This window comes from Sparus aurata, chromosome 23, assembly GCF_900880675.1.
Source record: "Sparus aurata chromosome 23, fSpaAur1.1, whole genome shotgun sequence".
NCBI lineage: Eukaryota > Metazoa > Chordata > Actinopteri > Spariformes > Sparidae > Sparus > Sparus aurata.
The window spans coordinates 8,729,997-8,955,568 of NC_044209.1; the positions used below are offsets into that span (position 1 = coordinate 8,729,997).

At 42.1% G+C, this 225,572-nt stretch overlaps 19 protein-coding genes and 2 non-coding genes across 40 annotated transcripts; 12 read left to right on the forward strand and 9 right to left on the reverse strand.

Moving 5' to 3' along the window:
* Positions 1-497: 497 nt before the first annotated feature.
* On the reverse strand, positions 498-6,470 carry LOC115576226 (galectin-1-like). Of its 2 annotated transcripts, none has more exons than XM_030408727.1 (5): positions 6,335-6,470; positions 1,705-1,746; positions 1,451-1,530; positions 1,020-1,191; positions 498-827 (listed from the first exon to the last, which is right to left on the reverse strand). In XM_030408727.1, the coding sequence occupies exons 2-5, from the start codon at positions 1,711-1,713 to the stop codon at positions 681-683; spliced, it is 408 nt and encodes a 135-aa protein (XP_030264587.1). In that variant the 5' UTR covers positions 1,714-1,746; positions 6,335-6,470; the 3' UTR covers positions 498-680. The 2 variants fall into 2 exon arrangements, with proteins under 2 accessions (XP_030264587.1, XP_030264586.1); XM_030408726.1 differs by lacking the exon at positions 6,335-6,470 and adding an exon at positions 5,494-5,601.
* pick1 (protein interacting with prkca 1) lies at positions 5,045-11,928 on the forward strand. The gene is made up of 13 exons (XM_030408724.1): positions 5,045-5,232; positions 5,815-5,886; positions 6,083-6,194; positions 6,365-6,493; positions 7,516-7,582; positions 7,688-7,777; positions 7,877-7,930; positions 8,098-8,160; positions 8,347-8,480; positions 9,081-9,173; positions 9,293-9,343; positions 9,431-9,575; positions 10,386-11,928. The coding sequence occupies exons 2-13, from the start codon at positions 5,846-5,848 to the stop codon at positions 10,658-10,660; spliced, it is 1,254 nt and encodes a 417-aa protein (XP_030264584.1). The 5' UTR covers positions 5,045-5,232; positions 5,815-5,845; the 3' UTR covers positions 10,661-11,928.
* A 271-nt stretch (positions 11,929-12,199) lies between these two features.
* Positions 12,200-12,272, forward strand: trnar-ccu (transfer RNA arginine (anticodon CCU)). The gene has a single exon. It is a non-coding gene; the product is annotated as a tRNA-Arg (tRNA).
* Positions 12,273-12,362: 90 nt separating this feature from the next.
* plbd1a (phospholipase B domain containing 1a) lies at positions 12,363-20,198 on the forward strand. Its single transcript, XM_030408445.1, has 11 exons — positions 12,363-12,637; positions 13,249-13,471; positions 13,679-13,762; positions 14,101-14,242; positions 15,773-15,913; positions 16,965-17,109; positions 17,523-17,723; positions 18,325-18,465; positions 18,559-18,744; positions 19,113-19,219; positions 19,342-20,198. Exons 1-11 carry the CDS (start codon positions 12,568-12,570, stop codon positions 19,516-19,518), a joined length of 1,617 nt encoding a protein of 538 aa, XP_030264305.1. The 5' UTR covers positions 12,363-12,567; the 3' UTR covers positions 19,519-20,198.
* A 133-nt stretch (positions 20,199-20,331) lies between these two features.
* LOC115575990 (uncharacterized) lies at positions 20,332-23,955 on the forward strand. The gene is made up of 3 exons (XM_030408446.1): positions 20,332-20,977; positions 21,495-21,677; positions 23,587-23,955. Exons 1-3 carry the CDS (start codon positions 20,875-20,877, stop codon positions 23,907-23,909), a joined length of 609 nt encoding a protein of 202 aa, XP_030264306.1. The 5' UTR covers positions 20,332-20,874; the 3' UTR covers positions 23,910-23,955.
* Positions 23,956-24,245: 290 nt separating this feature from the next.
* On the reverse strand, positions 24,246-41,193 carry gucy2ca (guanylate cyclase 2Ca). The gene is made up of 27 exons (XM_030408443.1): positions 40,983-41,193; positions 38,719-38,831; positions 37,747-37,814; positions 37,446-37,667; positions 37,222-37,340; positions 35,054-35,168; positions 34,849-34,960; positions 34,610-34,748; positions 33,026-33,108; positions 32,828-32,945; positions 32,402-32,483; positions 32,047-32,140; positions 31,840-31,902; positions 31,683-31,754; positions 31,340-31,444; positions 30,640-30,726; positions 30,177-30,309; positions 29,951-30,088; positions 29,492-29,580; positions 29,238-29,329; positions 28,639-28,797; positions 27,426-27,618; positions 26,976-27,150; positions 26,742-26,840; positions 26,555-26,649; positions 26,356-26,432; positions 24,246-25,799 (listed from the first exon to the last, which is right to left on the reverse strand). The coding sequence occupies exons 1-27, from the start codon at positions 41,191-41,193 to the stop codon at positions 25,604-25,606; spliced, it is 3,249 nt and encodes a 1,082-aa protein (XP_030264303.1). The 3' UTR covers positions 24,246-25,603.
* Positions 41,194-48,350: 7,157 nt separating this feature from the next.
* On the forward strand, positions 48,351-58,521 carry pmm1 (phosphomannomutase 1). The gene is made up of 8 exons (XM_030408683.1): positions 48,351-48,823; positions 49,771-49,888; positions 50,855-50,931; positions 51,790-51,881; positions 52,209-52,308; positions 52,994-53,069; positions 56,336-56,451; positions 57,104-58,521. Exons 1-8 carry the CDS (start codon positions 48,740-48,742, stop codon positions 57,224-57,226), a joined length of 786 nt encoding a protein of 261 aa, XP_030264543.1. The 5' UTR covers positions 48,351-48,739; the 3' UTR covers positions 57,227-58,521.
* Positions 58,522-60,298: 1,777 nt separating this feature from the next.
* Positions 60,299-67,885, reverse strand: csdc2b (cold shock domain containing C2, RNA binding b). The gene is made up of 4 exons (XM_030408863.1): positions 67,675-67,885; positions 64,801-65,224; positions 62,837-62,959; positions 60,299-62,245 (listed from the first exon to the last, which is right to left on the reverse strand). The coding sequence occupies exons 2-4, from the start codon at positions 64,980-64,982 to the stop codon at positions 62,083-62,085; spliced, it is 468 nt and encodes a 155-aa protein (XP_030264723.1). The 5' UTR covers positions 64,983-65,224; positions 67,675-67,885; the 3' UTR covers positions 60,299-62,082.
* A 1,247-nt stretch (positions 67,886-69,132) lies between these two features.
* Positions 69,133-73,886, reverse strand: polr3h (polymerase (RNA) III (DNA directed) polypeptide H). The gene is made up of 6 exons (XM_030406396.1): positions 73,522-73,886; positions 72,810-72,906; positions 72,149-72,235; positions 70,602-70,665; positions 70,242-70,476; positions 69,133-70,000 (listed from the first exon to the last, which is right to left on the reverse strand). The coding sequence occupies exons 1-6, from the start codon at positions 73,630-73,632 to the stop codon at positions 69,950-69,952; spliced, it is 645 nt and encodes a 214-aa protein (XP_030262256.1). The 5' UTR covers positions 73,633-73,886; the 3' UTR covers positions 69,133-69,949.
* A 1,058-nt stretch (positions 73,887-74,944) lies between these two features.
* Positions 74,945-91,086, reverse strand: LOC115575427 (aconitate hydratase, mitochondrial-like). Its single transcript, XM_030407493.1, has 18 exons — positions 91,004-91,086; positions 88,572-88,714; positions 87,860-88,118; positions 87,435-87,527; positions 86,877-87,035; positions 86,587-86,737; positions 86,327-86,431; positions 86,143-86,234; positions 84,732-84,837; positions 84,173-84,330; positions 84,002-84,075; positions 83,176-83,287; positions 82,460-82,642; positions 82,057-82,152; positions 81,157-81,348; positions 80,662-80,794; positions 78,741-78,862; positions 74,945-78,616 (listed from the first exon to the last, which is right to left on the reverse strand). The coding sequence occupies exons 1-18, from the start codon at positions 91,073-91,075 to the stop codon at positions 78,485-78,487; spliced, it is 2,382 nt and encodes a 793-aa protein (XP_030263353.1). The 5' UTR covers positions 91,076-91,086; the 3' UTR covers positions 74,945-78,484.
* A 1,843-nt stretch (positions 91,087-92,929) lies between these two features.
* On the forward strand, positions 92,930-101,849 carry tob2 (transducer of ERBB2, 2). 2 transcript variants are annotated; one of them, XM_030408062.1, is made up of 2 exons: positions 92,930-93,079; positions 96,318-101,849. In XM_030408062.1, exon 2 carries the CDS (start codon positions 96,535-96,537, stop codon positions 97,744-97,746), a length of 1,212 nt encoding a protein of 403 aa, XP_030263922.1. In that variant the 5' UTR covers positions 92,930-93,079; positions 96,318-96,534; the 3' UTR covers positions 97,747-101,849. The 2 variants fall into 2 exon arrangements, with proteins under 2 accessions (XP_030263922.1, XP_030263921.1); XM_030408061.1 differs by lacking the exon at positions 92,930-93,079 and adding an exon at positions 93,106-93,583.
* A 1,192-nt stretch (positions 101,850-103,041) lies between these two features.
* tefb (TEF transcription factor, PAR bZIP family member b) lies at positions 103,042-114,423 on the reverse strand. 2 transcript variants are annotated; one of them, XM_030407486.1, is made up of 4 exons: positions 114,173-114,423; positions 107,793-108,398; positions 106,975-107,177; positions 103,042-106,552 (listed from the first exon to the last, which is right to left on the reverse strand). In XM_030407486.1, the coding sequence occupies exons 1-4, from the start codon at positions 114,276-114,278 to the stop codon at positions 106,337-106,339; spliced, it is 1,131 nt and encodes a 376-aa protein (XP_030263346.1). In that variant the 5' UTR covers positions 114,279-114,423; the 3' UTR covers positions 103,042-106,336. The 2 variants fall into 2 exon arrangements, with proteins under 2 accessions (XP_030263346.1, XP_030263345.1); XM_030407485.1 differs by lacking the exon at positions 114,173-114,423 and adding an exon at positions 109,110-109,473.
* Positions 114,424-115,161: 738 nt separating this feature from the next.
* On the reverse strand, positions 115,162-131,980 carry LOC115576319 (zinc finger CCCH domain-containing protein 7B-like). Of its 3 annotated transcripts, none has more exons than XM_030408861.1 (23): positions 131,735-131,980; positions 131,413-131,481; positions 131,226-131,262; positions 128,255-128,452; positions 126,270-126,428; positions 125,710-125,790; positions 125,222-125,281; positions 125,060-125,114; positions 124,750-124,907; positions 123,169-123,757; positions 122,374-122,435; positions 122,188-122,281; positions 121,801-121,962; positions 121,201-121,415; positions 119,708-119,808; positions 119,424-119,605; positions 118,967-119,052; positions 118,587-118,741; positions 118,227-118,332; positions 117,939-118,047; positions 116,621-116,763; positions 116,371-116,540; positions 115,162-116,098 (listed from the first exon to the last, which is right to left on the reverse strand). In XM_030408861.1, exons 2-23 carry the CDS (start codon positions 131,469-131,471, stop codon positions 115,918-115,920), a joined length of 3,162 nt encoding a protein of 1,053 aa, XP_030264721.1. In that variant the 5' UTR covers positions 131,472-131,481; positions 131,735-131,980; the 3' UTR covers positions 115,162-115,917. The 3 variants fall into 3 exon arrangements, with proteins under 3 accessions (XP_030264721.1, XP_030264719.1, XP_030264722.1); XM_030408859.1 differs by having other exon boundaries at positions 115,162-116,101; XM_030408862.1 differs by having other exon boundaries at positions 115,162-116,101; positions 124,750-124,847; positions 131,735-131,979.
* Positions 131,981-132,701: 721 nt separating this feature from the next.
* On the forward strand, positions 132,702-142,099 carry LOC115576327 (ran GTPase-activating protein 1-like). Of its 2 annotated transcripts, none has more exons than XM_030408878.1 (16): positions 132,702-132,833; positions 133,855-133,974; positions 134,087-134,214; positions 134,650-134,709; positions 134,881-135,060; positions 135,636-135,770; positions 136,073-136,231; positions 136,638-136,751; positions 136,886-136,985; positions 137,281-137,365; positions 138,294-138,429; positions 138,759-138,875; positions 139,036-139,141; positions 139,694-139,782; positions 139,922-140,086; positions 141,296-142,099. In XM_030408878.1, exons 2-15 carry the CDS (start codon positions 133,863-133,865, stop codon positions 140,045-140,047), a joined length of 1,647 nt encoding a protein of 548 aa, XP_030264738.1. In that variant the 5' UTR covers positions 132,702-132,833; positions 133,855-133,862; the 3' UTR covers positions 140,048-140,086; positions 141,296-142,099. The 2 variants fall into 2 exon arrangements, with proteins under 2 accessions (XP_030264738.1, XP_030264737.1); XM_030408877.1 differs by having other exon boundaries at positions 139,922-140,043.
* A 375-nt stretch (positions 142,100-142,474) lies between these two features.
* chadla (chondroadherin-like a) lies at positions 142,475-147,395 on the forward strand. The gene is made up of 11 exons (XM_030406828.1): positions 142,475-142,606; positions 143,040-143,198; positions 143,513-143,707; positions 143,881-144,036; positions 144,126-144,271; positions 144,396-144,634; positions 144,727-144,992; positions 145,683-146,019; positions 146,130-146,482; positions 146,763-146,929; positions 147,043-147,395. Exons 2-11 carry the CDS (start codon positions 143,040-143,042, stop codon positions 147,350-147,352), a joined length of 2,328 nt encoding a protein of 775 aa, XP_030262688.1. The 5' UTR covers positions 142,475-142,606; the 3' UTR covers positions 147,353-147,395.
* A 765-nt stretch (positions 147,396-148,160) lies between these two features.
* trnaq-cug (transfer RNA glutamine (anticodon CUG)) lies at positions 148,161-148,232 on the forward strand. Its single transcript has one exon. It is a non-coding gene; the product is annotated as a tRNA-Gln (tRNA).
* Positions 148,233-148,370: 138 nt separating this feature from the next.
* On the forward strand, positions 148,371-151,499 carry rbx1 (ring-box 1, E3 ubiquitin protein ligase). Its single transcript, XM_030407235.1, has 5 exons — positions 148,371-148,529; positions 149,413-149,491; positions 149,630-149,700; positions 151,063-151,148; positions 151,333-151,499. The coding sequence occupies exons 1-5, from the start codon at positions 148,452-148,454 to the stop codon at positions 151,343-151,345; spliced, it is 327 nt and encodes a 108-aa protein (XP_030263095.1). The 5' UTR covers positions 148,371-148,451; the 3' UTR covers positions 151,346-151,499.
* A 1,343-nt stretch (positions 151,500-152,842) lies between these two features.
* On the reverse strand, positions 152,843-160,653 carry st13 (ST13 Hsp70 interacting protein). 2 transcript variants are annotated; one of them, XM_030407233.1, is made up of 13 exons: positions 160,499-160,653; positions 159,955-160,094; positions 159,317-159,365; positions 159,003-159,099; positions 158,378-158,451; positions 158,161-158,227; positions 157,959-158,043; positions 157,707-157,817; positions 156,916-157,018; positions 156,552-156,668; positions 155,970-156,033; positions 155,773-155,861; positions 152,843-153,503 (listed from the first exon to the last, which is right to left on the reverse strand). In XM_030407233.1, the coding sequence occupies exons 2-13, from the start codon at positions 160,062-160,064 to the stop codon at positions 153,369-153,371; spliced, it is 1,101 nt and encodes a 366-aa protein (XP_030263093.1). In that variant the 5' UTR covers positions 160,065-160,094; positions 160,499-160,653; the 3' UTR covers positions 152,843-153,368. The 2 variants fall into 2 exon arrangements, with proteins under 2 accessions (XP_030263093.1, XP_030263094.1); XM_030407234.1 differs by lacking the exon at positions 160,499-160,653 and adding an exon at positions 160,240-160,380.
* A 57-nt stretch (positions 160,654-160,710) lies between these two features.
* On the forward strand, positions 160,711-173,245 carry xpnpep3 (X-prolyl aminopeptidase 3, mitochondrial). Its single transcript, XM_030407232.1, has 13 exons — positions 160,711-160,906; positions 161,956-162,157; positions 162,251-162,367; positions 163,923-164,045; positions 164,425-164,612; positions 164,837-165,056; positions 166,515-166,699; positions 166,903-166,965; positions 169,062-169,175; positions 169,348-169,433; positions 169,649-169,832; positions 171,359-171,479; positions 171,600-173,245. The coding sequence occupies exons 2-13, from the start codon at positions 162,067-162,069 to the stop codon at positions 171,764-171,766; spliced, it is 1,659 nt and encodes a 552-aa protein (XP_030263092.1). The 5' UTR covers positions 160,711-160,906; positions 161,956-162,066; the 3' UTR covers positions 171,767-173,245.
* A 2,458-nt stretch (positions 173,246-175,703) lies between these two features.
* On the forward strand, positions 175,704-211,129 carry ep300b (EP300 lysine acetyltransferase b). Of its 12 annotated transcripts, none has more exons than XM_030406565.1 (30): positions 175,704-176,520; positions 178,653-179,257; positions 180,489-180,668; positions 183,156-183,459; positions 183,936-184,049; positions 184,269-184,511; positions 184,751-184,856; positions 184,990-185,118; positions 185,252-185,390; positions 185,526-185,709; positions 185,861-185,938; positions 186,541-186,626; positions 186,897-187,049; positions 187,636-188,226; positions 188,647-188,886; positions 189,702-189,897; positions 190,444-190,595; positions 192,660-192,899; positions 195,642-195,730; positions 196,829-196,939; positions 198,134-198,190; positions 198,488-198,565; positions 199,106-199,173; positions 200,533-200,683; positions 200,802-201,062; positions 201,179-201,344; positions 201,771-201,947; positions 202,022-202,183; positions 204,856-205,137; positions 206,433-211,129. In XM_030406565.1, the coding sequence occupies exons 1-30, from the start codon at positions 176,427-176,429 to the stop codon at positions 209,766-209,768; spliced, it is 8,772 nt and encodes a 2,923-aa protein (XP_030262425.1). In that variant the 5' UTR covers positions 175,704-176,426; the 3' UTR covers positions 209,769-211,129. The 12 variants fall into 12 exon arrangements, with proteins under 12 accessions (XP_030262425.1, XP_030262427.1, XP_030262429.1 ...); XM_030406567.1 differs by having other exon boundaries at positions 201,771-201,938; XM_030406569.1 differs by having other exon boundaries at positions 196,859-196,939.
* Positions 211,130-214,018: 2,889 nt separating this feature from the next.
* cbx7a (chromobox homolog 7a) lies at positions 214,019-218,994 on the reverse strand. Of its 2 annotated transcripts, none has more exons than XM_030408628.1 (6): positions 218,637-218,994; positions 217,468-217,511; positions 217,196-217,261; positions 216,982-217,048; positions 215,735-216,044; positions 214,019-215,635 (listed from the first exon to the last, which is right to left on the reverse strand). In XM_030408628.1, the coding sequence occupies exons 1-6, from the start codon at positions 218,703-218,705 to the stop codon at positions 215,094-215,096; spliced, it is 1,098 nt and encodes a 365-aa protein (XP_030264488.1). In that variant the 5' UTR covers positions 218,706-218,994; the 3' UTR covers positions 214,019-215,093. The 2 variants fall into 2 exon arrangements, with proteins under 2 accessions (XP_030264488.1, XP_030264489.1); XM_030408629.1 differs by lacking the exon at positions 218,637-218,994 and adding an exon at positions 217,953-218,196.
* Positions 218,995-225,572: the final 6,578 nt, after the last annotated feature.

Consider the following 225,572-nt stretch of genomic DNA (forward strand, 5'->3'; position numbering starts at 1 on the left):
CATCCCACATCTTTGTTGTTTATCTGGACCATCAATATACCGTTTACAGTATGCAGCTCTCAACCTAAATTAACTAAATTATTTGACCAGTTCTTCTTCTCCTCCTATTGCTGGAGCAGTTTGTTCTCTAAAATCGATCTACGTTGTCATACCAATTGTCACTTATGTCTCCAATCTTTTCTTTTTTCTGTGACATTTATCCGTCATGTGCAAAACCATACATCATCTTCTCTGACTGTGTTTGTATTTTTGAGTCCCAGATCAGGACAAATGAAGGCAGCAGTAAAGTCTCAGACAGTCACTATTAGTTGAATAGATTCCAGTCACAGATTACACGGGCAATCTAAGTAAGATTTTTATATGCAGTTTGCTTTGTCAGACTGCTACTCTGTCAGAAGTAGACTGATATTGTGAGTGAAGTCAGTGTTACTGTTTGTGGGAAACAGTTTTTCAGAGCCAGGATTAGACTTCAACCCTTCAAAGACAACCAAACCAGATCAGTTGAATTTAACATTTTATATTCTTGTGCACAACATGACATTTTTAAGTAAAGATACATTTCCAATGCACTGAAGATCTACATCTCTTAATGATTAATGTCTCTCATAATACCTGACTTATTCTCAATGTCTCATCTTTAATCTGATAAACAAACATATGTGTAAGAGCAGTTGTGTCTCTCAGCAGATCTTGAAGGAAGTCAGTTTGAAGTCTCCGGTAATTTTGACGTAGGAGATGACATCGATGCTGTCACGGTTGGGAAACTGGACTTCATGTCCATCAGGAAGCTCCACTTCAAACATGTCTCCAGCCAGCTTCAACACAATCTAAAATAGAGAAGATACTTTCAGAAAATATTTTTATTTTTAGTAGAAAATATCTGACACAGAGATCTTAAAACCTCTCCAAACAAATCTCCCTTCATGGCTGAACATCACTGAGGGTAAGTGGGTGAATATGCTCCTTGTGATTTGGGTGAACTGAACACTTCTTGACTTCCCTCAGTAACATTCCCTCACCTTGACATCGGTGCCCCTCTGTAGGGGGTTGTGTATTTCCCGCTTCTCTTCACCCCAACAACCGTCAGTCTTTGAGTTGCACACGACAACAGATCCATCAGCGTCGTCATGAAAACGAGGGTTGAAGTGCAGCGCCAGGTCGTCTGCGTCACAGCCGAGGTCGATCTGGAATCTGAGAGGTCCAAAATTATACAGTGATACAGAAGTCTTAATATATAAGACTTGATATGTTTGCAGATCTTAGAACAACACAGGTTCAGAGTAAGACATACTATGATCACCAAGCTGTTTAATAAAAGTGGAGGGCTAAACTTTACATTTTTTCACTGCAGCATTTACCCAGAATACACCTGCAAATATATCACCATGTTATTTGATTCAGTTAAGAGGATATATGAATGAATTTAATACAATGTGTTTAGTTAGCTTACCTCTCAGCATCATGGAGAATTATCCCCTTTACTTTCAGCTGATCTCCAGCTCTCAGATTCACATTCTTCAGTTCAAGTTGCTGAGAAACACAGAGAAGCAAACTTTTCATCAGGGGAATTAAATGTTACTGCTTCTCAGAGTGGTAGCAGATTTAGTTACAACCAAATATTAATATCGGTCAGGTATTTTTATTCAACAAATCTATACTCTGTGTGCAGTGAAATAAACGCAGAAACACAGCAGAGTAACTTACCATGTTCATGTTGGAAGCTGGTGCTGGTGATCAGTCCTGGAGCTGACGGAAGATATAACGGAGACAAAACGTAAGTGTGACCATTGGAGTTTCACCTGATTTATGAGGTGAAGCACAAAAGACTCAGTGAAAAGTCTTTTATCAGTTACAGTGTGACCCACTCATCATAGACACAATCAAGAAGGCTATTCAATGCAGAGGCACTGCTCTGTTTAATCACTGCTGTTCAACTTTTTTGGCAAATAACACTGATTGCCTCCTTGATCACAGAGCAGGTTGTGAGTAACAGCTCTGATGGTGACACTGTGAAGTGAACTAACTACTCTTCCATTGAGCGTGAATGTACACTGAGGAGGGTCTCCAAGACAGCACTGACATCACTGGAGCAGAAACACAACCTAGGAAAATATTCTGTACCAGGGACGTGCACATGATTATAAAGGGGCAGGGGCTCAAAGTCAGAAAAGGGCAGTGTGTGCGCGCACTAAAAAAAAATTTCAGGCCTTAAAAACACAATATGTAGGTTAATTAATGTAAAATGAATAAACAAAGAACTAGTACTAGTAGAAATCTATTATTTAGCTGTGTATCCTGTGTAGCTGTGAGTGATATGCAATTGCCATTTCTTTTGTGTCAACAAATTATTGTCAACATGAGTTTATTCACATCATCATAATACTGAGGTTTGGAAGACATGCAATTCAGCTGCAAATCTTTAAAGGCAATACAACGCTGGTTGATTATTAGGCTATTTATTGGAGGGCAAGTGCAAACTAGAAATACAGGCTACACATTTATACATGTGACAAAACCAAGAAGTGACTACTGTGACTCTAAGTAGGAACAACAATGCTTACAACAGCAAAGTTACAATAAGCTCAATATCTGGAAGAAGTTTAAGATTTGTGGCAGATAAACAGCCGACACAGACGGCTGTCAGATTATTCTTAACTCTCATTAACAAGCAGCTAGCTTAACAAGCACAAATGGACACTCTTCTGAAATATGACTTATATTTAAGCACGTTGAATAAGTGGGAGGCGACTTGTTCGCCCCCATAAGGAAGTTATGTTCATGGATTTATAACTCACAAAGGTTCAAGTCGCTTTTTTATACCGCCGTTTTTTCACATCTCTATGCACAACAGGAATTTACCTTTTCATTAAAAAACACACAAAAAGGGCACTTTATAATACGAGGCAAAAAGGGCAGGGGCTCAAGCACCCCTTGGACCTTATGTGTGCACGTGCCTGTTCTGTACCCATGGGATTCAACCAATCTATTAAAGTGATGGAAAAAGGAACACTGTGGTGCTAGATCATCAAAAATAAATAATTATTAGTATCCATTGATTGAGTGACAGGTTGAATCACGTGGCTTTCACTGAGGAGCCTCCTATGGCGTTTTTGTAGGACCTAATTTATCATTTGCAACAATAATATTGTAATAAATGGCTGTTTACCATTTTAACCTACTTTTAATGTTAGAGGTGATGAACAATGGATCTATGTTGAATTCAACGGTTGGTTATTGGAAGATTTTCGATTACTGGTCATACATCAATAACAGGCTTTCCTGTGGCCACGAATGATAATGGTGCGTTTAATTGCAGAGGATCAAACCTGTCTCTGTATCAGGGTTATACTTCCTCATCACAATAACACGTGTGGATGTTAGTATGACTTTGTCCGCAGTAAAGTGCACCCCATGTTTCTCTACTCTGTAGAGTTTCTCCTTTATTCTACATGATTACATTATTGAGAGTTTCGTTTACACGAAGATAACACGACACCGGACCAGCTGTGCCGCACAGTCTGTGCGTAAAATCAGATCAACCGTTGGCGCACCCTGAGAGCGCGTGTCATCCAAAGCTTAATCCCTCTATACGTCTCCGGTGATTTAAACCAGTTACTGACAGTGATTGACTTTGTTTTGTTTTGTCCTGTCTGCGTCATGGTGCCTGTCTAAGGTGAAACAGTCTGATTCCGTGATGCTGGTGATGTCTGATTGGCCGTCGGTCACACTGAGCAGCAGGACTCTCGCTGTACGCAAACGAATTAAAAGTTGATGACTAATGACACATGTTTCAAACATCAGTGATAATTTAGAAAGCTTTGCGATAGATTCCCTGGATAATGTGCAGTGTTGGTTGCGGACTTGCGCTGATGTGAATTTAGACTGTTCATACTGGTTGAGCGCGACAATGAGGGAAGAAATCACATAAAATTAGCGTAATCCTATTTGACAGCCCTGTAAAGTAGCCATTTTTCATTTTTTTCAGCAGTGTCCCCAAAACGCCATCATATCCAGTTCAGGCATGGTCTGCTGGTTTATGACATTGCCACCAATGAAAGCTGGTGTAATTCATTTTTATTTTCATGCTTTTGTATGGGGAGGGAGAGAACGTTCCTCTGTGCTCGCTGCACTTGTGATAAAAGCAGTTAGCGGTGCGTAAAAGCCAGCGACGATGTGCGTAAAGGAGCTTACAGTGGGAGGGAGCGTGAAACAAACAGCTTCCTCTCTTACTTCCGCGCGTCAGAAAGTATTGAGAATTAGTTTTACCGACGGTATCAACACGTGTTTTTATATACAGCTGTGAATTTGGTACAGCTGCGTGGGGCTTCAACACGCCTGGCCACGCACTAAAAGTGTCAATCGTAAGAGTATAAATAGTCTATCATTTTCATTGTTTTCTGGTCGTCACAGTGAAAATAATACCTATATTGATTAACTAAGTGAAGCAACTAGAAAGAGTAACATACCAGTTGTCACAGTTTGGAACTGTAATATATTCAAATCATCCAGGGTCACATAATGGATGGAGGCTTTTGATAAATTCATCTCAGGGCGGACGTGAGACAATTTCAGTTTTCTAGTAGGAACCATGTCAATCTACTCCTGTAGTATGAATATCAGTAACGTTACTATTGGGAAGATTTCAAGCACTGACGATGCTAACTCGAATACCGCCGTTGGTCACCGGACAATCGTCTTGCTCTTAACAGCTTTTTGCAGGAAAAACGAGATTTTTCTATTAGAGTTTCTATTGCGTCATTTTGGTAACTTTAATTTGAAAGCACGTACCGGAAGTGGAGGTCTGACTGCATTGACGTTAGTCTGAAGTATTCAGTGTGCTGCAGTTCCTGACCGTCGCCGCAAGGGGGCAGTAACAACTAATGATTTTAAATAAGCTAAAAGCTTGTTTGGACGTCATCACAGTGGCGTTATGTTTGTTTTTTAACAAAGGGAACATCAATATAAATTGTCTGTATATCTACCACGAAATAAGGTGGAGTTGATGTTTTTAACCCTGACTACAAGAAAACAATATAAAAGGATTTTAGTCTTTAGCAAAAACTTCCGCTATGTTGCCGGAAGTGACAAAAGAAAGTAAACAGAGGAGCTGTCACTGGATCTAGAAATTAAGATAACTGCTACAAAAGGAAGCGATTTTTAAAAAATATATTTCGCTTGATATACATAGCAGGGACATTTGTATGATCGACGGGTGCATATTCTAAACAACTGGTAAGTCGTTTACAGCGTATTTACGTTTCTCAACAAGCAACATTTGCCATTACACCTGCCTGCCAACATCCTACAGTGACGTTAGCTACTAGCTAATAAGCCAGCGTTAGCGAGCAATTTTATGTGAGTTGGCATCTTTTACTACAAAAATACACAGTAGTTGGTTCTTTCGCGAAGTCGACGTATTTGGATAAGTTGTTAGACTCAGATCTACATATTTAGCTGGCTAACATCGGGTAGCTAGCATGCACTGTAGGTTACCAGCTGTTTGTTCCTTTGCCGCAGCAGCTAGCGTCTCCTCACTGACTGCAGAGCTACTGTGGATCAGGCGAGAGAAGCTGAGAGGAGATTCAGCTCCGCTTGAGTTTCTGACAGACTGACCAGCTTTATTTTGAGCACACTTCAAAATGACACAGACAACGATGTAGCTCAGTTTTGCGCCGATTTTATTTCTTTGGGAGTTTAGAATGAGGAAGCTGCTGAGTTTGTCAGAGAGCTGCCATGATGTTTCTATCTGGTTCACGTCAGTCCTCATGTACAGTCCCGGAACATTTAACGTGATGGGTTGTGTTGTGATCACAGGTTTGACAGGGACAGGAGTGACACTCCTACAATGTTCACTGACATGGACTATGAACTGGAGGAGGATAAACTGTGAGTTACAATCATTTTGTCTTTTTCATTATCTCCCCCATTCAATTATATGTCTCAGTGTATTTAACAGCACTTCACACATCATTTAACTGATTATTTGTAAAATTCAATAGCTTTATACTCTGATGCTGTGCTTCTTAAAACTGGGTCAACTAAATGCTGTGAATCTCAATGTAACATGTTTTCTCCTCAACAGGGGGATACCAACAGTTCCTGGTACTGTGTGTCTGAAGAAAGATGCTAATAATCTTATTGGGATCAGCATTGGTGGAGGGGCACAGTACTGTCCTTGTCTCTACATTGTCCAGGTCAGTACAGAACACTTGATACTAGCCTTATTTATGTAACATAAGAACATGTGTTGAGTTCCAGTTAATGCTGATAAAATGGAGGTCGAGCTCCGTTTGATCAAGTCAGAGGAGGAATGTCTAGCTTGTGTTTGTGGTACCTTTTTAATGTGGTTGCTGTTGTTCCGCAGGTCTTTGATAACACCCCAGCAGCTCTGGAAGGGACACTGGCAGCAGGCGATGAAATCACAGGCGTGAATGGGAAACCAGTGAAGGGAAAGACCAAAGTGGAGGTGGCCAAGATGATTCAGGCTGTCCAGGTACGCAGATGCTGAGAGTGACATTACAGTCCACAGTCACTTACAGTCCTGAACAACACATGCTATGCTCTGATGGCTTATTGTTTACCACTTCGATTTAGACCAATTCAACAAGGTTGCCTCTGTTACAGGTTAAGTCAAATAGGTCAGTTTTTATGCTGTATGTCTCAAAATCCTGATCAAATCACCTCATTGGATTTTACAGCCTGTAACGACATCCTCTGTCTGTAGACCCTCAATTTTAGTGGGAAAAAAAACTTCCCCAGGGAGACAAAAGCTGGTTTACATATGTGATAACTAAGAAAGAAAAAAAACAAAGTCACCTGCCAAAGCTGGGTTATTTTCTGTTGTGGCTGGTGAGTCCCAAACTAAACTAAACTCCCCACCACTACCAATCTTTCAGTAAATTAAAAAAAACTTAAAGTAATGATAATCAAGCACATAAGTAGAGGGATGCAAAATCAGCAAAACATGACTCACATTTTTGTGTGCGGTTTGTGGCTGGAGACTCAGCAGTGAATAGTCCAACAGTTTAGTAATTATGTGTGCAAACCCGACATCAGACTTAGGAGTAGAGGGACTTTACTGGCGTGCCGAGCTCCGCTGAAGAGTCCGGGACAATAGCTCATAGAATGTGGCATCACGTCACCGCTGCAGAGTGGCTCTGTTGGTTTTGGCATCTTTTGTCCGCACCAAAAATGCCATGACTTCCTGTGTGACGGATTAAAGACGGGCTTCAGTGTGGGATTTGAAGGATTAGATTGTGTTGCGGTGCATTCAGTGCAAATGCTGCACGTGAGTTTCACCCTCAGCACCATGCAGCGGGAAGAGTTTGCACTTTGTTGATTTTACCACATGTGAAATAGGCCAACACGTCTTTTAAACATTCATTTATACAGTTTAATGAATTTAATAAATGGATGACAGATTTTTTTCTCGAAAATTGTCTTCTTTTAAATAAATCCGATTTCATTTTCTCAGCTTTTTATTTTCATTTATCTCTTTTTCTTTTTTTCTTTCAGGGAGAAGCAACAATCCACTACAACAAGCTGCAGGCAGATCCCAAACAGGGGAAGTCCCTGGATATAGGTATCTTTTCCATGAGATATTAATCATGAGTTATTTTTTCCACTACCACATTCACTTTTATCCAATGCTGTACATGTGCATTAAACGTATGTTTTTGAGTTTCAGTGCTGAAGAAAGTCAAACACCGCCTGGTGGAGAACATGAGCTCAGGCACTGCAGACGCTCTCGGACTCAGCAGAGCTATTCTATGCAACGGTAAGATTATTATTATTATTACGAGCATTCTGATTTCATTAATTGATTGCTACAGTTAGATATAAAGCTCTACTTGTGTGCACTGATTGTACTTTACAGATGGACTGGTCAAACGACTGGAAGAGCTGGAGAAAACAGCCGAGCTCTACAAAGGTAAAGAGTAAAAAACAGTCTTCAGTAAACTTAAGTGTTGACCCTCGACCGTGTTTTGTGTAATCACTGAAATGAGCTAACTTTTAATATGATGTTTTTGTTAGACAGATTGTGTTCATTCAATCCGGTGTCTTGTATTATTGTATTATTCCTCTGTTTGCTTGTAGGACTGATGGAGCACACAAAGAGGCTGCTCCGAGCTTTCTTTGAGCTCTCTCAGACTCACAGAGGTGAGTGACTAATCAAAGTCAGAAATTATTATGTATTACTAATTTGTTTGGTACACTCTTTAACCTTTGACATTTTACAGTCAAAGAAAATAAAGGTAGAACACAACATAGTCTTCATAGATCTCAGTTTATCTCAGCTTCAGTTTCTAATACATCTGACTGGTGTTTGAAATTCCGCCCTTCCAGCGTTCGGGGATGTGTTTTCAGTCATCGGGGTACGGGAGCCTCAGGCTGCAGCCAGCGAGGCCTTTGTGAAGTTTGCTGATGCTCACCGCAACATTGAGAAATACGGCATTCAGCTGCTGAAGACCATCAAACCCGTGAGTAAAGATTCGTAGGTCGGCTGTGAAGCCCTCGAGAACACTCGGGACTCTTGAAGTTACACTGTGGAGCTTTTGACCATTAGCAGCGCTGTAGTTTGATGTATTTACAAGTCGGTCCCCATTTTGATTGTGCCGTTCAAAGGCATGGGTCTACATCCCGCCATGCAGTTTCACAGTTTGACGCTTGGTGGCGGTAGCACACTACAAAACTTATCAATACGCCGGCACAGACGGTGAAGGAGAAGATGATTTAAACGTTTAAAAACTCATATTTACAGATGTTTTGTCAGAAAGGAAACACACTCAACACGCTGTTTAGAAAAACTGTACTGCGCACCTTTTTAAAGAGAGAAACATTTTTATTTAAATGTTCTTGTAGCGGACTTGGAAAAAGTTGTAAGGGATTTGATGAGCTTATTTTTGCCTTGTATTTGTGGCCAGTTAAATTTGATCAAGCATCATTAATAGAAGCACAAAGCACATCTTTGTTTGATTACAAAGAAGTCTAAAGTCGATCCGGCTCTGCTCTCTTCTATCGTGTCTCTGTCATGTTCGGATCTCATGACATGACTGACCAGTATCACTGTCGTTGTTCAGATGCTCCACGATCTGAACACGTACCTTCACAAGGCCATACCGGACACCAAGCTCACCATCCGCAAGTACCTGGATGTGAAGTTTGAATATCTGGTGAGTCAGCAGCCGCGTGTGTCTTTTAGTCAAAGTGTCATGTGCAGCGCCATCACTTGTAAATCTGTTCAAGAAGTCAGTCAACAGAGAAACAAAATGAATTCTCTGTGTCTTTTCAGTCGTACTGCCTGAAGGTGAAGGAAATGGATGATGAAGAATACAGCAGTATTGTGAGTTGTCATTTGAGTAAGCAAGATTTACAGGTTGCTCAAAGCATCAGTCATCTGAAGCAGTGAATAATGTGCTTCCTCCTGCAGGCCATGGGAGAGCCCCTGTATCGAGTCAGCACCGGGAACTATGAGTACCGCTTGGTGCTGCGGTGTCGGCAGGAGGCGCGAGCCCGCTTCGCCAAAATGAGGAAGGACGTTCTGGAGAAGATAGAGCTGTTGGATCAGAAACATGGTCTGTTGTTGTTGTTGTTGTTGTTGTCTTTTTACAACTCGCTCAGGTGCAAACGACACCGTCATTACACCTCTGATCAGTTTCTCTCTGTCGCCCACGAAAAGAAGCAAAGTCTGTCACTCCGACCACCCAGCCATGTCGGGATGTAAATTTTGTCACAGGTCGAAACACATCTGATATCTGAAGCAGGATGTGAGAGATGAAGGGCTGGTACTGTGTACATGCCACACATGAGTAGGGATGCAGCAAATAACCAGTTTTACTAGTTGCCATGGGTTAAAATGCTGTGGTTTTCGCAATCGTAGAGACTCAGCTGCAACGACTGTTTCTGTTCTCACACCCAAAAAAGGACGTGATGTTTTTTGAAGTAGCTCGACTCTCAGGGCCGTGTAAACCAACAGCAACAAAGCAGGAAAAGGAGTATGGCACTGTTTATGACTTCCCAAAATGGCATGTTAACCCCTCAAGAGGGCATAACAGCTGCAGAAGAGCTGTTCTCAGTTTATTTCCCATTTCCCATTCATATTTAAAGGCATGCTTTGATTTTCCTTGATGTCACGCATATTTTGACTTGTGCTACATTTTAACTTTATGCAATTATTATCAAGATATTATTATTCTGAGACAGTTTTGGCCAAGAGGATATTAGTGTGATTAGTGTGCACCCAGCTTGAGAAACTGAATTATTTAGAATTGGATTAGTCAGAAGAAGAAATGCACAAACAAGCGATGCAAAGATACAGAGAACTGTAAAGCAAAGGCAGGAATACAAAAGTAACTTGATTTCCCTCGTGTGCTCTCCGCCTGCAGTCCAGGACATCGTGTTCCAGCTGCAGCGCTTCGTCTCGGGCATGTCGCACTACTATGACGAGTGCTACGCCGTCCTGAAGGAGGCCGATGTGTTCCCCATCGAAGTGGACCTCTCCCGCACCATGATCAACTACAGCAGCCAGTCGCTCTCCTCCTACACCGGAGATGAGGAGGAGGAGGACGAGGAAGACGGGAGAGGAGATGGAGAGGAAGGAGGCAGCAGCGCGGGCAGACAAGCAGAGAACGGCGCCGAGAAACTGATCGATGATGAATAAGTGTGTGTGTGTGTGTGTGTGTGTGTGTGTGTTCTTGTGGAGCGAGGTCCATCCCCGTGACATAAACATTCTTCACTTGCATTAAATGTCAGCCAAGCGGGGCTCTGTGCAGTGCTGTAGCAGATTAAATGGATGACACTACTGTCAGAACGGTGATAAACTACTGAGAGTGCTGCTGTGCGCTGGCGTTTTGGTGGTGTTTTCTTCTTGTAATACTCTGAAATGAACGGCATTGTTATGATTTTACCGCAACGAATCTTCACTGTCAACTTTTCTTCCTGCTTTTCGATGCGACCGTCCTCCACACATAAGGTCGTTGCCTATGACTGTGAGAGAGACCACACTAACAGAAAGCTACTTTATTTTAATCTGAATGTAATGGACGGGCTGTTATGAAGCAGATGAGGGTTTATATTTATATGAGGTGTGCCTTCTTTGTTCTTAATGAAGTGTAAAATGTCCGGGCTGTGTGTCAGTGTGCATATTTTGGATTGTAAAAGTTATACTTTGATATTTACATTTTTATTTTGTCGTTTTCTTCGCTGCAATCTTGTCACATTGAACAGGGTTCACCGTGTCACTCAACAGAGACAGTTTTCACTCTGCTTATACTGCTTGCAAATGGATAAATATGTGAAAATGTGAAGGTTTTGTTGAAGATCATACGGGACACTGATGTGATTCTGTTGCTCCGTTTTAGCTATGTCCTCTGTTTTTACTTCTTCTAATGACATTTTTAGTTGTTACACAGGGAGAGCTTGCATTTGCCACTCAAAATCTCCACAACCAAAGTCAATTTCCCCTTCACATGATTTAAGTTAAAAATGTGTTGTTATTTTTTCTTGGAACACTCGCCCGTGTTGCTAACTTCCCGTCAACAGCGTGTGTTTTCGTTCCAGCAGTGTCCTGCACTCAGGTAGTGTTTCTGTGTATGAGGAGGAAGCTGCACACAGCCTGACAGAGCTGTAACACTGTGGAAACCGACTGAAAAATACAAACACTACATGTAAATAAGTATGTAAAAAGGAAAAGGAAAAAAAAAACCTCTTGTCATTCCTACTTTATTTATTGTTTATGTCAAAATATATTTGCAAGTTGTAACGAGCAAGATTACTTCTATATTATAGTGAAAATAATTGTTCACTCGTGTGTGTCCTTCTTGTCTGCGGAGGTGTTGAGATGATTTAATGGATTTTAATAACAGACACTTGGGGGCAGTATCACATCAGAGCACACTGTTCTTGAATTAAAAACAGTTTACCCATGTATTGTTTTGTTTTTATGACTTTTGTAGTGAATCAGAAGGACCTAACCTTACTGTGTGTTATTTTGTCTTACACAGATAAATTGATAGATGCCTAAAGCATACTGGCTGATTATTAGGTCAGTTCTATACTGGCTATGTTGCCTTTTACCATGAATAAAGTCATAATAACTAAAGTGTTTGGCTTTGGCGAACTTTGGGATAGCTTGACACGTTGTGCTATATCCATCATATCCATCATAAATTGTTTCTATGTGGTAAAACTATGCCGCATAGCCCCAGTGGCCTAATGGATAAGGCACTGGCCTCCTAAGCCAGGGATTGTGGGTTCGAGTCCCATCTGGGGTGAACGCTTTTTGTTCCCGTGTATAAACTCTCAAACCGAAGGTGACCGTGTAATATACTTGAATTATGCCAGATCAAGCACGACTCTTTGCTCTGACTATAAGTGCCATGTACTGCGGGTTTTCCATTTTTTCCTCGCAGCCAATCAGGAAACGCTCCGCTCCGTGCGCACTGATTAGGTTTCTTCGGACTTTCCCACCGCCCAGAGACGGATGATTTCCTCTTCGCCTGAACTTCGTGGGCAGATCCGAGTCTCTCTCTGCTGTTGCATTAGCTTTATACCTGCACACACGCAGCCATGCTTTTGGTAAAGAGGCTGTATGTCTTTCTTTTGTTTATTACAGCGACGGCCATCGCGTCCTCTGACAGTAAGTGGGTCGACCTCATGTGAAATCACGAGTGGTTGTATAAAGATCGAATGGCTTTACGTGTCGGGATTTGACCGAACGCACGCACGCATGCTGCTTTGTGCTGCTGTTACTCTCCGTGTCCGCTGTTGTGATTTAACGTGTCAGACGACAGCTTGAGTTGAATATATGTTGCTTACCTTTACGAAAATCCCCCAAACCCACGAGTCCCCCTGCTCCTGCTGCTGCTGATTTCTTGTAGTTTTAACTTTCATTTTCAATGTTGTTAACATAAAGCCGTGTATAAACATGTACGTGAGTAAAAGAAAAGAGCGATGAATTAGTGTGTCTCGTGACTGACAGGAAATGTCAGCTGTCACTTAAGCAATAAAAAAATAAAAAAAACATAAAAAACATAAAAATGCAATGCCTGTGATAAATGCACCAGTACACTATCATGTAATTGGTATATGCCTGCAATATCAGTATCCATTGTGGCTTAGATTTACTGCTCTTAGGAGAATTGCCCTAACAGAACTGTCTACATGAATGTCATGCAGGAGATGCTGTATTGCCATTTAGTTTGTCTTATGCCCTCTTACTGACCTCATTGGCACCTGCTGTCTTCTCAGAGATGACAGCAGCCACGGTGTACTGGGACGCCCAACACAAGACTGTCATGCTGAAGGAGGGGGTGCTGGAGACAGAGGGGGACGCATACGGGTTTCTGAACAATACCCTGTCCAGCACAGGCTGGAGCATCCTAGAGATCCGTGCTGGATACGGACAGACCCCTGAAACTGACGAGGTCACGTTCTTCCTGGCTGGCTACCTGGAAGGCTTCCTCACGGCCCAGTAAGTGTCATGAATGTCACTGCTCCTATAAAGTATCCTTATCTTTTCACAAGGAGGTCTATTCGTGCCACTCATCTGATAATGAAAACACATGTGAGACATCACATTGGTGATTGGGAGGTCATCAGTGACCGCTGTTGAAGAATTTTAAAACAGTATTCCTTGGATTACATGTATTCAGTCGCCACACATGCTCTTCTTCCGCAGGCAGATGATGGACCACTACACCAACATGTTTCCGCAGCTGATCCACGACCCAAAGGTCCTCGGCCCGGTTAAGACTTTCATGGCGTGAGTCTGTTTTCTCTTCCTTGTAGAAATGATTAAACCACAAGCAGCAGCGCCGCCACCACATACTGTACCGAGCTGAGACACAGGTCATCATCTTTCATATCCTCTTCTCAGAGTTTTTCAGTTTAGCTCACATTACACCCAGTTTAGGGCTGTTAGATCTTTTGACAATGCAATGTTTTAAAGGTTTTGAGTGGCCCAATGGGATCATATTTCTTTCCATGCAGGATTTCTCAGTTTATGCCCTCTAATTATCAACATGTATCTGTATGTGTATATCTTTCGATAAGAGCCCAGTGTTTTACAGTGGGCATCAAATGTCACTCTTGTACTTGCAGGAAGCAGGACTCGTGGACCAGAGAGCAGGTGAAAATGAACAAGAGCTCTGATCCTCTGTGGAAACACGCGGGCTTCATCGTGGCTCAGTTGGACGGGCTGCAAGCAGGAGTTGCAGCCTGGGCCAAGAAACAAGGGAAAAAGGTATAATTGGCCATATCTCAGCGTTTTGACTGGTGTTTATACTTGCCAGTGAGGGCAGCAACTCTCTTTTAAATGCCTAGAAGACCTCTGGTTGCATCAAAACACAACAGTAGAGAACAATTTGATCCCACAATGACAAAAACACACTTATAAATCAGTGGGCTAGATACAGAAGAAACAATTGCAACTGTTCAGAATCGGCGTATACATTCATTAAATATGTACATGATGTAAAGATACAACATAGAAGTGCAGTGCGTAAGAAAATCTACATATTCTTTGCTTCAAGATCTTCATTAATTTTACCTCATCTGACCGGTGCACTGCTTTAAACACTACTCTGCGAAGTTGATATTTAAAATGAGGAACTTCCAGTCATAGATCGCAGCTTCACACTCTAAACTTTAACGGGAAATGAGAATGTAGGCTCGTGGCTTGTAGACAAAAAGCAGCCACATTATTTTCAGAGTTGGTTTATGATGAAAAGATGCCAATAGTACTTTATAATTATCAATAAGTTTATTTTCTGTAAGTAGCATCCTTATATAATTGTTTAATTGACTTTTAGAATCAGGTTAGATTAATAGGAGGTTACTGGTGGGACATATAGTTAGACTGCAGCTTGGATGGTGCATATGTGATATCAAAAGTCTCTGAATAGCTTCTGATTTCAGGGATTTCAAAGAGACAGTTTACTTGAAGTGTTATTTATCCATCTAGATTGTTTTGGCGTGAGTTGCTGAGTTTTGGAGATATTTACTGTAGAGATATTATGGAACAAGGTAGCAGTCGGCTTGTGGTGCTCCAAGAGCCAACAAAGTAATTTTGAAAATCTCAAAAGCCCTGTCTCTTCCCAGAAATCATGACCCGTTTACTCAAGACAATCCTCAGACCTTTTTCATGTGAGAACCATTTCGTTTTTTACTAACAAACGATCGCCGACCAAATCAACATGCTGAGGGGAACATGCTTCTACTCATAGATGAGAGGCTCGTGCTGTTAACAGCAAGGGATGTAGACATTATTGCCATCCTCCTCAGCTGAGCCGTTACATAAGTTATCTCAGTCAGCTAGCCTCTTGTCCATGGGTGGACGCACACTTCCTTCTGCGTGGTTGTTTGGAAAGAAAGTGGTTCCTACATGAAACTGCTCACAGCAAGGGCTGTGGATTATCTTGCGTAATAGGATCTGATTTCAAGAAAGAGACATTGCTGTTTAGTTTTTTTCAAGTTTTTTTTCTTTGAGCACCACTAGCCGGGTGCCATCTTGTCCCATTATATTGAGAGGAAGGAGATATCTCTATAGCTGATGGCTCCAAGAAATTGCAGCACACAGCAAATCACCGTACACTACATGTAAGAGGAAAAAATATGTATTTGATTTTTAAGCTGAACAATTTCCTAAACTCATCTGTTGTTTGGTAAGAGATTTATTTTTGGATCGGTGGCTGTGTCGCTGTGTGTGGAAGCAGCACTACTCTTCATTGCCATTCGCTGACCTGCAGGTGTTTATCTGGTGTCCTTCCCATAGCCGCTGTCCCTGTTTGACGTCCAGTTCCTGAACGCAGTGGGGGACCTGCTGGATCTGATCCCAGCTCTGGTCCCCTCCTCCAACCCCCCGCTCAGAAACTTCAAACTTCCAGGGATGGGTCACTGCTCTGCACTCATCAAGGTCAGAGGTCAAAACGTGTTCCAGTCAGTTTGTAAGGCCTGTTACATACTCGACATAACACATTCACAAAGCTCCACAGGAGACATTATTATTATTATTATTATTAAAAGAAAGTGTTTTAGAAGTCCTCTTCCTGCTAAGCTGCTGCGTTGGAAAATGTTCTCAAACATTAGCTGTGATCAGAGCATTCATGTTGTTGTGCTAAATGAGCAAAACAAGCAACTATCAATATAGTATTAATTTCCTGTGAAAATAAATGTACATACATCAGAAATATTGAACCTTTTTTAGGGAATGTTATATCTCTGAGGAGTGCAGCTTCTGCTGTGTTTCACCAGCCCTTTTCACACAGACTCCACATTATCGGCGTAGCGAATCGCTCGCCATTTCTCCACCTTCGTTCGATCACACTGAACCAAGCAGCACCGACGTGAAGCCGCACCAGTTTGTCAGTTCACAGAGACTTCGGCTTGCTCTGCTGCGGCTCTGATGCTACCTTGAGAGCTGCTTCAGAACTGCAGCGAAACTATCACACATAGCGATCCTGAGAATCTGCGCATGATTCCCGCACTGAAAGGGCAGTGTGAATAGGGGCTACTGTGTGTTTAATAAAGTCAGCACTATTTTTTTCCCCTTGACTGGCTTTAAAATTAAATCAAAGGTATTTGCTACGTTATCGAGTACTGACAACTTTTCTTTCATCATCATCATCAGAGTTGCATGAAATCCCCAAATCAACATGTCTTTTGTGTCATTTTATCCTCACATGTCCCTGTGATCAAGCCTGATATTTGTGTGTCTCTGGAAACCTTTGGAATCACCAAAGGGACCGTAGGGCGAGAGAGCTTAAAGATGACGTTTTGCCCCTTTACATGCGACCCTACATTGGGTCATTGCACGAAGCATGAGCTGAGTTGCTGTGTCTAAATAAGTGCTTCTTTTAATCAAATTTACACTGACACAAATTCCAGTCATTTTTCTGCTGACACAGGAATGCCAGATAGACTGTTAGGTCTAACTCTGCTTTATTTCTGTCCGTCCTCCCCCTCAGATGCTGCCTGGCTTTGAGAACCTCCTGTTTGCCCACTCCAGCTGGTACACGTACGCCGCCACCATGCGGATCTACAAACACTGGGACTTCCGCATCACTGAGCCCCATACGGCCACTGGGAAACTGTCCTTCAGCAGCTACCCTGGTGTGTAGGAGTTCTTCTTTCGTTTGCTATCACAGTTATGCAATAGAAGCAAAAGTTCACCACAGTCAGGGATTCTCTAAACGGCAAGGAGGACCACACCATAACAGCTTATGATCATTTTCATACATGTTCTAAATTAACGTTGGCGTTAAACATCTAAAATGAAACTGCTGTTTTAAACGCCGATTCTCTCCTGGATACATGTGTTGGTATTTCACATGATGTTCTGCTACTTTGTGTGAGAATCCATGTTTACCTCATCTAGTCTCGTACACCCTCCACCAGCACACACACACACCTCTTTCTGACAAACGCACACGTTCTCCTGCTGTCAGCAACGAATGCCACGAATGTTGGACAGGGCTTGTTTGTGGTGATGGTCAGAAATGGCCTCAGCTTGTCTTTCTCTTCAGGCTTTCTGGTGTCTCTGGATGACTTCTACCTCTTGGGCAGCAATCTGATGATGACCCAGACCACCAACAATGTCTTCAACTCCTCCCTCTATGACACAATCACTCCCAGCAGCCTGCTGGCGTGGCAGAGGGTCAGGCTGGCTCACAGTTTGGCACACACTGGAGAAGAGTGGGCCAAAACCTTCTCCAAGTACAATTCTGGTAAGTGATTATATATCTGTATAGCACTCAGCATACGTGTTCTTTCGTTATTATGCGACAAATGATTTTACAAGAGAGCAGAGGCACACAGGTTTAACAGAAATTAACAGGCCGATAACTTGAGTCAGCAGCAGTTACGTTGGCTGGCTACACATTTTGAAATAAGAAAGACATGTGTGGGTGTGGAGCTAGAAAGGCAAGGAGCTTATCACACCTCTGCAGCCTGCTCCTCCTGACGCTCGAGGCTACCTCAGCTGCGACTGGCATGCTTGAAATAAAACAATCGTCACTCTGGTTTCTGTTTCACGAGTGCAATGCTTAGTCAGTGTTCTTTTCAACTTGAACGCCTGAGATGTGACCCTTCTGAGTCCTCAAGCTAGCTGTCAATGAAGCTTCTTTGATGAATGGCTCTTTAGAATGCAAAACATTTGTTTTAAAATGGACAGAATACATTTCTTAAATTTCACTGTAAGCGGCGCAGTGGTGTTAAACTCACAATGGAGGTCTGATCAGAGGCTTTTAGGTGCACAAACTGATGAACCTTTTTGCTTCTGTACCTGCTCTACTTCGATCTACCGTCACCCAACCTCAACTCTTGCAGGTACTTACAACAACCAGTACATGGTGGTGGACAGGAGCAAAGTGAAGCTTGGCCACAGCGTCGATGACGGCGCTCTGACTGTGGTGGAGCAGATCCCCGGGTTGGTGGAGTACTCTGACCAGACGCAGGCGCTGCGCAGAGGTAACAACAGATCCATTTTTTCTGATTTCTAACAGCATTTGTTTCATTTGGAAGTTTGTAGAATGTATCTCTCCCTGTCTGTGTTTACTGCAGGGTACTGGCCCTCCTACAACGTTCCCTTCCACCAGAAGATTTACTCGCTGAGTGGTTATGGACAAATGTGGGAGGAGTATGGAGAGGACTTCTCTTATGATCTCTGTCCCAGAGCCAAGATCTTCCGCCGTGACCAGGCTGATGTCAAGGACCTGGACTCCTTGAAGCACATCATGAGGTCTAATGGTGTGTGGCTCCGTCTGAGTTTGTTAGTTTATATAAGAGCCTGACAGACACTGGATTATTTATTTTCAATTAGCTTTCAAATGAGGTTATCAAACCCTTGTAATACAGAAATGTAATGGATGCAGGATATTAAACAGCTTAACAATAAGTGTTATTACATTAAGCATTGTAAAAAAAAATAATTTTAAAAGCCATATCGGTGCATATTGGACAACATATACACCACTACTGATATGTATTTGATAACATCAGCAGACTAGAATATCTCTCAGCCTCCAGTTTTTTTGTCCCACATTCAGCTGGTTCTCTGGATCAACTGGAACCTGGATTTCCTTTTCTTGTTTTCATTTTTGTGTGCTTTTTTTCAGACTACAAGAAGGATCCATACTCCAAGGGTGACCCCTGCAAGTCCATCTGCTGCCGGGGCGACCTGAGGACAGAGAGGCCTTCGCCATCAGGCTGCTACGACACTAAGGTAGCGTCCTGTCACCTCACAGATCTTACATCACGGTCATGGAGGTCACTTGTTTGTGTTCAAAAAAATGCTTTTTGGCTCAGCTGAGATTTTCTCTGCTTGCCCTGTTGCCCTCCGTCCAGGTAACAGATTTCCTCATGGCTGGGGACTTCCGTGCGGAGGCGGTGAACGGGCCAACGACGGAGGATGGACTCAAGCCGTTCATCTGGGATAAATTCAGCAGCATCAGCCACCAGGGCCTGCCGCAGTACTACAACTTCAGCTTCATCAAGATCCAGCCCCTTCTCTTCGAGCCATGAGGTGTGTGTGTGTGTGTGTGTGCGCGTGTGTGTGTGTGCGTGTGTGTGACAGAGGGAGAGACTTTCTGTCAGATGCTTTCAGAGTGCTTAATGATGAGGGTCAAAGGTACAGTTTGTGAAACGATGATTTTTATTTGAACTGTTGCTTGAAGTTCAGAATTGCGTCCTGCCAACATGTGCTTTTTTTTCTTAAATCTTTAAATTTTGAAAAATGCTTCCTTCCACTCGATGAACTGCCTAATTGTCAAACTGCCGATCAAATTTGAACACGTCTCCGGGTGTGTTGGATGATTAACTTTGGATCACAGTAGAACGCAGTAGTGTTTATTTTTTTGATACCTGCAGCCATTTGTGCCTTGAACACTGAGAGTTACTTCATGATTTTATAAAATGAAGAATCAATGCACTAAATATGTGGTTTATTCTTGAATGTTTTTTTATGTAAATGCAAAAAATCTTTTTGATGATAAATGAACAATCAGTGCAATGTCACACTCAGGGCGGTTGATCTTTGGTGCTGTGCTCTGCTGTGCATCAATTTGTCATACTGTGTAAGATAAGAATATCTCAGGTTTGTATTTTTGTGTAAACCTCTGTTTCTGATATAATGAGTAATACTTCACATCTGTATCATGCCGTCATTTAAAGTGTGAATTGTTTATTAAAGGTGTACACTTGTACCAGTGCAGTCCTGTCTTCAGTCTCGTCTTGTGCAGCTCCTGGTTGAGACACTTTCACCGGTGCTAGCTGTTCTGTGCTCTGTGATGGGAGAGGTTCATGTCCCAGCTTGTTGTGAAGGGTTTTTGCTGAGGTTGCGTGCAGTCAATAACAAGATGTATGGGGGGAAATTCGTGTCAGAAAGTGTTTGATGATGATCATGTTGTCAAGCCCCACTGCTGCCTCCAAAAGTATGTAGTTTATAAAAACTTGCGTTACAGATGGCAGCGAGATATGTGATGTTTTCGAAGCATTTGGTCTCATTAGTAAATTAGAAATGGATATGTTGTTTGTAAACAGTTGTAATTGATTGATATGTGCACCAATTAACCACATGGACAAACAGTAAAATGTTTATGACTTGCCAGTCATACTGTATTTAATCTAAACTGAGGTCAGGACCTCTTTGTTTTTGAAACAGAAACATCTCTCTGACGGCCCCCGGGGACACATGTAGTGATTCACTCTTTCCTATGAAATGGAGGAACTGAAACGTCTGTTAGGCACTCTGCATTCATTTCATAAATCCTTCCGTCACATCCCTCCTCTGTGTCTCACAGTTCTGTTTGTGTCACAAACGCGAGTGTAGGGGAGGGCAGCACAGCAGCAGGTCTCCACATCTCTCACCCTGATACAGCCATGACCAAGAAGGACTGTCCTGTTGGCAGCCACTGGGACAGCCTCGTCAACGACTGTGTCACTGGTGGGATGGAAAGCAGACCTGAACCTGAATTGCCAACAGGTGATTTCCACTGAACCTCTTGTTTTTTCTTTTCTTCTTCCTCCTGAGGAGAATTGTTCTCTCAATGTTTGCCTTTCTAAGCCGCTTTGAACCAGTTTTGGTTTTTGACCTTCTTCAACTTGACATCTCCTTGCTACCTTTCTGATGTGGACTTTATTCCAAGCTGTCTAAACCTCACAGATATACTGTTTTCCCCCTGACTCTCCTCTGTGATTCGCAGCATTCGGGGGACTACACCTCTGTACATCTGCTGATGGACTTTTCTATGCAAAAATGACATTATTTAGACCCCTGTTAAAAGACAATGTACAGAGCCTCTGAGTTTAAAATAATCATCAATAATCGTTGACTGAGTCGGATCCTACTGACTTGGTCTTGACTGCAGCCCTGCTCCTTCAGGAACCAATCGATCCTAATATTGTGCTCATATCCTGTCAACTATCTTTTGGTTTTTACAGCTGTTGAGAATGCAAATTGTTTTTTTTGTTGAGGTAGTTCATTTCTCTGCTCCCCTCAGAGCCAACTCTGCCAATTGTGGTCAAGCTGAGATCCACAGAACGCACTGCCCAGGTCAACCCGGTGATGGTGCTCAGTCCAGCTCTGTGGATCTTTGTGGTGCTGGCCACACTGGGGTCCATCTTGACTCTGGCTCTCTGGTTTGTCATATACAGACGTCAGAACAGCCCCAGCAGCACCTCAGGTAAGGACAACTAACATCAGATGATCCGTTTTATTTTATTTTATTCAGTTTTATGAATTAATTCTTCACATAAGAGAACAACATAGCCCAGGATCCTCTGCAGCTGAAAGTGTCACACAGTGGGCTAAATCCTGTTTCAAAGTCTTTTCTGCTCTCACAAGAGTGTCATTTCTTGGGAAATGACGGACCATTTGCGCCACAAAAATAATGATTTATTCTCCATGTCTTGGATTAAATGCCCCTGCGGTGGTGTATTTCACGTCAGGGCAACATGTCGTTTTCTGCGTGTTCATCCACCAGGAGTACATTTCTCTCACTGTGAGTGGGGGATCTGACACGCAGAGCGGGTATCTGAGAGGAGCCTGGAGGAAGTGGGGCTGCAGGCAGGCAGGTGATGAAGTGTGACGTTCATCACAGTAGAAACTCCACAGTTTCTGTTCTCTTCTTCTCAGGCGTCCCATGGGTCGGCCCCGCTCTCTTGCCAGCTATTCTGGTTTCAACACTCATCCGTTGGTTAGGCAGGATGAATTAGGTCTCCACATGACCTTGAAAACACGTAAACTGACAAAAAGACCTGCAGAGAGGCACAAACAGCGGAAAAGCTTGCACTCACTCCTATAAGCCAGATGTTTGAAAGCTGCTGGTGTCTTTGTAGTTGCTTTGTGAAACATGCTGATTAGAACTTGATGCTCATTAAAACGTCCCTGACAATCAATGACCATCTCTATTTATATAAAGCAAAGTCTTTTAATGTCCCTTGTGCTGATTGGAAAGCCTAGATGAGGCTAAAATCTTGAGCTTTTGTGGTTAATGTGATGATAATGCCAACATGATCATGACCTTAATTTTACTCTTCTGGACTGCAGCCCTAACCCAGTTAAATGAAAACTCTCAAGAATGAGGAGGAACTACATTCACTTTATCAGTAGCGTGCTTGAGTCCTCAATGAGTAAATGGTCTGTCAACAGAGCTTTATCCACACGACCACCAGGAATGTGAAAAACTAGATTAGCAGACTGGTGCTATTCAGCTTTGTCCACTTGGCTGCTGTGAAACATGTCATTGTTGTTGTCTGCTGCTTGTCTCGTGATGTCTTTTTACACCAGTTGGCTAAATATAGGTGAAAACAATATGACATGGCAAGGATGTTAACAAGGTTTTTTTCTAGTATACTGTAGCTGCTGGGTTATAATTTCCCTTCCCTCATACGGAAATGATAAACAACAACCTATAAACAACATATGACACGTAAACATTTATAATGCACAGTTCTCAAATGTTATATTACACATTTGTATAATAATTTTCCTAAATATTGTAAGCTTATTTTCAAGGTATAGTGTTCTATAGATGTATGACTAGAATATAAACCCACGACTGCATATTGATGCTCTGAGACTTTTTTAACCCTAACACATATTGCTGCCTTTACATTGTGTGAACGTGTTGAAAGTGAATCAATAATCAAAATAAATGGCTGCTTAAATGTCCAGCGTGTAGGATTTACACCCCTTGTAGAGCCACTGTTTGGTTTGTCCGTTCTGGGCTGCTGTAGAAACATGGCAGCGCAAAATGGTGGCCACTGTGGAGGGCAACCTGCTCCCTCTGTAGATACAAAAGTCTTATTCTAAGGTAATGACAGCAAAACAATTCTTGGCTTCAGGTGATTGTACACTGAAGAAAAAATAATTATGAATATTAAATTCCATTTTTGCCAATAGGTCTACCAAACCTTGCACAGTGGACCTTCTAAGATGCATAACTGTTGGTTTAAATCAACATTATGTCACTTTGTTTTTACCAGCGCCTTGGTCTTAAGAACGTGCGTTGAAGGAGATCCTACTGCACAACAAAATTGATTTTATTTGAATACTCAGACGCACTAATGTCACAGCTGTTTGTGTTGCAGAGGACGCGGAGCAGCAACAGGAACCTCCTCAGAAAACAGAGCCAGCTGCCATTATCCACTCACAGCCTTCGCAGAGAAACGGTCATGCACACATGTCGCAGAGAGGAGCAGCGGCCCCTTCACCCTGCTATCACCCTCACCTCGGGGCCCAGACCAGCTCACAGTGGGAGGGGTGCCTCACCTCAAACGGGGACCCCACAAAGCATGCTGGGACAAATGGGGGCAGAGGGCTGCCAACATGCAGCACAGTGAGGGAACACAGGATCCCACTTCCTGCCACAGAGCTGGGTGGCACTGCGTTAGTTACAACTAAAACTATGTAGGTGTGGGTGTGTATGGGTGTGTGTGTGTGTGTGGGTGTGGGTGGGTGTGTGTGGGTGTGTGTGGGTGGGTGTTCTTAAAAGCTTTTTTTCTACTAAGACTTTTCGACTCTGCTCATTGTGGTGAGTTTTCTGCCGTTTTGTTATCCGAATGTTGGACATCTTTCTTCTCTTTTTATGGATTTTTGAATTTTCCGTTGTTCTATATTTCTGCACTGCATGAAACATTACACGTGTTATAGTGTAAATTGGTGTCCAATATTATTATGTATAGTTTAGTGTACTTCACTGCAAGTGTGTTGTTAAAAGACAAAACAAAGAACTACTCTGAATCTTGTGTCATATTTCAAACATCATTTAATAAAACACAAAACCGAAATCATCACAGAAGTATTTCTGATGCTCTGAAAACAAGGTAGCAGAGTTGTGCTGTGAAAGAGAACCATTATTAGATCTACTTCTCTATAATGACAAGAACTGTTTGGATTTTCGTTTCACTGCCCGCGCAGCAGAAAAAGGTTATTTACATGGTAAATAATTGTGGCAAAGCTTCTCAATCAATGCGCTTCCTGCAGACAATGTCTAAACATAAACAGAGAACTGTTTGAAGTAAAGTCAAGAAAAGTACATTGAATATCATCTCATTATTTGGAGAGAACTGACCATCTGTTTATTTAATAGAGCTGTTAGGAGGACTTCGTGTACTGTAGTTGTGATGTGTGACTTATCTTTGTCCACGGCACAGGATTAGGCAAAGGTAGACATGTATGTTACAAATTACCAGTGGTGGAATGTAACTAAGTACATTTACTAAGTACTCTACTTGAGTACAGATTTGAGGTACATGTATTTCACTTGGACCTTTACCTTTTTTTCAACTCCTCCACAACATCTCAGAGGGAAATATTGTCCTTTTTAATCAACTACATTTGTTTCACAGTTTGAGTTACTAGTTACTTTTCAGATTACAGTTCTTCAAACCCCTCCTCTCCTGTGGAAACAACATATCTCCAAAACTGAATGAGAAAATTCTTCACTTTTTAACTTGAAGTGGAGTATTTTCAGTGTCGTTTTGATACTTTTACTGAAGTACAGTATCTGAAAACTTCTTTCACCACTGCAAATTCCAAAAGACGTTTGTCTTTTAAACCCATGCCACGTGTGTTCGTATCATTTTTAAGAGAAGGATCCACCTAAAACAGCTCAAGGTTTGATTTATGGATAATTTGTGGAATTTGAAAATATCTTACTTTTGCGCCCCCAAGTGGTCGTAACAAAGCAGCCGGCAACTGATGCAGCTACATGAAAAAATGATGACCAGTTGTTTGGAGTAAAAAAGAAAGGCATAACCTTTTGAGTGTGTTACTCTTTAGATTTAATATTTGGCTCTGTTCCTCTCTTACTTCCATGAATAACAGGGCAGATAATGATGTAGAGTGCAACACAGCTAGAGTGAAAAGTAAATGTGCCTCAACAAACATGAGTGATTTCATGAGGCACAGGTGTTGAGGGGGAAAAGTGTCAAAGTGTAAAAAGAAAACTGGAACATGCCCGCTTGTTCCACAGCCGCTCCACCGTGACTCCACCGCCTGAATGAACACAAAGCTGTCCACAAAACCTTAGCAGTGGTGACCCTGGCAGGTGTTGCAGGCTATGACACAACTTCTACTTATATGGTACGGAAGGTTCCTCTAAAATCACAGGAAGGTACTGGGGTTGTCAGTGACAGCCAGGTGGAAGTACTCTGGAGAACTGTCCCCCTGCAGGCTGCTGTCTGTCTCCCTCCGAAGGACTTTAGTGGACAGGGTCTTTTTGAAGCGCCTGTCTTCACGCTTCTCCAGACTGGACACGATCATCTCCGCCAGGTCCTGCTGGAGCCGTTGGAAGTTCTCCCTGAGGGCGGTGACACCAGGATTGTTTGTACACATTTTTTCATGGATTTAATATTTTGTGCATTCTATCATAATGAATTGCGTTTTCTGCTTTTCAAGATATCTCTCTAAATTTAGTCCCCATCAAATCCGGAAAATGTGTGCTGACTATTGTTTTGTAGCTTAACACAGTTTACCTCAGTGGTTCATCTGTGTTGGTGTTTTTCCCCACAACATCATAATCAACATCAACCCCCAGATTGTATTGGATAGATGGGTCATGAACAGGACTTCATCCAGGAGACCAGGTTTGTGGCCCATGTGGAGCTTGTTGTTAAATTGTTGACTTATTATTTACATTTTTTTTGTCACGGGTTAGTCAGGTTTAAGCAACAAAACTACTGTTAGGTTTAGGAAAACATCATTTCTGCAGAACCAACACAGTGATCGCGTTAACATCAATACTGGGGCTGGAAGGAAATGTTGGGATTTGGGGGCCAGAAGAGTGTATCCTTCAGCATTAGTAGATGTGTGTCCTTATCATGAGGAGTACATTTATACGAGACTGTTTTACTCACGCTGTTGGTGGTGTTGGCAGGTTGTACTTGCCCCCCATTATTCCTGTTAACCAGTATGTCATCTCTTTGCCTTTACCCTGTGGGTCAGGTACACATGGACACAGACACACACACAGGAAATGAAAGTAGTCACCTACTGTCTATGGACTTATATACATGAGTGCTGAGTACATAAAAAGCCAAATCAAACACAGCTAACCTTCAGATACGTCTCCCCTCTTTGTTCATACTCAAACTGGCAGTCTGTCCTCTGCAGGATGTTGATAGTGGACTGGCTGACGTGAATTCTCAGGGCTGGAAAGCGACAAGAACAAGCATCGTGAGAGACAAAAGCCTCTGTTTTTAATTCTACAAGTGCATGTGCGAAGGGGTTTGTTGTCTCTTACGCAGGCCTGTGGACTCCATGCGTGAAGCGGTGTTGACTGTGTCTCCGAAAAGACAGTAGCGAGGCATCTTGTTCCCCACCACTCCTGCTGCGCACGGTCCTACACACAAATACACACTATACATTTATAACATCTATAATAAAACCAAACCAACTTTAAACCATATACTGGCTCTATTTATAGTATCGTGAGGTGAGGGGTTCAAGGGTTAAAGCCATTATGAATTTCTCTTACCTGAATGCACACCAATACGGATCCACAGAGGGATGCCAGGCAGGTGGAGCAACTCAAACGACCCTACAAAAGCCAGCATGTCCAGAGCCATGAGGGCGATGTCCACTGCATGCCTGTCGCCGTTGCGTTTGGGCAAACCTGACGCAACCATGTAGGCATCTCCTATCGTCTCAACCTGAGACAGAACAGATGGATTCATCAGTAAACATGAACAAATTAATTAGCCACATATAACATCTAACTCTAACTTCAGCTGATTCTAAGTTTTGAATAAAAGTTTTCTGCCAAGTCCAAATCTAAGCTCTATCTCAACTGGTAAAACAACAGTGACATCCCACCCGAGACCCACAGAGCTCAACTTTCACCACAGTGCTGCCATCACTATGACTGACCACTGATTTAACAATAGATTATAAAGGAGCTTAATGTCAGACTCTAGCAGGGAGGTACCTTATAGACATCATGGTGGTCGAGGATGTTGTCAAAGTTTTTGTAGATGTCGTTGAGCATGTCGACCACCTCCATGGGAGTGCTGTAGTGGCAGAGGGTGGTGAATCCCACGATGTCGCTGAAGTAGATGGTCACCTCTTCGAACAGCTCTGGTTTCACTTTGCCCGTCTCCTTCAGTGAACGCACCACCGGGCTGAAGGAGACATAGAGGTAGAAGCACACAGTGAAGTTATTTTTTTTAAGGACACAAAAGTGACATCGTTTTCATTTACAGACATCGTCAAAAATCTATAGCTTTTTGGGGCCCTTTTAGTTGGGAGCCCCAGGCATTTGCCCACCTTGCTTAATGGTAAAGTCTACAACTGAGTGAAGATTAGAATTGCTGTCAAAGAATATGACATGTACATGCAAATACAGCTTTTCCTCAAGCTGAAAGTGAGGCATGTATATTTTTGCTTGCAAAAACTGTAATAAAAACACAAGAAACAATAGAAAAAATAAAAGAACAGTTACAGTAAAGAGAGGTACTATAGACATAAATACTAGGTTAAACACTTACATAGTATATCTTATAATTAAGTAAAGCTTTACTAAATCTATGATGATTTATGCAGGATGTATCATGATTTCCTATTGCCAACTATTAACCAGACGATGCAATGAATTTTCATTTCAGTTACAGTTCTCAAGTTTATGTATGTAATGTGTAGATTTTTGCATCTGACAGCCAGTTTGATTTAAAAAAAAAAAAAAAAAGAAGAAAGAAAGAAAATCATATTTCTATCAGAACATTTACTGTTCTTTTTTCAGGGATACATGGATCTAAAATATTCATGTATCTGGAGTCCACTTAACTTGGTCACAAATAAATTAATGTATGAACTGTGAATTGATATTCCTTAACTGATGATCAATCACGTGGGAACTAATCAAATTAAGTCATAGTTACTCAAACATTTGTTTTTAATCAGCAACGGGAGTTCACCTTACACCCCACATTGATTCATGCATTAAATCATTATGAGCCATGCAGTAGTTGAGCTTGTATTTCCACATATTTCCACCTTTTAAAGTTTTTATGGCAAACATATTAGTAAACAGCTGCCTATTTACACATTCAGCAGATATGCAGCAACATCAGCATTCACTGAAATTTGTGTTTAAGTAATCTGTGAAATTTAAGTCCAAAATTCGCTTTCCACTTCCTACCTACCCAGGAAGTAGCATAAAGTTGAGGCGATCAGCTCTGTCCCTCTCGGCTTTGTACAAAGAGGTTCTCTCCTCCACCAGGTGCTCCAGAGTCCTGGAGTACATCTGCAGGCGACGGATCAGGTTGTCCATGTATGTCTCAGTGGCTTGATTATGCAGGTTACTGTTTCAAAACAAACATATTGCATTACTAAAACTATTGATACCCTTTAATCGATTAATCATCACGTCAGAGAAGAGTGGGGCAGGAATTATCTCACAGAAACTATACTCATTATGGCGACAAAAGTACGTGGACATCCCCGTTTGTCATAATTTGGGGCCCCTTAGTTTAAGATGATGGAAACCTTAATGCTACATTTATTTACATAGCCCTTAATCACACATTATATATAATACTGTGCCTTTAACAGTGAGGCAACAGTAAGGAGATGGCTCCTTTCTGTTTCAACATGGCAACGGCAAAAAATAAATAAACATCCTATCCTAGTAGGGTCTGGAAGAACTTGACTGGCCTGTGTTACACATATGGGTGTAATGTTATGTAGTGTTTGAGTGAAATGATTAAAAGTCGGCCTAAATGAATGTGTGGTTTTCACTTACCTGAAAATTTTACCCAGAGATAACTCTATTCTCTTAAAATCTGGCCTCCGTTCTGGGTCTTCATCCCAGCAGTTTTTTATCAGCATGTACAGCTGTATACACACATGACAACACATGAAACAATAGAAAGAAAAAGAGAGAAGAAGTGTGTGACTTTCCTTATTCAATTCAGATTAATCCAAGCAGATTTAATTCATACACCTTAATGTCTAGAGTCTTTTGGTAAATGTCCTTCACAGTGTTTGGTGGCTTACCTCGACCTCCCTCGCTGATGCACCATCAAAGTTGAGATCAGGTCTGAAGTAGCCCATCCCCATGGGAAACTGCACTCTGTAGAGCTTCTCTGAGGGATTGGATGACAGTGAGGTTGCCAAAGTGAGCAGGATTTATGCTGAGAATGATCACCGATAAACAATTTCCCCCCCGGGGATTAATAAAGTATTCTGAATCTGAATTCTGAATCTGAGTGTTCCGCATCAACGTCCCAATTTACCGTGAACTGTCAAATTGTGAACTCAGACAATCAAAGTAATACCTAAAATGTCGACACTGAATGATTCTGTCATAATCTCAACATATATGAACACCGAGCCATCCAGTTTTTTTAATTAAAGTGCTGATTTCCTCACACTAGCTCAAATAAGGCATAGTCCATTTAGTCTGTTCTGTTATTTATTACAGTTTTAATTGTGTGCCAAATTATCCTGGCCTACCTGTAGGATTGGAGCAGAACTGCGTATAGAACGGGCTCCGCCTATGAATGATCTCATGGGCAATGATTGCATAGCTGTAGACATCGCCTTTCTGTGACACCCCGTCTTCACGTAGATGCTCCGGGGCCGTCCACAAGTCTGAGAGGAGAGGAGAAGAGAGGCTAAGTCGCTTGTATTTTCAGTGCTCAACCAAGTGTAGTATTAAAAAATAAATACTCAGTCTTACCTCTGCCTGGATTGAGGATTGTGTGACAACCAAAGTCAGTGATCTTGACCACCATGCGGTTGTCGACCACGCAGTTAGTGGACTTGAGGCGACCGTGGACCTGAATGTTACTGGAGTGAAGGTACGACATGCCCTGTGGAAGATACAGCAGGGGAACTGTAGTGAGCCAAACTGTGTTAATCCAAGACAGTTGTACCGAGCTGCATTTTATAGTATGATCCTGCTTTCCTTCAAATGCATTGTGAATTAGTTAAATACCCCTGAGATATAAAATACAATGAATCCGGCCATGTACATTGGGAAAATACTGCTGAATTAAAATAGATATTGTTAAATGAAAATAAATCCTGCAGTGACGGTAAATGATGTGGTATTCATAATTTCCTATTTTGTCCTCAAAAAAACAGCTAAATGAACAAACAAGGTATTAAAAAAATGACATACACACAAATACAAATAATACCTTTGCTATGTCATACATGACTGATATTTTGAACTCCGTGTCCATGAAGGTTTCGTCTGGGTAGGAAATCTTGTCACTCAGAATGTGCTGGAAGAAAAAGAGATAAAGAAGTTCATAATTTACATACTGTACTCAGTCAATGGGACTGTGAAACACTAAAGCTCTTGATTTCCTCGGCTGTGAGACTCCTCGATTCATCCTCTACACTCTGCCATAATAAATCGTTTTAGTTTTATGGCTTAGTTGACCCAGATCGTTCAGAACTCAATTTGGTGACAGGCATTAAGAATAACTATAATAACTAAATAAGAATTGCCATTTTTTTTCACTAATGGTGTTGTTAGCTTATGTAGTCCATCGAGAGAGGGTTCTGTATCAACTTGTGCGTGTTTGTGTGATTACGTGCATTCACGCACACACTATTAATGCTCTTTTAACTGTGTGTCCGTGACTTATCGAATGAACAGTCACGTCATTGAGGGCAGTGGAGAAATGAGGTCGCCGAGCTTTGTCATAAGCAACATGATCTCATGTATTTATGTATGTATGTATTTATGTGTTTATTTCATAGGAGCAGATCTGTATTAAACAGACAGTGATAAAAATGACTTGGGGCACAGTTATTAGATAACATATCACATAGGTCTTGTGAAGAAAGAAAGAAAGAAAGAGAAAGAAAGAAAGAGATGTGGACTCTTACCCTTAGGGAGCCCCTCTGACAGAGCTCAAACACTCCAAACACAGCGTACTCAAACTTCACCGTACCGTAAAACTTGGTCAGGTTGTAGTAATCGATTCTCAGCAGCTGAAACATATAGATGTGGTGAAGGAAGATGTGAAAGGACGGGTAGAGAGTGACAGGGAGGTGGGACAAAAAGGGTTAACGAGGGTTAGTCAACACACTTGTCCTGCTATGACATCAAAAATGACCAACTGCTTAAAGAAAAGCCCCTCAAAAGAGGTACGGAAAGGATGATTTAAATTTACCCACACTAAATCAAAAAAGTCCACCTGCTATACTGCATAACACAGACGTGTCTTACGGTGTTAAGCTCAATCCTCTGGTCCTCTGTGAAGTCTCCATCCGCTTGCTTCAGCTCTTTCAATATTACAGGCTGAAGAATGCAGAGAAATAAGACACAGTCAAACACCGGGAGAGGATTTGTGATGGATAATACAGGTTTTTATAAGCTGAAATACCTTCTTGTCATAGCGGCCTCGTTGTCTGAAGTATGTGCTGTCCTTCCTCCTATCATCATCAATCTGTTTCATGCACACACACACACACACACACACACACACACACACTCTCATTTTTCATTTCATGTTTTTCTGCTGCCGGCACATAATCAAAGAAAAGGTTGCTGACCCCTGATCAGGAAACAGGCGAATGATGAGGCTGTTTACCTTCAGAGAAACCTCCTTCTCATCCAGAGGACCAATCAGATGTGAGTCGATATGAGACCACTTCTTCTGCAAAAGACGCTCTTTCCTGTTCTGCCTTACATTATTGAAAGACACATACAGTAAATGCAGACGTAATGACACAATGGATAGCTTTCAGGGGTAATCCAATGTCATTACAGTTTTATATGGCACGTCGACCAAATGTAAACACACAAGAGCCTATTCCTATTGTATCCTAGTCAACCACTGTTCACCAACTGTTGCTTCATCTAAAAATCAGCTTTACTGATTAAGAAATGTTTAGAAATTACATAAAGCCCATGTGATTCAGCTGTCAAATGCGTCTGCTGTTTACCTGTAGAAGATGAGAGCAATGGCTGTCACCACGACAACACTGAGACTCAGAACGATCATGAGCACATCCTGCAAGCTCAATTCTGGAAACACACACAAACACAGAGAGAGAGAGAGAGAAAGAGAGAGGCAGTTATAGCCTTATTTGGAATAAAGACAATGAAATCAAACTATGTTTCTAAATATTGTCAGATTCTAATAAAGTTTTGTGTTCTCTGTATGACAAAGCTTCTTAACCTTGTGGTACCTTGAAATCTCAAGCACACACATAAAAAAAAAGTATTCTGTGAGGCCGTGCGACCTAGAACTAGACTCACGGACCAGACTGAAACTGTGCTGTATGGTGTTAAGAGTCTCCAGGCTACAGTGAAGCTGCACAACGCTGTCCACATTGCCTTTACACCGTTAGTGTGTATGTGTGTTTTACCATCTGACTTCTTTGGCACATCAGAGGGCAGTTTGTTCCCTGTCCAGGTCAGGGATTGGTTTTTACTTTCGAATATGGTTTCATTCTGTGATGTGTCAAAAACTGCCAGGATTTCGTACTGGAGGGAGACAGAGGCAAAGTGTGAAAAAAAAATGCTCACGTAGAACAAGCTAATTGCTGAATGGACAGTATTCTCACCTTGTTTTCTTTTGATATATAAATGATTGAGAAGTTAACATCTCGATCACCATACTCATCAAGCACATAGTGTCCTCCCATACCTGTTTGAAACAAACACACACACACACACATACACACACACACACACAAAGAGAACATTTTCAATTTCCTTGAAATAGAATAACAATGTAATTGCATTTGAATTTTGTTTGTAAGCAACCCAAACAGGTATTTGAGGCCAAAACATGATGTTTTTCTAACCCTAACCAAGTAGTTTTTGTGCCTTAACCCTAACCAGAGCAAAAGGAGAGCGCTGTGACAGGACAGAAATAGAGAAATTTAATCTAAACAAATGTAAGGTTGCAACATTTTCGAACTCTTCTGTGGTTTTGCAGAAATGTACTTAGCTAACATTTATTCTGGCAATGGGGTTGTATTTCCTACGACGGCGGCTAAAAACGCAAAACAGAATTGCCGCAGGCCTCTTCTAGAGCCAGTGTTTGCATTGAATCAGATCAGTTAACTACAAGCATTATAAACATTTAACAATATTACATGACTGCGTTACCAGGCAACAATAAAACAAACCATAAACTACGGGCAAATAATCATCACTGTGTTGTGACGCTCTCTGTAGGTTGATTTTCATATTATATTGAACTGCTAACAACGTTGCCTTGGAGGAGAGCAAAACAATTGAAAATGACCCATAGTTATCTACAACATTTAAAATTTATATTTGCTGTGCCAGAACATGCAAAACCACCTCAAACCAACACAGGACAGGATAATTCAGTGAATATAAATATCAAAATTATCATGACGGGTCAACTACACAAACATGAAGCTACAACAGTTATGATGCGCTGGGTTTGCCTGTCTTGTGCTCTGATGACTTTGCTCCAAACTGTAACATTTGCAGAGCCTTATATGTGATAAATAAAACTTTGAAATTGAATTTATCTTTTACTGGAAGCCAATGAAAGGAGGTGAGTTCTGGACTGACATGTGACTGTCCACCGGTATTTGTTAATAACCTGCTGAATTTCGGACCAGCTGAAGAGGAAACCACCAATAAAACCATATAGTTTGAACATGAGAGTGGCTTTTTACAACCAATATTGTTTGTCGTTAGGAGGTAGTATGTAGATTTATTTTAAAATTTGGGGTGAGAATTTTCATTCAGGATACCGCTGGTCTTGTCCAGTGCGAAACTAGAAGTCAACGGTCTGATCTTTCAGCTTAATAAAAATTATCTCACGTACTGTGTGTAACATAACAGAGTGGTGCATAACTTAAAAAAACTTGTGGTAGGTACATTTGGAACAGAAGGAACAGAAGCAACATAGTGATTTTAACCAGAACCATGATGTTTTCTTAAACCTAAAGATAATAAATGCCAAAACTTACAGTAATAGCTTTATATATCTAGTCTGACTTTTTAATGTTAAACAACCTGCCATGCACAAGCCTCCACCCTACTGACCTATCACCCCTTGTGGTATGTGTCCTTGATTTGTGTTTGCTGAATCTGTTTTGCAGTGTACAGTAATTCTGCCTCTCATTGGGCTTTTAACCTGAGTTGTCACTGATCATACGCACCATAAAAAGAGGCGTTTCCAAAGGGGTTGTCGCTCAAAGGCACATCAGCAGATCCACGCTGACGAGCTAGCATCCTCTCTCTGAGCACTTTGCCAAACAAAAGAGCCCCATCATGATACCCAGCCACATAGTCGTTTATCTGAAAGTTGGACAGAAAGTCAAAACAGAAATAAGTCAGATCTTTATATAAGGGCTGGTCCCCTGCACAGTCTTATTTGGGTCCTAAGGTTGCTGCTCACCGTGTCATTGTATGTTGAGTTTGACCCAGAGGTGTAATTCCTCTGCGGCAGGGTGATCACCAGTACGTTCTCCATCCCCTCAGTGGATGTTGTGTTGATGTAATAGTCAGGGCTGGGGAAAGGCAAAGGGTGTCACTCGCCTCACACTGAAACGTTTCTTGGTAACAGTGTACATTTAAAATGGTAAACTCATAAACAGGCTTACTTGTACACATCGATCAGAATGAACACGATTTCCTCAGGAATCTCGACCTTTTTCTCCTTGTTCACCGTATTCTTTATTGAAATAATTTCATCAGGGCTCCCACAAATGATGAAAACTGAAATGAATACATCAGTTTCACTATAGCAGGAAGGGAAATGTTTCAGTTGAACTGTACATTTAAAACAATTCTTCTCTTTTTCAGACACTGGTTAATTATTTCAGTCTTACTAGCTTCATCAGGGCTAAAGAAGTCCAAACGTTTGTACAAAGTGTCATTGTGGTCGCCGTGCTCAGATCATGAAAGGACAATTATTAGGTATCCTACATATTCAAAGAGCATTTTTACCTCACAAATATTAAAACACTTTAAACATTCATTTACGTGACAACTTTTTATAATCATAATTTAATTGTCTTCTGCTAGAAACATCTGGTGGGCCAAATCAAACTTTATGGCAGACCATACAGATACAGAGTGACTTTCAGTGCTGTGCATTAAAAAGCAATTGTCAGCAACTAACTCCTTTTGATGTGAATTCATGCATGTTTGACTACAAGAAGTAGGCAGATGCAACTTGCTCTACCAAAATGTGGAACAGCCGTGTTATTCTATCAGCCAAACTGAGCTGACGTCAAAAAAGCAAAGGCATTTAGTAGAACTGACTACAGGTCATATTCAAATAATCACGAGCGCTTCATGGTCAGAAGTCCATGGTGTAAGTGCATTTAGGGCAGATCACTTTTCCTAATGGTGCAAAATCTTGGCACAGTCCAACACATTCACCAACTCCTCTGGCGTCACGCCCAGGATAGGAAGCCTTAAAGCTGCTGTGTTCCAGGTCACACAATATAAACATAATGAAGCCGAGTGACATGATTTTTCAAGTAAAAACAACATATTATATGATGACCCATTAGCTAATGGTAGCATTCAACCACTTCCTAATTAGCATTACTGTCTAATTATATTACATTGGGGCAGCTGTAGCACAGGAGGTATGGCAGCTGCTGCCATCACGACATCATCACATCATCATGAATGTGTGTGTGAATGCGTGAATGTGACAAGTATTGTAAAAGTGCTTTGAGCAGTCAGTAGACTAGAAAAGCGTTACAGAAATGCAGGTCCATTTACCATTTACATCCAGTGTGTTACTCATCTGCATTTAAATTAATGTGTCCACGTATGTGCTGATATATTGGAATAAATATCCATCTTTCTTATTGTATCATGTAACATGTTAGTTAAGAAGTGGTTGAATGCTAAAATAAGCTGTTGTCTAATGAAGCCTAACAAGATATTATAAAGTACCAGGGCCAATGGCCTGATGTCCCTCTAAATTCTCATTATTCATTGTGTTTTTAGTTGCTGATTAACCAGAAGGCAGTTAAATACTAATCAGTTGTCTGATTACACAACTTGCAACCTGAAGGGCAGCAGTGTGACAAATGAGTTTCCCACCAAGAGCATGATGTCAGAGGAAAATGGGTAAGTGAATAGGGCAGCCATTTTCCATAGAGGTTGTATTCACGCCCCTTTTCAATGATGGCTGTGTTTTGGGGCTTAAATTAAATTAGTCTCATCTTCGATTGCCTTCAAAAGTCAGGTGCACAATATTTTTCTGATATTAAAACAGTGGCAACGATTCTCTGCCTCCACCATCTCCCAATCCTCTGTTCCATCTAAAATGCAGTTCTAACTGCTTTAATGTGCCACAATATAAACATATATATATTTACTGCAGTGACATTGCTGCATGTGTGTAACTTGACTGCGGGATGTTACTTACACAACATGAGTGGGTTATTTATGGTAAACCGTCAAATAGTGATTGCTGAGGTATTTCAGTCTGTACCAATTTAGTTGACCAATGACCACAACGGACCATCATTGCCATCCCAGCCATGCTGCTTACAAACAGCAGATTCTTAGTGCCTCTATAAATTGTAGGGCACAAGCTCTCCCCCGACACCCCTCATACTGACATTTTCTCTATGGATGCTATTGTTGTGACTATTCCGATTACATAGCGTAGATAGGCTATTAGATAATATTGTTCATCACAGTCCTAGTGGAGAATAGCAGCCCAGTAAGAAAAAAAAAAGAAAAAGACAAAAAGAAAAGAAAAACTGAGTTAATTGAGATGTAACTCAAACAAAATACCCACTGTTGCTGTGTCTTTTCTTGTCGACGAGGGCATTAGTCAAAGCCTTCTCTGTACGCAGCATCTCTCTCTTACCATTTTTGGCAAAGTTGGCAGATGCCGCTTCCAGTCCATTGATGTACCTGTGGCAAAAACAAGGAAATAATAACACAGGAAGTGGCACATGCTGGAGCAGCAAAGGAACCTAGAGAAGTCTGTTGGGCGAAATGCAGCCTGTGCTATCTCACCAAAAGCAGTCCTCAGATACGTTGATGTGTGGCTTCTTGTAGACATACGTCTTCTCCCAGGCTGGCTTAAACAGCAATTCTTCATGAATAAAGTGAAACAGTAAGTCTGAGATCTTGCGTGCTGGAGGCAAAATTCGAGTCACTTTGGGTTGATAGTCACACGAGAGGCCAAAGCTCCCAGCAGAGATGATGGGAATGCTCAGGGTCAGGCCACTGTTTGCACTGACGGCAGACAACAGGGAATCAAATTCAGTCAGTTGTTAAGTTGCATATAATTCAAGGGAATCAGATTCATACTCACTCCACTAACTGGTAGGTGGCATAAGTGCAGGAAGGCCCCAGCATGACACATCCAATTTCACCATCATTCTGTAGAAAGATACCGTGCATGTAGTTATTCTGTTTGAAACAGCAGCACCCCCACAGCCAAGGTTCCGATACTTAAAGACGAAGGGGGAAAAAAGGATAAAATAATTCTGTATAGTACGCATTAATACTGCATAAAGGCACTGTGATTCACATGCCTTTATGTAGTTATTTCATGATAAGGTGCTGCAGTTATCCTTCTCCCTTTTCCCTCTTGAATTTCCTCAGTCCCTGGTAAACTTGAGCCTGTTATTTTCAGCTGTGGCAGAGAAAGCAGGAGTAACAAATGAGTTTTTCTCACCTTCTAGAAGCTTCTTCTCTACAGCGTCCTTTGGCTGCACTGAATTGTGGTCTGTTTAGGATGCTACAATGGCAACATGTGCAATGGCGATACTGTTGATGCCAAATGGTGATCATTGACTGCGCTGTGCTGACAGCAAAAGTTCACTTTAAGTGTTGAAGTTTTAAGTAATTGACATTTTCCTTCCCATCAGCCTTAGGAACACTCATGGAAATAGTTTTTTATGATTTTAATAATGATAATATTATTAATGTAAATATTTTTACATTAACCATATAGTCATTGAGCAGTAGACACGTAAATGTTCAGCTGACGGGTAATTCAGGGATGATAAATTCTCAAACTGCAAAAAGGGAACTTGTTGGATTGTATCACTAATTTAGTATTGGAGATAAGAAGTGAACACAGGAAAGAAGATCCAGGTTCCAATCTAATCTAGCTCTCATGCAGAAAGTCTTTTCAGCATCTTTAGGCCCCTCAGTGTCTGTTCATTAAAAGCATTTGAACCACAACACCCTTGAATAGTTTGACTTGAGTGTTGACTAAAATAAACACTTTAAAACTATATAGACATCTCATCTTTTGTCATCTCTCGACCATACTCACATGCAGCTTCTTGAATATTGCCACTCCTTCACAGGTGCTGCTTCCACAGCCCTGCCGGTTGTAGAGGGTGGTGTTGAATCCATTGTAGTTGGCCGTCAAAGTGAAGTTTAAATCTTGGGTCATGAAAAGAAGATAAGAGTTATTAATATCAAAAATTAACTCATTAATCACTTTGGGTTGAGGAGATTAGATACGGATGATTAACTGGTGTAAATGTACCCTTTGATTGCTCCCGCAGAGAAAATAAAAACTTACGTTTACGGCAGCAGCGAAAAAAAAGTTTCTATTACAAAGAGTTTCATTCATGTAATAGAATGAACAGCCTCATAGCAGGAGTATTTCTTACTCAATAATACACCGTCAAAGCATGAAGTCACCTGTATGTTTGGTTGAAAAGCAACACTTTCCAAAAGTGGATTTATAGCATTTGAGACAGTTTTGGCCAGTGGCTCTGTAGATCAGGACCCCTCATGCCCATACAAGATATTTCTGAGGGGTATGAAGTTGATTAAATGTATGGTATATTGTTGGCCAAGCCAAAAAATCATGCCTCCCGTGATATTGGTGGAGAGATAAGAATTTGACATCAGTTTCATCCCTGTGTGATGAGGAGATAGACTCATCTGAATCTATTTTTAGCCCCATTGAACAAACAATAGAAACAACTCGCCTCAACAAGGGGAGGAAATATATGCTTTTCAGCTGCTCCAAAACTGTTTTATTTATATATTATTAATGACTAAGCCAGCAACCAATATATCCAAGAATCTCACATAAGTGTTCAGGACAGCTGTTAGTTTGGTGAGTTTGTTACATCAGTAGGTTTTCTAAATGTTAGATTAAAGCAATCAGTAAGACTTAGAGACTGCAGAGTATTTGTTACAAATATGGCATTGCTTAATGCACCTTACACAGGAGAAAGCACTTAGGAATGGGATAATGACAGATCGTATTACGATAAAAACACTATGGATAAACTGACCCTGGTGAATTTCCATGATTCAGATAATCATGAATATCCTGAAGAAGCTGCCACATGGGTGGAGCGTGCTTCTTTTCAGTTATTCCAAAATCCTAAGCCTGTCATCATGGCTGATGGTACAGTTTGTGGACTGTATCCAGCACAATAAAAGATAAACTGGAGGTGTGGAAATGTATTGGGCATCTACAGTCCGCGCATCCTTCTCCAATAGCACGATAGACTTCCTTAAGGGTCAAGTGATTTAAGTATGTTTCAATGTATCATGGCTGTTTGATTGCTGATTATAAGCATAAAATCGTGTATTGGAATGTTTTTGCCCAGGAAAATCGTGACAACACATATACCTGTACAATAGGTTGTCAAACCACATCTTGAAACTTTCAGGTGCCAGCGACAATGTTGTGAAAAATATTTTTTTTAGAATTTTGAATTTAGTTTTAGAATATTCTATATAGCTGAGCTTTAAAATTCTGCCTGGGCCTAGAAAACTGTAGTTTCTAGTGTTTTTGCCAAGGTCTTCTACAGCTTCTTGTGGTAAGACGACATTTGACATTTAATATGTGAGAAGTTGGCAACTGAAAAGGATTTTGAAGAAAAATGTCTTTATATTTCTCAAAATCATGTACCAAAAAGGTATGTGTACCAAAATCAGGTTTTATTTCAGCACTACTATGCCCAATATTCAGAATGTTCTAGAAACACCCCTTCGACTGGCTGCGTGTCTTTAGAGGATGGGATAAAGTGAAATAATCTGTGAAACTGAATGTAAAGCCTGGCCATTTGTTAAACTCATGAGAAAGGTTATTTTTTATCTGTTGAGAACTTGAATAACTAAAGATATCTCATCCTCTATAAACAAATGTAAAAAAAATCTTGGGCTGATTCTTGATTCTAAAGTAAATTTTAAAAAATGTAACATCCTCAACATGCTTATATCATTTACACAACAGTAGTGAGGTAAGTCTCTTCTTGCCCTACAGAGAAAAACTAGTTCTTACATTCATAACCAGCCATCTTGACTTTGTTGTTCTGTGTTTTAATGGTTTCTAGGAACTGCTACCAATACCAATTAGAAACACCTCCGCTGATGTCCGACCATGTTACTTCTGAAGTTTTGTTTTGTAGTATTAACATTATGCCAGTTTAAGGGCTCTTTCCAATTGTAAAGACATTTGTTCTTTAATTGGCTGGTGTAGAGCATCAGATATTCATTTGTAGATAGTATAAAAATCATTATTATCTGTAAGCCTGTCTGCCTTTTTTAGAAACTACTGGTCCATACCATATTTATCGTTTTCCAGTCTGTCCTCTTCAATGGCTCGTTTCACGGCTTCCTCCACAAAGGGTCGACTCCACGCGTAAGTGTTGTCCTCCAGCAGCACAACATTCATGGTGTACTTGTGTTTTGAAGACAAGCAGTCATCCAGCATCTTGTTGGCGACCACCGCCACAATCAACATTCCCAGGTAAAATAAACAGTGTGAGATGCACATCTTGATCCTTGAGATTTTCCTTTTTCCTTTCTTTTTTTTCTCTTTTGTCTCTTCCACACTTGTCAACTACATGTCAAAACAATGTGTTACAGAAGGTCTTTACGTTCGTCCACTTGAACAGATCCTCTCCACTGACGACATGAGTCCAAAGACAAAAGTGAAAAGGGCTCGTCGGTGACTAAGCAGAAGTCACACCGTCTCTTAATTCACTGTCAAGCATCCAGGACACAGGTGAAAATAAACTTTCGTCTGAGATCTTTTTTCAGCACACACAGAAGAAAGAAGTTGAATAAAAAACAAGTAACACAGTCCTCGCAGCAGTTGTTCCCCTTGTGAAAGCCTTCGATCAATAATCCTCCACCTGGGTACGGGCTGGTCTACCTGTCCTCCGTACGTTAATGAACAACTGTGAAGTGACAGTCGGTGCACCAGTTAAGAGGAGGGAGGGCAAGGCAGGAAAGACTCCCACACTCCATCTGGACTCCTCACTTAGAAACTGAGATCATAATTCATCCTGTTTGCAAACATGGAGCTTCTACATTACATGTCCCGTCTGAATAACATCAAAGATTATTCCCAAATCTCCTTTTCTGCGGTGAGCAGTCAGTCCACAAAAGCCTGGAGTGTAAGAATAAAACTCCAGTAACTCTGTTCACTTGACAAGAGCGTAATAATTGAGGTCATGAATTACAAACTGGCAACAAATGAAAAGACAATAACATACGTTGTATGTCGAAAGTGGAAGCTTTTTGTTTATCACAATCTGATTCTTCTTGTTGAAGCAGAGGTGGGGGAAAGCTTGCATAGTGCTTGGGGCAAAGGTCACGGGAGGCCATAAAAGTGAAGGCTTGTGTGGAGCTGATAGATATAGTCTGCTATAAAAGCAGGGTGGATTAAGCCAGTAAAAGTCTTGACCAAACTGCTCGTAAACCAGAGTCACCTCATTTTGAGATGCAACACATAAGCAAATCAAAAGTGCAGACTGCTTACAGCTTTTTACTGTTGTTTGGGTGCAGTTGAATGCATCAAAATATTTCTGACAGTCAGTGAATCGCTCCACCACTTCAGTTCTCACTGAAATATCTCAACAGCTATTGAATGGATTGCCATCGACTTTTGGTTGTCATTTATCCTGAGAAATCTCCACATCTACTTGATGGAATGGCACAAATCACTTAATGGTTTCCATAGGACTGAGCCTGATGTTCCCTTTATTACCACCATGAGGCTGACATTTGTGGCTTTAAAGGTCCAGTATGAAGGATTTAGTGGCATCTGGCAGTGAGGTTGCCGATTCAATACCCCACGCCTCACCCTCCTCTTCTGGGCATGTAGTAGATCTGACAGTGCCCACAACAAATACAAAAAAACCTGCAATGACCCCTCTAGAGCCATTGTTTTGTTTGCCTGTTCTCGTCTTCTGAGAAACTTTAAGCATTTAGCATTAATTCATTAATCAAAGAAATTATTCCACCAAATTTCTAAGCTGACATTAATTTGATGATTAAGTGACTGTAAATGGATGGCTAGTAGTGAGCAGGTTAGTGTCGCAAAGTAAGAAAAGGGATGTGAACCACTAATGAATTCACCTCGGTTTGACTTGTGGGAGCTGTTACGCCTCAGACAATGTGTCTTTTCCAAAACTGTTTGTGGCTGCAGCAGTGATCAGCTGACAGACAGTTAACCAACAACTGTTGCAGCTTATTTTCATATTATTTATTTTCATTTTTACTCATCTTGACAGCACAGTTAATTGAATATACCGTAATGGAGAGGTGCGTCCTTGGAAGTGGACCGCCCTTTCTTCCAACTGCCCATTATTTTGAAACTCCAATAGTCTGAAAAATGCCCCATTGGATTAAAAGCCCATTTGTTCAACAGTCTGTTGTCTTGGAAACAAACACTTTAATCTGTTATTTAAAACTACTTATATAACATATTCGTAATATATATAATATTAAATGTGCTTGCCATTCCTTTACTCTTCTTTAAACATTTTGATCAGTTGTTTTATTATGAATCTACCTCTTCACACGTCTTTATAAGATAAACACACCATGGTGCTATTGCCAGTCCTAAATCTTGCTTGTGTCAGACTTCTCCTTTATCACTCCATGACTGAATTGTCTTTCTCACACTGCTTTATGCTCTTCGCTTCTCTGCTATGAAAGCCACTTTTACCTGACGTTAGTGCAAGTGAATTTACCTGAGCACGCTTTCTATGGAATGTCACATATTCATCATCCATCCAAAAGAATAGAAGAATGACATGCGGAGGATCACAAAGTCATATAAAGTGCTATTTCATTTCCTTCAATAAACACTAAAACAGACTTGAATATTACACGGTGTGATTCTACCTAAAAGAGTAAATAACACTACAAATATTTGTCCCCATGGCGCAATATTTCCAACCAAACTGTCCTTCCAGTAAAGCACATCATCAGCTTCCTGTCTGGCCACCACCGTACAGGGTAATAAACGTTTTAAGCAAACACACATGAATGACGTTGTAATAGCGCGGTTGGCTTGGGGAACACAGCCATTTAGTCCCATTACAGTGTCATATGAAGAGGCTTTCCGTTTCAACACGCCCTGACATTTTATCAGGAAGAGGAAATATTACCGTGTTGAAAGGAACAAGACTCTTTGTTTTATTGTGTCATCCCTGCAGTGTAATAGCCGCTGAACGCTGTTAACGGTGGCTGTTATTGTTGGTCTGTGAAAATGGGTCCAATCAGGCACTTTCCCTCCCGCATGAAGGTAGATAACACGGCTGTTTTAATGGAGGTCTTTAACTGACCTACAGAGTGTCCCACAGGCAGGTGAGCATGTAGGCCACACGTACACACACACACACACACACACACACAAGAATAGGGTTGAGATAAGAATAACTAATTTAGAAGCCTAACCTCAAGTCATACCTCAGAGAATATTCTATATGATGATTTTTTTCTTCCGCATCAGTACCTTAACCCAGTTACACACTTGGACAATGTTTTGTTCAAACCCAGAAAAATGTAGCTGGAAACGTAAGATCAGCAATTTCAAACATACGCAACACATTCCAGGTTATATTAATAAGAAAAGACGATAGATAAGAATATATATGACATGGAATTTTGGATGTATTTTGAATTTGAATCACTGCGCGTGAGACACATCTGACTAACAGAATATATGCGTTATTGTTAAGCAGAAAAGAAAATCCTATTATTGGGTCTTTAAAGCAACAGTGTGTAGAAAGAGTGCAACACCACCGTCATTAACACAAATCCCAGTTCTGTAACAATTTGTCAAATGTAATGTAGGTGCTAACTACTGACAAAGGTTATTACTTCATAACAATGTTATGGGTTGAAAACATCTTCTCACTGAAGTTACATAGTGCAGAAACAGGTGATAGGGTAACGGAGTGGCTGAGACAGAGACAACATTCACCCTATGATAACACACTGTACCATCAACATGATTTAGAAGCTGCAATTTAAGGTGAAAAACATATATACTGTTGCCTTAAGTATTGTGATGATGTTCACATTTACAGACAGGGAAACATAGAAAATAAGATTATTTCTATATGAGATGTGTTGACATTAACAAAGAATGGGAGAAAAAGGCCACCTCTGTCAGTTGAATAAAGGTAAAAACTTAAAGAACCGGTCTGCTGTGATTGAAGGGAACATGGAGATTGAGGTCAAAGTCAGATAAAGAGCCATGTTCATAATTTCAGAAGCTAATGATTAGTGTGTTTATGATTAGTCAATAATTGCCATCTGTTGCCTTCTTCCTCATACAACGTGCCCCTGTCAATTGGCAGCTTGCTAATAAATCAGGCACATAAATAAGTGCCTTACCTTGATGACACCAAATTGCTTGGCTTTCACCACAATAAAGGGAACTTTGAAACTCAAACATATAAATAGGTCCGTCAGAGTGGTAAAAATAAATATAAAAACATACACCTACATAGGCCAAGATGCATGACATATGTATGCAGAGCAAAGGGGATCACGCTGCTTTGGTTCTGACATAATTAATTATTTTTGAGCCTCAGGTCCATGCAGTGTTGATTTATGATTGGTGTCAAATGCAGAAAAGATAAAACATACAAGTGATTTATGGAGCCCGTATTAAGCTTGGCACCTGTTGCAAAACTGCCCAATAAGAATTCCTTCCAACTGTTTCATCACATGTTATCAAAGAACTCAATTTGATGGTCCCGTCAGCACTGATACAAGAGTCCAGGTGACTGTGGGACAAACAAACAAGGCAAAAGAAATACCTCCCTTCAATCAGATCCATCCAAGTCAAACAGCCAAATGAGAAATTCTTAAGACAGTATTATGTAAATTTGACCTGAGTCATCAATAACTTTACTTTACTTACTCCACTACATTATAGAAACTGCTGAAATTAATCAAGCAATGTATATAATATGAGCGAGCACAACATCACTTCTCAGTTGCATCATCTCCACCTCACAGCCACTCTGCCCTCGTGTGGTTGTGTTGGCTTAGGAGAGATCGGAAGTAGCAGTGACGATTTCTCTGAAACTTAATTTGGCACAACCAGTGAAAATGTCCATGTTGCTGAAGGGCTCTGAGTCTGAACCATAAGGTTTGTTTTGGTTTTAAGTGAGAGGAGGGTATACGTTCCTGTGTTGTGACTGGAGGAATTAATTAAGTTATCAATTAATTAATGTTTCTTTTAGTTCAATGCACTAGACAATGCCAAAGTCACATCTAGGTAGAAGTATTCCGCATGGGGCCTAAGATTATTAAGCATCACTGATGGTGAAGGTAACACAGTTGTGACTTGATTGACTGATTTATTTTAGAGGATTATTTCTAGAAAGTAGTATAAACACATGTATTATATTATAATAAATATGGGCCACAATTCCCCTTTAAATGTGGAGAGGTCAGCGAGTGTGTTGTCTGACCCTCATGTCTCCTCCCTCCCATTTCTCATCCACGGAAATGACACATACATGGCAGTTTGGTTCTGCAGCATTTGGTTGGTGTTGTACCTCAAAGCTTGATCAAGTTTTTGTGAGGCATTATGGTGGCACAAAAACTTTTCACTAGAATCTTACAATACAGTCAATTAAAAAGCACAATATAGGGCGCGCAGGTGGTCGAGTGGTTAGAGCGCATGCCACATACGCAGCTGACCCCCGTTCAATTCCGGCTGGAGGTCATTTGCTGCAAGTCACATCCCCTCTCTTTCCCATATTTCCTATCTGTCTACTGCTTAATAAAGGTGTCTATGCCAGAAAGAATCTTTAAAAAAAAAAAAGAAGCACAATATAATTTAATATGGAGCCATCTAATCGAATCTGAAGTAATCCACTTTATCCGGTATAATCTGATCTAATTGTATCTAATCTAATCTAATTTTATCCAAACTAATTTTATTTTATCTACCTAATATAATCTAATGTAATGTTATCTACTTTACCTAATCTAACCTAATTGATTCTTCCAAATATAATCAATTCCCCCTATGCTAATCTAATCTTATCTAATGTAACATAATATAATATAATATAATATAATATAATATAATATAATATATAATTCTGAAGTCCAATCTGGGTAAAATATACCTGACTTAATCTAATCTATCTAATCAAATCCACTCTAATCCAAACAAATGCAATCTAATCCAGTTTAATCTTATAAAACAAATAATTTATTGTTATCAATCTGATGTAAGTAATGTAATTACTACATGTTAAACAAAGATACTTACTTATCCCCTTCGTCATACAATCAGTTGTGCAACATTATTGTATAACTCAACAGTATAACGACAATAATGTTTGACCTCTACAGCTTCACTGATGTTTGTTAATATACTTACTCTGAATCTGATTCCAGTAACAGGTTTCAAACAAGTTGGGACAAGAGCAACAAAAGACTGGGAATGTTGTGGAATGCTTCTCAGTCCACAGAACAGTCCACAGCTAAACGGGTTCACTGGTAACAGGTGATAATATCATAATTTGGTATGAAAGGGGCAGTCCTTGAAAAGCCCGGTCATTCAGAAGCAAGGACACGGCGAGGTTCACTACTTTGTGAAACACATGATTGTGTTAAGGACTATGTGGGCTTGGACATGTGTCATAAAATAGTTATTGATAGACACAGTTTGTTTGTAAGTGATTGCAAATTAGGTTGGAATCTAATCTAATTTAATCTAATCTAATTTTACATAAGTAGCAAATCAAAACAAAGATCAAATATACAGCACTCCCAATGCATTCTTAACAGAAGATGAGATCATTTCCAGGTCCTAAATTTGTTTGAGGCGGTGATCTTGTGAGTTAAAGGTTGCCCTTCATCATTTAGTCCCGTCAATTGCCCTTCTGGCATGGATCTCGTGCAGTAATTTAATCAAGATGGAAGTAATCAGTGCCTCTGCATAAAGCAGAAGGCAGTGGTGTTGTTGTGGGACTGGTGTAGCAGACAAAGTTGGACGGTTCTCTAAACATTACTAACTACTCAATGTCTTCCACCGCTGAATGTTAAACCTCTGTGAGCTTTGCACCTCTCACTTGCTACAACTCTACATTTAAGCATCGGTTATTGAAATCAGTTAAAAGCTCAGGTCCAATGAATGTATAACAACTATATTTTTAATGCATAGCATTTGCAGTTACAAAATTCTACATGTAATTACAGTATTATGCAACAATCAAAACAATGATCAGTTATAAAAATCAGGGATAGAATTTGTGCTCGGACAAACAAACATAGGAGGCACAGTTTGCCAGATAGTCTATTTAGTGGAGGATCATCTTCAACAACATCAAAGTTTCAAAATCTCTTTAACTATAACGTTAAAGCTGAAATACGAATCTGAAAAGAAGAAATGTCTCCAGCAGTAACCTCACTGTGAACTCAGAAAGTTGCAATTTTAATGCACATTTTTATAATTTCACTCATAATGTTGCACAATTGTCTATTTGCATATGAATATTAATATATCTCTAGTTCCTCATTTTCACTTTTGTGTTGTTGTCTTGTTTTGCATCCGTCATTTCACTTCTTGGTAAATGTTAACTTAACCTTAACTGGGATGCACATCGAACCGCCCCGCCCATTTGCGGACGTCACAGCTCATACCTCGGCTGTGATTGGCTGCCGGATGAGTTACAGTGTTGCGAAAGACACCCGACACGTTCAGCACGCCGTGTTTGTGTGTGAGCAGAACGGGTTCACTGAGCCGAGCTGAACCGAACCGGGCTGAGGCAGCGGGACTGACGACTCGAGGAAAAAGAAAAAGAAAAAGAAGACGAGGAAGCGTCTATCAGCGCGTTTGAGAGGAGACCATTTACATTCTTTTGAACCCTGAGGTCTATTTTATGTATTATTTATTTAAATCCTTGAACTGACAGCGTAATACTTCGATTCATTTTTTTGCCTCGCGCCAGTGTGTAGCTTTTACGCGTTTGCTTGCACGAGAGCGGACCTGTGACCCTCGCGACCCGAGGAGCGACCTGCGAGGCACAACACCGCGGAGAGAAGAAGAAGACATGGAGAAACCGAAGGGCTTCTCCCCGGACCGAAACATCCTCTGCCTCTTTGACGTGGACGGTACTTTGACACCACCGAGAGAGGTGAGCATACATCCAATCAGTCAATAACAGCCGATACCAGCGACGCGATCGGTTATTGATTGTTTCATCGAAGCCCCCTGCTCCTCCGCAGTTCCTGCTCTGCTCGCTCGTCTGACTTAAGTAACCTAAGATTGTTGTCAGGGTGGCAGAGAGCGTCTGTGAGAGCACACCGTGTCCCCCTGACCTCATACACTGTTTTGATGTTTGTAAGATATTTCCCTCTGCTATTACTGTTTACCCGCACAGTGCTGCAAAGACACATGGGAGAGAGGGGGGGGGGGGGGGGCGGGGCTGTGTGGTATGTAACCTGGTAATGTATGGGTGTTTTAGTGTCTGCTGGTGACCTATTTATGTCCTTCAAAAACACATGGAAGCTGTCCCGACACTGTCGCCACACGTGGGCTGTAATTAGTGCTTTTTAGATTAATATACCCTGAATTCTCTGGAGTAAGATTAAAATAAACGCCTCAGTATCTCAGGCTCATTTTTGAGTGTCAGTTTGACATTCAAGTATGGTTCAGGGTTTTAATCATCTACTTTATCATCATGTGTTTTTGTAATAATTTCCTTCTTTCTTCCTTATGTTGTTGAGATTGAGTGCATGGGTTCATCTAGGGTAACTTGACTGCGTATGTGTGTGTGTCTGTGTGTATGTGTGATGTTACATAATGTGGTTTCCCTTGGTGCAGCTCAGACGTTTCTTCTTCCACATGTTGATATGACTGGAAATCTGTTCCAAAATACCATACAGCAAAAAGCTAATTCTACAGTCATGCTGGTTTCTCTCGTTTCTTTCAGTGTATTAGTGCTTTAATAACACAAATTAAGCGTCAGTGATGATGATGACGATGATGATATATGTGTGGTCAGTCATGAGTGTGGGAGAGGGAGCTCTAACCTTTAACACAAAGTGATAACATGCACATGCATTTCCCTATAATTTGCAGAAAATAGACCCACAGCTGGATGAGTTTTTCCAGACTCTGCGGAGGAAAGTGAAGATCGGCATCGTGGGAGGCTCAGACTACTCCAAGATAGCAGAGCAGCTCGGCGAGGGGGATGATGGTGAGCAGTCCTCTTCTTTTAACCACAGACGGTTTACTCACTGTGTCATGATGACTCATTGTGGCATGTCAACTCTTCATAGGAGTCTTAATATGATTTGGAAACAGCACATTGTAAAAAAAAAAAAAATGTACAAACTACACTTAATCAAACCGTTGATGACATCTGAACTCTTGTGAAGACTCCACTGGTTCGGTTTAGTTAACTTCATTCACATGTGACTCCCAGACCCTCTGCCAAAACACACTGGCACACTGGCTGTCACCCTGCGCTGCCAGCAGCCACCCAGCTGAGTTGGCACACAGCTGCATGGGCAGGCTTGTCTATCAGTAAATATTAGTCCAAACCTGGAATGCAGTTGTATTGTGCCAAGAGGGAGCCGTGTGGTTTGATAACCATGCCAAGTGTGGTAAAGGTGAATCTGTTCATTCTTCATGATGGTGCTGAAGCTTCTCGTCTCGTGATCTTTTTCGCGTCGTCAAAACATCGTGCATGATCATAGTCAGCTGTATTGATAAAAAACGCTCAATTTTATGACACCAACAACTAAAAATCTGTTACGCCTGGTTTAAACTCATCAGTAGTAACATTTCCTTAAATTTCAACCAAGTTAAGGGAACATCAGCTTTTTGGTGTATGCTTTTTTTCAGGTTACTACTGTGTTATTAAAGTCAAATGGATGAAAGCAGCTGTTTTGTAAGGCAGCCTTTTTTTCTGTCAGGTGTTGCTGGCAGAGAACACACAAGGCAGAGTGAGAGGGAAGGTCAGACAGATTAAACTTGCCCTTTTCAAGCAGTGTTACACGCGCTGTAATCTGCTTCCAGGTAAATATAGCAGGGTGTCCTATTATTCCCTATTCAGGCCTCGGCGGAGGAGCCACTGCTAATTTACTTTAGTTGAATCCGTAGGTTTAAAAGGAACAGGTGAGCACATTTAGTCACTTTTCACCTGTCTTCTTTCTTGCAGTGATTCACAAGTTTGACTATGTGTTTGCTGAGAACGGGACAGTGCAGTACAAAGATGGGAAGCTCATCTCCAAACATGTAAGTGGACACATGGGTCACATTTTTCACGGCCTGTCACAATAACAGCAGGAATGCGACACATTGTGTCTTGAGAACAATGCATGATTCTGCATGCTCGTGCTACATTCAGGTTCACATTTTCCTCCTATTGATCGATAGAAGATAAATTCTTTAAATTATGTGTGATGAAAAGTAGGTTTACCCAGAAACAGCTATGTTCACTTGACCAGTGCAGAAGTAGCATTTTGCTACTACATTAAAGGAGTATTCTGCTCATTTTCAGGTTCATAATATTATTTTGGGTTACTGCTATAATAAGTTTACATGCTTTAATGCTCAAAAAACGCATCTGTTTTCTCATGCTGTCCAGTGCTATTCCCCCAGTGTCTGAGGCGCTCTGTTTTACCAGCTTCCAGTAAGCTTCACTTCTACTGTGAATATAGAGATAAAGTAGTCAAATGTGTGAAATTGCGACATAGTGTGATGGCAAACTGACAAGGCTTTTCAAGCTCTCCAAGAGCAGAGTTTTCTGGTGGGGAGAGGAGCTCCCACTGGCATTGACTTTGGGCTTTTAAACTTGTAAGACTTTTAACATGCATAAGAAACAACAAACCAAACAAACAAGCTGAAGAAATTGAATGAAAATAAAAGGGTGATAGTTCTCCATAAAGGAAATATTTTGCTACCAAGTCTGTTGCTTTGCAAAATGTTTCAGAAAAAGAAGTCGCTTTATGTATCTCTCTTCCATTCCTTCTCTTTTCCTTTTGAATACAGAAGGAAGTTTGTTGTTTTTATCAGTGTCAGGCTCCTGTCATGAAAAAGGTTTGTTCAGTCCGTCATTTTGTTCATGACTGAAGTACATTTTCATCCCATCAGGCCATTCAGAACCAGATCGGGGAGGAACTGCTGCAGGACCTGATCAACTTCTGCCTCAGCTACATGGGGCTCATCAAGCTGCCAAAGAAAAGGTAAAACTCTGACCATACACACAAGACGGCTAGGAAACTGGTTACTTAAACCCCCCGGGGACACACACACCTTGGATCTACATCCCTGGTATGCAGGAATGCCAATTCTTCTTACTCGGGAAAATTAGTGAAGCATGAAGCAGGAAAAACTGTTACTTGTAGGAATAAAGTTAAAATGCAGGCAGATGTTCTTCTTCATGTCTGTCAGGCACAGTTTGTATGTTAGTAGGCTTGTTATTATGTCAAACAGAGTCCAGGTTTTTATATCAGTTAAGTCTTTTTAACAATCAACAATCTCTTTAACCATTCGTCCCTGCCCTCCTGCAGGGGAACGTTCATTGAGTTCAGGAATGGCATGCTCAACATTTCCCCCATTGGTCGGAGTTGCACACTGGAGGAGCGAATCGAATTCTCTGAAATTGATAAGGTAAAAATACTTCACTTTAATTACATTGTTAAAGACAAAGACAAATTGGATGGTTATGTCCGTTTATCACTGTGTCATAAAGGCTTAAAAGGTCGGCTGTGAGGTGGGTTTGCACATCACTCTTCTGCTGTCTGCACTGCCTGTGTTTGTGAATGTTAGTCAGGGATTATCTCACATGGGATAACATCACAGTGTGCATAAAGGGAAAACATTGCACCCACGTAGCAAGGTTAGTATAAATACCTTGTCAATTTTGCTAAAGAACCGCTACTAGAACTTTGTTAATTTGCACAGTAGCCAAATTTAGCAGCCACGCTAAGCAAACTATGGCTTTACACAACAGGCTCTCGCCGCTCTGTCTCTCTGTTTCATGTAATGTGCTCAATTAAGCAGACAGAGAGAGGTCAGACAATGTTGAGCTTTCAGGACAGCTTAACAGGCTGTCTATTGATGGTTCACAGAGCCGGGCAGTACGGAGGAAGCAGATAGCGGCAGAGGAGGAGAGGTTTAACCCTTCAGCTGCTTACAAACATCTATGGAGCCGGATCATCTGCTACGTTCATACATAAAATAATGTGTAGACCAAACGTAGCCAGAGTGTGTAACAGAGAGATTAACGCATTTTGTGTGTACAGTTACAAGGCTGGTGAGGTCTGCCTGCCTGACTTTGCCACTTTCTCCACAGAGAGAGAAGATCAGGGAGAAATTTGTTGCCGCCCTGAAAGAGGAGTTTGCTGGAAAGGGACTACGGTTCACCAAAGGTGAGAGAGTGGAAAGCTGAAAACGCCTGACAGAAAAACTTATTGGGACACGATCCAAAATATCAGCTTTGGCAGGGCCTTACAGCCATGTGACAATGATATGGTCGACCAGTGATGCTTCATATCTGCCAAATGTGACACTTAAACTAAAATAGCCAGAGTGCTGCTGAGTGTTGTAGTGACTGCTGTATTTGATATGCTAAGTAAGTAACCAATATGTAATTAGGTCCAAACAAATGTAAGCCTCTCTTTAGTAAAGTAAACCAGTGCTTCAATGAATGTGTCAGATGAGTGAGAGAGACCAAAGCTCAATCGAAACACACGGGATTGTTGCAAAAAAATGCTTCCTGTAATATTCAACCCTCAGAGGTTAACTCTGTTCTCAGATGGTTCTCACTTCATTGGCAGACGAATGATTCTCAAGATGATCCCCGCAGTAATGCTTTCTAAAGCACGCCAATTAAAAGCCCCGACAGACCATTAGCTAGGATAAGTTGATGTCATTATCAAAACCTCATGAATTGAAGCTGCTGTAAGCGTTGTCGTTTTCGGCTAACTTCCTGTCTGATTTGCAGTTAGCAGTCACCTCCCTCCTCTCTACTTAACCACACTTGCATGACTCCTTTCTTTTTTTGCGAGGCAGCTCTCTTTGTCTCTTTCTTTTCCTCAAGCTTTTTTCATCCTTTGGTCTGTTTGTTAGTATCACCGGGATCACTGGAATTAGTTCCTGTTCCGCCTAAGCCAGTTTGGCTACCAGGACGGGAGGATCCTACACTCTGCGTACCTCTTTATGGGGATCCTGATTGGATTAAGTGCTCAAAAATGAGCATCGCTGACATTAGCTAGCTTATGTAGAAATTACAAATGTAGTGAAGTAAAATTTTGATTGTTGGCTCAAAAATTCACTTAACAGTTGAATTACAGTTTTTTTAAGAAAAAGTGAAATACATTGTTACTTGTTTCATCTTTCTACCCACCCCTGACCTGACCCCAATGAGTTGACCCAGGTGAGGTACACATATTTACATTTTTACGGAGTTTTCAGGAGCCCTGTAGAAGATCAGTGTGTGCAAAAGCCCAGAGTTGAGGTATTGGGATCAGTATCAGTAGAATAAAGTATCCCTACCACTCCCTACCAAATATGAATGCCTCTTTGTCCACACGCCTGAAAACTTAAAAAATGTAACCCTTAGAACCCTGATGTTCTGTTCAACTGTCTCCTGAAGCGGAGTAAAAAGTGTTCCGTGAGAATTTAAATTTGTATGTCCACTATTCATAATAGCCTTAAAAATTAACTGCCACAGTGGGCCTTACATGCTTTGTGTTCGGACATTGTTAACCTCGATAGAGTTTCTGAATCAGACAAGGAACAAGAAAAACAAGCTCATGTTAACAGTGGGGTAGTTTAATGAGAAACTAGTTTAACAGCAAACCTATCTGTCTATTGTCTCTTATCTCTGTTTTGAAAAAAGACCCCTCGACCTCACACCCGTAATGTGTGGAGGACCTTGTGCTGGACGTTGGAGCCCTCAGTTAACGATTACGCACACACACACATGAACACACTGTTCCCACTCTCTCCCTGTCTGGCAACGGTGCAGCAGTAAAGTGACTTGTGTTTGCTTACGTGCTCTGCGAGGTGTGTGCTTCTGCTAACGACGTGTGAAAGCTGTCAACAAACAGACGGGGCAGGCGGCCTTGTTTTTTACATGTACTCTTCCTGTTACTGATCCTTGGCGTGTTGCACAAAAGAGAAATGTGAAGTTATTTCATGTCAGCTGACTGACTTCACAGAGTTTTACATACAGTATGTCATGTTACCTGAAGTTTATTAGTTTTTCTTTCACGGATAGTACAAACACAAAGTTGTAAAATATTATTTTTAGCTCCTGGTAATTGACATAAAGTAGGTTTGACTTTTTCCCAGATGGTGGATGTTGTGCACACACGATCAGGCTGCTGAGGTGGAGAACAGCAGCCGCATCAGGGCCATTTGCAGAGGTTTCACTCTGTTGACTCTGACACCGAGGAAACGGGCTGATATGTCCGGAGGTTTGAGATTCATTTGTTTGCCCTCCTTAGTGTTTATCTGCTTCTGCGTGGCCGCCCTTGTTAGGTGATACTGTTCACCTCTGAAATAGGTGTAATAAACCTGACACTCCGTCGAGCCTGCGCTGAGCGTACAGAATGTAAGGAACACTCAGTGCTTTTCATTACACAGGTGACCAGAGGCGAAAAGCTAATATGCTGTTTTGGTTTTACCTTATTAAATGTGAACAATCGCAGAGAGAAAAGCATTTGGGGTTAAGCATGCTCGTTTCTGTAAGCTCAGCAGGATAGTAGCCCTACTGTTGTCCCTGCTCAGGAGTGCATAAAGCAGACTGGGGGATGGGCTCCTACAGATGTGGCTGAAGCACTGCGGTGTTTATCGTGTTATAATGTGGGGTTGGGATGGAGGCGTGTGGAGGGTGTGTGAGGGGACAGCCCTCCGATTGGCTGGACGCTCCTCAGCCATTGTCTTTGTTGCTGGCTCTTTAAACCCTTCAGCGTTAAACTTCTTTTTAATTACGGCAGGGAAAAGAATTTAAGGGGGAGGGGCGAGAGAGAGCCCGACTGAGAGAGGGAGGTGCAGCAGAGAACTCTGGAGGAGACTTTTCAGCTACATTTCACAGTTCAAAGGTCGCTAAAGTCATTGCAATCAGCTGAGCAACAACAGAGCTTTTTTTTGTTTGCACTTGTGACCCTTTCTCTGAGCTGCAGCCACAATCCCACATATCACAGTTGTCTCTAGATTTATGGAATATGGGAAATGCTGGGCGTTGTTCTTTTTTCCTGTCTTATTTGGTCCATTCTTGCGACACATCCTTTTTCCGAGTGCGTCGTATCCCTCGGCCAACAAGTTCAACAAGTCAGAAGCCTGCCAGATAAAGAGCCTCACAAAGCCCCCGTAAGTCGCAGCTGCTGCACAGAGTAAACAATGTGTGTTCTGGAGAGCTGGTCAGATTGAGTGTAAATACAGGCAGAGCAAAAAAGAAAATATTCATCAGCATTCTGACTGTACTGGTTCATACAATGTGTGTACACTCCTTTGTCTGTGCCTACCTGTGTGGAATGAAAAGTGGAAATCTGTGTTGGCCGATCTCAGAAAGTTTGAACAGCATTGTGTTGCTCAAAGTTATTTAAGATACACAAAGGGTGTATGAGTGTATATAGGTAAGCCAGTGATGGTGATAACTATGTCCTGTTTGTCATCTTGTTTGTTTTAGGTGGTCTCATCAGCTTTGACGTTTTTCCAGAGGGCTGGGACAAGAGGCTGTGTCTAGACGTGCTGGAGAGGGAGGGCCTGGACTCCATCTACTTCTTTGGCAACGAGACCTCAGATGTAAGTTCGTCTCGGGGGAATGTTTACTGCAGAGGTTTGCTGTTATTGGCCAGTCATGTTGGATGACTCTCGCTGTCGGTGTTACATTTTATCCTAAAGGTTTCATGGAGTTCTGGCCAGGCCCGGAAAAGCTAAATGTTTGAATCAGTTGGCCCAAAAATGTATTGAATTTTACCCGATCAGCTCCCCGGTGCAAAGGCTGCATAATGTTTTATTGTGTGTGTAGCTGCTTCGTACTCTTTCCTGCCTTACTTTATTTCGTTTTCACTCGCCTAACTAAATGGAGTATCCCAGTAGATGACAATGCATGTGACACAAACAATCTCCTGTTGTTGCCAAATGTTTAAAAGGCAACTGTGGACAGTGGTGAGATCTGATTGTTAAGACAGTGTCATGTATAAAACAGCTGAGTTCTTCTGCACCAAATTTAGAAAATCATTTTTTTAAAAACCAACCTGTGGCCCCGTTTGAAAGGTGGCCTCCTATGACATTGACGTCAGTTGAGATTGCATGGCTTTATTTTACGCACCTGTTAGCATATATAAGGAAGGCTCAGGCAGCTTGGGTGTTCACATACATCCCGGCATATGGTAATTGAAAAAGGCCATCGGTGCAGTTGATGTTAATCTGTGTTTGTAACTTCTCCTTTTAGGGAGGAAATGACTACGAAATCTTCAACGACCCACGGACCATCGGCTTCACTGTCTACTCCCCAGAGGACACGGCCAGGCTCTGTCGGGAGCTTTTCTTTGATGCTCCACCGCACGAATCCTGATGTCCTGAGCTGCCTGCAAACTTTTTACCCACCAACCCCTCTGACTCCGCGCCTGAGGGGCTCTGCTGGTTTGAAAACAAGCGACTCGAACCCTGGGTGTTACTGAACTGCTAAGCGGTGTCACAGCTGACTTCTTCCATATTAATAATATGCTTACTTTAAATATGAATGCACAGCAGCAGAGTGTTTTGACTGTATTAAACCCTGCGGCTTTTTTCCAAGAAGGGACAGTAACTGAAGAACTTTTAAGTACTGTGTCAAAAGAGGAAGTCTGACTGTAGCATGTAATATGAAGTTAAACAAAAAGCTTAGCGAGGTTGTCAAACATTCTGCAATGTTGAAAGATAAACTCCGGATTAGTTAGTTGCTGAATGAGATTTTGCACTAATGTTTGTATGATTTTAAACAAATCGTTGGTATTGTCTTATTGATCATTGCTAAAGGGGATGACAAGAGTGGGAGAGGGATGGTCTAACACGTTAAGTTTCCATTTTGGAAATAAGATATGAAGCATTAATTAATGATAATGATTTGGGTGTTTCCTTTGCTACATATGAGGATATATGAATCATTCCAGTTGTTTTAATATCATGTACTGAGCTCTGAAGCGGATGTGATGTATTGTTGGTTTACTGTGTGATCCCGTCAATGTCAAATGTGTGATTTAACCTCACAGAGCTCCTGCGACTCTAGGTTCTTTAAATGCGTTAAAGTGAATATTTATCAGATTCACATTTCAAACTGAACACTACTGATTCAATGAATTCATCCTAACCAGTGAGTTAAGCTACTGTGACTAAGTCACTCTGAAATATTTTATCAGTCAGTATGACAGCTTTTTATGTAAAATATTTTTACGGGCTGCATCATGGCCTGCATGTTGTAAACTGGGTGACTAAATGTGTTGATGCTGATTGCTTGATATTTTCGTTTTTTTTCTTCCAACCGGGTGTTTGAAATAACTTTTGACAATGTGATAACTTTGTGCCACTTTTATTCCCCCATAACCCTCCTATCATGGTTCATATACATAATAGACTATAACTGTAATTCTGAGGGTTACCGTAGATAAGATGCATCAGCTGCAGCTCCGTGTCTGACTGAAAACACTTCTTTAAACTCAAAGACTACAAGGATCCTGTAGAGAAGAGTTTTGTGAACAGAAAATTAGCTTTTACTGGGTCACTGATGCTAACTCTGAGATGGCCGTGTCGTTCAGCCACTTACGGATAATAAAAAAAAAAAGAAAAGTGTTTTGCTTCTATTCGTTGTAATAAAACTTTTTGGACATCGTCTCACTCCACTGTCATTCTTAATCCTGCTGGGTTACTGTCAAGTATTTCAGTCTGCCACAATGTCCTTCTCAATCTGACCACTAGGAGTCGCCAACAACTCATGCTGAAATGAAATACAATTCAACATGTGGCGGTTGAAACTTGAATTTATAAACGAGTTAATGTCTCTTTTAATCTTATTCAGCAGTGCCTGGCAGTAAGTTTTGGTAACCATAAGACAAAATAGCCTCAGTGTTAATTATCTGTAGGAATATTGTCCAGAGTGAACTTTTTTAACAATCGATAACAGATAAGAAGATTATTATTCAGCACAAAATACAGCATTTTATCAACAGACAGTGTTTTGTTTTATTTTGAAAGTTTGTTTTTGTCTTTCATCTCAGAGGACAGAGAAGACATAGTGACACAGTGTGAAGTGTTCACAATATCCTGCATAAATCATCTCCAGTCAACAGACTGCACATATTTTCCAGATACAAACAGCAGCTTTAAGGGAGGGAAAGTCCTCCAGTTTTAAGATTGACTGCTTTTATCAGGCACAGTTGCAAAACTTGCTTTCTTGGTCTGAATGAATGATTTTCTATTCACTGGTTCACCAGTCAGGCTATGGTTAAAGCTGCTTCGGGTCATTCTCCAAACAACCAATGGTACAGCTTGGACTCAAACTGCTGCTCTGCGTAAGGGTGATTCAGGCAGAACCTGGTTTGAGGTGCATATACTTTATAGTATTTAGTAAATATGGGATCAATCTTCTGTATCTGTTCCAGTCAAAAGCATTTCTGATTTTTATGAAAAAACAAATTCACTGGAAACAGTAGAAAACTGCTCCACAGACTGGTCATTGATGATCAGTAGTGAAAGAAGTACTCAGATCTTGTAGTAATAACATTATCCATGGCATAGAAAATACTTGGTTATAATAGAAAGTCCTGCATTTAATATCCTATTTGAGAAGAAGTAAAAATGTATAAGCGTAAAGATATACTTTAGGGATAAAAAGTACTCATCAAGTTTTGTCTACTTAATCCATAAACTTAAATTGATTTATATTTTGTATTCATTTCTGTAAGCTGCAAAGTAAACAGTAACTCAAGCTGTCAGAAAAATGTAGTGCTGTTAAAAGTACTATATTCAAACATATATATTGTGAAGTATAAGGTAGCATGAGATGGAAATAATCAAGTGAAGTTAAAGTGCCTAGAAACTGTACTCACGATACCAAAACATCCCACTATTGCTGATAATAAGCAGGAAAAAAGGAGGCGTTCCAAGTGGAGGAAAGTGAGGGAAATATTCTTAATATGTTATAGGTGTAATATATGTAATAGGTTCTGGGATACCACGTGCTTCAAACTTTCCTCAGGTGGTGTGACATGCCATATTTATCTCACCTTTCTTTTATTCTTTTTGCAATGTTTTGCCTTCATATAGCTAATTTTGTCTCACCCCTCTGATCATCGAGCAGCTTTACTGAGGCTGACGTGTCTTCATCCCAAACTAGCTCTCAGTAGTGAGTGAGCAAACGGGGGGCTCCGGGTTAAACTGCTTCCAGACCTCTACCCACCGCTCTGATTCATTCAGAGATTCAAACATAGATGGTTTGAATAGGAAATAATTGAAATTAGTGAATGACGTAAAACAAATTCGGACTGATTATAAGACTTTCAAAATCAAAGCTGTGACCTTTTTTTAAATAAGGACACTATCTCTCTTTGTCAACCAGAGTTCATACAGCTTTTCCTTTTCCTCTTTCAGTCTCACACACAGGCAACTTCCATCAGATCTGTAAATCATAAAATGTTTTATTTGTTCTTTCAAGGCTCAGTAGAAGTAATAATGTGGATCGCCACCACAGTGGCTCGTCCACAAAACAGAGTGTCCTTTGTTGTGACAGAAATGAACAGAATTTAATGTCGAACAAATTCAGGCAGTGACACCGACAGAGAGACGAGATGCACAGAGACTCAATGGAACAGACGCAATAGAAAATGACATACGGTACAGTACGTAACTGAGCAAAACCCAAATAAACTACAACAACATTTCTGTGACGATGATCTCTATTGGCACCAACTATGAAGTCATGTAGTTCACCATCACGCCCACTACGCTCAATAAATCACACACAGACACATGTTTTATTTTTCTTCGAATTATAGAAAAAGAGATTTAGAAATAGGTTCATATTCATGGCTCCAGAGGCTTTCAAAACAAGGAGCCGTCAAACTTGAGGGAAACCTGACAGTGAGGTCTGGAGCACTGTGGCAGTTCGATTTTCTGAAGTGCAAGTTTCGACTCCATTACCCAAAAAATATAGATCTTGACCTGTGGACACACACTAATCTAACAAAAAAGAATCATCCAATAAATTATTCAAATAAATACCGACAAAAAAGACAGTGAAAACAAGGATATGCATTTTTCACAGCGGAATATATTTTCTTTATGTTTTTGTCCATATGAATGTGATCTGCCTGCTTTCATCCTGATCTCCCTTCATGCTTTTTTTCTAACTGACTCCAGCTTTCAGTTCCCCTTTCCATTTCAAAATAGAGCTTCCTCTTTTTGTCATTTCTTTCAAACTCGGGAACCAAAAACCCATAAGGGTCTCCTGAGGGTCATGAGACATCCGGTCAAGGCTGCAAACATAGAATGATGTAATATACTTTTAGATTGTATAGATTCGATGTTGTTTGATTTGATTCAATCAGATTTTAATGCAAAACCAGCTGTGATCTGCAGCTCCAAGGATTGTCAACCTGCCCTTTCAACTTTCCTTCACTCACCAAAACAATCATTCAAATCTTTTTGACTTCCTTTTCCCTAAACCGCCTGCTTCTATGTCCATTACTTCCTTGTTGAATTCAGAGTTTCCTTTCCGTCTTTCCACTTGTTGCAAACAAAGATGTAACATGATAGCGTCTGACCCACACTTGCACTCAACATGTGATCCTGGAACCTTTGGTGAAGTAAACAAGTGCACAACAGCTGCAAAGAAGGGAAGTAAAACTGAATTCAGCCTTTTGTCCTATGTCGCTCTCTTCCTTGGACATCATGACTCTCAGCTGTCCGGCCTCACTGTGCAGATCTGCACCACGGTTATGTTTCCGCTTTCATGTCCTACACAGCTGATCTCCGTGGAAAAATGAGGCCTACAAGCTCTTCCCGGTCACGTCATCCTCCCACCTCGAATCTGACTTCCATCACTGCTTTCGTGACAAAAACATAAAATAAAAATAAAATAAAACACATGTGTCCTCTCCAAACAATGAGAAAAAAAAAACTGTCAGTTTTATATACACAGCAAATTCATCAGTGTAGCAGACACTCGGGTTTAAACAGAGTATAACAGCTCTGTGAATGGACAAACTGTCAACTTTAACTTAATTGTTCACACTTTCTAACTTTGCTGTGCAGGTAAAACATGTTTTGTTTTTTTTTCCTAAAAAAAAAAAAAATGATTTGAGCACAGAATGTAAATGGTCCCCCACACCCAGCACCAGCACCAGAACCAGCACCAGAGCCAGCACCAGAGCCAGCACCAGGCCCCGCAGCTGGGGCCTACGAGCTGATCATCTGCCCGGACCAGGTCTCGTGTTTCGTCCCTGGGTTGAGATGTGTGATCTTCACCTCCACCGCCTGCACCTTCAGGTTCTTGGGCGGGACCCGGCTCACTTTGTACGTGACCTCATCGCCCTCGACCGGGACGTACTCCCCCTCGATGCTGAAACAGAGATATGAAGATGAGGATGAGGTACGAGTGAAAGTGGGTTTAGCTTGGAACTGTCTTGTTGTTGTTGCACGGTGGGTTACAGTATATAACAGTTACAGTTTTAGAGTTTTTTTGTTCAGGATGTGATTTCTGCTAATGGTTTATAACTCATTTCTATTTAAACTTCTTCCAAACTGCACAACCGGTAAAAAGTCCCAACAAAGTAATTTTCCTCCTTTTTTCGTGTTGTTGTATTTCATTAGATAAGAAGACAGCGGTCTGCGGACTCAGGAATTTCACAGATTTGCTTTTGCTGCAGCTGTAGTAACATCTGACATACTGCTTGTCCTGCACAAAAAGTTAGAATAAAGCGCAGGCAGAGAGGCTGCTGTACTCTTTGTGCATGTTATTGCAGGTGTTACAGCGTCCTGAGAGAGTCGGGTAAAATAACTTTCCACACGTAAACAGTATTGTTTGCTGAGCTCTTACAGCCCTGAGAGTTGACGCTGCAGATCTGCAAGTCTGTGTCGCAACTTTTAGATTATGCACAGAAAGTTGGTCTGCTGTGATTCTTAGAGTGTGTTAAGCGTTATGGTCACTCACTCTGAGATGTGTACAAAGATGTCTTCGCCGCCGTGGGAGGGCCGGATGAAGCCGTGACCTTGTGACCTGGAGAAGTTCTTACACACTCCCTTAAACACTGGACCTGACTGAGCACGTACCGTACTGCAGGCAAAGAGACAAAACAAGGGAATTTATTGCGTTATCCATAAAATCACTCACTTGAAAACGACTTACTGTTACTTTGTTTTGATAATAAGATGCGAAAGGAGCATTTTGGAAATATTTTGTCGTTTATGTGATACAGCTTCAGGCCCTTTTGACAAGACAAGGAGATGGATGTGTGAGGACAGAGAGAGGGATTCATAAAGGTGGTGAGAAAAATGACGAAGAGCGACATCTACATACCGCCTCCCAATGTCACAACACAATGACAGCAGAGACGAGAACGCTGATCAGCTGACTCACAGTACGAACAGTAAACTATTCAACCTTTCTTTAGTAGCAGCCGCAGTCTGCAAACCCGCCATGATACAGCAACTTGTCAGATTTACATCTCTTGTCGGTTTGGTTCATCACAAACTGAACAGGAGGAACTTTTCAAATCCTTTACAAAAGATTCCAAAGTAAACATACTCACTATGTAGAAAAAGGCTCCTGCCAGACTTGTTGAATTATGTATTTCATCACTGGATTATAAATATTGTTATATCATTATTGTGATTATTGTGAACAAGACGAAATTGACCACAACTTCTTTACACACAAAATGCAATACATCTTATAAACTCATCATAGTTTTGTATATAAAATCTGCAAAGTGACTGCAGAAGTCTAATAAATAGGTACCACTTACTAAAACAGCAGTCTCTATAGAGGTTTATAGGTCTTAATTAGTGGCTTTGTTGATTATGATAATATGGGTGTCACAATTCTCCAAATCCATGATTCAATTTGACTTTCAGTTTCAAGGTCACGATTCGACTTGATTTGAAAAATGCTATTTTTATTTATTTCTACTTTTATGACCCGACCACTGTCTTTACCAGTTCCTCTGTAAAAAGATAGGGTTATTTTACTGCAACGTTTTTATTTTATCCTGGTGGCTTTTTGCAGGTTAGGGTTGGGCTAGTTCAAATGATATCCACCAGAAATTAAGATTTCAGATAATCACCACCCTTCAGAGATTTAACAGTGAACAACAAAAGATAGATATTCAGTCGTTCAATTTGTTCCAAATTTGTTATCACTTAACTGAACAGATTTTCCTCCACGAGTAAACCCTCCTCTTGAAGAAATCAATAAAGGATCTCGGAAACAAGTTACTTCCACACCAGTCCCTGCATTTGAATTCAGCAGTCAAAATTGAAGGCTCATCCAAATCAATTTTCAACTTTCAATCGGGAATTGGGACACCTCAAGATAATAGATCATTACTTAAATATGTACAGATCAGATTTTGATTTTCCTGCTAAAGGAATTTTCCACAACCTGTTATTATTATTAGCAAAGTAATTACCTCTAAAACTTTAGTAAATTATTTCTACATAGCAAAATGTGTCACATCCGGTGAAGGACCGCACACTCTGCTTACACTCAGCCCAAATACAGTAATAAATCATGGTCTACAGGTGGTCCGGATCTGGTGGCCAGAGCTCCCCATGATAAAGCAAAGTTGCAGCCAACTATATGGATAAAGGGCCTGTGTCATGGGCTCTCGTGTTCTGGCTTCCAGATCTGGACCATCTGTGCAATGTAAGCCGTTGCTTGGGCCGAGAGTAATCAACATTGTGGCCCGTCAGGCCAATTTTGCTAAAAATAGCCTTTACTTAAAGCTTATAGATCTTTATACTGACTACTTTATTGTGAAAGAGGTAGCAATCGATGTAGTAGTTTTGTTGGGGAAGTTTCAAGTATAATGAAATAAAAACCTTGTATTTCACAATATTTAGGTGAATGTCTACTTTTCACTACATAATAACATCTGACAAACTAATCATACTTACGCTGAGTATGTGCGGGTGCGTTTGGTTGGTAACGGGCTGGGCAGATCCCTGGGCAGCGGCTGCTCCTTTCCTTCCTCCCATACCCGGCTCCTCTCCCTCAGGAAGGGGAAGGACAGGGTGAGAGAGGTGTTGGGGGAGCGCAGCGGCGTCCCAGTGGGCGACGTGAGGCTGGGGTCTGCCATGTCAGACGTGACAAGGAGGAGGAGGAGGAGGATGGGGGAGGATGGCGTGGATGCAGTGTTGGATGCTGCTGCTGATGCTACTCCTCGAGGCGCAGGCTGCTGATGGGCTGCTGACACCGCTGTCTGTCCACTCGTGTATCCGTGGGTCCGTCTGCTCGGAGAGGCCTTCCTCAGCGTGGGACGCGTGCTCAGCGGATGTATCCAGGTCAGCTCTGTCACTTCAAGTCTGTCAGGAGGACGAGCTGTGAGGAGAGAGACCACGGAGAGAGAATGGAGGAAGATCAGAGAGTTGTCATGTGGCTTTAGACCTGATGGTGGGGAGGAAGGATGAGAGGGGTCATCCAGCCAAGAATATTCAAGTCAGAAACCACGAAGAATTTGAGGAGCTTTTCTGCATTTTTTCTTTGTATCTAGGGATACATTGTTCGAACATTTTATTTAAAATTGATGTTGTGGGATACAATTAAACTGGACAACACATGTCGAGGTGACCAACTAAGCCCTCAGTCATCATATTCTTTGGATGGAAAATATAGAAAAGACCAAGATATTGTGACTTTGTGCATAATGTGGGTCTGCAAACAGTAGATCTTACTCATCCCTGAATGCTTCTCAACTCTCCTGGTAAACTCCACACATCCCTGGTCTCACGGGCTGTTCTGGGGGGGGGGGGCCAACAGGGGCCAGTGCCCCTGTAACTCTGAGTCTGGACCCCCCTGTGGCCCCCCTGACAGGGAGTCTGCATTAATAATACAATGACAGATTTCTTGCAATGATTTTGTTCTGATTAGAAAGGCAGAAATAAAGTGTCTCAGCAGTTTACTACCAATCAAAATTGCTGAAATTGTAAACACTGCTTTTGTCTGAATGAGGGATTTATCCTTTTTTCCGGGTTGTATGTGCCCCCTAACAAAAAAGCCGGCCCCAACCTGGCCCCCCTATTAAAACTGGTCTAGAACCGCCACTGCCTGATCTCTACCTAAGATACATCAGGATGACACCACCGTGATTATTTCCTCAGCCTGGACAAAAAAAAGAGCCACCGGAGACTGAAGGCTGAGCAGTACTCCACATGACAAGTGATCTGATCTCCGGGTGTAAAATTGGTGGGGTTGCCCTTTAAAACACAGCCCTCAATTTCATTTTCTTTTCCCACCATGGAGCTTTTGGCTGATTCCCTTCCGCTCAGCTGGTTGCAGTCCACATTCCTCTGCGATCCCACATGATTATTCTCCTGCACGGTTTATCTCTGAAGCTGCCCAAGGTATAGTATTAATAAAGGTGGAGATTAATTTTTCATAACTGCTTGACTTGCTTCCGAGCTGTGCAGTGTATCACAGGGTAGCCGGGCCACTGTGACCATACAGTGAAGTCTGTATTCAATGTGTATCCGAGTTGGTGTTCTCTCAGTTGTTTTCATTTTGTTGGAGTTATTAAATTACCAACCAATCTACGTGTGTCATTCATCATTCACTGTTACTGAAGTCCATAACATGTCCTGTTTAGTCAGGTGACCTTGCCCTTCAACCCCCCCCTCGCCTGGTTTTGTCCCCACAGTGGCGTTTTCAAGGTTAGAACAAGGAGGCAACTGGCTGATCTCCTGTCAGTATTCAAGGATAATTCCAGCAGAAATCAGCACTGACGACAACAAACACCGCGTCGTTTCGTTTCGTGCGTGCGTGCGTGCGTGTGTGTGTGGCGTGCACGCGTGTACAGGATGTTTTTTGTTTTTTCTTCACGCCCACTCCTCCGCCTGTGATGATGCAGGCACTGATGGAGCTTTGCACGCGGCGTGACGTCAGAACAGCTGCAGCAGGCTGTGGTGCGCTCGTGACGTCGGCGCCCCTTTTCCCCCCAGAAATGAACAGTTCCATGTCCTGCAGGAGTGCTCCGGTGCAGCCGGGTTATCACGGTCGGTACCAGGGGACACTCCACAGTGAAGTGCACACAGGTCCGCACACACACTCCGAGTTTCAGTAATATGCCGATGATGCTCATGACGAGAGACCGGCTGCTGCACCGTGATTCGAGCCGAACAATCAGAGCGGGTCAGAGTTTACGATCTTTGTACCGACAGCGGCTGGAGAACATCTGGATGTGCTGAAATGGCGCAACGGAATTAAGAGGGTCAGGGCTCCTCTATCTGTCCCGTCCCGTCTCTGTGAATTGTGTGTGTGTGTGTGTGTGTGTGTGTGTGTTGGAGTTTGTTCCGGGAGTTGAATTTATACACTTTACTTTCTCAACACAGAACCTCACCACACAATCTATAAATCTTCTTTTTTTTTTCTCCCCCCAGATTTATTTGAGCCAATTGCGATTTATTCTCTGACCCACAGCTCAAATAGTCGCTGCACTCTCTCTCTCTCACACAAACAAAATAAAAATGTGAAAAAACATACATGGGAGAAATCATTGCTGTTAGACACAATATAACCTGGACAGTGACAGGGTGAGAGGTGCGTTCATCAAGACCAGCCGGCGGTCAAACATGGTGGCAGCGTTACATCGATCAGTCCCAAGATCAGAGGCAGCCGCATATAATATCTAATAAATCTGACTCTTTTAATTAGCGGTTCTTGTGTCGGGCGTGCAGAGAATACATTGTCCCGACGCCCCAAAACAAAGCCACACTGACACACTCCCCCCCTGCAGCCACTTCAACATGCATAAATTGGCAGAAAATGTTACTTACTGCATTGGGTGCGCTAGTCGGCTGAGGACGAGCAGTGTGTGCGAGTGTGTGTCTTTAAAGTCGGTGTGTATTATATAACGAGTAATTAAATAAATAAGTCGACCAAATCCGCGCAGACCGACGGAAAACCCTGATGTGACGGCGCGAGGGCTGCTGAGTCTGCGCAGCTGGCGGAGATTCCGATGGCGTGATGCGACTGTGTGTGTGTGTGTGTGTGTGTGTGTGTGTGTGTGTGTGTGTGTGTGTGTGTGTGTGTGTGTGGACCTTCTTCATTCCTTATCATGTATGTAATCTGCTGGGAGAACAGTACCCTCAGTGTAGTGAGGTATTCTTTGTCTTTGCCAGGATTTTATTTATCATACTGCTCATCTTCATTCAGCTGCTCCCTGTGCTGTTCTGTTATAAATTGTGCCTGATGTGTTCAGCTACAGCGGATTTCACTAGATTACCTTTTTTTATCAAATAAGCCACACACACGTCACTAAAAACCCCGGGGAACATTGAAATATCCATCGGATGGCTCCAGAGCCTGCAGTAGTTATCCTCATGGTAAATGATCTCTTTCTGTAGGCAATATTTCTGCATCAGTGGTCACATGCACGCCATCTATTTTTGTTGTTGGAGAACTCCCCTCCATGTACTTTCACAACAGAGACTGAGACAAACAACTGACCATGTGGATGTCACATGAACTGCAAGTAGATTTAACATTTAATAATTACATTTAGATTTAATGGTCAGCATTATATTTTCACTCAACATTCAGATTAAGACTTGATGTCTAGAATAACTTTTAACTTTTACATGTAACACCTGGCTTTAGATTTAACATTTAGATCCGATGTTTAACATTTACATTTCGATTTAACATTCAGATGTAGATGTGATATTTTGATTTAGATGTACCGCTTAGATTTAAGGTTTAACATTAACATTTAGATTTTCAAAATGAGATTTAGATTTAACATTCAGATGTAGATGTGATATTTTGATTTAGATGTACCGTTTAGATTTAAGGTTTAACATTAACATTTAGATTTTCAAAACGAGATTCGGATTTAACATTCAGATTTGGATTTCATATTAAGATGTGACATGTAACATTAAGATTTAGTCTTAGCTTGTATTTTACATTAAGACTTATAGTTAACATTAAGATTTAACATTTAGATTTAATATTTAGCATTTACAGTACATTTAACATTCAACTTTTTACATTGCCTACAAGCATTTTATGTCTTAAATGTGAGGAAAATGAGCTGAACATTGAAAATATATATATTTGAAATCTGCAGTCAAATTGAAAGACACTGACCATCAATAAGAGTGCAGAGAGCAAATCTGTGTCCTTCACCGCCCTTCAGGCTGTAGGATTTAAAGGCTGGTCACTAATCCTTTTTTTTTTTTAATGTACTTTCTCTAATCACGCAAAATGACAAATTCACAAATTACAACCACTCGCGCTGATGATATGTCCTTTTACTGTGAGACAGAACAGAAATACCAAATATGACAAGGCCGTTAACTAAACTGAGGGTGTGTGCACTGACACCCAGGGTGGAGGTAACAGTTCAAATTAAAAATTAATCTTTGAAGTTTGATAAATTTGACTCCCGCTGCAAAAATATTTCTTATTTTTGCCATGTTACCTCTGTTTGGGTCTTGACGACACAAAGGCACCTGAGATCCGACACACAGGTCAAATCTTATCACACAAAAAAGTCAATCAGCCTCAATTTCTCTCACTTGAAAACTCAAGAGTGTCTGTACAATTGACATCATCATTACGCATCACACTGATTCAGTCCTGACCAAGGCTGTTTTCATCTGGTTTTAAACAGCACCTTCCATTTTAATTAGCTTTTGTGACCCATGTTCTTCTATTGTTATAAAGTGGTGATGACATTCTGATTCAAATAATGAATGACTTCATCATTGTTTTCTTTTAAATCAGGGGTCAGAATCTTAAGTAAAATATAACAACTGAATGTAAATGTTCGTCTATCACTCCGTTATTAATTAAACTCTCCATGTAAACATAAAGCAGGTATGTTACGGGCAGTATTTAAAACACAGTCGGTCTCCATGTGACAGAGTTCACGTCAGTCACTTTGCACCAGCAGTCTCTTGGTTCAGAAAGCAGCTCGGCTTTGTGTCTTGACTTCTGTATCACAGGGATTGGTGTCTCCAGCCGACCAATCACTCCGTCTGTCCAATCAGTCACGATGGTTGATCTGTTCATAACCACCAAATGTCCTCTTCATCCACTGCAGTGCTAGTTGTTCCACCATGACAGCAGCCCCAGCCCCGGCTCACAGATGGTCCCCTGAAACGACAGTGCACTTGGTCAGGCTTTTGTTTTCAATCTGTGGGTTTTCTGTTTGGTGTGACTGTACCTTTACAAATCTCATGAACACCAGCATTAAAGCCTGGTCACACCAGCATCTTGTTAAACAGATATGGGGGGCTTGTGGACTTCCCGGATCACGTTTTCACATTTTATGAGAAGCATTTGGGTGGATGTCCCGTTGATGTACATGTGTGTGAGTCACAGAGTATTGGCTTACAATCAGAGTGTACGGTGGCTCTTTCTTCTCCCCGCTGCCCTCGGCCGGCGGCGCCGTAGACTGTCCCGGTTGCGCCGGCGTGTCTGTCGCTGCAGCGGCCGGGCCCGTCGGCGACGTATCCACAAAGACTTCATCTGTCACTCTAAAACGGATCTCCTCTCCTTGGTCCATGTAGAGGTCGTGGGCCCCCTCGTCCGTCTCATACTCCCACAGCCAAACTTGCTCTGCTTCATCACTGAGACTGTAGCTAAGGACGCCTCAACAGTCACGATCAGAACACAATTAATATGTGATGCAAAACTGTTGAGATGAAATCACAGCACTTTTATTATTATCTATAGGAACACTTGGTCAGGATACAATTTTGCAGGCTGTTGAAGCGATTCTGGTGGAATGAGGATGTCATCAAAGAAGCCCATGGTCACTGTGAAACAGAAAGGTCACAGTGTTTACCACAGTACGTCTATGTTGTCCGCCGTGAGCACAGAGACATGTGAGGCCCTTCAGGCCGAGGGCAGAATATGTTTAATATTCTGAGGTACACGGTGGGGAAGTTTAACTTGTTTCCTTATATATAGATCCTGATACCATTCCTACATTCAACTTCCATTAAACATAAAAAATGAACACACAAAAAGAAAGACTAACCCATCTGGATGTTCTGCATGCATCAGGCAACATTTTTTTAGCACCTTGACATCTTGCTTATTGGTTGATAATTAACTGACAACATACTGTGCTGCGTACTCGTTCCTTTCTTTACTGACATAATATTTTCCTCCTCGATGTGCTACATTCAACTCAGCTCGTTATCAGACAATGAAACCAGTGGAGGACGGTTTCATGTGACTTGAAATAGTGTCATACGAAATGGCAAAAATAATCGGAAACTTCCTCACTCCTAATGAGACTCCAAGTGATTTATTTAAACTCAAAATAATACAGATGCACACACCGTCTTCTGCTACAGCTGATCGAGATCTGCTGTTTACAATACAATTAAGTCACACACATTACTCAAATGTACTTTAATCTATTCATTATGGAGAATCAATTAGTCAAAGATCATTTGGTAGATGCACAGAAAATTAATCAATAGCATCCTGACATTGAATATTCACTTAATTTATTTAATTAAGCACAAACTCCAAATGTTTGCAGCTTCTCCAACGTCAGGATTTTGTTTTTCTATATTACTGTTCAATTTAATATCTTTGGGCTTTTAACTGCTGGTTGGACAAAACAAAGACATGTGATTCTGTAACCTTGAGCTCTGAAAAATCATGGTGGGCACTTTATGACATTTAATAGAAAAGCATTTATTTCTATTTACCCAGAAAACACTGTACAATTGATTGACAATGAAAACAATCATACATTGCTGCTAGCTAGGGGTGTAACAATATCGCGATATTCGCGATAACTAAAATGAAATATTGATATTATATTATATTTGTATGTGATAATATCATCTGAATAATCCAACGAAGATGTTTGCCCCCGTACATCTTGAGTTAATGAGTTGATCTGGATCTGTTTGCCTTTTCAAGCAATTGTTCTCTTTGTACACTTTTTTGTTATGTTTACGATTCTTTCTCCTCCTCTATACACTCATATTGTGAGGATCATGTATTTGCAAAAAGGTGGGGGACAATATACAAAGTATACAAAGTACACAAAGTTAAAGATAGACTTGATTGCTATCATTATTTTTCCCACAGGCGTTGCGTTAATATCGTTGTCGCGATTTGTTTGGCGAAGGCAATCATGTACTGAAATCTGATACCATGACGGCCGTAATTCCTAACTTAAGTTGTTTTTTTTCTTTTTGAGTCTTGTGAGAATAAATTGCCAATGCATTTCACGAGGATGAATCAAACGGGCTGGAAATGGAAAGGGGAATTTACCGTGAACTCCCTCTTGGCTGCAGTACTTGATCTTGCCAACCAGGATCTCGTCGAGGAAAGGGTGAAAGACAACATACCTGAAATGAACTGAGAGACGGACGAAAGGAGGAGTTAGCAGAGACACAGTGCACCAACCCTCATTTAAATCACAACTTGAGATCTAGGGGTGGCATCAAGTGAGGGTCTGCTGTGACGACTGAGGTCACCCTCTTTGGCTCTGTAAGCTTGTTAATGTACTGTATTATCATATTGTAAACTAGCTGCAACATATTCTGGGTCTACAGCAGTATGTCCTTCAGGAGGGCAGAAAATAGAGCCCCTCTCCATCACACTCTGATCTACATGCAACAGCGGCTCTGTCAGGATGTCAGGGGGAACGGCTGAATTTCTGACACGCCCTTGTTAGCAGCATTTTCTTCAGTTCATCAGCAATGTTGACATTAAGAAAGGAATGGCAATTGAAGAGAATTATTGCACTGATAGAGACTCCTGATCATAAAGAAAAGTAAAAATCTAAGTGGAAGGGCTCAGTTGTAATCAGGCTCCAATATTCAGCAATGAGGCAGTTAAAGTAAAGCATACGGTTCGATGCATTATGCGAGTGCGTGAGGGAATGAGAAAGCCTTCTCCACAGCCATGTTTGTCAAAATCACCATCATACCTTTGGTGTGTGAAGCTCCGTCTCCTGGGAATATATAGGAGTCGTCCAGTTTAGTGATGTCGTACAAGCAGATGCACAGGCCGACATTGTAGACCACCTGAGGAGACGAATGACTGAATAAAATAGTTTCTGAGGGTCCCTGGAAGCTGCTTCAGATTTACAGTCTACCTAGCATTGTTATACAAATACGACCTTTAGGCATTTTTTATTCATACAAGTAAAATTTAGAAGAAAAAAAACAATCGCATAACTACTCATTATCATTCTGTAAATATCTCACTATAGCACCATATCTTCTCAAAAATTAATGCCATCTAGATTGTTTTCATGCATCAACCCCAAAACTCCTCATTAACTATCACACATGACAAAGAGAAGCAGCAGCTTATTCCATTTAAGAATGTTTTCAATTGGAAAAACTGACACGGTTAATCAATTAGCATAAAAAGTTGCCAATTAATTTTCTTTTGATCCACAAATCGATTAATCAACTAATCCTCGCCGCTCTGGACCGTTTCCGGTGCTGTTTTCTTCTGCTGCACTGAGGTCTCTCGTGTATTACAAAGGAGTTAAAATAATACTAAACTTAAACTAATAATAATAATAATAATAATAATAATAACAATAACAATAATAAGTTGACTTGTTTTCACCTGGCATTCTCTTTCCCGCTCTCTCTCTCCTCTCTCTCCCCTCTCTCACACACACACACCTTGTTGGCCAGCTTCTTGTTTAGCTCCTCTGCTATAGCGTCGTTCAGTTGTCTCTGGAAGTTCCACGGAGGGATCCTGACCGTGTCGACCATCTCCACCAACACGAACATGATGCAGAGTGCTGCTGTCAGACTGTGGGCAGACACACACTCTCACACACATACACAAACACACGCATTCACATGTATACACATACAGCCGCGCTGAGCTGTCGTCTGTTTTCAGGACAACATTTGCTGTTTTTCCCACAGCGGAGAAAAACGCCAACAGCTCTTCACAGTCTAACTAAAGACGTGCAGCACTGACAGTCTGACACTCTGCTGCAGACTCTGAAGCATCCATGTTGTCTCCACGTGATTATTTACGACAGTGAGATTTTACGACATGTCGCAACACTTAAAGGGACAGTGCACATTCCTAAAGCGCAATCGTTGTTATAACGATTTTTCTTTGTATTTCCAAAAAGTGTTATTTGGTTTCCATTATTCCATAGATCTTAATAGTATCTTGTCAGTATCTAATATATCATGAACATAGCTGCACATCTTCTGGTGCAAAACCTTTACATTTTTGTAGGAATTTAACATTTATGTTAAACTATTGAATCATTTTGTTAGCATAGAGAAAAAAAGATATATGTGTGTGTTTGGTTACATTACTGTTTAAATAAACATAACTGTTCAAATTATCGTCGTGGACTGTTTTTACCTTTCTTTGTTAATTTAATTTTTTTGTCTTTTTTGTATTATTTGTTTTTCTATACATTACATATACAGTTTTTAATTAAATAACTTACTAAATGTTATTACCAAAATACTTGGTAAACTGTATTTACAACAAAAAGGGAAAATAGTCAAGTCTAAAAAAACAAATCAGCTGACAGTCCACTTAAGATTTATTTTGTTTATGAATTTGTCCCTGGAATAATCATCTGAATTACTTATATTCACTTCTATCCCACTTTTGATATGGTGAATAACACATTCCATGATAGTAATCAGAACATTAGTAATATTTTTCCTGCAGTGTAAACACAGTGGGAAAAGTATTTTCTCTGATCTGAAGGAGAATAAAATGGCAAGCACAGTATATACAGTATTGATCCTAGATCCTTCCCAGATGAGCCCTGAAAATAATCTATACAGGATCTATATATATAGTGTTCAGAAGTTTGTTTTGAAAGTATATCTGAGCATTAATGAGATGAGATGAACAGTATCGGTTAAAAATAGAAAAACGGATAATACAATAAATGTAAGAGTGCTATTGTCCATACTGTATGACAAAGACTTGATAACAGGGTGGCGTTTACAAAGAGCACTTGAAGGCAGCATTCACAAGCCAAGCCATCGTCAGCAGCCAAATCTCTACTGTAACACAACCATACTGACAATCACCGAACAATGAATAACACAAAAACAGTCACGCCAGAATTAAATCTTTATTAATCTATCATCTACATTTACAAAATCAAGTTTAATGCTGAAACAGGAGTGTGAGGGGAATCATCACTATCAGAGGACATCTGCTTGAATGAAGCGTGTTGAAAATTTGATTTTTCAGACACATCAGAGGAAGCCTGACCAAACAGAGCACACCTGAGTACAAAATGACACAATAGGCATGCGTTCATACACAACATAATTCGTTTTGTCACTTTACAGTAGCGGTTTTAAAACTCAATGCCTGGAGAACAAAGCATTTTCTTACATCACAGTATAAGCAAACTGCTTCACAAGTGGTTATTTTGATGTGCTGACAGGAGACAGAGGATGATCACATGAATCAGTACTAGAACCAGTAAAAGAACCATTAATTCTGGTGAATGCCGTAGCAAACAACACCGTGTACATAACCAGGTGAGGATGGACAAATCGTTTCGATGAAGGGTCCCATAATAATGAGTCATTTTTCAACACAATAACCATCATTTCTTTATATCTCACTTTATCCTTTAGGCATCTTTGGCAGTAAATCTGATGAGGAGTGTTGAAATAACAAAGTGCTGGGCTCAATGAGGGCTTCAAACCTGATGACATATGAATAGATAACCCCTATATGGAATCGTTAATGTCGAAGTCTTAAAAGTTGGGCAGCTGCTCTTTCAAATGATTTCTGTCCCAGATGATCTGAACAAAATCAAAACTAGTTTGAGTATTTTCTTTCCGAAAAGTAACACATCAGTTTTCATTGTCAAAGCCCAACTGCAACCAACAGGTACAGCTCAATGTATGTGCTTTCATTTAACCCACAATCGACATGTCAACTTGTTTGTGAAACCATTACATTACTGGAGTTTCAGTTTAAATACTGTTACAAGAGGTCACACAGTTAACAGCTCTCATTTAGACAGGCAGCATACACAATGTTTCTTACTCTCTCTCTCTTTTCATATATATATCTAAATAATGATTTATCATTTATATACACACCCCTATACAAAGTGCAGCTTTATATCACATCATTTACACAAAGGTCCAAACTGTTACTTTTCAGTACATAGGGATTTACCTTAGGAACAGTAATTATTAAGGGTTTTTACTTGTTAGTCAGCAGAATGAAGAAGTGACGGATTTTTTTTTTCAAGGATGATGAGAATTGAAGAGGACAAGCAATACTCCTACATAAAACACAGAAGCAATGACCTCTAAGCTCCCTAGGACCACAAAAATATATAATCAAACTGTTTCAGCGGCGCATACTAAGTATACATCATGGCGAGATTCGCGAGTAAAAGAATGATCTTGAAACAAAATGTTCTACTGTCTGAAAACTCGTTTATCAGTAATGTTACAAGTTGTATGTCAGTCCTATAGAGTCACACACAATAGAGATGTATGCTTAGGAGTGAAATGTTTGCAAAGGATGAAGGAAGCGTGGTAAAGCACAGCTAAAACTACTTCTCTAACTCTACAAAGTGCTAGTGTACAGGCATCTGGACACTAGATTGTGCGTATGTTTGAGTAAGAAGACGGCAGACCTTCTCGTGTTATGGCAGACCAAACCTCAACCTGAAATAACATTCAACTCAAAGGCAAACACAGCCCGTCATCTCCCATTACAGCTACACCAGGCAATTTCACACTCCGGCAGCTCCAGATGATAGTAAGGAAAACTTGATCACAGACACAAAAAAGCAATCTGTGAAGTGCAGAGGTTTTTTTTGGACAGAGGACGATCCCGGCTGTTTTATCACACTGTTATGCTGCAATTTCCTATGGGCACAGAAGATTACCTGTGTCTATACGTCACGTCGTAGTTTACATTGAAAATCTTGCCCAGTGCAGCTTCAACATCTGATTGCAAATGCCTGTTTGCCCAGACGTATCAGGTTGTGGTTTGGACTGCATGAACCAGCCTGGTCAAAGCGAAGAGAGCGACAGGATGAGCAAAGAGGGACAGACAGATGCCAACACAGACTGATGTTAACCTGATAACAATCACGCACCACATACACATGCACACACACCACCCACAGACACACACACACCACCCACACACACACACGACAAAGATGCACACAGATGGAAAGAAAAAACTGCAAGGCTAGCACTAACACAATGGCAGTACGTGTTGTGGTTTGTCGCCCCAGTCGGAGACAAGTAAATAAACAGGAAAGTTTTCTCACAATGGGTTTGTTATATCATGCAAAAAAGACAAGAGAATGAGCAGGCAGGCACAGGACGAGCAGCTGGGAGTCAACACAGATTCACGTGTTGGCTGAAATGTACCGGAGTGAACCACCGCAGCATGAAAAACACCTCAGACTGAGTGAAAACAAGGTGGCGCGCTACAGTTGCACCATGACAGTGCTGGGGCTGGTTAATCTTAGTGACCCCGCTTACAGTCAATTAGTGAGCGTGGTAGTTAGTTTTACAATGTGGCTCCAATCTATAGCAAGTGAGGAAACATTTGTTAATAATGGCATCAGAAAGCTACAAACCCAGCAGCTCGGTATGATGACGGACGATTTGGTCAATCATAAATAATTATAGATAATGCGTGGAAAACGTGCTCTTCAGGTGACGGATGGGTCTGGACATGATGAAGGAAAAGTGCATTCACGCGAGTTGAACAACTCAGTCAGCTTACTGAGCTGTTTGGATGGAAACTACTGTGACGAACATTAATGAGGGAGGTGAAATGGAGGAAAGGAATGGTCTGGTGCTGGTGTGGATTTTGCAGTTAAAGTCATAAAAGATCAATTTTATTTTAGGATATTTTGTAGGTAGGTTTATAAATTCGGGGTCTGAATCAGGTTCGTATACCGTTAGATACAGTCATTTCATATGTTATACAGTATGTTGTATAATGAGTGCTGCTATGCTGCTTCCAACCTGCCTTTTTCTCTAGAGGGAAGCTTTGAATTACTTTTGGTGACAACTTTCGCTTTAGAGAAATTCACCTGTCACAAAAAGAATAAATTATCACCCCGTTCAATGGAGGGAGAGTGTGCGGCTGTGTAAGAAACAGTCAGCTGAATGCAACAGGGTGACTCTCAATGAACGGAGAATCTTGATAAATCTGATTTTAAACTGAGGAGTGCTGCCAGGATGAACAACGCTGCCTTTAACAGAGACACACACTGCCAAGCTGTGGTTATGCGTGCCTGTCTGAGTGCATTGAGTGCAATATATCTGCCTGTCGCGCTTTCACAGTAATCCTGTCTGTGCATGTGCATGGATGTGCTAGAGTGTATGTCTGTGTGTGTGCGCTTTTCATCTTTACAGCGACATTGTGTGTTTGTGTGTGTGTGTGCGAGTGTGTTCTTTCTTTCACTGACCGTAACCACAACTGTCCCTAAATCAACATTAGTCTGGTTACTATCTCCTTTACACACATCGTCTCTTCCTCTTTACTAAGCCGCTCTCTAGGCCCACATCTCTCCCTTTCTTCCTTCTTAACCCAATCCAAGGCCCCTCGAGGGCCCCTACAGACCCCGCCTCCCTCCTCTCCCACCAGTTACTGGAGCTCCTTCATCCTGTTGAGGGCGGAGCCAGCCTGGAACCACTCAATCTGCGTCTCATTGAAGGTGTGGTTGAGTGAGATGGAGTCCTGGCTGCCATCGCTGTGCTTGATCACAGCTGTCAGGGGCTGGCGGAGGATGCAGGAGGCAAACAAGATCATGTGTCAGTCATTTATTTTTCTTCAATATAATGTTTAGAGAAGCAAGGCTGTCCTGAAGATCCATGTTTTATTAGAGGAGAATATAGCTCACCTTGCCGGGAGCAAAGGACTTCAGTCCGGTGATTGAAATCTTGTCATCGGGGCGAATTTTGTCGTAGTCCTTGGGGTCGGCAAAAGTCAGAGGCAGCAGGCCCTGCTTCTTCAGATTAGTCTCTGGAAGGGGGTAATAAATATGTAAATATCAGACATGGAGGTTTGACAACGACTCTGTATTATCTATCTGTCTGCACTTCGTTGAGGTAACCAGAGAGGGGCTCTTTGTCTCACAGGAGTGTATCTGTTACACAGCAATACAAGGTCATGGGGAAGAATGCACAGGAGTATGTATGTCTGGCTGTTATTGATAAGAACCAGTTCTCATGATGAACTGGATGTTCCATTTAGACTTAATTTATACAGGTGGAAATCTAAACTTGTACAAAGCTATGTAAACTGTATCAACTACACGCAACAGCATTTATTTTGTGTGTTTCTGGAAATAAAGAGGAAATCTTTTCACACAAATGAAATCAACAAAACTTCGACATTCATCTACCCACTTACACACTTCCAGCCACCTGCAGACAGGTGACAAATTATAGGAAAAATCAAAATAAATGAGGGGAAAAGTATAACAAATATAGATCCTTCCATGTAAGTGAGAAGCATTTAGCTGGCGGGGTTTGGATTAAGTCACTTTACAGGGTAGGCTGACTGCAAATCATTACAAAGTTGTTCACAGTGGTCTCTTCCAGGATTACCATGCCTCGATCCACAAGGCACAAGGATCCAAACATGAGTATGAAAATGATGAGAATCATATGCTATGGCCTTTACAGACACCAGATCTCAACCCAGTTGAGCACACGAGGGAGGTTTTTGTCAGAGGTGTTGGAAAGCTCTCCACCACAACACCAAACGAGAATATCTCCATCCAGTAGAGTTCAGAGACTTTTAGAATAATTGCTAGTGCACACTGGAGCTTTTCTGGCAGCATATGCTGGCCAAACCCCTTTACTAAGACACTGTTGTTGTTTTTTTCCTTTAATCTGTCACTCTTTTTCATACACATCAAACTAGCAGTGATGGACTCAAAAACTCTGAGAATCTCCAAGATGTTACTGGAGACATCTGTTTGCTGACAGGACTGTACACATGCCAGACTAAATAACCATCAGCTGCTTTGAACCCAATCACAACTATTAAGATAGTAAAACAAAGTAATGTAGTTTATACTGTTCAATGAAGCCTTGACTGCACAGATGTGTACATTGGGGAGACAAAACAACTGCTCCATACATGATTGGCACAACACAGGAGGGCCAACTCCTCAGGACAAGACTCTGCTGTCCACTTACATCTGAAGGAGATAAAACATGTAAACATGTTGGCCGGAGAAGACAGATTGTTTGAAAGAGGAGTAAAGAATCCATCTATGTCAAATTGAAACGATCGTTGCTGAACAGAGGAGGTGGCCTAAGACACTATTTATCACCCACCTACAATGCTGTACTGCAGTACCGAGTTCCCTCCCTAGACAGATTTACAAGCATACACTCTTGGGCTCAGCTAGCCCTAGCAACCCACATGAAGGCGACTCTGAAACTCAGAGCTCACGCGTGTCCTTGATGACTCTGTAAGGACACTCCCACACAGAGTTTGAAAACTGCAACTCCCCTCGGTTAGTTAAAACTGAAGAAGTCCCTAGGATGAGAGGTGAAACGTCTTCAAGGCACTGAAACGTTCAGTTGCCTACAATACAGCACTTAGAATTACCATCACCTGGATGACTGAGAACCTTCATCAGCATACAACTATTAACATTAACGTTTTTCTTTGCTGCCTATAACTTTCACAAAGAAAATAAATGTACAATTTGAGTCTAAGCGTAACAACATTACATGATTCCAGGGGAGCCAGATTGTCCCTGTTGATGTTTGCACATTTTTTTCTTTTGTTCCCCTGAAACTCACCATGGATTCTGGCAAAGCTCTTGACAATGATGGCACGTCCTCCAAGGTGACGTGGCTCGAGGGCAGCGTGCTCTCTGCTGGACCCCTCTCCATAGTTCTCGTCTCCAACCACCACCCAGCTTTCTCCATTTGCCTGGATTATACAGTCAAGACAAAGGACAAATGTAAAGTGCTGTCAGGGTAGTTTTTGTTGAAACCGATTGAATTGCACTGCATTAAGCAGACTGGTGTTTCTGTTATTTTGTCCTGCCACTTTTAATCAATAAGGGTAGGCTAAATAACAGTTTGATAGTATCACAAACTACAACCATCAAATTGAACATTAAAACCTTCATGAAGGTAGGATTTATTGCACTGGACAGCATTACTTTTGCATTGGTGTATCTAATAAACTGGCAACTGAGTGTTTATAGATAATGGTATATGTGCCATTTAAGTCAATTTAAAGTAGAAAGGTAAAACAAATAATCAGACACTAGCCACCGTCAAACTCACCTTGTAGTGGCGGGCCACATCAGGGACACCTCCGTACTCTCCTGTCAGCTGGTTCTTGACCTTGTTGACGGCATTGTTCTCGATGTTGACCGCACCAATCAGCAGATTGTTGGAGATGTTGTCCAGGTGGCCACGGAATTTCAGCCAGGGCCCAGCAGCACTGATGTGGTCAGTGGTGCACTTTCCCTTTACCTACAGCAGCAGAGGAAACGAAAGAACAGGGAGTTGCAGGAGATGCAGAGGGTAAGGAAATAAATATATAATATAAATATAACAACAGCTATTTAAAGGCAAAATGTCAAACAACTACTGGACTTACAGTACGTTATATATTTTGGTGAGCTGTGTCTCTAGTTGCTAGAACTTCAGGGGAAACACTGAAAATACCAGATGATATATAAGAGAGTGAGGAAGGAAGTCAGAAAACTAGGTAGTGAGCCACTCTTGTTAATTTTAGTTTGTGCAGCTCACTTGTGATGAAGCACAATTATTCAGTGCCCTTAATTCAGTAGAGTTTCAGTCACTTTTCAACTTCTCTACCCTGTCTGTGCATCTCAGCATCAACCACAGCCTTTCCCACTGAATACATTAGTTGTTCAAGTGCCCTTGTTCAATGTAATCAATTTTTAATTTGTACTGCTTGCGGTTGTTATATTTATAAGCATCTCAGGAAGACAACCACTTCGTGGAAGCTAATGATGATCAAAGGGATGACAATCTGACGAATAAGCTAGATCAGGCTTGGGTCTTGGTAACATCATTTCATTGTTGGTTTATTTAAAATCTTTTCATATGATGTGTCACCCAATGGTCTGAAGGTACATTTAAGATGTTATTCAGCTCTACTAGTTCTCCATTACTTGCATATCCACCACAACTTTCCTTATGTCTCCTACTCACCTTGATAAGGACTCTCATATTCTCCAGGTCTTTTCCATGCCACTTGTCGAAGGGTTCCAGCAGCTGCAGACGATTGCTGGAGGGACTTACGTCCACCTGAACAACATCGAATCAGTGTTAGACATAAAGGTTCTGCAAAAACTCTTTTCACAACAACACTGGGGCAAACAGCTTCCAGATCAAACTGAATTTTTATTTGAAGACCAGAAAACATTTTCTGTCTAAACTCTGTCACATCAGACATTTCTGAAGCCCCGATCACACTGTTAGTTTACACTTCCTTAGTCTTTCATTAACAGGATCAAACTCTTATTGGATCATGACAGAAGATGCTCACCTCACTAAAAGTCTGTTTCAGTACCATCGATATTAGATATTGTAAAAGAAAACAGAAAAAAATCACCTTGACTGAGCGTCCCTCAGATGGAGGGTGCTGGTAGGTGTCCTGGCCCGGGTCAAAGTCTCTGGAGGGCAGCTCATCACCGGTGGGGGGTTCCAGCTTGAACTTCTCTCCGTTAGGTGCAGTTAGGTAGTCAGTCTCTGGGTTGAAGTCGAGGGTCCCGGCGATAGCCATGGCAGTGACAATCTACATTGAATTACATAATAGGCATTAGGCAACAGTTGAATGTGCTTAGATTAGACTTGTAACAATTAGTCGACTAATCTATTAGTTGACTGAAGGAAAAATAATCACCAATCATTAAAAACTAGGTGTTAAAGCAATTTCTCATGCTGTTTTCAACTTCTCAGATAAAGAGATTTGCTGCTTTTCCCTGTTTTACATCATATTAAATTGAAAAGACATTTTAAAAACATAACCTTGGACTTTGTGAAACTGGGATGGACATTTTTCACTAGTATATTATGTGTTACAGACCAAAAAGTAATTGATTAATCCAGAAAATAATCAGCAGATCAATCAATGATGGAAACAATCATTAGTTGCAGCCCTAGTTTAGATGTGTACATTAAGATCACCAACATTAGTGGACAAAAATTGTGCAAAAGAATACCAAAAGATTCACTGAGCTGCATATAAGAGCTACTGTAAGCATTGATGCCAATGTAATGATGAATAGCTAAGCACATACTTTAATGTATTCATGCGGTACCTCTTACCTCAGGAGAAGTGACAAAAGCATGAGTAGCAGGGTTAGCATCATTCCTGGCAGTGAAGTTTCGGTTGTAGGATGTGACAATAGTATTCTTCTCTCCTTTCTTCACATCCTTTCTGTAAAAAGTCAAAGAACAAGGCATGTTAATCATCTTGTTTTACCTGCTTTGCTCAGAGGAGTTTTCCAATGAATCTTCAGACTTTACTTTGTAATTCTATATTGTAAGCCACCTGATACAAATCAGTTCACTGCCAGTGGCCCTCAGAAGCTGCAGTGTTCATTACATCTAACAATATGAAAGTGGTGGATCGAACAACAAACTCGTGGTTTTCCTGCTCTTAGAGTCTCACTACAGGAAAGGCCATGGCTACAATGGCAAGGGCTCATTCTCTTGAAAGCCCTAATGTACTTTGCAAATTTCATGGCAATCTGTTATAATGTTATGAGATAAATTGTATGTAAAATGTGTCATTTTGGCCTGATGGTAGAGTTTATCAAGTGTCCAAAATTGTAAATAGTTCTTGCTCCCTGTTTTCGTGCCAATGATTGTCTTTAGATTGTTTTTCAAGTGTGAAATTGTAAATTTTGACATTTGTCTTCCTTTCCTGTCCTTCCTTTTAATGAACCATTGTTGGTAAAGTGGAAATACTGATCTGAAAGTTGTAAGCAATCATTGTCTTTGGGAAAACGTCTCAATAAAATCAGGGCAATCTGGCTAGCGATTGTCAAGATATTTAGCTCTGGACCGAAATTGTTGTTAGAAGAGATTAATCAACTGACACAAGCCCGCTGCCAGTGTCACACTATTAGCCCTTCCAAATGGTTCATACCTATCCCACTGCCCGATGCAGGGCCCACAAGCATTGGCCAGTACGACTCCACCCACATCACTCAGGATCTTGGTCTGAAAGTGGGACAACATGAATTTAAATAAATTCTTCCCTGCAACAAACACAAGTGTATAAAGTGTACAATTCTCTTAAGTAAAAACGAAGACTCACATATCCATCCCTCTCGATAGTGGCGCGGATCTGTTCAGATCCAGGAGTGACTGTGAACTGGGCCTTGCACTTCAGACCTTTATCCAGAGCCTGCTTGGCCAGAGAGGCCGCTCTGCCCATGTCCTCGTAGCTCGAGTTGGTGCAGCTGCCGATCAGACCTGCAAGAGACAAGTTCAGTGTTTGTAAGAGGGGAACTGAGCACAGGGAAAATACAGTGAGGGCGTATACAGTTACAGTGGCAGATTGGAAGTACTTATCCATCATTAATAACACAGCTTGCAAATGAAATAAGAGGAAGACTGCTTGATAGGACAAGGCACAAAAGATGAGCAGGTCTGTGATTATATATCTTGATTGTCCTAATTATATTCTACTTATTCCATCAGCGACTAGTTCTGGTAGGCCACATTGGAAGATCATATGACAGGGCTGTAATGTGATCTGAACATATCTGGTCAATAATATGGCTGGTAGGAACAAAGAAAGAAATATCAAATTTCATTAGACAGAGCATTAAAAATACAGAAAAACTGAAACATAATACAGCTGTGTCACTGACCAACTTTAACCTCGAGGGGCCAGCCGCTCTTCTTAGCTACAGCCCCGATATCTGACACAGGGTGGGCCAGGTCGGGGGTGAAGGGCCCGTTGATGTGGGGCTTCAGCTGTTAGAGAAGGAGGAGTGGAACAAAGTATAATGAGGCACAGTGATGCTAGGGGTAATGTGGGACATGGTTGTGTGTGCTATAAATACTAGTTTCTAAATCTGGAAACTTTCAAAAGAGGAAACACTAATAAGCACTTAAGCTGCTTCATGCACCATCATAGCCACATGATGCAAAACTGGAAAAAGCAAAATTATTACAGTAAATGAATAGTGCTTGTTAAATGTGACAATTTACTGCTTTTCTTTTTCATTGATGCTTGGTTGGAAAGAAAAGAGGCAATTTGAAGACTATGGGCTCAGGGAAATTTTAATGAGCATTTTTCACAATTGAGAAAAAAAAAAAATACCTTGGTCACCCGCAAAGTACCTCAGTTATTCATTAAGCTAATGAATGCTTTAACAAGCAGGTTTCTATGTTGAAATGTTTGCCTTAACAAAGCTCACATATTTGAGCAGCACTGAGATCCAAACTAGAATCAAAGCATCTTCTCCATAACTTAATTATAACTGTATGTGCGCGCACACACACACACACACACACACACACACACACACACACACACACAAGCACACCACAATGACAACAAAGTCAGCCTCATAACATCTGACACCTGCTGACTACTTTAAAGTCCAAGGTAAAGAGATGCCAGTCTACTAGTGCTTTTAATCAATTTGATTTGTATTTCTTGTTAGCTTGTCTTTTGTTTTTATTGTGTGTGCTTTTGCCTTTTTGCTGTTATTGCTTTTATTGTATGTGCATTTCTTGACATGCTTAAATTGTTTTTATCATGTTTTCCCCTGCGTTACTTAAAGTTCCCTTTGGTTATGAAATGTGCTATATAAAAAATGTTTTCTTGCCTTCACCAGTGTGTCCCAAATCCAGTCTACATCCTAGTTCTAGACAGGTTTCAGTATGTTGTGAATTCACACCAGGGAGGCAACAAAATCAATTATACTCAATTATATATCTGGACATTATGCATACAAAGTAGGTTTAATATTTGAGTGTGCCGTCGATTGATTTAATTCTAAATGCACAAAGGAGATGAAAAAGCTGCTCAGAGCTGGAAAAATTAAAATAATGTGTGCTAGATGGTGAAACAGCTTCAGAAAGAGAGTATGAGATTTGCCATTTGTTTGATAGACTTTGACATCCTAAGCACTTATTGGAGAATTTCCTGTTGGCATATACAGCGACGTATGTTGATTTTCTTGTGAATAATTAGTATTCAGTATGGATTTGACACATGCCGACAGTAATGTAGTGCATCACATAGCAAACAGCAGAGGTGTTTTGACTCACCTCACTCAGGTTAATCTCAATGAGCTGGTCATATTCACAGCCTTTATCTGGGACCAAGTCATCTTGGAACTGATCAGCCAAAGAGGCGATCTCTGGGGGGGGGGGGATTTAAAAAAGACAAAGTTGGAATACAGACACGATAAGTAAAGACTAAACATACAAAAACTAATGGTAAGAAACTGACCTCCACGACCGGTCTTATCCAGGTATGTTTTCATGCGGTGGTTGTAGGGGAACACAGATGTAGTAGCTCCTATCTCAGCACCCATGTTACAAATAGTGGCCATTCCTGAAAAAATGTCATTTTACCTTTAGAGCAAAATATACTGCTTTAATGTGAGACATGTATTATCTACTCAAGCAAGATGTGCATGGTAGTTGAAGCTGTCATGTTTTTTCTTTGACTTTTTGTGTTTCAAGTCTTGCCATATTTCTCATCCTAACCAGTGCAGGAGATGGATTCGACTCCAGGTCCATGATACTCCACAATAGCTCCAGTGCCGCCCTTCACAGTCAGGATGCCAGCCACTTTCAGGATGACATCCTTTGGAGAGGTCCAGCCAGAAAGGGCTCCCGTCAGCCTCACTCCAATCACCTGATGGAAAAAATGCACACATGCTTAAGCAAATGGAAAAACACAGACAGAGACATTCTTGGAGACATTTAGTGGCTAAAATCTGGGTCAAACCGAAAATTTAAATACATTTGCAAGATATCAGATGTTGAGAACTAACATTAGGACACTTAAGCTCCCAAGGGATTCCAGCCATGACATCAACGGCGTCAGCTCCACCCACTCCAATACATATTGCTCCCAGGCCGCCGCCATTGGGAGTGTGGGAGTCTGTACCAATCAGCATCACTCCAGGGTAAGCATAATTCTCCAGGATGATCTGTCCAAAGAAAGAGCCATTCACAGTCAGTCACACATTTTTTCTATGGGACTTAAAATGTCTTTCGACAGCTATTCAAAATAGAAAAGCTCTCTGGAAATGTCCTTTTTTAGAAACAGGTTTTTATTACTGCAGGCAGTGTATTAGCATGCAAATTCACTAACAAGAATTGACTAAAGATCCCCATGTTTAAAGACACACACAAATATTCTGGGTTAAATAATAATCTGGTATGGCCTCAATCATAACGTTCAATCACAAGTAAAAAAGTCTTAAAATTAAATCTGCTTTTCCTCAATGAAAAAGTCCAGAATCTATAAAGATGCAAATATCTTTCATTTAATAGGTTTAAAAGCAATTTATTGCATCCTTATTAAATTATAAATCAGTGAACTGTACCTGATGGATAATCCCTGATCCTGGTTTCCAGAAGCCAACTCCATATTTGGCACCAGCAGTTGCAAGAAAGTTGTACACTTCCTCATTCACTTCCTGTGTTAAGAATAATTAGTGAAGAGTTAGGGCTTGCATAAAATGAGTTTCCTTACATAACCATGAAAGATATAAACTCGGCTGCGAGCATTATTCAACCTGACCTCAAAGCATTTGGTTAAACAGACAATTTGATCAAACTGTCAGATTTTGAACCAAACCATGGGATCTACTGTGCTCAAAGATAAATGTCTCCGGCTGCTGCCTCCGCAACCACATCCATACCTAGTTTGTTTTTTTAGTTTTGTTTTTGTCCGTCATCTGCCAATGAAACATCTAAACCAATGACCAGTGTGCCATACTCCATCAATGTTCCATCTGTCTGTTCTCACCTTAGCCCTCTGCAGGTCCTTAACTCCACCGATCTGAGCCTCAATCAGATGATCACAGTGGATGGTGGAGGGAACTGCCACCTTGGGCAGACCACTGCTGATGAACTGAAGCATTGCCATCTGAGCGGTAGCATCCTGCATCGCCACACGGTCTGGACGCAAGCGCAGATAGGTGCGGCCGCGGCCGATCTCCTGCCCTGCTGGGTCATCCAGGTGACCATAGACAATCTTCTCCGACAGAGTGAGAGGCCTGCCAAGCCTGGTTGGGCAGATAAATGAAAAGATTGTTTGTAGCTACTAATACAAAGGCTTTGACAGTTTGGCTAAAAAAGTCTTACATCTACTTTATATTTGAGTGTTGCTGCAGTGTCCTTCTGTGTTTCACTTTTGGAAAATACCGTATTTACTAATATACTTTATTTAACACATCATGTAACGATTTGTTCATGTAACTGACAGTCATATAATAGCTACCCAAAAGGCCATTCCTATTCCTGGATTGCAGTATGTGGTAAACTTAGTAAGAGGGGAACAACAGGTCATCCAAAGTTAGCTCACAGGGCTTTGCTGGCCCTGACAAGTGAACACTGTAAATGTCACATGATTTACTGGGCAGCTATAATGAACACCAGCCATTCCTCATGAGCCAAACTGCAATCAGCAAGCACTCTGCATATGTTTATGTTTATTTTTAAGAAGGGCAACTGCTAACCTCCTGCGCACAATGTTGATATTCTCGTGCATCTTCCCATAGTTAATGCTGGTGCTCGGCTCAAAGCGGCTCATGGCCACCTTGGCCTTGGCGCTGAAAGCTGCAGAGACATGAAGTCGCCTCGCCCCGGTTCCAAGGGCCAGCTAGACCAGAGGAAACAGAATACCGTTTTGAGTGGGAACACCATAAACAATTGTTATGTACAGTTTAGGGCTAACACGTGAGGTTTTGAGACATATAACAACTAGGCAGAGGAAAGAAAGGAAAATAAATAGTGCAAGAATTGGACCACATGTAAGGACAGTTATCCTGCCTTGCAAGTGGGACCAATAAAAATGTGATCTACAGACATACAATAGAAGATTCCTCCATTTGGTTATAAATGGTTCAGTCAGTGTGGTCCGACACATCCATTGATTCAGAAAGACAACCTTGAAAGTCTTACGTCTCCCTACAAGCCCAGTATTGGAGCAAAACGTGGCTTATTTTCATTGATTGTTTATTGTTTATTCAGTTTATTTTCTCTCATTGCACTCCAGCTACACCAGCTGACAACAAAAGTCATCCAACAGCCTTTGTTAAAACACTAGGACACATTTCTATCATTGCTTTGCCACGTTAATAACAGCCATTTTGTTACAAAAAAAGTCAATAAATACAGAAGAGAAGCTATTGTTTAAAAATTGTGTCTTTTCAGGATATTGTTAGTGCTAATAAAGAAAAAAGGCTGTCAAAATACTGTCCAAACCCTCCTGCCACAACAACAACAGACTGACACTTATCTCTGCATACAAAGCATTATAGAAATATATTTCAATATATATATAATGTGCTTCAAGTGTGCAATGTATACTTTATTACGCGGTAAAATACATTATATATAAATACTGCATGAAACTGTCAAAAGGCCAGCATTAGACTAAATCTAACATATCAAGTTTTTACGAGTTGATGTCTTCTGCCAGCAAAGGAAGCCATTATAGGACTGGATTTAAACATGTCTGATGATTGATGATTAACAAGGGAAAATCTTTCAAACAGTTCGACTCGCTTGCATAATATCAGTCCTTCAGTGTTGCTATTCAGTGGAAAATCACTGTGCTCATAACAAACTAGGTCTAAGTTTATAGAGCTCATATTACAAGGGCTAGCCTCACCCACTACACTGTTGCTAACACACTGAATGGATTCAACATTTCCCTACTACACTGTTTACCATGAATGAGCACTACAGGTACACACATACAGTTTGTACAATCCTTATTGGAAGCATAACAGCTCCTTGATGCCTGTACTTGTCATCTGCAAATCAATTTGACACATATTCTATATAAAAATTTCACAAAGGATAGCCTGCTGCACTCAAATGATCATAATTATTGTGATTGCCTACTGTAAATAAGGAGGATGGTGATTTAGTCAAACAAACCATATCCAGGTGTGTTTAAAGGATTTACACAGCTCCCTAAAGAAGACTGACACTATGATGTGGCAAAACTGTAACTCACTGACACAGTACTGAGCAGCTGAGTTTGGTGTGCCAAACCATACCATATGGTAGGCCTATTTTCTGATCGGAACAACGGATGTAGATGTTGATGTTCATATGTGTGCTTATGACATAATCTGTGAGAATAGTTTCTTTGTTTATTTGTATTCTGAATTATCAATAAAAACATGTCGATGGACAGTGACTAAACAGAAATAATAAAGAAATGCAAGACCTCACCCAGCAGACACCAATCCTAAGTGTGCTTCTTATAAACAGAACATGACCGTTTTTACAGTCATGTGCTTTAATGGCACACTCTGAATAATAAAAAAAAAATCAGGTGTATAAAAAATGCCTGTAAAATTCAAATTGATGTAGCTCGCAAGTTATTTTACGAGCAGCATGTTTTATTCTGTTTACATATTTGTGTAGAAACTTCCTTACCGAAGGCCCTGTGCTGTTTAAAATAAACATTTCCTTTGTGATTTGGTCCACTACCTACCACAAGGCCATAAACACACCGCTGTGAGTCAGTCTCAGCTGTCAGGAGTGAACTGTCATTAAGTGCGCATTAAGACTATTTCGTAACCTTGCGATCACCTTGCAAACAACACGGCGCATAGGGCCGTTTATATCCGTTATTCAGTTGGTGTAGACTAACTTTAATACTGTTTTTAACAATTAAAAGATACACTATTGCCTGCTGTCGGGTCAGACGTCGTTTAAAACCGTTGCAATGCGTTGCTATCAGGAGTCAAACGAGGACACTGTGACCCGACTAGCAGCGGCTCGCTGCGCACTCCACTGCACATTAACCCGATGTAGGTCCGCCGTAAGCGACGGCGGCTTTAGTACACGACAGAACAGATCCGTTGTCACGTATACACTCGACAGCAAGGCCGTTTAACAGCTCTGTAAATGTAAAATAACGTTTTCTTACCTGCAGCCTATTGACAGTCAAACAGTAAGACGACATTTTGTTCACAAAGTTGTCGCCCTGATGTGACGTCATGGGCTTAAGCAGCCCGTTACTTTACTCTTTAATTGAAATATCATGTATTTTAAAATAAATTCATTATTGTTATTATTATTATTGTTATTATTATTATTATTATTATTATTATTATTATAATTACTACTACTACTCCTACTACATTGTTGTTATTGTTATTGTTATTGTTATTGTTATTGTCATTGTTGTTGTTGTTGTTCTTGTTGTTGTTCCATAGATGCAGTGATGAGATATAGAAAGCAGTAATCTCTCCCTTCCTAAAGTCATCTCTGAACTTTTCTCTGGAATCTTTGAAAATTAAGTTTACGCGTGACTTTTTATTTACCAGTAATTTAACTTACAGTTACGGCTGCAAAACATAAAGTCATCTCATAAAATGTATGATTAAATTACCCAACCTTATGACATAAAATAGATAGCCTTATACAAAGAAGATAGACTTAGAGCTAAAAGTAGCTCTACTTCAACCAGATACAACATTAGAAAGCTCGTCACACAGTGACACGTCAGGAGCCTAATGCTAATCCAGTAATAAGCCATAATAACACTCTGTCAGGGTGCATTCTGCTGCATAATGAGTAGGCCTACTTTAAAATTGGATACTTTTGTAATTGTACTTCAGGAAATAATTGCAGGACTTTGATGGAGCATTCTTACAGTGTCTTACTTTCCTTAAGGTTCTCCATACTTCCTGTACCACTGGGGGACACATGAAATAATAGCAAATTCAAATTATATATCTTGATTGGCAATTTCTCACAGGACCACATCCTTTGAAACACTGCATTCAGCTGCTGCCCCCAAGGCCAAAGGTACAGTGTCTCCTGTGCTACAGTATAAAGAACATCTAGGCAATAGAAAATAGTTTGTCCATGCATGATCAGTATGGACAGCTATCTTTTGAAGCGAGTCTGCTATCAGCTCACAGCACTTTAAATCTTTCTTTTTCTGATTTCAGTCCTAAATAAAGAGTACCTGGGTGCTTTTAGTGTAGCCCCTATTGTACAATATGTTTAAATGTTTGAATGTGTCTTGTTTTTAATGTAATGAGGTGAACAGGTGATTTTTCTATTCTATTCTAATATGATATATATACATATACATGAATAATGTATTAGTATGTCTTTTTAGCTTAATGTAAAATAAGAAACTCTATCGTGTTTAAAAAAAAAAAAAAGTTAAATAAAGGACATTATTGATGTAGGCTGCATTTTTCAACAGCTCACTTTGTACTTTTTTGTTCCACTAAGACGTTGACATTTTCAACTCAAGCTTATATCAAAAATATTCTTTACCTGCAAGACATGACACGATAACAATACGCTCTGTCCTTGAAAGAAATGATGGTGTTGCTGTACTGCTGTGTCAATACCTCACGCCTGAAATCATTTTTGTTTTACACCTTGTGAAGTGTGAAAAGAAAGAAAGAGATTTCACGTTTATGGCTTCCCAATTTGATCATGTAAACCTTAGATCTGGGAATGTGTGTTTTAATTCACAAAATTCAAGATGATTAATTCTGTAAACAGGTAGATGACGATGATGATGATGAAAATCATACTGCAGCTCCTATGATACTATAAACTCATAGAGTGGACAAAAAATCATGATTGAGTAAATGCATAGTAAACCTGGAGTCAACAAACAGCTGAAGCACGTATCTTTGTTTAATAGCCTATTCTCATTACCACACAATATTTACTGGTAAGAACTTCATTTCCCACAAGCCCTGCGGCTGAATGGACGCTGCAGCCCAATAATCCGAGGGTCCTCCCCCACCTCAGCCAATAGAGACTCTGTTGCTATCACCACTTATATTTTTAGCAAATTGTTCAGCACCGTAGGGAACTACAAATATCCGTCCGCCGATGAAACTAGAGACCGTTGGGTGAACTTGGATCTCATATAAGGAAAAATAACGTCCTGATGTTCTGTGTTTCAGGCGTCGAAGCTTCTCGAGGAAGAATATGAATCGACATCTTGTGCAGAAAATGTGGAGTCAAGGTGGCATGTTTATTCATCTTGTTGTATAATTCTGTATGTGGGTTAATATTAAAATGGAAATCCTCCATAGGGATTTTATTCATTATTTGCTGACAGCAACGACGCAGGTGCACGGATACCGTTATCTGGAAAACATCATAATAAAGCAGCAGCGGATACTATAACATGAAGAAAGTAGTCCCTGCCGTCACGGGCGTGTGGGCGAGTCACACTGTATAAATACGCCGGGTTGTCAAACAGTAAAGTTTCTCTGGACCCTCCATGCAAAGTGTCAGCTGAAGACAAACTGGGAGAGCCTTTGACCATCTGCGAATCGGGGCAGCAGATTTAAAAATAAATAAAAAATAAATAAAATATCAACAACACTGAGGTGAAAAATATCTTCTGGTCAGCATCTGCACCAGCGACCCGACAGGTCCGCCTTGAAATAGCTACGAGACAACACCGGGGAAATAAAACAGAAACGCAGGAGTACAAACCGAGCCGGGGCATCAGTGACGATAGGTGAGTAATTAGATGGCAACCTGTGAATGAAACGGGTTGATTTAATGTAAATGTCCCCGTGGAGCACGTTGCTGTGTGTTGGTGTTTTGTCTTTTCCAGAAGCTTTCTCCGTGCGACAGGAACGCGCAGCCTGTAATGAATGACTGTGGCTGCTGGCTCCAGCCGTGAAATAAAGACACTCCGCTTTTGTTTTTGTCTCGGCACTGTATTCATTAGCTCAGGTCACCCTCCTCGGGTCTGCTCAGCTGTCACGTTCATTTTCATGTTTATTTGTTGTTTTTTTCGGTGTGTGTGTGTGTGTGTGTGGCGGGGGGGGAGATGTTTGTACCGAGTGCTCAGTGCACAGACTCGGCCGATGGACTATTCGCCACCGAATTAGCTTTAAAATCTCATTTCCAGCGACAATTTTGGCATGGAGGGATTCTTCACCCACTGTCCCTTTTCTGCTCCAGTGCCTTTTGACTGCCATATGGCAGTAATCCCCAGGTAGACCCTGCTTCCTTTTATTATCTGAGCTTGCCATCACACAACAAGCTCAACATTACCTCCATTATTTGGCATCCCAACATTCTCAGTTCAGACACATCTATAGATACCTGTTTAAACCCTAAACCCTTTTTTAAACTGGGAGAAAACAATTCAACAAGGCAAATGGGGGAACATCACAATGATATTCATGTCCTATTGTGTTGAGGTAACATGCGTGGTGACCTCCTGGTTGAAGCAGGCCCCTCTGTATGTTGCTGTCAACCCACAATTACAATATTTCTCGAGGGAATTTTTGCTTTCATGTCTGTTGTAGCTCGTGCTTCCTGTGAGAGCAGAGTAGACCCTCCATCAGGAGGATTCTGACATGCAGAGAGGATGCTTTGCAGCACACGGTGCCACATATTTGCAGCGCTGATAATGAGTCCATGTAAACAAAAATAGACCTATAGATCCTGCTGCTGGTCTGACTTGCAACAACAGGCCTGTGGAAAATGAAAACAGCTCCTTCGGGCTGCGTAACAAACCTGCAGGTGAAGAACACGCACACAAACAGGGCAGGGGGGGAACATGAAAGATTTTGATGTTTTTGTTGAAACTGCACGATGTTTGTTTCTGCCTCAGACCATTTCTCGCTCTCCCGACGCCACACATCTGCACATATTCACTGAGCCACTCCTCTAATGTCATTGGATGACATTGGATCTCATGCATTTCACTGTTGTGTTTTTATAATGAGAGGTACGGAATGCAGTGGATGCTGTAGGTAGCTTAGCCGTGTGTGTGTGTGTGCGTGTGTGTGTGTGTGTGTGTGTGCACTCAAGGTTTTATAGAGATGATGAAGCTGATGGACCGATGGCCTCTCCTGTGCTTTTCCACAGCCACCATAACGTGTTGTCAATGAGGAATTTGTACCCCAGATGATGCAAAATGTGTCCCTATTTATAGCCCATTCCAGCCAACCCCCCATGTCATTGTACAAAGTCACCTTTTTCATGCGATAGGGGGAATGTAAATCTCGTCTTGAGCTGTCACTCCGGCAGCCCTCCATCCCGCCTGTGCAGCTTTATCTGTAATAACATTAGAATTGTCTTTAATCGGAGGCGTCTTTCTAATCTTAGCTGCCGAATCCCCATCTGGCAGGGAAGTGAATGTGAGTGAATTGTTTGTGTGTGCGTATTAGAAGAGGGGAGGGGGTGATCGCGTGCACTGCATGGTGGGAAATGGTGTTCTGTGAAGTCGACTAACTGTCCTGCCATTTTACACTTCCTCCTTCGTGTGACTTGTTGAGTTTTTTTTTTTGTGTATGTTTTTTTTTGGGGGGGGGGGGGGGGGGGGTTATTTTTTTCTCTTGCATGTAATCTTTCACTCCGTGTGACTCTGCTCGGTGATGAATGGACTGTGTGACTGCGTTAAAGCGCTAAGCAGGAGGCACTCCGTGGGATCGGATTCAGATTATAAAGGATTTATGCAGCCCACAACACAGCATCTGCCACATCCATCAGTGCAGCCTGCAGTTGATAAAAAAAAAAAAAAAAATCTAAAACGTGCACGATTGCTGTGTGTCGCTGAAAGAGAACAGTGGTCCTGTAAATGCATTTGCTCACCGCGTAACGAACAATAATCAGTCTGGTAGATGTAGTGAAACAGCAAATATACTTCATTTGTACTGTATCAAAGAAATCTGATTTGATTCCTTAATGCATTACAGTCGACTCCTCGGGCTCTTATCAAGCGGTGACTCTGACACTGGCCTCAGATCTGCCGACGTGTACGCAACCTGTATGGAGGCCCGAGTGTGCCTCCAAATAAAGAAGCGTTCACTGGGCTGACACGTTTACATGAACTGTTCCACCAGGATGTATTGAAATCCTGGTGGATGTATGAAACAAGTGCATTAATTAGCAGCACACCTTGACTGTGATGCAATTTGTGTTTGTTTTTTTGGGGGTTTGTTTTTTTATTATTCACAGAGTTGCAGGTAACAGTCGTGTGCAATTTTCAGAATGTTTATGTTCTGTTGGTGTTCGGACGAACAAAGTAGAAACTGAATGATTTTGGTGGTAATCTTCAGCCCCTGTACAACTGAGGCTATAGATGGAATATAAGTGATTGATATGATATGATTAAATGTCTACAGATGGATACATGTGTCTCCCCTGCTTCTAAACCATCTTCCTTGACCTCCCCTCACATCTTCCTGCTTCCAGGTAGAATGACATTTTTTTTTCTGTGTCCTTCTTCGCAGCTGGGACCTGAAACCATTGTCGCGCGTTTGTGACGACAGAAGAACGGCCTGCGACCCGCTGCCCCCGGCGTCAGGGTGCCTTTACCATGGTGACACTAAAAGGTTCATACACTTTACAATAAGCCAGAGGAAGAACTCCTTGTTACAGTTGCATCGCCTCACTTTCAGCATCAGCTTGATCACTTTGCTCTCACGACGGCGCTGACCCGGTGCAGCCATGCATCTTGAAGTTAAGGTCGCCCTCAACTTCATCGTGTCCTACCTGTACAACAAGCTGCCTCGGCGTAGAGCTGACCTGTTTGGGGAGGAGCTGGAGAGGATACTGGTGTCTCGTTTTGAGGGTCACTGGTACCCTGAAGCCCCTCTCAGGGGTTCCGCCTTTCGCTGCATCCACCTGGGAGCACCGAGGGACCCCGTGGTGGAGTTGGCCGCCAAGAGAAGTGGACTGGACACTGAGGAAGTGCGTGCAAATGTTCCTGCAGAGCTCAGTGTGTGGATTGACCCGTATGAGGTATCCTACCAGATCGGAGAGAAGGGGGCAGTGAAGGTTCTCTACCTGGAGGACCCTCCAGGCCTCGGCTGTGACAGCGAGAGGGCCGAGGGGGCGATCAGAGAGGGTAAAGGAGATCCAGAGGCAGAGGAGGCCAAGAGTCTGGGCTTTAACCCAGATGCTCAGGTGTTTGTGCCAATTGGAAGCCAGGCGTCTCCTGCCCTCATGCCGTCGCTCTCCAGCTCTCCCACCCCCATGTCTGCCCAGCCCTGTCCCGGGCTCTTCAGCTACCCCAGCTCCAGCACCCCCACCGACCCTGCTGCCCACTCTTCCAATACCTCTACCCCTTCTCCTCCCAGCGGCGGGTTGCCCTACCTCTCCACTCAGCAGCCACCCTCCGCTCTTCCCGCGGCCCGTCCTCAGCCCATCACCTTCACCACCGCCAGCTTCGCCGCCACGAAATTCGGCTCGACCAAGATGAAGAAGTGCAGTGGGGCTGGATCGGCAGCCAGCTCGGCGGTCGTCATACCTCCTGCCCAGAGAATGCTCTCCCGCTCTCCCACCACCATCTCGGCACCGGAGCTACTCAAGCACAAGCCCCTCTCCCTCTCCTTGCACTCCCTCGGGGGTCCCATCGCCAGCCAGCTCTCCCCCAACGCCAAAGAGTTTGTCTACCCAGGATCCCCAGGCCCCCTTTACTTCGACGCTGACACCCAGCCCATGCAGCCTCACGCCAGCCCATTCCAACCCCCCCACACTGTTAACACCCACCCGTCGTTTGACCCCTTCTCCAGCCCTCCTCCCGCCCCGAGCGTGGGCATCATCGGCAGCAACGGAGGAATCCCCTACATGGAGAAGCCGCCGTTCGTTGAGGGTTTAGGGAGCTACAACCTGCAATATCCTAGCCAGTCCTTCCAGCCTGTTGTGCTGGCCAACTAAGCCTTCATTTGTAATGATGAGAATTGTCGCAGCGGGAGGTGGGGACAGTGACGCTCCAGATATTTTCAGTTTTTCTAACAAATTGTTCTAATACTAATACAAGTTAAGATTTAGTTTTACTACGAAGATTTAAAAATACCACGTACACTGAATAGTCCATGTGATTGGTTTTGTTTCCTCCATAACCCCCGACCCCACCCCGCCCTCGTGTCCATCATTGTTACTCGTCATGTTTTGTGTGTTGGCTTTGGCGACAGGAGTGTGCGGGGGGGGGGGCGGAGGTGAGTTCCTTTCTACCTTGAGTCGTTGCCAATCCCTTTTACGTTTTATTATTTTTGCATTGAATGTTAATGTGAGAGACTTTATTATTATTATCATTATTATTATTATTATTATTGTGAGTATTTTTATGTCGACTTTTTCGTTTAATGGACTCGGCTCCAGTATAGCTCCATTTTGCACTGCACTGTCATGCTGTGAAAAAGGACCTCGCCAAGTCCTGCAGGGAACGACGGCTGTGGAAAGCTCAGCACTTTGCTCTGCAATCTGCTCTGCCCTACTTGCCACAAATACAGAGAGAGGGGGGCTCTGCTGTCTCCGTGTGTGGAGTCCTGTTCTGTTTTGTTGTGTCTCAGCGTGATCGAGAGACTCGTTTGTACGGTGGGCCCCGTTACCCTTGAAACGCACTCGTGCACAGGCACAATTTGACTCTTGTCTTTTTTTTTGTTTTTTTTTATCACCCGGTGTATATTGGAAGCAGTTTATCGTCCGCTGGAATGTGTACACGACGTGGGTTTAAATGAAAAAGAGAGCAGTGGAGGGAGCAGATAGGGGAGCGTTGGGGTGTTAAGGGAGTGATGTAGTAGAATGTATCGTACCTGTCAGGGGGAAACTGCGGCTGGGAAGGTCGGGGAAACCTTGGTGAATGTGGAAAAAAAAACAAATGGATCTTTGCATTTTAAGACGATAACCATGCGCCGTGCTATCCTTAAAAAATATATATATATATACACATGGTGATGTGAGCTGTGGTTTCATACATGGATTCAAATGGACAAACAATGCATACATAGGCAGAAATATGTGCACGTATACACAATTCCCGTCAGCAGCGTGTGTGTGAAGGTGAACAGGCGGGGAAGGAGTTGAGGGGGAGGGGATGCAGCAGCTAAGCAGTAGGGATTGTGATAAATGGCTTAGCATGACTTTGACTATGAAGGAGAGGTTTTTCCTCCGCATGGAGAGGAGAGAGGGCGATGGGAGCGGAGGGATGACGGAAGGAAAGGAAAGGAGAGGGAGAGAGGAGCAGCTAGAGGGTTCTGCTGCCCCGGTGGCGTCCAGCCCGTACTGGCTTAGAGAACGACACTTTAAAACCCAGGGCACGTTTCTGGTGAGCTTAAATGGTGCTGAAGCCAAACGCTCACACTATTCTCTCGCGCCTCTTGAAATTCCTCAGTGATCTCTGTTCCTGTGGCTGTAAACAAAGAAAAAAGAAAAATCACGACAGACATACAGTCCAGGTTGCTCCGTGTCTTTTCCCAGTCGCAGCGATGTGGACAAAGATGAATGTTTTTTACTGGTGTGTGGCTCTTGTTGCTTTATTTGACGGCTTGTCAGGCCCGTGGAAGTCCGCCGTTTGTAGCTGTGGTTTGGTGACCGGCCCAGTCCGTGCTGTTGTTGGTTTGTCACTACAGGGAAAGGGTAACCCCCAGATGTCCATTTGAGCTGTCCAGCACTTTATTACTGGGCTCCTGATGCTGTGTGTCACTCACAGACACGAGCGCTAAAACCCATTCCTTTGCCCTCTCTTGTCATGCCTGGTCGTGAAACGCTCGAGAGATTCAAAAAGGAGCTTCATTTGTATTCAGATGAAACGCGCTGGTGAGGAGACGCTGTCTGTCGTGTCTGTTTATTTGAATGTTTTCTAGACTTGTACCCATAAGTGTTTTTGTATGAGACGAAACGAGGACCCTTGACTTGTGCTCACGCTGGTTTTTGCAATGTGACGGCTCGTCATATGCATGCAAGTTTACTTTCTCTCTTCTTTTTAAGGGGATGGGTGGGGAGGCCTCTGTAAATGTTCTGATTGATAGGGAAAGATGCATTTATAATTTTTTTTTTTGTTTGTTTTGTAATTTATTTCCAATATTTCTATATTTTTTGGTTTTTGCAAATGGTCACTTACATTTGTATGAGTAAGACATGACAAGTCCAGGAATATGTATATATATAAAAAAAAAAAAAAAGTTCTTATGTTCAGATTCTTTGTTTAGTTTCTTACATGCTGAGGTTATTTTTTCAGAAAATAACATGAATATATATGCAAACCCAGACAAAAATAAAGATGTACAGAATAAAGTATTGAATGTGTATTGTACCTTGTACAGCATTTTGTCTAATAAGACGGGTAAATGTATTCATTCTTCAAGTTGGATTTTGGAGTTCAAGATGTGAATGTTTACAGTGGGTTTGTGTAGGAGAAGATGGCCGATCACTTTCTCTCTGTGCTCCCAGGGCAGTCTGACGTAGGCAGTACATTTAAAAACCAAAAATCTCCACTTTTCAGATTCACTTTTGAGTGCAATGATCATCCTCCCTTTTATGTGAATTCACTGCATATTAGCAGCCAACAAGCCTATTCCTTTTTTCTAAAAAAAAATAAAAAATCTCTTAAAAGTGGATCCAGATATATTCAAATTTATATGAACACTGTCTTTTAACCTTCCTTATATTATTTTTCCAATCAGAACTTTTTCTCACCTCACCTTTTTTTTTTTCTTTTTTTTCAGGTGGTTAATCCCCCCCCCCCCCCCCTTTCGCCTGGTCCTTTGGTCCTGATACTATAGCCATATCCCAGACTGTCTTTGCTTACACAGATACTCGCCCCCCGATCCAGTGCAATGTAATGCCATAATTTTAAATTACCCTGAAGGATTCAAGGGGTTACTACCTCTATCTCTGCACCCTGGGAAAAAATATATATATATATCCAATACATCTTCTCAATAGGAAGACGGTGTTATTGCAGGTTTGGAAGGATGAAGGAAATGAATGTGCTGTGAATGTGATTCTGATCTGTTGTTAGTCGACCCTGTTTGAGATGGCCTGCGGGAAAAACAAACGAGGAGGGACTTCTCATTTTATTTTGTGTTGACAAAAAGTCTTTGGAGAGATCAGAGATCGTTAAGGGCTGCAACTAACGGTTACTGTCATTGCTGATTAATCTGTAGACGTGTTTTGTTTTGATGAATTGACTATTTGTCCAGTCTACAAAATATCAGAACATGGTTAAAAAATGTCGATCGATGTGACGTCTTCAAATGTCTGGGGTTTTTTGGTTTTTTTTTTCCCACGACCAGTCACAGAGGAGTAAAGAAACCAGATAATCAGACTGGAATCAGACAATGCTGACTTTTTTTCTTTCTTTAAAAAAAAAAATTGACTCAGACCCATCATCAAAATAGCTGCAGCTCTAGAGATCTTTAGTCATATGCATGTTCAAAAAGGCCAAGTGACTCCTCTTTGTTTACTTCCCCACATTTTCTATTAGATTATCCAGTGCAAACGAGGTGTGCCACTAAATTTCCTCCTCAAACGAATCAGACTCTTGACGCTGGAGATGCGCCCCCCCCCCCCCCCAAACGCGCCACCAGTCGACTCTAAACGCAGGCCATTCTGCAGTCAGGGTTGAACATTAACGAAGAGGGGAAAACAAGGATTTTGTATTCTGATGTCCTTTGCTTATATCGATGTGTGCGTTTTATTTTGCACTTTGGAATATTTCATTGTCATAAAAGAAGTTTATTTTCTATGTCAAAATTTAACATTTAAGAGTAAAAATAAATATAATTAAAAGTTCAGATGATGTATAAATATAGTGCTTTCTCTCCTGCCTGTATTTTATTATTTTTCCTATTTTGTATCTGATCTGTACACCCTGTAGATGTGTAATGAATCTTTCACTACTGAAATGCAATGACCTGTTTTCTGTGCTGCCCCTCGGGAATGGGGGAAGTTACTACTGCAGTTTCTTATTGTATCAGATTCTTTTTTAAGTTTGTAATAAAAAGAAACAGATTGGCAAAAAGAAGCATGGAAAATAAGCTAATTGCGTCGTCCTCATTGTTTGTTTGCAGGGCTCTGAGAATGTGAAGAGCGATGCAGATATGTAGGCAGCTCGGCACACCATAGTGTCTGCTTCGGCGCCGGAACACATTGCAGATCAGAGATTATGGAAAGTGGATCTGCCTGTCTCTGTAAAAAAAATACAAAAAAAAAAACAGCCTCTGATTGAAATGTGTCCTCTTATCGCAGTAAACAAACTCAAGTGATGTTTGATCAATAATTCAAAGCTGAGCTGAAATTCTCAAACGGTGAGCAGCCAGATTGCTCACCGCCCACCTCAGCTGGACCCATCCCAGCAGATATTACTTTATATTTCATCATCCAGCCCTCGGTCTGTCTGTTGGTCCATCGGTCTGTCTGTCTGTCTGTCTTGTGCTGGTGTCTCAGTCGGGGGCAGCCAGCTGTGAGGTTGGCTCGCTCATGTGAACACGCTGGGCTCTGCTCTCTACAGTAACATGTAGTGGTGTGACATTAACATGCATGGCCGGTCTCCTCCTCGGCTCTCCTCTGCTCTCCTCCACATCTTCATCGCCCACTCGCTGCATCCCATCTCCCTCCCTCCCTCCCTCCCTCGGCTCACATGTCTTTAACTGCATCCCCGTTCTCCATCTTTCTCCGTCCATCCCCTCGCCCTTCTTGTTTGCCCCATCTCCTCCCTCTCCCTCCTCAGCACCTCTCCCCTCCATCCTTCCAACCACCTGATCCTCCCTCCTCTCCTAGCTCCCCCCTCCCCGATTCCCAGAGCCCCTCCCTTGCATCCTCTCTTTCCTTTCTCCATCTTCCAAACACACGCGCGTTCACACACACACACACACACACACCCATCCCGCTGGTCTTTGAGGCTGCTGCCGCTGTTACGCAACGCTGCTCCCCAGTGTGTCGATGTGATCATTACGCAACATCTCCTACTCCTCTGGAATACTGATGAGCAGCAGGGCCGAGGCAACAAAGGGACAGAGGAAAACAACAAAGACGGAAAACAGACTCGCATGTAAATGTGCATGTGTGCATCAAGGATGAGGTTAAGGATTAGAAAGACGTCTCCATTTGTCCCCCCTAACTGTGCTCCTTTTGTCGTCCATTGTTTCTTTGTCTGTCAGAACCCAGTGAGCATCCCATTAGAGCTGCTGCTGGTCAAACACTCTGGCAAGGTCAAACCACGAGCCCACATGTCATTAAATCCCAATTTATTTCATATGCATGATACAAGATACAGTTAGGACATGGTACTGCAGTTGCATGTATCCTTTACATGGTTAGACAATACAAAAACAGCCAACATATGTTTATATAAAAAAGAGAAAAATAAAGCAGAACACCACAAATACAAACAAAACTTTAAAAATGTCTTCAATAGAGACTTTGAAATATTTTTTTTCCAGGAGTATTGAAGCTACTTTGAATTGTAAACAAAGACATAGTGTCAATGATGCGAAGCACCCAAAGCCCGAGCCAACAGTTAAAAAAAACCCAGAAGTTTAGACCCTCGGATATCGACACTAATTTGCACCATCCAAAGTAAAGAAAAGCAATTTAATGCTTGTGCCACCTGCAAGCAAAGTGTTCCAACAGCAGGTTTTCAAACTATTTACCGTTTATTGGTCAAAAGGTCAGTTAATAGACACTTTTGCACCAGCTATTACCATTTTGTCTGTAGGTGGCATCTGCAGATCAAAACCGCTGCAAAACATTTTTTCCTTTCCTGGAGAATTTGCAACCTGCTCGACGTCGAATTAGCTGGTTTGCAAGTTGCAAGTCAGTTCCACGAGGTGCTACGCATCCAAAAAAAATGAGAGAAAGAATGCTACATTAGTGTATGCAGTACGATAAACTGTTGTCTTCTGAAAGGCTCGCTTGGCCCGTACCTTTACTCAGCCTTATGCAGAACATTTTCAATTTAGTTAAAAAGTAACCAAACGTTTGCATTCATCAACTACATTTATGTATAAACAGCAAAATGCAGTCAATGTCAAGTTTGAATGTCGATGCAAGAGGAAATTTGAAACAAACACAGAATTTATCAAGAAAACACAAAATCACCGTCTGATCCAGTGTATCTAGATATAGATCAATCTTTAGTAAATAGAAAACAATCCACACAGTGATCAAAAGATGCTGTTTTCAGCTGATGTTCGCCCCAAGGTCAAGCACTGGCTGCACAAAGATAGGAGGCGCTGTTATGCAAGTCATAAACACCAGACATCAGAGCAAAAATGTTCTGCTTTTTCTTTTTGTCAGAAGTGAACCATAGGCCATCGACCTACCCATCCAAAAACATATCCAGTTTTCAGTGATGGTTTACAGACATAAGTACACTTGGTGTAAAATATGAAAGAAAAAAAAAATAAAGAAGACAAGTTTACTGGGTTTCATGCATTAGGATCCTGGACTACATAGGATCTAAAACTGGAAGCACAAATGACTTTGGGGCATTTCTATTTAGTACATCATAGCAAGTTTACATACAACATCATCACTGAAATAAAACGAGCATTACATCATAGAGTATTATTGCCACATTTATTTTCTTTCCAAGATTACGGCGATTAATGAGCACAAGCCGACCGATCACAAAATCTGCATCAGCCCAAGACACTTGAGATATAGAGTCCCATAACAGTCTGTAATGTATGAACTAATTCAGATGCACACACTCAGCCGCTTTGGCAAAAAGAACTCAAATTTTTCAACTCGGATTCAATGTTTTTGCCAAATGGAACCAAGCGGCTTTTCGTGTGCTCTCCGTTTCAACCAACACTACTTTGTAGCCCTCCTAAACTGTTACCATTTCGAAAAAGGAAGTGTCGGATGAGGTAAATAAGAGTGTGCGCTGTACTATGTGTGTTCAGACACATATTGTATGTATAGAGAGAAAAAACAAAAATCCCATAAAACTATATAAATCTGCTTTTTAAAACAAACATCCAAAAGCACAGTTTACCCATTGAATTCCCTGCATTGGTTTTATAAGAAGTATTGTTCCTCGGAGGAAATAAGAATTATCTGACATATTGTTGTACATCACAATCAACATATGCATTATTACCATCAGAATAAATACAGCACTCATTGACTATTTGGCAAATATAAGGAATAGTGTTGGGTTAATAAAGACACAGTCAGAATCCCTGTCTCAGGAACTAAAAGAGACAATCATTTATTTACATAAGCAGTCAACGTTGGGCCTGCCTAAATTAAAAGATTCAAAATGAAAAAAAGTCAATCCAGCCATCACTACACCATGATCAGACAGGCAGTGGCTCTAGCGCCCTCTACCTGTAGTGTGCAGTAAAATAAACATCCCTACATGTGAACATACCCCTCCACCAGTGAGGGCCCTGGAGATCATCAGTCGTATGCCTTCAACAGCAACCAACATAAAAAAAAAAAATAAAAAAACTACAACTCTCTCACCATAAAATCATCAACTCTTAAGGAAATCTGTTTTCTGTTCCACAATCTTGTGTGAGGCTCTGGAAGCTGATCTGAGGTTAGTAGAAAAGGAAACTACGTAGCTTTAAACTGTAGGCCATGCGTGTTTTTTTCCCCCTAACAAGCTACTGTGTCTCCTATGGTGTGTGTCCTGTCATCACTAAAATCTGTAAAAAGTGCAAAAATGGAGTCGACACTGACATACTCACATCCGTGTGGTGCATGGAGATGACTATATATATATATACAAACTGCTAAAAACAGCGTTTGTGTGCGCAGAGGCGTGCATGTGGGTTATAAGAAGGAAGAACTGTGACTGAATCGCACCAGAAACTCATCCTTTTCTCCTCTGCTGACCTGAGGGCTGTGCTTCCCTACTCCTCAGCCTGGAAGTACCACTGTGACTCTGCCTGCTCCTCCTCTATTCATGTACTCATCTGTCCCTCTCCTACCCTGCCACGAGTTCATCAACACCCTTCTTCAGAGCCTCAGTATTTTTTGAAGGACACGACAGACATTAACATAAGTACAACACAAGGAAAGGTGAGGGACGGCAAGTGTGCACCTTTCTAAATACTCTTACTCTAACTTCTAACTTACTCATGCTTTGGTCCACTATGAAGAAGAGCTGTGCAGTGATAAAAACTGATCTGTGTAGTATTTAAAAGCCTACAATTCTTTTTCTACCCGTCTGCTCTTTTCATATTTCCTGACTTTGTTCGGACCGTCTTGAGACGGGCCATGTTTTCCATGTGTGTTTGACCACAGGAATATCCACAACCATCCCCTTCCTCTCTGAGTGTAGGAGCCAGGCGCTCTCCACAGGCCTTCCTGTGACCACTGCTCCCATCATGCCTTGCAGCCTGCCAGTGTGCATCCAAAACTCGGAGCTTGACACAGTGACTGGAGGTCAGCGAAGACAACAGTGCAAATGGATTCCCTTGGTGTTTGTGTCTGTGTTGAATTCTGCGGGGAAGGGAGTTCTGCGTTTCTGACTCATAGATTGGACTTTGTGGGTTTTATTTGGAGTTCTTTACAGTGGGCCGTACTTTGCCTCATACCGGACAAGGACGTTCTTGCAGCGGCCGCAGTCCTTGCGCAGCTCGGACACCTGCTGCCGCAGCGCCGCGTTTTCCCGCTCCAGGAAGGAGGCGCGTACCGTGATCTGGTTCTCCTTCAGCCGCCGCGCGTCACGAGAACGCTTGGCTGCCACGTTGTTCTTCTTTCTCCTGGACCAGTATTTGTCATCCTGGGGGAATGACAATGAATTTGAATGAATAAGACAGCAAGGGAGAGGAGCTGAAACATAATCACAATCTGTGACCCCACATCTATGACCTTTAATCCACAAGCCACTGTCACTCCGTTTGCAGATGCTTGAATCTTTACTGGGTCTGACCAGAATACTGATCGGCCTTCAACTCCAATTGTAATCACAATGTGTTTAATGAACTGCCATCCCTTTTGAAGTTAAAAATAAGGCCACTGCAGTTTTATTTGCATTGTTAATAGTTTTTTATTATTAACAAGGAAGAAAATTGGGTCTTAGGGAAGTATCAGAAATGTTCCTTTAATGAAAATAGAATTATACAGCCACTATGTCAATTTCTGTGTCCTTATAGACTAAGCAAAAATGATAAATAAGATGACGGTATGATAAAATTATCTTACCTTCTGCTCATCTGGAACAAACACTTTCTTGGCCTTCTTGATCATAGGCTGCGGTTTCAGCTCCTCGTCAGAGAACTTGTGTTTGCGCGGGTTGAACAGCTCTCCCCCCGGCACACTGGACAGGACCAGGTCTGTGGGATCTGGCTGAAAATTGATGTCCACCTCGATGGCTTCTGGGTCGACGGGGGAAGGAGTGTTACGATCTACGGGCATAGAGAGGATTGACTGATTACCAGCCCGGTCGATTATTGGATCTGATATTAAGTTGATTTAACTCTGACGGCTGTGAATTGGATATTTGTATCAGCACATTATGGAGATTTTTTATTTTCGCTGACCTCATTCATGTGTTGGTCAACAGGTGTCATGATCTCTCTCAACAGAGCACTGGCTATGTCTGCTTTTAGGGTTTTGCAAGTTAAAGTGATGTGTAGCAGAGGGTCATGCTGGCCATGTGCCAAACATATAAAAGCTAGGATGGGCTCAAGGGTCAGGGTTTTGCAATGTTAGTTAATGTTATGCCAGGGTTGACATAGCTAGAGCAACTAATACTTCACTTCATGACTGAAACAGACCACAAACTTCACTGTTCAGTGTGTAACTCCTAGATACAGAATTTCAGTATCGTAGGTGGCAGGAATTGCGTTTTAAAAATAGAAATATAGCAATGGGGAATAAGAAAGAATATAAAGAACAGTGTGTTATCTGAAATATCGTAAAAAAATAGGAACTGTATATCTAATAAACACATCCGCAAAGAACCACATCAGCTGTCACAATGATCAATATCACCCCTTACAAAATCATAAATTCCTCACCTGTTTTCTTTTGTTTCACTTCCACTTCTGCTGGTGCCTCCTCACAGGTAGAGTCATCATCTTGTCCTTCCTCGTCCTCGTCCTCCTCTTCTTCTTCTTCCTCCTCCTCCTCCTCCTCCTCCTCCTCCTCTTCTTCTTCGTCTTCAAGTTTAGCTGGTTGTAATGTAGTGACGGTCACCATTTCCTCTGGATCTGGATCGGTTGCCGAGACGGAGGGGGAAGATGCTGAGGCGGCGACAGAAGCTGCATCAGCTCCAGCAGGAGGAGTAGTAGTAGTAGTAGTAGTAGTAACTGTGGCGGTAACCTTGGGGATGGATTTGCCTTTGCCCATCACTGAGGCGAAAGTCTTCTGCAGCTCCTCCTCCTCCAGGGTGACAGGGATTCCGTTCTCCAGGAGGAACTCATCCAGGTCCATGTACTCCAAGTGGAAGGTCTCTCCATCATAAGGAATGGTCTTCTCCCAAATGGCTGGGGTCAAGGAGGCTGATACCCCTCCACTGCCTCCGCCGCCACCTCCTCCTCCTCTAGAACCTGCACCAGCACTGGGTGCCTCAGCCCCGCCTCCCTCCACATCCTCAGACGAGCACAGCTTCTCCTTCTCTATTTCTGCATTAAAGACAGGAGGGAAGAGCAGGTTAAAATACGACTTCTTGCGTTCACATGGCATCATAGTCTTTTCGCACAGTCCGAGACACGTGTAAAAAGCTAAGCGACGGGCTGATGGAGGCAGTTGGGTAAAGGGGGGTGTGGTTGTTGTGTCTGACAAAACAAAAAAGGGTATATAGCTAAAGAGCCCGTCAATGGTTTTTTAAAGTTGGTCAGAAGATTTGCAGATTTAATAAGAGGCTGAATGAAGCTTCGGGGAAAGTAGACATGGGAAGGCACAGAAACTCGACAGAGACACCTGCTTGCTCTACTCTTGCACCCTAAAACACCCCCCAAAAAACATTAGGGACCAACTATCACCAGACCAGTGTGTTTAATGAAAAGCAGAGCACTGTATGCGTCTGGAAATGTATCTCCTGTTTGTGTGTGCTGCTTCGAGAGCAGCAGAGACGAGGTGGAACTTTTTGTTCTTTTTTTGTTTCCTCGCAGCCTCTGATCACACTGGCTCTGTGCGACGTATGGCAGGTCCGTCCGAATCAACGGCCATCATTTTGATCCAACCACAACGGGCAGTGCTCGGCACAGCCTCGAAGATTAATCACATTTAGTTGGATGTACAGCTTTCCAACCAAAGCTGGCAAACTCATAGCTGATTCACACGGCAGAAACACAGTGGAAGACGCGGCGCTCGTTTTAGCGTTTTGATCTTACCGTCGTCGCCTTCCTCCAGGATGTTAGGAGGCGGAATGTCCATGATTTTCTTTAAAACAAAAGGGAAGGACTTCTGCGGAGCCGCCGTAGCGTCGTTACCGCTGGGCTGGAGCGCCACTGTCACCACAGCTTTGCCAGGCATTGTTCCCGTCAGACTCCGAGCAGACCGGGGCGATGTTGTACCGGTAACGTTACCGAGAGCAGCTCCTCCAGCAGGAAAAACACAAACAAACGGAGCTTGTTTGAGCACTACTGCTGCTTTCAGGCCTGATTATCGGTTTCAACGCGTTTGGACACTACAACAACACTACACAGAGCCCTTGTTCTACTCGCCCACCGAGCTCGCTTGTTGGATATTCATGAGACGCGTGCCCCGCCCACTCGTGGAATGGTCGCTGCTGATTGGTTACCAGTAATGTCCCTATGAATGTTTATCGCCGTGGCAGAGTACATGGACGCCGTGTTTTTTTGTCTCTGTAGTAGTTCACCGACTGCTCATTGGCCACATATTATCCATATGGAGTCCGACTACATATAGAAAAGTGCAGAACGTGGACCGCATAAGAACGTACAGTTTTGTTCACACAGCATATTTATATCTTAAGGGGGTAATGTCAGAGCTCGTGCTTCCAAACTGCAGAGAAAGGATGTTCATGATCTTCGTCTTAAAAATACCACATCACAAATTATAACATTACTTTATCACCAATGATTATTTGCACATCTGAAGCCCCATATAACTCTGGATACACCCTAATAATACAACGCGGTGCACTCGGTCGAGGACTTGAGTCGCACGCATCCCAGCCAGCACAAGATACTCGTGGCCAAACACGTGCCCCCGCCCCCACACTCCTCACGTGAAAGTACAATCTGTCTGGGGGCGTGGTGTCAACACGGCACGTGCGTGCCAATGCGACCTGGAGCGGGCACGCTCATCGTCCGAACAGCTGGCACGGGACCCAGATGTAACAGAGTACACGTTGTTTACCAGCCACTTGTTAATACTACTAATATATATATATATATATATATATATATATATATATATATATATATATATATATATATATATATATATATATATATATATATATATATATATATATATATATATATATATATATATATATATATATATATATATATATATATATATATATACACACACACACACACACACACACATATACACACACAATATCATATATATCATAATATTTTCATTATATTCCCTTATAAATCTACAATGTTTCGACGAGGCCAGTTTCACAACTAAATGTTAATGTACCCTCGGAAATACAAACTTGTTTTTGTAAAAGTATGTTTGAACTCAATGTGCCATTAATCATTTCATACAACCGCAATCTTTAATGAAGTACATCTTCGACATCAGACGCTCGCAGTGCCACAACAAAGGAGTCATTTTCACGTTTCCGTGCACGCGCTGCTACATTGCACGCGACTGTGAGTGCGCGAGACTCTTGCGCTGTGTTCAGCAGGATGTTTGGGTTCAGGAACACAATGTTCAAACCGCCCAACACCCAGCCTTCACCACTAATGTGTGTTTTTATCCAAGTTCACCACAGCAACCACACGGTAAACAAAGTGCATTCTGCCTGCTGTAACTGCACCGGCGGAGAGGGAAGCAGTTAGAGCCCTGCTGCAGGAGCCTCAACACGGACAGGAGACTGAAGAAGAGACTGATGTAGGCTTCTGTTTACATTGCCGACATGATTAGTTCAATGCACAGCGACAAGTCCACTTCCTTTACAGCTTGTGAAGTCCCCTCACTCACAGCCATATAACATAGCAATCATGTTTCAGACCATGAAATGATTTTTTGAAACAGTTTTACCATGACTTGATCATTTAGACTGTAGAGGAATGGTAAATATTTATAAAGGGAGATGCAAATTTCCCTTTTGATTCAGTCTTTTTACATGGTAGTCCACCCATTATGCTAAAAGAATTACTGTGCCAACCAGACATCCTGTTCCAAATAAACTCAGGAATTTAGAAACACTCATGAGTCATGAATCCACATAACTCCCTCATCAGTATCACACACACACAACTATATTTTGTCTCGCCTCAACCAAACTCTAATATTTTACCAGAGTACTCTACTGGTCAGTTATATTTTCTGTACATTATGTCCCCTTTAATCCTGGTCTAAATGTTGTTGCTATCTAAAGAAACAACGACCACTGACTTCAACCATGGTGCTTATCAACACTACTGAAGTACCCTTAAGCAAGGCAGGAAATTCAAAATTGCTGAGTGAGTGCTGCACTGCAGGATTAAGGATTACCTTTTTTTCCAATTTCAGTGTTTTTATACTGCAATCCAGTTGACATGTCTGCACTCTGGCACATTGAACAACGTTTTTGGTTGTGCAAGTGTTATCACAGTAATCAAATATATCTGTTGCCACATTGACAAACTTCAGACTTTTTTTGCAGCTGGTATACAAGAAATCATTTGTACTCGTACCAACAGAAAGTTAGGCGATTTCTGCAAAGATGGATTTCAAACTGCTTTGGAAAACCGCTGCTAATTTCTTTTCTTTTCTCAATATTGACTGTTTTTCCCCTCAACAACTTCAGATGGTCTTACTCCCAACTTGCTTAGACTTTCTGTGTAGCATAGAGCTGGTGCAAAGCTCGAGACTCCCTCTTTGTCAGGATGAATAATAACCAAGTGTCATGTGGCAGGGGTAACTAGGTCAGTCTGGCTGTGTGCACAGCACAATAACCACATACTTTTTTCAATAATGTGCGGTACCTCACCTGAACTTGTTTAAACACTTTACAGTCCTCAAAGTCAACATTGCTTAATATCATTCAAAAAAGGGTTGGGATCCAGTCTGCTGTTCGAACAGTGCAAAACATACAAACATCCACTGGCCCTGTCTACGAAGGAGCACTTCCAACGTTGATGAAAACATTATATTTACTGTCATTAAGCAGCCCAGACAAGAGATGTCACAATTTTATTAAATAAAGTCATGCCAGTCATTTATTTTGAAACATACAGATAAATTGAAATCTGCACTAGCTTTAATTATATTGTGAAATTTTAACAAAAAGTCTGCACATTGTGTGCTTGGAATATTAATTCATGTCTCAGCACAAACACCAGATATGACAGCAAATGGATCAATGTTGGTTGCCCAAGATATTAAAATTAAATTAAAAATAAAGAATTGTTTGAGCTTGTGTTTTTACAACCCCAAGGTGAGTGGACCCAGTGTCTCTCTGCTTGTCCAAACCCTTGAAAACAGCCACCCTGCTGAAGGGCCTTTTGAAGTGATTCTACAGTTATACATTCAGAAGGGCACAACATCTATTTTTTTAATCTTGATGATAAAATATATTGACAACATAGTATAAGAGCATAGAAGCAAGGTAACCCTAATATATCCAGTGTTACTTGGATGTAGAAGTCTGATCATATGCAGTTTAAACCTGTCATTAACATGCCACTTTTGTCTTCTGATCAAAAGTGGAACGCCCTGAGTAGGCCTACAGGTGTGAATGCAACAAAGACGCATCGCCCAGACCACATTCAGAGGTGGCCACGTATGTCTGTGTCCCGGTTCACCCTGATGGACCACATTTTCAGCTGACATCTACTGAGGAACAACAAGAAGTCACAACAAGCAAAATGGATTCTCATACTCAGGAAGCACACCACCTGATGTCCATTTGGTCCACTGTATGCAAATGACATGTTTGGGCTGTCTTCCCTGCCACAGTAAGCAGTGGTTGTTTGTGAACACACTGTATGTGTCAACTGACTTAACCACTGAACCAGTAACTAACTACAATACTCCCAGGCGTGCAATTCTGAGAGCTGTTGAGAGTGGAGAAACTTTGCAAATTCCAAATCAATAGTGGCCTCTTGTAAATTCTTCATTAAATGCAATACATTAAGTTGTTTCGTTCCATGTAAAAAGTGTCACTTTGTTGCAGCATCGAAGTACTGGCCTGTTAGCTATTCCATGTCTAAAGTCTGTAAGAGGACATTTTACTGACAGTCAACATGTCAAATTCTACAAACACAGTATAATACTTTGTCACCCGCAGTAAAAAAAAAAACAGACTCCCTTTAAAAAACGTGCAATTGTTTGAGTTGTTGAGTAAGGAGAAACGTTATAAATTCAGTGTAACACTGTCTTCAACAGGTTATTCATTATTTGGCCTTCTTGTAAATCTGGCAAATGTTATAAATTAAGATTGTTTATTCTTGTTGTGTAATACATTGTGTCTGTTAGTCCCAGTTATGTACTTACTTATTTGCCTACAGAGCAGGGAAATGGGATCTGATCACAGGTGGTCACTTGAGATGCATGTAGCGACACATAAAAACCAGGCGCGACAAACCTCTCAGTTACCAGAACATGTGATCCCAACATATTTGGTTCAATTCAACCCTGAGGCCTTTCGTTGCATGTCCTCTCTCCTCATGTTTCCGGTCCATATCCACTGACAACTAGAGAAAAATTACTAAAATGCCCAAAGCATCCCAAAAAAAGTAAACTAGAAAGTATACGTGCTGAACTGAGTGCACAAAGAAACTAATGATGTGATGAAACCCTGAGCTGAAGGATGTTTCAGCGTAGTTGCATCAGTTGCAGGCTGCTGTGTTGTTACTGTTTGGAGAAACTGCACAGACAGTTTGCTGGCATGATGCAGTTCACTGTGTTTAATCACTTGTGCACATTAGAGTGATCAAAGCAGCTGGACACATTCAGCCCACATGGGCCCGGACCCTCACTTACTAATGGAACCATGATCACCTTCACTACAGCAATCAATGCAAAGACCATCATCATTCATTATTAAAGACATTCAGAGTATCAAAAGTGAGAGCACTCATAAGGCAGCACTCAAAGTATATGATGGATTATGATTACTGGAGACGGATGCTAATTTAGCTCCTTTACATACTTTTAGGCAGTTGAATCTATAAATGCACACTATTTACCTCTTATATGATAACAAGTGCACCACACAAGTTTAATGCCTCAAAAGGCATTTTAAAACACATACTCTTACCGGTGTCATCAAAGACGGGGAAGGAGAAGGGATAGTCTGCCAGGGACTTCAGGAGATCAGGAACGTCGCTCTTATCCTCAAAGAAGATTTGGTTAGTTGTTGACATGATGAAGCTACCTACTGTCAGTACCAGAGACTGAGAGAGAAACGCTCAAACAAGTGAGTGAGTGTGAGTGCGCTGTCTGCTCCTCACTCCAGTCACTTTTAAACAACTTTGCAGCAGGTCACACCATCACGGGGACGCCTCCATGTGTCCAAACAACTTGTATTACAATGGGAACACGGAGCCACGCCCCCTGGATCATGTGGAGTCGATGGCAGCTGGAGTACGCGCCTGTCAGTCACACCGAAGAGCCAATGAGAGAGCAGGGGGCGGGCCATAACGAATGATACCCACAACAACAACCCTGTTCAGCCGAGCACATTTCCCTCCACGCAGGGCTGCACGTGCGAGTCGGGGGAGGCTCGAGGCCGGGTCCAGCCAAGCGCCACGCCATCTAGTGACGTGTTTGAGTAGTGCGCTGAAAAGGTGCAATGATGAGTGCGTTAATTTACGGCCGTGGATAAGTATTAGTGTTTTCAGATCTAGATTTAAATTAGTCTAATGTCGGTCATGTTTCATCACTGTAGATGGTTGAGATTAATTTGAGCTGCTTTGATTCACAATATATGTCAATAGGTTTGGTGGAGTAAAAAGTACAACATGTCCTACTGAGGTGCAGTGTATAAAATATCAAATTAAATGGAAATACTAAGAACTTTAGATATGTACCTAAGTAACTTTTGAACACATAACATGATATGAACATAACAAAATATGGAAAGCCAAAAATAACTTTTCATACACTAACTTCAAACCTACATACCTCTGTGACTCCTATTACTCTCATTATTGTTGTTAAATATTTGATAACTCTTTATTTCCTTTTTTCCAATCATACAGTATAACGCACATAACACTCTTTCATTCATAAACAGGAACAGGCACATTACCACTTTAACAATACTTAGTTTTATTACCCTTTTGGCAAGTATTCACTTTCAAGCCTTCACATGGTTCACAGGTCTAACTGGAGAAACAGTGCGTCACTTGGTTGCATTCTCATTAAACAAAACTACGTATCTCATAATAAAATACCTTGGCCAATATGGCAACACACTCCTCTCATGATGAAAATCATATGAACCAGAATGAGACATTAAAAGTGGAATCATATCACAAAACACATATGGCTTGGCTTTAGTACGCGTCAGAACTGAACATGACCATTTTTATTTGAATTAAAAGGTTGAGACATTCAGAAATCAATTGTAGTGAATGTTTTACTGTGCAGGTGAGGCTTTTAAACACCCTTTCTCTTTGTTAAATGTGGAATGAATGCACTAAACAAACAAAACAACACAACAACTTTGTGTGTGAGTGTCACATGGGTCAGAGCCAATGGGTGCATGTATGCTGTATGGTTAAATGTAATGAATATTCAGTGTTGAACTTTGTGTGTATCTGTGGCACCAACATGGGCCTTACTTTTGCAGCACCAACTACTTTTTATAGATGTTTTAGCTGATAAGACATGTACAGTATATGGCATGTTTGGGAATTCAAATCCAACTGCTTCTTATTTCAGTTGATCTATTGGAAAGATTCTGTGAACTGTTAGTTTAATCCTGTCAACTCCTGATTTTGGTTTTGAAATCTACTTTGGCAGTTACAAATGGCTGACAAAGTCAAAAAAAACATCTTCTCAGTCCTGCAGCAGGAAGTTGTACATCCCAAAATCAACCTCATCGGGCATGATGAGCATGTCTTCCCTGGCTTTGGCCAGCTTCTGTCGCAGGAAATCACGTCTCTCAGTCCACTCGTGCAGCTCCTCTCGACTGTGGGCGTAGTCGCAGCTCACACCATCAGGACAGCCACCTTCTAACCTGCTGAACATTAACATGCAAGCAAAACATTTCCTCAGTTCTGATATTTTTCATTTTTTTAATCTGAATTCAAAAAAGTGTTCACTGTTTGTTTTGAACATAATATCTTAGTTCTGCATTTTGTAACAGAAACGCTAATTCCAAAAGACCTTAGAACATATATCATTTGTTTTTCGACCACTGGAGGGCATTAAAACAAGCTGTAAACACAACATTGACTATTCTTACAAACTTATTATGGCAAACATCCATAATCGAGGAAAAGGTCTTACTTAGGGCAGAGTTCAAAGCATGCGCCAGGGAAACGGTAGGTCCACGTCAGAGCTTTATCTTCTCCCTCGCAGCTGAACACTCGGTCCTTGTGCTTCTCACTGGAGATGTGCTGCTGCCACTGCCGCTCACTGTTACTGTGCCTACCACACAGACGGCAGTGGAAGCCACTCTAAAATATGAAAAGGTTGATACCTATGAAGCCTTTTTGCTCTTTGACTTTGCTGATCTTGAAAACAAATGCAAACCCACCATTTGCTCGGCATAGTCAGTTGGCATGATGATGGATTTCTCCTCCGGGACGGGTTGGTTGAGCATGGCTCCATCTGGCTGGCGGTTTTGGGCCTTCGTGAAATCAGTCAGCCACATATCATATATCTGCTGCATGTCCCGCACTACATCGCAAATGCAAATCTGTTATCAATTTGATGATGTTCAGTGATACAGGATCCAAGTCAGACAACAAATCAAGGTGTAAGTGGATGGGACATATATAAACTATATTGCCAAAAGTATTCACTCACCCATCAAAATAATTTAAATCAGGTGTTCGAATCACTTCCATGGCCACAGGTGTATAAAAGCAAGCACCTAGGCATGCAGACTGTTTCTACAAACATTTGTGAAAGAATGGGTCGCTCTCAGGAGCTCAGTGAATTCCAGCAGGGTACTGTGATATGATGCCACCTGTGCAACAAGTCCAGTCGTGAATGTTTCTCGCTCCTTAATATTCCACAGTCAACTGTCAGTGGTATTATAACAAAGGGGAAGCGATTGGTAATGACAGCAACTCAGCCGAAGTGGTAGGCCACATAAAAAGACGGAGAGGGGTCAGTGGATGCTGAGGTGCATATTGCGCAGAGGTCAGCAACTTTCTGCAGAATCAATCGCTACAGACCTCCAAACTTCATGTGGCCTTCAGATTAGCTCAAGAACAGAGAGCTTCATGGAATGGGCTTCCATGGCCGAGCAGCTGCATCCAAGCCATACATCAGAAAGTGCAATGAAAAGCGTTGGATATAGTGGTGTAAAGCACGCTGCCACTGGACTCTAGAGCAGTGGAGACGTGTTCTCTGGAGTGACAAATCACGTTTCTCCATCTGACAATCTGATGGACGAGTCTGGGTTTGGCGGTTGCCAGGAGAACAGTTCATGTCTGACTGCACTGTGCAAAGTGTAAAGTTTGGTGGAGGGGGATTATAGTGTGGGGTTGTTTTTCAGGAGCTGGGCTTGGCCCCTTAGTTCCAGTGAAAGGAACTCTGAATGCTTCAGCATACCAAGAGAAGTTGGACAGTTCCATGCTCCCAACTTTGTGTGAACAGTTTGGGGATGGCCCCTTCCTGTTCCAACATGACTGTGCACCAGTGCACAAAGCAGGTCCATAAAGACATGGAGGAGAGAGTTTGGTGTGGATGAACTTGACTGGCCTGCATAGAGTCCTGACCTCAAGGCAGGTGAGCGAATGCTTTTGGCAATGTAGTGTATATATATGTATACTGTATGTATAATATTAGATGCTGCTCTATGCTCTTTTAAAAATGCTTTAAAAACATTTTAAAAAGCCACTCACAGTCATTATTCTTCATGTACATCCACATGTCCCTCTCCTCTTGGCTGTGAGCAAAGGTGCATACCCCTGAGTAGTTACATTTCCCTTTCTTCAAAATCTGGGTACATATCTGTGAGGAGAAATCATGCAGTGCAATCTTTCAAGATACACTGTAATCACCACAAACGCGCAAACTTACAAATTTCGTTTTCGGAGGCACAAAATATACAACAGAGTGAACATAAAGAAATGACAGAGACATCAAGGAAGACTCATCCTCTGTAACAGCTTGAACTGAAGCACACCTACATCGTAATACAGAGGGAAGTTCTTGGCATGTGGGAGCGGCCGGACCTGAACCCATTTACTTCGCTCCGACGACTTGACCAGCAGCAACCATCTGTCTTTAGTCCACCTGAGCATCACGACACAAGAAGGAGGACAGAAGCTGAAAATAATGGCTAAATTTAGCCAACTATGATGTACCATTGTTTTCACTTTAATTCAGGCAGGCTGAAAAATCTGTGGTTGATATGCAATAAGATATTCGATAATACTAAATGCCATGACCACGTTTATAAATTACTTTCTCTAATCACGAGACAAATATGGAGTCCATCGTTTTCTAGACTTCTGTAGAAATTGTACAGATGTATTATTTTAACTCACATGTGCCTGGCCTTGGCATTGCAGTACTTGAGGGCTTTGTCTGGTTCGCTGATCAGGCGGTCCCGCCAGCACTGCGCACAGGCAAACTTCATCTTCATGCCCAGACTCTTCCCAACCCCTCCTCCCGGTTTGCTCCCGCCACCTCCAGAAGACAACTATTTAAAATGTAATGAGAAGTTTAAGGTCACCAATAAATGCACGGATTCTCGCGAAATTACACATTAACATTCTGGTTGCTAGCACATAGAGTAAACATGAAGAATTCTGGACAACCTGACTACCAACAAGCTGTGACATGTCAGTCTACGCACCAGAGAAACATTATATTGTTTAAATAACATTACATAAGTGCTAAAAATTGTTTTTAAATTGTTTCTTACTCTATTTCCTTTCTGTTTGCTTGAGTTTTGCTCATGCTTGTCGTGATAATTTGTGGATACTTTCACAATTTCATCAGGGCTGACACCTGTAAACACAATCACACACATGAATCAAAGGAGCCAGTCAGTTTTAAAGACTTTACACTTTAAGCTACCGCTATTAATTAGGGGGAAAACCTGTACACTATGACAATTATGACAACCACTAAGCCCCTCTAAACGACCCCTTTCACATCACACAGGGTCATTTGATCTGTTTCAAGTATAACAATAATATTAGTGCAGCTTTAAAGGAAATCAAATGTGTATTCACCTGAATCTGTTTGAATAAGCACCTTATATTTTGCAATCTAACCATCATCTGAAGATGCTTGCTAAACTCTTACCCAAGTTAACAAATAAGATTCAAACACTCTTGACGCTCCTATCACCACTGTAAATAACTGATAGACTGCACCTGTGTCTTGCTGCACCTTCCAGGTTTTGAGCTCTATGACGGAGTGGGCAAAGAGGCAACTGTCCTCTCTCTGGCAGCCATACCGGATGGCTTTGCGGCACAAATCCAAGTGGCACAGGACGCTCAGTGGACGAACCTTATTGTAGTTCACACTGCAGCTCCTCACCACAAACGCTAGGCACCTGACGGGCACAGAGGCAAGTGTTTTTTTATGACACACAGAAAGACACGAGAGTTAAAAAGTTAGCATGTGAGTTAAACACACATATTGCAAACACGCTCACTTATTGGCATCGAAGTTGTGGCGAGCATCCAAGTTAGAGCAGATGGTGTTGTTGTCTTTGAGGCGCTTACTGATGATTCTAGGTTTACTGTCATAGCATTCCTAAAAACAACATGCAAAGAGAGACAGACACAAAGAAAGACTGATACTAGACTACATGAGACGATATGAAAATGTCATGTATTGATTATCCTGGCCAAAAATAATGGCGATTCAGGATATTATCTTGTGATGATCAAAATAAGCTTTACAACTCTTAAATGGCACCCGACCTTACATTTTGTAAAGAAACATCTTTTTTTTTTTACATCATTATTGGTGGGAAAAAAACAAACAATTTTAAGTGATATCATATATCATAGGGTCATCCGAATTAAAGGATAAATAAATGGTAGGAACCTCATCTCCCTGTTTGTCTTTGGTTTGGAATCTATGGTTTACAATGGGCAAGCTGAGTCTTAGAAATGTGGAATGGCTCAAAGATACATTTCTAAATAAATCAGGAAAACACATTAGGAATGTAAAATATTGCGCTGGACAGCTTTTTTTTCTAGTCACAGCCGTGATCACATTTGCAATTATCCTGATGATGGAAATTAACCACGATCAACCCTGACATTTGGAGATACAGAAGATGACTGTCTTGTTAACTGAATATGAATGAATACATCTATTATGATACACAAAATGCTGTGTAAATGTTCATGAGACTGACAGGCATGTGAAGGTTAGTGAAGTGTAATATCGTCACAGTGCAACAAGCACGCCTGAAGAACAAAACAAACACTGGATACTGGTACTTCTTAGGGTCCCAGTGTTTTTAATACACGGTATAACTGAGAATAAACATATGTACCTTATTCTTGTAGAAAAAAAAATTACAAAAGTAGAACACAGAATTAAATACATGTAGAAGTGTAGACATAGACAAATAAATGTGTGCATTTGTAGATAATGTAATTAACCCTGATTAATAACCAACACTTACATATTTCTTTAGCATTTAATTATGTATGTGTTCTTTTCAGCTGTTATTTATATCATCTAACGATCTGTGTATGTTTTGAATTACCATATATATATTAATTAATGTATTTCTCTATTTACTACAGCATTTGTGTATATGTGTTTACTAACTGATAAATAAGTACATTTTTGTCTGATGATGAGGGATGGGATTTTACGTGAATAAATAAAGGTTGTACACGGCATATGTACAGTTACCTTAATGTTTTAACTCTTTGTTGCTGTGCAGAAACTCCAACCAGTTTTATTTTTAGTCATTTATAACTTTTCAAGCTATTTTTCAGTTTCCTTTTTATCCATTCACTCCTTAATGGTCTTTTCTGTTTCTGCCCACCACAGCAAACAACTTGTACAACAAAACCTTAATCAATAAAAAAAACACATAAAATAATAATAATAATAATAATAATAATAATAATAATAATAATAATAATAATAATATTGTATAATCTGTATAAGTGCACTAACCTGACACAGGAACATGAAGGTACCCTTGTGTTCCTGTAGAAGGCGTATGATGCGGTTTACAGGGTCCAGTCTGACAGCTGCCGTTTCAAACAGCAGGTTTCTGTCCAGCGTCCTCTTCCTCTCTTCCGTCCAAACATCGATCTCCAGCTGGTTGAAGGCAAACGTGCACTTCTCTCTGAACTTACACAGACCCAGATCCCCGGACTTCAGCAGCTCTGCACGTGTAAGAAAATACGACCACGGCCATGTGTGACATACACACAGTTACATTAGTCACTCATTTTTATTACAAGTTCCCTCATTAAGTGTAAAGTTGCTTCAAGTGACTGATATGATACACTCAATGTCTTTGTCATCAACAACATTAAGTATGTGTTTGTTTGTTTGTTTGTATAGATTTGACAACAGATAACAGTGATTTTTGGAAACATACTGCGATGAAGTCATTTTAGATCACAAAGACACACAAAATAAAACGCACTATGCTGCAACGATAAATCAGTTTAATTTCGATAACAAGCAATCATTGCTGAACACCAACAAACAATCCACCACAAGACACTCTGATACAAAAGCTCCATTTCATTTTGAGATCCTTACCCCTGCAAAGTACAAACGGCCCTTTGAAGGAAGTCATTTCAGGAATGGTCCGCACTCTGGTCCACTCCATAGGAGGATCTGCCTTTCGTCTACATAACAGAATGTCTCTATCACAGCTGTGGACCAGGTCCGGCTTATGAACAAAAGTATATATCCCTTGACCTGCAAGCGATCAAAAATGTAAGATACTCAATGGTAAAAAAATATATTTTTTGTTGTCTCCACAGATTTTTTCAGCCTTTCAGCAAAGTATATGAAGGGCTTTTGGATGCAGATGAAAAGGTATTATGACATGGACAAACAGGGAATACAAAAAGGCACAACCAGCAGAAGGATTGTAATGATTTTACACTGTTAGTTTGAGACAGGACTGGACTGTTTACGTACCTTTCCTGGGGAAACACGTAGAGCAGGCCTGCAGGAACTCATGGGTGGAGGCCAGGGGATTGGAGACTGCTACCTGCGCTGGATTGTTCTTCTCCTTTGTTGTCACGGTAAGAATAATAACTCAGTTAATGCAAACACTACGGACAAAAATAGAGCAGGTAACCTGAGTCAGATAATCAGTCTTACTTTGTAGTTATTCTTTGGAGATCGAATCACGGGAGCTGTAGCACCTTGAGAGCCTTTGACACCTGAGGACACAAATGACAGAAAACAAAAGACAAATTATGTGGAACTGTTATGTGAACACACTTTTTAGTAAACAGGCTGGAACATGTACATGTATGTGCGGTGTTGACAAAACATAGTACTTATTTAGAGGGTGCAGTGTGTAGGATTTAGGGGGAGAAATGGAAAACAATATATATAATTAAGTTTTCATTAGTGTTTAATCATCTGTTACCCTGGAATGAGCCTTTTATATCTACAGTAGGAGTGGGGCTTCTTCCACAGAATCAGACATATTATGTTTCTACAGTTCCAGAATGGACAAACTGAACACTAACACTAACCCTTTCATGTTTTTTCGTGGTTTTAGTGGTAACCATGTGTGTGGGGTGGAGGGGGGTTAGGACAAGGGGTGTTCAGTTGTTTAAAATGTGCAACCTCACCACTAGATGCGACTAACATTTACACTCAACAGCAACGTGCACAACCTTTAAGTCGCTTGGAATTTAAATCTTGCGTTCTGTTTTTCTGTATTTTGTTTATTCTTATTTCCCACTGAACCTGTATCAAACCTTTTTCTCGTCTACTAACTTTGTGGACGAGTCGTGACATGTTCAAAGAGTGTCCTGCCCTCCTCACAGTTGACATGGCGTTGTTTTCTTATTTCCAGATTTTTTCATCTATCAGCTGTTATGGCACCTAAACAGCCTCCTACTCTGCCAGTCATATAATAAGTCACCAATAAATCTCAATTACCAGTTGAGCCGAAATCGGAGAGCGAGTCCAGGCCTGCTCCCCCAATGGAGACTACTGGCAAAGCTGCCACAACACCATCAACTGAGGGGAAAGAGTCCAAGGCATCAAGGGAGTCGAGCTGGTCTACAGCTTTCACACAGAGTTTAGGGACATCACAACTCCGACCCCCAGGATCAGGGACAGTCTCCAGGGGACTGAGTTCATCAAGCAGATCATCAAGGGACTTTTCCCCTGCCTCCAATTCTGCTGTGGATTCATTCAGGGCAGCAGCAGCAGCACTCGGAGTCGTATCCGAGAAGTCATCAAGGGAATCAAGGCCATCCAGAGTATCCAGCGCCAAGGAGGGCGGTCCTACATTTGGAGCGCCTGCGCCACCTCCAATTCCATCGAGGTCGTCTAAAGTATCCAGTGTTAAAGTGGTGGTGCTGAGCCCGCCACCTGAAAACGAGTCCAGGGAGTTGAGTTGGTTGACGGCCGAGCTGAAGAAGGCAGGGGGCAGCTGGGGCGTTGGGGGCGGCAGGACAGAAGGGACTGTGTGTGTGGAGGTGGGTGTCCTGCTGGGGACTGTGAATGCCGCCTGGCTGTGGGCCTGGGAAACATGGAGAGGGAAACTTGAGTGAAGATTGATTACAAAACATTAGTTGAGACACAATTTAAACAACGGTGAACAAAGTGCCTCAATTCATTAATTAAATTTGACAGATTTGAAGGATGGCGACTGGCAATCGCTGGCCAGTACCAACATTTCAGATTTCAGAGCTGCAACTGTTTTTAGCCAATTAGCTGTTCATCATCGAGAAGACAGTAAATGAAGACGGATCTGGACTGTTGGTTGGACAACTAGAGCAATTTAAGACATCACTAGGGACTCTGGGGAAACTTTGACGAGCATTTTTCTGTTTTTTTTTGACACTTCATACTAAATGATTGTTGATTACCTGCAAAAATAGAAGCAGATTAATCAATACTGAAAATGATAATTAGTTGCAGCTCTATTAAGATAATAACTTAATATAAGAATCTACAACTACAAAAATATTTATTTAGATAGATTCATGTCAAAAGCTGCACTAATCAATATTTTTTACATTTTGTTTGTTATTGTTTTGGTTTTAGATCTTACACACTCTCATCTGCATTATGTCTGGCTGTAACAGGCAGCTGCTTTCAGTGGGAAAGATCTAATGAGCCCACTGTGCACAACCAGACCAGCACCCAATGGCAGACAGACAATGTCAATGACTTGCTGGTGAAGAAAGTGATACATATAGCTTAAAAAGAGACCGACATAGAGCTAAAAAGAGTGAATACTGGACAAGTGGTCTGCACATTATCTGTTTCATGATCTTCATGTTTGCTTATAGAGTTTCTTTTATAGGTTTCATTTTCCAATCAGAGCAGCCAGATCTAAAAATAGAGAGAGTTGTTGGAGCTTCCAACATTTCAAAGTAATATGCAATATTACGTGCTCTTCCAGACCTTCCAGCTCAGGAATCCTGGACAACCAAGGACACCTTCGCTCCATCTTCATCAAAAAAAAAGTAAGTTTGCTGGTGCTTCAGGGACAATCGCCGATTTTACCTCATTTGGGTCCTGCTCATTAGGTAAGCAGTCAAGCAGGCTGTCCAAGTCATCCCCCATCAGCTCGGAGTCCTCCAAAGTGTCCACTATGTTAGGAACTGTGGAGGAGACAGGAGTTGTAGAAGGAATGGAGGATTGAGGAATGTTGGGAAAGCTGACTGAAGACAAGCAGGAAATAATCTATTCAGATTTACCTGTGATTAATTTTGTACAAATATTTCAAGAATTTTACTCATGATCACAGATGTGCAATGTGGACACACATGTTGCCTGTATTGTTTATTAGTCAAAATGAATTCAGAATTCACACCTGGCGCAAGGCCACTCAGAGGATTCACACCATTTCCTAAATGAGCACCAGGCACCTGGAAGTGAGAAGGAAAAAAAACATTTATAGGATAATCTAGCACAAATTAAATCAAATTTCTGAGAAGAGTATCTGAAATATTGATTGACATGATGTGGAACTTACCTCGATGGCTTCAGCAGTCATGTTTCCGTTGGCAACATCTCCAGTGATAAGTGTGTGCTCCTGGAAAAGAAAAGGTAACAAACTGAGGCCCAAGTAAGGACGAATCTGCACCGTGTCTGCTTTAGAGTTTCGCAATATGGTAAGATAACAGAAATAAGTTAACTGCAAGAGAATTGTCTTTAGTGTAGATAGCATGTTAACCACTTCTTTAATATCTCTGGATGCTCTAGCCCACTGCATTTAATATGTAATTTACAGGGTCACTGTGATAACATACCTTGACCTTTATAAGGTATTCAATTCACATAATAGGCAAAACATATTGTTTTATTCAACTACAGTATATTTGACAATAAATAATTAAAGTCATTATATGAAGTATATGTCGATATCATGATATATCAGAAGACTGAGAAAATTCTTCAGCATAAATAATTTGTTTTCCTCAAAGAGCAACATATAAACATCATCAACGTCATTTAACTGACCTTTGTGCTGACATAAGGTTTTCGATTTTTTAGTCCCAGATGGACAGCCAGCTCCTGTGCGAGCTCATTCACCTGTTTGTCCTGTTAAAAGTTAAACAGAGAAGGACAAGAATGAATCCACAGCACAAGCTACAGGTCAGTGACATTCATCTAGTTACCATCCTGGAACTGATAAACAAAAACAATTCATCTCATCTTTCAACCTACTCAGAGATAGGAGACAACATTTTTGGTTTTGAACAGTCAATAGACAGGCTAGCAGCAACTGAGCGTGAGATGGTAAAGCTTATTGCTAACACTGACATGCTCACATGCTCGTTTACATTGTAAACACGGATAAGTTACTATGTTTACCATGCTCACCATCTTAATTAGCTACTGATCTACTGTATGTGGACTTATACAAACGTGTTTAACAAACAGCAACGTTTGAGCATGTTAACTCAACATATAAAAATTCACTATTGGACCCAAACAACACCAACTGATGTTTAAAGAGTGATCCATTTCTGTTGGCATTCATATGAGCTTTGGCTCTCCCAGTTCTCTCCTTCCTTTACCAGACGAGTGATGAGCAGACAGTCTGTGGTGCAGTTGTAGGCCTCCCTGTATTTCCCGAGCTCCTTCAAACACAGCGCCTTCCTGTACAGGGCCCTGCGGCTTTCCTTACACACTTCCAGAGCACTGTCGCAGTCCTTCACACCTTGATCATATTCCCCCTGAGGATATCAGGAGAGATTAAAGTAAAGCACAAGATGAATAAAGAGTTCAAACGAGTGTCATGGAAGGGCAAACTAATGCACAAATAAGATACGATTAAACCATTTTTTATTCAATTGAATATCCAGTTTAACCTAAAAACAATATATACATAATGATAAATATAAAGTCACAACCTCTAAAAGAACAATGTTTACAACTTAGCTCAGTTTTCTTTGGTATGCAGTGTTAAACTCATTCGCATGGTACTAAAGATAAACACACCTAGATGATTTATTGCAGGTCAAATTCCTTTAGAGGTTGAGAATCAAACCGCTGTTGTCTTTAGAGGGAGCTTTAGAGTTCACTGAGGGTAAGAGGACAGAAAAGCCTCATTTGTTGAAAAATAAAAATTGTGATCCCTTTTTTCCAACACAATCTAGACATCATCTTAAATTTGAATTCCATTATTTTATCATTTCAGCTAACTGCATTGTGTTTTGAATTCAACCACCAAAACATTAAGGTTTTAGTTTTCAAATTTAGCAGTGCCATGAATCTGAGATTTGCTTTTAGAGATATTTGCTAAATATGCAACGGTTAAAAACCAGTGTTTGATTTTCACATTTTAATATTGAACTGAATCCCCCCACATTTTTTTTTTTTGTCTGGACATGTGAAGGAAAATGTTATTCAACTGTGACAGAATATGTAATGGTCATGTGTTCTCTATAAAGTGTTAGATCACTATGAATTATAATCCTGTGCTTTGTACTTTAAGATTTACTCCTGAGCTCTCCCAAATTTGACCTCCCCACAACTCTTATCATACTGGTGAAGGCCATGATCCGCACTTACATCGTTCAAGTTAAATATGTTATTGACAACATTCATTTGGGGTTGGGATGTATGGACTGGGCGACAAAATCAAATATCACGATACTTTTGACTACTGTGATATCAATCCTGCAGCAGTATTGTAGGGATGACTACTGGTACGTCCACAAAATAGTAACACAATGAGATTTCTGATCAATAATCATCAGTAATGTTGATACAGTGACTAGATGGGTAAAGGCAGGTATTAGAACAAGTTGAACAAATTGGTTAGTTCAGAAAATTACATCAATTAACTTTAATGCAGCTCTTCTTACCAGGAAAAGACAACACTTATGCCATATCACAATAAAACGATATCCAAAATATAACATGTTACACAGTCTCACACCATGATAATGATATATATCGTACGTATTGTACAATGCTACATTCAGCTGCTAAATGTGGCATTCAAGCTCCCCCTACCAGTGCATTCAGGTCAAAAACACAGCTGTCGTACGAATGAACTGCCTCCTCAAGTGGTCACCAGTTTGTTGCACTACCTAACATGGCTGACACTAGCTAGCTAACATGAGGCAGTACAGGTGCTGGGCGAATACTGTAGAACTCAGCCATTTTTATTTTTTTCCCCCACAAACTACCAAGACTCTGGATACAGTTGAAGCACAGATAACAACGTGAAACGAAAGGCGTTGTACCATTGGCTGACAAATCTTATTAGAAGCTGGAAAGAGACTTTTGCACCTTTCTACAAGCTCTGTAGATGTCTTTTTTTTAAAGTTTCATCAACACAAAAATGTTATCAGTATGACTTTTTTTTAAAGAAGGCTAAAGAATGGCTTTAACCAGCAGTTACTGTGGGTTGATCCACTTTATTTGGCGTCACAACTAATTGACTCACACATCAGGTTTGGGTGTGGAAGTATTATCACGAGTCTCTCCAGCCTGAACACAATTGCCTAAAGACGCGCTATCTCAAAAACACACAGGACCAAATGCATCTCACCATGCTGTGGTGGGCAGCAGCCCGGTTGACACACAGGCTCTCCAGCAAAACCTCGGGGATGGGGAGATCCTCTGCTGTAGCGTAGCTCGAGACATTCAAGCCTTCAGTGAATTCTCTCACCGCCTGCTCCCACTCTCCTTCTCTGAAGAGGGCGTTGCCCTCATCGAGGAGGTTGCATACCAACTGGGTCAGGAAGTCCTGGGAGGAGGAAGAAAGATGAGAGTAAGATGCTGCTTGTGTATCCCAAAAAGTGTGATTCTTATCTGCCCTGTGCAGCACAACCCTGTCATTTTTCTTTTTGTGTGTTCCAAGAGTGATTTTTTTTATTCTCTGCATAGAAACAGTAGACATGGGCAAGGACAGTAAGTACAATGATTTCAAGCAAACCATGACTCCCACGAGCGGGAGGGGGTGGAGGAAAGGAGAATTACGTAGTTTTTCAAGTTTTTTTTTTTTTTTTTTTGCTATAACGAAAGCAAATAATACTTTTTCAGAATAAGAAACTTTTAAAAAGTTGCAAATCATGACATGATGCAGACAAAATGTTGAACAAACTGCAGCACAATGACTTAATAGCTCTCTCTACGTTGCCCATGTCAGACACCACTGTGATCAGTTATACTCTCAGGTTTTCCAGTTCTGTCCATCACATACCACTCAAACTCTGGCCATCTTAATGCACTATCGACATGCTGCATTATGTTGAAAGATGTTGAAGTCGCTGTAAACTTTCACCCTGTTCATAGCTTTGTGAAACTCTGTTGGACATCTAAAAGTTAGCGCGAGGGGGAGAGCTTCTCTGCAGGTGTGTGTATGGAACAGGATGCATCCATAAGATGGCTGACAGACATAATACAATAGTAGACTGAAGCACGGATTTGAGCAATGAAACGGGGATGAAACTATAAAATGGTCAAAGTGCTAAGTGTGGCTGACGTGCCCTTTCTCTGTGAAAGTGGAGACACAAAAATGTGATAATCAAAATGTAATATTTATAATCAATCAAATCAATATGTAAAAGTTGCCAAATTGACTTTTGCCAAGCTGTTTCCCAAGTGTAATATGAGTGATGGGTCTGATGGGATATGTTAAACGAACACATTTTGGACAAAAATGTGTGGGAAAAAAGAAAATATGTTTAAAACCGTCACTGGGGTTGCCAAATGGAAAACTGGCAGGGTCACAATGACCTGCTTACTGATAAGAAAAGAAAGTAATGAAGACAGGGGGCCGTTAGTGGATTAAAAACAGAACTGTTTCAAGGCCAGTCGAGCAGACGTTTTGACTGACCAAAAATGTTTACAACCCATTTTGAGTCTCATATTTCATGTTTCCCTTCCTTTGCCATTTACAATTTCATCCTTACAAATGCTTTCGGCTTGAACTTTTCCATTTCAGCTTTTGCTTTTTAAATTTAACTTTTTTCATTGGCTCACCAAAGCCCACATTAACGTTTTACAATCTAAATTTGCTTTTTCAATTAACTTTTTTTGTTTTAAGTTTATTTATGACCTGTTTATTTCAAGTAGTGTAGTAAAATGATAATCTTTTAAAGTGTGAACTATTCAACGTCAACTTTTCTATTTGGACATTGAATTTTTATAATGGCCAATATTTTCCTCCATACAGAGGATGCTCTGAGCACTCTGAAACTAGAACAGTGAATCCCCGACAGCCATTTCTGACTGAATGTACTGTATCTAAAGCTAAACAATCTAATGGTAACTCTTAGTCATTAATCCATACAGTTAATGTGACACACAGAAGGGGGATGAGGAAATGACAGATGAAATTCCAGCTCTGCAATGTGGGCCTTTCTCTGCCTGTACACAAATGAAGCACCTTCACTAGATCTTCAGAAAGATTTCTCGTGTTTCCACCCGCACAGGCAGAAGACTTGTTGCATTTATGACAAAGAACTTTGGCTGCATCTGTTTCAGTGAAGTTTAACCAAACTTTTGAGCGCACTGTCGTCAGAGCGGGACTCTTCTGGAGAGAAAGTAGTGAAAATACAGCAAATACTGCTGCACCCAATAAAACCATTGAATAAATGTTTCAAAATCTGAGGAGCATCACCCCCCTTTGCAAGTAGATGCAAGTTTGAACTCATCTAGTTGTGAATTTCTGTTGTGAACGCCCCCCAACATCCCCCCACGGCCACAATTCAAAAGTAATACCCCCGACATTCCCAGGACCGCGAAACACTGGTTTAGCCGCTATTTATTTGAAGTGTTTAATTTGTGGATCGGATGGTGGCACTACACTAAAAGTTCTGGGATCGCCGAATGGATTAAGTCATCCTGAGGGGGGCAGAAAATGTATTTTTTTTTATTTTTCATTATCACTGACATTATTAATGTTTATTAAATGTCAAAAAGTTTATGTCTTGACAATTTAAGACGCAAAGACTCTTGATTTACTCTTCATCCTTACATCGAAGAAGCTGGAACCAGCAAATGTTTGACTTTTGTTTTCATTAAGTTATTAAAAAACCATAAATGACAATCCATTACACTGTCAAATTGTCAAGACATTTACCAGGACTGTTTCTCCGTAGCGTACAGTGGTTGGACAAAGAACTTTGGAAAATTAACGAGCGGGTTATATCACAGTGCCAATACCTCACATTACTTTTTTGCTAAACTTGAAATTATTTTTTTTGCACAGAAGACGAACGTGGATTTTGTCTCTCATTTTTTTTTTACACCAGACAAAGGGATCACTTTGGTACATGTACAGAATGAATGATTACATTGACTCCACACCAATCAGGAAGAAAATGGGCAAAATATGTGAAAATGGTGCCAAGCCTTTGATTTAACATGCAGCCGGGAATGACCAGAGGGATGTCAAGCGACAACATACGGAGGGGAGGGGGGGGGGGGGGTTGAAGGGGAAAACAAAACAGAAAGCAACAGCAGTTCAAGAGAGGAGACAGACACAACACTGTGCTTGTAATAACAACTGGTACCTGGTAGCCCTCAGGCTCTGGATAAGCCAGAGAAGACCTAGAAGACAAGATGTAAACATGCTTAGAAAAGTCGTCAGACAGCCTAGTTATCAAGGATGTGAGTCATTCAGGGACATTGGTAGGTTTCATTTTCATGGGTGCCTTCAAATAACAACAACAACAACAACAACAACAAAAAGCCTCTCACTGTATAAATTTCAGAGACTTGCTTATCTCCTTCTTGCGTTTCTGTCTGTCAGGGTCCATGGCTCGTTATCTGAAATGAAGGCAAAAGAAGCTCAGGAGCAACGACTGACAGATGTTAAACACACAGTGCCTGTACGCCCACTTCCCCCAGAAGTAGACATCAACAAACACCCACCTCTCCGCCACAGAGACACTCACTGAGCCTGTGCTCTCGTTCAATTAGCATTCATTAATTGCACAAACTTCCAGCGTGCAGCCCCCGCTGACCCTTCACGTTCCCCTGGCTGTCATGGCGCGACTGGGCCAACTTCAGACACACCTACCTGATGAACTGAGGAAGTTCATTGAACCGAGGCAAAGTTTACAAGCGTGTCATCTGGAGTCTGAAGAAGGAGAAGAAGAGAAAAACTCTGCTCAGCCGAGAGGTCCTCCTGACGCTGACAAACAGCGAGCCGAGGAAGAGGAAGCCCGCACTGGATTCCGACTTCAGTGCTCCCAGTTAAGTTTCGATTCACAGCAGCTCCATCCCTGAGCCAGCGGCTGCGCTCTTCTTCTGCCTCCTTCTCGCTCTCTGTTCCCGGACTGTGTACGATCCTTCAGGTGCACAGCGCCATCTAGCGCCGCGGAGTACGTAGAACAGAGTCGGGTTTACAATGGGAAAAAAGACACAACTTTGTATATGAGCTGCAACTATATTGAAGCCAGTAACGAAATGTAACCAAGTACATTTACTTGACTACAGTGTTGAGGTGCTGGTACTTTACTCGAGTATTTCCATTTTGGAGGCAAATAAAGTAGCTTACTTTTTACTCCATAACAATATAACTGATAACTTTAATCACTGGTTACTTTTCAGATTACGTGCTGCAGCAGAGCACATTTTTTAATTATTTATTTTGTGATCAGAGAAAAGCTTAATATCGGATCTGATAAATGGCCGGGCTGAGTCAGTATACGTACATTTAAATGTATACTCATAAAAACGCGGAGGAATTAATGATTAACGAAATGTATTTATAAGCGCTTTCTATGTTTGGATGCAAAAATCTTGATTTGTAAAGTGACAAGTAACCAAAGCTGCTTAATAGCCTAATTGTAACGGAGTAAAAAGCACACAGTAGTAGTCAGAACAAAGTACAAAGTAGCATGAATGAAAATACTCAAGTAAAACAAGTACATCTATTAGTACCTAATTTATATTTAAGAATATAAGGTACGTAAACAGATTTAGGCGCAATCCATTCCAGAGAGAGTGATTTGGAGCATCTGAACGCACCGTTGTAGTCTGAGTGAACTACAAGTCCCTTGTCTCCCCGCGCTGTGGTCCTCAAGTCGGGTTGTGTGCTGGATGGTTTTGAACGTCAGGAGCGAGCGGGAGGAGTGTGTTCCTGGACTGTATTCAATCAGCACAGCAGTGTTGAGGTAATGCTTATGTTTACTTCTGTTGGGCTTAGACTAAATAATGGGTGAGACCTTCTGTAATAACGAACGTGAACGGCGGACAGGAGGGGTCAGACTAACGGCAGTGTTGGTAGTCACTTGTTTTCTAATGACCGACCGGAGAGGCCGAGTAAAGAGCCATGCTCTGTCACACTTACCCTGCTAGCTAGCTGACTGAATGTCCTGTTTTCTAATCCTATAACCGCTGGACTAAGTTTGTTTATTATCCAGTAAGGACGTGATATGTTACTGAACAGACCGGTGTCAACAATAGCTCCACTGGCATCAGACAGTGCTGCTGTTTGTGGGTGTGTTAGCATAACGTTAGCAGCACTCGGCTAATGCTAGCCCCCGGCTGCTGACACAGGGAAATCTACCCCAAAACAACTTTGGTGAATGTAGTTTGTAAAGTCGCCGTGCGTAAAACCAACGACTGTCTTCACGTGTTGATGGACCATGGTAACTTAAGTGTAATGTTTTGGACTCGGGATGGAGGGATTGAAATAGTGACTGACTTGAATATCATCTCATTTTGTTGAAGTTACTTTTCAACATTGTTGGTCTTAACTTACTAAGTCAGTGTGTACAGATGAGCGCCAGGATTTGCATAACGTTAAATACAAATCTTGAACTTACCATCTGTATACTGTTGACCATAAAGATAGACGCACAAGTCCACATATTAAATGTAAGCTACAGTGCAGCTGAAGTAAATACTGTTTTAGGGTGGATTGTCCCTCAGTGAAAACAACACCTTCAGCAGTTTCTCTGCTGATAAAGGTGGACTTAACTCTCCAGAAAAAACGAGGCAGTTAATGCCAGGACGGTCACATGCAACGGTATGTTTTGGAGTTTAAATGTCCTCTCCTAGGTGCTCAATGTACTTTGTTGGTAATAAGTGCTCACTTTGAAGGAGAGGAAACAAACTCAAGGATACAACATGTTGCAGGCACCAGAATGACCATGAAGCAGAATATAAAGTGAATCATGTGTTTGCCCTCAGGTGTAACGATGGCGACGGACCTTGTTGCACAGTTGGCCGACTCTCTGGCCAAGGCTGGAGTGGAAGATGGAGAGCTTAGCTACAAAGGCCAGGGAAGAAAGCTGGATGATGCCCAATCAGGTGAGTGTCACTGCGAGTGCTTTAAGAGTCCCAGAAACCCTGCTCATTCTTACACCCTGTTAATTTGAATTACTGTCCCAATTCCAATTCTGAACCTGTCCCCCCTCCGCAGTGGAGGAAATGGTGAAGGAGATCCAGGACTTCAGTGGTTTGCAGGCTCTGAGGTTGGAGGGAAACACTGTTGGCGTGGAGGCAGCACGGGCAATCGCCAAGGCCCTTGAGACAAAGAGCGAGTTCAAGGTAAGGGGTTTGTTATCTCTTGAGGTTTTTGGTAATTCTCCTTTTCAGCTCTGCAGTCATGTTCAAAACAGTTTTGATACTCTTACTGCGATCAGCCACCCTATAAACTGATTTATGAGACAACATGTCAGAGCAAAGTCCAACATGCCATCATAATTTTGATGAAGCCATGGTGATGTGAATAAATTGCCTTATTTTTTCCAACCAAAACTCAAAAACCAAGGGAATGTTTGGATTTTTTTGCTTGAAAAAGGACTGGAACAAAAAGTGGGTACTTGTATATAAAAAAATATCCCTTTTAAAAACTTTTTTTTTTTTTTTTCAGCTCTAATAAATCGTGCAGTAAATTGAAAATGACTGATTCTAATTGTTCTTTAGATATTTTAGAATAGAAGAAGTCTTGTCTTACATTAACACTTATTCTCTCTCCTCCAGCGCTGTTATTGGAGCGACATGTTCACAGGTCGCCTGCGCTCTGAGATCCCTCCAGCCCTGGTAATGCACTTCCTCATTAACAGAATTGTCCCAAGTTTAGGCTTCTAGTTGAAATACTCTGTACGTTCTATGTCTGAATTATTGCAAAGCATTGTAACTGTGTCTCTTGTCTTTGTTTTTGGTGCACTGCCCCTTCTCATCTTAATATTTATTTTGTCTCTTGTGTTGTAGAATTCACTAGGTGATGCTCTGATGCTGGCGGGTGCCAGGCTAACTGTTTTGGACCTCAGCGACAACGCTTTTGGACCAGATGGAGTGAAGGGAATCGAGAAGTTGCTCAAGAGCACCGCCTGCTACACGTTGCAAGAGCTACGGCTCAACAACTGTGGCATGGGCATCGGAGGGGGGAAGGTAAATCACAGGAAGGCTTCTTGTCTCCCTCTACACTGTTTGGTGATGACATAAAGGCTTTATGATGCTCATAAGGTTGCATTTTTGTTGATTCACACAGGTGTTCATTCAGTAATATGTTTTACCATTTAGGTCATAGTTGGGGGGGTGTTGTACTGGACTACAGTATATTCAGAGGAGTTTATATTCTGCCACCCTCTCAATGTAATGCACACAGTAACACCATTTGTAACCATGACGTCACTGATAAACATATAATTCAGTTTACACATTTCTGAAAACGTGACCAAAAACAGAATATTATGAGTTGATTTAAAGATAGATTTTGTGGCAGGACTGTTGTGTTGGACTGCCTTAAATTATTATGTGTACCCAATAAGACAATTTCTGAAGACAATATACAAAGTAGCAGCTGAAAAGAAATTAATTTTCCAAAACAAAAATGGTTCTTAAAAATATCTACAGGAATAAAAAGGTGGGAAAGACACGTAATTGACAAGACAGTTATTTGTAGATCCTATTAAGTATCAGTGTTGATGCAGACTTGAACACATCTCTGTTTATGGACTCCTCAGATCTTGGCTGCTTCATTGATCCAGTGCCATAGAAAATCCAGCGCAGATGGCTCCCCCCTCAGCCTGAAGGCGTTTGTTGCAGGGAGAAACCGACTGGAGAACGACGGAGCCACTGCCCTCGCTCAAGCCTTCCAGGTACAGAACTGACTGAAGTCATTAATGTACACTGACAAAGTAATGTGGGGAAACAGCCAAGTCTACTTAGATGACGAATTACATTACATATTGTCACTGAGTGATTATACTACAGCTTGTCTTCCAGGAACACTTTGCATAATTAACTTCAAATACTGATTTCAGAACACTTTATAATCATCCAGCAGCTCATTTTGTCAGTTATTCGACTGCTTCACAATAGTTTGTCAAAGATGTAGGAGTCGGTTTTTGCAGTTCTCTGTGTGTTAGAGTAATTGTATAGTAACAGTTTGTTTTTCCAGATGATAGGCAGCCTGGAGGAGGTTCACATGCCCCAGAATGGCATCAATCACCCTGGTGTGACAGCACTGGCCACAGCCATGCAGCACAACACAAGTCTCCGCATCCTCAACCTCAATGACAACACCTTCACTGAGAAGGGGGCCATCGCCATGGCTCAGGTACACGGACATCAGACATTAGCAGCATTACTGTTGTTGAAATAAATACATGGTGTTTCTTTTGTCGTCGTTGTTGGCAGGAGAAGAACAAGCTCCAAAACACCTTTCCCGTTTTAGTTTACCTCCTAGAAATTGATATTGTTAACGTGAAACATTATAGATATGCCGAGTGTTGAGTTTGATGAATAAGGAATTAGAATATATATATGTATTTTGTATCCATGTTGGAATGGACTTTATTTTTGGCAGGGGTGCAAAATGTAAAATTCAGTCAGAATTTTTGCCTTTCTTGAAAGAAATTGCTCATCCACTAATTTGTCCGTCACCCTAAGTTACACTTCTCCAAATTATTATCTATTCAGGCTTTGAAATCGTTGATGCTAAAATATATCTTTGTCCTTCACAGGCTCTGAAACACCTACGCAGCATCCAGGTGATAAACTTTGGAGACTGTCTGGTGCGGCCAGCGGGAGCTATAGCTATTGCAGAAAGTGTATCGGAGGGACTACCAATTCTCAAGGTGAGGGAGAAGTACACTGTACTGCTGACCCTTGCTAATTTTATTTTGAAAAGTCTTGATTTCCTTCTCTTTTTCTTGGCTTTCCCTTTGAAATTGTTCTTCTCTTCTTAGTACATTTTCTGTTTGTTTAACAGGAACTCAATCTGTCGTTTGGCGAGATAACAGAAGAAGCTGCTCTCGCTGTAGCAGGCGCAGTCAAAAACAAGAGCCAGCTGGAGAAACTGGACCTAAATGGTAGAAACCTGCAATGAGCTAATCTCGATCCACACACCTCTACCTTTTCAAATGAATTTTATTTCACAGTAGCATAAAAATGTAGTGTGGATTTTGGTTTCCACCAAGGTGCAAGTAGCTACCATGATTTTCAAAAATACAAGTTTTTTTTTATCAGTGGTTTTAAAAGATGACGGATGATTTTTCATCTTTAGTCCTCCTCTATAGTGCTTCATTAGTTGTTGTGAGACATTTTCTTGTTGTTTAACGTGTCCTCCCCCTGACAAAACTTTAAAATGATCTATTTGGTCTTCAGGTAACCAACTAGGAGAAGATGGCTGCAAAGCTCTGAAAGACTCCATGGAAGGCATGAACATGGCTGAGCTTCTAGGATCACTCAGGTAATCACGTTGTGCTTAAACTCCTGTGGTGCATTTAATGGTTTCAGGCTGCTCTTACTCTGTACTCATCTATTCTGTTATTGGTCATCGGGGCCTTGGACCTATCCCAGCTTGCATTGGGCGAGAAGCAGGACAGGATCCTAGCATATGACACAGTTAAAACAGACAACTGTGTAGAGTCTCCGGTCCATGTGTTTGTGTGTGGACTGTAAGAGGAAGCTGAAACAAAGAAAAGATAACTCCACATAGAAAACTCTTGTTCTTACCCAGAATCTTCCTCATGTGAGGTGACGGTGCACAACACTGAACCATGTCACCCCCTCATTTTCAATGACGTGCTTTGAAGGAATTGAGGCTTTTAAAACAAGAGACAAGATGATGCAACAACAAGACAAGGGCTTTTGGATTTAACTGAACCACAACAGGAATATGACATTGCTGATTCAAATTCTACCCTTGCATTGTCACTACATAAATTCAAACAGTGCTTAATTTAGTGCTGTTAACTTTCCAGAGAATAAAGCAAGAGCAGGAATATTTATGCAGAAAGGGGAAAAAATCTGATGGAATTTGCAAGCTACTTAGAACCCTGGTGTATTGGGTAAGACAGAACCTGCTGACCTTTCAGAACGCAGACAATAAGGCAACCCCGGTTGCTGCGTGTAGCACAAGTTACTATTCTGTGTGTGCAGTGTTTGAACTCTACCTCCTATTTTTGGCTATGCTTACTTGGAAACTCAACAGAGGCCATATGTAAACAAACTAACAGATACTAACCACAACTTTTGCCTTTGGCACCATGGGAAAGAATTATTCCAAGCGAGTCAAGCTGTACAGTACAGTACAGTGACAATACAATGCAGCATTTGTCAGATTCAGGAGATGCCTATCATCTCATGTAATAAGCTGTGTTTTTAATATTCCTCAGTGACGATGAGGGGGAGCCAGAGGATGACGACGAGGATGACGACGAAGATGAGGAAGAGGATGAGGAGGAAGTGGATGAGGAGGAAATAGAGGAGGAAGAGGAAGAAGAGGAGGAAGAAGAAAGAAGTGGCACCAAGGTGAGAGAACTGTGTGATGATGGTGTGCGGCATTAAAGCGGTCATTAATTACCTGTGCATGCATGAGCTGAGTGAAGTTTAAATTCCCCAATACACAGTCTAAAGTACTATATACTTTTTATTTTCACTTTCCCAACAATTAGCAGCATATATAACTGCACAGCAACATCGACTACTGTGAATGTGAGAAATGCGATCTATATGCTGCACCAGCTAATTTTGTCAATATGTGTTTTTGGTGTTGAGATCCAATAAGAGCAAGGAAATACATGAAAAACAAAATGGTGGAAGTCAGTTGACTCTCTTTTGTCTCCTCTTTACTGTCATAGTTGTCCACCCCTGTATCAGCACCCCGGCCACCAGACGTCTCCTCCTTCCTCAGCTTTCCATCTCCAGACAAACTGCTGAAACTGGGAGACAAGAGAGCGTTACTGATCGAGCAGCAGGTAAACATCAATGTGTTTATGAGAGGCTGCAATGGATGTCTCGATGCGAACATGTATCCTTTGTGTTCACTTGATGCAGATGAACAGAAGGTGTGTCAGTTTAACAATGCGTAATGCAGAGTGGCCATCAGTAAGTGTTTCCTCTCTTCTCTGTGTCAAGGTGGATGTGTCGGATGCTGCAAAAACAGCTGAAGCCTTCCTCAAGATTGCATCTGTGTACAAGGAGGAGAATAACGAGGTTAAGAATGCCGTGTTGAACAGCATTGGTGAGACACTTGGTCTGCATTTGATGATAGTTTTATGCAGGGCTGACAGAAGTGCTCGACTGATGAGGAGGAACGTTACCAGTTACTAATTGCTTATAGTTATTTTGTGTTCTTAGTGATTCAGAAAGTATATACCAAAGTATAAAACAGCAGTTTGATGTTTTACTTGGTGGATATGTGTTGCATTAATTCTCAGCTGGGATCAGTTAGGATTGTGTTAACATATACACTGGGCTTGTTGAAATATTCCTTTATCTATAAACAACTCATTTATCATTCTGTTTCATCATATATCTATTTTACTAGTCAGTGATCAAAACACACTTGGCTTGCTTAATTGTCCATGAAAGCTGTCACTTGTAATTTGTAATATTTTTTTAAAATCTCCACTCCAATGTTATGGAAACACCAACATGTGTTGAGAGATCCTGAATAGATTGTTTGACTCATTGAGAGTCTCTAACAGGAGACACATTTCCACATTTATGTATTTTTTTGTTGACACTGCTTGAATATAAGTTCATGATAAATTGTTGTGTTTTGTCCTCACAGATGCCCTTCTCAGGAAAGCTTTCTCCACTCCTTCCTTCCAAGGCTACAACTTTGTATCATCTTTGTTAGTGCTGCTCGGACTTATCAAGGTACACTTAATCTGCACATATTCAGCAACGTTTGCTACAGTATAGAAACATGTCTTTCTTCACCCTCACATTTCTCTTTTCTACATTTCTCTCCTTTCTTTTTTGTCCATCCCTCTGTCCTGTCCTCTTGGCTGCTCAGAGTGAGGACAAGGTGAAGCCTGTGCTGGTGGTTCCCGGCCACCTCCACAGTTTGGAGCACGTTGTTCAACAGGACTACTTCCCCAAAGAGAACGTGGCTGTGCTGCAAGCCTTCATGTCCCGGTAAGGACGTGACAGAATGAGCGAATCAGCAGACATCTTGCAGGTACAAAATTTGATGATTAACATCCCATCTTCAGGGATGCAGCACATGCATTGATGTTTTTGCACTTGGTGCATACAGTAAAGGTGGCAGACACACTCTGGTGGTGGCTCATTTTGTGATGGAGTTCATATTTTAACCCCCTCAGTTTCAAGGGTCAATTCATAGGCTATATTAATAATGGACAGTCTTTGAGGTCTGAAAAGTGAAGCCAAGAAGGAAGTGCCTCAAACCTGCATTCTTTGTAATGGCCAGCAGGGGGCAACTACACTGGTTTGAAAAAGAAGTCCGGTTGTATGTGAGCTCGTCAGAAGATGTCCCTACTTCTCACGTGATTGAGAGCATAAACTCCTTAAGAAACTTACTCTAAATGGAACCAACATTAGTGATTCATAGTACAAATAGGTGATAAACAGGGTGTACTTTACAGCGTGGATACCTTGTGTTGGACAAGTCTCTACCAATCAGGATAGGACCATAGCAATGAGTATCCTCCCCTGCACCACCTTCTCATTTCAATATGGTCACTTCTGTCTCCAAATAACTAAGAAGACGCCACGGTAAAGTCAAACTCAAGGATTCAGATTGGTAGTCCACAAACAAATGGATGATGTCATGGTCACACTTGAGACATATATTTAATGTCTTTCCCTTTGACATTAATTAAGGCAATGGAATTTATTTATCCTTAAACCTGTGTAGTTTCACATAGCAGATGCCAAGAATCTGGGGCCAGCAAACACTCGTTGAGGAGCTACTTTGTCAGAAATACCACAGAACATCAATCTAATGTGTCTGTACAGCCCACAAAAAAAATGAAGAAATCGGTCAGGAATTGAATTTTCCCCATCACTGCCTGATGTGGGTGCGTGTACAGGGTGTCCGCAGGTCTGTGAAAATTCTTAAATGTCTTAAGTGGGTTAACTTTGTGAGGCCTTCATTTTTCTAAATCTTTTTTGTCAAAATGAGTTTTTGCGTGATAGTCCACATTTAGGATTGCACAAATCTTTAAACCTACCACTGAAAATATTCCAACATAAACCTACAGTATGCTACTTACCTTTGTACTTACCTGCCATGCTTGGATAAGAAAAAGATGATTAAGTTAAAATATCTTAAAGGTCCTAAAAGGTAATTAATGCAAGCATGAGATACCTGTAGACACCCTGTCCATCTAGAAGCTCGACTCTCACTGTGTGTTCTCATTTACAGGAACAACAAGGCCCTGGACTCATGTGGCAATGCCAGAAACAACCTCCAGTCAACACTGCAGAGAGTCAGGTCTGAGGGTTAAGGACTGTGGACACACACACACACACACACACACACACACACACACACACACACACACACACAGAATGGACTTTGACTACACTTATGGACCTTTTGGAAACCAGCACAAATGAACTCGTGTGTGGAACAAAAAAGGCAGAGCAGCACTTGAGACAAACGGACCCATTTCACTGTGTCACCGCTGTCCCCTCACAAGCTCAGCAACACACCTCTGTCTGGACTCTGGATTTGAATGCATTGTGTTTTGAAGTAGATTATGCTTTTATGGTGTGGACTAGCTGAAGTGCTTCATGTACATTCATATAACCACAGCACAGCACTGAAGAATTGGTTTTATGCTCTATGTATTTTGGTGAATAAGAAAAGGCCTCATTCGTCACATAACCTAAGATCTGTGTGTTAGGGACACCTGATTGGTTGAGGCACAGATTACACTTTAACTAGGAAAACTCTGACCAGGACTGATCTGGGCTCAATCAGCTATTGTACATTCTATATTTCATATCTACCTTTAATATTCTGTTGTTTTATATTGAATGTTTATTAAGCTTGATAATATGGTCAAACAATGCTGTTAAAATATGTATTGACTGAAAATAAAGTACAATAGAACAATCAAAAGGGATGAAATACATGTATTTCCTGCCTTGCACAAGGCACAATATGCAGTGTTTTTGGATTTGTGTTGGGAAAATAAAGCTGATTTGATTGGTGGATGTCTTTCACAGCCTTCTCATTGAATTTTATTTTAAAAATGAATTCTCACTTTGAAGAGGTTATGTTACAAGAATAGTGAATCTGCATTTTTTGGGGTGGGGGTGGTCCTGCTCATAAGACGTGGTTTAAAGGAAGAAAATCCCAATTATTTTTCTAAGTCATTGGTCTTGCTTTATGACACTGGGGGTTGAATTAAAAAAATAAAAATAAGAAATAGTGCGTTTATCAGCAAAAGCAAATCCGTTCCACAGACAAGTCCAGTTGCTTGCTGCTCCTTGTGTTTGAGCCTCTGACCGGACAGAAAATGTAAAGCCAAGGTGTTAATTTGCAGTGAGGGGGCACAGGGATCAGGGGTCCTGCAGAAGAATTTCCCAAAGCCTCGTTTGTTAGCCAGCTGGACCACAGACTGACTGCTGGACACAGTCGGAGTGAAATAAACAGTCGCCGGCAGTTAATAAAGCCTAAACAGGCAGATTGCAATATAATCTGCAAACTGTGACATTCTGCTTGAGGGTAAGTCTTCTTAATTTCTTTTCCCCTTTCAGTTTCTTTTTGAGGTTGGACTTAAATTCTTTCTTGGTACAATTTTTCACCTGATGAGCTTCCATTTGTTTGCTTGTTCTGATTTGAGCTATTATGGAAATAAATATGGTATTTGACCACCAATCGACATTAATGTTTTTCTATTTTTCTACTTTAAAATATTGATGAAAAAAGAAAAATTGCACTTGTTCAGATTTGTTTTCTGTTGCAATGGAAAACTATATCCAAGAAAATGAGTACAAGAAGTAGTTAGTAATTAATCACAAGTAGCTCATTCAGTATTTTTTCTTTTTAGTTCTGTAAGCAGACAGTTTCAGTGAAGATTCAGATTCACTGAATGGTGAAAACTTTTGACTGCAGCTCTGACTGGTTGTCATATTTCTTACATGTCTTCCTCTCGCAGATGCATTTCTTCTCTGCGGCGGTCATCTTGCTGACATTAGCCCTCACTTTACCAGTTGAAGCAGGCAAATGTCCCAAAGTGTGCATCTGTGACAGCTCCAAGCTCACGGTCTCCTGCGTTGGCAAGACCTTAACGGAGATTCCCCCGACTATAGATGAGGTGAGGAATTCAAATGTAAAGTGTCGTGCCTCCCTCTCACTTCACACAACTGTTTGAGGAAGGAAGTTTGAATGGCAGCTGTTGACTATTGGGTGCATTCCAGATATTTCTTAGATCTGAATCTTCATCCATCCAAAAGGAAGTGTACGCTCACTTTCTTCAAGACCTCTTGCATGTCATTCACACTCCTGTAGAGCTATATACTGTAGGATACTTTTATCAGAAAGATATGATTCTTGTCAAGGGAGTCCTGTCTCTGCATTGTGTTTCACCTCTGCTTTGGATGCATCTTTGTTTTTTCATTGCTGCAACAGATTACAATAAAACTCGATCTGAGGAATAACAACCTGAAGGAGCTGCCCAGGGGGGCGTTCATCCACACGCCCTACCTCACACACCTCAACCTGCAGCGATGCAACATCATCAGAGTGAAGGAGGGCGCTTTCCGGACCCTGGGCCGTGTGGTCTCCCTAAACCTGGCTTACAATAAAATTGACATCCTATACCAGGTAAGTGGGAAGGACAGAACTGCAACAATGAAGGGAGAGTTTTCACTTTTGGTCAAAAAACTGCAATGCTGATGCTTTTAAATACCCTTTGTTTCTACCCTTGAAATAAGAAGTTGTCTCATTCTTACTTCCCACCCTCGCTCTGCCTCCTACCTTTGACCCGACTGTTGCAGGAGTCCTTTGACGGCCTCTCCTCCTTGAAGGAGTTGCATCTGGACCACAACCGTGTGGAGGAGATCCAGCCTGGAGCCTTCACACAGCTGGGCTTCCTCAACATGCTGGCCCTCACTCACAACCAGCTGGTTTACATCCCCAACATGGCCTTCCAGGTACTCAAGTTCAGCTGCTGCACACACACTTCACCAATCCTGATTTTGTTTGGCGATATGATTCCACAACAGTCTGACTCCTCCTGCAGGGGCTGAACAACATCAAGTGGCTTCGTCTCAGCTATAACTCCCTGAACAACTTGGCCCCTGAGGCGTTCGCCGGACTGTTCACCCTCTCCCGCCTCAGCTTGGACCACAATGAGCTGCAGTTTTTCCCCACTCAGACCATGAACAGGTGGGACAATCTGAATGCTGACATGTTTCTTCATTTTACCATGAACACATAATGAAACGTTACCAACAGTTAACTTGTCGTAGATCACACATATTCTTCATCTTTCTTCTGTTTCTCTGTAAAGACTACGTGAGGTCACGCGCCTGGACATGAGTCATAACCCCATGATCTACCTTGGGGAAGAATCCATCTCCATGACGAAGCTTACACACCTTTACCTCGACCACATGTCCCTTCAGGACCTGTCAGGTCAGGCTCTGTCCGGCGCCCCCCTCCTCTCCCACTTGGACCTCGGCCACAATCAGCTTCGTTACCTGGAGCCCCTCTCAGGCCCCAAGGAGTTGAAGAGCCTCAACCTGACTGGTACAACTGCTTTCTGACCCGTTTCGTTCATACAAATAATGAACCGTATGTCATCTTTAATACATCCTGATCATCACTCATTTTTCTTTAAGGCAACCCGGTCTACTGTAACTGCTACTTGCGACCACTGAGGCAGTGGGCGAGTGCGGGTGGAGTGAAGCTGCTGGGAGTGTGTGTTGGACCTCCTCACCTCTCAGACGAGCCGCTGCAGGCCGTGGCTCCTCTGGATCTGCGCTGCCGCAGCCGAGGGGAGGCGCTAAAGGATGAGTTCGACAAGGATGACGACAGTGCAGGAAGCACCCCACCCACTGCCAAACCCAAGCCGAAAGTCAAGTGTCCAGTTAACTGTGACTGTGATGTAAGTGTTCTCTGTGGAGACAGTGACAGATTTTGTCCAGTACCACTGCTGAAAAGTGGCAGTCCAGCTCCAAAACTTGCTGCTTTCTAGAAGATTGCAGGAAAAAGAAAAGCTTTTATGTGTAGTGTGTTCTCAAGGTCAGATTTTAAAATCACACAAGTTTTGATAAAAGGTTGAAAAGAGAAGTCTGTAGAGGAAATTGTGTTAGACCTCTAAGCTCTTTGTACTTTTTTAGTGTATATTACCTCACTGTTTTGGTTTTCCAGCCCCCAACTTTGTTGTTTTGGTTCACTCAAATCTCTCTAATCGGATCAATTTTCGCAGCTCTTTTCAGCCAAAAAAGCTCTGGAATGGCTGATAGTAATGTGGCAGCTAGCTGGTGAAAATAGTCAAATATATATATTTTCCTCAGGAGATGGAGGAGATCAAAAAACAGCTAAAAGGAGAGTGGATGTCTGACTTACACTCATCAGGTTTCCATAAACAGAACTTCAAATGAACACTTATGTTGCTCATATGCAACAAGTTGGGCATATCAACTTATGTGTGTTTAAGTTGTTTTCACAGCTTGTTTCTGCTGCTGCCAATAGGCCAAAAATTACATAAAATTTGATTAATAAATCTCAATACCTGTTTTTCCTTCCAAAGTATTGTTTATAATATTCTGTTCTGATGTTAACCCCTCCCCAGATTGAAGCCCAGCACGCCACATGTGAGGGTCAGGGTCACACCAAAGTCCCACGAGGCTTCCCCGCCAAGACGCAGCTTCTTGACCTCCGCAGCAACCACTTCCACCACCTCCCTGCCAACAGCTTCCCAGGTACCAGCCAAGTAGTTTCTCTTCACCTGGAGTTCTGCAAAATCCACGAAGTTGAAGGCGGCGCCTTTCGGGGGATGAAAAACCTGCTTTATTTGTATCTTTCTGACAATGACCTCACATCATTGGATCCTGAAACCTTTGCCGGAGCCCCCGAGCTCACCTACCTTCACCTGGAAGGGAACCGGCTGGCACAGTTCCCTAGATCAGGTCAGTCAAGTCTGGTGGTATGTACATAAATTGACAGGTATATTTGCATTTAAAAACAAATGAAAACTAAAAACCCAAATATCTTCTGTGTGTTTGTCTCTCTCCTCTAGCTCTGGCGCTCTTACCAAGTCTGTCTGTGTTACACCTGGAGAGAAATGCCATCTCCAAACTAGAACCCAGTAGTTCGCTGCCCTCAGTAACACCTAATCTTCGGGAACTTTACTTGACTAATAACACCATAACTACTATTGCCAAAGGTGCCCTGGACTCCGCTTACTTAGTTACACTTCACCTGGATTCAAATCAGCTTACAGAGATGCCGAGCAACGCTCTGTCCGAAGCCCCTAACCTGGAGGAGCTCAGCCTTTCTCAGAATTCAATTCGCTGGGTCGGCCCATTCGCATTCCAGACCATATCCCAAAGTCTTAAGAGGCTTTACATGGATCAGATGGGCATAGAGAAGGTACAACAGCCTTTTATTTTTACATACATTAAGATTCCCACACATTACATATGATTTCTCCTGCATTCTTCCTCCCACCACATGTCCATTTCTGAATAAACCTTCCTTTTTTATATATAATTGTATTATTTTCTGATGCAACAGCTGTCTCTAACAAGAGACCACAAGATAGAAGGGAGCGAGATGGCTCTGTTAACAAATCACTCATTACTGCACATCACGCTGTCAATGTGTATTGTGGATGTGAAATTAATTACTGGATTAATATTATTCACTGCAGATGTCCAGGGATGCTCTGGCAGGGCTGGGCCCGGGGCTGAGGTCTCTGACTATGAGAGGGAACCAGCTGGAGGAGCTTCCTGACCTGAGGCCACTCACTGGCCTGGAGGTGGTCGACCTGCAGGACAACCCCCTGATGTGTGACTGTCCTCTGCTGCCGCTACGCAGGTCAGCACAGTCTGGGGTTATACAAATCATTTGGCAGAGATGGTTGTTAAAAGCTATATTATTGACAAAAAATATTTGACTGGCTGCTCTTTGTCTCCGTCTCCGTCTCTCAGGTGGATGGAGAATGTAAGTTTGGAGGTGACCGCCAACTGTGGGCACCCCCCTGAGCTCAGAGGTCAGAGCGTCAGGGACGTCCATGTCTTCACATCCTGCCCAGAGAGCATCTCTCCTCCAGGCAAAAACGTTGTTGTGGCCCTCAAACCTCAAAAAGTAAAGAAACCCAAACCCAGCCTCTCGAAGGTTCCTGCACTCAAAGCTAAGCCTGTGAAGCCCAAAGCTAAATTACCCAAAGCAACCAAGAATAGGCCTCCGAGGAAACCTGTGGCACCAAGAGTGACAAAGAACAAGAAGACGTTTTCATAAATAAACAGTCAGTCCAGCAGTCGTATGAGTGGGTTTATTATTACAGTCTGATGTTGTCATTTGAATAAAGTGCTTCAGATTATAACTGTGTCACATTTACATGCACTCTTTGCCATTGAAGCATAATAACCACATTAAAGCAAAAAAAGGAAAAGAATTTGAAATAAAGGAAAGAAGCAGTCTGAGTACCGAGCCAATTACCTGCCTAATCCTGGGGCAGAAGATATTCATGTTGGTTTAATACGATTATGTTAGAAAGTATAACCACCATCTTTAAAAGTGTTATTTGTACGAAAAAATGACATTGTACAAATGTATATTTGAGTCTCATGAGACATTTTGGGATGGCGGCTGACCCGTACTACAATCCTACAGTCTCCGTTTTCGACATTTTTTGAATGAGACTCAAAAATGAATTTTTCTGACAATTAGGAGCTTTAACACACAGTCAGGATGGCCCCATTGGACAATAAGTTCACACTACTACAGCCATCTTTAAAAAAAAAAAAAAAAAGTACTATAAATAATGTTTAGCAAATCAAATAAAAAACATATTTAATAACAAACATTCATACATTTCAACGTATTACATATGATGTCTGGTCATTCTTTTTGTGTTTTATATTTAACTGAGTGCTGCAAAGAAACAAGATCATACGCAGCCTGTCAGTCATATGTTCTACGGATGCATGACAAGTTCCTTTAGAAAATTTGTGCATTATGCTGTGACTGTTACCCTCTAGTCGGATTGAGATAAACCGACCGAGACAGCTATTTAAACAGAGTCTGATGCTGCGCACTGTCACGGGGTTCCATGGTGTAATGGTTAGCACTCTGGACTCTGAATCCAGCGATCCGAGTTCAAATCTCGGTGGAACCTGTCTATGGTTTTCTTTTTTCATTTTTAATTAACTTCTCAATTCATACTAATGGTAATACGATATGCCCCTCTTACCCAACATAACTAGGTGATCTCCATAATTATCACATTACACAAACGACTACAATCCCGTATTACCACCCTAACAGATTACACCAACGGAAATGGCTGTGTTTCTTCCGGGTAACTACTTTGTCACGCCAAACTTCTCCTTTCAAGATGGCAGCAGCTATGGATGTTGATACGCCGAGCGGCACAAACAGTGGAGCCAGCAAGAAGCGATTTGAAGTTAAAAAGGTATGGTCGTACAAAGTAATACATTTTCGTGGCGTAAAAAACTGTTTAATCAGCCAGCAACCCAAAATGACAGTTAGGTTAACACGGCTCAATGCCATTAAGTAGCTAGCATTGTAACGTTAGCGCTAACTCAGTGTAGCCTAGCATATGAACAGCTTACGCTAGTTAGGTTAGCTTGCTGTTAGCCTTCCTCATACAGGGAATGAATTTGCACTTCTCTTTTTGGGGACTAGCTTAGCGCTAGCTATTTAAGAACAAAAATCTATAGTGATATGACGAGGAGCCCCAGCCTCAGCGCACGGATTAATCAATTAAAACCCCGTACTAATGCTAACATAAAACCACAACTATTAGCAGCAACGCTCTTAACTCTGAGAGCTAAATTAACCTAGCCAAAATCCATTCCCCGGGATTGAAAGCCCACACAGTGAGTCAAAACGATACTCTTATTGATTAGAATATGAAAACATCACGTTTCCAAATTTAATTTCAGAATGTTTGGTCAGTCTAACATAAATATGATTGACTTTGTGCCTACTTTCTCACATATTGACCGCTTCAGGCACCAAATAACCACTAAGTACTGTTGGAAATCCCACATTAAAGGATATGATTGTCAATTAATATTGCTAGCTATGACTATTTTATGTAATTATCTTTATTTATAAGTATTTTATTAATCTAATGGGATTATTTAACTCTTTTCTAAAATGCTATGCTTCACTATGTTTCTCAGACAAAGACAAGAGCTAGTAAATGAAATTCACTTGTCAATCTCTGATTAAGTAATCTGTCATTTCCTTTCTCCTCTGTGTCAATAAGACGACCTGCAGTGAATGTGTCAGTCAGATAATGTTTGTCTGTGATTCTGATCTCCCCCCAGTGGAATGCTGTGGCGCTGTGGGCCTGGGACATTGTGGTGGATAACTGTGCTATCTGTCGGAACCACATCATGGATCTCTGTGAGTTCACTTCCTTTGACACTATCGCACTGTGAATGATAAATGACTTCTTAGGCTCAAACTGACTTTCATCAAACATATCGTCATCGGTCTGTTTTGTGAAAATCCGTGTTGACACATCTCTCCCTCCCTCATCAGGTATAGAGTGCCAGGCTAACCAAGCTTCTGCAACCTCTGAAGAGTGCACTGTGGCCTGGGGTGTCTGCAACGTGAGTCTCCATACCTGCCTCTAATTGTCACCGATCAGAGGCACCTACAGTCCTGACAAGACATAGCAAGAGCTTTATTTAAATCAGAACAGTGGTGTGTTGAACACCCTGTTCGTTGTGAGCACTGTTTTTAATAGAGCAGGAGTTATGCACGTTGGTGCTGATTGTGCAACACCTCTGAAAACATCCACCACCCTAGAGAAAACATACCTCAACACCCATTGCACAACTCTCCATGGACACATGTTTTCAGATTGAATAAGCATCAGGTCTGTTATCGCTGTGCTACAAAATGTCATTTTTTTTCCTACCATATTTAAATAGTTCCCAGTGACAGCTTTTCACAAAGTCTATGTAGTATTCCAGGAAGCTTGGACATTGCGTCTGGAATACTTTTTACAATGCAAATTTCTAATGCTATAAGTGTCACAAACAAAATTAGTATCACAAATTTAGGAGGTAACTTTAACCTTTAGACTAAACATTGACATTATAGTTCTATAGAAAACATATGCACATATAGATTGTCTCCAACTATACAGTAAGTTTTTGATTAAAGTACAGTTAGTAGATTTTGTTCAAATGACAAATTCACATTGTAATATCACAGTTAAATGCCATCTATTGTGATTCCATTGGCCTGTAAACTGTAAGATACCTTTGTTTTGGTTTCTCAAAAAACATTCATGTCCTTATCTAAAATCATAATTTCTGCATCATTTGTGTCTAGAAACTTACACAAAACTCTGTCATGATCAGATGACTTTTATTATTTAGTGTGCATTTTACAGGTATGAGCTGAAGGAAATGTTGCTCCGATATCAGCTCCAGATACATTTTCAGCCAGTGTGAAGAACAAAAACACTCATGTTAAATCAATAACTTATCTAAACACACCTTAATTGTTTCCTATAAGTGTTAAAACCTCTCTACAAAGAATTTTGCACCATTTTGACAAATCAGCTGGTTTGGTAGAATGAAGACTGTAGGGGCCTTCCAGGAATTTGTCAGTAAATATGCTAATTGATGCAAATCTGTCTTACAAAAATGCAGGAAACTGCTTAACGTGACACATGTGTAAGTAGCCTTTGACTTGCAGAAGAAAAGCCCTGAAAATATTAATAGGTTGTATGCAAGAGAACAGGTGTGATTACTGCTTACAGTATTGCAATTTCACTTAATATAGGTGGTCATTTTTTCCTGTATTTACAAACATTAATGATGCAAACACACTCATAGCAATAGAGTAAAAGAAGAAAACTGGTTATTATGAATGTTTAATTATGAAACATTAAACAGTTGCTGTTTGTGCTCAGGTGTATGCTGCATTAATTCACGTGTTTTCATTTTTCTCTTCCTCAGCATGCCTTCCATTTCCACTGTATCTCTCGCTGGCTGAAAACCAGACAGGTGTGCCCTCTTGACAACAGGGAGTGGGAGTTTCAGAAGTGAGTATCCGTACCTTGTAGTGTTGTACACATGCATGTCTTTATTATTTTAACAGTTCAGTGAATCTTACTTTTGGTGCTCATTCATTGCCTTAGATAGTGACAAGTTGTGAATATGGGTCGAGATGAACGGCTGTATTGACAGTATGTCCCCTCTCTCTCTCTTTTTGTCATCTCTTTACAGATATGGACACTAGCTGTATTATTGTTGACTTTTTTTCTTGGCTACTTCAAGAGTCACCCTAACTGCTTTTGTTCCCTCCCAACTGTAATCCACGTTGTTATTTTACACCCATGTCTTTGTTTTAGTATATTGTAAGTACACAAATAAAACGAAACGTTGTCACAAAACTGATGTTGTACTTCTTCTGGTAGTAGGGTTTCTGATGGTTCGGTGTGCTGACTTTTGAAAGCCAGAAACTGTATTAAATGAAAAACCGTAGTTCAACATTCACTTTCACCACTTGGATGATGGTTAAATAACATTTTTGTGGACAAAAGGCTTTCTTCAGTGAGAAGAATTTGCCCTGTCAGATCAGACTGACTCCATGAGAGCCAGGACTGAGCATGTGTTACACAGCAGTAATCCTCTGGCTGACACACAGATGCCCTGGGAGGATTAAGTGGCCCGGTGACCCCCTCTCCCTCTGGGCCTGATTCGTGCTGCAGCACCTGTAGGTGCTCACTCGTATATATCGAGTTCCTGCTCAAAACTGTGTTGGTTAAATATGATAATCTGGTTGGAGCTATAACCAGAAATACTATGATTCATTCTAGCAAAATTAAGTTTGATAATGGATTAAGGTCATTTCTTAACTAAAGTATTTGAATAATTTCCTTAATCCACCTTCTAAATTCTGAATATTTGCTTCCTTTGTTCGTTTCTGTGCTGGTTGACTGAACACGTCAAAACCTAGACATATTCAAAGTGCTCAAACAAAAAGTAATTTGATGACAAACCTCAGGCTTTATGTAATTATGATGCACATTTTTAACTGTTTTGATTTAATTGAGAAAATGATGGAGGGGGGAGTAATGAAAATAATTGTTAGTTGCAGCTTTATAATGGATTAATCTATCAAATATGTGCTATTTTTTAAAAGGGTCTCTGGAACTGCATTAGTTTGTTAGCTGACTCCATTTGGAACTAATGTTCACTACTGTTGCTCTGTTAGCGAGCAGGGAGAGACACAGAGGAGGCGCTCACAGAAAATCTGACCCATCCTTCACAGAGGAACTCAGACCAGCAGCATTAAAAACCTTAAATTGTCCACTGGCTTGTATACCCGACTGAAAGGGCAAGGTATCATTTTTCACATTAGAATCTGGTCATATATTGGCAATAAAAAAAGCCAAATTACATAGAGCCCCTTTAACATCAGAAAATGCTGACATGCCTACAGTTACTTTAAACGTTGATGAAGAATCTGGAACTAGTATATAATTATGAATGAAAATGGTCTAAACAGCCTCCTTAACTTTTAGGGTAGGCACCATATCTATCCAGGACCTGAGTTGGTGTTTGTGTAAATTCACACATCAACCGATGTAGATGAACCGGTTTAGTGAGTACAAGAAGGTCTTCAATTGAGACCGCGAAATTCAAACAGTGTTTGTGCATGTTGTCGTTCTGTAAAACCCTCTAGCTGTCCAAGATGCGATGCAAAACAAACAAAAACCTCCTGTCAGACCTGTTTTGCAGCAACAGAGGTTTTATTATTGTGGATCATTTTTTTTTACCAACATAGACATCAAGATCAGTAACTTTTTTGCATCTTTAATAATAGATCTGTTAACAAAAAGGTACTGAAAGTTGTGTGTGAGAGATCGGCTCTGCTCTGAGAAAGAAAAGACCGGTAGCTAAAACATTACCATGTATTAAATGGCTGTAGAAACGTTTCTGAGCTAGTGTCTTAATGCATGAGCTCCCAGTTTAGCGTTTCCAGATGCAGGTTAACAAACGTCAACCTGTAGTTAAGTGAAGTCCCAGCTGAGACCGGTCAGGAGTGGCTGTCACACCTGACCCCTAACCATTGGGTTGGTTTGTTGAGACATTGCTAACAGTGCTAACAGGCTGATTTAGAACATTTAAAAAAAGAACTCGCCACGCTTTCTCTACATCACACCAATTAACCCGTCACCCGCTCCCCCTGTTTGATCTGCCTTGTGGCTCTCCACCACGTATCCACTCCCCTCTCGGCTTTGGTCCTTTTTTTCTGTCTACGGCTGTGGTGGTGCTCCAAATTTGGCACTCAGCTTGGTGACGAGGGCCATGATTTTGGGGTTGTTCTGATACTTGGCGATGTTGGCTGGATTCTGAGCCACATCTTGGAAGGCAGCCATCACCTCGGGGTCCTGGAGTTAGATACAGATGAATATGGTCAACCTTTATTCATGAAGACAGCGATATGGAATTTTTTTTTTGTTCTGCTCCCCGGATGCGTGGGCGAAGGTTAACCGTTTTTTTTACAGTCACTTTCACATTTAGGTGATCCAACTGGCCCATCCCTTTTTTAATTTGCTCCTTGTCCAGTCCGGTCTCCAAGCTTTTTGGCAGCTTTTGCCAGCTAAAGTACAAGTAAGGAAGTCTACTTTAAAAAGCGTTATTCCCGTTCAAAAAAATTCTCCTACAGAAACACTGCTCCTGAGGTGTCACAAACGTCTCGTCAGCAGTCCCCTTTAATTCCGTGACTTAGTCACTGTGTCAACATTTACATAAACTATGCTTATAATCATAATAGAAGTGAAACTAACTGGAAGCTGAAAACACGACAGAATCAACCGGAGACATGCTGAGCTTTGCTGGCTCAGGTGTGTGTGAGCTGACCAATCAGAGCAGACTGGGTATTTGGGAGGGGGTCTTAAGGAGACAGACTAAAACAGAGTCTCAGAGGGGGAATACACTGATGCATTTTTTGAGCATTTAAAGCATGTAAATCTATTCTAGTAGTCACCCACAGTAAAATAATGAACCTGAAAATAAGCATGATGCCTCCTTGAAACACTGTAGGGCTCGGAACTTGGATTGGTAAAAGAGATCTGGTTTAACCAGTTAATAGCATAAATGTTACTGGTTTTAAGGCCATGGATGGATCTATTAAATAAAAACGTTTGAAGGCGTCTACAAAAAGTGAACAATCTTCATGGTTTACTTTTTCTCAAGTATATTTTGAACTTGTTGGTGGCATTTGACTTTCTTTTCATTTGTGATTTTGATTTCCTTCCCATTAAAGTAGAAACATTGCATTGAGGAGAGGGAAAGCCTTAGTTATTCTGTCATACCCACTGAAATGCAACAAAGACATTTCTGGTTTTAGACAGGCAAGAGTAGAGCAGCTCAGATTGAGGTTTATTTCTATTCTTCCTTCATTTAGTCAGCCGGACATGTTCAAACTCTGACTTATGAGTGCTCTTTTGGTTGTATACATTTTATTGGGCCGGCCCAGGCTCTTTTTTTCTTTGTTTGTTTATTATTTATTATTTCTTTTTTTATCATTGAATAGAAGTGATCTACCAAGCAAAAAAAAAAGAAAAAACGAACTTCAAGAACTTCAAACTGACCCACAGCTGAGCGACAACATGAAGACGGCATCTTTTGTTAGTCTTTGTCAAAACCTGGCTATACCTATAACACAGCAGTGTTCAAGGTCCCATGAACATGTTATTGTATCATTCTACCATCTATTAGTACATCAGGAAAATGCATTTTCTATTTTTACATAACCCACTCACCCCTTCCGTCTGTTTCAAATGTAAATTTTGATGACTCATTTCTCTGTCAGGGGTGCATGCAAAATTTGGATAAAATGTGATCACAGATTGTCGGGCAGTCCATCCTCCTCCTCCCGACTTTAAAACCCTAGAGGTCTACATTTGTCTTAAAACCAGCCGGCACTGACAGTAATAACACTGATGAAATGAACATGAGCGACATCCCAGTCAGTCAGGTTGAGTGGCAGTGATACACAGGTTTCTACCCAGTAAAACTCTGTTGTCCTCTGGGTAGAAAACAGCTGGAGCTTACCGAGCTTGCCTCTCAGAACGCTGGCTGTGAGAGTACCCTGGCTGCTCTGTGTAGAAACGACCTTCCCCTCTCTCGGTTTTTAATCTCTTTGAGCAAACAACAGGATAATGCATCTAAGTCCATCTCAATGTGCCACTGCCAAAGGCTCAAACTCACTCTCTGGTGTGTGGAATTAAAACATGACTGTCCCCTCATCATCCTCTTCCCCCTGAGTAAGTGGGGATGGGGGATGATTTGGGATTTGTTGTCCTGAACTCTCAAAAACACAGACAACCTGTTACATGTGAAATTCTGTATGTCTGAATAAACTGACTCGTCACAGGGCCTTCATAGTGTTTAAAGCATATTTGACTTCAGTTTTGTGTTAGCGAGCTTTAGAGGTGCTGGTGCATGGATTTAGTTACCTTTAAACGCAGCCATGCTACCCTCCTTTCCAGGCTTTATGCTAAATGAGACCAAGTTGATTTAACCATCAGCTGGCTGTAGCATCATCTTTACCCTCAGCAAGAAAGTGATTTAAAGATCTGTATGATCCAAGTCATGGGACATAGCTGTAGAAGTGATGGGATGCAGAGGAATAATGGTGAGCAGTGAAATCACCTTCATGGCGTTGAGCAGCTCAGGATCCTTCAGGAAATCTCCCAGACCAGGCATGCCGCCGGGGGCTCCACCTGGGAACCCAGCAGCACCTGCAGAACAACAGTGAGGCTAATTAACTGTAGTCTCTCTCATAATAACATCTGGTGGGTTGGTCTCATCTCATCATGCAAAGATTTGGCTTGTTTCCACGCTCTTACCTGGGAAGAATCCTCCTCCTCCTCCTCCTCCTCCTCCTCCTCCAGACTGTCGTGCTTCCTCCTCCTGTTGACAAACAGAAGAATGGCTTAGAGGTCTACAAAAGTTTGACGCATTCAGGAGTTATGGCGGGTTTCTACTGCTGTTTTGGAAACTCGATGATGCAGAGAGACATGGCCTGCTGCTGGATTTGTTCATAGTCCAAGGTGGGAAATTAGAAAGCAACTGATCATTCACTAAGTCCAATCCTAGCTTAGCAACCGTAACTATACACGGCAAGTCTGAGGGTTGGGTGTCTTTTTCTTTTTTTTTTTTTATGCGTTTTTAGACAACCAAAAACATACAAGCAAATGTGTAATAAATTGATTAAACAGCGTGTTTTTTCTGCTATTACATGCTGCAAATGTTAGCATTTCTGGCTAACTATCTTACTACGTACACTGGTAATCGAGCGTTACTATAAATCCAAGGAGAATTCCACGCTACATTATTTTGTAAGTTCATAATACTTTATAATGGTCCAAATTCAAGGGCCAATTATTGTATTTTTCTGCCTGAAATAGGAAACTCCGTCAGCAACTCACCCTCTGAGCCCGCGCGTGCTCCTCTCTGGCTTTCTTTATCCGCTCTTGTCTCTCCTTGATCTCCTTCTCCTCTCTTTTGCGCTCGTATTTGCGTCTGTGCTCCATGATTTTCTTAGCCTGATAAGAAGAAGGGAACCATGCCATGAATGACCACAAATATCACAAACTCAGAGCTGGGAGCTTCATCCGTCAGCACCTCCCCATCAAACAAACAGTTTGTGTGTCGGGATTGTGTTAACACCAAAAGAAATCACAAATAACAACTCCTCTATTCTGTGCTTGAAATACATCAAAATAACATCTGTATTACAGTTACTACAAACACATTTAAAAAGGGTTCTTCATTCCCTATCTGGTATCATACCTTAGGCTGGACCTCTTTCAGCATCTCGCTGGCAGCCTCGTCATAGTCCAGTTTACAGGCTGTGGCCAAGTCCTTGGCTGCCTCCTCCCAGTGGCCCAGCAGCCTGCAGCAGCACGCGCACACACACACACACACACAAACACACAAAATAAAGTATCATCAGAGTACTAACCAGATGGCATTAACAGCATGATGGCACAGAGAAAGACCTGAATCAATTCACTGACAATCTTGGCTCCATTAGTTCAAGTCAGCCATCTTCAAACATATTTTTCGTTGCACCCTTTAACCGCATCGCAACATTATATTGTAAGATGAATTTACTAAAATTGTGATTTCACTTTTAAAAAGGCATGTGTGTGCAAAATAAACAGAAATAACAAAATAAAAGCACAGACATGTCATCCATCTGTGCCGCTCCAATGTTTTACGATGGCAGTGAAAGAAATACAAGCTTCAGCCAACATTTGTCAGTGTTTACAATGTGATTTCTGCGTAGTTTCACACTGTACTTAGATCGGCTGCATGGTAGAGGTGGGTTTTGGCAGCAATCGCATTGTGAGAATCTGGTCCTACAGTTCTGACACTCTACATTTCAGGCAGTCAGCTGATGAAATATGAAAATGCCAGTTGCCAAACAAAATGAGGTGTGTTATACTTGTGAAGTGTTTACACTGAGGGTTTGGTTATGTCACGCATGGGTAAAAGGTGCAGCTCCAAGTCAGGAGTTTGTTCACTTAACACATTAGAAACCATGTGCCCTGTGGAAGATCTCTTAAACAGATATGTACTTGTGAGCTTTTCCCCTCCACTTGTACGGCTGTGCAGAGTCTGGGTTGATGCTGATGGCTCTGTCGCAGTCTCTGATGGCTGCGTTGGGTTTCTGCATCTGGATGAAAACACTAACATGAAAAGCACAAGTGATTACACTCAGTCATCATTATAAAAGCAAAGAGACACCAAAAGCCCCTCCATGTAACTTTAAGGTAACACTGTAATGCGTTTTCATGAGTAACTGAATGAACAGCACTGAGGTTTCTCACCTTGCCCTCTTGGCGTATAGGATGGCGAGGCAAGGGTTCAGCTTAATGGCTTCAGTAAAAAGATCCAGAGCTTTCTGCAGGTCGCCTGTACCAGAAAATAAAGCGTGAAAACAGTCATTTTGAGTATCTTCCTAATTACCCAATTAATATACAAACTGTGTCTGCATGCACTTTTCAGTTTGTGAACAGAATATCAACCGACCTTCCCCTAGAGCATTGATGGCATCCATCTTCTTCTCATTGGCCTGATCCATCATCTCCTCTGTGATCTGAGGAAAAATAAGGACACTGATGTTCAAACAAATTCTGTCTGAAGTGGCAACAGCTTAGCTCGTTATTCCAGGTATGGAATTTCCTTTAGAAAAAAAATGTTTGAAGAGGTATATGTGTGCATTATTCATAGATAATATAAATTTTACCTCAATATTTTCAAAATCTCCCATCTCCTGTGGTTCATCAGTGTCTGGCTCGATCACTCCATCGTTGTCAATTTCTGAAAAGGCAAACAGATGACACACAAACCATATCCATTACTCTTCAAGCAATATAGGTAGACCATTTTTCTTATATTTGAAAATGCCATCAAATAAAACAGATACTAGACTTTCAACGCAGCATATGTATTAGTGGGGACACAGTTGCAAGCTATGCTAGGGGTAGGGTTAGACACATGCATTTACCGAATATATAAAAGACCGAAGGCCAGTCTTTATGCTAAGATAAGCTAGGCTAACAAGCTGCTGGCTCCAGAGTGATGTCAAGCTTCTCATTTCATTCTTATCACAAAACTCTGAACTATGTTTTAATTCAACCAGTATGTTGCAGCGAAGGTACTTCAAATTGGCTATTCTACACTTGTGCACACATTTTATGTTAAATGTTTACATGAGTTTATTAAACTGGCCCCATATGTGCATGCGAACCACAAGCTGCAGAAAAACATGGTTCAACTGGTAATGGTAGATCTAGTCTCTCAACAGGAATCACATCTTTAGCTGTGATCAGAGAAACACAATGTTATAGGCTGAGATGGGCGCACAGTACCTATTTCACTCTCCTCACTCTCAGACAGCAGAGGAGCCTCAGGATCAGGAGGTGGAGCTGATGTAGATGTAGGTGAAGGGCCACAAGGACAGCCACCCTACAAGTGAAAGATCACTCTGTTACATCATGTGACATGTGTGAAGACTTACAGGTAACTTCTCAGCTACAAACACAATTCATCTCCAAATATTTTCTTATATTTTCCTCTTATGAACAATTATCAGAATGTGACACAAGGCCTAATTATGAAATGAAATACAGACAAAATGAATATCAAAAAATCAAATGTAAACATAACAATTTTGATGCGTTACCTGGCATGAACCCTTTGTGCTGGATGGAGCAGGGATTGTTGCGCCCATGCTGAAATAAAAAACGATGGAGATCAAATCAGTGAGAATACAAGGAGGGCCAAAACACATATCAAATGTGTTTTATTCTATCAAACATCTTTTTCTCAATTTATTTCCCAGAAAATGTACTTTTTAAATCACACATTATTGACATCAGTATTTATTACAATGTTAAGATACGGGGTCATGGTTATTACTCGATTAATCGTTGGGTGTATAATTCCAACAAATGAGGCCCAGAGAGCAAGGTGATTTCTCAAATCACGTTGTCAAACAGCATAGAATACTCTGATTGACTTTTTAATTAAAACTCAACCTAGTTGAAAATTAATTGTTTGATGAATTTTGTGATACATATTTTCACACACACACACACACACACACACACACACACACAGAACGTGGGTTCCATTGTTTTAACTCGAAAGTGGGCAGGACTAACGGGAGTAGGCACGTGGTAAGCCTGCAGTGTGTTTGAGAGTTTATCCAAGTACTGTTGTGACATAATTAAAGAATAAATACACAATTGTAATCAAGATACTTGTGCAGTCCAATCACAGGTCAGGCTTCACTGAGGCTATGCTCCGAGGCGTACTGACCCATGCAGCCAGGTCCGGAAGAAGCTCATCTCTGGCAGGTGCAGGATCTGTGGATTGGACTCGCACATCTGCACGAAGGCCTTCAACTCTGTAACCTTTCGAGGGTCCATACTGCTCTGTCACGCCCAGCACTCAGCGCGCTGCATGTGGGGAAAACCAGCGAGGAGAAAACACAAACTTATTAGCCAAGACCGCTGTTTACATGCTCAGCTGCTAATGACAGAGTAGGCTATGTAAGCTAACATGCAGGTATTGAATGAGCGTGCGCTAATGTTAGAGCCTCACTTTGTTCACACCACGTAAATTCAGCAATATTTGCAATTAACAAACTAGCAGGGAAGCAGCCGTCCACAGCTAGCATTAATCACTATTCATATGATGGTCGCAAACCAGAAGTTTCTAGAAATGACAATCCTCCGTGACGCGGTAACCGTTTGACGCATGATAACGTCGTTAGCTAGCTGCAACACGGGCCGTGTTTAACTTCAACATGAACACTTCGTTTCTACAGCCAGTGCATTTTACAACGCGAGTGGAAACGCACCTGATCGAAGACGCACACCGTTGACAGCCAAGTAGAACAACTGCAGAGTGAGGTTGCAGCAGTCTTTTTTTTTTAAATCACCTCAACACAGCTACTCCAGTAGTGGCGACGCTCCTGTGTTTTCATTCAGGCGAGGTGCCGGACAGACCGACAGGGCTTTGGGGAGGATTTGATGCCCTGGGTTTGGCCTGTCAGGCTGAAACTCAGCCCTTATAAAAGCTGGGTTATGCCGTTAACTTATTGTAGTGGCTGATTTCAAACGATTAAGTGGCGAACATTGTATAGTGTCAAATCGTCTCTTTATAACAAGTGCAATTTTGAAAACCTTTTTCTATCTTGAAACGTCAGTAATTTCACATAGAATGACGGTTACATCACTGTATGACACCACTTTTCATACAATTTCAAGTAAGCACATTGTGATTTGTAGTAAGTGTATGTGGCATGAAACATAGAATTAACCCTTTAAAATGCTTGCGCTTGCATGACCTGTGGCCTCACATAAGCATGTCATTGGTTGGGCTGTTACGTGTGAATGCATAGCTGCCTGCGAGCCCAAATTCATGGAACACAAATCGAAATGTCGCTCTCCGTCGTGCTAGCATTTATTTTCCCTGAGTGAGGGCTTTCAGGCAGCCCCTCATGCAGTTACTCACCAGACAGCTTTGCCAATCATGAGCTGCCACTGGACCAAGTCAGGCTACATTTACTCAAGGGCTTGTAGCTCTTGGTCAAAAAGGAAAGATCTGGTGGTGTATCCTACACTATATTTTTGTTATTATAGATATCTCTTTAAAAATAGGAAAACCAACGATAAATATAGATTTTATTTGGTGGTATCTAAAGACATATCTTATTCCTCTTTATCACAGAGCTTCAGTGTTTTTCAAATACTATTAAAAACAAATCAATGAGCCACACTGTTGCAATGGGTGACATGTTCCTTTATTACAAAAAGCCTGCTTCCTGTAGTTTTTTTAAGATCAAATAATCCTAAATACATACACTGTCCTGCTAAAGCACCATGCCTGCAGCGGCCCCCCAACAAATGCCCTGCTAACTGATTGAATGATAATGTTTAATGAGCTTGTTTTTGTTACGTAAGTGCAGGGACGCAACAGAAATGTTTTGTAGAAGGTGCGACAGAAACATTCAGGGTGGACACAAAAAGGGTTAGGTCCCCTTGGGAGCCCCACTGAGGATATAAAGCAAATGTTTATATGTTATTAAATAGTTTAATCCACATGCAACAGTGCGTTATATTTTATAAGATCGTCACATGTTTTGTCCCTGCATGTTTTCCCTCTACCTCTTAAAAACACATTTTTGTACATCTCTTTGAACTGATCTATCTTTGCTTCTCTTGAGTTCTTCATTCTACACAGTTCAACAAATACACCCCAGAAACTGAAATACGAACATAATGTTTTTTTCTCAATCAAATGTTGCTCTTTAAGACCATACAGAAGAAGATGTGCGTCTGCCAATCGATGCGGAGGAGGCGGGATTAAGAATCTCTGCCTGGGAAGCACTACTCAGGGCAGCAAACTCCCGTGGACCATGAATGAATGCTGCTAGCAAACTGGGGGCAGCAAGCTAGCTCGGCTGACTGTCTATTAAAGAGAAATATAACAGTTGTCTGTGAAGATTTTAACTCTGGTAAGTGTCAACAACATACTGCTATGTGTCTCCGTAAATATCTATTGTAAGTAGATAACTCTGTACTTCCCTTACTGTGTTTCATGTGTACAGTAGGACGACATGCTGTAAGAGGTCGGTGTCCTCCACGACCAGCAAATATGTTGCCCTCAACCAGCACCTGGGTCCGGTCTGCTGTCAGACTGCTGCCCCGGAGCAACTGGAGTCGAGGTGAGCCTACTTAAATGTTGTTAAGTTTTGTGTCTTAGCACTGTACGTGAGTGTACAGCTACTTGTTCTTTAGCTACTTGAGTGCTTCCATTTTATGCAAGGCTGCTGCATACTACTCCCAAAGCAGCTACTTTTCAGGGGGAAACTCTGACTAAGCCATATCGTCATTAATACTAAGCGTTACTCCACTACATTTATTTGACACTTACTAGATGGTCTTCATATTAAGTTTATATATATAAAAAAAAAAGCACATGAGAAACTTTTAAATTTACAGTGTAAATCAGGAGTTGATACCCCTTTTAGCTTGTGGCCCTTTGCCATAAAACAGTGTCTGGTTTGGGACCCTTTTAGCTTTCAGTTGCCAATGAGTTGGGTTTCACCAAAGATTGATATCCTCTCTATGAATCAGATGTTCTCTTATTTTTAATCTCAAATCAAAAAGTTAGGATTAGACAAAAGTTCAAAGTTTGAATAGACACAACTCAGAATTAGTTAGGGATATTGGTATATGTGCATGGATATGCAATGAAATACAAATTAAATGTTCATTATTTTTGGGGACCAAAACTATTCACTAAACACAAAATAAAAATTCAGATTTGTCACAGAATAAACTATTAAATGAAAAAGTAAAATATCCTAATGTCACTAACTGATTATAGGTACTTTAAATCTGTAGTCCAATAGCAAAACGTTTCCTCTTGCGGTAATGATCTCATGACCTGTCAGATTTATATCATCATCCTCTGGGGTGGACCTACCTGACTCCTTGTTTTGGAACCACTGGACGTATCTACATTAATGTACACTGACCAGCTACAACTATAAAGTGCTACTGACCGATTCATCAAACAATCTAATAAAATACTTGGATGCTTTTGAAATATTTAGCCTAGTTTATGATGCTCATGTTCTAGGTACCTTTTTGAATTTGATTGCTGGTGTTTGACGCAGTAAAAGATAATCTTTATGTTATTTTTTTAAACTTTGTTTATTGAGCTTTTTTCACAACAGAACAAAGACATACAGAAACACTCAGAAAAGAATTCCCACCCCAAAAAGTAAATAATAGATATTTTTTATAGAGAAACCTCACTTCTGTGAATTTGAAATAACATGATGACCCTTCAGATACATTGTATGAAAGAGGGAGGATTATGATAAATTAAGCAAGTGCTTTTGCACTTGACTGATACGAGGACTACTCTAAGGTGTTGAAGGGAGACCAGATATTGTCATAAAAGAGCCTGTGTCCATTTTTCACAGACTTATGAGAACACTTTGAATAATGCAGTCTAAAAAATATTTAAAAAGATGCAAGGCACGTCATCATTGACATTTCTGTACTGCAGTGTCTTGTCTGTTATTGGCTGACATATAAAGTGCAGCCATATTGATATATCTGTGATAAATAAAAACATCCATCTGTGAAGCTCCACTCTGTAAACCATCCTTTGACTGAAACAGAATTAATGTTTAAAACAGCTGCATGGAGCATCATAGGTGCTCAGTGCAGTAGTCTTTAACCTCTGTGTTGTGTTGCTGTCTGTAGGATGTGTGCGTTGCCCGTGCAGAAACATTTCTGTAAAACCAGGAAGTTTGAAACCAAGGACAGTGCCAACTCGGTACCTGGGCCAGCCCAGCCCATTCACCCATCCACACCTCATCAAACATGGTGAGTGTTTACTGTCTAGCACATCTACACTTTTTAGGGAAAACTGCAATGTATATGGTACAGTCAAACAGCAAAATGTTATTATTTATTTTGGACTTAGGATTCATGCTCCTGGAACTGGTCAGGCACAGAATGCACAAAGCAATACAAGAAGAAGCTATTGTAGATCACAGACAACTCAAGGCTTTTGCTGTCACTTATTTCACATCATCATGCCATGTAAAGTAATGATAATGAATGATAATGCTCATCGTACATTTTATTGATAGCGTGCTTTTACACCATGTTTTACACCACAGGGAGACAAATGACAGTGCACAGTGTAAAGGTTGGTGATGAATTACTGTTAAACACCATGTATGTGATCCCTTCTCCTCAGGTGAGGTGACCCCAGGCTTGAGCCAGACAGAATACGAGCTCCGCAGACATAGGCTTGCTTCGCTTATAGAGGCCCAGGCAGACAGGCTGGGACCTTCTGTCTCCTCCAGCACCCATGTGGTCATTGTTTTGTCTCATCCGACCCGCTATATGACCAATGACATCCCCTATCCTTTCCACCAGAACCAGGTGCGTTTGGTCTCAAGTTGCTCTTCTTCAGTCTTCGTAAAATCATGTTGTGCCCTGCTGTGCAACAACATGCTGATGAATAGTAACAATTTAAGATAAGCACACTTCAGTCACAACGGTGAACACTTTTACGTGTGACTCTGCTCTTATTGTAGTTTATTGTCTTAATGGATGGTGTTTTTATTGAGGCTTCATTGATTAACCTGGAGCCTAATGTTCCTCAGGATTTCCTCTACCTCAGTGGCATCCTAGAGCCTGACAGTGCCTTGGTCCTTTATGGGAAAGGGCGACCAGACCAGGCCATCTTGTTTGTCCCCCGTAGAGACCCAGGGAGAGAGCTGTGGGATGGGCCCCGGTCAGGGAAGGATGGGGCGGCAGCTTTGACCGGCATCGAGAGAGTTCATAGCACCGAAGAACTGGGTGTCGTGCTAAAGAGCCTTAAAGGTGGGTGGATGGGAGTTTTATGACACATCACTGGGAATATCCCCTCACAGAACTACAATCGTTGTTTGTTTTTTTTTATGTTAACAGCCACATTTGACAGCTATAATGAAGACTGACACAAGCAGATTTGATCAACTGTAGCTAGCTAGAGTAAGCTAATGGATATGCTAAAAGTTTCCATCTCCAGCTGATTTTTAAATGTTTCTTATCTTTTTGCCTTAAAATGAGAACCACGCCAAATTGTCTTTTAGTTCCAGTGTGAAGGATTTAAGGTGAAGCAGAAGTGGAATACAACACATAATTTATCTTTTCATTAGCATATAATCATTTGAAACCAAAAATTATTGTTTTTTTGTCGCTTTAAGGCAGGAACACTTTTGGGGAGACTCGGACAAGTTCAGGAACAAAACTGTTCTGTGTGCTCAGCTGTGTTGGAAGCTTTTGGAACTGCACAGACGGTGTCTGGTCAGATTGAACCTACAAAGTCTGGGAGTGTTAGCGGTCTGGGAACTGGGCGCCATTTGGTACTCTGATTGGTTGTGTGCTAGCTGTTAAATGACCATTCTGATTGGCGGTGTGCGAGCGAATCTGTGTGGGAGGGGCGGAAGTGACGATGGTAAACAAATCACTTAAACAGAGATGGCGCAGAGTTACAAACTACACTGTTATAATGATCTTTCAAGTAATGCCAAGTATTGTATTCCTCAAACTTCTTCTCAGGTCAAATGAATACTGAGCCAATACTGTGTGCGCTTTGTTTTTCTAATCTGATAATCCACGATCTGCACTCCGTTCCGTCATTTCCTGTTTTCATGTTTTGGAATACTGGCACTAGACTAGCACCACCCGATGATAAGGAGACTTATTGCATCTTGCACAAGCGCAGAAGGTACACTACTGTGTGGCGGTATATTTTAGTGCAACTTTAGTGAGTCAGAAGAGAGGCAATGGAGTGGTCGGATAAAGGCAATTGGCCGTTGGTTTTAGGCCGGGGTGGTGTGTAAGCCCTTTTAGATAAACCATTTGTATCCCCAGAGGCAGCAGATGCTCTTTAACAAAGTCTGCAAATGTTATTTGCTCAGACATAACAGCTGGAAGGATTTAAGTCTTACTATAGTAAAACATACTTGAACAAGAAACAAATAGGTCAGATTTTTAGATTATTCTTAGTATTTTCTCACGGTATCACTTTTAAAAGACAAAATGATTGAAGGATGAATAACAAAATTAAACTTCCAGACAAGCTTTAAAAGGTTTTTAAAAAGTTTATAAAACAATAACCAACCAAACTCCTTAAATGGTGTTTATTGTTCTTACTACACCAACATGTGGAGAAATCAACAACTTGGCAGGCCTGCTGAGTCTAGTTGCAGTTTCAGCAGCTGACATTTGACAACGATCTAATGAGGACCTTAACTTCACTGTTCCCATTTTCTCTCTACTCTGATCCTCTTTCAGGCACTACGCTGTGGTACGATAGTTCTCAACCCACCCACCCTCGCCTCCACCAGAGTCACGTGGCTCCTGTGCTGGAGACGGGGTCGATGCCACAGTCTCTCAGGCCCCTCATACACTCTCTCAGGGCCATCAAGAGCTCAGCCGAGGTGGCGCTCATGCAAGAGTCAGGTCACATCAGTGCACAGGTTGGTGTTTACATTGCTTACAGTGCCAGTGTCCTTATAGTTTATATCATATTCCCAAAAAATGCTTGCAAAAGAGCAGCATTTTCATGACTTTGTATGTCTGTCCCACACTGTCTCTTCAACACTTCTTCCAACACTTCTTTGGATTATTGTTAAAACAGATTTACAGCATACTTGGCCCAACTTGAATCCTTGTCTTTCAGGCTTTTAGGAGGACGATGGCTCTGTCTCGAGGAGAAGTGGATGAAGCTGTGCTCTTTGCGAAGGTAAAATGTTTAATGATGTCTGTGTGACTCTACATTGCCTCTCAGTCATGCTGTCATGTGTGGACTTCTATAGCCCTCACGCCTTTAATTGATGCAGCTTTTTAATGTAATAACAGCTACCTCAATTAGTATTAATTTATTCAGTAAATTAAGAAGTTAGCGAACTGGACATGGCATGAAATAATGGATTGAAATTATTGTATTAATATTTTCAACAGAAACAACACATTACATAAAGTATTGACAGCTGCTATAAAGAAGGATCCATTGAGGATCACAGAGAGAACCATTCGTCTTTGGTTCTCAAGCAGTATGTTTACATGCACCCGAGAAACTAGGTCAGTGAGAAAACAGGCCAGCAGTGTCATGGACTGTTACTGATGATGTTAACATTCATGGTACCTTGTGGGACAGCAAAAGACTAGCTTTTATCTAATGTATTCAGAGGATTAATAAGTAGCAGCCTGATAACCACTTCTTTCTTTTTTATGCAAGACTTGATAGCTTATTCTCTAGTCTTTAAAGTTTGTATTCTGTGTAGGAAATACACAAGAGTTGGCCTGTCCAACCAGCTCTTCATCACATTTCTGCCCGAAAAACAGCGTTTGTCAGCGGCAAAAAACTTTAACTCACTGTTTGTGAGTGTTTGTGATGAAAATAAATCACCACAAGCCCTCCAGACCGAGATTTCAGTGAACTTTCCCCTGGAAAACAGCCTCCATCCCGGCGAGTGAGAGAGTCAGACAGCTTCCAGTTTAAAAAACATAACTTCGTCACTTTCCAGGATGTTTGGTGGGTCAGGATCTCAGTCACTACACATTGAAAAAACAACCATATGATTATATACTGTCCGCAGGTTTAGATTGACAGGGGGGACACTGGGGAAACACCTTGAAAACACACCAACATCATCATCATGACGTGTACTGCCACGCCACTTTAATAGATGCAGCGCTGGCTTTCTGTGTGAATAACACAGCGGTTCATCTTTAAGGCGAAGATGCTTTGCTCTGTGTGAACTAACGACGGCGGAGAATTAGCGAACCGACGCTGCGGAGATAATGCGGCTTCGCTGTGTAAAAAGGCCTAGTGTTTGCCTTGCCATTCTGTCCTGTTGAAACTGATTCATACCACTGGATTTCGGTCCAGCACTCAATGAGTGTAGCTGAGGGAAAACAAACCCTCTTAAATGTATTAGAAAGAACGTTAGAAGCTGTTGCCACTGAAGCTTTTTCATAGACATGTGCAGTTAGACAGTACTACTTGTAGAAAATACAGAGCAGTACCGACAGAAACCCTGAAGTTAATTTTTAAAAAGGGGTTTAGTTTTCAGGCTGGCTGGCAAAATGTGTAACAGATTGGAAGTTTTTTTCTGCCCTTTCAAGCTAATGAGTCCCAAAAAAATCTACATTATTTCTAAACTCCTTGGGTCCAAAGCTTTTAGGAATTAAAATGTTTCTCTGTTTCTGTGGTCTATTCAAATTTAATCATGAATTAAAATGTGTCAGTCAAATATGTGATTATAAGGTTGCTTAGTATAGTATTTAAACTATAGTCGTAAGATGAACAGGCAATTCCACAGTTCAGCCAAGTTAATTAGCTTTTGTAGTGAGTTTAACCAGGGTGATTTTTCTGCACCTTGTTGAGATTTATTGTAGCTGCTGCTTTTGTGAAATAATTATCTACATTCCCAAGACGTCTCTTCATCAAAATTATGTTTTTTTTTTATTTACAGATAAATTAGGAAAAATTAAAAACATCATTTTAGTCTTAGAGGGCTAACTTAACACTTATCTCACCAGCTAGCTTTAGCTTGATATAGCTCTGTTGTTTTAGTAGTCTATTCGGTTTTTCTCCATGGTAGATTATGCAGTGTCTAGAGCTCAGAGATTAACAACAGAGTGCAGTTTTTTAGCTAAATTTTTGTAGTTACTGCAAATTTAGAAAAATACATTTCACAGAAATTTAAAAACTTGCCAACCAAATATATAAGTACTACGTTTTGCTGTTGTAGGTCAGTATATATGACCGCAAACGTGAAGCTCACAGTACTATTTTTAAGAGAGAAAAAAACAAAACATAATTCTTTTTCGCAGTTTGATTTTGAGAATCGGATACATGGCGCCAACTTCCTGGCCTATCCCCCTGTCGTTGCTGGAGGGAATCGAGCCAACACTCTGCACTACATCAACAACAACCAGATCATCAAGGTAAAGAAAGGCTGTTGAATGTGCTAAAGGATCTGTCCTGTCTTAAATGGTGCAATAAACATCTACATTAACCAGTCTGTAAATGATGTAAGTGGTAACATATTTAAAGTAACTACTTAGTAGCTTGATTTACTTGTATCTAAAAATGTTCCCACCATCTTTCCTCCATCAGGATGGTGAAATGGTGCTGCTTGATGGGGGCTGTGAATACTTCGGTTATGTCAGTGATATCACTCGAACATGGCCAGTGAATGGAAAGTAAGTTTGACCAAATATTCTTAAGCAGTAAGGTGAACTGCTCAAAGAAAAATAATGTTGATAAAGAATATCTGTGTGATTACATATACCCTCACAGGTCACAGAAGTCACAGTGTCCTTACTATGCAGATGCAAAACATTACTTGACACAACACTACACTACCTAAAGTAAAACACATCTTAAATCTCTGCTGTCCTCACCTCCTTGCTGTCAGATTCACCCCTGCCCAGGCTGAGCTGTACGAGGCCGTCCTTGAGGTCCAGCGCTCCTGTTTGTCTCTGTGTTCCCCGGGCGTCAGCCTGGATCACATCTACAATACCATGCTGGCTCTGTTGGGACGACAGCTCCGGCAGCTAGGTATTGTCAAGGCCAGTACCAGTGATGCTGATCTACTGAAGGTAATAATCAGAGGAATCGAAGTGAGGTGGATGTCAACTGGTAGATCATGCCTGTCATCAGTTTTGCAAATACTAATAAGCAGCTCTTGGCTTTTGGAAAACTGTTTTTTTGTTGCGCTGCAAGTAACCGGATTTCTCAAGATGAGTTGCAAGTGATTTGCTGGACAAGAAGGCTATTTTTCCCACATCCAAATGTTCAGCTGCTCTTTAAGGGTCAGAGGTCTGATGAATAAATGATCTCTGAAAAATAAACAAGCCCAAGATCATATTTCACTCTGCTAATGACTTAGAGCAAAGAAGTTGTGCCATCCTGTGTACAGACATATGCAAACACACATTTAATGTTGCTAATGTAATTTAAAGTCTTGCTCTGCCGCTGAATATCAATCACCCACACCAGAGAGAGACATGATCAGATCATCACTGTAACCATGTAAGCTGGGCACTGAATTTAAACACTTGGTAGAGTTAAATTCAGTGGTTTGTGGTCAGGAAATAGCCATAAGCTCCTTCAGCCAATGTAAATAATGAAATGACCTAATTACAGCCCTCCATGAAACACAATATGCTTGTATAACTCTGAATAATGGAGACATTCGTTTCCTGCAGTAGTTTTTTTCAGAGAAATAAAAAGAGCAAGCTGAGCCAAAGCTGAATGTAGATGTATTCAACTGGTCACTCTCTTAAAAAAAAAGGGTACAGTGGAGCAATAAAATACTTTTTTTGGCAGCCAAGGATTTGTTAGTTTAGCAGACTAAGATAATAATTCATCATCAGGACAAGAATCATAAACATTGCACATTTTTGGATTGGCTGACTGACTTGATGAAGGGTTTCCCCAATGAGAGATCTTTTATATTAGCTTTACTCATAGTTGTCAGCCCTCTGGTAGTTGCTCTACCACTTTTGTGTTTTTCCGGGGTTGTGTGGATATTCATGGTCCCGGAGGATGAATCATACTGAATTTGGTGACCCTTTAACCAGCCAGTGGCAGCAGAGGTAAAATCAAAGTTTTCATTGTCTTAACATCTACTAGATTGGCACCAAATTCTGCCAGATTTTTTTCTTCAAGCACCACCATCAGTTTCATGTTTGTGGTGTTAAGCGATATGTCCAGACTGCTTATGGTTGTTGAACCACTTACTTGTTCCACTTAACCTTATCTCTCATAACAGATGTTAAGAGAGAGGTGGATGTGGTGAAGTCAAGTCATTGAAATGCAACTTTTCAGGAATAATAGTTGACAAATGAAACTGGCAAGTGTCTCTGAATTCAACAGCATCATGAGCAATGCTAGTTGACCTTCTTCCTTATAAAGGTTTTCAGGTTAAAGGGAAATCTTACTTCCTGCTGTTTTTGACTGAAACAACAGCCAAGTCATACAAAAACAGTGGCAAGCTATGATTTCATCATTACATTTGGGATTCAAAATTGTTTTATTCTGAAATTCTTGCATCAAATTATTTTGATTATTAGTTATCAATCTTCTATGATTAAAACTTTAGTTTCATTTATGCTCAACCCAGGCTGCACGGCGGTACTGCCCCCACCATGTCGGCCATTACCTGGGCATGGACGTCCATGACACTCCTGAGCTGTCCCGCTCACAGCCTCTGCAGCCAGGAATGGCCATCACTATAGAACCAGGTTAATACCCTCAGCCCTACCAGTTACAGCCCTCTCTTACACTGCCACATTCATTCTAGTTTATGTTTCACGCTTTTCTGCTTTCATAATGTTTCCTCCTTTTCCCCTCTGTTGTTACAGGGTTATATATCTGCGAGGAAAATGACCAGGTGCCAAAGCGTTTCCGCGGCCTGGGCGTCAGGATTGAGGATGACGTGGTGATCCAAGACAAGGGAGGCCCTCTGATTCTGTCCCGTGAAGCACCAAAGACCATCGCTGATGTAGAGCAGGCCTGTGCCCAGAGATAGGACAGAGAGAGACAGACAGACAAGTGACCAAGTGAGCCACGGCAGGGATGGCAGGCCGTGTGCTGTGCTTTTCAACTGTCTCCATGGTGATGACATCATCAGACTCGGGGCCCAGGTACACGAAAGGTGGGAGCACAGTGCAAGAGTCTGGTTTTTGACTTGGCAAGGCCTCAGAAATATAGAAGCCTGGTGTTAAAGATCATAGATTTTGTGGGTGCTTTTGTTGTCTGCCTAAATATTAAAAGAAACCAGTTGATAAATGTGATTTAGTTGTGTGTTAGGGGGTTAGTGTGTAGCTTTGGAGCCTACGCACACATGCGCTGTAGCTGATGTAATACTCCTCAAAAATGTAACTATACATCAGGGCTACAGCCATACCATGTGGCGACCCATCCTGATCACGTACATTAAACCCATCTTGGGTTGTGATGTGCTGTCACTGGGTGAAATCCAACCAGGACTGTAGACGCAACCCTAGGGACAACAGATAACCACTTGTATCAAGTATGTATTCAGCTGATAACCCAATGGATGGATCCAACAACCGGTAAATATTTTCATTCCTTAAACCTACAGTATTTTCTCCACATCAGGTTTTTTTTTTTTAGGGTTTTCCTGAACAGGGCACATCAGCTACAGTGCAAAACATCAAAACACTGAATGTTGGACCTGCACTCACTGTACTCTGTGATCGTCAGAACGGAAGATATTATGTCAAATCAACACACTACCATTTAATGCACACGTGATGAATCTTTAACAGCTGCTCCTGGAAACAAAGGCAAAGGCAGGATTGATGATATTGATTACAACAATGCACTGAAATAGCTTAAAAAGTGTACACTGAGGAGCATTCATGTGTAGTTGTGTATATGTGTGGGAATGTCTTTAAAAGAGAAAAATGTGATTTGTATGTATTAAAAAGATCTCAGTATTCCTTCTTTCTTAACATAAATTGTGTTGGATTGGCTCAGGTTACTCATGACGTACGACCTGATGTGAAAAATGTATGTAAATGTAATGATGATTAAAATAATAATGGCTGCAAATCACTGACAAACACCAGAAGGAATAAACGCTTAACGTCAATGTTAGATGGACAGATAGGTGTAGATTTGGGTGTTGACAGGGCACGAACATCCACTCAGTTAGAAGGAAAGGTGTCAGTTGTCCGCATTATTTCAGATTTCACATTTTATGACTGGCTTTGGTCACAACTGTCACACCTCAAAGGTTAAAAACTTGTGATCCACATGCAGTGGACGACTTACTACTACAGGCACTGCCATGGATCTTGTCTGACTGTTTTTCCTTTCAGGTCAGAGGTGCAGAGAAGCAATATGTTATTGATTTGTCTTAAGGTCTTCTTTACTTTATTTGCTCTTCCTGGCATGCTTTGGAATGCTAATAAATGTGTTTAATTTCCTTTTTGTTGACAAAACGAAGGAATTGAATCACATTAAAGCCAGTTTGCCAGTAGTTTGAGTCAGATTTAATTGTCATCGTCATCACAGTCTTTCTTCATTGAGAACGAAGGTTAGTCTTAGGCTTACTCAACACAGAGGGAATTAACTGTTCAAAACAAGTCTACGGATTAACATGTTATAACCACAAACATGCAAGACTTAATTTTGATTTGCTGTCAGGTGTCCATAAAATTCATTCAGCTGGACACCACAAGATGAATGTGTCATACTGTAGATGCAGGTTGTTATAAGACAACAGTGATGGCAGTTATTCTCAATTGCTTTGGCACAACCCTTTCAAAAATACATTTTGGAATATTGTATGAAATTCTCATAAGTACAGCTAATTTTTCCATAACGCTATATATTTCTTGTTGCTTTCACATAGAATTTAAATGTTTAATCTTCAATTGACTCAGCGAAGCATTGTTTTTTGCTTTGGGTGACCAAAAACATATTACACTGATGTCCTTCATCCTGTCTGTGCATTGCATTGTGAAAATGTAACTCAGAATATTCACTCCTGTGTTTCAGCACAGTTTTATGGCTCCTGTACTTTACTTGAGTATTCCCGTTTTTTGCTGCTTTATATTTCTACTCCACTACACTACTCTACTACGTGTATTTGGTTTCAAGTTACTCTGTGGGTTACACACTGCATCACAGCCAAAGTTAATGTATTTTTAAATTAATTTATTTGATCAGCAATCGGATAAAAAACAAAGAGAATACACTTCAGTACAGTTAACATCAGTAACTCATCTTTTACTCAATGATGACTCTTTTTACAACAAATGCAGTGGAGCAAGTGTAAAGTAGCGTGAATGGTGAATACTTGACTAAAGCAGAAGTGCCTGTAAGTTGCAGTTGTGCGCAGTATATGAGTAAATGTAATGAGTTACGGCTCATCACCGCGGGAGAGAAAAGTGGAGCGCCACTGTCCCCTACAGATTGACGTCTGCGACTGCCTGAAGAGCACGGAACCGGTTTCCGGACAATCCCGAACACCTACGAAGACAACCTCCCCTCTTCTTCCCTTCCTCCCTCCCTCCCTCCTCCCCTTCACGCCTAATGTTGCTGTACCTCCAACCCTCCCCCCGTATCAGAGGAGTAGAAACAACAAGCCGCCATTTTGTTTGTGCGGACAGACCGTCAGAAACAGGAGGAGATAACCGAGAGAAGGAGCGACTCCGGCAACCGACTGCAGCCGCTCCGGGAACCGCCGCGGGAGGAGAGAGTGGCGAGATCCTGTCCGTGTTATCAGGAGAGAGAAAGCATCACCAAAAAAAGATAAGACGTCAGTGGAGGGAAAACCGAGGCGGCGATATATGTGTGCATGAGAAGGAAATACTCCGAAAAAATCCAAGGAAGGGGGTGTTTTGCGGAGCGGAGACAGAGAGGAGAGGCGGAAGAGGGCAATATATTATCATAACGAGGAAAAACCTGCGAAAAAAAGGGGGAAAACATCAACATGAAAAATCAGTATGTGTCCGTCGCGGAGGAAGGAAAGAGTCCGCATAGACAATTATATAAATAAATTGCTGCCGGGCAGAAGGGAGAGGTGGAAAGAAAGACGGGTTTAAAGAGAAGGGGAAAATTGCCAGGATCAACACGAAGGGGGGCATTCTCCATCACAAAGAGTCAATGAGAGGATTTTGTCAGCCCAAAATATTTTAGGGGGGGTGTCAACATTAGTGTGCCGATCTGAAGCTTTCCGCTTCCGAAATAGCCATAATTTCTCAGCGACCCAGCGTCAATTTTTATCACATTTTCGCCTGTCGCCGTAGCTGTGCTCCTGGCTCTTTTTTTTTTTGTTGCTAAAGATCTTTCCTTTTTCTCTTCTCTTGCCCTGCCAAGACATCCCGTAAGCAGTGGGTGAGATGTACATGTTTTTTTTAGAGTATTAATCATTCTTTTCATGATCAGAGCTATCAAGTGTTTCAAACCACACGAAAGCCGGAGGAGGAACCTCTGCTGGAGCACAAGATAAGTAACCCCACAGATCGTCATCTGCAAAATAAAAACTAATTGGATCAATCTGACTGGCGGCTGATTGGCAATCCGCGCTGTGATTGCCCCCAAGAACTAATCTGTCAAAGAAATAAAAGTCTGCACCAGGAGAGGCTTGCAGGAGAGGACTGATATTTGACAAGATTTCCAACCTTTGCCAAACCCCTGCTGACTGCAATAGGCGTAATCGCGCAAAAGGGTTGCAACAACCAAATGTGCAATACGAGTCTGCTCTTTCTGACCCCAGTGCCTTGCATGGTCAAACACTAAGTGCACAATTCAGTCGGCGTGCACATGCAAAGGAAAACTCATGCATGGAAGTAGACACCCGCGATAGATTTCCTTTTTATCTGAGTAACTTGCAAGTGTGGGACTCCAGTGTGTTCATCTTTTTTTGCAGAACTGTTTTGCTATTTATTCATTTACTGGCAAGCCAATACAAGTTGTCCCCCCCCCCCCCCCCCCCCCCCTCTCTCTCTCTCAGTATTGCACTTGAGAGAACCACCGACGCTTTAATCGTATTTTAAAACTACTGCCGGTGGTCTCCGCTCACCGGTGGACTGCCTTCATGGCGCTGGAGACGTAAAGGGTCGCATTGCCAGCAGCGGGATGTCTGGTCAGGTGAGAGAAATGGTAAATGCAACCGAGGGTCTCGTAACTGTTGCATGAGAGAACTGCCTGCAGAAGTTACCACAGGGATCCTCCTGGCCCGGGTGCTCGGATCACCATTATCACCTTCGTGTCCTGACGGAGACTCTCCACAGAAGTGATTCAGACCTGAAATACGGGATTTTTCTCCGCCGACTATGGCGGACAGGACTGAGTGCAGCACGGAGGACGGATATCGGGACATTTTTTGAGTCGCAGAGGAGGCTACATGAGGTTGACAGAGGGCCGCACGCTTGCCTTTTTCGCCGACTCCACCTTCCCACCTCCTCCTGTTCAAATCTGTGAAGAAACAAAATCTCCGACAGGGGAGGGGGACTGATATCTGCAGAGAGGAATAAATCGAGAGGGAGAACTGTGAGGGAAAGAGTTCAACATTGCTTTCCTCTCCCCTACCGTCCCCCTGAGCGGTGGGGGAACGATCAGAAGCTTTTCTTAAAGGGATAAGGAGACGCAAATAAGGGGAAATACGTTTGCCCTCCGTGGATCTACAGCATTTTTTTTAATTCGTCAAAAATATGGCCGATAATGTCCTGGAGTCCGGCCCGCCTTCAGCCAAGAGGCCCAAGCTGTCCTCTCCAGCTCTCTCGGTGTCTGCCAGTGATGGAAATGGTAAATATATTGCATGCATTACTTCGCTGGAGTTAAAACATGAACCAGCTCCCACTGTTTGTGTATTAATTACTGGCCAGTCTTGGAAGTCCCTGTAGAGTTGCACACCAACTTAGTTGGACGCAGTTTCTCCACAATTAATGCATTCAAACAACAATATATCCGTAGCATGGCTAAAAAGGTCCAGTCTGAGAACTGTTCGTGCTAAAGACAAAGTATGATGTAGTGTTGGCGGCAGCAGCAACTTTGCTGCAGGGATGTTTTGATGCGTTAGCCTCAACAGGCTAACTAGCTACTAACTATAAGGTCCACCTCCAAACAATGGAAGAGTCGAGTCACCCCATTTTGCTTCAAGTTGTCAAGTAACTATAAAAAGTTTATAAAACAGAAGGATGGGAGCACACACACATATTAAACCGGCCTCGTAAATCCTCCGTAAACACTGAAACAAATGGTCGTTTCTAAACTAGCTGTAGGAGAAAGTAACGGTAACCGAGTGGGCTAGCTAACTAGCTAGGCAGATAACCCACCGGACCGGCTCAGCTGAGCTCGGCTTTTAGCCTAGCAAAGAAAATAAATGATGGATAACTAGTCAAACATTATTGGTCAAAGAAGTAACTCTTTCTGTGGGGTACTAACCCCTATCGTTGTTGTAGTAAAAACCTTTGGGAGCCATGGATTTCGTGTGCTTCAAGTGTTGTTAGCCGACACCGTTTGTAGTGAACTATTGTATACCAGCTAGCTATTGTTCGACACTTCATTAAAGTTGCGCAAAGCGCTGTTTACCGGACAAATATGTGTGCTGTGTGTCCATTTTAACTGTTACCGCGTTTAAATGAAAGGACAAATTCAGCCAGCGGCTCTGAAACGTCTTCCCTCATGTCTTTTGTTCAAAGGCTTGTAGTTTCTCAATTGTGCTACCGACGAAGCCCATTCTTGTTCCCCCTCCATTGTCTGCGTCTGCACGGTGACACTGCGCTGCACTTTTTGCAGTTTACTTTTCAAAATGGTTTTACACTTATCAAAACAGACCACGTGGATTCATTTAAGCTCGACTGTGAATTAAACATTTTTTTGCAAACGAATTGATTTACATATAGTGAGCAAGAGGCTGTAAATTCTTGGCATCACCTCCTCTTGTTGCATCCATTTAAAACGAGACGCAGGCGACCATAGTGATGAAGGCACTTAGTTCACACTTTATCCCATTCTTTTACCTCACAGTCCATTTTCTTTAGTATAACACAAAATCTTCATGGAATTGTTGACTCTTTTCACTGTCCGCTGTACAAAGTTGGGTGACCACACCACTGACTCTCTGTCAGAAAATGCATTAATGTGGATTTCAAGCTTGATGCATGTTCAGTTTCCTACAGTATCTGGACTCCCAATACCGTGAACGCATTGAGTATAGAGAAAGGTCAGGAGAGGATGCAACCAAGTCAAATGCATCAAGTCAAACACCAGCACAGCATGTTTACAAAGTAGCATCGATGTTGAGAAGTTTAAGATGTTGACATGCTAGAAGGCAAAAAAGTCAAACTGTCAAAGTTGTGTGTTTGTGGGGCTGTCTGAAGAAAAAACAGCGTAGTTCATGACCGTTAAAGTAGAGACATGACTGTATCGTGTGGGATTAAAGAACTACACAAGGAAAATGATTGAGTACACTATAGTATATAGAAATCAGACAATTTCACCCCAGTGGATAAGACGTCCGATACCTTTTCTGTTCCATGCACTACATAACTGTAGATCCATTGCACACGCTACCTAGGTTCTGTAGTGTTTACCCATCTGCGGCTTCTCACTCTGACCCTACTGCGTTCACTCTCCATGTTTGGCTCCCCATCAAAACCACAAGCTGATGCCCAGGAGAGAGGTCCAAGCTGTGAGAAGCAGCAGCTACTCCTGCTCGCGCTGTCCAGCTATGGGCTCCAGATTAATGGTTGATCGTTTTCAAACTGAAGTCAGAGCTGTGTCACACTTAAAAGATGCAGGTTAATTCAACTAGTCTTCAACAACTGAGGCTATGTTCAGTGTGTTTTGTCAAATGTCCCGAGTTGTCAACATTGTAAGCTAAGTCTTTATTTTTCTAGTTGTTAAAATTTGTGTTTCTTTTTCTCCGTACCTAGATTTCGGTTCACTCTTTGACCTGGAGCACGACCTCCCAGATGAGCTCATAAGTTCCTCGGACCTTGGGCTGACTAACGGAGGGGATGTCAACCAACTCCATACCAGTCTCGCAGGGCTCGGAGGAGGCCTCGGTTTGGGAGGCCAGGATGCAGCTGCAAAACACAAACAGCTGTCTGAACTCTTGCGCGCAGGAGCACCAGCACAGCAGGGAGGCCCTACTTCCAACAGCACAGGGCCCGGGGCTTCCATGGGGATGATGGGGGGTGTCGGTGTCTCCCCTGGTGGACCTCAGGGCATGCCCCCCCAAGGCCAACAGCAGCAGACTGGATTAATGCAGCAGGTTGGGATGGTTGGAGGGGTGGCAGCACTCAGTCGGGCAGCTGCCATGATGGGTGCCCAGAAGGGCAATCCTGGACAGCAGCAGCAAGGCCTGATGGGGGGGCAGGTGATGAATGGCTCGCCAAGAATGGGCTACCCTGGCAGTGGAGGCATGGGTAACAACAGTAATCTGTTGGCAGAAACCCTGCAGCAGCAGGGCAGTCAGCAAATGGGACCTGGGGGTCAGGCAGGGATGAGACCGCAGCAACCCGGAGCACTGAACAAGGTAAGCACACCCGGCTGGACCAGGGCCATTACAACTGACGTGTTGGTATCAATTATTTTATGAACAAAGTGTGATTTTCTCAAAGTTCTTAAGTTCTTCAGATAGAAAAACGTCCCAATTGCTGACAAAATCTTTTACGTTATATATGTTATGGCATTGTTAAAATTCTACAGAAAATTGTAAGTGCAATTTACACACTCTACCATGGATGTTGGGGAGTTGTGGGAACACACATAAAATCATTAATGGGGATGTACTTTTTATCGCCCATAAATGTAAAATATACGCGTTTTTAAAATTCCTGCTTAGAATCGGGGGAAATGTGTTCATAAATTTGACCTCTCTTGAGTTCAGTTAAATCATCTTAAACTTGGGTTTAATTCAGTTCGACACTATTTTCATGTTTTATGGCAACAAAGGAAGAAGCATCTTTTCACACTCAAGCGATGTAGTAGTTACTCATGTGAGACTGGCGCAGACGAGTTCCCAGAGCAGGTGCAGGCGTAATTGTGGTTATGTGTTGGGATTCACAGCAGCATCACCGTTCGCTCTGTGGTATTGATGGTTAACCTCTTTGCTAGTCGATATGTCATAAGACAGTTGTGATTTGTTTTGAAGGTGTGATGGCAGTTTTGCAAACAGCTGTGTTAACTTGTTTAACTTGTTGCAAAGGCAGGTAGCATAACTGCCTTTGCCGTGCTGCTGCAGTGTGCACCAGCTAACACGAGATTTCCTCCTGTCCTGTAGTTAAAATATGCGTTAGTGAAGTGTTAGCATTGTCCATGTTCAGTGTAGTTAAAGCTGATGGTGCTGCTGTTGAAATAAAGACTAGTTTGTCCTGAAACTGAAGTCGCTACACTGAAAATACTGTAGGTTGTTTGCGCTTGTTTGCAAAGCGTAGAAGTGGAAAGTCATTATTAGGAAGGAATGATAATTAGTAGGATCTAGAAAGTGATTTCATGTTGTCTCCTTAGCACCTTTTCAGTGTTGCTTTCGATCTTAAAACAGTCTAATGTAGGATTCTATTTTGTTTTCAAACTTGTATAAGATGGCATTGTAACACCAGACTTGAATTTCACATTACTGGCTGCTTGAATTGTGCTCTCATAGGTTAGGGAATGTAATTGGCTAGATACTCTAAACTTTTAATATCGTCCTCTCTTAGTTGTATTCATCTCTCCTCCTCTCATCTTCTCAATAACTCTTTGCCTCCCCTCCCTCTGCACTCCAGATGAATATGATGGCCAATGCGGGCCCCTATGGTGGTCCGTACGGCCAATCGGCTGGCCAGGGGCTGCCTGGAGCAGGGCTGGGCCCACAGCTCCAGAATAAGGCGGGTCTGCCCAACAATATGGCCAACCAGTTTAGCATGGACAAGAAGGCACCTCCGGGTCAAGGGATGCCTGGGATGGTAGGAATTTGTTTCTGTTCTGTACTGGTGGATAAACTCTGTAGCCATCATAGAATACAGATTAACCCTAACCCTAAACTAAATATACGTGTTTTATCATCGCACAGTTTATTCTATTCCATCTGCCTGTTCCATTTTCTGGTTGAATGATGAGTCTGATGATGCTCAATAATGTTGTTACTGTCAGAAGCCCAAATCCAACAATGAACTACCCAACCATTTTTTTTTACTTTCTCTGTGTTGACAATTTTGACAACTTCTCTCAAACAAGTTTAACACACCCTCTGTATGACTGTAGGCTTTTCAAACAACCCCCTTCATATTGGCTGTGTGCAACAGTTGGTAATCACACTCCCTCAGAAGTGATCTGATGATAAACGTAATTGTTGCATGTTAGAAAAAAAAAATGTCAACACACCTGTATGAATGTTATTACATCATTTTGACTGTAGGTTTCAGGGTGTCATATGCAAAACAATCACGGGTGCTGCTACAGATAATGTGATAGATTTTTTTCTATGCATGTTTGTGACTTGATAATGCTGTTGCTGTGAATGTAAGAGACAGCAGATCTACTTCCGTCAAAACCAAAACCTCAGAAGATGTAAACAAATTGCAGATAAAGCCTCTTTTTTTAGAGCCCCTTTTCAGTACCAGGATCTGTACACAGGTCACTGTCCAGCTGAACACACTCTGTTGCACCCAACTAACCCGTCTAAGTCGTGGACGACTTTGCTTGATCGAGATGTGTGTTGGCATTTAACTACTGTCGAACTTTCCATCTTTATTTCTGTCACAGTACAGCTCTGTGATGACAGTGTAGACAACTGTGGTCATTTGCTTCAGGTGCTTTAATACCACCACTGACAATGAGAAATTTGTTTTCGTCTGCTAAATCCTGAGAATAGGATTTCTAGTCTCGCAGTGTGAAGTTCCCCATTTCACTCTTTTGTGTATGCAACTTGACTACAAAACAGAGTGAAACTGTTTGCGTTTATAATAACTGGGTTAGGGTTATGAAAAAAAACTAGAGATTTCTGACAAGAAATATAAGACATTTCCATTGTATTTTCTTGTCTCTGATCGTGTACAGGTGTTGCAGGTGTGCATTAGGAAAAGACTAATTTTAATAGGCAAATCTGAAAAAGATTGTAATAAATTAGTAACTGTTGGCAAAATTATCTGCAAATAAGCTTACAGATGTTTCAGACAAACTCTTAGTCATTTCAAAGGGAAAGCAGCTCAGGCTGAGTTCTCTGCTGAATAGGAGTGAATCGTCTTGGTTGGGATTTTCGTAAAGAAGAAGCTCAAACCGTCATTACATTAATCTTAACTACCTCAGTGAAACTAATCCTTTTTGAAGTAACATCAACCATACGCCCCAGAACAGCCCTGTCGGATTGTAGTGAGTCACTACTAACTTTGCTGTTCAAATCCGACTACTGTATGTAAATGTACAGGGGTGGGTATTGGTTTTTTTCACCCAGTTCAAACTCTCAATAATCCATCCATCCTTTTTTTTCTCCTGTGGTCATCTGTCACTCTGCCAACAGCAGTACTTTAACCAAATTATTGGGAAATGGATAAACTAATAAATTGGCCAGTCTGATGTTAGCTCATTGAAGATACATATTGGTGTTGGTGTCCACTGTTTGTTGGCTGCTGAGTAGCAAGAAATTCCAGGGCAGAAAACCAAACTAGGTTTGAGATATATTACAATCATTGTCATCATGATGGAGGGATTACTTTTTCAACTGTACAATGTACCACTGTACAACTTTTGGCATGCATCTTGGTCACAGTTCTTTAAAAAAGAAAACTAATCCGAGGGATCTGTATGAAGATTATTGTTAGTGTTATGTTGTACATAAAAAGTAATTCCCGTCTGCACATATATTGTGATTAAATCTTTCAAATATTTCTCTATCTGCCTCAAAAATGGAATAATGGTCGAGCTGTAATGAAAGTTGGACATCAGGGAAGTACTGATCGATGAGGCAGTGATCACTCTGTCACTTGCACTGCTGCATTACACGCCTGCATTATTTATAATGCGTATTGCTGTTTGGCTGTAATTAAACAAAGCGAGGCTCTGTATGCATTTTTTCCACACAAGAACAGTTTAATTCATTCTTGAGGTGGTGGTTGATAATTACAGAATTGCTGGAAGCATTGGTCTGAAACTGACTTTTATTTTGGAGTGTTTGAATCATTTAATCGTTGCTCCCAACTCTCCTTAAGACCGGTTATTCTCTCACCTTTATCCAAATGGGCAGACTAGTTATTCTGAAGTGAGAACATCTGCTATACATGTAAACACATTGAATATTTGCCTTTTCTAGATGCAAGACCCGAAATTGATGGACCATTCCATTATCGAATTGAATTGTTATCCGTCAACCAAATTGGTCATTGGAAGTCTTCCTATAAAACCTGATGATTGCAGTCTTGTAAATAATTATTTCCGTATTCCTCCTCTGTCCTCAGGCCGCCCAGCAGCAGCAGCCTGGAGCAGTTGGTGGCGTATCCGTCGGCGCTGCAGCAGCAGTGGGAGGGGCCCAGGTTGGGCTCAATGCCGTGGGGGCGGGTCCCGGCACAGCGCCCCCTACAGCAGACCCCGAGAAACGGAAGCTGATCCAGCAGCAGCTGGTCCTCTTGCTCCACGCGCACAAGTGCCAGCGCAGGGAGCAGGCCAACGGGGAAGTGCGGCAGTGCAACCTGCCCCACTGCCGCACCATGAAGAACGTGCTCAACCACATGACTCATTGCCAGGCTGGCAAGTCCTGCCAGGGTGAGTCTGTTGAATTATGCTGATTGCTGGTTATACGGTGTGGGGTTTATATCATAAACACTAGGCAGTGTTTAAAGTTGTTCATGTATCTGCAGCATTTCATCCTTTTTATTTTTTTGTTAGTTCCTGTTTGTTGTTTATATCCCTCTTGGTTTGCCCCCAGTTTTTCATTTTATCAGAAAGAGTTGCTCTCTCTCTAGCTGGCTGTTCTGCTGTAATTTTTCCCTTTCTCCTTCTCATCTGGACATTTTATTGTACTGAATGACTCATACAATAACTTTCTCAGTCTCTGGCTTCCCTCTTCCCTTTTGACTTTATCCTTTTCTCTCTCATCCTTTTCTTGTCTCATTATTCATCTTCCTCCTTCACCCTGTCACAATTTCTCATCTCACTTGTTCTCCCTCTTTGTGCCTCTTCTCTCTTTCACTCCTCTTCCGTTTTCTCAACTTCTGTCCGTTTATGCCTCTCCCTCCCAGTGGCGCACTGTGCCTCATCCAGACAGATCATCTCTCATTGGAAGAATTGCACACGACACGACTGTCCTGTATGCCTGCCACTGAAAAACGCTGGAGACAAGAGGAATCAGCAGTGTGAGTGCCTCTGTGATTGTCTTGCTTTGAACAGTATGCGTGCACACGGCTCTTACCATTGAGTTAATATACAGCATCTACCTTGAAATGTCAGAGAATCCTGTAACTGAACAGTAAAGTGCATGACAGTCAGCTTGAATCCACCGATGCTCACCCTTTTTTTTTTTTTTATCCCTTCCCCACCCTGTCTCCGTCAACCCCCCCCTGTTCTTTTGACAGCTCTTGTTAACAGTGCAGGGGTGGGTTTAGTGAACTCTTTAGGCTCAGGGGTGCCAGGTGGACAGTCCAATACGCCGAGCCTGAATCCTCCCAACCAGATCGACCCCAGCTCCATAGAGAGGGCCTACGCTGCGCTCGGTCTCACTTACCAGGGCAACCAGATACCACAGCAGCCAACGCAGGCCAACATGCAGAACCAGGGGCTACAGGGCCAGCCTGGGATGAGGACTTTAAACTCCATAGGTACATTTGCAAGCAGGGGTTTTGATTTTTGACCTCAAGGACTTCATGTATGACAAAATAATTTGAAATCAAAGCTGGCCATTGACTGCTCATTGATGACTTTGTCATACAAGTTTGATTTTTATTTCAGTGGATAGATTCACTTTGTGCCTTTCTTCTTTATGCTACTTTCCCACATTGTTGTCAGCATTTCCCAGTTAAAAACTGTATCCATCAATCTCTTTAACTCTCTTTTCTAGGAGGAAATTCTATGGGAGTGAATGGTGGAGTGGGTGTGCAATCACCCAACCAGCAGTCCCCCCTCCTGCCAAACGCCATGTTGCACAGTAGCATGAATGCACAGAGGTAGAACTGCTTTATTGGTCACAGCTACTTTTTTAAATTCAGTCTACTTTCATATTAAATAAAAAATCAGCTCTGTATTGGCTAAAGTCTTCTTTCCTTTCTCCCCTCCCTTCTTCTGTATTGCCTTCCCCAGCTTGATGAATGATGGTGTGGGGAACCTAGGCTCCATGCCCACGGCAACTCCTCCTTCTGCTGCAGGCATGAGGAAGTCTTGGCATGAAGACATCACACAGGACCTCCGCAACCACCTCGTCCACAAGCTGTGAGTTTTCTAGCACGCACCTCTCAAAACGTTCAATGTAGCTGTAGCTAATGAAAACTAATTTGAATTTGAGATCATTTTCAGTGCTGGGTGCCTCTGTCCACAATTTAACTGTAGCTGTGTGATCTTCTTGTTTGTGCACGTGTGAGAGCAGCGTGCAGGCGATCTTCCCTACCCCTGATCCAGCTGCGCTGAAAGATCGACGGATGGAGAATCTGGTCGCTTACGCTCGTAAAGTCGAGGGAGACATGTATGAGTCAGCCAACAGTAGGGTAAGAAACCAACACAACGTGAGGTGTTCTGGTATAGCCTGGTATAGTTAAGGGAGGAGAGAAAAAGTATTTATTTTGTGCATTGTCGGATGTATCCTATAACATTCTCTCTCACTTGTGTCACATCCCTATTAGGCGGAGTATTACCACCTACTGGCAGAGAAGATCTATAAGATCCAAAAGGAGCTGGAGGAAAAGAGGAGGACGCGACTCCAGAAGCAGGGCATGATGCCGGGACAACCTGGCATAGCCTCTCCAGGCCTCCCTCAGGGGCCGCCCAGCATGGGACAGCTGCCCATGGCCCCTGGGCAACCTCCAAGTATGCAAACATACCATTTAACCTCCCTTCCACACTTCTGTATGTGCATAGACACAAACGAATGCATGCATTCATTCATACATCTTTTAGACATCTGTGGTTTTTCTGAAGATAAGATCTGTGATTCTTGTAACTCTTCTTCCCCTGTCAGATGGTCCTCATGCTGATCCGTCCATGGTCCGACCGACTGGACCTAATCAGATGGTCAACAGGATGCAGAACCCAGCAGGTACATATCCAATAAATGTTGATGACATTTTAGCTGAGGCTTGTTGAGAGGCCAAACCTCGAGAAGTTTAGTTTACAAGGGCATTTGGAGGGAGTATTAACATGTGTGCAATAATTATTATAATAATAATAATAATTATTAACCTGCTAGCATGTTTACAACCCTGACCATGTTTTATCCTCAATAAAGTCATCTTATTCTTCGACTCTTGTGAGTTTCATGTGTTTTGGTGATAAAGTTTCCTTTTAAATCAAGTATTTAAATGAATTAAAAGACATAAAATGAAAACATTACAACCTTTTTATTTTACAGTTTGCTAGCCAAACAGAGAACTTCACTGCTGCTGTAATTACTGCAGTCTGCCTTTTGACGTGCAGAATATGCTCATAAGCTTACTGATAAGCAACAGAGCATACAACGGGTCGGACTGACCCTCACTGGAATAGGAAGTGCAGCAGACAACAGACAAATTACCGATCAGCATTTTTCCTCACAATCAAACTGTAGAGAGGAGTTTGACTTTCAATTAAGAATTGTCCCAGTGTGAACACAATATGTTTTTGCTCTCTTTACCTCTCACTTCTGTCTTCCTTCTCTTCTAGGAATGAACCAGTTTGGTCAGATGGGGATGCAGTCAATGGGTCAGAGGTCGACACCTCCTCTTCCTCTAAATGCTCCAGTAAACCAGGTTAGCAATACTGACACCATCTCTATAGCATGCTACTTTGGGAATGTATGAGACGTGCTAAAGGCTAGGACAACGGTGTTTTCTCAACCTAAGTACAGTGGAAAATCTTAGCTGTGAACAGTGTGGAGGAGGGTACACACAGGACAAAGAGACAGAATAAACAGGAGAATCATGTTTAGAGCTTCAAGTTCATACCTGCGTGAAAAAAATCACCGTTTGTTAAAATGACTTCATTTATCTAAGTCTTCACATGTCTTGTCTCGTTACCAGATGGGTATGGGAGCATCAAGGATGGGTCAGCCCAATGCCACACAGTTACAAAACCAGTACCTCCCACCGGGCCAGTTTCCCGGGTCCAGTCCTGGGCGTGGTTCTGGTCCTGTTGGCATGAACCAGCCTGGAGCACAGACCGCTGTGCCATCGGTAAGGATTGAGTTACCGTACCTTGTGAGGTAGAGATGACTTTGATAGCTTAGGGTCTTTTTACCAAAGTGGAGAATATGTCATATTATGAAATTCAAACATATCTTCAGTTCAGTTAGTTAAATCAGCTGAGTGAATGCAAATGAGGATGAACATAAAAATCAACTCTCAGAGCAGCTTTGCAGGAATTGATGGATAGTGATGAATACTGTATAATTAACTGAACTGTCTTCAGGATTTTGGCACGTAAGTCTTGTCTGCTCAGAGATGGATCGCAGGTCTTTACTGGCTCTCTAGAAGCTTTAAGACTGATTATTTGTGCTTATGGGCAATCTTCCATATACCATTAATTCACGTTTTAAAGAGACCAATCGGAAATAAAGTGTTGTGACTCAAACCTTCCACAGTTGTGTATCCAGTAAAAGCTTTCTCTATAATAAGCCAGACCCATGTTGTTTTTAATCGTGTGTCCTATACTCTGGAGATCCATCTTTTTCAGAGTATCAAACTAGAAAACAAATCTTTATCATTACGAAAAGAAGTGATCCCTGGCATTTCCCTAACCTCTGTGTCCTTTCCTCTGTAGCAGATGTCAACGCCGCCTTCGCTCCCAGCCAGCAGCCCTGCAGCACAGTCTGCCTCTTCCACTCCAGGCTCCGGAGGCCCTGGAGGCTCCATGGGGCCTGGTAGTGCCAGTGGTGCTGGGCCCCTACCCAACCTGCCTCCATCCTCCACCCCCACGCAGCCCAACTCCTTCCCTCACTGCCCACCCATCCGCACGAACTCTCCCTCACCAGCACGCAGCTTAACGCCTCAACCCCATCAAACACCACCAACGTTACCTGGTTCTCAAACCCCACAGCCACATACTCCTGGCACACCCCAGCTGCCCCCTCCACAGCACCCCCAGCAGCAGCAGCAGCAGCAGCAACAGCAGCAACAACAACAACAACAACAACAACAACAACAGCAACAGCAGCAGCAGCAACAACAACAACAACAACCATCTTCACAGCAGCAGCAGCCGCCATCAAGCCAGGCGGTGAACTCTGAGAAGGCCAATCAGCTTCCACAGCAAACGCACGGGGGTGGGGCTTCGTCAGGCCCACAAGCTAGTCAGGCTTCTTCAGTGCCTACCCAGAATACTCACGTGCCATTGCAGCTGCCACAGACCCCAGTGAGTAGATGACCCTGCTTTCACTACTTGACCCAATCCTGACTCGCTTTCCTAAAACCGCCCGTGTAAGCCTCATTTAGTGATGCTCTAATCTCCTTGCTTATTCTGGTTCTGTGAATAAGTTTCTTGCTCTTACACAAAGGGAATATGACAAATGCATACAACATAATGAAAAAGAAAGGGAAAGTTTAGGAAAGTTGTGTCAATTTAAAAAAATTTAAAAAGAATAGAGTAAAACTTGAGTTAATAAGTTGTCCTTCAAAATTATTGAATGACAAATTTAGTTTTAGGAAGAATATGATATTCAAAAAGTCCTTGAATTGTATTACAGAACACTGGTGAGTGTTGGAACCCCTCAAAAAACAACAGGGCCATTTTCTTGCCATTTCAAAACATGTCATCTCTGTCCCTTTGCCACAGCTTTCTGCGAAGCCTTCTCTGACAGCCGACGGACAGGTGTCTTCTCCAGCCTCGGTCAGCAGCAGTACTGAACCCAAGTCCCAGCTCGCCCAGGCGGACGGTCCTGCTTCTAGCAAGGAAGACGTCAAAATGGAGGTGAAGAAGCAGGAGGAGGACGACGACGGGGCTGAAAGTCAAGGAGAGGGCAAGGGGAAGATGGGAAAGGGTCAGCTTGACGTGAAGAAGGAGGAGAAACCTGAGGTAAGATCAATCTTCAGACAAAATCCTGAATTGTCTAAACTGTTGAGGCCTAAAGGGTTTTTGTAGGGCTGTCAAACGATTCATTTTTTTAATCGCAAATTAATCCGAATTTTTTGGCACATTTCTTTCCTGTTCTAAATGTACCTTGATGTATTTTTTTCATGTTCTTAATACTTTTAACAACATAGAAAGGGCAAATATGCTTGCTTTATGAAATTGTTTATTCAAATCATGCAGGAAAATAAAAGGCTCAAAAAATATCCTCAATATCCTCAAAAAACATCAGCTTTTTTTTTGGGGGGGGGGCTCTCTGCATCTGCCATGTGTTTGGCTTGCAAGTGATATTTGAGACTCGACGTACTTCGATGGTAACTAATTTCATGTCGACAGTACGTGCAGATAACTTTTGTCCTATCGACCGAACCATCTGGCAGTGTTTTGAAAGTGAATTTGCCGTTCATAAGTCCTTTCTCCATTTCCTTTCACTTTCGCTTTTCAGTCCACCGTGTTTTTCCCGAACCGCCAACCCTGCTTCTTCTTCATCTGTTTCCATTTCTTATTCTTCTGCCGCCCTCTGGATCCAGACTGCAGGTGCCACCGACGGCCTAAATCATACAATGCGCGTTTCTTTTTTTTAATACCGAGTGTTAATCGCGCGTTAAAAAAAATTAAAGGTGTAAGAGGATGTTGCGTTAACAGGTTATTAACATGTTAACTTTGACAGCTCTAGTTTTGTGTAAATTAAATTTTTTCAGGTCATACATTCAGATTAATTATTGAGAAACACATACTTTAACTGATGATCCTCCTCTCAGATAAAGAAAGAGAAGCCATCAGGAGATGGGTGTAAAGGAGAGCCCATGGACACATCTTCATCCTCGGTGTCATCGTCAGAAACATCAGGTGAAGACAAGAAGCCGGAGGTGAAGAAAGAGCCCAAAGAGGAAGAGGAGGGATCAGGGTCAACAGCCACCAACAGCTCCCCAGCCAGCGCTCAGAGCAAGAAGAAAAGTAAGTTTTGAGTCACTACTGTGTCATTGGCTAAAAAATGATAACTTTTGAAAAGGTTGGATGTATCAGGATTTAACGGGGTAGTTTTGCTGCAAAGTTAGTTCATTCCACTGAAATCACCTGAATCAGAGGATCTGTTCAAGACCTATATTTCACCTATAAAACTGGTTATTTGATTATAAAGACAACAACTCCCATAACCCCATGCTACTTCACGACATCCTCAAACTACATCTTCTGTTTTCATTGCTGTGATTCAGTGATTTATGGTAGTGGTTAGTTATAACTTGTCGCAATTCAGTCGTGATGCACTGAAATTCGCCAGAAAAGCCCCACTGTTATCACTATCACTCCCCTACTCTGTGTGGTATTCCCCGGCTGTCGTTTAATGACACAACATTACATGATACTGCCAGTGGAGTTTCACTACCAGGCATCCCTCAGATAAAGAGAAAGGAAGGCTTCCTTTTAACTTGTACTTCTCCCTGTCTTGCCCCTTTACCTTCCATCTCTAAATCATTTGTTTGCTCACTACCTCTCTTCCAGTCTTTAAGCCGGAGGAGCTGCGTCAGGCTCTGATGCCCACCCTAGAAGCTCTGTACCGGCAGGACCCTGAGTCCCTTCCCTTCCGTCAGCCGGTGGACCCCCAGTTACTGGGAATACCCGTACGTATTCGAACTAGTAACAAAACTAACCTGGTAAGGGACTGCACTGGCTGCCATTTTGCTTCAACTCCTCTAAAAACGTAGCTTTTATTTTGTTTTCCTTTTTTCATCTTGAACATGTTTTTTTCTCATTTTGTCATAGTTGTCATATCTTCTGAATTTATTTTAAATATCCACTTCCAGTTCTTTTTATCTTGATTTTTCTCCCATTGCATGTCAGAAGTTAAGAAAAGGAGATTTTTAAAGTTTGTGTGTGTGTGTGTGTATGTTTGTTTGTGTGTGTGTGTGTGTGTGTGTGTGTGTGTGTGTGTGCTCTCTTATTTGAAACTTCTTGTCATTTGTAAATCAAAGCAATGACTCTTATGAACATTTGCCTTTACGGACAACAAGTAAATGATATATGAAAATCAGATAAAAACATGAATAATAATAATTGGGCTGAGTAATTCCAGATTTGGACAGTGAATCGATGAATAATTATAATAATCCGCTGTTCGTCTTCAATATCACCCCAAATACTGAAAGTATTCTATGGAGACATGACAACATTGTGTATTTTATGTCAAGTAATGTGCTTTAACAGCAGTTCATGAGCCAATTGCTTTCATTTATCACTTTAATTTTGTTTGACTTTTGCCTTTTTCACATAAAATTTTAGGTTTTGGTTTGAATCATGATTTTATTTTATTTTTTTGTAGTCTTCATCCTAGTACGCCATCGCTAGCTTTCTAGTTCAGTTCCTCACCAGTAGTAGTGTGTTGGTGTTCGGGTGGGCAGTGTGTAGAGATGGGACAATATCTTTACTCTTGGTACATCCAAATCAAGGGGTAATGAGTATTTGATCAGCCTCAGTATGTGCTTATGAAAATCATAGTTGTATTAAAAACAGAGGGACAGAGCCTGTCTGCTCGCTGCACTATGAAGTGTAAAGTTTGATAACCAGCATTTTTAGAGCAGTAATGAGCGAGCACCAGGCTATTGGTTCACCTCTCGTGCGTAACCTCCACAGTCAAGTGATGCGACTTTCCACTCTTGTCTAATTTCTAGAGCGCCATTTTCAGATATTTATTCAGCCGTTTATTAAAACTGTAGGTTGTGAAATAAATTTGGCTCTGCAAGCTGACATGGAAATATGCATCACTTGTTTGTTCATGTGAGTGGTTCCGTTCAGAGACGGGGGTCTGTTTCCTAACTCTTGTTGCCATGGTGACACCGAGATGGACCCTGCTCTTGGAAATTCACACCTCCTCCTTTTTTATAATGGTTGAATCTCCGAAAAGCTTTTCTTCTCCTCGCCCTCTTCTCTGCTCCTTTCACAAATGGCAAATAGGACGCAGAGCGCAGACGGCGGGGAAAAGAAAAACAACGGAAAAGACTGCGTCCCTCTTTACATTTGCTTCACCTCAGCACCGTTGGCTTTAACTCTGCCATCATGTGGCCACTCACGCTGCTGGCGTTGTTAATGCCAACCGCTCTGTTGCTAAAAACAGTATATCTCTGTCTGCCTGTTGCTGTTGCCACTGCTCTGTTCTTCTTGGTTTTGCACCCTGTTCGCTTCCTGGTCCTGAAAGCTTTGTTTGCTCTCAGTCTTAAGCAGAGAACCACAGTGTTCTGCACCGTGGGGCAAAAAGAGCAATTCTTTAAATGATTTTCACAAAGCTTGGCTTCAGTTGCAATCTTTGGTAGCTTTAGAATTTCTTGACTGTGGTTATAGCGGCAGAGGACCGGACAGACTTGTGGCGGTCGGCCTGGTCCCTGCCTGCAGTACAGACAGGGACTTAAACTGTAGGGTGCAAAGCAGAGAGCTGGAGGGCAGAAGTTGTCATGTCTCTCTGTTTGCACGCGAACCTTCTTCTCTGCAGCGCTCAACAACATTGTCCCCCTGCACCCTCTTCTCTCCCTACTCTGGTCCCACCCGGTCGACGCCTTCATCACACCTGACGACCGCACTTTATGTTGATGACGACCACTCTTCTTCCCCATCTCTCTCAACTTGGTTCTCTCGGACCCTCCCACCATCTTGCTGCTCTCTCCCCCAACTCCTGAACTTTACCTCGACCTGCCACTCAAATTTTGACGGCGCCCCTCCCAAACCAGGACTACTTTGACATCGTGAAGAACCCCATGGACCTGTCAACCATCAAGCGGAAACTGGACACGGGACAGTACCAGGAGCCTTGGCAGTATGTGGACGATATCTGGCTGATGTTTAACAATGCCTGGCTGTACAACCGCAAGACGTCCCGCGTCTACAAGTACTGTTCCAAGCTGGCTGAGGTGTTTGAGTCAGAGATTGATCCTGTCATGCAGGGTCTGGGATACTGCTGTGGGAGGAAGGTGAGCCATAAAGCATGTGTTCTTATTTTTTTTGTGGTCTCAGTATAGAAATGTCACTTGTCTGTTTTTTTATGATGACCTGATTTACAGTTGTGTTTTTAAGGGAATAGATTTGAAGTTGAAATGTTGGGAAATATTAATATTTGCACTCTGGAGAGTTAGATGAGAGAATTCATACCACTCTCGTGGTAATTATGAAGCTACATTAGCAGCCAATTAGCCTAGTGTAGCAAAAGACTGGAAATGGGGAAACTGCCAGCCTGGCTCTGTTCAAAGGTAACAAAATCCACCTGCCAACTCCTCTAAAACTCATTAATTAAAATGTTGTATCTCATTTGATTAGTCTGTGCAAAAACATGTAAAACCAACAATTGGCCATTTTTTGGGGGGGTCGAGTGCGTGACTATTTCTTGGCTAGGAGTAGTAAGTTTCTGGAGTCTGTGCTGATTGCCCGGCAACGGCTTCCAGCCAAGAAATAGATTAAACAAACAAGATACAACGTGTTAATTAGAAGGTTTGAGAGGTGCTGGGTGTTAGATCTTGTCACCTTTGGACAGAGTTGGACTCGCTGTTCCTCTTTTGTTTATGCATATTTATGCAAGTTACCCGGCTGCTGGCTGAAACTTCATATAAAAGGACAATTAAAAGAGTGGTTTCAAACTTGTATTCTTACTCACCTCCTGAAAGAGAATTCCTTGAAAAGTCACACTATTCCCTCAAAGGAACAGCTCATCCCAAAATCTGAAACACATTTTTCCTCTTACCTTTGTGCTGTTTATCCAATTACAATGTGTGGGTGTGAGTTCCATTTGCAAAACTCCACAGCAATGTCACTTCCCAGAAATCGTGACCCAAGATATTCTAGATAATCCACAGAGCTTGTTGTGAGCTCTATCACGTAGGGACTATTTTCTTTCTACCGCACCACACCCATCAACTGTGTACCTCACTTAAGGAAGTGTACATCTACTCATGGAGGAGAAACTGGCTAACTAAGCAGCTAATGTTGCAGCGTAACAGAAAATGAAACTGCTGTTGTTTACATCCTACGCTGTCATGAGTCTCTCATCCATAAATGGCGATGCGTGCTTCGGTCTGCCCAGAGATATGGTTGGTAGTTGGGGTTCAATAGAAAGAACGATATAAAACATATATCGATATATTTTTTAAATGTGATATGGAATTAGACCCTATCGCGTATATCGATATAGTTAAAATTTGCGCTGTGATCCTTGCTCCGGGCAAGCCGCTGACCTTGAGCTCTCTGCACTGCTCCCCCCGCCCCTCCTCCTTCATGCACAGAGACGGGGAGGGGCTGGAGCAGACACTCCGGCACTCTTCAACAAACTATTGTTGCCCTGCACTTCGGCCTTGATGCCCCATGAAAAAAACTCATCGTACGGCCACAGTGGCCTCTGTGCCCCTGGCCCGGTCAGCGTAGCGAGCTTGCCTTGAATTACAGCCACCTGAGTGCACAGTAGTCACTCACAGTAACTTCAGTGAGTCCGCGGTTCGCGCAGGTGGAGTCTCATCATCACGATGATCTCACGTGAAAGCCTCTCAAACAGCAGCAGCGTCTCAAAACAGAAGAACGAAACTTACAGCACAGTGAGCGAGCGCAGCCGGTTTGATATGATACGTGACTGACTTATGTGGTAGGATTTAGTCCGGTAAAGTTGGAAATATATTCACAGATTCGAACTTACCGGATCAATAACTCATAAGTGAAACCTTGTTAAAACACAACTGACGGCTCTTTCCTACCGTAGTAAGGAAGACAACGAGCTACAACCGTATTTTCATCAAAACGAGCGTCTGGACATTAACTCTGGTCTGTATGATCAGCCTTCTGTGAGACGAGGGCGCAGGGACCGTCTACAAAGTGCGACACCGAAAAGAGAAACTACAAAAAATATTCAATAACTTCACTATTATTCAGAGTGTAGTGTCACCAAAATCACTCCACACATCAGTGGTCTCCTGCTGGTTATTCTACAATTTTTTTGTTTGGGAAAAAATGTGCTTTGCCATAATTTTGGGGAATTTCTATTGGGAGAAATATTCAATAACATTAATATTCAGTATAGTGTCACAAAACTCACCTCACCCTAACCCTACTTAAAAAACAAACTGTTTTCTAATGTAACATCGACTTGATATTGGTATTTAAAAAACGTTTTGATACATAATCCATGTGTTATTATAAATTAGGATGTTATGGTATCAGTCTGAAAGGTAAATCAACAAATTTTACTTGGTGGTCTTTGTGCCCTGTCATGTGGCCTTGGTGCCCCTGGAAAAAAAAAAAGTGAAGGCCAAATGGACTTGCCCCTAAAATGATGAAATTCCCACCCACATGTCATATTTGGCTTTGACTTTGACTGAACATTTGCTCTCAATTTGCAATAAAAATATTGGGATATATATCGTATATCGATATTCAGCCTAAATATATCGGGATATGACTATTGGTCCATATCGCCCAGCCCTACTACAGGTAAGACGGAAAAATAAGATTGGTGTAAACGGTCTCTTGAGAGATAAGATGAGCTTCAAGCTAAGGCAAGGTGTGACCGAATAAATGCACTTGGATAAAAATCAAACAAACATGTAGGTGTGTTTTGATATATAAGTTTGTCTTTGTGGATCCATGTACTCTATGCTTGCGTGAGAACTGACATTTAAGTTTTGGTCCAACAAGTCTGCAAACAACTTTTTTATTTTGTCCCTCTATTGTTACAGTATGAGTTTTCCCCCCAAACTCTTTGCTGCTATGGAAAACAATTATGCACCATCCAACGGGACGCTGCTTATTTTAGCTACCAGAACAGGTAAGTGCTTTGGGCATATTGGAACACAAGCACACACTGATCACAGACCAGCAGCATTCAGACACTGTTTTTTTAGATTTTTAGGCATTTTGCTGTGAAAACACAGCAATGAGATGAGCTTGTACATGTCTTGCTGTATTTTGCACATTGATGCTTTGCTGTAGGAACTGTTTTAAATCAATCAGTGCAATCACAGATGAGTTTTAATTTGGCTTCAACTGGTTACCCTGGCACCATCTCCATCTTCACAGTTCACCGTTTTAATTTCCATTATGTTGTCATTCATAAAGTGGGCTCCTGTCTTCTCCAGAAGTTATTCTTTATTTGTTGCACCATTCTTTAGATTTACATGCACTATACATGACAGCTTGCCTTTTTTGATACTTACTTGTATAGATAGCGGGGTGGAAGGGGGGGGTTATCCATTCTCACCAGCAGAAGAAAGGTTCCCACTTTATAAATGGACTGAAAGGATGATGGGTCTCTGTTGCTTTATTTATTTTCTCCTCATCCACCCTGTCATGTTTGGAGACTTGTATCCTCACTCCCTTCCTCCTCCACAGCTCCTAGTGGTCTCTCATGTTGCTGTAATGTTGTTGTTGTTTACCACTGGACGTCTGACGCTAATCTTTGCTTTGCCTTGGCTCTCTGTCCTCTGTTGGTTGTTGTTCACATCCTGTCCGTCCCCTCCTTCCTCCATGTCCCTACCCTGTCCCTCTCTGTCCCCCCTCCATTGTCTTCGTCTGACCTGTAACGATTTATTTCACGCTTTTTTAATATTCATTTTGACCTCCCCTCCCCTCCCCCATCTCCCTGCCCCTTCTCCTCTTCTCTCCCTCCTTTTTTAACGCTTGTGATGTCTGCATTGGCCTGTTTTGGTGTGACCAATCATCCACTCCGAAATTTGCGCGCAAAATCAAAACACCCGCCCACACAAAAACCCTGCATCACGATTGGCTGCTTCCTCCTGGCGACGACCTACCTTGCCCTCTGCCTCCTCCTGTGTGTCCGCCCCCCGGCCTGTCCTGCCCTGCCCTGATTGGCGGCTGCTTCTTCGTGCCCTCTCTGTGATTGGCTGTGCTGATGGCGAACGTGTAGTTCACCAAAATATGGGCTTCTTGCTGACAGGTACCACTTCTGTGAGAAGTGTTTCAACGAAATCCAAGGCGAGAGTGTTTCCCTGGGGGACGACCCCTCCCAGCCTCAGACGTGAGTATCATCAACCCTCCTGCTTTCCTCTCACACATAGCAGATAGACAGTTATGTATTTCAGATATTAGCAGCCTCTTAGATTGAATCTAACAGCTGTTATAAACTCATCATTTTTGGATATCTAACCCCCAAACGGTTCTTGTTTAAAAAGAGAACAGACTAGCATGAATTAAAAAGCCTTTAACATCCAGTATTTTACTTTATTTCCCCTTAAGTAGGTTTAGGATTAGAAATCATATCTCCAGTGTGTAGTATTCCAGTATTTATATTCTGTTTCATCTTATTCCAGTTCATCATAATCAAGGAAAAGACTTAGATCTGCACTGACCAGTCAATCAAAAGGACATTACCATATACTGTATTTTGATAAATGCAAGAATATGCTTCTTGACTTTGTCATTTATGATAGTAAATGAAGAGTCTTTGGGTTTTGAACCGTTGGTCAGAAAACAACAAGCACTTTAAAGACATAGCTCTGAGCTCTAGGATTTGTGATCATTGTTCAAAATGTTTTGAATTATTAATTTAAAAAAATAATTGGTGATAACGAGTTTCTGTGTCTATGTTAAGAGTGAGATAAATAATTTGTGTATAACAATATGAGGTAATGTTATTATAGTTGTCACATTTTTAAAGGAGACATATTATGCTCATTTTAAATTTCATAATTTTATTTTAGGTTACTACAAGAATAAATATACATGCGTTGGTGCTCAAAAACACGTCCATTTTATCATACTGTCCAGTGCTGCAGCACTGTATTCCCCTCCTCGTCTGACTTGCTCTGTTGTAGCTCCTGTCTCTTTAAGGCCCTCCCTCAATACCCAGTCTGCTCTGATTGGTCAGTTCACATATGTCTGACCTAGTACTGCTAAAAACAACAGAGCAGCTTCACTTAATCAATTCTTACATGCTCAACTAGTCACTAGGCATACATTATAAAAATGTATGATTCTGTGACTAAGTGTGATGTGATGAAGTCACAGAGTTAAAGGCGAGACTACTGATGAGGTGTTTCAGGAGCATTGTTCTCTGTGGGAGAGAGGAGCTTCTGTCAGTCTAATAGGTCTCCTTTAAATTTTCAAAGCATTTTCTGAATTAAAGATGGATGACTCTGCACAAAGCCCGCAGTCTCCTGCGATTACCTTGTTGTGTTCGGTACTGTAATTTGTTTTCTGATACTTCCTGCAGGTCCATCAACAAAGACCAGTTCCAGCGAAAGAAGAACGACACACTTGACCCCGAGTTGTACGTCCTGTTCTGAACTCATTAACTTCCATTTAACGATTATTGTCGTGCCATGTTCTTATCATGATGTTAGCTATGGTTAATAATAGCTGGATTGGGTGGCTTAAATGGTTAGATAGAAGATTTTGGTTTTTATTTCCCACTTGTATTTTGGATGTCATAACCTTTTACTTACCCACTTGGCACCTGTGTAGCCTGTGCAGAGGAACAGAGTATTTCCATTATATGTGACGCTCTTGCTTCATTAACTTTAAATATTGCGTCTGTCTTTTGTCTTCTTCTTCTCTCTCTGCTCAGGCTTGTGGAATGTATTGACTGCGGTCGTAAAATGCATCAGATCTGCGTGCTGCATCATGAAACCATATGGCCATCAGGGTGAGCCAGCTATCATGTACACACTCACACACAAACTCTGTACATTCTGTTGCATGACTGGGTCTGGAAAATATATTTCGCCTTTGTATTCATTCAAAGCTTCAGAATGATCCAATACATCAATAAACGGTGCTTGAAAAGTACAATATTAAGTCCAAAAACACATGAATACACATCTCCATGCCAGTTTCTAAAAATCACACATTTTTAAGTGCAGTTTGAACAAAGTATTGAAACTGAAAATGAGTAGGAGGAATGATCATTACATCAGGATGGAAAACGCCTGCCAGTTTGGCGGCAACAGATACACATGCAAACAAAGTGCTAAAGCTCGATAAGATTTTGAGTCTCTTTCATGTGTGGTCTGCTTGTAATTTAAAGATGCAAGTCATCATAGTTGTTTAAAGAAAGGAAGACTGACATGCAAGGCTCATTTTTGGAGAAGTCGTCCTCTCGATCAGAGTCACCTAATCAGTGATTGGGGTTAATTATGACAGAACCAGAATTTAACAATTTTCTATTTACTCTCTCTTTCCACAGCTTTGTGTGTGACAACTGCCTTAAAAAGGCCAATAAGACGCGGAAAGAAAACAAATATGCAGCCAAAAGTAAGTGGAGAAATGCTCAGCTCATTTCATGCCTGCCTGCTTTCTTTAATTTCTGGCTTGTTTTTCTCAGTTTTTTTATCAATGAAGATTTTTCACCTCTGATAGAAATATCTTCCCCAAAGCTGCACCTTTTAAAGACACAGGGGTTCAGAAGAAAGAGGCCGAATGTAATGTTTTGATGTCATATCATCATCACTGAGTCCTCAAGCAAACAAAAAAACACTTGGGTTAGGGTTTGATATTAATCTGCTTTAAAATTGGACTGGTCATCAAAGGATTTTGAGGCTTTTCTGGTTGTCTTTGGACAAGTTTGTCAGACTTAATTACAGGCTTCAGTCTGAAAATGGCGCATCAACGCAAGTTTTGTTGAGCTAAGAAAATATCAAAAATATCTTTAAGGCTTCAAAACAGTAATTTCACTGTATCATTCTGCAGCTCATTTCATTTGCCTTAGAGAGTTTCCAATCATTCCACTCCCTGATACTTAAGTGGAATATTAGGGATCAAAATTATCAGGATACATGCGATGTATAATGTATCTAAGAACTAGTTCAACATTTAGGGAATATGCCTATTCACTTTCTGCCTGGAGATATATGTAGAACTGATACAATTCTGTTCAGTAAATGGGTTTTGTTGTCACCATGAATTTACTTGGCCAAATACCAAAAATAAACCATTTACAACCTCAAATAGCTGGTTTTATACTTCAGTTTGTTCTGATTGAATAAACAAGATACAGTGTTGTAGTTAGCGGTTAATTTTGGTTTATAATGAGCTGTAATAAGCTTTAGAGGTGCTGGGAAGCAGATTTTGTTACCTTTGACAGAGCCAGACTAGCTGTTTCTCCTTGGCTATAGCTTAATATCTACTACGCATACGACAAAAAAAATCACACTAAAAATGTTGAACTCACTACAAAAACTTAAAATCTTGCAAGTATATTTGTCTAATTTCTAATGAAATATATTTTATTATACTCAATATCAGGCGCAATCACTCAGAAAGTAGCATTACATGCTACAAGCAAGAAACCCTGCTATTTCTTTTTCTTTTTCCTTTTTGGTCTTTTTTGACCTATTTATGAAGTGGCGTTTGTTTGAGTGCTAGTCCTTCGAACTTCAGCTGCCATACTTGTTGTGTGGAGTTCTCTATATGGGCTAAGTGCTTAAAGACTTCAATTGTCAAACTTAATGAGGATAATATCCTTGTTTGTTGTACGTTGTCAGACGAGGGCTCTGTCTGTCCTGCAATGAGTACAGACACAAGCAGTACATATCTTGTGTACTGTTTGTGTTGTATGTTCCTGTCCTTCACTGTATTCCACCTCTTTCCTCATCCTTTTTACTGTCTTCACAGGACTTCCTCAGACAAAGTTGGGGGGCTATTTGGAGTCACGAGTGAACGAGTTCGTCAAGAGGCAGAACCACCCTGAATGTGGCGAGGTCACCATCCGCGTGGTCCACGTCTCAGACAAGGTGGTTGAGGTCAAGCCAGGCATGAAGTCCAGGTAGGTGGTCGTTTGTGCACGTAGTGAACATATTCAGGATGATTGCGCGCTGATTAATTTTAGATTTTTGTCACAATCTCAGCCGTTTTCCTCACCGTGGCTTTTCTTTTCCCTCCAGATTTGTCGACAATGGAGAGATGTCCGAGTCCTTCCCGTACAGGATGAAAGCCCTGTTTGCCTTCGAGGACGTCGACGGAGCAGAAGTGTGTTTTTTCGGCATGCACGTTCAAGAGTATGGCTCGGACTGCCCGCCTCCCAATCAGAGACGAGTGTACATCTCTTACCTGGACAGCGTGCACTTTTTCAGACCTCGACACCTCAGGACTGCTGTCTACCATGAGATCCTGCTGGGCTACCTGGAGTATGTGAAGAGGCAGGGGTGAGAGAAACATTAAGATTTTCTCAAACATAATCCCTTCAACTGAGCAGCTGAAATTGAAGTTTATTATAACACTACAGTCTCAATTAAAGGAAATGCATCTCTCCCTGTGTCAGGTTTACAAATGGTCATATCTGGGCCTGTCCACCCAGTGAAGGGGATGATTACATCTTCCACTGTCACCCAATGGACCAGAAGATCCCCAAGCCAAAGCGCCTGCAGGAGTGGTACAAGAAGATGTTGGACAAGGCTGTTTCCGAACGCATCGTCCATGATTACAAAGTGAGACTTGTTTTCTGTTTTTGAATGTAAAGTATGCATTTATCGCTGCCAAAAAGAGCCTCTGACTCATCCATAGTCCCTAACGGCATCAAACGGGGTGTCTGGAGGTCCTTAGAATGTCTTAAATGAAATTTTATAAATGGCTAATTTGAGGGGTCTTAACTGCCACAAACATTTTTATCACATTTCCTTTAGCAACACTTTGTCAGAAGCCTTTAAATGCATTAAATCTAAGTTTCTGGGACCTGTAAGATACCTGTCAAACTGCTGGAAATAATGAAGAATTCTGGCAATTTCATGATAACTGGGCAGACTGAGATTGCTTTCTCGGCTGCAAGAATAAACCTCTAAAATGTGTTTTGTTGTTTTCTGCAAGAGTGAAAAAGCTCATGAGCATCCTTTAACACTTCTCGTGTTCTCTCTCAGGACATCTTCAAGCAGGCAACAGAAGACCGGCTGACCAGCGCCAAGGAGCTGCCATACTTTGAGGGTGACTTCTGGCCCAATGTACTGGAGGAGAGCATCAAGGAGCTGGAGCAAGAGGAGGAGGAGAGGAAGAGGGAGGAGAACAGTACCTCCAATGAGAGCACGGATGTCAGTGGAGTAAGAATTCTCATGTCATTATCATCATTATGTTTTTTAGCAAGTCACTGACTCTGACATTAAAACATTCACAGGCCACAAAAGGAGACAGCAAGAATGCCAAAAAGAAGAACAATAAAAAGACAAGCAAGAACAAGAGCAGCTTGAGCCGAGCCAACAAGAAGAAACCAGGGATGCCCAACGTTTCCAATGACCTCTCCCAGAAGCTCTACGCCACCATGGAGAAACATAAGGAGGTATGCAAGGCTAATTTTATTATAGCAATAGCTGCTTACTCTTTTATTGGATTATATGGCCAAGTTATAAGAACATTACATTGACTTATGTCTTCAGAGACATCATGTTGACTCCACTCACTGAATGAACCATTCAAACTCTGCTGTTTTGCTGCTGCTGCACTTCTGTTGCAGCTGTCTGAAAATGTTCGGCTGTTTTTATGGCACAGTAGATGCAGCGTATACTAAGCTTAGTAGGATTATCCTGAACTGACTGCAGACAAGTCATTAGTTTTATGCAGTTGTGATCTTCCATCCATCCATCCATTTTCTTCCCCTTATCCGGGGCCGGGTCGCGGGAGCAGCTGTCTGAGCAGGGATGCCCAGACTTCCCTCACCCCGAACACTTCCTCTAGCTCCTCCGGGAGGATCCCAAGGCGTTCCCAGGCCAGCCGAGTGATATAGTCACTCCAGCGTGTCCTGGGTCTCCTCCCGGTGGGGCATGCCAGGAACACCTCCCGAGGAAGGTGTCCTGGGGGCATCCGATATAGACAACATCGTCCGCAAAAAGCAGAGATGGAATCCAGTGGCTCCCGAACCAGGCCCCCTCCAGCCCCTGACTGCGCCTAGAAATTCTGTCCATAAAAATTATGAACAGAACCGGTGACAAAGGGCAGCCCTGCCGGAGTCCAACATGCACTGGGAACAGGTCTGACTTACTGCCGGCAATGCGAACCAAGCTCCTGCTCCAGTCGTACAGGGACCGTACAGCCCTTAGCAGAGGGCCTCAGGGACACGGTCGAATGCCTTCTCCAAGTCCACAAAACACATGTGGACTGGTTGGGCAAACTCCCATGAACCCTCGAGCACCCTGCGGAGGGTATAGAGCTGGTCCAGTGTTCCACAGCCAGGACGAAAACTGCATTGTTCCTCCTGAATCTGAGGTTTGACTATCTGCCGAATTCTCCTCTCCAGTACCCTGGAGTAGACTTTCCCAGGGAGGCTGAGGAGTGTGATCCCCCGATAGTTGGAACACATCCTCCGGTCCCTCTTTTTGAATAGAGGGACCACCACCCCGGTCTGACAGTCCAGAGGCACTGTCCCTGACTGCCACGCGATGCTGCAGAGACGTGTCAGCCAAGACAGCCCCACAACATCCAGAGACTTGAGGTACTCGGGGCAAATCTCATCCACCCCCGGTGCTTTGCCCCCGAGGAGCTTCCCAACTACCTCAGTGACTTCGGCTTGGGTGATGAATGAATCCACCTCTGAGTCCCCAGCCTCTGCTTCCTCTATGGAAGGCGTGTCAGTGGGATTGAGGAGATCCTCGAAGTATTCCTTCCACCGCCCGACAATGTCCCCAATCGAGGTCAACAGCTCCCCACCTCCACCGTAAACAGTGTTGGTGGAGGGCTGCTTCCCCCTCTTGAGGCGCCGGATGGTTTGCTAGAATTTCCTCGAGGCTGACCGGTAGTCCTCCTCCATGGCCTCCCCAAACTTTTCCCAGACCCGAGTTCCTGCTTCCGCGCCTACCCGTGCTGCCGCACGCTTGGCCTGCCGTGCCCGTCAGCATGCTCGATAGGACTCCTTCAGCTTGACAGCATCCCTTGCAGTTGTGATCTTTTTTTTCATATTAACAATGGATTTCACATATCACACAAATAAGTTATACAATTTCAGGGTTTATACAAAGTCTTGAAAGTTTGAAAAAAGGGTTGAACCCAGACCGTTCATCATTTCGAGGTTAGGCCTGAATTGAGTTTTTTTTTTTTTTGCTTTTTTACAAATCAATTTTTTTATGCTGATCTTTCAATATTTGAAATTCAACAATCCTCTGGCATATTAGTGTGTCTCCTGGCGTTGAAATTTAATTAAGCAATATTGATCAAAACACACAATTAAGTTAATACGAAAAGCTGGTAAAATAAACAGTGTAATAAACAATAACCTTACTCGATGCCACAGTAGTTTAATAAAACCATTTCAGTCTTCATTGGGTTCAGTCGCTTGATTTCCTGATAACTTTGCACCTATGTGATGTGCATGTTACCAGCCAACTCTTCTTCAAAATAAACAAAGTGACAATATACATTGTTTTTGGGTGTAAAGGAGTTCCGTAAAGTTTTTGGTTTTTTTGCAATTGCATGTACAGCAACAATTAAGATGTGATGATGGAAGCTTCAGGAATATTCATGTTATATGTTAGCCTGAAAAGGCTTAAACTTTACCCTTAAAATGCTGTACAAAAACCTGCATTTTTCCACTGATATTTCCTGTAAGTGACTGCTGAGGTTGTTAATCAACAAACTACAAGAGAACAATGACATACTGTTCTGCACTGATATAACTGTGGTGAAAAAAGCAACAACTGACTATTGTTAAGAAAAACACAGAGGAACTCCCACAGTGTTTTTCTTAAGTGGTCCGACAAAATCCCATGAATGATATTTGTCTTCCCATTTAAATTTTGATAGATTTACAGATGACACTTGTTTGTGAGGGGTCTGAATGTATTTTCTATTAAAGGCCTGTGATGCACTTTTGGTGCTTTAGATTGCGAATAATCAACTACGTTACACAAGAAATGAATCAGTGAAGGTATGAATCTGAAGTTGGCATTTGTATAAAAGTCTGTATGTAGGAATGGGGCCTGATTTTAAAAACTTGCTGATCCTCATTACTCTTTTTCCCAGGTCTTCTTTGTCATCCGTCTAATTGCTGGCCCCACTCTTAACTCGCTGCCCCCCATTACTGACTCGGACCCCCTGATGGCCTGTGACCTGATGGACGGCCGCGACGCCTTCCTGACTCTGGCCAGGGACAAGCACCTGGAGTTCAGCTCACTCCGCAGGTCCTTGTGGAGCACTATGTGTATGTTGGTGGAGCTGCACAACCAGAGCCAGGACCGCTTTGTCTACACCTGCAATGAGTGCAAACACCACGTGGAGACCCGCTTCCACTGCACTGTCTGCGAGGTGAGAGTCGCAGTTGCCTTTTCTCTCTTTGAATTTAACTGGAGATCAATCACTGCAGCATGAAAACAGTGACAATATTTTAGATACTCCAGTGTGTTTTACATCATCAGGTGAGCGTGCCCGCAACAAGCCAGCTAAATTTGATGATAGTTTCCTCTCAATTTTCCTCACAACACTGCTTTTATTACACTCAAATACATTCTTTGTCCCCTTATTTTGAAAATCAGTATAGCCAATCACAGCTTTTTTCAGTGATTTCATTGTGACCATAAAACAGCAAATTGTTCCACATTCAGATTGTTTGGCTTGGTTAATGGGTAGCATTTACGAGCTGTGGTTAAATCAATGTTTTATTCTTTAATTGTTTTCTGATTTATTTGGAAATTCAGTCAATGAGACCTCATGACCTCACTCGCTAGACGAAGTTACTTGGCCTCTCTGTCCACATTTTTTTTTTTAACCAGATGAGGAGAAAGTCAAACATGTTGTTGGACATTTCACTGTTCTGTTGGCCTGTCTTGTTTGTTCCCAACAGAGCTTTTTCTTTTTATTCTTTTTTTAAATTATTTGTTTGCCATATTCTTAGAAGGAACACTGGATTTCTACTTTGAAAAAGTGCAAGTAATATATAGGAACACCATATTTCAAAGCATGGATCAACTGGTTTTCTCTTTCATTTAAGATTTAGCTGAACAAATTAAAGGTTTTAGTTCAAAGCAGACAACAGAAGCCTGGTGGTTTAAGAGATGCACTTTTTTCTCCCCTCCCATTTTGAGCAGCAAAATTCCATTGTAGTGAAGTCATTGTCTTTGTTATATCCACCGTTGGCCTGGGGAGCTTGTAGGAAGTCGTGTGCAACCTTTGATACACTTGGAGTCAGTAGCAGCTGCAGCTATCACACCAGTGTTTTGACTTGAGATGCAACTACAGTGAGAAAGCCATGAATCCTCACTGTCTTCCCACCATTTCCAGTTGTTTTCATTGGAATGCACAATGGAACACAATGCTGCTGCAGAAGACAGTCTGAATAATAGGTGTTTTTGCTGTAGTGCTCATTCTTAGCATTCTCAGATAAAAGGTTGGGAAATCTGGACAGGAAGACTGAGAAGAATAACTCCTCTTACTTTAGGTCTGATTGTGTGTACAATAGCAAAACATTGCAAAAAGGCTGTGCTTGTGTGGGCATGTTGCTGTAGGCAAAGGTTGGAAAGATGAAGTATAAACCAGAATTGTTAAACCAGCGATAACACCCATATTCATGTTGTTATCCTTCTTTTTCTCCTTTCCTTCTCCAGGACTATGACTTGTGCATCACCTGCTACAATATTAAAGGTCACGAGCACAAGATGGATAAGCTGGGACTTGGACTGGACGACGACAGCAACAACCAGGCAGCAGCAGCTACCCAGAGTCCAGGAGACTCTCGTCGTCTCAGCATCCAGCGCTGCATCCAGTCTCTGGTCCATGCATGTCAGTGTCGCAATGCCAACTGCTCGCTTCCGTCCTGCCAGAAGATGAAGCGTGTCGTTCAGCACACAAAAAGCTGCAAGCGGAAGACGAATGGCGGCTGTCCCATCTGCAAGCAGCTCATCGCGCTGTGCTGTTACCATGCCAAACACTGCCAGGAGAACAAATGTCCCGTCCCGTTCTGTTTGAACATCAAACAAAAGCTCCGGCAGCAGCAGCTGCAGCACAGGCTCCAGCAGGCCCAGATGTTGAGGAGGAGGATGGCCAGCATGCAGAGAGTGGGGCAGCCAGCAGGAGGGCCCCCAGGAGGACCTGTTGTAGGACTTCCATCACCAGGGAACAATGGTACCACAGCGCCCAGTACTCCAACATCTGGTGGAACCCAACCCCCAACACCTCAGACCCCAACTCAGGCCATGCCTCCAGTCCCGCAGCAGGGACTGGGCCCTGGACCCGGAGTCCAACAGCAACAGCAGCCCGGTGGGATGCCCACACAAAGTGGCATGCCTCCTCAGCACCCCCTTCACCACCAGTTCCAGCAGATGGCAGGTGGGGGAGGTGGGGCTGGGGGGATAATGAGCTCTCCCCAACATCAGCAGCAAATGCTTCCTCAGGTCCAGCAACAGCAGCAAAGTGGAGCAGGGACCAACCCTCAACAGCTCCAACAGCACCCAAACAATTTGCCTCCATATGCCAGCAGACCCCCAGGCCCCTCCCAGATCCATCAGTCCCAGGGCAAACCGGTCCTTGGCTCTGCAACACCTCCCCAGCAGCAGCCTAGTGGCGCTGTCATGTCTGGTGGTGTTGGGGGCCCACAACCTCCCAGTCAGCCCCAAGGCCAGCCTCCCATTCCACAGCAGCAACAGCACCCCCCCTCTGGCCCTCCACCTGCAGCAGTAGAAATTGCCATGAAGATCCAACAGGTAGCCGATGCTCAAAGAAAGATGGCTCTTCAGAGACAAGCGGCACAGGCAGCTGCAGGCATGATGCCTCCCCACCCTCACCATCAGCAGGGTCAGGGTCAACAGATGGGCATGGGACACCCAGGGGCAGTAGGTATGGTTGGACCCCAGGGTATGCCACCACAGAGCCAAGCAGCTGTGGCAGCTGCCCGAGCTCACATGGATCAACCACAGGGTGCTCCATCAGGGATGATGGTTGGTGCTGGTGGGCCCATGCAGCAACCCCCTCAGCAGGGTAACCTGCCCCAGGGCCAGCTCCCCCCTCAGGTACAGCTTCAACAGCAGAGGTTGGGTGCTCCCCTTCAAAACCCTCAACAGCAGCAGCAGCAGCAGCAGTGGGCAGGCCAGGGAATGCCTCCTCAGCAGAGGCAAGCTATGATGAACCACATGGGCCATCCAGCCATGATGGCAGCCCAACAGCAACAGCAAATGCAACATCAGCAGCAGCACCAACAAGCTCAGGGCCATGCTGCCTTGATGAATATGGCACAACAGCAGCAGCAGCAAGGCGTGGGTGGAAGGGTCCCAGGCAGCGCGGTCCCTGGAGCTACCGGTGTTCCAGGGGTTGGTGTTGCAGGTGGAAACATCCCCCAAGCAGCCCTCCAGGAGCTGTTACAGACTCTCCGCTCACCCAGCTCACCGCTCCAGCAACAGCAAGTCCTCAACATCCTGCGCTCCAACCCACAGCTCATGGCTGCTTTTATCAAACAGAGGGCCTCAAAGTACAAGGGCGTGCAGGGAGGCCCCGGTGGACCCAGTGGTGTCCCTGGAGGTCCTGGACCCACAGGGGGTCCAGTTGGTAATGTAATGGCAGGAGGAGGCCCACAGGTGAACATGAATGCTGCAGGTCCTGGCCAGCCAGGTATGCACATGGGGGGTCAGGGAGGGACAAATGTCAACATGGCCACTATGGCGCAGCTACAGCAAGTCCAGCAGCAGCAGCAGCAGCTACAACAACAACAGCAGCAACAACAGCAGCTACAACAACAGCAGCAACAACAACAGCAGCTACAACAGCAGCAACAACAACAACAACAGCAGCAACAACAGCAGCAGCAGCAGTTACAACAGCAGCAGCAGAGGCCGATGCTCAGCAGTTTACAACAACAGCAAGTGGCAGCTCTCCAGCAGCAGCAGCAACAACAGCAAGGGGGAGGAAGAGGCATGCAGGGCCAGGGGTCACAAATGGGAAATCTCAACAATCCCCAGTTTAGAGAGCTGCTCATGAGGCGGCATCTCCAACAACAACAACAGCAGCAGCAACAACAACAGCAGCAGCAGCAGCAGCAGCAGCAGCAGCAGCAACAACAACAGCAAATGGGAGTCAATCATGGTCAGTTCCAGCAGCCACAGCCACCACAGGGGCAGGGCTACATGGGGCAGCCTGGAATGCAGCCTCCTTCAGTGGGACAGGGTCCACCTGGGGGTCCACCTCTTGGCCCTCAGCAGCCTGGGGGTCCCGCAGGACAGCAGGGGCAAGGTTATCCAGGCTCAGTGGCCCAGCAGCAGGCCACAGCTGCACTCCAGCAGAGGCTACAACAGCAGCACCACCTCCAGATGCAGCAGCAGAATGCAATGGCTGGCCTGCCGGGAGGTGATGCAGGTGGAGGGGGTGTAGGAGGTCCTCAACAGCCACCTCAGGGTCCTCAGCCAGCTCAGACTGGCCCCCCACCTACATCTGCTCTGCTCCAACAGGCTCTCCACCAGAGGTTGCTTCAGCAGCAACAGCATCAGCATCTTGGTCCTGGGGGGTCACCAGCCCAGCACAGCAATCCCATGAGCCCTCAGCAGCCGCAGCAGATGGCCCAGTCCCCACACCCACACCTGCAGGGCCAGGCACTGCCCACATCACTGGCTAACCAGGTGCGGTCCCCACAACCTTCACCCAGACCGCAGTCCCAACCGCCACACTCCAGTCCATCCCCACGCATGCAGCCCCAGCCCTCGCCACATCACATCTCCCCCCAGATGCAGACTGGTTCCCCACACCCAGGCCACCTGAACCAGCACCACCCAGGTATGGTGGTCCCTCCACAACAACAGCCAACGACCCAGCAACAGAACTCAATGGAGCAGTTTGGGTCGGACCAGAGCGCCATGCTGTCTCAGCTAAGTGGCATGGCAGGCCTCCACGGGCCAGGGGGCAGTGGTCAGGACCCGCTTGGCCAGAATATGAATCACAACCCTTTAGACATCATGTAGAACGTCTGCTTAATGTGTCAAGTGGAGCCTAAATGCTCTGTGATTCTTCGCACAAACTGCACTCACCCAGGACAGTGTTATTGTTATTACCTAGCCTTTCTTTTTTTATACTATTATTAAATGTTATTTAAAATGTTTTCAATAAAGATGCATTGAACTGAACTTCCTATGGGAGATGAACAATAAATCAAGCAGTCGTTAAATAAATTAGAATAAATGAATTGTAAGTTATTGCTGTTAATATATTTTTTTGCCAATTGTGGACAAAGAGGGGGATGGTTTCTCAGCACCACCCCTCACTTCCACCTCTTGCTGAATACAAGAAAAGGTGATATTTTCGGGGTTTTGGGGGGTAAATAGGAGTAATTGCCTTTTTTAAGAAATGTTTTTAAGATTTTAAAAGTGGTCGAGAATTAAAGAGGAGATGATTTAATGCAAAGAACTTTTTTATCGGTTTCATGTCCCATCATTCAGTCTGTCTATTTCTGTTCTGCAGAGTGATGTGGATTATTATTATTAATGTAAATCCAAACATGATGCATATCTTAGTTTTTAAATGTTTGGGTTTGCTTTATTTATTTTCTTTGGGGGGTTGGGCGGGGGTGTTATGTATCCTGAGACTGCTACAATTCGTATAGAAATATATTTTTGTTATTGACTGTTAAGACGGGGTAGTGGAGATTTCATTTCACTTCAGATGTCTTTAGTTGGGTCTGTCCAGGTGGGAATAATTAAATGTCAGTGTTTTATTGCAGTGGTTGAGGGTCTGCTGTGAGATGTCGAACGGACATGTTGTGACATCCCGGCCAGCTTCTGTATTGGACATCGGTTCATGCTGGAAGGGACTCTTCCCTCGCAAACATGCAAGCCCTCTCCCTCGAATGTGTGTGCACTCCTTCCTTTAAAGACACTTAATATGGAGCAGTGGAGGCTTGGGGAGGGGGGGTGCATACCTGTGTGCCTGTAACATTTTGAGTACATGGGCTGGGATGTGAAAAAACGTGGGTGGGGTGGGCTCCTTTTAGTGTTTTTAGGATTCTACTGTTTGGAGTAAACAGAGGATTTAGATCCAAATGAACTGTGTTGCACAGAAATGAGGAGAAATGAGGAGATATGAGCACTCAGTCTCCATTTTTTTCGGCCTCGTCCCCTTTGCTGCTTCCCTTGGACTTTAAATACCCTCCTCCTCCTCTGCTTCCTCCTCCTATGGGGGAAGTTTTCCCCCCCTCCCCCAAACTCCATCCTCTTTATCTTTCTGCTAAGAACTTTGGGAGTTTAATTTAATATTTTTTACTGTACAAAGGAAACACAAACTGTGGACTCAAATACTGTTTTTTATAATAAAATGAAAATTACCAACAGTGAGTGTCCTGCATGTGGCTGTTTGTTACAAATAAGATTGGGGATTAAGAGCCGTGTGCCATATCATACATCTTCCTTTGAACAAACACACGTTGTGCCTGTAGCACCAACTGAAATTAGTGCGTCATTCAAGTCTCTGCGGTTCGTGGATGAAAACCTGCCAACAGCCAACAACTGACCGATCAGATCACTGCAAGTTTGCTGATATCATTCCTGCAAGATCCTCACAGGGACATGCTGACTTGGCAATAAAGTCCAGTAATAAAAATGTATATTACAAGTCATAAGACGGGTGAATATTTTGCTGCTTTTCAAGGCCTCCCATGCACTAACTGGTTTTAAAATAGTTTCAAATCGAGGAATAATTTCCTACATTCAAATACACAAGAAAAGACAATTAACTGTATTTCACAAGTTTTGGGTCATTTTCAGCAGTGACTGTGTGAAAGGTACACTTTTATTCCCAACTGTGAATGACACAGGGCAACTTTGTGGTGATGATTGGAACTGAAATCAGTACCTTATTATTAGATGTATGATTGGATTTTTGCCAGTATCCAGTATGCTGCTATTGTCCAACTCATTGTAGCCAGCATACGCCAACATATGCAACATATTTTTTACATATTTTTTTCCATCTAGTGCAAGAGAACATCAAGTCTCCTTTAAAGGAGTTAACATAATATTATGCCTCCTCTTACTGTGATGACCCACTGACAGATGTAAGCATACAATACTTTTCAAAATCTACACCTTCACATGGTTAAGTAATTAAACTTCTTATGTTAAAATACATGTGATATTCACACAATACGCATATGATCATTGTTGCAAAAACACTGGCAAAGCGCATGCAGAAACATGGTGAGTCATTCGGCTCAGGCTTGTGAGAGCGGACCAATCGGAGCAGACTGGGCTTATAGGGAGGAGGGCGATGAAGGGACCGGCACTAAAACAGAGCAACTGTTATTTTTGCACATCCCTTCCTTATACTATCCTTTTAGAAAAAAAGCTTTTTGGGTCGGATGGACCTAATTTATAATTAACATATTTTCTTCTCCTCTTCTCTCTGCACTGCCAGCAGAAACAGCCAGTTACATAAATATTCATAATTGTTCATCATGACTTATCGAACAGAAGCACTTACTATACTACTGAACATTCAAAATGCTAAACTTAACAGATAGTCCCAGCCAGGAAAGCAAGGGCCCGTCCGGAAATCTGGCAGGCCACCTCCAGATGGCGGGCAAAAAGGACCACAAATACAGACAAACTTACTACTATCAACATGGCGTGTTGTAGTTTTGTGTCTTGCTCCAGACAGAGGCGACGAGGCCTGGATTCAGACATGTGAAAGCCCCTCCAACCCATGCCTCACAATCTGTCCATGGCTTTAGGCTGTTTGGAGTCACAAATAGCAGCTTTAAAGTGACATGAATTCATAATAGAATACCGAAAGCTGTTAAACTGCCGTTCAATTATTGCACTGACAAAACTGTTTATTTTTGAAGAAAAAGAATTCGAGTCCTCACACATTTTTAACTAATTTTACAAACGTGCTTCCTCATCAGCACAACATTATGAAGAAGCACTGCGAGGATAACTGCTGAGTAAACCTTGATTGGCAATCAGTATTCAAAACCTTTATGAGATGTTTTTGAAGAAATGTTGCTATCATGTATGATACGCTCTGAAATTGTCAGCTTATGGTCCCCACCAATATTTCAGCTTTGCTGTGCACCACTGACCCCGTATGTTACAGTAACCTGTTTATTTGTAACTTTTAAACTGGAATTCATTTCTTTGTATTGTTTTTTTTACTATTACTTTCCTACTTTGCACCATTATTCATGTATTCCTACTATCAAAGAATGGTGACCGTGTATTTTTCTCACCTTTCATCACTTTATTTGTATGTACACGTCCTTAAGCGAAGGGCAGTTCATTCGCGGTGTAGACATATCTGAATCCTAACCCTCCACAGGTCTGATCCAGGGCCCCTGTGATCGCAGCAGCAGTGGTGATCACTAATCTTGTGATTCTACTCAGGTGTATTTGTGGCTGAACAAGAAGCTCGATGTCTCCTAACTGATTCTGGTTAGTTCCCCACACACTCCACCCCCTCACTTCCACTGCTGCTGCTGCTGCACAGTTGAAACACACTGAGCTGATGATTCAGACTGTTAACTGGATGGCGTCACTTATAGTAATGTGTCTTTCCTGAGGGGGACGCGCCCTCTAGTGGCGACACATGGCAGCACGCTTGCTCGACGTGAAGGCGGTAATGATGGATGGACAGCACACACAGTAGCTTTACAAATGTTACCCAAAAGGGTTCATTGCTTTACTATTATTATTATTATTATTATTATTATTTTAAAATATACTTGAAGTAAAAAGGTCAAATGAGTACCCAGATTACTCTCCTCCTGTTTGCCCACAGATCATTATCAGTTTTAAGTATTTGATGTTGACAATCAGTGTGCTGTGGTCCTTCAGTTAAAGCTCACTTGAATAAACCAGACTTTAAAGAAGCTCCCCCTGGTTAAGTTGTGGTGCTCAAGAGTTCTCCACATTATGATAAATCATGATAAAACAGAACTACCGTGCTGTGTTTCTGCGGTCAAGAAGTTGCTTTGGGTTTTGGGGGGCGCTGTTGACTGCAAAACAAAATCAGTGTTGCTTGCTCTGATGGCTTCATATACCAGGGCTGCCTTCCTGCTTTGGTCCATCTAGTCTGGAACCACTACACAATGAGGCCCGTTTGAAGGAAAAGTGTCTTAAAGTTGTGCAGTGGTGGGAGAATTCCTGTGTGTTCTCTCCCTCCACCTTCTATCTGATACTTAACTTACATGAGAACATAATAAATACGCTCCGGGAGGCAGAAATATGTTTTTGTACATATTTATTGGAAATGCAATGAAAATAAAAATTCATTTTTTTTTAAGAGAAGACATGTTTGACAGCTCATCTTTGTCAGAAGAAGACTGATTCACTGACACATTAAGTGACATAAGTTAGTTTAGCTTATACATGTGACATGCAATAAATAATAGCTCACTACGGTCTGACCTAACATACAATTGTTTCCATCTGCACGTTACCTTACACAGCGTGACATCAGCGCTTTTCAAATGCACAAAGGCTAGTGAAAAGAGTGTACTATCAATTGGTTATACAAAAATAGAACCAGGTAGCATTTCATACTTGAAAAGTAAAAGGACAGACAGACAGACGGACAGCAAACACAACTGTGTACTTCTTTTTTGTGCACCCATCCTCCTTGAAATACGGGACTGCATCTAAGCGGCAGGCGTTAACTCTCTCGCTTTGTTTTTATTCCTTTTGTGACAGAAATAAACCTTTTCAACAAACCACAGGACAGGGCTTTGTGCGTGTGTGGCACAGACTGACAGGGCATGCGGTGGGCTCTGTGAGAATACTGAAAAAGGGAAAAAAAAAAAAAAAAAAAGAGCAGTATCTTTACAAAACGCTGTTGGTAAGAAAGAGGAGTGGCTGAAACGGGCCCCCGAGCAGTGATCCGAGAGTGGGAGACCGGTGTCTGGCTGGAAAGCACTGAGGATGGCTGGAATAAAAGTAGCTGCATGGAAGTAGTATTGTGGACTGTTAACGTTTCGCTTCAACTGCTGTCTCACCATCTGTCTCCGGCTGGTGAACCCAGCGGCCCCGCGAATGAAACCTGCCACTGAGATCCATTTAGTCCCCTGGATTGCAATGGATGATCTGAGCCCATTTTGGGGGCCCTCGGGCTTCCTATCACACCTAATAAATGAGCCACAATGATAAAATTACCACTCATTTTTGTATTGAAAGGCAGAAAATGTCTTCATCGAACTCAGTAGGAAATGAGTTTATGTAAACATGTGGAAATATCTCACATACACGACTATTTACACGTACAAAATGAGTGGCAAGTCTAATTATGGTTGTTTGGATCTCCATTCAGTATCCCTTAAAGAAGCCTTCAGCCACCGTGGCCTCTTTGAAAGTCACCGTCAGAGAGTTGATTGTCACGTTTGTCACAATCACCTTCCTAGCATGCTCTGCTGCAGCGGGAGCAACCTGACTGAACGACTGATTGTCACCTTCCGCTTCCTCCTTCCCCGCCTCAGCAGTGGAGCAGACGGTGGCGTCAACCGCCATCTCGCCGCTCCCCTGAACGCACACTATCACCGAGGTCTGACAGACGCACCTCTCTAATGTGGGACACTCCGACACCGACTCTGCGCCCTCCTCACCTGACCTGTACCAATCTGACCCGTCGCCCACCGTAATCGCATCACCCGCTTCGGCCTCAGGCGCTGAGGCGTTGTCCTTTGATTGGTCACACGCAAATGTCTGGTTCTGTTTTGTTACGGATGTCCCTCCGCCTGTTTTGTCAATCCATGTCTCTGTGCCTACCGCTGACAGGTCAGCGTCCACCTTCTCCTCCACCTCCAGGTCCTGTCGCTCCAGCAGGGGTGGGGAGCTGCACTCTGACTGACCTGAAAAAGAGAGAAAGAGAAATGTATGTCATCTTCGAAAGGTCAAAGTTCAAGACTGGGCTACTGAGTTTCTCTAAGGGATCAACCTGACAAACCAACCATATAAGCTGTCTTCACATCTCTCCTCGGTGGTGCATTCAGACTCCTGCTTGTCCTCCTCGCTGGTGGGGCCCCAGTCCTCCTCCATGGGCTCCTCCTTCTTCCTCAGTGGACGGAGGGTTTTGTGCGAAGCTCCCTCCGACCTCCGTTTGGACACCCTCTGCCTTCTCTTCCTCCAGGCCGGCCGAAGAGACATGCCGCCCCGCTCGACCTGGTCCACGTCTGTGCTCATGGCACGGGTGAGAGAGAGACGCAGGCGAGGCGGGGGCTTCTCCTTGTGGGCACTGCGGAGGTCCATGGCAAAGAGGTTCTGTGGGGGGGGGTGCAAGGTGAATTAGATTAGCTTTGTTCAATTTGAGATAACAGCTACAAATGTTTATCTGGGACAGAAACTTTTTAGACAAACGACATTTCTGGGAAATACAGTCTCAGTCCTGTGATATTCTATAGTTTTCTTACTCTAAACAAAAAATAAATAAATACTAGTAATTCATCAAGTACTGACTGTAATCAAAAGCCTGGCATAGTCTGGTCACTGCTGTATTATAATCTGGAAACCAGGCTAAACTACTGTGCATACAGCAAAAATAAATAAACAAATAACACACACAAAAATAGTGACACAGTTATATAAAACAGTAATAGTGTTTCTCCTACTAGCCCTGCCTGTGTTAACGCCCAGCCAAAGACTTTACAGCGTGATAACATTGGTGGTGCCAGAGCTCCTTTCATCAAACTGCCTTGAAGAGGGTGTAATCGGAGAGCAACAGCCGTTGTGAAAGTGATAGTAACACTGGAAGAGCAAGAATGACCTTTTTACAACAGCGCTCGCTCCCAGACGCTGCATTGCATTCTGGTCTATTGAGGCTGTTATTAGTTGTATAATGCCTCTGTGGATCTGGAAGGAGTTTGCAAAGATTTAGGAAAATAAACCCTGGTGGGATCACATTTTTCAGACACCCTACATTAAAAACTGGACGTGTGGGTTTGAAAGAAGTTAGGGATAATCGAGCATGTAGGGATACTCTATGGCATTATGGGAAATGAGATTGACCCACACCGGGGACTTAAAGTCTGGATATCTCGGCCTCTGCTGCTGCAATTTGACTATTATTGCTGCCATCTGTCTATTGTGAATCCCTCAATTCCACATAGGAGCACTACTGAGTCGATGGCCTTTCAGGGCTTCACACAAAGTAGGAAACAACAGAGACCGGTGAGACAAGAAGAAAGTTAAGTGTCGCTACCCGCAGGACGAGCCTCCTGGGTCTGAGACCTTTCCTGCGATAAGCCAGAGCTCTGATCTTCTCCTGACTGGAAGAGAGGTAGGGAAAGGAGGGGCGGGAGAGGACAGAGACAAAGTGACACAGGGAAACAGACTGTGAGCGAGAGAACAAAAAGAAAACTGAGAAAAAAAAAGTGCCTTGCAAGCATAAAAAGGAGCTTTCTATGATTACTCACTTCTCTTCGTAGGCCAGGACCAGGCGCGGGTCCAAAATATTGTCCTCTGGTTCCCAAGTACTGTACCTGCCAACACACACACAGAATAACAAATAATTCTATCTTTCTATCTATCTATCTATCTATCTATCTATCTATCTATCTATCTATCTATCTATCTCTCCATCTATCCTCTCAATCCTGTTCAGGTATCAATGAGCGTATTTTGAAAAGGCTACTGAGTGTATATTGAGGGGATGAGGTCACTGGATGATGACTCAAGGCTTACTCACTTTGGGGACCATCCCTGCCACTTCAGTAGATACTCCACATTACCCTGAGGACAGGCAGACAGGAGGGGGCAGTTAGAGGAGATACAGCACACAGCCGGACACATTCACAAAACCCGCGTCTCAGATCCGATCCAGCGCGCCGCGGGAACAAGCTGCTCCGAGCGGCGAAGGGACGAAAAGGACGACTGTCGCTTTAACGCGTGGAGGGAGCGAGGAGGGGAGGGTCATGGACATTTCTCTCCCTTTTCAAACGGTGTTTTTCTGTGGGATGACGTCAATGACAGCGGGGCTGGGTGGCCTCCAAACACCAGCTTCTCTCCGGAGCCGCGGTGACGTGCCCGCACATGGCCACGCGAGCCGGCCTCAAACCACGCACGGGCCCGGATAGGTGGGGCATGAACATGTAAACAACGTGGCGTTGCGCAACGCGCGCCCAGCGAGCCCGATACAATCATCACAGAGCGAGAAACTACTGGAACTCTCACCTGGCGCGGGGCGGAGCCGCTCGTTTGTGAGAGCGCGTGTCGCTCACACGCTCTCACCATTGTACCACATCACAGCAAACTTCACCACAGGCTCCTGCAGTGAGAACCAGGGGACGACGCTGGCCATTTGTTCGCATTTACAGAATGTACACTATGTTCACATGCTGCGCCAGATATGTTCACATGCTGCGACAGATACGCACTTCCCGCACTGTGGAGACGAACTGTCGGTCCCACATCTCATCCACTGTAAACTCAGCTGCTCACCGTTACGCAGCAGTTCCCCACAGGAGCCGCCGCTCGGCTCGCTGGCGCTACTTAAATCAAGTGCGCAGCTCCCCGGTCCTGACCGTACTCACACACACACACCCCCTTTAACAGTTTACTACAGCTGCGTAGGCTCCTCCAAAACACGCTCGTGCTGCAGCATCTCGGCGGCTGCACAGCACGGGCACAGGATGTGACTCAACAATGTTAAAACTTTGGCGCAGTTAATTCAAAGCATAGATTGTTCGAGCATCTCATTTGCGTAAATAGTTGAGAAACTGCGTAGCCTAGTTTCGTTGCGTATGAGGACGGCAGGCGATGCTGCACTGGACACAGCGCGCCGCGAGAGACCAAAAAACACACACAGGGGGACAAGTTTGTGCGCAAGTTAAACGGAGCGCAGGTGCCCCCTCTTACCTTTCGCACTCTCTTCTTCGTTATCGACTCGACTGCAAACACTTGGTCTCCAATTGATGACAGCTCCATCGCCGCGCGCTCCTCCACACGCTCCTAACAAGACACAAACTGGAGCTGCGCTGTTGTTGTTGCCGAAGAGCCGAAATGAAACTAGTACGTGAGGACGAGGGGGAAAACCCTCGGAGCGTCGCTGCAGCCGCTCGCTCCCGCTCCGGAACACTTTGTTTTGAGCGCCGAGCCTCCGCACTTCCCTCTCAGCAAACTCCAGCTGCCTGCCTCCCTCACTTTTTAAATCTGCGACACATCAACACAGGACAACGCGCTGCTTTAAGCCGGGCGCGCCCCCTTTCCATTGCGTAGGGCCGAGCCCCCAATGTGCGTGCACGCGCTCTCGGGGCCGCGCACGCAAATTGGAGCAGAGTGCAGGAGAGGGACAGCGGAGGAGGGAGGAGGGGTCAGAGAGGCAAGGTTACATGAGACTGAAGTCAGAGGAGTAAACACTGAGGCACAGTGAGGGACGCCGCCGGAATCCCTCCATTTAAAACACGATTGATAAGTGAATCAAAGTGTGATGTCCCCTCACTTACATTTGTATTTCCTGAACTTTTCAAACCTTAACTCTTTAGCTTTTGTTCATTTCATTCCATGTAGGATTGACAGCATTATTTGATGAACTGGGGTTGAGACTGAACAAACTCCCCAGGAAGTCACATTGTATTGCTTTAAAGACACACTAGGAAGTTTTGGGAAAGAAATTCAAACTCAGAATTCTAATATTTAATTACCAAGCTGTTCTCAGCGGAAAATAAGGTCCCCAGAACACTGTTGGTGGCGGGGTCCGCCAAATGTGAACAAAGTAAAACAGCAATAAACAGTTGCTGGAGCATGCTTCCCATGTACAGAGCCCTTGTCCAACCTGTAGCCCTTTGCCTCATGTCACCCCCCCCCCCCCCCCCCCCCCCCCCCCAACCCCGCCATCGCACGTCCTGTCACCTCTCAAGCTGTCCTATACTTAAAAAAAAAGGAATTTATTGTCTGTTAAGGTCAGTTTGTTTATTCTGTTTAATCAGTCACAAAAACACAGTATGTTTATTTAGTTTGCTTAGGCATGAAAAATCCTTCAATTAAGATCTTTACAAATTAAACTGATTAAAATGTAAAAACTACATAGTGCACCTTTAACGAAATTCTTAAACAGTTCCGCTTATTCTCATTCATGCGGAGAGTTGAGGAGATCTATAAATAAATGGGGGTTTAAAGGGTAAATATAAGGTTGATACAGCAGCCTGCTAACTTAGCTTAGCATAAAGTCAGGAAGCCAAACTAGCCTAGATCTGTCAAATGGTAACAAAATAGATGAAAAATCTGATTTGTTTAATCTATACAAAAAACAAATCATTTCAGGATCAGTTGCATCAGTTCCACTGGAGACTTCAGGAAGTTAGCAGGAAATTTCACACACAACAATTGGTGAGCTTTAGTGATGCTGATGGGCTTTATTGCTTTTGGACAGACAGAGCTCGGCTAGCTGTTTTCTTGTTTCCAGTCTTTATGCTAAGCTAAGCTATGCTAAGCTAAGCTAAGCTAAGCTATGATGCTGCTGGTTGTAGCCATAACTCTGCACCAAGGTAAATCAGCCTATTTTGCAATATGTGAAACTAGTCCTTTAAAACATTAAACAGAACAGCATGCTGGTATGATAAATAGAAATATTTGATATACAAATATGATTACTATGATTGATCCAAAGGCGTTCTGCTCCTTCACAGGTGAAATCAGCCAATTGAGGTTGTGCAGCTGAAACACTGAACTCCAGTGCGAGCTGAGAAAAGAGTGTGAGCTCATGGATTTTTATGTAACAGTAGTTAAGGCAGGACAGATCAGAAATCTGCAATTGAGATGAAGGCCTTTCTTCACTCTCTGGTGGAAATGTCCACCCCTCCAGTTGCGTTTGATCCAAATATGGAACTAAACAGCTAAACTCTTGCTGAAAGTCTTTACATCTCCAATGCTAAGCAACACATCTGCAGAGAGGCGAGCTGGTACAACACAGATGAAGATCTCAGTAACGATAATGACTGCTGATATTCTGCAGCCGACATTTATTTATCACAGAGGAGTTACTCTTCAGAATCTCTGTTTGGTCTTGTGATCACGGCCACTGATCACATTCACATACACACTTCTAACTTTTTTACCCGAACATCCACTCGTCCTGCCCCCAGGTGAGACCGGCTCAGGAAGGTAAAATGACTGCTGTGGAAAAAAGGCTCAGAGCCAATTTCCTATTGTCTTTCATTGAGGCTGGAGTGGATCAGTTTACAGTAAAACTCTCTGTAACTACACACATGAACACACACACACACACACACACACACACACACACAGTCCCTCCACACGGTCCGTGGTCTCTCTGCACCTGGAACACTTGCATCACTTACGGGCATTGGGTGTCATGGCAACTGTTTCTACGACGACCGGTGAAAAGCTGGGATGATGATGATGAGACAGCAGGAAGAGTTGATGAACACGTCGGGGCTGACGAGTGATCCACCTCCACTGACCCAACGGTGACCTTTGACCGCTTCGCACTGACATTATGTAAGCAGCCCAACCAGATACTCTTGTAATACCCAACCACATAAGTGGTGTTAAGTCCAGTAAATCAGTTTATAGTGATTACAGGCTTTAAAATAAAAAACTGTAGGTGTCTGTATCCGCTCTGGTGATGTCAGAATTAAATTCAGAGTGGCAACTAATGATTATTTTTCATTATCCATTATCTTAGGTATTTGATTAGTTAGGTACATAAAACGTCAGAAACAATTTTTTTTTGCAAAAAAAGAGCCCTGACCTGTTCAAGGAGTCCAAGATTAAGTCCATGACACAATTCCCTTCATCAAGCTAGATTAGAACGCAATACCAAGAAAAGCAGAAATATATAAACAAACATTAAAGAGGCTCTATGTAACATATTGTAGCAATTTACATGTATGAATCCCTTTTTTTAGTGGCCAGATGTGAGCAGATTGTCATGTGATGTGGAAAATGAGATTGTCGCTCTCAGTTGCTAATGAAAGCCTGTGCATGATGTGTTTTAAAGGGACAATGTGCAGTTCTGAAGAAGAAATTCAGACTCTTAATTTTAATATTTAGTCTTAATTTTGATAATACAAACATTTATTTTTTCCATAGCTGAATAAACAAGCTCTCAGAGGAAGATATGGTCCCCAGAATACTGTTTGAAGCGAGAAAGGTGGCAGGGTCCGCCACATGGAAACAAAGCAAAACAGCATGAAATTGTGTCGTCCTTTAAGGTCAGTTTGTTTACTCAGTTATTCAGTTATGATTTTTTTAGGCAGAAAAACATCAGTCAGTGATATTTCTCTTCTGATACAAATTTCTTTCCCAAAACTACAGAGTGCACCTTAAAGTCGTTGGATTTCTTTGTGAAGGACTTTTACGCAACACAGAATTTCCACAGAGCCTCACAGTGTGGGAAACTGCAATCTGAATTTTGCTTAAAAATGACAAAAATATGGTTTATCAATAATCAAAACAATCTTCTGACACTTCTTTCAGCCTTAATTGAAGTCATCATGCTTCATCTCCAAGGATGTGACGTCATTCCTGGAGGCTTTACGGTGGTCGTGGGGGGATATTGAATTGTCTGCTGACCTCACCGGTGTTTGCATCTCTTAAATGGGCACTCCGGTGAGTCAGCCACTTCCAGAAAGTAGTTGAAAACGAGAGTGAAAATCAATGCAGCGGAAACGGTGATTTAAAGTCCTCGGTATCGGTTACTCTCCAATAACTATAAATCCTACATTTCCCACAATACAACTGGACAGTGTCTATCATCAGACGCTCCCCGCCTGGTAGAGACCCACGTCTTCCACGCTTCACACCTCCAGGTTTGCGACAACTATCTCTGCTGAGGATTTTCCTGCCTCCAGCCTGAACCGATATAACCCTGATGACATCACCGTGACATCACCGGGGTTATTTTCTACAACTTTGCACGGCTCTATGTAGCGGCACAGAGGACATAATGCAAATATTATTTTTAGGTGTAGCACTTATCATGGGGAGTAAACTGAGCTGCTTGTGCAAAATGGGTGGAGTTGTCCTTTAAGTTGCAGAGAGTTGAGTGGTGGCATTAACGTGATCCATCAATGTGATCAGAGATAACAGTGATCCGTGACGGTGCTCTTATAGTTTCTGGTGATCTCTGTAGTGAGAGCAGGGGGAGCAGCTTCACCGTGTCGGTCTCAAATGTAATGCGGGACGTATAAAGTGCGCCGTTTCCCGTCAGGGGGAGGTTATCTGCTGCAATTCAGAAAAGAAACAGGGCAATCACATGACTTGTTATCTGCCCGGATACTACTGTGGCGGAGTTGGGAGCCGAGGATGGAGAAAAACAACACGGCAGGACGGATCACAGCGCTCACTCCCACCCACATGTAATGACTCACGTATGAGTCACCAAACGTGACGGTAAAATCAGCGCTACTTCTCTGGAATATCAACAGCGAGGGGGGGAAAAAAAGCCATGAGGATAACTTACAGCCTCATGCCGGGAATCCACGCACTTCTGGTTAAATTCCCTTTGTCCCGGCCTCTCCGCCCCGCGGGGCTCGCACATTATTTGGCTCGACCGTTCCTCACTTAGAAGCAGCGCTTCTGGGAAAAATGAAACCATTTCAAATCCTGCAGTGAAAACACGAAGCTGCAAAACTTTGTATGAGAGGAGGCTTCACTCCCGATAACACTGATAACATGTGTGATCCCTCAGACCCGTTTTTTTTTTGCTTGCTGTGCTTATGTTTGTGCTACACACTTATTAACATTCATTTGGTGCCAGTAAGACCCACACGGCGAGCATGTTCGCAGGAAAAACACAGGAGCGGCGGTGGAAAAGTACTCCCAGTGTTCCCACTGATGCTACTTCCACCTCACCACAGCTCAGAGATACAGGCAGATCACAGGTTTACATGCAAAACACTGGATTATCACCAGCTACAGCAGCATGAACACACATGGATGCGTCAGTGGTAATGATCATCCAATAACACAACTCTCTGTCACACATACACACACACACACACACACACAATTAAGGGAACAAACAATATGACTTCTCTGCCATGTCATTATTATTATACTTTTTAATTTATCTATATATTTTAGCTTATGTACTGATATCCTACTTATTAATTTCAGTATTCATATGCAATATTTAAGTCATTTATTAAAAGGATAGCCCTATACTTTACTACACATTTTACATTTCATTTAAATGTGTCTTTACTGATTCAGATTTAGATATATCAATGGAAAACTTACATTTACATACGCTTCCCTCTGACTTTTAATGAGGTGGAACCAGTGAAATACTTTTTTCCTGCAAACTGGCACTAACCCTTGTGTATGTTTCAAAAACAAATAAATTAATACATATAAACACCCAGATAAAGTGTGAGATGAGAGATCTGTTTTAAGGTTCCAAGACGTTAAACATTTAAAGGGTAACGCCATCAATTCCTCATGTTAAAGTGTGATTACAGGTCTTAGAAGTACTACTGCATGTGTAGAAAGAAAAGTAGTTAAAAGCTTTCATGGCTCCAGAGGAAGCTGTTTGTAATCTCATAAAGTGCCTCCGGTGATGCCGCTCAGTGGCTGTTTTGCACTTTGGGTAATGCAGGCTATAACAGTTTGAGTCCTTATAGACAGTTTAAAAACAAACAATCGAAATGGATACAGAAGAATCAGGGATATCACTTTTTTAAATTACGTGCATTCTTCTTTTCAAAACCTGGCGCCTACATTACCCACAATGCAATCTAGCTACTGAGTGACATCACTGGAGGCAGTTTTTCACATATGTTGCTGTACTCCACAGGATCCATAAACACACTTTGTGTAAAATTGTGGGTTACCTTCAACACTGGTAGTTTATGTTCTTCTCCCCTCTGTCTGGGCCCCCTAGTGGCGAGGAAGCCCTCGGCATGTTCCTATAATCCCATTGCCTTAATCCAGCTGCTTTACTACTTTTACTCTAAAAGTATAAAGGACCAAAATACCAGTACTTCTTCCACCTCTTGTCAGGACTGAAAAGATAATCTTATAAGTGCTTTCTGCTCCATTTTCACCATACTAAACTGAGCAATCAATGCTGAGTATTGGTTATTGGAATCTGAATATGTTGCATAAAATGCATTATGGGGCATAGTTATCCACTCATTTTGTTACTCAGATGTTTTGAGTTTGGTTTCTTTCCAAAGTTTAGCAGGCTGCAAGATGATAACTCAAAATGGAACCGAAACCAAAACCAGTGCAACAAAAAGTGAAAATAAAAAGAAAGACTCAAAACAAAACCAAAGCCAACAATCATATAAACAAACATAGAAGTTCACAGTACATTATTTTTTATTAGCATTCATCAATATTAAAATATAAATTTCGGCACTGGTAATTCCTCAGATTACCAAGAGAGGAACCAGACAATTATCCTCTTTGTTTGCACTCAGTATATTCAGAAAGTAAAAGCAGTTTGCAGCTTCATCCAACAAATCAAAACTAATGTAACATACCTGACAGTTCCAAAGACAGGTGATGGTGTTATTATGAATACTTAGACCATTAGTTATGGATAAACTGGATTGACTGTGTGAAAATAAGTTCGTTTTTTAAAATACACATTTACTCGGTCAAGACAGCTTCTGTGTCCAAATCACCCTCCTCCAGCTGATCTCACAATTTTCAGGATTGTGGATGCAGATAAACAGAACAGACGGGGTATTCATCTGATCCAAGAGCAGCTGACCGAAGCTGCCATTAACCTTTTCAGGTTACTGCAGTTGTTTCTTATGGGGTTCAACTTCTCAATGTGCTCCTCTTGCACTCAGACCTTTTCCTGTGGCAACAACATTCTTT

Excerpts from the sequence above, each read along its gene's own strand:
- LOC115576226 (XM_030408727.1), bottom strand. Across the intron at positions 1,192-1,450 it reads ATTCTCCATGATGCTGAGAG|ATTCCAGATCGACCTCGGCT; the intron begins GTAAGCTAACTA and ends TGGACCTCTCAG. Across the intron at positions 828-1,019 it reads AGAGGGGCACCGATGTCAAG|ATTGTGTTGAAGCTGGCTGG; the intron begins GTGAGGGAATGT and ends TCTCTATTTTAG.
- pick1 (XM_030408724.1), top strand. The coding sequence starts at position 5,846 with ATGTTCACTGACATGGACTATGAACTGGAGGAGGATAAACT. Across the intron at positions 8,161-8,346 it reads GCTCTCTCAGACTCACAGAG|CGTTCGGGGATGTGTTTTCA; the intron begins GTGAGTGACTAA and ends CCGCCCTTCCAG. Across the intron at positions 9,174-9,292 it reads ATGTGAAGTTTGAATATCTG|TCGTACTGCCTGAAGGTGAA; the intron begins GTGAGTCAGCAG and ends GTGTCTTTTCAG.
- plbd1a (XM_030408445.1), top strand. The coding sequence starts at position 12,568 with ATGCTTTTGGTAAAGAGGCTGTATGTCTTTCTTTTGTTTATTACAGCG. Across the intron at positions 13,763-14,100 it reads CCGGTTAAGACTTTCATGGC|GAAGCAGGACTCGTGGACCA; the intron begins GTGAGTCTGTTT and ends TTGTACTTGCAG. Across the intron at positions 18,745-19,112 it reads GCACATCATGAGGTCTAATG|ACTACAAGAAGGATCCATAC; the intron begins GTGTGTGGCTCC and ends GCTTTTTTTCAG.
- LOC115575990 (XM_030408446.1), top strand. The coding sequence starts at position 20,875 with ATGACCAAGAAGGACTGTCCTGTTGGCAGCCACTGGGACAGCCTCGTC. Across the intron at positions 20,978-21,494 it reads TGAACCTGAATTGCCAACAG|AGCCAACTCTGCCAATTGTG; the intron begins GTGATTTCCACT and ends TGCTCCCCTCAG. Across the intron at positions 21,678-23,586 it reads CAGCCCCAGCAGCACCTCAG|AGGACGCGGAGCAGCAACAG; the intron begins GTAAGGACAACT and ends TTTGTGTTGCAG.
- gucy2ca (XM_030408443.1), bottom strand. The coding sequence starts at position 41,193 with ATGTGCATCTCACACTGTTTATTTTACCTGGGAATGTTGATTGTGGCG. Across the intron at positions 34,961-35,053 it reads ATTCTGATCGATGTGTACAA|CCCTGACTATTACATCAACA; the intron begins GTAAGCCTGTTT and ends GCCTTTCCCCAG. Across the intron at positions 31,755-31,839 it reads GAGGCCGCTATGACAAGAAG|CCTGTAATATTGAAAGAGCT; the intron begins GTATTTCAGCTT and ends TGCATTCTTCAG.
- pmm1 (XM_030408683.1), top strand. The coding sequence starts at position 48,740 with ATGGAGAAACCGAAGGGCTTCTCCCCGGACCGAAACATCCTCTGCCTC. Across the intron at positions 52,309-52,993 it reads AATTCTCTGAAATTGATAAG|AGAGAGAAGATCAGGGAGAA; the intron begins GTAAAAATACTT and ends CTTTCTCCACAG. Across the intron at positions 53,070-56,335 it reads GGGACTACGGTTCACCAAAG|GTGGTCTCATCAGCTTTGAC; the intron begins GTGAGAGAGTGG and ends TGTTTGTTTTAG.
- csdc2b (XM_030408863.1), bottom strand. The coding sequence starts at position 64,982 with ATGGCAGACCCCAGCCTCACGTCGCCCACTGGGACGCCGCTGCGCTCC. Across the intron at positions 62,960-64,800 it reads CGCACCCGCACATACTCAGC|TACGGTACGTGCTCAGTCAG; the intron begins GTAAGTATGATT and ends CTTTGCCTGCAG. Across the intron at positions 62,246-62,836 it reads ATCTTTGTACACATCTCAGA|CATCGAGGGGGAGTACGTCC; the intron begins GTGAGTGACCAT and ends TCTCTGTTTCAG.
- polr3h (XM_030406396.1), bottom strand. The coding sequence starts at position 73,632 with ATGTTCGTGTTGGTGGAGATGGTCGACACGGTCAGGATCCCTCCGTGG. Across the intron at positions 70,666-72,148 it reads CAGCCAAGAGGGAGTTCACG|TGACCATGGGCTTCTTTGAT; the intron begins GTAAATTCCCCT and ends TCTGTTTCACAG. Across the intron at positions 70,001-70,241 it reads AGCCACCGTACACTCTGATT|GGGACCATCTGTGAGCCGGG; the intron begins GTAAGCCAATAC and ends CTGTCGTTTCAG.
- LOC115575427 (XM_030407493.1), bottom strand. The coding sequence starts at position 91,075 with ATGACGTCACATCAGGGCGACAACTTTGTGAACAAAATGTCGTCTTAC. Across the intron at positions 86,738-86,876 it reads GGGAGCTTAAGTGTCCTAAT|GTGATTGGAGTGAGGCTGAC; the intron begins GTTAGTTCTCAA and ends TTTTTCCATCAG. Across the intron at positions 78,863-80,661 it reads GAGCTTTGCCAGAATCCATG|AGACTAATCTGAAGAAGCAG; the intron begins GTGAGTTTCAGG and ends ACCCCCTTCCAG.
- tob2 (XM_030408062.1), top strand. The coding sequence starts at position 96,535 with ATGCATCTTGAAGTTAAGGTCGCCCTCAACTTCATCGTGTCCTACCTG.
- tefb (XM_030407485.1), bottom strand. The coding sequence starts at position 109,251 with ATGCCTGGCAAAGCTGTGGTGACAGTGGCGCTCCAGCCCAGCGGTAAC. Across the intron at positions 107,178-107,792 it reads AGTGAAACAAAAGAAAACAG|ATCGTAACACTCCTTCCCCC; the intron begins GTGAGGAATTTA and ends CTATGCCCGTAG. Across the intron at positions 106,553-106,974 it reads TTGTTCCAGATGAGCAGAAG|GATGACAAATACTGGTCCAG; the intron begins GTAAGATAATTT and ends TCATTCCCCCAG.
- LOC115576319 (XM_030408859.1), bottom strand. The coding sequence starts at position 131,471 with ATGGACCCTGACAGACAGAAACGCAAGAAGGAGATAAGCAAGTCTCTG. Across the intron at positions 131,263-131,412 it reads AAGTCTCTGAAATTTATACA|GTCTTCTCTGGCTTATCCAG; the intron begins GTGAGAGGCTTT and ends CTTGTCTTCTAG. Across the intron at positions 124,908-125,059 it reads TCTGAGTGGCCTTGCGCCAG|TCAGCTTTCCCAACATTCCT; the intron begins GTGTGAATTCTG and ends GCTTGTCTTCAG.
- LOC115576327 (XM_030408877.1), top strand. The coding sequence starts at position 133,863 with ATGGCGACGGACCTTGTTGCACAGTTGGCCGACTCTCTGGCCAAGGCT. Across the intron at positions 134,710-134,880 it reads CTGAGATCCCTCCAGCCCTG|AATTCACTAGGTGATGCTCT; the intron begins GTAATGCACTTC and ends CTTGTGTTGTAG. Across the intron at positions 138,430-138,758 it reads AAGAAAGAAGTGGCACCAAG|TTGTCCACCCCTGTATCAGC; the intron begins GTGAGAGAACTG and ends TTACTGTCATAG.
- chadla (XM_030406828.1), top strand. The coding sequence starts at position 143,040 with ATGCATTTCTTCTCTGCGGCGGTCATCTTGCTGACATTAGCCCTCACT. Across the intron at positions 143,199-143,512 it reads TTCCCCCGACTATAGATGAG|ATTACAATAAAACTCGATCT; the intron begins GTGAGGAATTCA and ends TTGCTGCAACAG. Across the intron at positions 144,993-145,682 it reads CAGTTAACTGTGACTGTGAT|ATTGAAGCCCAGCACGCCAC; the intron begins GTAAGTGTTCTC and ends ACCCCTCCCCAG.
- rbx1 (XM_030407235.1), top strand. The coding sequence starts at position 148,452 with ATGGCAGCAGCTATGGATGTTGATACGCCGAGCGGCACAAACAGTGGA. Across the intron at positions 149,492-149,629 it reads GAACCACATCATGGATCTCT|GTATAGAGTGCCAGGCTAAC; the intron begins GTGAGTTCACTT and ends CTCCCTCATCAG. Across the intron at positions 149,701-151,062 it reads TGGCCTGGGGTGTCTGCAAC|CATGCCTTCCATTTCCACTG; the intron begins GTGAGTCTCCAT and ends TCTCTTCCTCAG.
- st13 (XM_030407233.1), bottom strand. The coding sequence starts at position 160,064 with ATGGACCCTCGAAAGGTTACAGAGTTGAAGGCCTTCGTGCAGATGTGC. Across the intron at positions 158,228-158,377 it reads GAGATTTTGAAAATATTGAG|ATCACAGAGGAGATGATGGA; the intron begins GTAAAATTTATA and ends ATTTTTCCTCAG. Across the intron at positions 156,669-156,915 it reads TGAAAGAGGTCCAGCCTAAG|GCTAAGAAAATCATGGAGCA; the intron begins GTATGATACCAG and ends TCTTCTTATCAG.
- xpnpep3 (XM_030407232.1), top strand. The coding sequence starts at position 162,067 with ATGCTGCTAGCAAACTGGGGGCAGCAAGCTAGCTCGGCTGACTGTCTA. Across the intron at positions 164,046-164,424 it reads TCCACACCTCATCAAACATG|GTGAGGTGACCCCAGGCTTG; the intron begins GTGAGTGTTTAC and ends CCTTCTCCTCAG. Across the intron at positions 169,434-169,648 it reads ACATGGCCAGTGAATGGAAA|ATTCACCCCTGCCCAGGCTG; the intron begins GTAAGTTTGACC and ends CCTTGCTGTCAG.
- ep300b (XM_030406565.1), top strand. The coding sequence starts at position 176,427 with ATGGCCGATAATGTCCTGGAGTCCGGCCCGCCTTCAGCCAAGAGGCCC. Across the intron at positions 188,887-189,701 it reads AGAAGGAGGAGAAACCTGAG|ATAAAGAAAGAGAAGCCATC; the intron begins GTAAGATCAATC and ends TCCTCCTCTCAG. Across the intron at positions 198,566-199,105 it reads GAAACCATATGGCCATCAGG|CTTTGTGTGTGACAACTGCC; the intron begins GTGAGCCAGCTA and ends CTCTTTCCACAG.
- cbx7a (XM_030408628.1), bottom strand. The coding sequence starts at position 218,705 with ATGGAGCTGTCATCAATTGGAGACCAAGTGTTTGCAGTCGAGTCGATA. Across the intron at positions 217,512-218,636 it reads CGAAGAAGAGAGTGCGAAAG|GGTAATGTGGAGTATCTACT; the intron begins GTAAGAGGGGGC and ends GCCTGTCCTCAG. Across the intron at positions 217,262-217,467 it reads TGGCAGGGATGGTCCCCAAA|GTACAGTACTTGGGAACCAG; the intron begins GTGAGTAAGCCT and ends GTGTGTTGGCAG.